At 38.3% G+C, this 288,358-nt stretch overlaps 3 protein-coding genes, 1 non-coding gene and 2 pseudogenes across 6 annotated transcripts; 2 read left to right on the forward strand and 4 right to left on the reverse strand.

Annotated features, from left to right (window-relative positions):
* Positions 1–63,933: 63,933 nt before the first annotated feature.
* LOC131492144 (splicing factor 3B subunit 4-like) lies at positions 63,934–65,411 on the forward strand (annotated as a pseudogene).
* Positions 65,412–72,803: 7,392 nt separating this feature from the next.
* JAK2 (Janus kinase 2) lies at positions 72,804–190,903 on the forward strand. Of its 3 annotated transcripts, none has more exons than XM_058695842.1 (24): positions 72,804–72,918; positions 113,825–114,074; positions 127,530–127,653; positions 133,974–134,091; positions 139,108–139,253; positions 146,065–146,386; positions 147,122–147,241; positions 149,729–149,886; positions 151,671–151,782; positions 155,027–155,213; positions 155,850–155,977; positions 158,387–158,521; positions 159,850–159,937; positions 163,055–163,182; positions 163,922–164,060; positions 165,768–165,919; positions 166,076–166,226; positions 167,060–167,193; positions 175,633–175,822; positions 176,887–177,011; positions 177,183–177,355; positions 186,254–186,371; positions 187,692–187,805; positions 188,262–190,903. In XM_058695842.1, the coding sequence occupies exons 2-24, from the start codon at positions 113,849–113,851 to the stop codon at positions 188,367–188,369; spliced, it is 3,396 nt and encodes a 1,131-aa protein (XP_058551825.1). In that variant the 5' UTR covers positions 72,804–72,918; positions 113,825–113,848; the 3' UTR covers positions 188,370–190,903. The 3 variants fall into 3 exon arrangements, with proteins under 3 accessions (XP_058551825.1, XP_058551826.1, XP_058551827.1); XM_058695843.1 differs by lacking the exon at positions 72,804–72,918 and adding an exon at positions 113,359–113,438; XM_058695844.1 differs by lacking the exons at positions 72,804–72,918; positions 113,825–114,074; positions 133,974–134,091 and having other exon boundaries at positions 127,538–127,653.
* LOC131492324 (U6 spliceosomal RNA) lies at positions 88,989–89,096 on the reverse strand. The gene has a single exon (XR_009252012.1). It is a non-coding gene; the product is annotated as a U6 spliceosomal RNA (small nuclear RNA).
* Positions 117,974–118,031, reverse strand: LOC131492311 (U5 spliceosomal RNA; annotated as a pseudogene).
* Positions 190,904–216,594: 25,691 nt separating the features above from the next.
* INSL6 (insulin like 6) lies at positions 216,595–236,448 on the reverse strand. The gene is made up of 2 exons (XM_058695849.1): positions 236,083–236,448; positions 216,595–217,008 (listed from the first exon to the last, which is right to left on the reverse strand). Exons 1-2 carry the CDS (start codon positions 236,363–236,365, stop codon positions 216,650–216,652), a joined length of 642 nt encoding a protein of 213 aa, XP_058551832.1. The 5' UTR covers positions 236,366–236,448; the 3' UTR covers positions 216,595–216,649.
* Positions 236,449–268,681: 32,233 nt separating this feature from the next.
* RLN1 (relaxin 1) lies at positions 268,682–274,234 on the reverse strand. The gene is made up of 2 exons (XM_058695850.1): positions 273,895–274,234; positions 268,682–269,118 (listed from the first exon to the last, which is right to left on the reverse strand). Exons 1-2 carry the CDS (start codon positions 274,100–274,102, stop codon positions 268,781–268,783), a joined length of 546 nt encoding a protein of 181 aa, XP_058551833.1. The 5' UTR covers positions 274,103–274,234; the 3' UTR covers positions 268,682–268,780.
* Between the last annotated feature and the right edge of the window lie 14,124 nt (positions 274,235–288,358).

Below are 288,358 nucleotides of genomic sequence, written 5' to 3' on the forward strand. Positions count from 1 at the left end.
TTATGTATTTGCTTATGCTTGCTGTACTTTACTTTTCCTTGACATAGTTTTGAATTTTCTAAGCACCCATTTACTGACTTGATACTTCTAGGAGACAGACTTCTGATTTAGCAAAGTTCTGCTAAGCCTTAGACAACATAGAATGGAAAGAGTATTTCCCTGTTGCTCCTTCTGTGTCTCAAAGGCCACACTGCCAGGCCACCTGTGCAAATCACCTCTACTATTACTCAGTGGTAGCTTAGGGGTCAAGAGTTAGAAGGGGTGTCATTGATGTCTCAGATCAAGGCATAGCACGATTGATCCAACTACTAGCTTATCTTTGGGGATCTCTATCCTGGAGAGACAGTTGACTCTCCTTACTTGCACTAGGTATGTTCTATAATGTTGCTGTGAACACTGAGTTAGCAAATACTGAACCGTTGCCTCCAGGGGAAATACAGGGTTAGGTTCTTGCAAGTCACTGGTCACAGATTTTCATCAATTGATCAATACATAACCTAGTTTTATGTGTGTTTTTGTTTAGATACCTTAATATATATACAATTGCTTCATTAACATTGAACTCATGGCCAGCAGCAGTATAAATCATGCCTGAATGAAGCTTAGCTAACACACATATTTTCTCCATAAAGCACGTCACAGCCTTCTTGAGCTTAGGGACACTAGACGGCACTTCAGGATCATGCTCAGGTGTCATTTAAGCAGCAAAATCACCAGGAAAAAGCACAAAAGATGTGAAAGCCATGGCACTAAATGGACCATGAGAAGGACTCTCTTTTACAGCTTGAGAATTGAAACAAGAAGGTAGAGCATTGCTCTTATACTTCAGCTGTGAATGTATGCTGTCAGATGTCTCAATTTTTTTGCTGTCCTGTGCATATCTGCAAATGACCCCCAAAGCTGCACCGGTACCGAAATTAATTTTAGCAACTAGGTGAATTCGTAAAGCCAGAATCCTCATCTAATGAGGATGGACCGTGTGCTAGACCAAATAAGTCGTCACTTTCCCTTTAAATATACTCCGAGCCTTAATATTGCTCTCTGACCCATCGTGACACCGAAAAGGTAAGATTAGGTTGGAAGCTGGGACAAGAGGCTAAGTTTAATTTAAAATGAAGGGAGGGACTCTCCAGTCCCATGTCCAGGTAACCTTTTGAAGTCAAAAGTGTGCAACACTCTGCTCCCGCTCTTTTTTGTTGATGGTGTTTGGTTCTGGTAGAGGTTTCCTTGTAAGCCCTGTGAAAGCAGTGTATGGACTCCCACCACCATATGTCTAGTGGACGACCTCATGTCTTGCTGTGAAACAAGTTACTGTGAAGCGAAAACCCAAATACCAAAACTGGCAAAGTTTGTGAGCAGGGATTTCAAGGGGAAGCCTGGTTAAATCTATATGTGATTGTTGTGAGTTTCAATTTTCTTAAATATGACATAACATTATATCGGAGCCATCAGTAGTCTCCATGTTAGCCATTCTGTTGTTCTTGATTGGAGTCTGCTCAATTTGTGTGATGTGGTAACCCCATCCATTAGATCACCTTGGGGGAAAACAAAATGGCAAGAGAAGATAAAAATTGCCCCACATGTTTAGATTCCTGTTCTGGGTAAATTCCAATCTGGATGAATCACAATCCTGCTAAGTCATACAACTCTCTCAGCTTCTTCTCACAGAGTGGATTCAGAGTGTCTTCTAACCTCTTAATAAACTCTAGTCTGTATCCCTCTCAGATGACATAATCATTCATGTGTGCTGTCTCAAAGTGTAAATTTGGTCTCCAATGTCCTCAAGCTTTTGGGCATAAATAGTTCACTAGTGGGCATAATTGTTCTGCCCCATTCTCACTAAAAAATGTAATTTTTCACAATATTAACTTGTGTATTATCAATCCCTATTAATCACTCACTATATGCCAGGAACTATGCCTAGGTCACAGTTGTCTTTTTCACCTTTTAAGAGACAGAAACAACTTTCTGACCTGGACCCATATGGTCTTAACATTTCTACAGTTTGTAACTTACCAAGATATGTCATCTACGAAACAAGTAACATTATTACATTGGGATTAACTATGTTTGGAATAAGGAATTTGTTTAAAAGTGGATATAGAACCAGTCTTCGTATATTTTCTCTAAAGAATCCCAGCTCTGAGATCAACTGGGTCAGGCACTTAATCTCTCTAGGCTCAATTTTATTCATCTGTAAAATAAGGGTGCTGGCCTAGAGGACCTATTTGAAAATTTTATTATGCTTTCTAGGGACCTTATACTGAACTGAGTATATTTTGAAACTGGCAAATAGAAATACTCCAAAGCCCATAATACTCATTGAAAGTTTAGGACTCTTGGGGCGCCTGGGTGGCTCAGTCAGTTAAGCGTCTGACTTCGGGTCAGGTCATGTTCTCACGGCTCATGGGTTTGAGCCCCACATCGTGCTCTGTGCTGACAGCTCAGTGCCTGGACCCTGTTTTGGATTCTGTGTCTCCCTTGCTCTCTGCCCCTCCCCCACTCGTGTTCTGTCTGTCTCTCTCTCAAAAATAAATAAACATTAAAAAAATTAAAAAAAAAAGCTTAGGACTCTTAAAACCCAGTGTATGTTCAAGAGATGTTATTACAAAGTTCTTAGATAGAGGGTTCAAAACTGCTTGCTAAGTACCCTACACTGTTTCCTAAAGAATTTACATGCATTATTCATTTAATCCTTATAAAACAACTCTGAGTTAAGTTCTATTATTGTCATCCCCATTTTTTAGCTGATGGAAACTGGCACCTGAAGAGCTTAAGTAATTTGCCCAAGGTCACACAGCTCATACATGGCCAGAATAGTAGCACTCAAAGCAGGCTTGCTGGGTTCCACAGCCCAGGTTCTTAACCTGTATTCCAAAGAATAATTTCGATTGCAGTTTAAAACCTTTTGCTTCAAAGATAATTATGTTTGAATGGGGACTCTTGAATGTGCAAATGATTTAATTAGAATGATGGAATATCAGACTGGTAGAAAATTTTCTTGTTCCTCAAATTAAATCAACTTTGATAATTTTCTCTTTTTTTCTACTCTTCTGTACTTTGCAATTTTTTTTTGTACTGAGTATGTATAATTTTTTTTTTTTTTTAAGAAATAGAATTTACTGGGGTGCCTGGGTGGCTCAGTTGGTTAAGCATCTGACTCTCGATTTCAGCTCAGGTCACGATCTCACAGTTGTGAGATCAAGCCCCGCGTCAGGCTCCGCACTGAACCCTGAGCGTGGAGCCTGCTTGGGACTCTCTCTCTCTCCCTCTCTCTCTCTGCCCCTCCCCTGCTTGTGCTCTCTCTCTCTTCCAAAATAAATAAATAAACATTAAAAAAAAGAAACAGAATTTTCTTTTTAAAGAAGTAACAGGTTCAAGGGGCGCTTGGGTGGTTCAGTTGGCTAAGTGTCTGACTTTGGCCCAGGTCATGATCTCACGGTTCATGAGCTCAAGCCCCACGTCGGGCTCTGTGCTGACAGCTCAGAGCCTGGAGCCTGCTTCAGATTCCATGTCTCCCTCTCTCTCTGCCCCTCTCTAGCTCACGCTCACTCTCTGTGCCAAAAATAAATAAACTTAAAAAAAAATAAAGAAGTAATAGGTTCACAGCTCAACTGAGCAGAAGATACAGAGATTTTCCATAGGCCCCCTGCCCTAACTCATGCACACTCTCCCTCATTATCATCCCCTTAGAGTGGCACATTTGTTACAAATGATTAACCTACATTGACACATTATTATCAATCAAAATCCAGAGTTTACATCAGGATTTTTTTTTAAGTTTACTTATTTATTTTGAGAGAGAGAGAGAGAGAGAGAGAGAGAGAGAGCACCCACATCAGTGGGGGAGGGGCAGAGACAGGGAGAGACAGAATCCCAAGCAGGTTCTGCACCACCAGCACAGAGCCTGATGCGGGGCTTCAACCCATGAACTGGGAGATCATGACCTGAGCCCAGACCAAGAATCAGATGCCCAACCAACTGAGCCCCCTAGGGGCCTCAGGATTCGTTCTTGGTGTACATTCTGTGGGTTTGGACAAATGTATAATGACATGTATCCATCATTAGAGCATCATACGAAGTAGTTTCACTGCCCTAAAGATTCCAAGATCACCTGCTCATCCCTCCTTCCTCTCTAATGCTCGGCAGCCACTGATCTTTTTACCATCTCCATAGTTTGTCCTTTTTTAGAATGTCCTATTGTTGGACACACATAGTACGTAGGCTTTTCAGATCAGCTTCTTTCACTTAGTAAGGTGCATTTAAGTTTCCTCCACATATGTGTGTTATTTTAAAATGGTAAAATACATTTGCAGAAGAATAGGATGCTCCCTTAGGTGGCTGTTCTCCTCTTAAGATGGGCACCGCTCTGGTTTGGCAAACGTCTAGAGAGGTATCAGGCTAGAACTGTTTGAACCATCAGACCAAGCCCCCTGTGAAAGGAGTTTGCGATATACGCTGCCATCAGAAAAGAAACAAACCTGAGGGAAGGGCAAGCCTGCTGGTAAATGAGAAGGAGTGCGTAATCAAAGCTGACTTTAGAAGACCTATTTTTAGAAGAGTTCATGGCTCTTAAGAAGACTGAGTGGAGTGGTGATATTTTACTCAGTATAATCACAAAGGCTGCCTGACAGAAGCCAAGAGGCAAGACTTATGGAACTTTGACCCCCTCCAGAGAACCAGATGGCATACCCTAAGTGGAACACATTATAGCACTTTTAGATTGTGATGCACTCAGGCCATTGCAATACACTATCTCAGACTCCCTCACAAGGTCACGGAGGGGGGCGGTAAAGGATGTCATGCGTTTGTCATGTGTTCTTCTTCAGGGGCAGTTGGGTTAGACCAGGAGAAAGGAGGAAAGTCTAGGTAGGTGTTTCTCCATACCCCTTCCAGGGAACTGGAGGCAGTCTTACTTCTTCCAAGGAATCCTTATTAGTTTCTGGAACTAATTACCAGCTCAGTGGCCCACGTCTCGGACCGCCTGGCTCCCTTTTGTTCTCTTTTCTCTCCCTGGATCATTCATGAGTCTTCGGTCCCGTCTTCCTCCCTACTCTCCCCTAGTCCCATGCCCAGGGGTTGTGGGGCCAAGCTGTGCCCTCTATCTTATCACCACTCCACAGGAGCCCAGAAGAAATTAGAAGCCTCAGTCAATATTTAGAGGTGCCCTCTGCTGGTTGTTGGCAACTTGATCTCAAAATTAAAGTGGAAATAGCTTGTTCCTAGTTTGCTTAATGAAGTTGGAGTGGAAACATGAGCAGATAGGATAAACACAAAAGAAACTGTGGCGTGTTATAAGAGCATCTACATTCCACTGAATTATGTTTGGTTTGCTGCGGTTTGCAGCAGAACGGCAGTTTTCAACTAGATGTGATTTTGCCCCCAAAGGGATATTTGGCAAAGTCTGGAGACATTTTGGTTTGTCACAACTTGGGCTGGGGGTGTGCCGCTGGCATCGGGTGGGTAGAAGCAAGGGGTGCTATTCAACACCCTACGATGCACAAGTGAGCCCCCACCCCCGGCCCCCAGCAAAGGGTGAACCAGCTCCAGTAGAGCGAACCTAACTGAAAACAGGTTTGAGAAAGCTGACAAAATTATGGGGTTTGGAACAGTTTGGAACTCGAGTGGTCCACACCCTTGACTGTCCATCGAATCACGTAGGAAAGCTTTAAAATACTGACACTTGGGTCTCTGGACACTCTCATTTTTATTTAACCTCTGGTCTGGCCATCAGGATTTTTAAATCTCCCCAGATGATTTTATAATTCAGCCAACATTGAGAACCACTGATGAATCTCAAATGGATTGTGCTAAGAAGCCAGACCCAAAAGGCTAGACATACGGTGTTATTCCATGTGTTTGAAATTCTGGAAAAAGCCCCAAATTATAGGAAGAGAGAAGGGATTAGTGGTTTGAGGGGCAGGGAGTGGGGGGGGGCGGGAAGGGGTGGAAAACAAATGGGTAGCACAAGACAAGACTGGGGTGATGGACCAGTTCCATGGCTTCATTTTGGTGGAAGTTACTTGACTATGCATGTGTCTAAATTCAAATGACCATATACCAGAGATAGTGAATTTTACTGTGTATACATTTTGAAAGTGACTAAAACAATACAAAAAAGCTCAAGAAATATAAAACTATAAGAAGGGGGGAAAACGCAACAATCACCCAAAGTTCTATATCCCCAAATGAGGGCGGCATTATTTCCAGATCTTATTTCCAGATATCTCTCTCTGTGCACACAGATGAAAAGGAAATGGATAGAAATAGATAAATATAATGTTCCCGGGGGTTTACCTACACATAGGACTGTGTTATAAATAATCCTGTTAATTTTGCTTGAATTATATATAAAATCACAGTATAAATTTACCGTAAAGTTCATTGTAGTTGAATTGGACAAAAGCAATAGAAACAGAAGGGGTGGATGAATTTCAAATAATGCTTTTTCACCACCAGAGATTTTTTATAGACTATCCTTCCAGGGTTAAGAAAAGAAATTATGAAAGTCATTAACACTTGGTAACTTTTTGGGGGGCACCTGGGTGGCTCAGTCCGTTGAGCATCCAACTCTGGCTCAGGTCATGATCTCACAGTTAATGAATTTGAGCCCCACATCAGGCTCTGTGCTGACAGCTCAGAGCCTGGGTCCTGCTTTGGATTCTGTGTCTCCCTCTCTCTCTGCCCCTCCCCTGCTTGCACTCTGTCTTTCTGTCTCCCAAAAATAAATATTTAAAAAAAATTTTTTTAATAAAAGGGGTTGGTCGGTAATTTTTAAAAGAAAGTATGCTTAGGGTTGCTGGAGGGGTTTTAGGTGGGGGATGGGCTAAATGGGGAAGGGGCATTAAGGAGGACACTTGTTGGGATGAGCACTGGGTGTTGTAGGGGATGAATCACTGGAATCGACTCCTGAAATCATTATGGCACCATATGCTAACTAACTTGGATATAAATTAAAAATAAAGAAGGAAACAAAGGAAGGAAGGAAGCAAGCGAGCAGGCAAGCAAGCTTAATTTTGAACAGTACAGATGGATCCTTTGTTAGGAAAACAGAGGTGATACGAACTCCTACTTGTGCTCCTTCCTCCCTTTGCATTCACCTCCTGATTTTTGTTGCTTATATATTTGAAACTTGCCAGGAATTGTGACGTTTGCATTCTTTATGAGTTCTGTTTCTCCCAGCTGTTCAGTCTTAATTTAAAATTTAAAAGACTTCTGTGATCACCATCAGCCCTTTTACCGTGACTGTCCCATTCCTGAGTGGATTTGATTGGCTGGATTATATAGGTTAGTAGCTTTTCCAAGAGGCTTTATGGGTTCTATGTGACCTGAGTTCTCTAAAATTTCGAGAAATAATACCTGCCTGTTTAAACAACAACTTTGTAGTCTGTAATATTTCTGGGTTACCTTTTTCCTCAGAACTTCGAAAGTCTTTTTCTCTTAACATTGCTGAAGAGCTTTTTGAGACTCACTTGATCGATTATCCCCCCTTGTAGGTATCTTGTTTTCTCTGTCTATGTGCCTGAAATATTCTTTATGTTTGAAGCTCATTAACTTGGAAGCAAATGTTGATACTTTTTTTAATGTTAAACCTTCATTTAAAAAGTGTTGCGGCTACTTCCCATCAGTTCTGCTATCACTTCCGGGAAAATCTCTGGAATTATGTTTCTGAATATTTATTTCTATTCCATCAGCTTTTGCAAAGGTCCCAGTTATCCTTATAGATAATTCTTATAGAGGATTGTCTTTATTTTTCTCCTTATGTACCATCTATCCTCTTAACTTCCTTAATTTCTTTGTGTTTTTCTTCAGCATTTCTTACATTTCCCTCGTGCCATCCATTCAAATCGTCACTGTTTCCATTTTCACCAGGAATAGAGTATCTTTCCCATTCCCTGCCTTTTAAGAGCACCATGCTGGTTTCTCTCCGCTTTTCTGTAAACCAAGAATACGGGTGTGGGTGCGAGGGAGGAAATAGCTAGTCTGGGCTGAGTGCAGTGTTCGGCTGGGTTCCTTTGCTGAAATAATGTGGAACCTCAGAAGAGAGGAAAAATCTCTCTCCACTCAGCCAATAATAGGTCCCACCTCCAAGGCCTCGTATTCATTTCTCCGACTCAGCACAATGCCCTGGAAACTGACATCCTCAGCTGCCCTGCCTGTCCCTGCAAATCTTGACTTTGACTTTTCCAGGGCTGCTGACTCATCTCTCACTTCATTTGTAAATTGAGCATAATTACTGAGAGTTCTTTTGACCCTGTTGACTTACTTTTCCTTAGGGCTCTGCTTCTGGTTTTTTCCTTGGTTACCAACCAAGTTTTGAAGTCTATGGCCTAAGATCAATCTTCAATAAGGTTAAAGATATCCACAGTGCTTTCTCATGTTCGGCTGCATTTCGGTTACACCCAAAATTTTTGGATTTTCTTCTATGTTTGTTTATTTTGATGACATTGCCAGTGAAGACTCTACAGACCTGCTTTGTTTTACCTCATGTACCTGGAAATCTGTTTGTGCCATTTCTTAATACCTGACGTCTGTTTTCTCATCCATACAAATAGGAGGGAGGCCAACCATTAAATGGTTAAAAGATTAAATGAGACTTCCTGAAGGAAATTCGGAGTCTCTTTCTAAATTATTTTGGGCCTATAATCTAAGTGTGGCTCCCACTGGGGAATCCTATAATTCATTTGTCTGGTCTCAAGAGCTTTGAGGTTTGTCATCAATCAGCAATAAATTCCTGATGTTGGTAAACTTTTTCTGTAAAGAGCCACATAGTAAATATTTTTGACTTTTCAGACCACAATGACTTTACTCTGCTATTGCAGTATGAAATCATTCATAGACGAAATGTAAATGTGTTCCAATAAAACTTTATTTATAGACAGAGTGCTTGGATGGCTCGGTTGGTTAAGACACCAACTCTTGATTTTGGCTCAGGTCATGCCTGCTTAAGATTCTTTCATTCCTTCTGCCCCCTCTCCCATTCACTCTCACTCTCTCTCAAAAAAAAATTAAAACTTTATTTATAAACACTAAAATTTGAATTTCATGTTATTCTCACATGTCACAAAATATTATTCTTCTTTTGATTTCTTCCAACCGTTAGAAAAAATGTGTAAAAAAAAAAAACAAACCCAACATTCTTTCCACAAGGGCCATACAAAACCATATAGTCGGACAGATTTGGCCCATAGGTATGGTTTTGCTGATCCTCTGGTATATACCATAAACACTCCACACCTTTCTAGAGAGAATAATCTGGATCCTTATCATCTCCTTTGATTTCATTCTTTTTCATCAAATCAAAGGGGATTTTAACAGGAGTTAAAAGAATGAAATCTTGCCATTTGCAACAATGTGGATGGAACTAGAGGGTATTATGTTAAGTGAAATTAAGTCAGTTAAAGACAGATACATGATTTCACTCATATGTGGAATTTGAGAAACACAACACGATGAACATAGGAAAAGGGAAGGAAAAATAAGATAAAAACAGAGAGGGAGGCAAACCATAAGAGACTCTTAAATACAGACAAACTGAGGTTTGCTGGGGGGGTGGTTAAATGGGTGATGGGCATTAAGGAGGGCATGGGGATGGGCACTGTTGGGATGGGCACTGAGTGTCATATATAAGAGATGAACCACTGGGTTCTATTCTTGAAGTCAAGACGACACTGTATGTTATCTAACTTGAATTTAATTTGAAAAAAAATTCCCCTGAGAGACATGAATTTAGGAAATATAACTCACAGGACCTACCCATCTCCACACTCTTCTATTAATTTTAGATTCTGTCTTTGAGTCAAGTTCAGTCACTGGAAGACCATTAACTTGATCCAATTCAGGTCAACTCCAAACAAAATCTTCATTGAATTAAAGTTGCGTATTATGCTTTCTATTTTGGTGAGTGGTTACTACAAGATAAGACAATTTATTTCAGCTTTTGCACTTACAAGGCAACTGTTGTTGAAAACGTTGTCCAACAAATCACTCAATGTTCCTGAGTAGGACCCCCTGCAAGGACTTTCAGAATTCAGTACCAGGAAAACCTCTCCTTCCCATCAGACACGCTTACAGTTCTTTGTCTCAGCTAACTACACACAATTCTTACTGAACTTTCCTCTTTACACTGGCTTCCGAGAAGCCGAGTCAGATTTTATTCTCTTTTACAGCAATAGTATTCATCCAGGGCCACTGCTTAATGCAATTCCATGGGCCCCAAATCAGGAGGCTGTTGCAGACATTTAGGTGAGAAAACTAATCTCGGGAAAGATGAAAGCCTTCTGAGTCCAGACCTACTTTAAAGGCCCTCCTCCCTCCGCTGCTTGCCCCAGAGGTCTTGAAAAGTCACTGTTCCTTGGAAAAGAGCTATATTTTAGGCTTCCTTGAAATAGATTATTATATGCTTTTAAGGAAAGATGGCAAAGGACACTTGCTCTGAGAAAGTGATTAACTGAAGGGCCTCTCTGGAAGCTCATCTTGAAAAGACTCTCTTTCTGTGTTGGGTAAACTGGTAAATTGCACAAAGGAGTGCTAGGAACAAGCTACAGAAACACTTGTCAGAAGCTTGCAGGCCATAAATCTACTTTCTTTATGTCAAAACTAAATCAGAGGGCACCTGTGACTTGCCCTTGACTCCGTGTGCCCATATGCTCACAGCTTTAACCCTTACTATCATGCAGACATATGCCCAAGCCTGTGCAAGAGCTAATAGTTTTTACATAGATGCAATCTGTAAATTTTCTAGGAAATGGTATTCACTGACTCATCAAAGAGTTCTGCAATCTGAATCTTCTAGTGGTCAGGGTATTATTTTATTTTATTTTATTTTATTTTATTTTATTTTATTTTATTTTATTTTGTTTTATTTGTGGGTTTTATTAATAGTTTATTTTTAAATTTACATCCAAATAGGTTAGCATATGGTGCAACAATGATTTCAGGAGTAGATTCCTTAATGCCCCTTACGCATTTAGTCCCATCCCCCCCTCCCACGACCCCTCCAGGAACCTTCTGTTTGTTCTCCATATTTATGAGTCTCTTATGCTTTGTCCCCCTCCCTGTTTTTATATTATTTTTGTTTCCCTTCCCTTATGTTCATCTGTTCTGTGTCTTAAAGTCCTCATATGGGTGAAGTCACATATTTGTCCTTCTCTGACTAATTTCACTTAGCATAATACCCTCTAGTTCCATCTACGTAGTTGCACATGGCAAATTTATTCCTTTTTGATTGCTGAGTAATACTCCATTGTATATATATATACCATATCTTCTTTATCCATTCATCCATCGATGGACATTTGAGCTCTTTCCATACTTTGGCTATTGTCGATAGTGCTGCTATAAACATGGGGGCGCATGTGACCCTTCAAAACAGCATACCTGTATCCCTTGGATAAATACCTAGTAGTGCAATTGCTGAGTCGTAGGGTAGTTCTATTTTTAATTTTTTGAGGAACCTCCATACTGTTTTCCAGAGCGGCTGCACCAGCTTGCATTCCCACCAACAATGCAAAAGAGATCCTCTCTCTCCGCATCCTCACCAATATCTGTTGTTGCCTGAGTTGTTAATGTGAGCCATTCTGACAGGGGTGAGGGGTATCTCATTGTGGTTTTCATTTGTATTTCCCTGATGATGAGTGATGTTGAGCATTTTTTCATGTGTTGGTTGGCCAACTGGATGTCTTCTTTGGAGAAGTGTCTATTCATGTGTTTTGCCCTTTTCTTCACTGGATTATTTGTTTTTTGGGTGTTGAGTTTGAGAAACTGTTTATAGATTTTGGATACTAACCCTTTATCTGATATGTCGTTTGCAAATATCTTCCCCCATTCCATCAGTTGCCTTTTAGTTTTGCTGATTGTTTCCTTCACTGGGCAGAAGCTTTTTATTTTGATGAGGTCCCAATAGTTCATTTTTGCTTTTGTTTCCCTTGCCTCTGGAGATGTGCTGAGTAAGAAGTTGCTGTGGCCAAGGTCAAAGAGGTTGTTGCTTGCTTTCTCCTCAAGGATTTTGATGGCTTCCTGTCTTACGTTTGGTCTTTCATCCATTTTGAGTTTATTTTTGTGTATGGTGTAAGAAAGTGGTCCAGGTTCCTTCTTCTGCATGTCTCCATCCCTTTACTTTCAAAGGGAATAATTTTAAAAAGAATTTAGATTAATATGTTCATAGTTCAGAAGGTGATGTGTGTGTGTGTGTGTGTGTGTGTGTGTGTGTGTCTGTGTGTGTGTGTCTGTGTGTGTGTGTATGTGTAGATTTGAAAAAAGCATATTTCTCTATCCTCATCTACTTTGAATTTACTTTGTCCCCATGTCTGGGTGAAAGGCTACATCTTTGGTTTTCTTCCTCTTCCTCTCAAAAACACCAAATTAGGGGCACCTGGGTGGCTCAGTGGGTTAAGCATCCAACTTTGGCTCAGGTCATGATCTCACAGTTCATGGGTTCTGCGCTGACAGCTCAGAGCCTGGAGCCTGCTTGAGATTCTGTGTTTCCTTCTCTCTCTGCCCCTCCCCTGCTCTCTCTCTCTCTCTCTCTCTCTCTTTCTCTGTCTCTCTCTCTCTCAAAAATAAATAAACATTAAAAAAAATAACACTCCATCATCTCTCCTGAAACCTTTAACTCTGGTTGGTCATTGGTTGCTCTGAATTAGGTACCATACTTCCAACTGCCTAAGTCAGTCATTAGCAGATCAAAAGTAGAAATACCATTGGCCTTTCCACTTGTGTGATTTGTCAAACTCTTCCAAGGACTGAGCATTCTTATGTTCCACCTAGTTTTACTCCAAGAATCACATATATCGGGACAAGTTTACATCAAAGGTCAGGAAGGCCTTTCCCTGCACTTGGAGTGAGGATCAATGTTCATTCTCTCTTCTGTAAAATTCCTGCTCAGTTCAGTCTATAGTTTGTCTTGAGCTGCTGGCAGTAGTTTGCTTCATCCAGCCTATTTGTGGCTCATTAATCTACTTTGGCTTGACTCTTGGTCATGTGGTCACCTACATGCTGCTACCCTGAGAGGACCTGAGCCTTCTACTTGGGAAGAAGGGCACCCTGCACTTACCTTTGGAAAGCTGAGTGAGAACCAGAGCAAAAGAGGCCTCTGGACTGCAACTCTAGGGCTTTTGGAGAATCCCTCTTTTTAAGTTATTTCTCAGGTTTTATTGTTCCTCCTTTCCAAAAGTTGTAGGCCCCAGGGAATTGGGCCAAGAAGATGATTCTGCGAATTTCTATACAAATGGTCCAATAATGAAGCAATAGAAAGAGATACCAAGGAATTTGTCTCATGTACAACTGTACCAAGAACCATAAAATACCTAGGAATAAACCTAACTAAAGAGGTTAAAGGTCTGTATGCTGAAAACTATAGAATGCTTATGAAAGAAATTGAAGAAGACACAAGGAAATGGAAAAATATTTTGTGTTCATGAACTGGAAGAACAAATATTGTTAAAATATTGATGCTACCCAAAGCAATCTACACATTCAATGCAATTCCAATCAAAATAGCACCAGCATTCTTCACTGAGCTAGAACAAACAATCCTAAAATTTGTATGGAAACACAAAAGACCCTGAATAGCCAAAGTAATGTTGAAAAAGAAAACCAAAGCTGGAGGCATCACAATCCTGGACTTTAGCCTCTACTACAAAGCTGTAATCATCAAGACAGTATGGTATTGGCACAAAAACAGACATATAGACCAATGGAATAGAATAGAAAACCCAGAACTGGACCCACAAATGTATGGCCAACTAATCTTTTACAAAGCAGGACAGATTATCCAATGGAAGAAAGGCAGTCTCTGTAACGAATGATGCTGGGAGAACTGGACAGCAATATCAGAAGAATGAAACTGGATCACTTTCTTACACTATACACAAAAATAAATTCAAAATGGATGAAAGACCTAAAATATGAGACAGGAAACCATCAAAATCCTATGGGAGAAAACAGGCAACAACCTCTTTGGCCCTGGCTGCAGCAACTTCTTACTCAACATGTCTCTGAAAGCAAGGGAAATAAAAGCAAAAATGAACTATTGGGACTTCATCAAGATAAAAGCCTTCTGCACAGCAAAGAAAATAATCGACAAAACTAAAAGGCAACCAGTGGGATGGGAGAAGGTATTTGCAAATGACTTATCAGATAAAGGGTTAGTATCCAAAATCGCAAAGAATTTACCAAACTCAACACCCAAAAAACAAATAATCCGGTGAAGAAATGGACAGAAGGCACGAATAGGCATTTTTCCAAAGAAGACATCCAGATGACCAACACACACATGAAAAGATGTTCAACATCACTCATCATCAGGGAAATACAAAGCAAAACCACATTGAGATACCACCTCACACCAGTCAGAGTGGCTGAAGTTAACAACTCTGGGAACAACAGATGTTGGCAAGGATTTGGAGAAAGGGGAACCCTCTTGCACTGTTGGCAGGAATGCAAACTGGTCTGGCCACTCTGGAAAACCTAGTGGAGGTTCCTCAAAAAATTAAAAATAGAATTACCCTACGACCCAGCAATAGCACTACTAAGAATTTATCCAAAGGATACAGGAGTGCTGATTCGTAGGGGCATATTTACCCAAATGTTTATAGCAGCACTATCGACAATAGCCAAAGTATGGAAAGAACCCAAATGCCCATCAAATGACGAATGGATAAAGATGTGCTGTATAGATACAATGGAATACTACTCCCTGATGAAAAATAATGAAATCTTGCCATTTGCAACAACATGGATGGAACTGAAGGGTATTATGCTAAGTGAATAAGTCCGTCAGAGAAAGACAGATATCACATATTTTCATCCATATGTGGAATTTGAGAAACTTAACAGAAGACCATGGGGGAAGGGAAGGAAAAATAAGTTACAAACAGAGAGGAATCCAAACCATAAGAGACTCTTAAAATACAGAGAACAAATTGAGGGTTCATGGGAATGGGGGGCTGGGGGAGTGGGGAAAATGGGTGATGGGCATTGAGGAGGGCATTAGTTGGGATGAGCATTGGGTGTTGTATGTAGTTGATGAATCACGGGAGTTCACTCCCGAAGCCAAGACTACATCGTGTACACTGTATGTTAGTTAACTTGACAATAAATTAAAAAAAAAAAGAAAAAAAAGAATTGCATTGAACTTAAAAAAAAAAAAAAAAAAAAAGATGATTTTACCAGATTTTTCTCCAAGGCACTCAGCTTGCTTGTAGCCCAGGCAAATGGGATCCTTCCAGCACACATACCATGTGGTCCGAGTTGGTGGGTGTAAGGCTGTAGAGTCAACTTGACCCAGCTAGTGAGAGAGGGCAAGTGTGTACGGTCATCTCCACCTTCTGCTCCAGCATCTGTGGTCAGTGGAGATGTTAGTAGTCCTGGGATCATCAGTCTTCAACCTCCCCCCCACCCCCACTTTTCCCCACTCCCTTTCTCTTTTTCTCCCCCCCCCCTCTACCCCTTACACGCATAACTGACCCCAGGCATCATCTCCCCTCTTCCATCAAGCGTCCTGTGTGGCCCATCACAGTGAAGGTGCCATTCTTCTGCTGAAAGCAGGGCCTGCTATTATCCGCACCTCTCCCCTCCTTCTCATCAAATCCCCTCATCAAATCCTCTCCCCTGTGCATTCCTCTTGTGTCCACCCGCACCACCTCTATTCATTGTTCTCACCCCCAGGGGAGGCAACCTCTAGTCCTGCCCCTCCTCATCTTCAGGCCTCCCCTACTCCGGGAACCCAGGGCAGCCAGTCTGTGCGCCCACAACACCCTGTGCTTACCCCTGTTGTGAGCCAGATTGCCCCTCTACTAAACCATAAGCTCACTATCTCTCCTTCACTCTTGTGTCCCCAGTGCTCAACCCAGACCTGACACACAGTAGATGGCCAATAGCTAGCTGATGAGTCAATGAGTGAGATATTTAGAAGAAACGTGGGAAGTTGAGCTTTTACTTGAAGAGAGGCATTGAAGGTATTAAGATATTTGTAATTTTTCTTGCAGAGATTTTTTTGAGATGGAATTAACATTTCCATCTGCCTTTGTCTTTTTCAAGTTTATAGCACTAATATGTGCAATTGATACTTTATTATAAGGACAAAGTGCTTCTCTGGTTGTTTCTTATTCTGTAATCTTCACTGTATATTGATAGAGAGACTTGGAAAGAAAGCATGTGTTTTGAATTCCCTTGACTGCATGTGACCCTTATGGTGTCCCCCACGGTGCCAGGACCAAGGCAGGCTTGATCAGATCTGGGCTCAGACAAGAGTTGGCTCTTGGAGGAATTAGGCAGCTTGCTGGATTTGCTAGGTGAAAATGGTTCTTAGTAGGGATGCCAGTAAATGTTGGAAAAAGATCAGTGCTGGGGAAGCCAACACGGGGACAGCAAGCCAGGAACCAGGAGGAGACGGACCATGCACATAAGGCTTGTCAGAGACACAGATTCCAACGAGAGCAGCAGAGACAGTATGATAGTCAGCCAAAGGATCTTCCATCTGAACCAGGATTGGCCATGTATTTTAATGCTGGTCTATGCAAATGATAAGGAGTCCTTTAAAAGCCGTGGCCCAGGGAAGCCTGTCTGTCCTGTCCAGGCTTGAAAAAGCCCATTCCAAGGATGACCAAGGATTTCCAACAGGTCTGTACCACTTTTCTGTGTCATTAGATGCCATGTTCAGACTGCATTTGTACTGATTTATTTTTCATGATTTGCTTTCAAAAAAGGATTTCAGGTGGTTTAGAATAAAAGCACAGATACACTAAGATCAGCACCAGGAATACATGTTAGAAGGCAGAAACCCAAGTAGAGAGGGAGGAAATTAACACTATATTAAAAAGTCATGGCTTAAGGAAATGACATTGTTAAGAGCAAAGTCTGACCCTGCGCTTTCTAGCATCCTCAACAAAATAGGAACTACATGGGTTTTATATTTCAGAATCTCTCTTAAATGCTTTCAAAGTTTTGCAGAGCTAAAAAAGAGTATCTCTTCATCAGGAGAGGAAATTCTGTCTTGGCTGTGAGCCCTGAGAGGGATTGCCTGCAGATCTTTATCTAAGAGGTACTGAGCAATATAATAAATTATTCAGATCTGTAGTATCCTTATTAATACTCTTTTTGATAGTGTTCTGAAAGCAGAGGATTAAAATCTCTTCATTGTAGTTACATTTCTACCTTATTTTTATACATTTTTATGTTATGTATTTATTGCTATATTTGGAACATAAATTCAAGATTATTATTTTTATCATTATTTATTATGGCTTCTGTTAATAAAATGTTCCTATTTATTGCTGTAAATGTTTGTCTCTCAATGCTTTTTGTTATAAAATTGACATGACCAGACACCATAATTGAACCCTTAAAATGGCATCATGAGTTTGCTTATATTAGCCGCATTTTGAGTAATTATTATCACAAATCTTTGCTCAATTGGTTTAAATCTCTTCTCTTGCTCCCATCACTGCTTTTGGATTATATGCTATCCTACACGTACATTGCTATCATTCACTACTCCTGCACATTACAAGTTTACCAACTTTTTGAGGCTCTGGAACTATGTATTTTCCAGATGGACTGTGCCAGTTAAGCAGGGCACAGCATTGTATGTACTAGCTTCAAGCAAAAGTGAATTTAGAGTGAAACGCTGGGCACCTGCCTGGCTCAGTTTTGGAAGAGCATGTGACTCTTGATCTTGGGATCATGGGTTTGAGCCCCACGTTGAATGTAGAGATTACTGAAAATGAACTTAAAAAAAAATTTCTTTTGGGGCACCTGACTTCAGCTCAGGTCATAATCTCACAGTCCGTGAGTTCGAGCCCCACGTCGGGCTCAGTGCTGACAGCTCGGAGGTTGGAGCCTGCTTTGGATTCTGTGTCTTGCTCTCTCTCTCTGCCCCTCCCCCACTCATGCTCTGTCTCTGTCTCTGTCTCTCTTTCAAAAATGAATAAACATTAAAAAATTTTTTAATAAAAAATTTAAAAAAATGTTAAATAGATTGAAGCTCTGAAATTCCTTTTCTGTGTTTCTTATTTTGTATATAATCTGGCAAGCTGACGCCAAAAGTGAACCGCCTGTCGTAATAACACCCACTTACCAAGTCTTTTAGATGCCTCACCGATGAGTTTCTCAAATCCCTGGCTTCTAATACTTAAATTCCTGGTGGTATTCATTACTGGAGTCCTTGTCCATTTTCTTTAGGACCCCTTGGAACCTGAGGTTTCCGCATCTCTGTCAACAAAAGTGGGGGTTGAAGTCATTTTATTTACATAGAATTGTTTACGTAGAATCATTTGTAACTTGTTTCCTTGGGAGTTTCAAATGTGCTTTGCCAACTTTATTACTGCTTGATATGGGAAAGGGAATGATTTTGTCATCGGTGTCAAAGCTGTCAAGATCTTGTATGAGTTATTCCTGAATTATCAGGCACAAGGTCTCACTGAAATGTTGATTGTTGTATTTTGTGTACTGCAGCCAAGGTGTGGAAGTCACTTTAGCTTATTAAACGGATATTTCTATATCCATAGTTGCCTCTACAGGAATGTGAGAAATCAGACAAAGGTGGAAGTGGTAATAAGAAATATTCAATAATCCAAAGTAGCTGATGAAAGCATCTGGGCCATAGAGGGAGAGCCTTGGAAGCATGTTTTATTAGGCTGAAGAAATATGGGTGATGAAAATGTGGTTGGATATGGAAGACCTTCCTAACAATGAAGGTTGTTAAGTCTTGACTGACTAAGCCAGCCAGGCGCCCCGAGAAGGAAGTATTTTAAGTATAGAAGGGATGTGCGTCCTTCACCATGCAAGAAAAAGCGACACAACTGAGCCTTGAGGAGACAGGAACCAGAGGCTGGTTTTGCAGCCCGAGAGGCTCTGGAGACCTTGAGTGAATGGAGCTTTCCCATGGTGCTCCTTCATTAACGGACCCTAGCTATTCTTTGCAAGTCTGCTGATTTCTGCTCTGCAGTTGGATTCTTTCTTTTTGATGACCCTATTTCCTCTACCCCAACTTCTGCTTCTTACAAATTCAGTTTGCACAAGGCTTATCAGGGCATCTTTTCAGTTCCCACAGCTGCCATTGCTAGTGACCGCATTGTCATAGTCGAAATTCTCTGGAGGTACCAGAAATCTGATTGGTTCAGCTCACCTTTCTGTACCAGGTAACTTCGGTCACCGTCAGGCAGTGGTCCTTCTCCCGGTCCAACCAGCCGGACTACTTAGTCTCCTCGGGCAGGAGTGGTGTGTAGGACAAGTTGCACGTGGCAGGGATGGAGGGAAGGGCAGACACAGCTGGCGTGTCGCGAATAGAATGTGACCCAGAGTTGGCCTCTCTGTACGCTCTTGTGAACTCAGGTGGGTAGTGAACGTGTTTTTCCATAAGGAGGTACGGGTTCATCACGGAGCCTGACTTTCCCACCCCGTTTTAAAGGCAAGTGTCTTCTTAAATATGCACTTATGAAACAATGAGTGAAAGGGTCCAAGTCCTCCCATGACCGGTAGGGTTGCCAGATAAAACACAGGCTATCCAGCTAGATTTGAATACAGGCGGTGAATACGTTTCAGATAAGCAACATCAATGTTAGTGACGTATGTGCACTAAAAAAATTCTCATTGTTTTTGTTATTTTCTTTTTTTTTAATGTTTATTTATTTTTGAAGGAGAGCGAGAGGCAGAGTGTGAGCGGGAGAGGGGAGACACGGGATCTGACGCAGGCTCCAGGCTCCGAGCTGTCAGCACAGAGCCCGACTCAGGCCTCGAACCCACGAACTGTGGGATCATGACCTGAGCCGAAGTCGGGTGCCCAACCGACTGAGCCACCCAGGCGCCCCAGTTATTGTTGTTTTCTAAATTGGGGAAACTGTAAGTGACCGGAGGCTTTTTCCCAAAGAGAAAGCTACTCCTGAGGCGTGTAATGAAGAGGTCTGAGAAGTAGGGAATGGTCTGAAGTATCCCAACCACCTTCTGCGGGTGGGGGAGTTTAGTTGCATTACAGTATGTATTTCGCAGTGTCTGTATTATAATTTGGTTGGTGCTTAAACTTCTACTCCAAAAAAAAAAAAAATCACCGCCGCTCCGTACAGCTACTTTATCCCATGGTGCACCCCAGCAGGGTGACCTGAGGAGAGGTCAACAAAGGGACTATTCACAGTGCCACAGGGAGTGCGTAGGAAACCATGGACAGGGGCAACCCAAGGCAGGCACGGTCACCTCCTCTCGGCTTTGAGGTTACCTGTCAAGAGACCTCAGCAGCCCTGTGATGACCCTCCAGGTAGAGAGCCTTAGTATATATATCTCATCTTCCCTCTCCTGCCTCCCTGGTGCCCTCAGGTGACCAAATCCAAGCAGAAGACAGCCCCCAGGGAGGTGGGGAAGAGAAGGGAGGTGTCCAGACGGTCAAATGGAGGAGTCGAGCTTCCTCTATGCCAGGCCCTGTTCAGCATGTAGCATGGGCACCTCGCTGAATCCTCCCTGCAGCTTTATGAGGAAAGAATTATTAATGCCCCCTTTTACGGATGTGGTAAAGGATTAGTGATAATGGCTCATGGTCACACAGTTAGTAAACAGTGCTGGACTTGTAAACTATCTGTTCATCTTATCACTGTACAAGACTTTCAGATGACATCTTTTTGTCGTATTTTTTTTTAAACTCTCATGGTGTTTTAGGGGCGCCTGGCTGGTTCAGTTGGTTAAGCGTCTGACTTCGGCTCAGGTCATGATCTCACAGTTGGGGGGTTCGATCCCCGTGTCGGGCTCTGGGCTGACAGCTCAGAGTTTGGAGCCTTCTTCAGATTCTGTGTCTCCCTCTTTCTCTGCCCTTCGCCTGCTCTCTCTCTCTCTCTCTTAAACATAAGTAAACATTAAAGTTTGTTTTTTTTTTCTTTAACTTTCATGGTGTTTTAAATTTTTCAGTGTTCCCAACTACTAAAAAATCGCCGAGGACCTAGTTTACAAGCCTGTATACATAACATGCTCACTCAGTGTTTGTTAAACTTTGGGCTAATTTCTGGTTTGGGGTGGCAGCTGTAGTGGGGAGTCCAGATTTAAGAGTTGGGTCAGTCTGTTGTTTCCTTGCGGGACAACTGATGGAAGGAGGCACCTACTCGTAATCCATGGTTCACTGGCAGAAGGCAAGAACCATCAAATCAAGGTTCTCAAACTTCCCGAAGAATAATTTTACAGAATCTTAGACTTGCGAGGGACCTTAGAGGTGACGTCACCTTCCACTTCTCCCTAATGAGTAATTCTTCTTTTTGATTTAATTAGCCCCTTGTGCTTAGGGTTGCCATCTGAGTAAACATATGGAGACAGTGTCTGACCAAGAGGTTTGGTGAAGGGTCTCCAACTTTCTTGAGTGATTCTTCTTGCAACCCAAGACTTCCATTCACAGCTGACCTTTGATGAGTCTTGGTTTGTCCACTGATACCATGGAGGTGGGTAATGTCAGGTTTATTCATCTCCATGAGCTCCTTGAAAATGTGGAGTGCTTCTCAAAGAAGGTGCCAAGCTCTGCTGTTGAAAAAAGTAGTAACAAACTTAGGCCCTCCCCTTAATTCAATTAGTTAAATTTCTGATCTATAAAAATCAGAAGAGGGGAATGTGGGTTGAAAGCTTTAATTGTGAGACAAAGCATGAAAGATGATTCACTTAGTATGTCATATAATTGGAAAGTAGAAATAATGGAATGGAAACAGTGTTTATTTCTGGGAAATGAAACAGAAAGAGATAAAAGCCAAGCAACTTAAAAGAAAAAAAAAACAAAAAAACACCTCAAGCCCATTATGTACAAAAGCTAAAGTCTTTCCTTTTATTTAGGTTTTTGAATCATTATTCCCCCAGAAAAGTAGTTTTTATTGAGTTAGTGATTCCTTTACAATTGAATAAATTATTTACACTATGAAATTTATTTCAATTTTATATATTGTACATAATTTATATATTTTTTCTTCTAACTTTTATGTTTAGAGGTTTTTAGTAGTCAGAGAAGATATTTTGAGTTCAAAAACTCAGTTTCAGAGGGAGGTTGGGTAAAGGGAGAATTTTAGGAGGTTTTAGGAGCACAGGTGTTGTGGGCTTAAACTCTGTGTTCGCTGTGCCCGTCCCTGCAACCCCTGACTCCCCTGAGTACTGTCACCCAGGGCTCCCCTGCCTGCTCCCAGCACACCTCAGGCACACGTCTATACAGCACACATCTATTGCACATGTGTCTCCCCCCTGCTGGACCAGCGGGGCCTGTGGGTAGAATTGCTGTCTCCTTGATCTCAGTAGTCCAGTGTGCCTGGCTCGTAGTAAGTGCTCAACAAATGTTGGTTGGGCAGGGAGATTACTTCACTGTCTGTATGACTGCGGGCCAGGGAGATTACTTGCTTAAGTGACTGTGTGGCCATTGCAGATTTTCTGCTGTTCATGCCTGTTCCTGGAATTTCCTACTTTGTGCCTCTTTTCTTTGACTTAGGACAAACAGAGGCTTTACTCCCTAGAGTAAGCCTCCCTCCCAGAGGCTTTACATGCTTAAAAAGCATGTGTCCTCCAAAGAAGTAACTCTTTAAACTTTATGAAGGCCTAAACCTTATTCTACACCTTACGCTGTAGTGTAAATCCACCTATGGCCTCTAGTTCTGGGAGACGGTTTGTTATACGAGGGCGGGAGGGGGGGGGGAGCGGTGATAGAACAAAGGGACTGATGGCCTGAGGGAGGATACAGAAGCGAGGAAGCTGAGGATACAGAGGGAAACCTGGAATTAATTCTGTGTCACCTGCACCACCCTGGATGTTAATGCTTTTCAAAGGGCTCCTTGGGCTGTGAGATGAGAAGAGAGTCTTAAAAACATCTTCTTTTCCAGATTTGGGCTTTGCAACAAAGGCCTTTAGAGCTAGTGCCTGGGTCTTTGATGTCTAGTTCCAGCTGAAAAGAAAAATATGTGAGGGAATAACTTAGGAGGATGGTGGAAATGGCAGGTCAGGAAAGACAGCACTCTTAGAGTTTGAGGGTCATTTGAAGGGCAGAATGGCCTTTCTGGTGGCCCTTAAATCATACAAAGCCAAGGAGTTAGCTTAGTCTGCTGGCTGCTAAGATCGGCCCAGGATAATGCTGTAGTTTACTCTTGGGAAAGAATGAGGGCAGCCCACTGTCCTGGTTAGTCTGGGACTGTCCCCACTTTAGCCCTGAAAGTTCTGAATCTTGGGAAACCCCCAGACCGGTGCTTTCTGGGCACCTTTTAAGACCCAGTTATAAGGTTGATTATGTTCTCTTAATCTTAACAGTAACACGACTGCTGACTTGGTCTCTGGTACCTGTGGGAAAAAGATAAATATTTAAATAAGTAAACAACCGGCCCAGTTGGGGAGGATGTCACCTCTGTTCTCTCATTACGATAAGGCAATCTTATAATCAGCAGAGAACTCCCAAATGCGGTTATAAAAGTAACAACAGTTACATAATTAAACTTCCCTTGCTTAAACCAGTAGGAGACATTGCCAAATTTTAATTTAGCGTGTGAAGATAAGTGCTTTACCTGCACAGATGTTGCATTACACACACACACACACACACACACACACACACACACGATGATTTTTTTCTCGTTTAGCATTCTTTTGTTTTAATTAAGGTTCCATCAGTTTTCACCATATTAAGAGAACACAGTTGGTTTGTTGTGGTGGAATATCACTTAAATGGGTACCTGTTGCTATTGTTTACTGAAAGCACTGTACTGTGTTCTCAATTTTTTAAATATATATAATGAAACATCCTTTCATTTATAGCCCATCTGCACCTCGTATAAACTTCTGAGAGTTAGCGTCATTTATAGAGATACCAATATAGAGACAGGAGATCTAGAGAAGACAGAGTCACCAAATGGCCGCTGGCCTTCTTTTTTAAAAAAAATTGTTTTAATGTTTATTTTTGAGAAAAAGAGACAGAGCGTTAAGTGGGGGAAGGGCAGGGAAAGGGCAGAGAGAGAGACAGAGGGAGACACAGAATCCTGTGCAGGCTCCAGACTCTGAGCGGTCAGCACAGAGCCCGATGCGGGGCTTGAATCAGGAACTGCCGGATCATGACCTGAGCCCAAGTCAGACGCTTAACCGACTGAGCCACCCAGGCGCCCCCCACCCCAACCCCATGGCTGCTGGCCTTCTAGTGCCTAAAGAATACAAAGGCAGTAAGATTTCACAAATTGAATCAATAATAATACCCACCAAAGTCATACATTAAAAAAAAATTAAAAACACGTTACTAAATAACTCTTGGGTTAAGGAGAAAATCAAGTGGAAGTTAAAAACCATGTAACGATGAGTGGACACAGAAGTATGCCTTTACAAAATCTGTGGTTTATAGTCTACATGCTACCCAAGAGGAAAGGTATTTAAATATATGTACTAGAACATCAGAAATATTGAAAATAAGTCAAGCAAACTTACATATAAAAATACAACACCCCAGTCCAACCATCAGTCAAACAAAAATAACAAAAGGAACATTAAGAAAAGGGGAAAATGTAGGGGCGCCTGGGTGGCTCAGTTGGTTAAATTTCAGACTTCGGCTCAGATCATGATCTCATGGTTTGTGAGTTTGAGCCCCGCATCTGGGTCTCTGCTGTCAGCGCAGAGCCTGCTTCCCATCCTTTGTCCCCCTCTCTCTCTGCCCATCCCCTGCTCTCACTCTCTCAAAAAGAAATTTAAATAGGTTTAAAAAATTAAAAAAAAATAGAAGGGGAAAATGTAAACAACGGAATGGCAGGAAACCATGAAATGGAAAGGGATGGTAGGAGCAGCTGAACTTGTGGAAGGCCTCTGTTTACATAGGGATCTCAGCTACCCGAACTCTGGCTTAGATACTCACCTTCCAGTCCACAGGTAGTGGGTTATGGACATTGAAATGGAGACAGAAGGAAGACAGCAGGAAATCCGTGATTGTGCACACCTCTGTGGGGAGGATGGCCCAAGGGGAGAACAGTAACCAACATTTCCCTTAACAATAAATCTTCCTCATTTACAGATGAGAACACTGACGCACAGGGTAGCTTCGTGATTTCTTCGCGTTCACCATACAGTAAGTAATGGAGCTTGGATTTGAACTCTGGGAGGGCTGTTAATTAGAGTTTAATTTGCTACGTGTTGTCAGTTAAAGATGCCATTGGTTTTAGAAACAGCGTGGTTTGTAAACTCCTGTCTGGCCGGGAAGGTCATGGGCTATCGGTCATTCACATTTTAGAGTGAAGTGGTCCACACCTAGCTGAGGCGACCAGTGTGAGAAGAATGGGGCGTTGGAAATGGTTGGAGAGCGTGGAGGAATGTGGTGGGAGTGGTCCTGCTTGGTGGTGAGGGCCCCTTCGGCATGGGGGGGCAGCCGAGGTGTGGAGGAGATGGTAAAGCTACAGTACAGGAAGGGAAGTGGGAAGATGCCCAAGATAAAGTCTGACTATTTCAAAATTCTGGCAAGGGGAAGCCCCGCCTTAAGAGGAGAAGGACAGGTTCTTCCTCTTTCTCTGTCCTATACCAATCAGTCCCCTCTTCCTGGGCCCCAGAGGGCCAGGCCCGCTAGGGAAAATAGAGCAGGAAGGGACTTCCACACCATCCATCCTCTCAGCGCCGGGCCTCCCTCGTACCCGTGCGTTATCCCAAACGACCTCACACCGTCTTTGCTGGAGCAGCGTGATATGAAACTTGCTCCTTCACCAGGCAGCCCGGGCATGATCTGGGTTTGAGCTAATTGCTAGAAGGTTCTTCCTATCGTTAGCAAAAATCTTGTCTCCTCTCAGCCTTTCTCCATTGGTCCCACTTCTGCCCTCTGTGAGGTGTTTGTTCAAATGGAATTTGATCTGTCATGTACTGTTGTTTTTGGCTGATTTGCTAGGTTGATTAGATCCCTCTATAAACTCAATGCTTTTGGATCAAGGTAAATGGCTGATAAAATGTTCTAGCAATTATTTTTTCAGAAAGATTTTGCCATTGCTCTGTTTTTTTTTTTTTCTTAAAGAATGCTCCCAACTTACATACCCATTCTGTGAGAATAGGTTTGTATACAAATCTGTAGAATAATACACATAGAGATCCACATAAAAAAGAAAAAATAAGCATGTTTTATTATTGATAGGCACTACCTGAAAGCTGCTTCAGTACTTTTGTGGTATAATAAAATATAGTATCTATTTACATATTGAGAAGAGGAGATCATCTAGTTAACCAACATGGGAAAACGTCCCATTTCACTTTTAATTTAAAAGGTAACAATGAAGGGGCACCTGGGTGGCTCAGTCGCTTAAGTGTCTGGTCATGATCTCACGGTTTGTGAGTTTGAGCCCCACGTCGGGCTCTGTGCTGACAGCTCAGAGCCTGGAGCCTCCTTCGGATTCTGTTTGTCCCTCTCTCTCTGCCCCTCCCCTGCTCACGCTGTCTCTCTCTTTCAAAAATAAATAAGCGTTAAAAAATAAATAATAAATTAAAAGTAACAGTGAAAATGACAATAAAGTTCTTTTTTTCTTCCATTCATTTGGCTATGAAACAAAGCAACATTCCTAATAATATTCAATATTTGTTAGGAAAGAGTAAAACAAGTCCTCTCATACATTATCATTGGGATTACAAAAGTCTGTTAGAAGTGGTTTTAAGCAATAGCTATTAAGTGATTTTAAAGTATTCATATCCTCTGGCCCCAAAGAATCTTTTGGGAATTTGTACTAAAGAAATAATCAAAAGGTTAAAAAAATATATGACATAAGTTCATAATCCATTACAGGAAAGTTATTCGTAATAGCAAAAAAGTTGGTCACAGCTTAAAAATCCCAATGAGAGAGGGGTGCTTAGGTGGCTCACTCGGTTAAAGGTCTAGCTTCAATTCAGGTCATGATCTCGTGGTTCACGAGTTCAAACCCCGCGTCCGTCTCTGTGCTGACAGTTCACAGCCTGGAGACTGCTTCAGATTTTGTGTCTCCCTTTGTCTCTACACCTCCCCCACTCACGCTCTGTCTGTCTCTCTCAAAAATAATAAATTTAAAAAATTTTTAAAAATCCAACAAGAGAAAATTGTTAATCAGATTATGGTACATCCACTCAATGAGAGATTAGGCGGCCATTACAAATAATGATTGTGAAAAAAAAAAAACACTGTGTAATCTAGATGGCCCTCGTGGAAATAGCTTTAAGTCATTAGTGTGAATGGAGAAAAATGTTGAGACTCACTAGTTTGTAAGCATAGGAAAAATTCTTACAGTACATAAAAATTATTTATAGGCGAAATACATTGAAATTATTCTTATGATAGGAAGATGGGAGAACATTTTTATAATTAATCAAGATAGTAGCCCAATGCCTCACTTTAAACCTATATAAATTAATTTTCCTCTGGACTGTTGCCAAGAACTGCATCATGAACCTTGACCAATAGAAACAGATCTATTGCTAGAATATGCAAATGTGAAAGTAAGTAGCCCCTCTCTGAAAATAAGCATCTCAAGGATGTATCCAACTTCTGATTCCTTCCTGTGCTGCTCCTCTAACAAAATCAGAGAGAGACTGCAGAGAAGAAAAGCTTCCCAGAAGCAGATTTTTGAAGTATTAAAAAGATACTACATAAACCCATCTCCTTTTCTCTGGGATACCTGTTCCCAGTACCCTGAGCTCTGGGTGGAAGAAGTACTCAAGTAGCTAGTTGCAGAGAGAGGAAGAGAGAGGAGACGCTGGCAGAGGGGAACACTTCGGGCCCCGTGACTCTCAGAATTCAGAGCTGGGCTGTATCACTGATTGTTTGGCCAGTGGAGTGGAAGGTGGATTACCTGGTGAAATACATACCTTCTTCTCCGCTCTTGCTATTTCCCTTGAACTCTTACAGAATCTTTGGAGCTTTCACACATTTTTGCTGGCTCCTTTACTCTATTTCTTTTTCTCCAACTTCATTATGGAAGATTAGCTAGTATTTCCAACTGGCCTAGGGTTCCCATTGATGGTGGCAAGAAACACTGGTTATTGGGATCTGCATGATCATTTGAGTCTCCAAAGCTCCTGGTCATTGCAGATTTGGGGACCCAGAGTTAATATAAGGATATGACCGTGTCGGTCGCTGATCACCATGTCTATGCCATTGAACACACAAAACTATGGAATATATTAGTCAGCTATTGTGTAAGAGCGGAGTGACAAATAGCCCCCAAACTCAGTGGGTCGCAAAAACATGCATTTATTTTCCCTTGTTCATGGGTGTGTAGATGAGCTAGGACAGCTCTATTTCCATGGCAGGTCAGCGAGGCTTGTATCAAAGCTTCAGGTTGGGATCAATTGTGCTCCATGTGTTTTCGTAATCCCATTAACTACCTGAGATACATTCTTTTCCTGGTGGACCACCACGCATAAGCAGCCAAGTCAGGCCACTTATTTAAGGCCTGTACTCACATTTGCTGTTATGCTGTGGGCCAAAGCAAGTTGATTCATTACTGCACCCAAGATCAATGAGATGGGGAAATAATCCTCATTAGAAGTTCATGTGGCAGAGGGAGGGACTGAATAATTTAGAACACTTCTCTAATTTATCATAGGGGACAATGTATAAATAGATTAATTCAAATACTTCAAAAGGAGTACCTACCGATTTACAGAATAAGTAGAATTATGTCCATGTGTGGAAAATATCCCGTTTTCTAATTAGACTAATAAAAACTTTAAAAAAAGTCAGTTACCATATATTTTTAAAAAGAACATACAACATCACTATATTTTAATGACAGTTCCTGGTTATGACTATGTTGGGTGTTTAGCCAAGTAGGAACTGGTTTAATTGCAGGTGAGTTTCTAATGTTGGGCTATACACACACACACACACACACACACAAACACACACACACACACACCACACTTGTTTTTAGGAGTTTGTAATCAGTGAGTAAAATGTGCCCTGAAAGGAAACCACTTGGTAAGAACCACTATTTGGTAAGAAAAAGTGACTCAAGAAAAGAAGTTCCTTGTGGTTTTAAACTTGATTATGTTACAGGTCTCTACAAAAATAGGACTTCCTTTATAAAATAAGCTGATTTAAGGCAAAAGTTTTAAACTAGAGGTGTCTGTTTTAATTTTTAAAAATGAGAACACTTCTTAGGAAAATTTTCTATTTCTTTTAACAGAAAGGCAAGGGGTAAAATAAATTCTGAGTTCAAGCTTGGTAGGTTTTTTTTTTTTTTTTTTTTTACATGAGAACAACGTTAAACTCTAGCAAAGAGAGCTGGTGGTTCAGAAGAAAGTCAAGTAAAGGATTTACGGAAAAATTGGTTATGACTTGTTTTTTCTGTTTGATATTTGAGTTAGTAGCAGTCTTTCCCCCAAATTTTTCTGGCTTTTAGAGTCAGGTTAAAAGTCAAATAGGTACGAGCGATCAGGGAATTAGTCAATAACAGAGAAGGATGGAGTAATTTCAATTTCAGAAAATTCATCTAGCTTTGCCTAGATGGGCAAATGGGACCAGTGAAGCATGAGAGTTTGGCATTCTGTGTCCCAGCTTAGAGGACTTCCCCCTGAAATGGAACTGTCACTTTGAAGCCCAGCATCTAGTTGCCTTTTTACAAAGAAAAAGGAAGTTGCACGTTCTGATTAGCCAGCATTAATTATCCCCAATTAATAAAGAAAGCACAATTTTTCAGTACTTTACTGCCTGGCCCTCTGGAAGCAATCAAGTGAGGCAAGATCCCTATAGCTATAAGAGCTTTTTTCCTTTTTTCTTGAATAGACAAAAGTAGGGTAATTAAGTGCGTAAGAGCAATGATTTTATAATCACAAAGACTGCAACAGATTTAATCAGTTCTTCGACAAATGCATTAGAGTAATATTCATGCCGCTCTAAAGGCCAGCATTCAACATGGATTAAGAGAGGAAAGTGTTTTAATAACATTTCAGCAGACTTCGTATCATTAATTTTTTAAGGTGCCTTTGTATCCATCATTTTATTTTATTTCACAGTATTTCTGAAGCGAGTCAGACATTTTAATATCCTTTTTAAAGATGTCTCTAATAGAGAGGTTACATTTTCTAAATAAAGTCCTGCAACCACTCAGTGGCTATGATGTAATTAGGCTATGAAGCTTTTGAGGACATCTAAAATCAGACTCATGCGATCCATATAATGCGCTATGAATGCTCAAAGAAACTGTGCTTCATGTAATTTATCCTTATTAAAATAACTTAAAATTTACATTTATAATGGATGTTTATATAGAAAGCTATCTTCCACTGATTAATTTATGATGGAAAAAACACCTATTTTTTTTCTGCTTTCATGGAAATGGTAGGAAGTTTTAAAAAACCTAAAGTGCATTTTTTTCTTTGTAAAGTTATTCTGCACCATTAAATATAACTTGGGGCTCCTGGGTGGCTCAGATGGTTAAGGGTCTGACTTCGGCTCAGATCGTGGTCTCATGGCTTGTGGGTTCAAACCCCCCGTCAGGCTCTGGGCTGACAGCTCGGAGCCTGGAGCCTGCTTCAGATTCTGTGTCTCCCTCTCTCTCTGCCCCTCCCCTGCTTGTGCTGTCTCTCTCTCTCTCTCTCTCTCTCTCTCAAAAATAAATAATAAACATTTAAAAAAATAATAAAATAACTTGAAAAATATTCCAGAGTTTCAACATCTGAAGTCAATTGTATTTCCTTTTATGCATAATTTCCCCCAACATTTTATTATGAAAATTGTCAAATATATTGAAAAAGTGAAGTATCTGTACAGTGAATCATGTATACTCGTGACTTAGATTCTACAATTAGCAGTGAATTTGCTTTATCACATATTCATCCAACCATCTATCTGTTGATCCCTCTATGCATCTATCAATCCATCTTATTTTTTAATGCATTTTAAAATATGTAAGTTAAAATATATAAGTTGTAGACATCAGTATACTTCATTCAATATGTAGTGTGCCTATCATTCATTAGAGTTCAATATTTATTTCCGTGTTTTTCTGAGGTAAGCTTTATATACAGTGAAAGCATAAGCTTTAGTGTACCATTCAATGAATTTTGGCAAATGAGTATATTTGGGTAACCCAAAACCATATGACAAGATGAGATATTCTCATCTCTTCAGAGAGTTCACTCATACTCCTTCCCAGACAATCCCCACGTGCCCATCCCTCCATGTTTTTCCACACAGCTTAGTTTAGCAGCAGTATTTAAGAGTTACTATTGTTGTGCATCCTCACTGATATTTGGTATTGTCAGTCTTTGTATTTTGTCCACTCTGATGCATTTACAGCACTGTCTCACTAACTAGTGATTTTGAGCCCTTATTCATGTGTTTGTGGCTTCCTATATTTTCCTTTGTGAAATCTCAGTTTAAATCTTCGCCTATTTTCTATTGGGCTGTTTGAATTTTTATCTTTTTTTAAGGTTTATTTATTTATATTGAGAGAGAGAGAGAGAGAGAGAGAGAGAGAGAGAGAGAGACAGAGAATATGTGTGTGAGCAGGAGAGAGGCAGAGAGAGAGGGAGAGAATCCCAAGCGGGCTCTGCACTGACAGTGTGGAGCCCAATGAAGGGCTCGAACCCACGAATGGCAAGATCATGACCTGAGCCAAAATCAAGAGTCAGAGGCTTAACTGACTGAGCCATCCGGGTGCCCCTATTTTGGCATTTTCTTACAAAACATAGTCTTACCTTACAATCTAGTAATCACACTCCTTGGTATTATGCAGGTAAGATGAAAAAACGTCCATATGAATGTTTATGGCAGCTCTAGTCCTAATTGCCAAAACTTGGATGGAACCAAGATGTCCTTCAATGGGTGAATGGGATAAATAAACTGGTAGATCAGTAGAATGGGATATTTATTTTTCAGCAATGAAAAGAAATGATCAAGCCATGAAAAGACATGGGGGAACATTAAATGCATATCGATCAGTGAAAGAAACCAATCTGGAAGGTTACATATTGGATGATTCCAACCATATGACATTCTGGAAAAGGCAAACTTTTGGAGACAAGACAGTATCAGTTATTTCCAAGGGGGTTGAGGGAGGGGGGAAAGGATGAATAGGTGGACCACAGGGTATTTTTAGGTACTGTCACTAGTCTGTGTGATACTGCAATGTGGCTATGTGACCTACAAAACCCATAGAACTTTACAACGCACTGAACTCTCATGTAAACTATGGACTTCAGTTAATAAGAATGTATCAACATTGGCTCGTCATTTATAACGAATGGATCCCACTAAGGCAAGATGCTAAAAATAGGGCAGCTGTGAGTAGGGAAAAGAGAGTATGTGGGAACTCTGCCATCTACTCAGTTTTTCTGTAAACCTAAAACTGCTGTAAGAAATCCAGTCTGTTAATTTAAAAAGGATATATACACAAAGGTCAAAGTTGAGTCAAGTTAATAATTTGTACTGATTCATCAAGACAGGCACCTCCTGATTCATCAACCCATTCTTAAATAAAACTGGCTTTTGGGGAGCCTGGGTGGCTCAATCGGTTGGGCAACCAAGTTCACTCAGGTCATGATCTCACAGATTGTGGGTTCGAGCCCCGCATTGGACTCTGTGCTGACAGCTCAGAGCCTGGAAACTGCTTGGGATTCTGTGTCTCCCTCTCTCTCTGCCCCTCCCCGACTCGCATTCTATCTCTCTCCTTCAAGAGTAAATAAGCATTAAAAAACATTTTTTTAATTAAATAAGTAACATAAAGCTGACTTTTTTTTCTTCTTTTCTTGTTTTTTAAATCAGAGTTTCTGGTGGTGTAGAGGATAATGACTGTTACTATAGTTTGGTACCACTGCCTTGATTCGTGGTAAGGTGGCAGCAGTTTGACCAACTATTGCTTTTGCCTCATCAGTGTAAATGTCAACCAGTGAAAGTGGTACATATTCTCTTCATGTTATTCCGAAGAGTTTTGACCTTGCAAGACTCTACCAAAATATCTCAGGTATCTCTAGACGTCCATGGCTCATCTTTTGAGGACTATTGGACTATGATGTTCCTAGCTGTCATTTTCTTCATATTTATCCTCTTTGGAATTTTTTGGTATCCTTGGATATGTAAGTTTATGTTTTTACTAAATATGGGGAAATTTCAGTCACTATTTTATCAAACGTATTTTTTCGTATTCCACTTGTTTTCTTCATGTGAGACTTAATTAGATAAATGGTAAAATATTTGACATTGCCCCACAGGTCCCTGAGGCTGTTTTATTTTTTCCCCCAATTTTGTTTTCTCTTCTTCAGTTTGAATCATTTCTACTTCAAGGTCACTGACTCTTTCATCTGTCATTGTCAATATCCTTTGAAACCCACTCAGGGAAATTGCATTTTTTTTTTCACATATTGTATTTTTGCTTCTAGAATACTTTCTTAGAACGCTAAAATAGGAAATAGTATGGTAGTAAAGAATATTTTACTTCTAGAATAGAACATTTGGTTCTTTTAATAGTTTTTTTAAATGTTTACTTATTTTGGAGAGAGTGCAAGCGGGGAGGGGCAGAGACAGAGGGGGACAGAGGATCCATAGCACACTGTGTACTGACAGCAGCAAGCCCAATGTGGGGCTCAAACTCACAAACCTTAAGATCATGACCTGAGCCAAGTTGGATGCTTAAGCAACTGAGCCACCCAGGCTCCCCACCTTTTTTTTTTTTTAACAGTTTTGATTTTTGTCCTTTAAGATATCCTATCCATTAACTCATTATGAGGATATTTTCCTTCACATCCTTGAGCATTATTATGATGGCTGCTTTATTCTCTTTTTTACATTTTTATTCCAGTTAGTTAACATAGAGTGTATTATTAATTTTAGGTGCATAATATAGTGATTCAACACTTTCATACATCACTCTGTGCTCATCACAACAAGTGTACTCCTTAATCCCCATCACCTATTTAACCCATTCTCCCCCTCCCCCACACCTCTCCTCTGGTAACCATCAGTTTGTTCTCTACAGTTAAGAGTTTTTTCTTGATTTGTCTCTTTCTCTATCTTATTTTTTCCCCTTTCCTTGATTATTTTGTTTCTTAAATTCCACATGTCAGTGAAATTATATGGTATTTGTCTTTCCTGATGGATTTATTTAGAGAGAGAGAGAGAGAGAGAGAGAGAGAGAGAGAGAAAGAGAAAGAGAATGTATGTGTGAGTGTGGGAGGGACAGAGGGAGAGGAAGGGAGAATCTTAAGCAGGCTCTATGCCCAGCGCGGAGCCTGATGCAGGGCTTTGATCTCACGACCAAAAGATCATGACCTGAGCTGAAATCACGAGTCGGAAGCTTAACCAACTAAAGCGCCCAGGTGCCCCCTGACTGACTGACTTATTTCACTTAGCATTATACTCTCTAGCTCCTCCATATGATGGCTGCCTTGAATCATACTGTTTATTCCTACAGCCAAGACATCTTGGAGTTGGTTTCCATTGATTACCTTTTTGGGGGGTGGAGGGGATGGGTCACATTTTCCTATTTCTTTGTATGTGTAGTAATTTGGAATTTATTATGGACATTGTAAATAATACATTAAGACTTAAATTCTGTTACGTTCCTTTGAATAGTTCCCATTTTTCTTTTTTACTTTACTTGGCTGAACTCAAACTCTAAAGTCTGCCTTTCCTGTCATGGGAAACAGTTTAGCTCTGAATCATCTCGGTTAGCTTAGCTGGGTTGTTTAGAGTATGTGCTGTGCATGTGTAATTCAGAGGTCAACAGAGAATTTGGGCAAAGTTTATATGGTATTTACTGAGATTTGTCCCTTCATTTCCAGCTGCCATGTTTGCCCAAAACCATATCTCCTGACTCTTTAAAAGAATTTTTTTAAGTTTATTCATTTATTTTGAGAAAGAGCGAGCACATATGTGAGTGGGGGAGGGAGAGAGAGAGAGAGAGGGAGAGAGAGAGAGAGAGAGAGAGAGAGAGAGAGTCCCAAGCAGGCTCCACACAGTGACAGTATAGAGCCCGATGCGGGATTCAAACTCACAAACCGTGAGATCATGACCTGTGCCGAAATCAAGAGTCAGTTGCCTAACCAATTGAGCCACCCAGGTGCCCCTCACCCAATTCTTTAAACCAGCAAGACTGCATGTCTTATATCGGAGTGTTGGCTGCCCAGTTTGGCCCTGACCGAGACTTGTCCTCAGGCCAAGAACTATAAAACCAGGAAACTCTCCTGGTGATATTGCCTGTTTCCACCTGTAGACCTCTGTTCAATTTCCACCTTCCTTAGCTTACTCTCTAGTGCTTTCAGATAGTTGTTTTCTTGGTCAGCTTTGATGAATGTTTGTCACTGTTTTCATAGAACAACTTTTGGCTTTATTGATATTTTCTATTGTTTTTCTATTCTGTATTTCATTTGTATCAGTTCTAATATTTATTATTTCCATCCTTCTGCAAGATTTGAGTTTAGCTTGCTCTTCCCACCCCCCCCCCCCCATTTTGTTAACACATAAAGTTATATTATTGATTTGGTAACCTTCTTTTATTAGAGTATATATCTATACATTTTATTTTTATCATGAAGTGATTTAAAAAAGGAGTGAAATCAAGAGAGGAAGAGAGAATTATATATTAAATAGCAATATGAAACATACTTACAATCCAGCTTAAAATAGAAAATATTCGATTCAGAGAACTGTTCCCTAATCCTTCCGGATCTCATTTCCAACCTCCTAACCAAAGTTAATCATCATTGTGAATTTGAAATAGTGGTTACAAATTTTATTTATTATTTTATACTTCGTTATATATGTATACAAATTAAATTAAAGCAATATATATAGTATTGTTTTGTTTTAATATTTAAATTGTATCATTATGGTGATTCATTCAGCTCTGTACAGCTCATTTCCAGAGCTGTAGAATGCCCCCGTGTATGCATATACTAAAATTTCTCATCTGTTCTTATGCTAGCAGACATTTTAATTATTTCTAAATTCTTATAATTTCAAATACTGCTCCTCTGAGCATTCTTGTACACATCTGTAAGAGAAAATACTTAAGTGTTTCTGTAGGGCATAAACCTGGAGTGTAATGGTATGGTAAACATATGTAGCTGTTCAACGTTACGAGGTGTTCCCCAACTTATTTCCTCGGTTTCTTTTTTTTTTCCTTAATGTTTATTTATTTTATTTTGAGAGAGAGCATGCACAGGGGAGAGCCGGAGAGAGAGAGAGAGAGAGAGAGAGAGAGAGAGAGAGAGAGAGAGAGAGAATCCCAAGCGGGCTCCATGCTGTTAGCACAGAGCCCAATGTAGGCTTGATCCCACAAGCCATGAGACCATGACTTGATCAGAATTCAAGTCTGATGCTTAACTGACTGAGCCACCCAGGTGGCCCGCCTCGGTTTCTTTTTCTAATGTAAGCATTTACAACTATAACTTCCCTAGTGGCATTGCTTTTGGTATATTCTTATGGGTTTGGGTATGTTGTGTTTTCATTTTTATTCACCTCAAAGTATTTCCTTTTTTCTTGAGCTAAATGGTTATTTTCTTCCAGTTTCATTGAGAAATAATTGACATGCATCACCAGCGTGATGACTTCATTTACATATATCGCAGTGATTACCATGATTGTATGACATGATAACACCATATAGATGCAATGAGAAGAAAGAAGAAAATGTTCTCCTTATGAGAATTTAAAGGATTTGCTCTCTTAATGACTTTTCTATACATCATACAGTAGTGTTAGCTCTAGTTATCATGTTGCTTATTACTCCCCAGTATTTATTTATCTTATAAATGGAAGTTTGTACCTTTTGACAACATTTTTAATGTTTTAAAATTGACCACCTTCAAAGTATTTTCTAATTTTATTTGTGATTTTTTTCTCTGACCCATAAATTGTCTAAGGGCGTGTTGTTTAATTTCTACATATCTGTAAATTTTCTACTTTTTCTTCTGTTATTAATTTCTAATTTCATTCCGCTGTGGTCAGAGAAGATACTTCGAAAGATTTCAATATTTATAAATTATTGAGACTTGTTTTGTGGCCTAGCTTACCCTCTAACTGGAAAATGTTCCATGTACACTTGAGAAGAATATGTATTCTGCTGTTGTTGAGTGGAACGTTTTCATTCCATTAACATATGTCTGTTAGGTCTAGTTGGAGTGTAGTGTTTTTCACTATTTTCAGTGTTTTTCAATGTTTTCATTATGGGTCTTCTGTCTGTTCATCTATCCATTATTGATCATGGACTATTGAGTGTCCAATTATTATTGTAGACCTGTGTGTTTCTCCCTTCAATTCTGTCAGTTTTGGGGATCTGTTGTAGGTGTATATGATTTTATAATTTTTACAACCACTTAATGGATTGACTTACCAATATATAATGGCCTTCCTTGTCTCTTGTAATAATTTTTGTCTTAAAGTGTATTTTGCCTTATATTGGCATAGCCATCCCATTTCTCTTTTGGTTATTACTTGCGTAGAATCACATTTTGCTTTCTTTTACTTTCTTTTTTCTTTTCTTTTTTTTTTTTTTAACGTTTATTTATTTTTGAGACAGAGAGAGACAGAGCATGAGTCGGGGAGGGTCAGAGAGAGAGAGGGAGACACAGAATCCGAAGCAGGCTCCAGGCTCTGAGCTGTCAGCACAGAGCCCGACGCAGGGCTCGAACTCACGGACTGTGAGATCATGACCTGAGCCGAAGTCGGATGCTTAACCGACTGAGCCACCCAGGTGCCCCGCTTTCTTTTACTTTCAACCTGTTTATGTCTTTGGATACAAAGTTAGTCCCTTTAAGGCAATATATAGTCAGATCATTTTTTAAAATTCATTCTGCCCATCTCTGCTTTTTAATTGGAGACTTTAATGCATTTACATTAAAAATACTGATAAGGAAATATTTGTTTTCTACATCTCTTATATCTTTTTGTTCCTCCATTATTCCATTACTGCCATTTCTTTGCTTGTTTTTTTCTATTTTATTGTTTTGATTTCCTTTTCATTTATTTTTTTGTGTAATTTTTTTTCCTTCATGGTTACCCTGGGGATTAGAATGAATATCTTAACTTTATAACTTCTTTATAACTTTATGAACATCTATAATGAAGTTTGAATTTATACCAAGTTAGTTTCAACAATATACACAAACTATGTTTCTTTTCTCTAAAAAAAACTTTTTAAAAAATGTTTATTTATTTTTGAGAGAGAGAGACAGAGTGTGAGCAGGGGAGGGGCAGAGAGAGAAAGAGAGAGAGGGAGAATCTGAAGCAGGCTCCAGGCTCCAAGCTGTGAGCACAGAGCCTGATGCAGGGCTCAAACCCACAGACCAGACCATGAGGTCATGACCTGAGCTGAAGTTGGACACTCAACCGACTGAGCCACCCAGGCACCCCAACTATGTTTCTTTACTAGTTCATCCTTTCCTCTTTATGTTGTTATTGTCACAATCACATCTTTATCTATTGAGTGCCCATTAACATAGCATTATAGTTACTGCTTTGTGCACTTGCCATATATATCAGATAGAAAAAAAGAGGAGGTACAAACCAAATATGCAATATTACTGACCTTTATGTGTACCTATGTAGCTATTTTACCATTGTTCTCTAGTTCTTTGTATGGCTTCAAGTTGCTGTCTAGTGTCCTTTCATTATAGCCTGGAGAAATCCCTTTACCATTTTTTTGTAAGGCAGGTATACTAGTGACAAACTCCCTCAGTCTTTGTTTATCTGGGTATGTCCTAATATATCCTTCACTTTTAATTAGGGTTTTTAGACCACTGATGTTTAAAGTAATTATTGATAGGGGTGCCTGGGTAGCCCAGTTGGTTAGGTTTCATCCCTTGATTTTGCCTCAGGTCATGATCTCACAGTTTGTGAGTTTGAGTTCATGCTTACAGCTTACAGCTCGGAGCCTGCTTGAGATTCTCTCTCTCCCTGTCTCTGCCTCTCCACTGCTCACACACTCTCTCTCAAAAATAAATATATAAACTTTAAAAATAAGAAAGTAATTTTTGATATAGATTAATATCTACAGTATTTGTTACTGTTTTCTATTCATTGCCCTTGTTCTTTGTTCCTATTTTGTCTTCCATTCTTTTTCTGCCATTTGTGGTTTTTAAAAAAATTTTTTATGTTTTTATTTTATTTTTGAGAGAGAGAGAGAGAGAGAGAGAGAGACAGATAGACAGACAGATAGACAGAGTGTGAGCCGGGGAGGGGCAGAGAGAAAGGGAGACACAGAATCCAAAGCAGGCTCCAGGCTCTGAGCTGTCAGCACAAAGCCTGATGCAGGGTCAAACTCATGAACTGTGAGATCGTGACCTGAGTCGAAGTCAGACACTGAACCTACTGAGCCACCCAGGTGCCCCTCTGCCATTTGTGGTTTTAATTGCATATCAAATGTGAGTCCATTTCTTGCTTTCTTAGCATATATCATGCTTCTTATTTTTTTTTTTTTTACTTTGTTTTGTGGTTTCCCCTAGAGTTTACAATATACATTTACAACTAATCCAAGTTCAAATAACATTGTACATCTTCATGCTCAGTATAAGTACTTTATAACAAAGTGATCCCAATTCCTCCCTCTCATCATTGCTGTCATTCATTTCACTTATAGATAAACATACATAAGGATATATATAATATTATATGCTCTATATTATATATGGACATATTTTCAAATGCATTGCTTTTATTTTTATTTTGAACAAATTGTTTTCTGTTAGATCAATTGAGAATTGAAAAATAAAAGTTTTAATTTTATTTTTATTTGTCCCTTCTTCAGTGCTCTTCCTTGCTTTACGTAGTTCAAAGTTTCTGACATATCATTTTCTTCTCTCTGGAGAACTTTTAACATTTCTTGCAAGGCAAATCTCCTGGTGACAAATTCCCTCAATTTTTGTTTGTGTGCGAAGTTTTTATTTTTCTTTCACTTGTGAAAGATAATTTCACAGCGTACCAAAACTTGGCTGATATTTTTTTTTTCCTCTCAACACTTCAAGTATTTCACTTTACTCTCTTCTTGCTTCAATTGTTTCTTTGGAGAATCAGATGTAATTCTCATTTTTGCTTCTCTATACATGAGTTAAGTTTTTCCTTCTGGGTTCTTTCAAGATTTTTTTCTTTATCTTTGATTTTTTTTTTTCATTTTGAATATGATATGCCTAGGTGTAAGATTCTTTCTGTTTGTTTGTTTGTTTTGGCATTATCCTGCTTGGTGTTCTTTGAACTTCCTGGATATGTGGTTTGGTATCTGACATGAACTTGGGGGAAATTGTTAACCATTATGTTCCTTTGTCTCTTTCTTCTCTTTCTGGTGTTTCCATTTCACATATGTACACTTAAAAAATTTTTTTTAAATGTTTATTTATTTTTGAGAGAGACAGAGATAGAATGAGAGTGGGTTAGGGGTAGAGAGAGAGGGAGACACAGAATCTGAACAGGCTCTGAGCTGTCAGCACAGAGTCCGACGTGGGGCTCAAACTCACAAGCCATGTGATGATGACCTAAGCCAAAGTCGGTCGCTCAACCAACTGAGCCACCCAGGCGCCCCCACACATGTACACCTTTTATAGCTGTTCCACAGTTATTGGCTATTCTATTCTGTTTTTTACCCCAGTCTTTTTTAGTTTTGCTCTTTGTTTAGGAGGTTTCTACTGACATATTCTCAAACTCAGAGATTCTTCCTCAGCTACATCCAGTCTACTACTGAGTCCATCAAAAGCATTGTTCTTTTCTGGGGCACCTGGGTGGCTCAGTCCATTAAGCATCTGACTCTTGGTTTCAGCTCAGGTCATGATATTACAGTTTTGGGAGTTCAAGCCCTGCTTTGGACTCTGTGCCTGCAGTGTGGAGCCTGCTTGGGATTCTCTCTCTCCCTCTCTTTTTCCCCTCACCCACTCGCACTGTCTCTGTCTCTCTCAAAATAAATAAATAAATAAACTTAAAAAAAAGTATTCTTGGGTCGCCTGGGTGGCTCAGTCAGTTGAGCATCTGACTTTGGCTGAGGTCATGATCTCACAGTTTGTGGGTTTGAGCCCTGCATTGGTCCTTGTGCTGACAAGTCAGAGCCTGGAGCCTGCTTCGCATTCTGTGTCTCCTTCTCTCTCTGCCCCACCCCTGTTCTCTCTCTCTCTCTCTCAAAAATAAATAAATGTAAAAAAACGTAAAAAAAAAACCAAAAACCATTCTTCATCTCTTTTACAGTATATTTGATTTCTAGCATTTCTTTTTTGATTCTTTCTTAGGATCTCCTTCTCTCTGTTTACATTGCCCATCTGTATCCATTAGAGCCCTTAATATATTCATCACAGTTCTTTTAAATTCCCAGTTTGGTAATCCCAACATCCCTACCATATCTGAGTTTGGTTCTGAGGCTGTATCTCCACAAACTGTTTTTTCTCTTTTAATATGGCTTGAAATTATTTTTGTCAAAAGCCAGACAGTATAATGGATAAAAGAGTATCTGGTAAATAGGCATTTAGTGGTGTGGTGGTAGGGGATGGAGAGGGGGGAAGCATTCTATGCATATTTGATTAGACTTTTAGCGAGTCTATGCCACTGGGCTGTGAGCTTCTCCCTCTCCCTCCCCATTAGGTGGGACTGGATGGCTAAAAAGGGCTAAAATTGGTTATTTCCTCTTTCCTACGTGTAAGGCTAGAGTGGGCAGGAGTCGCATATTTCCCTTCCTCTAGGTTGTTTAGGCCTTGATAAAACCCCAATAGTTGAGGCTTTGGTAAAGCACTTTCTCTTGAGGCAGCTCTTATTAAGAACAACGGAATGTTGTGCCATATTTCAAAATGGTTCCTTTTCCCCTCCTCCTGCCAGATGGTAAAGGGCATTTCTCTCCAATATTCCTTGAGAACCAAGTCGGTTACAGTGTAGGTTTTCTTCCCCAGACACTGGTTCCTTTGAAGGTTTCTGCTTGAGAGTTCCGGCTCTAGTTGTCTTGATTCTCTGCCTGCCTGTCTCTCCCGTGTTTTGGGTGGTAGTTTGCCCTGTGAACTCACTTCTATGATGGACCAGAGAAGAGTTGTTGATTTTGTTTGTTTGTTTGTTCGGCTTTTTATTTGTTGTTGGAATGGGGTGATGACGTCCAAACTCCTTACAAGCTGGACTAGAAGCTAGAAGTTTCTCCTTCATTTTTCAAAGAGGTTTTTCTAGATCTAGGATTCTTGGTTGACTTTTTTTCTTTCAACATTTTAAATATGTCACCCCACTGCCTCATGGCTCCATGATTTGTGACTGGAAATCAGATGTTAACCTTATGGATCCTTTGTGCATGATGAATTCCTCCTTTCTTGGTGCTTTCAAGATTTTCCCTTTAGTTTTGGCTTTTGGCAATTCGACATTAATGTGTCTCTGTATGAATCTCTTTTGGTTTATCCTGCTTGGAATCTCTGAGCTTCTTGGATGTGTAGATTTGTGTCTTTCATCAAACTTGGGAGCTTTTAGGCCATTATTTCTTCAGATATTCTTTCTGCATCTCTCTCTCCTCCTCTCACCCAGGACTTCTATTATGTGTATATTAGTATACTTGATGGTATCCCCAGGGTCCCTGGGGCTCTGTTCACTTCATTCTTTTCTCTTTCTGCTCCTAAGACAAGATCCTTTCAAATGACCTATTCAAATTCACTAATTCTTTTGCCAGTTCAAGTCTGCTGTTAAACTCCTCTAGGGAATTTTTCATTCCAGCTATTATAATATTTAGCTACAGTATTTCTATTTCCACTATGGATTGAATGTTTGTGTCCCCCTCCCCCCAAATTCATATGTTGAAATCTAATCCCCCAATGTGATGGCATTTAAAGGTGGGACCTTTGGAGGTAGTTAGGTCATGGGAGTGGAACTCCATGAAGGGGATTAGTGCTCTTTTTAGAAGATGCCAAACAGTTAGCTCACTTTCCACCATGTTGAGGATACAACGAGAAGATGGCAGTCTGCTACCTGGAAGAGATTTCTCATCAGAACCTGACTGTATTGGCATCTTGATCTCAGGCTTCCAACCTTCAGAACTGTTGTGTATATAAACGTGTTTTTTATAAGTCACCCAGTGTATGGTAGGTATAGCAGTCCAAACTGACTAAGATAGTTCCTTTTTATGGTTTTTCTGTCTCTTTGTTGATACTTTCTATTTGGTGAGAAATTATTCTCCTGGTTTCCTTTAGTTCTTTGGGCATATTAAAAGGTTGATTTGAAGTCTTTGTTTAGTAAGTCCTGAGCCTCCTCATGGACAGTTTTTATTAATTTGTTTCCTTGAAGGGGCCATGCTTACTTATTTCTTACATGCCTCATAATTTTTTGTTGAAAATTGGATGTTTTGAATATTGTAATGCAGCGACTATAGAAATATGCTTCTACCCCCTCCCTAGGGTTTGTTGTTTTTTCTTGTCGTGGGTTGTTGTTTGCTTGTTACATCATTTTTCTAAACTATTTTTTGGAAGTGTATTCTTTGTCATGTGTAGCTACTGAAGTCTGTTCTGTAGGTCATATTTGGACAGTTACTTTAAGTGCCTGGAACCAACAAAAGAAAAGAAAAGGAAGAAAAGAGCCCTCTTCCAGTTTTTGGAGGTTGGTTCTTTGTTGGGGCACTCCTTCAATGCCTTGCCAGAACTTGGCCTTAGACTTTACTTTTGCTTGCACAGAATTTGCAGGCCAGCTAGATGTGAAAGATTTGGGTATTCTTGGGCTTTTCCTAAGCGGGTGTCCTGCCTTGGGTATGTTCATGGCCTTCTTGATTCCCTGGTACACATGGGAGCTTTTAAAATCCCTATTCCCCCATGTATTTGCTTTTCAATCCCTCCCATTCTAGTCTGTCTCTTTCTTGTCTCAAGTGTTGTCCTTTGGTCCAGGCTGCTGTGTCTCATACCTCTACCTTTAAATGCCATCAGCAAAAGCTACCCGGAAATAGCCCCAGCCCTGGGAATGCTCTGAGTAGGATGGAACAAAGGGAAACCTTTGTGTAGTTCCTTGAGGGAGCTGCCAGAGAGGTCGAGACCCATAACCACACGACTTGGAGAATGAGGTTTGTATTGCTTCCTCCGGCCCTAGCAACCCGCACAAGGGTTGCAGGCTGTCACCCTCATGGCCACTTTCATTGTCGTTGTTTGTTTGTCTTTGTGGAAAGATTTTTGAACTCTGAATTAAACTTACTGTATAGATATTGGGCTATTCATTTTACCTGCTTTTTTTTTTTTTTAAGATTTTTTTTTTTGGGTCACCTGGGTGGCTCAGTCAGTTAAGTGTCCAACTCTTGATTGCAGCTCAGGTCATGATCTCATGGTTCATGAGTTCAAGCCCCACATCTGGCTTTGTGCTAAAAGTGGCCTGCTTCAGATTCTCTTCTCCACTGCCCTCTCTGCCCCTCTCTTGCTCATGCTCTCTCTCTCTCTCTCTCTCAAAATAAACAAACGAACATTTAAAAAAGCTTTTATTTTTAAGTAACCTCTACACCCAACATGTGGCTCAAACTTAACAACCCTGAGATCAAGAGTCACATGCTCTACTGTCTGAGCCAGCCAGGTGCCCCTACCTACGCCTTCTTTAGTGAATTTTGGTAGTGTCTTTCAAGGAGTTTTTCTGTTTCATATAAATTATCCAGAGTATGGCATTATGCTGCTCATAACATTTTCTTAATGTTCCTTTAACTATATATATATATATATATATATATATATATATATATATATATATGATATGCAGTGATGCCCCTTTTCTTATAAAAATATTGGCAGTTTTTGTCTTGTTTTTTCTCTTTTTTGATAAGTCTCTCTAAAGTGTATCAGTTTTGTTGATTTTTTAAAAAATAGCCAGCTTTTGTGTTTAGTGACTTTTTCTACTGTCTTTCTATTTTTAATTTCACTGCTTACTAGTCTTATCTTTATTATTTCTTGCCTTCTTTTTGCTTTGGTTTTAATTAGCTCTTCTTTTTCTATTTTCATAATGAAAGCTTCTATTTTTGACTTGAGGCCTTTCTTTTTTTCTAATGTAATCAATTAATGGTATAAACTTCCCTCTAATTATTGTATTAACTGTGCCCTAAAAATTTTGATATGCTGTGTTTTCGTTTTCAATCATTAGGGTATTTTCTAATTTCCCTTGTGATTTTTGTTTGCTTGTTTGTTTCATCCACAGAAGTACTTAAAATTGTGTTGGTTAATTTCCAAACTGTCAGTGATTTTCCAAGTAAGTTTCTATTAGTGATATTTAGTTTCAGATGTTCAGATGTTCAAAGCTTGATGCTTTTTCTTTATGTGAGAGAGGGGTGTGAGGAAGTAGGCAGGATCTCATCCTGTCCACAGAGGCTGATGATCACCAAATGCACATCTTAGCCTACCAAGGGAGGCTCTCTCAGTTTCCTAATTAACATCACTTACTTGTCACTGTTAATCTGAGGCATGGCGGGTAGTGGGTGGGCAATTTAAAGCACTGCAGTGGTCTCTTAGCACAAAGCAGCAGCTTCTTTCTTTCTTTTGTTAATGTTTATTTGTTTTGAGAGAGAAAGAGAGTGCGCGAAGGGAAGGGGGAAGGGCAGAGAGAGAATTTCAAGCAGGGGCATGCTCTCAGCACAGAGCCTGATGGGGGTCTCAATTCCACGACTCTGAGATCATGACCTGAGCCGAAATCAAGAGTCAGACTGAGCCACCCAGGTTCCCTGCAGCTTCATTACTAGATCTTCTGGTTGTTGTAAGTTTTTGAGTAGGTTACAGAGCTGTGCGAAAGTTAATTTCTTAACTTTTAAGAAATTAAAAGTTTTCTGAGCCAGCTCATCAGTTGCTTTTGCAGAGGGACAGAGCCCTGGATTCTCTACTCCACTATTTTCAGTTCATTTTATATATTTTAATGAACATAATTTTGGTTGTTGAATAAAATTATATCTGGTAGATTATCATGATTTATTTACTATTTTTCTATTGTTGAATATTTAGCTCATTTATAATTTTTTGCTATTTTAGATAAGGCTACAAGGAGCTTCTCTGTATGTAAAGCTTTTAGCATTTCATTGGATTCTTGCTTTAGGATTCATTTCCAAAGTGCCATTATGAGGTCTGAGACTATAACCATTTTAACATTTGTAATGTGGGGTGCCTGGGTAGCTCAGTTGGTTGAGCATCCAACTTTGTCTCAGGTCATGATCTCACTGTTCATGAGTTTGAGTCCTGCATTGGGCTTGCTGCTGTCAGCACAAAGCCTGCTTTGGATCCTCTGTCCTCTTCTCTCTCTCTGCCCCTCCCCTGCTCACTCACACACACACATAATGTCTCTCTCTCAGAAATAAACATTAAAAAAACTACAAGGGCTCCTGGGTGGCTCAGTCGGTTAAGCGTCCTGACTTCGGCTCAAGTCATGATCTCACGGTTCGTGGGTTCGAGCCCCCTGTCAGGCTCTGTGCTGACAGCTCAGAGCCTGGAGCCTGCTTTGGACTCTGTGTCTCCCTTTCTCTCTGCCCCTCCCCTGCTCATGCTCTGCCTCTCTCTGTCTCAAAAATAAACAAAAACTTAAAAAAAATTATAATGCTATTACCAGAATGTTGGAAGGACTGTACCAATTTGTACTTCAACCTCATAAGTAATTTTAAACTTTGAATTTTTCTACAGTGGATCTGTTAATGACAAAATTCTTATGAGAAGTAATATATATTTTAACTTAACAAAGTGTTTCTCAAACTGCAACGTGCATAAAAAATAACACCAGATTTTGTTAAAATGTAGTACCCAATGCAGTGCGTCTGGGGTGGAGCCCAAGTTCCTGTTTTTCTAGCAAGCTCCCAAGTTGTTCTGATGCTGCTGGTCTGATCCCACTTCGAGTACTAAGGCTTCTGAGGCTTAAGCAGTGATATGAAAGGAAGTGAGAAAGCCTTTACTGGGTTTTAAAAATGAAACAAGTTTGAGAAATGTCACTGAAAAAAAAGTCCCAAAGAAAGCAATCTCTCAAAATTGTCTAAATTAAATCAAAGAAAAGGAAAAGGATGCAAGGTTGTTAATGATATTAATGAAGAGCAAAAACAAAAACAAAATAAAACTAGGGATAGTACCTGTGGTTTTGACTAAAAATTCAGGTTGTAGAGTCTCTCTCTTACAGAGGTAAGGTGTCTGAAGCCTGATAGTAAAATTAATGTTAAAGTAGATCTTTTATCTAGCTAGATAAGCAACATTTTCAGTTTTGTTGATCAAACGCATAGGTCTCTTTGGTATCGTGGATTTCTCTGTAGAAATTTCACATAGTAACACAAATATGCCTAAGAATGTTCTTCCCACGTTAAATAGATGCTCACAAATAACTTTATTTTTCATTAGGCAAATTTTAAATATTCTTGCTATTCTAAACAAATTTAAGGGGTGCCTGGGTGGCTTATTCGGTTTAGTGTCAGACTCTTGATTTTGGCTCAGGTCATTATCTCACGGGTTGTGAGTTCAAGCCCCATGTTGGGCTCCGTGCTGATAGTGCAGAGCCTGCTTGGGATTCTCTGTCTCCCTCTCTCTCTGCCCCACTCTGTCTCTCTCTCTCTCAAAAATAAATGAATAAACTTAAAAGAGAGAAAGAAATAGTGGTCTTCAGATACTCAGCATTTTATAAGTGGGCCAACCACTATGTTGCAATGGTAAACAGATCCCTCTGTAGAGTAACATTTCTTAGCCCATAACTTATGCTTCTTTTTAATGAATGCAAAATTCACACACACACACACACACACACACACACCATCGAATGAGGCTCTGATATTAATCCCATTCTCCTCCTTGCTAATAGTCTGTCTAGATAGCTCTGGGACAAGTATGGTGTAACAGTTGTTATTTCTTTGGTAGTCAAATTGCCTAGCTCCTTGAGGATTAAGTATTAAGATCAAGTATTTTAAACACGTGAAGAAATATAAGTAACTGCATCTGGAAGTAGCTTTCAGGGTCAGGTCAATATTAAGAGTCACACCCTTAATGTGTGTTAATTTGCTGGTATGGTGTTGGTGCATTAGAGTTCCATGGAGGATGACTCATCCCTCATGCTTGGGGATAAATGAAGGTAAGAATACTTTTTGCTCTATTTTAAAATTCAGTCAGTGATTCCATGGAAGGTTCTGCTTCTTTCTTGGTACTTTTAATTATTGTGTAGCTCCTCTTCCAACTCCTAATTTTTGCCTTATAGACCTGGACTGGTACATGCAGCGTTCCTGGGGATTCTTGTGTGGAGGGAGGTAAGGTGCTGAATGGTGAAGAAAAAGGCTGGAGGTCTTCATCAGAGGAGGTTCTGGAAAAAAGTTCTCTGAACGGAGTAGCTCTCTTTAAATAAACTGGTGGCCTCTATCTGAGTCCTTTCAAGGACTGCTAAATGTATCAGGCTCCCCTCTAACTATATGACACAGCTACAGATCTCCACCAGAGAAGAAATGATTAGGGGTATGGCTGGCTATGCAATGCCCCAGAAATTACATATCCAGTGCCTGCTGGATTCCCATATCTTAAAGGGCAAGAGGGGGTGAGGGCAGTTTATTCATTCTAATCCAATATTATAAATTTCACCTTACTTTAAGAATGGGTCTATCAGCATCATGTACAGTTGCATTTCGACTCTAGCTGTCCGTTGGGATCAACTGGGAAACTTTTTAAAAACACCAGTGCTTGGGCTTCTTTCCAGACCAATTGAGTCAGAGTCAAAAGACAGCAGTTTCCTCTTGGCCTTGGTAATTACCCAAATGCATTAAGGAGGATGAGAACAGAAATGTAAATGCCATTTTTGATCAACTTAGGAGACACCTATAATCGTGAACCACAATATACGAGGGGCTGTATGAGAGAAGAATCCTTGCGGCTGTGGAGCTCAGACCTACTCAGCAGAAGATAGTTCTCCAGAGCATGAGACATACCTTGATTTGAAAGGCAAAAAAGCGTTTGGATTAATAGTAGGCAAGCTGGCAACAAAAGTTTCCCTGAAACCCTGCTGCCTTCTGTTGTTCCACCTCCTCTGTTTCTAGATCACTCCTTCAAGTATCCTAACACTAAGAGTCCTTCAACCATCCCCTACTGGACAAGCCATTAATACTTTTCTGTTGCCCTCACTGACCTCATATCTTCTCTTCCTTGCTTACCCAATTAAAATTCAATGATCAACTATTATAATCAGTTATTGCACACACCCTCAACTTCCTTGCCCTGTTTTCACTTCCTCTTACTCACCTTGGAAAACTCCAACCCTGCTTTAATTGAAGTTTCTTCATTCTGAGCTTTGACCTGAGCAGCTGAACGTGGGTGGAGAAAACCCCACAACCATGTTTCTGAGTCCCATTTTAAATTCTTGAAATCTAGTGGGCTCTTAACACCGCCAGATTGTCCAGCTACATTTTCTTGGTCCTTACAACCTTCTGCTCTTGTAGATGACTTCACCTTTCACCTTTATCTTCAAACCCCAACATCTGCACCCACTCTCACCCAGATTCACTGTCAGTGGATGACCTCATTTCCTATGCATAGAGAAAATAAAATCACAGAAGATTCCTCTGTCAGTATGGTAGCCATGTAACCTGACTTCTTTTACTCTTCGGCAGCCATGGACGTTCTCCGCTCAAGGGAACCTGCCGTGAAGTGTGTAGTTGGCTGAATGCCTCCAGTTGACATGCTTATGGTTTTACTGCAGAGTTTACAGAGAGAGCCCTCCCTTTCCCCTTACTTCTACCTCCCTTCTTGAGTCTCTCTCAGCCAGTGACTGAGCATGGCGAGAGTACAAGAGCCGTGTCCTTTTTGCCCCACATGTGATTCCTCTGACAGGCAGTCAGCTCGAAGACTTCCTCTTGACCCAGCCAAGACTTTCTGAGTAGCCCTGCAGTCTGAGTCTCTTCTTACCCGATCCTCTTTTTTTTCCTTTATTTTTTTAAAGCTTTATGGAGATATAATTCACATACCATACACTTCACCTATTTACAGTTACAGTTCAATAGTTTTTATTATAGTCACAGAATTGTGCAACCAACATCTCAATTAATTTTAGCATGTTTCCATTATCCAAAAAGGAAACTCATGCCTGTTAGCTCTGACGGTCCAAACTGCGAATCCCCTACAGTCTTGGACAACCACTAATTTACTTTCTGTTCTCTATAGATTTTTTTCTCCTCTTGGATAATTCATATAAATGCAGTCACGTAATATATGGTCTTTTGTGACTGGCTTCTCTCACTTAGCACATTTTCAAGGCTCACTGAACATTGCTGAACAATGTTCTGTTATATGGACATACCACATTTTGTTTATCCATCCATCAGTAAATAGATACTTGGGTTGTTTCTCCTTGTTGCCTATTATGAATAATATTGCTGTGAACATTTGTGTATAAGTTTTTGTGAGGACATTTGTTTCCATTTCTCTTGGGTATATTCCTAGGAGGGTCCATGGGCAACTCTGTTTTTAACCTTTCACAGAACTACCCAATCCTCTTTTATTTCTTCTTTTCTTTCACAGATCTCAGACTTGCATCATGGTCTGAAGGCTCTTCCCACCTACCTTCCCACCTTTCTCTTTTATCCTTCGCAAGGGTTCCTCCCGATAAATCTCTTGCACATCTAATTTTATCCTGGCATCTGCTTCTAAAAGGACCCAAATGTAATGTATTTGGGATGAATGCTCTGTGCTCCCATGTAAGGTCAAACTTTTCATTTGTGATCTAGATCTGTTTCCCCTTCCTATTCAAGGACATGGCTCCAACAATTCCCCTTCTCCTTCCCTCATTATGAATTGTTACCTTTGTACTGAACCATTTCACTGGATTTGCATACATGCTCTTATTTCTCAGAATTGCTTAATTAATTAATCATTCTTCTCTTGGCTCTGCTTCCCCTTCCAGTACTTGCCACATTTCTCTCTTCTTCTTTAATAAAAACTTCCCCTGATACTTGTCTATATTCACCATCCTCTGTCCGTTCTCTCTTGAATCTATTAGACCAAGATTTTGCCTCACTAATCTGCAATTGCTTTCGTTAAGGTCATCATCAATGACCTCCAGTTGTTCAGTACAATAGATAGTCTCCATCCTTTTCTTAGTTGATGTAGCAACATTTGATGCAATCGTGAATAGCTTCTCTTTATAATACTTTATTTGGCTTCAAGGTCACTGTACTGTATTGATTTTCCCCCTATTTTACTGGTCCCTCCTTATCAATCTCATTTGCTGGCTCCTTCTAATGTCTGCAAACTGTGAACACTGGAGTATCCCAGATCTATGTCATTGGACCTCTTCTCTTTTTCTATCTAAATCCACATTCACTCTCTTGGTGATATCACCTAATCCTATGGCTTTAAATATAATATCTGATGTGCCTGGGTGGCCCAGTCAGTTAAGCTTCTGACTGGATTTTGGTTCAGGTCATGATCTCATGGTTCATGGGTTCAAGCCCTTTGCTGTCAGTGAAGAGCCTGCTTGGGATTCTTTCTCTCCCTCTCTCTGACCCTCCCCTGCTCTCATTCTCTCTCAAAATAAATAAATATGTAAAAATATATATAATATCTATACTTATGACTGCCAAATTCATATCTTCAGTGCAGATATTCTCTCCTAAACTTTAGTATATTTAGCTGCTTATGTGACTTCTCCTCTTGAATACCTAATGAACTTCTTATACTTGACATATCCCAAACTGAGCTTGTATACCTGCTTCTTACCCAGTTTCCTTCATCTCAGTTAAGGGTGGTCTTACAGTAGCTCAGGCCAAAATCTTGGAGTCATCTTTGGCTGCTTTCTTTTTTTCTTTTTAGAAAAGATTTTTAATGTTTACTATTCTTGAGAGAGAGAGAGAGAGAGAGAGAGAGAGAGAGAGAAAGAGAGAGACGGAGCATGAGCAGGAGTCAGGCAGAGAGAGAGGGAGACACAGAATCCGAAGCAGGCTCCAGGTTCTGAGCTGTCAGCACAGAGCCTGTTGCTGGGCTCAGATCCACAAACCACGATATCATGGCCTGAGCCGAATTCGGACACTTAACCAACTGAGCCACCCAGGTGCCCCGGTACTCATTTCCTTCAGGCCAAACTTCTGTGCTTCAGATTCCTGCCTGAAGGTACATTACTTCCATAGTCAGACCTTTGCCCAAGGAGTTAAAGTGGTAATTTGTTTTCGATAGATTAGAGGTATTATTGGTACAGGGGTCACTAACCCTCATCTTGTCCTACTAGGGTTCTTATTCATTAATTCACTCATACAATAATATTTCTCAGCACTTGCTGTGTGTCAAACCTTGATTGGTATGGGATATGCAATGGGGAATGAGAAGATATTTCTGCCTTCATAGCTACAAGGGTGTCTTTGCGTTCTTATGCAATGCATTCTTCCTACACCTATCCTACCAGGTAAGAAATAGGTGCATTGCCTGGGCTACATCATCTTTGCAAACACTGTACTGTATAGAACATGGTATTTAGACTTGATGATTGTATCTAGTCAGTGATCCCTATGATCAGTAAGGTTCTTCTACACCAATACTTTGTGGTTTTAGAATTTGTTTGATTTGTATTAAATGTACTCAATGCTATCTGACTTCAATTCATTGCATTGTAACAACATAACCTTAATAAAATTAGGGACCCCCAAATAGTCTAGGCATTATACAGTAACTGCATTCAAATATCATGAGTTTAATACCCACGAATAATTGAAGAGAAAATTTGAGTTGTTTTTTTAAAGTTTTTGTTTAAATTCCGGTTAGTTAACAGAGTGTAATATTAGTTTCAGGTGTACAATATAGTGATTTAACACTTCCATACAATACCTGGTGCTCATCCCAAGTGCCCTCCTTAATCCCATCGTGTATTTAACCCATCCCCCCCCCCCCACCTCCCCTCTGGTAACCATCAATTTGTTCTCTACAGTTAAGAGTCAGCTTCTTAGTACACCTTTCTCTTTGCTCATTGCCTTGTTTCTTATATTCCACATATGAGTGAAATCAGATGAGATTTGTCTTTCTCTGACTGACTTATCTCACTTAGCATAATACATTCTAGTTCCATCCATGTCATTGCAAATGGGAGGATTTCACTTTTTTATGGCTGAGTAATGTATCTATCTACTATCTATCTATCTATCTATCTATCTATCTATCTATCTATCTAAGTAATGTATCTATCTCAGATATTCTCTATCCATTCATCAATCGATGGGCACTTAAGCTGTTTCCATAATTTGGCTATTGTAGATAATGCTGCCATAAAAATCAGAGTGCATATATCCCTTCGAGTTAGTGTTTTTGTATTCTTTGAGTTAATACCTAGTAGTGCAATTGCTGGATTATAGGATACTTCTATTTTTTACTTTTTTGAGGAATCTTCATACTGTTTTCCACAGTGGCTGCACCAGTTTGCATTCCCACCAACAATGCCAGAGGGTTCCCCTTTTTCCACATTCTTACCAGCACCTGATGTTTCTTGTGGTGTTGATTTTAGCCATTCTGACAGGTTTGAGGTGACATCCCCTTGCAGTGTGATTTACATTTCCATGCTGATGAGTAATGTTGAGCACATTTTCATGTGTCTGCTGTCCATCTGTATGTCTTTGGGAAAATGTCTATTCTTGTCTTCTGCTCATTTTTTAATTGGATTTTTCATTGTCTGGGTATTGAGTTATAAATTCTTTATACATTTCAAATATTAACCCTTCATGAGATGTGTCATTTGCAAATATACTCTCCCATTCCACAGGTTGCCTTTCAGTTTTATTGTTTCCTTCACTGTGCAGAAGCTTTTTATTTTGACAAAGTCCCAATAGTTCATTTTGCTTTTTTTCTCCTTGCCTCAGGAGATATATCTAGAAGGAAGTTGCTACAGCCGATGCCAAAGAGGTTACTGCCTGTGTTTGCCTCTAGGATTGTTATGGTTTCACGTCTCATATTTAGGTCTTTCATTCATTTTAAATTAATTTTTGTGTTTGGTGTAAGAAAGTGGTCCAGTTTCATTCTTTTGCATGTAGCTGTCCAGTTTTCCCAACACCATTTGTTGAAGAAACTGTCTTCTTCCCATTGGATATTCTTTCCTGCTTTATTTTTTTTTTTATTTTATTTTATTTTTTATTTTTTAAATTTTTTTTTCAACGTTTTTTATTTATTTTTGGGACAGAGAGAGACAGAGCATGAACGGGGGAGGGGCAGAGAGAGAGGGAGACACAGAATCGGAAACAGGCTCCAGGCTCCGAGCCATCAGCCCAGAGCCTGACGCGGGGCTCGAACTCACGGACCGCGAGATCGTGACCTGGCTGAAGTCGGACGCTTAACAGACTGTGCCACCCAGGCGCCCCTCTTTCCTGCTTTATTGAGGACTAATGGACCATATAGTAGTGGGTTCATTCCTGGATTTTCTATTCTGTTCTCTTGATCACGATATCTATTTTTGTGCCAGTGCCATACTATCTTAATCACTACAGCTTTGTAAAATAACTTGTAGTCCAAAATTACAATGCCTCCAGTGTTGGCTTTCTTTTTCAATGTTGCTTTGACTATTTGAGGTGTTTTGTGGTTCCATACAAATTTTAGGATTCTTTGTTCTAGCTCTGTGAAAAATTCTGGTGGTATTTTGATAAGGAATGCATCGAATGTGTAGTTTTGGGTAGTATAGACATTTTAACAATATTTGTTCTTCCCATCCATGAATGTGGAATGTTTTTTCCATTTCTTTTTGTCATCTTCCATTTCTTTCATCAGTGTTTTATAGTTTTCAGAGTACAGGTCCTTCTCTTCTTGGGTTTGGTTTATTCCTAGGTATTCTGTTGTTTTTGGTGCAATTGTAACTGGGATTGTTTTCTTAATTTCTCTTTCTACCACTTCATTATTGGCATACAGAAATGCAACAGGTTTCTGTAAATTGATTTTGCATCCTGTGACTTTACTGAGTCCATGTATCAGTTCTAGGAGTTTTTTGGTGGAGTCTTTTGGGTTTTCTAAATGTAGTATCATGTCATCTGCAAATAGTGAAAGTTTTACTTCTCTTGATGATTTGGATGCCTTTTTATTTCTTTTTGTTGTCTGATTGCTGAGGCTAAGACTTCTAGTGCTATGTTAAATAACAGTGGTAAGAGTGGACATCCCTATCTTGTTCCTGACCGTAGGGTAAATCTCTCAGGTTTTCCCCATTTAGGATGATATTAGCTGTGGGTTTTTCATTGATGTCCTTTATTATTTTGAGGTATGTTTTCTCTAGACCTACTTTGTTGAGAGTTTTTGTCATGAATGGATGTTTTACTTTGTCAGATGCTTTTTCTGTGTCTATTGAAAGGATCATATGGTTCTTATCTTTCTTTTATTAATGTGATGTGTCATGTTGATTGATTTGCAAATATTGAACCAACCTTGCAGCCCAGGAATAAATCCCATTTGATCATGGTGAATGCTTCTTTTAATGTCCTGTTGGATTCAGTTTGCTAATGTTTTATTGAGAATTTTCACATCCATGCTCATTAGGGATATTGGCCTGCAGTTCTCTTTTTCAGTGGAGTCCTTATCTGGTTTTTGTATCAGGGTAATGTCAGCCTCATAGAATAAATTTGGAAGTTTTTCTTCCTTTTCTGTTTTTGGGAATAATTTGAGAGTAGGTATTAACTCTTTAAATGGTCAGTGGAATTCCCCTGGGAAGCTCTCTGGCCCTGGACTTTTGGTTGTTGGGAGTTTTTGATTACTGATTCAATTTTTTTTGCTGGTTATGAATCTGTTCAAGTTTCTATGTCTTCCTGTTTCATTTTTGGTAATATATATGTTTCTAGGAATTTACCCATTTCTTCCAGTTTGTACAATATGTTGGCATATGGTTTTTCATAATACTCTCTTATAACTGTTTGTATTTTTGTGGTGTTGGTTGTTATTTCTCCTCTCTCATTTGTGATTTTATTTATTTAGATCCTTTCTCTTTTCTTTCTTGATAAGTCTGGTTAGAGATTTACAAACTTTATTAATTTTTCCGAAGAACCAGGTTCTGTTTTCATTGATCTGTTCTATTGTTTTTGAAGTTTCTGTATCATTTATTTCAGCTCGAATCTTTATTATTTTCTTCCTTTTGATGTCTGTAGGCTTCATTTGTTGTTCTTTTTCTAGCTCCTTTAGGTGTAAGTTTAGGTTGCTTGAGATTTTTCTTGTTTCTTGAGGTAAGCCTGTGTTGCTATACTTCCCCTCTTAGGACTGCTTTTGCTGCATCCCAAAGATTTTGGAACATTGTGTTTTCATTTTCATTTGTTTCCATGTAATTTTTTTTATTTCTTCTTTGATTTCTTGGTTGACCCATTCATTGTTTAGTAGCATGCTATTTAACCCCCATGTACTTGTGGTCTTTCCAAATTTTTCTTGTGGTTGACTCCTAGTTTCATAGCGCTGTGGTCCCAAAAGGTGCATGGTATGATTTCAATCTTTTTGTGTTTTTTGAAGCCTATTTTGTGACTAATATGTGATCTATTCTGGAGAATATTCCATGTGCACTTTGAAAGAATGTATAGTCTACTGTTTTAGGATGGAATGTTCTGCATATATCTGTTAAGTCCATCTGGCCCAGTGTGTCATTAAAAGCCATTGTTCCTTTGTTTATTTTCTGTTTAGATGATCTTTCAATTGATATAAGTGTTGTGCTAAATTCCCCTACTATTATTGTATTACTAATGATTAGTTCCTTTACATTAGTTATTGTTTTATACATCTGGGTGCTTTCATGTTGGGTTCATAAATATTTATAATTGTTAGATCTTCTTGTTGGACTGTCCCTTTTATGATTATATAATGTCCTTCTTTGTTGCTTTTTATAGTCTTTGTTTTAAAGTCCATTTTGTCTGATGTAAGTATTGTTACTCTGGCTTTCTTTTGATAACCATTTGCACGATACATGTTTTCTTTTTTTAAAGTTTTTGTTTAAATTCCAGGTAAATGTTTCTCCATCTCCTCACTTTCAATCTACAGGTGTCTTTATGTCTAAAATGAGTCTCTTGTAAGAAGCATATAGACGGATCTTGTTTTTTTTATACATTCTGACACCTTACATCTTTTTTTTTTTTTAACCATGTTTATTTATTTATTTTTAGTTTACATCCAAGTTAGTTACCATATGGTGCAACAATGATTTCAGGAGTAGATTCCTTAATGCCCCTTACCAATTTAGCCCATACCCACTCCCACAACCCCTCCAGTAACCCTCTGTTTGTTCTCTATATTTAAGAGTCTCTTATGTTTTGTCCCCCTCCCTGTTTTTATATTATTTTTGCTTCCCTTCCCTTTTATTCATCTGTTTTGATCTTAAAGTCCTCATATGAGTGAAGTCATATGATATTTGTCTTTCTCTAAATGACTAATTTTGCTTAGCATAATACCCTCTAGTTCCATCCATGTAGTTGCAAATGGCAAGATTTCATTCTTTTTGATTGTCGAGTAATACTCCATTGTATATATATGCCACATCTTCTTTATCCATTCATCCATCAATGGACATTTGAGCTCTTTCCATACTTTGGCTATTGTTGATAGTGCTGCTATAAACATGGGGGTGCATGTGTCCCTTCAAAGCAGCATACCTGTATCCCTTGGAGAAATACCTAGTAGTGCAATTGCTGGGTCATAGGGTAGTTCTATTTTTAATTTTTTGAGGAATCTCCATACTGTTTTCCAGAGTGACCGCACCAGTTTGCATTCCTACCAGCAGTGCAAAAAAGATTCTCTTTCTCTGCATCCTCGCCAATGTCTGTTGCCTGAGTTGTTAATGTTAGCCATTCTGACAGGGGTGAGGGGATATCTCATCGTAGTTTTGATTTGTATTTCCCTGATGATGAGTGATGTTGAGCATTTTTTCATGTGTCAGTTGGCCATCTAAATGTCTTCTTTGGAGAAGTGTCTATTCATGTCTTTTGCCCATTTCTTCACTGGATTATTTGTCTTCTGGGTGTTGAGTTTGATAAGTTGTTTATCAATTTTGGATACTAACCCTTTATCTGATATGTCATTTGCAAATATCTCCTCCCATTCCGTTGTTTGCCTTTTAGTTTTGCTGCCTGTGTCCTTCACTGTGCAGAAATTTTTATTTTGATGAAGTCCCAATAGTTCATTTTTGCTTTTGTTTCCCTTGCCTCTGGAGACGTGTTGAGTAAGAAGTTGCTGCGGCCAAGATCAAAGAAGCTTTTGCTTGCTTTCTCCTTGAGGATTTTGATGGCTTCCTGTAAATTTTGGTCTTTCATCCGTTTTGAGTTTATTTTTGTGTGTGGTGTAAGAAAGTGGTCCAGGTTCTTTCTTCTGCATGTCGCTGTCCAGTTTTCCCTGCACCACTTGCTGAAGAGACAGACTGCCTTTACTCTATTGGATATTCTTTCCTGCTTTGTCAAAGATTAGTTGACCATACGTCTGTGGGTCCATTTCTCGGTTCTCTATTCTGTTCCATTGATCTGAGTGTCTGTTTTTGTGTCAGTACCATACTGTCTTGGTGATTACAGCTTTGTAATACAGCTTGAAGTCCTGGGTGGTGATGCCTCCTGCTTTGGTTTTCTTTTTCAAGATTGCTTTGGCTATTCGGGGTCTTTTCTGGTTCCATACAAATTTTAGGATTGTTTGTTCTAGTTTGAGGAATGCTCATGTTATTTTGATAGGGATGGCATTGAATATGTAGATTGCTTTGGGTAGTGTTAACATTTAACAATAATTTGTTCTTCCTATCTAAAAGCATGGAATATTTTTCCATTTTTTTGTGTCTTCTTCAATTTCTTTCATAAGCTTTCTATAGTTTTCAGTGTATAGATTTTTCACCTCTTTCGTTAGATTTATTCCTAGTTTTTTATGGTTTTTGGTGCAATTTTAAATGGGATCGATTCCTTGATTTCTCTTTCTGTTGCTTCATTTTGGTGTATAGGCATGCAACCGATTTCTGTGCATTGATTTTATATCCTGCCACTTTGCTGAATTCATGGATCAGTTCTAGCCGTTTTTTGGTGGAATCTTTTGGGTTTTGCATATAGAGTATCATGTCATCACAAAGAGTGAAAGTTTGACCTCCTCCTGGCCAGTTTGGATGCCTGTTATTTCTTTGTGTTGTCTGATGGCTAAGCTAAGACTTCCAATACTAGGTTGAATGACAGTGGTGAGAGTGGACATCCCTGTCTTGTTCCTGACTTTAGTGGGGAAAGCTTTCAGTTTTTCCCCATCGAGGATGTTAGCACTGTGTCTTTCATATATGGCTTTTATGATCGCAAGGTATGATCCTTCTATCCCTACTTTCTTGAGGGCTTTTATCAAGAAAGGATGCTGTATTTTGTCAAATGCTTTCTCTGCATCTATTGAGAGGATCAGGTGGTTCTTGTCCTTTCTTTTATTGATGTGATGAATCACAACGATTGTTTTGCAGATATTGAACCAGCCCCGCATCCCAGGTATAAACCCCACTTGGTTGTGGTGAATAATTTTTTTAATGTATTGTTGGATCTGGTTGGCTAATATCTTGTTGAGGATTTTTGCATCCATGTTCATCAGGGAAGTTGGTCTATACTTCTCCCCTAAATCTTTTGATTGGAGCGTTTAGTCCATTTACAAATTAATCATTGATAGATATGTATTTATTGTCATTTTATTACTTGTTTTGTCATTGTTTTTGAAGATTTTCTCTGATATTTTCTTGTCTTTATCACTTTGGTCTCTCCTTTGCACTCAGAGTCCCCTTTTTAGTATAGGTGCTGCCGAAGCAAGCACTCAGAATCCCCTTTAATATTTCTTGCAGGGCTTGTTTAGTGGTCATGAACACACTCAATTGTTGCTCGTCTGGGAAACTATCTCTCCTTTTATTCTGAATGATAGCCTTGCTGGATAGAGTATTCTTGGCTGTAGATTTTTCCCATTCAGCACTTTGATTATATCATGCCCCTCCCTTCTGGCTTGCCAAGTTTCTACTGAGAAATCTCCAGCTTGCCTTATGGATTTTTCCCTTATAAGTTAAAGATTTCTTTTGTCATATTGCTTTTAGGATTTTTCTTTATTTCTATATTTTGCAGAATTAACTATAATATGTCTTGGTTTTGGCCTGTTTTTGTTGATTTTAATGGGAGTTCTCTGTGCTTCCCTGGATCTGGATGTCTGTTTCCTTCCCCAGATTAGGTAAATTTTCAGATATTATTTCCTGAAATAAATTGTCTGCCCCCTTTTCTCTCTCCTCTTCTTCTGAGACTCCTATAATATGAATGTTATTACATTTGATTGAGTCACTGAGTTCCTTGGATCTATTCTTATGTTGCAAAATTCTTGTTTCTCTCTTTTGCTCAGCTTTATTATTTTCCATTATTTTGTCTTCTAAGTAACTAATTCTTTCCTCTACTGTTCGTTGAATCAAGCCTGTTTCCAGTCTCGTTTATTGCGTTCTTTGTCGTTGATTGATTCTTTTTTTTAACTCCTTTATCTTTGTGGTAAGGGTCTCACTGATGTCTTCTATTCTTTTCTCAAGCCCAGTGAGTATCCTTATGATTGTTGCTTTAAACACTCCTTCAGGCATGTTACCTATATCTATTTTACTTAGATCTCTGGCTTTATCTTGTTCTTTCATTTGGGATAATTCCTCCATCTCTGCATTTTGTCTAAGTCTCTGCCTTCTACTTTGTGTTAGAAAAGCCAGCTATATCTCCCACTCCTGAAAGTAATGGTCTTATGAAGAATAGGTCAAGTAGTGCCCAGGTGCTTCAGGGAGTTTCTCTGGTGTGTGCTGCATGTTTTGGCTGCTCTATCTTTCAGGCCAGTCATCTGCAGAGGCTCTCCTTGCCTGCTGTGGGCAGTGTTTGGTCCCTGGCCTGAATGTGGTGAGGTTAAATAGGTGTTCTCTTGTCTGCTTGTGAAATGAGACCTGATACCACCTCCACCAGAACTGAAGCCCTGAAGAGCTCTCTGGTCAGAAGATGTGGTGTGGGCAGGGGTTTGTGCTGGTCTTCTAGGGTAGGGGCCCACTGTGCTGGGACTGAGGCAGTGTTGACTGAGAGTGAATAATCTACCCACTGTGTGCCCCAGGCATTTTTCAGATGCTGTTTCCACATTGTCTGCTCCTGGGTTCTTTGTCTGCCTTCTCTCCAGGAACAGGGAAGTGCCCTCCAGGCTCTATCCCAGCCAAGTTCAGTGACCTTTAAAAGTCAGCCTTTATTTGTAACAATGTGGATGAAGCTAAAATATATTATGCTAAGTGAAATAAGTCAATCAGAGAAAGACAAATACCATATGATTTCACTCATATGTAGAGTTTAAGAGACAAAACAGATGAACATATAGGAAGGGGGAGGAAGAAAAGAGAAGAGAGGAAAACAAACCACAAGAGTCTCTTAATTATAGAGAACAAACTGAGGGTTAATGGAGGCAGGTGGGTAGGAGATGGGCTAGATGGACGATGGGTACTAAGGAGGGCACTTGCTGTGATGAGCACTGGTGTTGTATGTAAGTGTTGAATCACTGAATTCTACTCCTGGAACCAAGATTACACTGAATGTTGGCTAACTAAAATTTAAATTAAAAAAAACACACACATACACACACACAAAAAACCCTCCAGGCTGTAAGCCCCACTGGTTACAAGAACGCACAAAATTCAGCCCCTCTCATTTTCCAAGCCAATGGCTTTGGGGAAGTGTTCTCCTTGTCTGTTTCTGTGTGTACTTCTCTCTCTTTCTCTCACCCTTCTCCACAACCATGGCTCCCTCCTCTCCGCAGCAATAGTGATCCAATTCTCTCCTGAAGCAGTTCTCCACACTTCTTACCTTCTTCAATGTGGCCTCTTCTCTCTCTTTAGTTGTGGAGTTTTGTTCCATCAGCCTTCAGGTCAATTCTGGGGTCTTTAGGATGATTGATAGTTATCTAGCTGTGTTTGTGGGACAAGACATGCAAGGAGCCTTCTATTCCATTGCCATCTTGAAAATCGAGTTGTTTTCTTAAGAGCATGAAAGTGCATCTAATTTATAACACAAAGCAAAATGTTTTAAAATGATCTCTGCCATCCATCTTTTATTTCCCTACACGTACTGCCACAATATGAAATAAAAATTTCTTCTTTTTGTTCATCCTTCAAGGCATTTGGGCCTCACTTGTCTTTCATCTTTCCCCCTTCCCTCTCTTCTCTGCACATCTGTTTATTTTGAAAGTCACTCTGAGCTCTTAGGCTATTTCTTTTCTTTTCACTTCACCCGTATCATGGATTTCCTACAACAGTGGTTCTTAAACTTTTACATACATCAGAGTCATCTGGAAGTCTTGTTAAAACACAAGTGACTGGGCCTCATCTCCATAATTTTATACAGGAGTTTTGAGTTTGGGCTTAAGTATTTCCATTTCTGACAAGTCAGGCAGTGCTGATACTGCTGGTCCAGGGACCACATTTGGAGAATCACTGCTCTACAACCTAGGAGCATCTGGAGCTGTTCCAGCAAACAAGAGTCTGTCCCTGGGTAGGAGCCTTTGTTATATACTATATGTAAATAATATTACCTGATTCCTTAAGAATTTAATGAATCAGTTTCCATCATCATATTTATATTCTTTAAATAGGGTTGTGTACAGCCTCTGCCTTAAAAAGAGAAGAATAAAGGAAATAGTATTTATTGCTTGATTGCCTATTCAGGAGACTGTAGAGTGTGGTTGGCTCTGAGGCCAGACCATCTAGGGTTCAGTCCTGATTTTGCAGGATTTAAGGAAGTCCCTAGGAAGGTTACTATTTGTGCCTCAGTTTCTTACTTTTGAAACGAAGATAACGAAATGAACCACTTCACGGAGTTGTTGTGAGGCTCAAGTGATTTAATACATAAAAAGCCCTTGACGGATGACTGGTGTGTTGCAAGCACTCTGATGTCACCTATTATTATTATCAGGATTTTGTTGAGTGTTTTTTATTTGTTATCTCATTGTAACTTAAAATCAGTGCTCAAAGGTAAGCACCCCTATTATTCTCATAGGGAAGATTAGGAAACAGAAGTTCAGAAAGGTTGAATAACTGATCAAGGCCCCCCAGGACTTTTACCAGAGTAAAAATCTCTGGTCTTTGTATGTCATCAGTATTTTCCCAAAGGAATCATTTTTCCCATAAGAAAAATGGTATAAGGCTGCTCATTTCAGAAGTATATTTGAATGTGATTGAATAATTACTTGCTTGGTTAGATGGTTGGTGAATTTTATGATCAAGCATTATTATGTCTACTTTAAGTATATTAAAGACAAAGGAAGACAAGGAGAGGTAGAAGAGTGGCTGTATAACATACATACTCTGCGAGGTACCTGTCACATAAGAGGTGTTTAGTAAATATTTGTTGAACTATTGGAATTAATGTGATTTGGAATTAGAATCACCTAAAATTAAAGATTCATAATATCCAGAGTTAGTGAGATTATAGAGAAATGGGCATGATATGCTACTCTGAGATTTTTGAAAGTCAATTTGGCAATAGCCCCCCAAATTTAAATATGTATTTCCTTTGGCCCAGACAGTCTCTGTCTATCCTAGGGAATACCTTTGTGCCCATGAAATGTATATATAATGATGTGCAAATTTAGCACTGCTTTCAACTGTGAAAATTAGAAACCTAAATGTTGATAAATGCTGGAATTATTGAATAAATTATAAGTCACCTATTTCATTGGACCCTGTATAAGAGTTAAAAGGCGTGAAGGAAAGCAATACATATTGAATGAAAGATCTCCAATATGTGATAAGTGAAAAAATGGTAACAGGAAAACGGGTAGAATTATCCATTTTATTTATGGGGCTCAAAACTACATCTGTAGGAGGTATGTAGTAGAAAAAAGTCTGAAAAGTTACACACCAGACAGTCATCAATGGTTACCTCTGGCAAGTGAAGAGGGCTAGGGGAAGAGGACCAAGGGGAACTTCTACTTTGTACACTATACAGTGTGTATTATTTGGATTATCCACAAGTAGTATGTATGAACATTTACTTATGAGATCAAAACAGAAAAAAGAAGCTTGTTCAACAAATGTAGTTAGCTCTTTGATATGGATAATAGATAATAGAATAATAAGAATAATAGATGCGTAATTCTTTTTTTTTTTTAAGTTTATTTATTTATTCTGAAAGAGAGAGAGAGAGAGTTAGGGGGAGGGGCAGACAGAGAGGGAGAGAGAGAATCCCAAGTGGGATCCATGCTGTCAGTGCAAAGCCTGATGTCAGGGCTCAATCCCATGAACCATGAGATCATGACCTGAGCTGAAATCAAGAGTTGGATGCTCAAATGACTGAGCCACCCAGGCACATGCCCAAGGATAGAGTCAGGGCAGTACAAACACTACAGAATCTTGAGTGAGGAAGATACCAACTATGCCATTAACTCACGAACATGGCCAAACTCAGTGGGAAACCAATACAGGTGAACAAGGCTCACAAGAACCTGGATTTTGGGGCTAACATTTTCGTTGGCAACCTGGACCCAGAGATTTGTGAGAAGCTGCTTTATGATAACTTCTAGCACCTTTGGAGTGATCTTGCAAACCCCTAAGATTATGTGGGATGCTGACACAGGCAACTCGGAAGATTATGCCGTTATTAGTTTTGCTTCATTTGATGCTTTGGATGCAGCTGTTGAGGCCATGAAGGGCAGTATCTCTGTAACCACCCTATCACTGTGTTCTATGGCTTCAAAAAGGACTCCAAGTGTAAGCACTGTAGCTCAGTATCCAAACAACTTCTGGCAACCCAGAACCCACTTTCCCAGGCTGACTGCCTTCATCAGCTGTTGGCAGATGCATCCCACTCCCCTCACCCCCCCCCCCCAATTCTGTGGTATCATCACTGGGGCCTGGGCTTCCTCCACCAAGCATGCCCCTTCCTCAGTCCCTCCCACCCCCATTGCTGCCCCCTGGAGCCCTTCCACCTGGGATACCCCCAACCATACCCTCACCACCTATGCTTCCTGGGGCTGGAGGACAAGGCCCACCATCAGCAAGAACCCCAGAGGCCGGACATCCTGGATACAGACACTCCTATCCTCACCCATTTCCACCAGGTGGGATGCCTCATCCAGGGATGTCTCAGATGCAACTGGCCCACCATACTCTCATGGCTTAGAATAACCCCCATGCTGGGGCCCAGGCTCTGGGAGGCAGCCACCACCCGACTGTCCCCTGGAATGCCTCATCCAGAACCTCCTCCAATGGACATGTCCCTCCAGTGATCTCTGTTTGGATCTCCCATGGATCACCTGGGTCTTTGCGTCCACATGGATACACTGGGCCTCCTCCACTCATGCCCCTTCGTGGATATGCTGGGCTGCCAAGACCCCCTCGCATGGCTACCAGTGGGGGCCCCTGCCTCCACCCAGACCCACCTCCCGGCCTCCAGTTCCCCTCATGGCCCACTTCCAGGCCATTTTCCTCAGTAATTTCTCATTCTCTTGCCTCCTGTTCTATGGTCCCAATACCTTTCTCAATTCCTTGGACCAATCAGAATTGCTGTAACTTACTAGGGCTAAGGCACTAATTCCTCTCAGGACGTTTTTTAGTGTAATTTTTTTTTCATAAGAGGTTTTATTTTATTTTTTTCTGTGTTGCTCCTAAATGTTTTGCAAATGCACAGAGAAAATAAAACTAAACTCCTTGTTTAAAAAAGACAAGTAAGTAGTGGGGCATCTGGGTGGCTCTGTTGGTTGAGTCCACCTCTTTTTCTTTTTCTTTTTTTTCTAATGTGCATTTATTTTTGAGAGAGAGACAGAGACAGAGACAGAGCATGAGTGGGGGAGGGGAATAGAGAGGGAGATAAAGAATCTGAAGCAGGCTCCAGGCTCTGAGCTGTCAGCACAGAGCCTGATGCAGGGCTTGAACTCACCAACTGCGAGATCATGACCTGAGCCAAAGTCAGATGCTTAACTGACTGAGCTACCCAGGTGCCCCAAGTATTTAACTCTTGATTTTGGCTCAGGTCATGATCTCATGAGTTCAAGTCCTGCTTTGAGCTCTGCGCTGACAATGCAGAGCCTGCTTGGGATTCTCTCTCCCTCTCTCTATGCCCCTCCCTGCTCTTGCTGTCTCTGTCTCTGTCTCTGTCTCTCTCTCAAAATAAATAAATAAATAAATAAATAAATAAATAAATAAATAACTTCAAAAAAAAAATACTTCATAGTCATTCAATTACAATAATCTCAACAAAAGTCCAGAATGACATTGGTGGTTTTTTTTTTTTTAATGTTTATTTATTTATTTTTGAGAGGGAGAGAGAGAGCAAGCATGCAAGTTGGGGGGAGGGGCAGAGAGAGGGAGAGATAGAATCCCAAGCAGGTTCCACGCTGTCAGCACAGAGCCCTGATGTGGGGCTCGAACCCACAAACCGTGAGATCATGACCTGAGCCGAAATCGAGAGGGCACTTAACCGACTGAACCACCCAGGCACCCCTAGGTGTATTTTTTTAAGAAAACAAATTTCAAGTCAGCAAATTCAGGCATATACCACTGTGATGGGTGTCAGGTATAAAAGAGAAATGAGAAGATAAAAATGTGGAGAAAGTAAGACCACCCTAAAGCAGGTGCTCCCTCAGCACCAGCTGCCTCTGCTGGGAGGAAAATGCTGGCTTTCCCTTTGGCCAACTCTCATCATGGAGAGATAGAGAGGTGCAGCCTCCAAACTTCAGAAAGAGAAGGCATCGAGAGAGAGACTGGGCGTGGGGAGGGGTCTGCTTGTTGAGCAAATACACTCAAGGACAAATTGTAAACATTGGGGGTATGCAGTCTTGTAGGGTTAGAAGTTGAGAACTGTTGTATGTAGCATCTTCTGGTCCAGCTGTGTATTTCATAGGTAAAATTGAAATACACAGTGTTTAAACACAACAGTATGATGCTTGAATATCACAGTAGATTTTCTTTTGATCAGTAATGTAGCTAAAGTGGATTGACCATTGCAATTACTATAGATATGGTCCAGAAGATTCACAAAACTCAGTTAAAGACAAAGTTGGGTGAAGCAAGGGAGAAAAGAAAACCCAACAGCCCTGAGAGGGAGTGATGATAGGGAGGAGGCGGTGAAGGTGATGAAAATTTCCCTGCAGGAAATAGCCACCATACTCAAGGGCAGCTTATTTCTGGCTAACCTATGGGTTCTATGTAATGTCTCAGATTGTAACTAATACCTTCTATAGTTATTCTTGACTTCATGATTGAAGATAGACTTGCAAATTTGTGAGTAAATTGGATTTTTAAAGGACATACATCTTCTCTGTCATAATTTGAGAGGTTTTTTTTTTTTTTTTTTCTTTTCTTTTCTCATCAGCATGCTATATATCTATCTTCCTTCAGGTTATTTCACTGCAAGTAGTCTGATGGAAGTAAATCTAGCTTAAGTAAAAAGGACAAATTTGTCATAAGGAAATATTTTCAAGATACCAAATACAGGAAGTTTCTTTGGGCCTTATAAGGAAGAGGAAACGGAAACATTATGAGGACTCATTCTTGGTATGTTCTCTTTTTCTCTTTCCTCTCTTACATCTGCATTACTCTTTTTTCCCCACAGCAAACTAACTTTCTGTGCAGCTCCACGTACAGGGAGAAAGATAGTAACACCACAATAGCAGATTTAATGTTAGAGCATGAGTGGCTTCAAGTGAACAGAAAAGTCTGAGCAACTGTCTTTGAATCCCAGTTTGGGCTTCCCCAAGAGGGGGACCCTGATTGGCTCAGCTTGATTCATGTGACAACTCATGGTGCAATTAAGAAGCCTGGTGGGGTGGGGGAGGGTCATGAAGAATAACACTGGCTAGAGTTTGGCTGGCTGCTCTGGGTGAAGTCGGACCATTCCTAGAGAAAGAGGGCAGAATCCATAATCTTTATAAATAAGAACTTTATAAATAAGTCTGTAATCTTTATAAATAAACTAACAATTATGCCAGGGGGATTTCTGTTTTTTAAGAGTGAATCATGGTATGAATCCTTTTATAAAGTTTTTAGTGAATTTGTAACTATACCTCTATTTTGAATACAAAATTTTTGCAAAGTAGAACATAATTATAACAGACATTTTGCATATGTCACCAAATAATTATTCTCACTCAAAGGAGGCTATTAATTCCTGGTTTACAGAGGGGAACACTTTTGGTTTTCATGCATCAAAATTAAATTTATCTGGTTATCTCAAGGAGGGACCTGTGTGCCAGGAACACCTTTATCTTTGGGACTATAAGGAAGGATGAGAGGTCTGATGTAGCAGCAGGGATCTGCTGAAGTACAGAGGAGGTATTGGACTATTTGTTTTTCCTTCCATATCTAACCAAACTTTGAAATGAATGATTCTAAAATATCTGGATGATTCAAAGTAAAAAACAAAACAACAAAACAAAAGAAAACAAAAAAAAAAAACATTGCTTGCTTTTCTGTCTACCCGATTCACACTCCCGCCTTTGCTTTTTGGTTTATATTACTAGACCTGGAATAAATCAGCCTCTCTCCATAGCTATTTCCCTCGCCTTCAGAAAAGTATATCTTCCCTGTCTTGGAAATAAACAAAGTAACTCTCTGTCTATCCCCAACCCTTTGATTGAATCTGTTTCCCTTTCCAAGGACTTTCCTGGCTTTTTTTTTTGTTGTTTTTTGGTTTTTTTGCTGTCACATTTTTTTTTTTGCTCATTTTAAGATTAATGTTTTCATTATTTCATCATTTAATGGCATAGTTGTTTTTTATTTTTTTCATGTTTATTCATTTTTGAGAGATAGAGACAGAGTGGGAGCAGGCGAGGGGTAGAGAGAGAGGGAGACACAGAATCAGAAGGTTCCAGGCTATGCACTATTAGCACAGAGCCTGACACAGGGCTTGAACTTCCAAACCATGAGATCATGACGTGAGCTGAAGTGCATGCTTAACTGACTGAGCCACCCAGGCTCCCGTTTGTTTGTTTTATTTACAAATGCAAGTCTTTGCATTTATCTCTGTTACAACTCAGCCCTTATCATTCCAGCCCACACAGTTCTGTGTAATGTGACACATCGTGACAAATGCTTTGGGATTACTAATAAAATCCAACATATTTCTTATACCTCCCAGCTTGGTGAGATCTGTAAATTGTCCTTATTACAACTATAATACACATTTAATAACTGTGCAAAGGGTTTAAAAATACTTTTTCATCTAATCTTCAAAATGACTTTTCAAGGAAGGTATTATTATCCCCATTATACTGATGAAGAAATGGAAGCTTAGAAAATCTAAACGACTTCCTTGGTCAAAGCTGTCATTGAAACCTGGGTCTGCCAGACTCTCAAGCTTAAGTTCTTAAACCCTTGGCTGTGTATTTGCAACCTTGGCGTTGCATCAAACCACCTAAGAACTTTAAAAAGTGATAGCAGCCAAAGCCCCATCTCACAAAACTGTCACAGTCTTGTTGCAGGGGTGGGTTTGGGGAGTGGTAGTCAAGGACCACGGCTGCCATTTTCTGCTCCAGCCCAACGGCAGGATCTTGCTGTGTGCCATACGCTTCGCCCCAGAGGTAACAATTAGCTGCTAGTTTTTACTTTTAGATATGGCCATATCATCAGTTTTGAATCTAAATGTGTAATTCTCCAACCCATGTTTCTTATTTCTCCATATTGTGTGAAAGAATGTCACAAAAGACTTGGTCCAGTTTGTTCTCATGGAATTCTTTTTTATCCTTATCAAAAATAGGAGAATCTTGGATCGTCTGGGTGGTGTAGTCGGTTAAGTGACCGACTCTGGATTTCGGCTCAAGTCATGATCTCATTCATGGCTCATGGGTTTCAGCCCCATGTCTGGTTCTGCACTGTGCTTGGGATTCTCTGTTTCCCTCGCTCTTTCTCCCACTTGTGCTCTCTCTAAAATAAATAAAAACTTAAAAAAAAATAGAGGAATCTTTCTGAAATATTTGCTCTGGGAGCAAATTTCTAGCTATGCCACTACGAGGGATCACACAAAGAGCTAGACAATTCTCTACAGTGTGAAAAGAGCTCAACATTCCAGGGCAGTATTGACTTCAAACTCATACTACCTTAGTGAGAAGAGAGGCTTGCACTCTCTGAATGATGACACCGGGCAAGTCACTTTCTGGGCAGGTAGGTAGAGATTTCTCAATTCCATAAACTTAAGAATAATGTATTTCCTTTCCAGTCCACCTGTTTTTCATATCCAAATCACTTTTATAAAAAAAAGAGTCCCTTTCCTCACAAGAAACCCTCAATAGCCACTGTTACAAATGACCTCCCCCCTGCAAACAGGCCGTGGACAGTAACAGATACCATGTCTGGTTGAACAAACATGTCATCGTAAAATATAGAAAGATCACTTACTGCATGGAATGCTTCTGCTCTGTTTCAGAGTTCTAAAATGGACATTTGTTTTTTCCTCACAAAAGAGAATGTTTCCATTTCCACAGTTCAGATGATTTTAACTTTAGCTGTGATATTAAAGACAACTTGGCCATTTTGTCTTCTTTGTGTGAGCCTGCGTTCTGGTTTCTACTCCAGGAACAATTTTCTTTTGTAGAAAAAGGGAATTCTCATGATAGTTGCTGCTTGTAATTTCAGCCTTTATATTCGAAGATTTTCGATTTGCCACTGAGTCACAACCAGTTCCAGTTCCCTTTTAGAAATTAAAATTAAGGACTCTCCAGCGTATTTTGCTTGCGTATTTTGCTTACAGAACAGTAACCGTAGGAATGCAATTGTCCTGTAAATCCCTCCCTCTTATGAGAAAAGGAGGGCTGTAGTTCATTATTTACTTTAAAGGAGTCAGTGTGAATTCAAGTCATTTCCTATCCTGCTATCATTTGCTGAAAGACCTTTGCAATGGGTCTTATGTAAGAAGAAATGGGGGAGTTGCTTTGGTGAGTTGATTAGAGAAATCATTAAATACAAGTTAGACCTGAAGCTCAGCATCATTTGTGAGTGGGGAAACAGGGGCTATAAATGCATACAGTGTTTCAGACTGAAAGAGGGCTAATATGAGAAAAAGACCGTACACAGTTGGGTTCCAGGCTACTCCTTTGGCCTCATGTCTTACCCACTGCTGCCTCCTTCACTGTCCTCCAGCTATGGTGACCTCTTTTCCAGGTCCTTGAACTTACCAAGCACATTCCTTTCTCAGGGTCTTTGCCCCTGTTAGTCCCTCCGCCTGAAACTCTTTTCCCAGATAGTTGCAGAACTGGTGCATTCTCATTCCCCACATCTCTGCTCAAATGTCACTTACTCTGGGAGGTCTCTCTTGGCCACCCCTCGCTAAAATAGCATACTGCCTCCTCGCTTTCTGTCCCTTTACTTTGTTTTATTTATCTTAGTGGCAATTATACACTGGCACGTCATGCGTTTCAAGTATGTTTGTCACTTTATCAGAATCCACGCTCCGGTAGAGCAAGTAGAACGCGCGTTGTGATTACATAGCATCCTTGGGGGCCTTACGGTCCGGCACCCGGCGGATGGTATGCGGATATGTGTTGAACGAATGAGTGGGGCTTTGGGGGACGGTGGGCTATGTTTGTCCTCATTCGCCAGTCCGCAGGCAGCTGGGCGCCTCGTCCCACCCTCACCCTGTTCTCCTAGAGGTGAGGGACTGCAGTCGGGCGCACCTGCACAGAACTGCGCGTGTGAACGCTGCCCCAACTCTCGGCGCCACTTCCCCTCGGGCCGAGAGGCCCGGCCTGGGGAAGGACAGGTCCGCGGCACGAGGAACGTGGAAGCGAAAGCAGAAGGGGAACGAACGACCGTGCCCGGGAGGATAACGTGTGTGGTGGCCGGCTGCGTGCAGGGGGCGCCTTCCCGGCCGGGCTGACTCATTCCCAGCCGCCTCCACGGCGGGCGGCCGCCACACACACGCCCATCTGGGGAGGGGCGGGCCCAGCCCCGGCGCCCGGCTCCCGCTGGCTCCGCGGCCCGGCTAGCCAGCTCCAGCTCAATTTCCCCGCCCGTTCGGGCCCGGGGGACGCCCCGGGAATCTCCGCGCGCTCCCGCCGCCTGGCCGAGCGGCCGGGTCGTGCGTGGCCGCCGCCCGCCAGCCCCGCGGCGCGCGCGCCCGGAGAAGTGCGGCCCGGGCGCTCGGCGCACGCGCACACGCGCACACGCGCAGTCCCGGGCGCGTGCCCGACTCCCGCCCCCGCCCCCGCCCCCGCCCGCGCCCGCGGGACCGTCTCGGTCGGCAGCGATCGGGCCGCCAGACTGCAGGCGGACTCCGACGCAAATAGGGCGTCCGGGCCAGTATCGCCTGAGGCGCCGAGAAGCCGGTGTGGCCCGGGAGAGGGTGGAGACGACGCCTGTGACGGGCTTCCCGGCCGCCCGAAGTGGGAGTGGTGTGGGCTGGAAGAAGGAGAGAGGAAGAGGAGCAGAAGGGGGCAGCGGCGGCCGCCTACGGGCTTCCCTGCGCGCTGACAGGCTGGGCCGGCGCCCGGCTCGCTCGGGAGTTGGTGCCGCCGCCTCTGCCGCTCGGCCCCTGGGCCCGGACTCGCGGCGCGCGTCGGGGCGGAGAGCTGCTGCGGCAGCGCGGGGCCAGGCCCGGGGCTCGCCGCCGAGGGATGTGAGTGGGAGCCGACCCCGCGCGGGAGGGCCCGGGAGGGCCCAGCCTGGAGGACCCCGGCACCCCTGCCCACTCCGGGGGCCCCGCGGATCTCGGCCGGCGGCGGGCGCCGGGGCGGAGCGGCCCCTGCGGGCCCCGGGGGCGCGTCCTCGCCGCGGGATCGGTGCAGCTGGTGCGTGCGATTGCTGCGTGGCCTCTGGCTGGGGGGCCGCAGTCGTCTGTCCGCATCCCTCCCACCTCCTGATGCCCGCTGTCTCCCCTGCTAGTGGCCCAGTAAACTTCTCGGCAAGAAAATCTTCCCTCTCGAAGCGGGGGGGGGGGGGGGGGAAGCCTGCAACGGCGTGTTTTCCTGTTGCTGTTTGCATCCATGTGTGCTTCGTAGCCGCCTTCCCCCCTCCCCTTAAACCTCTTTAAAATTTTGTAGACGTCCGCACCGCCTAGGGAAGAGCATCTATTTCCCCAGGATTTCTGCGGTAATAACCGCTGCTTGCTTTTTTTAGGTTTCAGAAGCAGGCGAGGGAACAAGATGTGAACTGTTGCTCTTCGGAAGAAAAAGGTCCCCGCTGCCCTTCCCGCGAAGGTGGGTTTGAGATCCCGGCTGCTGTGCTCCGTGGCGGCGGTGAAGGCGAGTGTGGACTGCGTGCGTAGGAAGGGTGGGAACGTGTGTAGACAGGCAGGGCTCACTGAAAATGGCAGTGCTGGACTTAGAATGTGGGTCGGGGAGGGTAGTTCGGGGGGTGTTTAGTGTTGCTCTTGGATCCTTTAAGAAACATTCATTGCTTCTTTTCCTGCGAATTAGAAGAGCAGCGAGGCTTTACGTGGGGGGGAGGGGGAGCCTTGCGCCTTAACCCTTTCTCCTCCAGCAGCCAGAGCTCGGTAATCTTTCAAGGAGGGACATTTTCAAGTACTCAGAGATACCTACTGGGAGAACACGTTAGCTGTTGTGCTGGGGTTTCTGCTACCACACTGAATGCTTCCTGGATGGTTTTATCTGCCTAAGTTTGGTGCGTCGGTTGAATTCACCCAGTTTGCTTTCCGGTGGTGATTAATCTGTCAGGAGAAACTCCTTTTCTCTGAATGAAAGGCCAGGAGCGGCCGAATATGTCATAGAGGGGAGGGGAAATGTGGAGAAGGAAATTAGAAGTGGGAATAAGAGCGATGATGACTGCGTTTGGTTTCTTAATAGTGTGTGCAAGCGAGTTGTTGGGCTACTGCAAATAGCCTTGTGTGACACCCAGCAGATGTGAAGATGAATAATCAACCTTTGGACTCCCTTTCCCCACCCCCCTCACCTTTTAGCACAAGTGTGAAAATCACTAGCTTGCATGTGCGACATGTCTGCAAACTGGATGTGCCCGGCACTTGCCTTAATAGTGGGTGTGTTTACCTGGAGAGGAAAGCCGCAGCCCTTGGTCACTGGATACGCGGGAATGCCTGCGTTGGCTCCAGCTGAATGGCCCGTGTTTTAGGGACAGTTACAGAATAGTTTGTTTCCTATACTGGTGTTTCCTCGGGTTCGAGGCAGGTGCCTCAGGTATGGGAAGGAAACGTGGTATCTTGTGTCTCCTTCCCCCGGCTGTTGCTGAAAGGCGGGATGCTTTGGAGGCAGAATAGGAAAAGAGCGCTGGCCCTGGTGTCAGATCTGGGTTTGAATCCTGGTGTTCCTGCCACTTTATGGTTGGATTATTTAACCTCTCCTTGAGCCCCACTTTTCTTAGAAGGTTGTTGTGACGATTCAGTAAGATCATGCATGCAAAATAGTACATCGCTTGGCTACTATTAAAGGCTCCACTACTCATGGCTGGGCGGGCAGAGGAGATTCAGAGAAGGACACAATGACCCTGCGCGAGGTGGTCTGCCAGGGACCAGTGTTTCTTCCTCTTTAGTAGAAGGAGATAAAGGACTTTTAGGTCTGGAACTGGTTAACAGGTCTTAAAGCCTTTTCATGGAAAGGTTGACTCTTCTCCCTTCTTGACACCCCCTGCCCCCACCGTTGTGCCTCCTTCCCGACTGTTGTGCTGCCCTCTTGTGGTTAAGTGTGCTAAGAACTTTCTTCTGCTCCTCCCCCATCACATTCCGCCCCCCCCCCCCCCCCCCCCCCCCCCCCCCCCCCGGTCTTTTGAGGCCCCTTGCCTTTGCTCCCAGTTTCCCAAACTGTGTGCTGAGGTGCCCCGGAGCACCAGTGAACTCAGCCTTGAGCTATTAGTTTGAGGTAGTTCACAGTGTCAACATTAAATTGACACAGTCCTTTCTACAATGTCCTGTCTTTGCAAAGCAGTTTCTTTAGAGGTTGCTCTCATAAAAGGCAACTACTGTATGAGAATCAGTGTGACAGAGGAAATGAGAGTGTGATGTTGTCCAGTTTGATTCCAAGAAGTTGTAGGAGGCTGAACAAGCACTAAGTTGTAAGGACATTAAATGGTTTGAATCTACCTCCTGAAGTATTTCTCTTGGCCTCGGGGGTGCTGTGAAAATATTACTAAGAACTCCCTGAATGGACAGTTTGGGAACCTTTGCCTTAGCTTTTGGTTGGCTTTTCTGATACACACAAAAGTCTTTTTAAATGGAAAAACTGCATTTTTAAGTGTTGGTCACAAATTGTTTCCCTTCCCCACCAAAAGTATTGATACAGTTATTGATAAAATTATTGATATCCCGCTGGTACCAGCTGATCATGGCTTAGTATATTTCCTCTCCTATTTAATATCTTTGTAGCTTCTTCCTAGTGTTTTCATTTTAAAACTAATCCTATTGCTTATTTGTCATTCTAGTCACTTCCTGGTTTTTCCAGTCCTGTTCTTGGGCTCGTATTTTTGACTTGTCGTCGTGTTGTCATCGTCTTCTTCTTCTTCTTTTCTTTTTAATGTTTATTTATTTTGAGAGAGAGTGAGCACAAGTGTGGGAGGGGCAGAGAGAGAGGGAGAGATAGAATCCCAAGCAGGCTACCTGCTCTTAGAGTAGAGCCTGATGTGGGACTTGATCTCACAAACCATGAGATCATGACCTGAGCTGAAATCAAGAGTCGGACGTTTAGCCAACTGAACCACCCAGGTGTCCCTTGACTGTCTTTTTAAACTCACCATGCCCTAAATGAAAAATCATCATTTTATACCCTTCTGTAATTTCCTTCTCTCCTGGTCATAATAGGCTTTAAATTAGGCATCATCTTTAAACTTTCATCTTTCATTTACCTCTTGTATTAACCTATTTAACATGTCCTGTTCATATTTCTTTTGTCCCTTATATCTCTGCTTACTTCACTTTACCACCTGAATCCCAGGACTTGTTTCTTCAGCCTACAATATTGAAAGTCATAGCAACCTCTCAGAGTCCAGCTTCTCTTTCTTCTGTTTATCCACAATAGAAGTGTCACTAATACTCCTTATTGTGGCATTTCTTTGTCCCCAAATCTTCAATGGCTTCCCACTTTGTACCTCTTAAATTTAACTTCCTCTTCCAGGCTTTCACTCTACTCTGTCATTACTCCCTGCCCTGTTTATTCAGTCTAAGGACCCTCAAAAGGCATTCTCTGCTGTAGTGTTTCAAGCCGCTTTCCACATTTTCTAATAATAGTTATGCTATTTCATCTTTTAACTTTCATTTATGTTTTCCATCCTTCTTCCACCAAGCCCAATTCTGTATCTGTTTGCATTACTCACTAGGTATGAAATAACTAAGCCGGGTCTCAGTCTCATCTGAAAAAAATGAGAATGACTCTAGTACTTTTTCCACAGGGTTGTAGTGAGAAAGAAGTGAATTAATACATGAGAAGTCCTCAAGACCAGTGCCTAGCACATTAAGTGCACCTTAAGTTTTAGCTTTTATTATTATAATTATTTATCACCACTATTATTATTAGTACTGTTACTATGGCTGTACTCCCAGTTAAAATTCTCCCTCATTTCTGAAACTATTTCTCACTAAATGCAGTTTTTTCCTTTCTATATTTCCACTGTTTTTTAGTCATAGGGAATCTTCTCATAGTTTAATTATATATTATGCTTTGGTTGTTTGATGATTATTTCTCTAGTGTTAACCATATCTTTTCAAGTTGCTTGTGTATGCTTTGAGGAACACACAGAGTGCTGAGCAGATGGGGAGCATTCAATAAATGCTATGTATTAAAAAGGAACTCTAGTCAGTTACCAAACAAATATTTGTTAATACCTGCGATGTAAGAGGTACTTTGCTATGTCCAAAAGAGATGCAGAAAGATATAAAATAGGTTCCTTTCACTGAGAACTTAAAACGTAACTGGGAAATAAGTAATAAAAGTTATAGATATTCGAGACCACTTAGAGTTGAAGCGAGCAAGGAAGGCTTCAGAGAGGAAGTAGAATCAAAACTGGGCAGGATTTGATTTTGTGTAAGAGGAAGGACCTTGTATAGGTGGTAAACAGGCAAAATCTGCATGACATTTTCAGAGAACAGTACGGAAAGTAACTTAAGTGAAATGAAGGTTTGTGTGGCAGGGTGGTAAGAAATGAGGTTGATAATACAGATTGGAAGCAGAATACAGATACCTTTGAGTGCTAGGATGAGAAGAATATACTTTGCCTCATAGGCAGCTGAGAAGCTTTAAAAGTTTCGATGGAGAAAGAGCTTGCTAAAAGTATCTTAGGTGAAACAGACTGGCACAGTGCTAGGTATGGTATGAATTGGAAAGAAAAGTGATAGAGCGAGGAAGATAATCTAGGCCTAGTGTTTGGATTTAGTGAAAATAGGACTGGGGAGATGTCACACGAGACTTCATTATAGACTGGATAAGAAAGGAGGATGTGGTGGGGTTGGGGGGTAGGGAGGAAGACAACTCATCAAAGATGACTTTGAAGTTTTGATCTTCAGTGCCATAAGAAATTCAAGAGTGTTGGAATGTCAGGACGTCTGAGAACATCTGGGCTAGCCTCTGAATTTTGTGCATTAGGAATCTGAGACCCAGAGAGATTTAAACATGTGTCCCAAATTACTCAACTAGTTAGTGATAGAGAAAGAACTAGAATTTTTTAAATGGCCATCCTGACAGAAATAGGTATGAAAATATTAGTAGCTGGTTGAAGAGATACAGACAGCTGGACTTAGATTTTGGAGATGTTGAATTTGAGGTAACAGTGAGATAGTCAAGTGAAATAGATAGCTAGATGACTGGAACTTGGTAGAGAAATTTCAGGCTGGAATTGCAGTGCTCAGAAAGAAGAGTAGTGGACCTGAAACTGAGGCTTGGGAACTGCCCATAACTACAGGACGAAAGGAGAGGAATTAACAAAAGAGACAAAGAAGGAGCAGTCTGTCTGAGAGGAAGGTGGGTGGGTAGGTTAAGAGGGTGGGAATGATTATCATGTTGATCACTGTTGATCACTGCTAAGAAATGAGAATCAGAACTGAAAAAAGGCCTTAGAAGTGTATACTAATGTTTTTTCTAACATGAAATCTAGAAAAGCAGAAAAAGAAAATTACTTCTGGTTTTCCCATGCAAACATCGCTACTGTTAATATTTTGCTCTCTCTAGTGTAAGAGAGGACCTTTGGATTTGACAGTCGGGTGAATAATGGAGACTTCTACACAAAGCTCTCATCACTGGGACTAAATTTGAGAATTTTAGGCATAATAAAGACTGAGATGTATTTTTGACAGTGTTTGTCCTTCATCTGTGTCCTTTTATATCACACTATACATGTACTGCTGTTCCTTGTGGGAATTAGCCCTATACTTATTATTTGAGTGAGTAGACATTGAGTGTTTTTTTTTTTTTAATGTCTATTTATTTTTGAGAGAGAGAGACAGAGTGTGAGCTGGAGAGGGACAGAGAGAGAGAGAGGGAAAAAGGGAGAAAGGGAGAGAGGGGGAGACACAGAATCTGAAGTAGGCTCTAGGCTCTGAGCTCTCAGCACAAGAGCTGGACATGGGGCTTGAACTCGGGAACCACGAGTTCGTGACCTGAACTGAAGTCGGATGCTCAACCAACTGAGCCACCCGGGTGCCCCAACATTCATTGGTTCTTTTTTTTTTTTGAATTAAACATTTTTTTTTAATTTAATTTTTTAAAATTTACATCCAAATTAGTTAGCATATAGTGCAACAATGATTTCAGGAGTAGATTCCTTAGTGCCCCTTACCCATTTAGCCCATCCCCCCTCCAACGCCCCCTCCAGTAACCCTCCGTTTGTTCTCCATATTTATGAATCTCTTATGTTTTGTTCCCCTCCCTGTTTTTATATTATTTTTGTTTCCCTTCCCTTATGTTCATCTGTTTTGTCTCTTAAAGTCCTCATATGAGTGAAGTCATATGATATTTGTCTTTCTCTGACTAATTTCACTTAGCGTAATACCCTCCAGTTCCATCCACGTAGTTGCAAATGGCAAGATTTCATTCTTTTTGAATGCCAAGTAATACTCCATTGTATATATATACCACATCTTCTTTATCCATTCATCCATCAATGGACATTTGGGCTCTTTCCATACTTTGGCTATTATTGATAGTGCTGCTATAAACATGGGGCTGCACGTGTCCCTTCGAAACAGCATACCTTTATCCCTTGGGTAAATACCTAGTAGTGCAATTGCTGGGTCATAGGGTAGTTCTATTTTTAGTTTTTTGGGGAACCTCCATACTGTTTTCCAGAGTGGCTGCACCAGCTTGCATTCCCATCATTGGTTCTTATTAGACATTCAGTAGCCTGGCAGGTTAGACAAGTGATCTCTGGATGCATTTGTACTGGCAGAATCTAAATCAACTGATAAGGTATTAATTTCTTTCTTTCCTTTTTTTTTAGTGAGAGAGAGAGAGAGTGGGGGAGAGGGGTGGAGGGAGAGAGAGAGGGAATCATTGAGCAGACTCAGTGCAGAGCCCGACTTAGGGCTTGATCCCACAATTCTGGGATATGACCTGAGCTGAAATCAAGAGTTGGATGCCCAACTGACTGAGCCACCCAAGCACCCCAAGGCATTACTTTCTAAAAGGAAAGAGAAATCCTTGTAGATAACTTATTGAAGTGAATGTAGCATGGTTAAAAGTATTTAGATTAGGAGAGCTGGAGAGGGCAAAACGAAGCATTATCTGTTTTTAAAGCCTATATGGTATAGCTATCAAAGGTGGACTAGGTTCAGATAGTCCCTGGATGGTTAGTTTTGCTTGAATGCTTATTTTGATTTCCCAAGGACATATTTTGGCCTGCTTTTTTGCTGTCAGTCCTTGGGAATAGTGTATTCATTACTGCTTACTAAATGACTTTAATAAATTCTGATTACGAAATTAATTGTCACTAGGTAATATTTTGTAATATGAAAGGCAGTGTGATGTGAAGAAGTGCGCTGTTTTGGAAATAAGGGCATCGGGGACTAACTGCTGTCAACCTAGTGTGTGAGTTTGAGCCAGTCACGTGATCATTGAGCCTTAGTTTTTTTTCCTCATTTGGACAATGAGGGAATAAAATAAATCTTAAAAAAATTTTTTTTTAATATTTGTTTATTTTCGAGAGAGACAGAGTGCGAGTGGGGGAGGGGCAGAGAGAGAGGGACACGCAGAATCCAAAGCAGGCTCCAGGCTCTGAGCCATCAGCACAGAGCCTGATGCAGGATTCGAACTCACGAACCGTGAGATTATGACGTGAGCCGAAGTCGGATGCTCAACCAACTGAGCCAGCCACCCAGGCACCCCTATAATAAATCTTTTTTAAAAAATAACTTTGTTTACTTTAGAAACACGAATAAACATGGTAAACTGTGTGCTATGGTTTATAACAAAAATCAGCAGTGTCTTGCTCCTCCCCCCCATCTCTGATTCCTGTTTCCCAGTAAACCACTTTCAAATCTCTTAACAGTGTCCTTCGGTATTTATCTCCATATTTCTAAATAACGTAATCTACCATCAGTAACACCTCTTGTCATCCTGTATCTGTGCCTAAACTCTGCCCTTTTCTCCTTTACAACGAATGAACTCAGGGACGCCTGGGTGGCTCTGTTGGCTAAGTGTCCAACTTCAGCTCAGGTCGTGATCTCACTGTTCGTGGGTTCGAGCCCCGCTTCGAACAGCCCCGCTGTCTGTGCTGACAGCTCAGAGCTTGGAGCCTGCTTGAGATTCTGTGTCTTCCTCTTTCTCTGCCCCTCCCCCACTCGTGCTTGGTCTCTCTCTCTCTCTCTCTCTCAAAAATAAATAAACATGGGGCGCCTGGGTGGCTCAGTCGGTTAAGCGTCCGACTTCAGCTCAGGTCACGATCTCGTGGTCCGTGAGTTCGAGCCCCGCGTCGGGCTCTGGGCTGACGGCTCAGAGCCTGGAGCCTGCTTCCGATTCTGTGTCTCCCTCTCTCTCTGCCCCTCCCCCATTCATGCTCTGTCTCTCTCTGTCTCAAAAATAAATAAAACGTTAAAAAAAAATTAAAAAAACAAATAAAAAAATAAATAAACATTAAAAAAAAATTTACAATGAATGAACTCAGTGTCCCATCTTAAGCTTCTCCTGCTTGGGTACAGAAACCCATCTCCTTTTACCTTCAAGGACTTTACTATTGTATTTCTCCCTCTTTTTCCTGCATTATTAATTTTCCCCTCTACTGGCTCATTTCCAGATGCTATTGCTGTGTGATATAACCACTTCAAAGTGTAGTGATGTAAAGCAGCACTTTATTAGGCTCACAGATCTTACTGGTCAGTAATTCACATAGGGTACACCAAGATGCCTTGGTTTATTTTATTTTATTTTATTTTTAATTTTATTTTTTAAATTTTCATACAAATTAGTTAGCATATAGTGCAACAATGATTTCAGGAGTAGATTCCTTAATGCCGCTTACCCATGTAGCCCATACCCCCTCCCACAACTCCTCCAGTAACCCTCTGTTCTCCATGCTTAAGAGTCCCTTATGTTTTGTCCCCCCTCCCTGTTTTTGTATTATTTTTGCTTCCCTTCCTTTATGTTCATCTGTTCTGTGTCTTAAAGTCCTCATATGAGTGAAGTCATATGATACTTGTCTTTTCTCTGATTGACTAATTTCGCTTAACATTATACCCTCTAGTTCCATTCATGTAGTTGCAAATGGCAAGATTTCATTCTTCTTGATTGCTGAGTAATACTCCGTTGTATATATATACCACATCTTTATCCATTCATCCATTGGCTCTTTCCATACTTTGGCTATTGTTGATAGTGCTGCTATGAACATGGGGGTGCATGTGTCCTTTCGAAACGGCATACATGTATCCCTTGGGTAAATACCTTGTAGTGCAATTGCTGGGTCATAGGGTAGTTCTGTTTTTAGTTTTTTGGGGAACCTCCATACTTTTTGCCAGAGTGGCTGCACCAGCTTGTATTCCCACCAGCAGTGCAAGAGAGATCCTCTTTCTCCACATCCTCGCCAACATCTGTTGTTGCCTGAGTTGTTAATGTAAGAATGCCTTGTTTTTGTTCCACAATGTCTGGAACCTCAGTTGGGAAGACTTGGCCAAGGGTATCTTGAAGGTGGGGGACTAGAATCATCTAGAGGTATCTTCACTTACAAGACTGGTAGTTGATGCTGGCTGTTGAGTGAGATCTCAGCTGGGGCTGTTAACTGGAGCATGTTCATGTGGGCTGGACTTTCTTACAACATGGGAGTCTCCATGTAGTTGGCTTTCTTACATGGTGAGTTGAGATTTAAAAGCGAATGTTTCAGTGAACATAGTGTGGACAGGGAGTAAACTCCACTTGTTAATTGGAGAGTGGCAAGGTCACATGTGAAAGAAAACATGCAGGATGAGAGAGATTGTTATGGCTATCTCTGGACAATACTGTTGCCATAGTTTGCCTTTTTTTTGCTGCACTTCACATGCCTCCCACATCCAAAATATGTGAAAAATACACCACATATTTTTCTCTCAGAAAAATGTCTCAGACATATTAGAGGTCTCAGAGACCTCTAATTCACATCCCACCAGGACATCAGCTCAAAATTTAGTATCTCATCTACTAAGTCAGGTCCAGATGCTGTTGAGGTTCCTTGGGAACCTTGGATATGGTTTCTTGACAGTGACTGCTCTTTAACCAAAAGACCTCTGAAGAGACAAGTTGTAAGTTACATGCCTCCACATAATTAACCTACAAGACTGGAAAGGCACGTGTTAATTGCAGTGGCCATTCCTGCTCAAAAAGAGGGACAAAGGAGGCACATGGTTGTATATAGCAATTCTGAAACCTGGCTGGGAACACGTTGGCAGTTTCTTGACTAGGGTGCAATCCTGCTGTCTAGAGGTTGTTCTTTGTGGGCCATGACTGCTTCTTTTGGTCATTGATTTCACTTCTGAATCATTCAGTTTCACCAAAAGAACTCATCTGTCTTTGCAACTTAGTAACCATCTGAACTTGCTTCCTGCCTGTAGTCCTTCAGGGTCCAAAAGCCACCTTTTATTTTATATAGTTATACTGCCCCTTTCATTCTAAGCTGATGTAGCTCCTTTAAAAAGTTCACGGAGGGGCGCCTGGGTGGCTTAGTCGGTTTGGCGTCTGACTTAGGCTCAGGTCATGATCTCACTGTTTGTGAGTTCGAGCTCTGCTTTGGGCTCTGTGCTGACAGCTCAGGAGCCTGGAGCCTGCTTTGGATTCTGTGTCTCCCTCTCTCTCTGCCCCTAACCCACTCGTGCTCTGTCTCTGTCTCTCAAAAATAAATAAACAATAATAAAAAATAAATAAATAAAATAATTTTTAAAAAAAATTTCGTGGACTTCCTGTGTATTAGTTCATAATCTACTCTGTCAGACAAAAGCCATACCTACAAATCTTTTTTAAGAGGAGCTTTTTCTTATCTTCAGCTAACTGTGAGGCTGCTGTGGAACAATACCCTTAAATGATCCTTAGAAAATTTTTTGTCTGAAAGGATCAATTTGCTGCTTAGATCTTCCTAAGTTTTTTTTTTTTTTAATTTTTTTCAATGTTTATTTATTTTTGAGAGACACAGAGACAGAGCGTGAGTAGGGAAGGGCAGAGAGAGAAGGAGACACAGAATTCAAAGCAGGCTCCGGGCTCTGAGCTGTCGGCACAGAGCCCGACGCGGGGCTCGAACTCATGGACCGCGAGATCATGACCTGAGCCAAAGTCGGACGCCCAACCGACTGAGCCACCCAGGCGCCCCGGATCTTTCTGAGGTTTTAACTGTGGATCTTACAGTCCCACTGTAGATTATCTTTGTCGGGAAGCCCTTTCTTACTTTAAGAATAGTCTGCTGGCTGGGAAGGATGTTCTGAACCCTTCCTTGAAATTGCACTCAAAAAGTGGCTCATTCTTTAGTTTACCTCTCTAATCTCTTAATTATAAAGGCAGCTAGAAGAAGCCAGCTGCTTCTTCAACATTCTACCTAGAATTTCCTTAACTCGTTAAGTATATATTACGTTTCCCATGTAACTGTACGTGCTAGTTTTGCCACACTTTACTGTATAACAAGGGTATCCGTTTACTGAGTTTTCAATAGCATTTTCCTTACTTGCCTTTAAACCCTCGTGGACAGCCTTGTTAAAGCTTTTTTGCTTTCATTAAGTCTCCTCAGTGCCCTTTAAATATGTGAACACAACCAGAAGGGTCCTCATCTGTTCTTTGGCTGTGCTAGAATTGTTCCCTAACCTGGTGGTTTTATCATAATTACCTAGGGGGCTGATTGAAACATGTATTGCTAGGTACCACCCTCAGAGTTTCTGTCTCAGCAGTTCTAGAATGAGACCTAAGAATTTGTATTTTTAACAACTTCCCAGGTGATGCCTATGGTGTTAGTTTGAGGACAAGACTGAGAATCACTGATTTAAAACAGGGTTTGGATGTACCTGGGTGGCTCAGTTGGTTGACTCTTGATTTCAGCTTGGGTCATGATCCCAGGGTCGTGGGATTGAGTCCTGTGTTGGACTCTGTGCTGAGCGTGGAGCCTGCTTAAGATTCTCTCTCTTTCCCTCTGGCCTTCTCCCTGCTTGTGCTCTGCTGTCTCTCAAAAATATAAAATAAAATAAAACAGGGATTGGCACAGGAATCTATGATGCTATGTCTATGATGTTGCTGTTCACTGCTTTTCTTGATGGGCCTAGTACAATCTTGGGAACAGAGTTGCTGTGTGCTGAAGGTTGGACAGTAGCTGTTAGCCTTGCCTATCTTAGATAGTTATGCTGTGCAGTTTTTTTGTTGGTGTACCATATTTGATGTGTTCCTGATATCTTTGGAGTTTTTCTGAGAAATGGAGCAATATATGCAGCATCAATTTATTAAAATATTCTGTGTATTTATTTTTTTAATGTTTTATTTATTTTTGAGAGAGCACAAATGGGGGAGGGGCAGAGAGAGAGAGAGAGAGAGAGAGAGAGAAAGAAACAGGATCTGAAATGGGCTCTGTGCTGACAGCAGTGGGCCCAATGTGGGGCCTGAACTCACGAACCGTGAGATCATGACCTGAGCCAAAGTTGGATGCTTAATTAACCGACTGAGCCACCCAGGTGCCCCCATTTTTGGTTTTTATGCTATTCTTTCTATTAGTCATTGCTTTTATTATTTTATTTATTTATTTAAAAAAAAAAAAATTTTTTTTCAACGTTTTTTATTTATTTTTGGGACAGAGAGAGACAGAGCATGAACGGGGGGGAGGGGGGGGGCGGGGGAGGAGCAGAGAGAGAGGGAGACACAGAATCGGAAACAGGCTCCAGGCTCCGAGCCATCAGCCCAGAGCCTGACGCGGGGCTCGAACTCACGGACCGCGAGATCGTGACCTGGCTGAAGTCGGACGCTTAACCGACTGCGCCACCCAGGCGCCCCACTTTTATTATTTTTTTAAAAAAATTATACTTTGATCTCTTCTCTACTCTGAAATTATATTTTGAAACTTTCCCATGCTTTCTTGATCCATCTGGAATTTGTGTTAGTGCAAGGTATAAAATGGGATCCAACTTTTTTCCCTCAGATGATTGTTCTAACACTGGCATCAAATAATCTATCTTTGCTATGGGAAATACTAATATTTTAAATTATGTATATAGTTGAGTCTGTTTCCAGCCTTTGTTTTGTTCCAACAGTGGCCTCTGTGAAACTACTGTGATTTCTAGGTCAGGGAATAGTTCTATCAGTTTCTTTATTTTGAAGTTCTGTACAATGTTTAGCATATGGAAGGTATTCCAGTGTTTGAAAATAAAATGAGGAAGTCAACAGCTTAGGGATATAAGCAGATCTTTGTGCATATTATTTAATTTGATTATTCTATTCAATTTCTTTCTTTATTCTTATTTTACACTTGGATTTAACCTTGGTTTTCTGTTTTTATTTTACTCTTTTTGGCTTTATTGTGAGGTGTTATTTTTTGTACTTTATGAATGGGTATTTGTTAACTTTGAGTCTGTTCTTATTAATCTATTTTTGGATTTAAATTGTTAAAAACTAACAATATGCTTTATCTGTATTAAACTTGCATATGCAAATTTGCATATGAACCTGATGCGGGGCTCATTCTCATGACCATGAGATCATGACCTAAGCCAAAATCAAGAGTCAGATGTTTAACCGACTCAGCCAGCCAGGCACCCCTATAGTAAATTTTAATATATGATGGGTAAATTTCTTCTTATTACTTTTCTGACAAATATGTTAAGAGCTTTGATAAATTATAAAAATGACAAATACGACAAAGGAAAAATAGGAAAAAGCCAGACACAATTCATAAAGAAATACACATGGACAACAAATATACCTAGCTATCTTCACCAATAATAAGGAGAATTCAATGAAAAATAAGGACTAACTTCTCTTTTTTTTGCCCGTATACTGTTTCTAGCGGATAGTTTGAATTACAAGCTATGCAAAAAAAAAAAAAAAAAAAAAAAAAAAAAAATCCCATCCTTAATCGTAAGAACTTTTAAATGCCTATCAAATACATTCACACAGAATTTAATAGGAACTGCATTTTTAGGAGATACACACGTCTTACCTAATAAGTCAGATTCTTGTGTTATCCCAGAAGCGTCTTCATTAGTCCTTTTGTACTATTACGTTAAAAAAAATTTTTTTTTAATGTTTATTTATTTTTGAGACAGAGAGAGAGAGAGAGTGTGTGAGTGGGGGAGGTACAGAGAGAGAGAGGGAGACACAGAATCTGAAGCAGGCTCCAGGGTCTGAGCTGTCAGCACAGAGCCCAACATGGGGCTCAAACTCATGGTTTCATAGTAGATGTGCTTACTGTGATAGTGTCTACCATTTCTGATTTTATAACATTTTTAATGTAATGTTTATATTCAAACAAAATGAGCAGCATAATGGATTAGATGGTGTGAATATGAGATAAAAATACTTAAAAAGCAATCTCTGTTAAAGCTTTTTTCCTAAATTAATTTTCCTATATTTTGAATAATTTTATATCTAGAATTCATTTTTCTTATGCCATGTTACCTGGACATTCCATTTTTGACCAAAGAAGAATGTTCAGTCTCTAAAGAACATACAAAATTAAATCAGTTTACATGTAATTAATGTAATCAAAATTAGTGTTACTGTTTTCAAGCAGAAGTTGAGGGAAGAACAAGTTCTGGACCAATTAGTCAATAGAGCCTAGACCACATTGTCTCCTTTTCTCCTTTTGTTCTCTTTAATAATAGCATCATTGTATAGCATGGCTGTAGTTGGTGCTGTCAGCGATCCACCTTTATCCCCTGGGAGCATCGGTGTGCTTGAGTTAGTGTTTGCATCTCCCGCCAGCTGACTCTTCTTGAAAATGTAGGAAGCCATACTTCCAATGCTCTGGCGGCCAGGCCAGAAGCACTGTGACATTAACACTTCTGTGTGTAGCCCTCAGCCACTTAACTCTTCAGGGGTTGCTATTGTACAAACACTACAGCTCATCCCTGGGATGGGATAATTCTGAGATGTTATGCTTTTTATACTGTTTTCTAGAGCCTTTCTGAGGGATTAGGCTCACTCTGGTAGCTGGTTTGAGAGTGCAGTTTATAGGCTGCCTTCCCTTTCTTATACCACTTCTCTGTTTCTCTGTCGTAGTTTCCTGAATTTCAGAACTAATTTACTTTTGAATCCTGTATGAGGTTTTGCTTCCAGGAATATTTAAACTAAGACATCATGTCTTAGGGGATAGTGTGACTAAACTTCAATGAGAAGTTTCATTTTTCAGCAGTTTTATTTTTCAACATATATGAATTGCCATACTTTTTTCATCCTCGCTGCCTATATTATTGGAAAGGGGAAAAAAGGAAAAGAGAAAAAAAGAAAACAAAGGAAAAGAAAACGAAAAGCTAGGGGCGCCTGGGTGGCTCAGTTTGTTGGGTGACCAACTTCGGCTCAGGTCATGATCTCACAGTTTGTGAGTTCGAGCCCCGCGTCGGGCTCTGTGCTGACATCTTGGAGCCTGGAGCCTGCTTCCGATTCTGTGTCTCCTCCTCTCTCTGCCCCTCCCCTGCTCACGCTCTGTGTCTCTCTGTGCCTCAATAATAAATAAATGTTAAAAAAAAGAAAAGAAAAGCTCTAGCATTGTCTAATAAAGTGTGAAGAGAAGGGAAAGTGTTAGTCTCTGGATGAGATTAGTTCAGGTGGATTATTGCGTTTAATCATTACAGCAATCCTCAGAAGTCATGGCCATTATTATTCTTTGTTTTAAGAAATGAGGGAAACTGAGTGCAGAAAGATTAAACTGACTTCAGAGTAACATCACACGGGACAGAATTCAAACCCAGTTCCGTTTCAAACTTGCGTCCCAAACCAAAGACTGTATTCTTCCTCTTTGTTTTCATTTCAGTATTTAAAAATACTTTTTTAAATATTCTTAACATATAGGAAATTAGGAAAATAAAATTGTCTGTATTTGCCATCCGCTTTTAACAATGTTTTGTTACTTTTTGCTTTGGATCTTATTTTCTTTAAGAAATAAACATTATAGATACAGTCGAAGCCCATCTACCTATTGCTACTCCTGTCTGTCCCCTGTTTACCTCACTAGAGGTAACTACCCACTAGCCTGAAGTTAGTATCATTTTCATGCCTATTTTAAACTTTATATATATACTAAGTATATATTTAGTATATATAGTAGTACCTATAAATATATAAATATAATTTATAAATATCTATATCATATAAATATAAATATTTATAAATGTAATTTATAAAATATATTGTAATAAATAGAAATATGTAACTAATTTATAAATATATAAATAAATCACATAATATTTATATATTAAATATTTATGAATATATAAATAAAAATATAAAGAATATAGTAGTATTAAACTGTGGGTTTAAATAGATTGCATCACACATAAATATCAATCTACAACTTGCTTTTTAAACCTCACTTATCTTTATGACATTCATGTATCTGTGTGTTCATATATATAGCTCTAGTTCATTCATTAAAATTGATGTATAATATTCTCATTATGAAGATTCTCCAACTTATATACTGTTTTTTTTGTACTGATGAACATTTAGATTATTTGTTTTATTTTATTATTTTATTTTATTAAGTTTCATTTTAATTCCAGTATAGTTAACATACAATGTTTTATTGGTTTCAGATGTACAATGTAGTGATTCAACAATTCTGTCCCTTACTCAGTGCTCATCATGTTAAGTATATTCTCAATCCCCTTCACCTATTTCACCCATCCCCCCACCCACCTCCCCCTCTGGGAATAATCAGTGTGTTCTCTATAGTTAAGAGTCTGTTTCTTGGTTCGTCTCTCTCTGTCTCTTCTTTTCCCCAAAATATGGAGTGCTTCACAGATTTGTATGTCATGCTTGCACAGGGGCCATGCTAATCTTCTCTGTAGTGTTCTAATTTTAGTTTCTGTGCTGTCAAAGGGAAGCACTGTTTGTGGTTTTTTTGTTCTTACAAATAATGCTGCTATGAACATGATGCAGTACTACGTTCATTTCTCTAGGGTTATAACTAGAAATGGAATTTCTGGTTTGTAGAATAGTTATATCTTCAGATTAATTAAATGTAGCCTAATTGCTCTCTAAAACCAGGTGTTTGAAGGGTCCTTCTGCTCTACATCTTCTCCTTCACACTTGGTATCTTTGGACTCCTTAATTTGGCAACCGGATGGGTATAATTCGATGTCCCACCTTAATTTGCATTTACTTAATTACAGGTGAGATCTACCGTCTTCTCCTATGTTTATTGGTCTATTCATGTCTTTCGTTCTTTTTTCATTAGGGTTTCTTTTGTTTATTGATTTGTATTTTGTAGTTACCTTAGTTTATAGTTTGGCTTCTGATCAACGAGGGTTAGTACCATTTGGCACCTGTCAATTTGACAAAAATGTCCTTTTTTGGTGAACTTTTCTGTATGGTTTTGTGTCTCTTCTAAGCACTTGTATACCTTGATTAAAAAAAGAAAATCCAGTCTGATGTTCTTTGTCTTCTAGAAAGTGGTTTTAATTGGCTAATTTACATTTATTGTACTTGTTGACATTTGGACTTAAAAATTTTTTGTTATCTTATTTTGCTTTTAATTTTCTTTACTTTTTTCCTTCTTTTCTGCCTTCTTATAGATTTAAAGATCTTATAAGTCTTTTCTTTTAATGGCTAACTTAAACATTTTTGACATAAATACTTAAATATTCACTTTATAAAAAAGCACAAAGTTATTTAGTATACTTCTTCTACAAAACAGGCAAGGAGGAACCAAACACCCTCTGTCATCTTACTCTCAGCCAAAATTTCAGTTTCACATGTTTCTTTTTTCAGTTTTTCATTTTTAAAAACCTGCCAGTACCTAATACTACTTGTACTATATTTAGAGATCAGAATTTTTTTTTTTTTTAACGTTTATTTATTTTTGAGACAGAGAGAGACAGAGCATGAACAGGGGAGGGTCAGAGAGCGAGGGAGACACAGAATCTGAAATGGGCTCCAGGCTCTGAGCTGTCAGCACAGAGCCCGATGCGGGGCTCGAGCTCACGGGCTGTGAGATCATGACCTGAGCCGAAGTCGGCCGCCCAACCAACTGAGCCACCCAGGCGCCCCGAGATCAGAATCTTTAAAAGAAAAAAATCTGTAATAAATTTTATGAACAACCTTTGCTTTCAAGTGTACATGAGAGATGAATTGTAAAATACAAAACAAAATCTGGGATTTCATTTCCTGAAACTTTCTGATTGAATAACCTGAAAACACCCTTATTAAGAAATGCTAGATTTGCAACTGTGTGAATGGAACTGGAGGGTATCATGCTAAGTGAAATTAGTCAGAGAAAGACAAATATCATATGACCTCACTCATATGAGGACTGTAAGAGACAAAACAGATGAACCTAAGGGAAGGGAAACAAAAATAATATAAAAACAGGGTGGGGGACAAAACAGAAGAGATTCATAAATATGGAGAACAAACTGAGGGTTATGGGAGGGGGGATGAGCTAAGTGGGTAAGGGGCACTAAGGAATCTACTCCTGAAATCATTGTTGTACTATATGCTACCTAATTTGGATGTATATTAAAAAAACAAAATAAAATTATATAAAAAAAAGAAATGCTAGATGAAATATAGCAAACATCCTTTAAAAAAAGCTTTTTCCTTAGGGAGAATTTTGAACATACAAAAGTAGACATAATGGTGAAATGAACTCTTACATACTAATCACTCAGCTTCAATAGCCCTTATTACCTGAGCCATTTCTGTGCCATCTGCTTTCTCTATCACGGTGTTATTTTAAAGCACATTGTAGACACCATATCATTTCTTCCATTATTTCAGTATTCACCTCTACAATATAAGAACGCTTTTTTAAATTAAAAAATTACAATACCTGGGGGCATCTGGGTGCCTCAGTCGGTTAAGCATTCCGACTTTGGCTCAGGTCGTGATCTTATAGTTCATGAGTTCAAGCCCCACACTAGACTCTGCACTGACAGTGCAGTGCTAGCTTGGATCCTCTGTTTCCCTCTCTGCCAGTGCCCTGCCCTCTCTCTCTGTCTCTCTCTCTCACACACACATTCTCTCTCTCTCTCTCTCAAAAATAAATTAAAAAAGCTTTACAAATAAAAATTACAATTCCTTAATATCTTAAAATATTCAGCAAGCAATCAAATTTCTAATTGTCTGATATATCATAAATGGCTTTTTAAAATGGCATTGGGTATTTTTTTAAACTAGGATCCAAATAAGGTCCACACATTGTGACTTTATAGTCTCAATCTGTATTTTTCCTACATCTCTTCTCTTTTTTATTTTTAACTACACTAGTTATAATTTCCCACAATGTAGATTTTGCTGATAACCTTTTCATGGTATAGTGTACTGTGGTCCCCTGTTCTCTGCATTTCCTATAAATTCGTATTTTATAGACTTGATTGTATTTAAACTTTTCATACTGCCAGAAAATATTTTCTTACATGTTCTTACATGTTCTTGTTTTATTAATTCTACTTTTTCAGTTGACTGCCTTCCAGTCCTTTTTATAGGATCCTTCCAAATTTCCCTTTCCCTTGTAAATTGTTTTTTTTATAGCATGTTTCCTTCTATTCTTTACCTTCATTGAATGTTGTCTTTCCTAAAGGTATTACATCACATCTACCCTAGGGTCTAGAGGAAGTATTTACATTGCTACTTCCATAGCTCTTTATTATCCTGATACAAAAAAACAAAAATCTTATCCTTTGAGATTAATATGATACAGCTTATATCCTCAGTCCCTCCTGTTATCCTTTGCTGCTCTTTTCTTGCCTATTCCTGTGTTATTGAGAATTTTTGACATCTAACTTGGTTTTCCTTTATATTCCTTTTTCTGACATTTTCATGAGGTTATATTATTATCCAGGTGAAGAACTCACCTAAAGACATGTTAGTATATATTTGACTCTGCAGTGTCATCCACGTTTTATAGCAGTACTGCATTCTCATGACGTCATTCGAATTAAACCTTATTGTTATCTCAGATTGGTAAACTGTTAATGTTACCAATCTCTGCTCGTATTCTCCGGTATTTTTAGGTCTTTTATATTGCATACCTGTGCTCTTGATCCTGTCCCTGTCCATCCTAGGGCTAACACCTTGCTTCTTTGTTTTCCCTTTCTTTCTTTGGTATTATCACTGTTTCCCCCTCTGGTAGCTTAAGAATTATGCTTTAGCTTATTATGATTATGATTATGATTATTATTTGTTCTTTTCTGCTCTTTGACCATTAGCAGCTACCCTTTCTCTTTTCTGCTCTTCACTCTTTTTTTTTTTTTTTTTAACATTTATTTATTATTGAGAGACAGAGAGACAGAGCATGAGCAGGGGAGGGGCAGAGAGAGGAGGAGACACAGAATCTGAAACAGGCTCCAGGCTCCGAGCTGTCAGCACAGAGCCCGATGCAGGTCTCGAACTCACAAACTGCGAGATCATGACCTGAGCCGAAGTCGGACGCTCAACCGACTGAACCACCCAAGGGCCCCAGCTCTTCACTCTTAAAAATAGCCATGCCACCTTGATTTCCTTATTTCTTAATTATTCTCTTAATTTTTTCCCCAGATATTTCATATACGTTGGTTTAAAAATCAGATCACACAGAAGAGCTTAAAATGCAAAAACAGTTACAATGAGAAGTTTTATTCTTCTGACTTCAGTCCTTTTCTCCCAGAGAAAGTTAGCTTTGACTGTTAACTTTTTGTAGTTCAATCTCTGTTTCACCTATACCACTGTTTCCTTCCCCTTCTTCTCATATTTATTCATTTCGCTGTATTTGATGTCTTTGTAACTTAAGGTAGTATATTATAACTTTATTTCTTGTTCCAGAAACCGTAGACAATATTTGTTGATTTCTTACTTCCTAGGATTAATGTACCTTTACCAAGATTCTCTTTAGCTACCTCTTGCTTTCACTTCTCAGCGTTAAGCATTTGTATTTTTATGTCAAAATGAACATTTACATTGAGTCTAGTAACGTTAATGGGCACTTTAGTTCTTTGTAGGCGATTCCAAATTTGCAAAACAGTAACAGTGTTATATTGAGGATTATTTGTTGTAGAGCCAGGAGCATACTGTAATTTCATTCCCATTCTTGTCAAGTTTTCTTCCATTGGAATTACCTTTTTTTCCCTTTTTTTTCCACTGTTATTTTCCTTTATTATATCTTCTGTGGGTGTATTGTGTTGTGTTGTTTTGTATTGTTTGTTTTTAAGTGCTTCATGGCAAGCAGTCTGATACCACTTTTTTCTGAAGTCTTCCTTCCAGAGTCCTCTCGCTGGGCTGAGTGCGCTTCGGGCCTGCTGCCCAGCTGTCTGTCATCATGTGACTTAACTACTTCTTTCCAGGGTTGGATCTGTTTTCTGGACCTGTTGTCATCTTTTTGATTTACTCCTTTGGTTTGGTTGGTATATCTTAAGAAAGTAACTTCTGAAATGCTGCCTTTGAGGTAAACTTTGAATATTCGGATGTTTGAAAATTACTTTATTCTGCTGGGTAAGAATTCTAAGTTGAACACCATGCATGAGAGTAGAAGATTCAAAATAATAGTATAGAATGAAAGGAAAAGCCATCTTTACCCTTCGCATCCTTTATCTATGGTAGTCTTTTGCTAATTTCTTAATTGCTAAATTCAGTGGATTTTTTTCCCTTCTATCTTATTTAACCTCTTCACAATATTTGATAATTCAACTTGTGATACTCTTTTTCTTTCTTTTTTTAAAAGGAACTCTATTTTTATTAAAATTTATACAGAAAAGCACAATAATCAGAAGTATACATATGGCACAAAGTGAACACTTCCAGCTTTTCTCCTACTTCTCGACTATTTCAAGAATCTGCTACATTCCTCTTTATGTTCTCCCATTTCTGACAGTTATAAATAATTCTTAAATGTTTGGGTTTAAGAATTTGATATCCAACCCTCTTGTTATCTTATATATCTTACATCTGGGCATCATGTATACTTTATGCCTAATGACTTTGGAATCTCTAACAAAAGCACATAATGTTTTTCTTAGCCTTTGGAAATCTAGCTGCCTATGTGATATCTCAGTCTGGGTGTCTTATTGGTAACTGAGATTCATTATGTGCCAAACTGAATTCATCATTCCTCCACAGCTATTTTTCTTCCATATGTCCTACTCTGTGAATTCTAAGACTGGACACCCAGCCTCCCAAACCGCAAACCAAGAAATTATTCTTAATTCCTCATATATGAAGCTGATTACTGCGAATCTTCCTTTTAATTGTCTTATAGGTGCTTCATATTCCAAATATCTAAAATCCACTTTCCTGGGGTGCCTGGGTGGCTCAGTCAGTTGAATGTCTAACTTCAGCTCAGGGCATGATCTCATGGTTCGTGGGTTGCAGTCCCGCATCAAGCTCTGCACTGACAGCTCAGAGCCTGGAGCCTGCTTTGGATTCTGTGTCTCCCTCTCTTTCTCTGCCGCCCCCTGCTTGTGTGCTCACACGCTCATTCTCTCTCTCTTTCTCTCTCTCTCAAAAAAAAAAAAAAAAAAAAATCCTCTTTCCTTTCAAACTTACTTTTGTTGTCTATCTTGGTGCGTAGCATTACTTTTTTCATACCTAGTTGCTTAGTTGGAAATCTCAAATTCAGGTTGATTCCTCCCTTTCTCTGAATGTCCAGTTGGTAATTAAGGTAGGTTTATGTGGTAAACCTATGTGGTACACAGTCCTGTCCTTTTCCCCCTGTGTATTCGAATATTACAGTTCCTGCAACACTTTATGTATTGTTTTATATCTGTCCACATTATTTCCTTTCCCTTCAGATGAAGAGCTTTTAAGGCAAAGGATTGTCTCTTTCTTTTGGAAAATGTTGAATGTGTAAATGAGTATTAAGTAAGTTGTGATAAAGTCAGGTGATACAATAATATGTAAACAGAAAAGTGATGGAATACATTTAGACTAGAAAATTTGACATGAGCGAGCAAGTTTAAAAATTCCAGAATTTCTCTTAAGTTAACAAATCTAATACATACCTGTTTTATCTACATTTTGGCTGAATTACTCCTAAAATACCTTTGTAAAGAGAAGGGAAATATATAAGTAAGTGCAGTATAATGACATTTTATCTTCTTTTATTAAGGATTCATAAAGTAGAATTTTATATTTTACTGTATCACCAGGAAATTTCTATGACAGTTATAGATTACTGTGGTATACTTTCCAAAATCGGCTTCATTCTGTGAACATTGGTTTTAAGTTTTAAGTGATTTTTTCTACTTTTAATTCTTTATAATTAATAGAGAATAATGGAAACCAACATACACTTAAAGGAAATATAGCTAACTTCCAACAGATTAATTAAAATATATTCCAGATATTAGCAATTAGCAATCAGTATGAAAATGTTTTATGAAATGTATACCAAAGTGGTTTTAAGGTTAGCCTAGAGGCTAATTAAGACATTTTTAGGGGCACCTGGCTGGCTCAGTCAGTAGGGCATACAACTCTCGATCTCAGGGTTGTGAGTTCAAGCCCCACATTGGGCATGGAGCCTACTTTAAAAAAAATTTATTTTTTAAATAATATCATATCAAAGAAAAATCCTACTTAATGAAAGAGGTGATAGAAACAAAAACTAAGGGAAATAATGCTGACACCAAAACATGGGTTTTTAGAAAAAGGCCCTCTTATTTTAGATGTAAGTGTATAATAAAGCCAATTTCTTAAACTGACAAATAACTTAAAAGTAGATGAGACTAAAAAATAATTGATACTTCTTGCTGTTCCTTTTTAGCTGTCTTTCCTCAAATGTTAGTTTAGCCTTTGAGGAATGTAGGGAAACAGAAGAGTAGGTACATTATACCTGAAGCATCCTCCTACCGTAGTTCTTAGCCAACGTTTCTTTGTCATTACCATGGGAAGTTCTGTCTGATAAAAAATATCCAAGCCCTTTTTTAAACAATAGTTGCTGATAAGTAGATCCAAATTTTACTAACTGATGATTTCTGTTGAAGACATGATGTTCCCAATACCATTGACAAGAAGCTCAAATTGGACTTTCTCTGCCCTTGTGCAATTCACGTTATGTAACTTTTCTTGGCTGTCGCTATACTTGGATGTTTGATTATGGTTTAGGGAGGTATTGCATTAGATATAATTGGCCAAATGTGAACTTTAAAAGTATGTTTGGGTAGCCAGATATCTGGTAGAAACTGATCAAACTAAAGTAGGAATGAGAAGAGAGGTAAAGACAACAAAACTTTGTTTTGATGCTAACAGCTATCTGGGGGAATTGTTTTACATTTTCTATGTTTCTTCTAAGAATAGATGTACTTTTTAAAAAACAGTTTTATTGAGATGTAATTCACATACTGTACATTTTGCCCCTAACCATACATTTTTGCTTTAAATTGAAGAAGCAAAACTAGAATCTGTGTGAATGGGAATAGTGAGAAATTGTATTTAGATATCATTCTCAACTGCATTCCTGGGATTGACCCCTCTTGGTCTTGATTTTCTGACTTTTTTATGTGTTACTGGTTCCATGTTCTATTGTTTTGCTATGTTCTTGAGAAACATTTGCCTTTTGTGATACTCACATCTAGTTTTGACATCAGAGTAATGATTATAAAATAAAATAATTTGGGAAGTATTTCCTGCTTCTCTGTTTTTGGTAAGAGTTTGTATAGAATTGGTATTATTTTGTCCGTAAATTTTGGCAGACTTTACCAGTGAAGTGACTTGGCCTGGCGTTTTCTTTGTGGATAGATTTTTAATGAAAAATTTGATTTATTGAACAGATATATGTATGATACAATTCATGTTTTCTGTTTCTTCCTATATCAGTTTTGTTAAAATTACTGGTATAAATCATTGTAATCCCTTTTCCACTTAGTATCTCTAAGATCTGTAGTGATATCCGGCTTTTATTCCTGCTATTGATAATTTGCGTGTTTTTTTTTCCTTTCATTATTGATCATTCTACTTAGAGATATAAATCTTATTAATCTTTTTCTAAAACTAACTTTTGGTTTTATTGATTTTCTCTGTTTTCTCTGCTCTTCATTACTACTTTCTTCTCTTTTCTCTGGTTTCTTTTTCTAGCTACTTAGGAAGATCATTGATGCCAGATCATCTTTCTTAACATAAGTACTTAAAATACACATTTCCCTTTAAACATCACATTAGCTGTATTTCAAAAATTTTATTTTTTTTAACAGTTTTTCTTCTTTTATTTTTTTTTTACTATGTAATAACATTTTTATTTATTTCTCCAATAGCCAAGAAATAAAGTATAAAATTGTTTTCTCCATTTTCTTTGGAGAAATTATTGAGAAATTTCAATTATTATTTTAATGTTTATTTTTACTTTTGAAAGAGAGAGAGAGAGAGAGTGAGTGAGCCTGGGGAAGGGGCAGAGGCAGAGGGAGACACAGAATCCGACACAGGCTCTGAGCTCTGAGCTGTCAGCACAGAGCCTGATGCAGGGTTTGAACTCTTGAACTGTGAGATCATGACCTGAGCTGGTTCTTTGAAAAGATCAACAAAATTGGTAAGCCTGTAGCCAGAAATCATCAAAAGAGAGAGAGAGAGAGAGAGAGAGAGAACCTGAATAAACAGTATTAGTAATGAAAGAGGAGATATAACAGTCAACACCACAGAAATACAAAGAATTGTAACACAATATCAATATTATGAAAACTGAATATTATGAAAACCTGTCTATGCCAATAAATTGGACAATCTAGAAAAAATGGATAAATTCCTAGAAACCTATAACCTACCAAAACTGAAGCAGGAAGAAATAGAAAATTTCAACAGACCAGTTACCTACCAGCAATGAAATTGAATCAGTAATCAAAAAACTTCCCGAAACAAAAGTCTAGGAGCAGATTTCTTCACAGGTGAATTCTGTCAAACTTTTTGGGTTAATACCTATTGTTCTCAGGCTATTCCCCCAAAAAAAAGAAGAGGAAGGAAAACGTCATTGAGGCCATTGTCACCCTGATACCAAGACCAGAAAAAGACATCCCCAAAAAAGAGAGCTACAGGCCAATATCTTTCATGAATATAGATGTAAAAATCCTTAACAAAATTTTAGGAAACCGAATCCAACAATACATTGGAAAAATCATACACCATGGCCAAGTGGGATTTATTCCTGGAATGTAAGGGTGGCAAAATATTTACAGAACAACCAATGTGATATATTACATTAGTAAGAGAAAGGATAAAATCCATAAGATCCCTTCAGTAGACACAGAGAAAGCATTTGACAAAATACAATATCCATTCATGATAAAAATTCTCTGCAAAGTAGGTCTAGAGGGAACATACCTCAACATAATAAAGGCTTTATATGAAAAACACACAGCCACCTCAGTGGTGAAAAACTGAGAGTTTTCCCTCTAAGGTCAAGAACAAGACAAGGATATACACTCTCACCATTTTTATTCAACATAGTACTGCAAGTCCTAGCCACAGCAGTCAGACAACATAAAGAAGTAAAAGGCATCCAAATTGCTCAGGAAGAAGCAAAACTCTAACTCTTGGCAGATGACATGCTACTATGTATAGAAAACCCTAAAAATGCCACCAAAAACTACTAGAACTGATAACTAAATTCAGTAAAGTCACAGGATGTAAAAACAATGGACAGAAATCTGCTGTGTTCCTATATGCTAATAATGAAGCAGCAGTAGCTAAAATTAAGAAAACATTCCATTTATAGATGCACCAAAAAATAAGAAAATACCTAAGAATAAACTTAACCAAAGAGGTAAAAGATCTGTACTATGAAACTGTAAAACACTGATGAAAGAAATTGAAGATGATGCAAAGAGGTGGGAAGACATTCCATGCTCATGGGTTGGAAGAACAAATATTGTTAAAATGTCCATACTTCCCAAAGCAATATATAGATTTAATGCAACCCCTATCAAAATACCAACAGCATTTTTCAAAGAACTCAAACAATTCTTAAATTTCTTTGGAACCACAGAAGACCTTGCATAGACAAAGCAATCTTGAAAAAAAAGAACAAAACTGGTGGCATCCTTCTCCCAGATTTCAAGGTATACTATGAAGCTGTAGTAATGAAAACATGGTGCTGGTATAAAGATAGACATATAGATCAATCGAATAGAACAGGAAACCCAAAAATAAACCCACAATTATATGGTTAATCTTTGACAGAGAAGGAAAGAATATACAATGAGAAAAAGACAGTGTCTTCAACAAATGGTGTTGGGAAAACTGGCCAGCTACATGGAAAAGACTGAAGCAGACCACTTTCACCATACACAAAAATAAACTCAAAATGGATTAAAGATCAAAATGTGAGACCTGAAACCATGCAGATCCTTGAAGAGAGCACAGGCAGTAATTTCTCCAGCATCAGCTGTAGCAATATTTTTCTTTTTTTTTTTTTTTTTTTTTTTAATTTTTTTTTTCCAACGTTTTTTATTTATTTTTGGGACAGAGAGAGACAGAGCACGAACGGGGGAGGGGCAGAGAGAGAGGGAGACACAGAATCGGAAACAGGCTCCAGGCTCCGAGCCATCAGCCCAGAGCCTGACGCGGGGCTCGAACTCACGGACCGCGAGATCATGACCTGGCTGAAGTCGGACGCTTAACCGACTGCGCCACCCAGGCGCCCCTGTAGCAATATTTTTCTATATATGTCTCCTGAGGCAAGGGAAAGAAAAACAAAGATAAACGGTTGGGACTACATAAAAAAAAAAAAAAAAAAAAAAAAAAAAAAAGCTTCTGTACAGCAAATGAAACGATCAATAAAACTATAAAGCAACCTACTGAATGGGAGAAGATACTTGCAAATGACCTATCTGATAAAGGGTTAGTATCCAAACTATGTAAAGAACCTATACAATTCAACACCCAAAAAACCAAATAACCCAATTCAAAAATGGGAAGAAGACATGGGACCACCTGGGTTGCTCAGTCAGTTAAGTGTCTGACTCTTGATTTCGTCCCAGGTCACATGGTTCAAGAAGTCAGCCCTGAGTTGGGCTTTGCGCTGACAGCTTGGACGGAGCCTGCTTGGGATTCTCTCTCTCCCTCTCTCTTTGCCCCTCCCCTGCTTGTGCTCTCTCTCTCTCTGTCTCTCTCAAAATAAATAAACATTAAAAAAATGGGAAGAAGACATGCAGATGGCCAACAGACCCATGAAAAGATGTTCAACATTACCTGTCATCAGGGAAAATGTAAATCAAAACTACAATGAGATACCACCTCACCTATTGGAATGGCTAAAATCAAAAACAGAAGAAACAACAAGTGTTGGCAGGGGTGTGGAGAAAAAGCAACCCTCATGTACTGTTGGTGGGAATGCAAACTAGTATAGCCACTGTTTTCCATAGTGGCTGTACCAATTTATTCCCACCAGCTGTGTACCGGGGGTTCACTTTCTCCACATTTTAACACCACTCATTTTTTTTTTTTTGTCTTTTTGATAATAGTCTGACAGATGTGAGGTAATATCTCATTGTGGTTTTTATTTTTAATGTTTATTTATTTTAGAGAGTGAGCGAGCACATGTGTGCGTGAGTGGGGGAGGGACAGAAAGAGAGGGAAACGAGAATCCCAAGAAGGCTCCATGCTTCCACTGCAGATCTTGATATGGGGCTGGAACTCACAAACTGTGAGATTATGACCTGAGCTGAATTCAAGAGTTGGATGCTTAACCGACTGAGCCACCCAGGTGCTCCTCTTATTGTGGTTTTGATTTGCATTTCCTTAATAATTAGTGATGTTGAATGTCTTTTCATGGTCATATTGGCTGTCTCTATGTCTTCTGTGGCAAAATGTCTATTCAAAGTCATATAGCTTACATCCTCTGTTTTCTTTTAGGAGTTCTATTATTTCAGGTCTTAAGTTCAAGTTATTAACCCATTTTGAATTTATTTTTGTGTATGGTGTAAGATAGTGGTCTAGTTTAATATTTTGCATTTAGCTGACCAGTTTTCCCAACATAATTTATTGAAGAAACTCTCCATTATATATTCTTGCCTCCTTTGTCATAGGCTAATTGACTATATATGTGTGGGTTTGTTTCTGGGCTGTCTTTTCTATTACATTGGTCTATGTGTCTTTTTTCATGCCAGTACCATATTCTCCTTTGATTACTAAAGCTTTGTAGTATAGTGTGAAATCTGCTTTATTCCAGCTTTATGGAGTGATACCTTCAGCTTTATTCTCCTTAAAATTTCTTTGGTTATTTGGGGTCTTTATTCTTCCATATAAATTTTAGTATTCTTTGTTCTAGTTCTGTGAAAAAGCCTTTGGTATTTTATTTTATTTTATTGTATTTTATTGTATTTTATTTTATTTTATTTTATTTACTTACTTATTTACTTAGTTACTTAGTTAGTTAGTTAGTTAGTTAGTTAGTTAGTAGGCTCCATGTCCAGTGTGGAGCCCAACACAGGGCTTGAACTCTCAAGACCCGAGCTGGTATCAAGGTCAGGTGCTTAACTGACTGAGCCATCCAGGCGCCCCTGCCTTTGGTATTTTGGTGAAGATTGCATTGAATCTATAGATTCCTTTGGCTAATATGTGTATTTTCACATTACTAATTCTTCCAATTTATGAGCATGATGTATCTTTCTATTTACTTATGCTGTCTTCAGTTTCTTTCATCAGTGTTGTATACTTCTCAAGAACATAACTCTTACAAATTCAGGCTTTTCAAATGTAATCTCTTGTAATTTACTGAGTCTTAATTGATAGACTAGACTGGCATATGATATAACTTAGTATTCCATTTACACTTGAAAAGGATGTACATTCTGCAGTTATTAAGTATATTGTGATGTAAATGTTTAGTTGGTTAATGATGTTCAGGTCTTCAGTATTCTTTTTTTTAAAGTTTATTTCCTTTTGAGAGAGAGAGAGAGAGAGAGAGAATGAGTGGGGGAGTGGCAGAGAGAGGAGGAGAGAAAATTCCAAGCAGACTCTGTGCTGTCAGTGCAGAACCCAATGCGAAGCTCCAACTCGCAAACCGGGAGATCATGACCTGAGCTGAAATCAAGAGTTGGATGCTTAACTGACTGAGTCACCCATGCCCCTGGATCTTCAATATTCTTATTTTTTTCATCTGTTTTACTTCTGTTAATTCCTGACAGAGCAGTATTAAAATTTCTAGCTATTAGAGTTGTTTTGCCTATTTCTTTCTTTACTTTTTTGCTTCATGTGACTTGAAACTATTATTACATGCATATGAGAAGTCTAATATATACATCTATTTATTGTAGTTTTTTTTTTTTTTTTTTTAATGTCCTGTTTTAAAAGCTGTCATGAAGATATTTTTTTCTGGACTATTATATGACCTTTTACTTATTGGTCGGTTATCTATCTCAAATTAACATTTTTGGGTATTGGTGTAAGTTGGAGGTCAAGATTGCTTTTTCTTCTTGCCACTTAATAGCCATTGACTGACATACTTTTACTGAAAAGACTGACATTTCCACCAAAATGCAGTTGACCATATTTGTTTTCAGTTAGGTTATCTTATGTGAGGGTATTTTTCTCAGCTCTATTTGTTCCTTTGGTCTATTTTTCTATATTTTTTTAAAATATGAAATTTATTGTCAAACTGGTTTCCATACAACACCCAGTGCTCATCCCAACAGGTGCCCTCCTCAATGCCCATCACCCACCCTCTCCTCCCTCCCATCCCCCATCAACCCTCAGTTTATTCTCAGTTTTTAAGAGAGACTCTTATTTTTCTGTATTTATGCCAATACCAACTTGACTTAATTATACTAACTTCACAGTAAATCTTGATGTCTGGTAATGTAAATCCTTCCAGTTGGCTCTTCTAGATTGTTTTGACTCTTGTAATTCTTTGTTTTCCATGCAGATATTAACTTGTAAATTCCCATAACATAAGCTGCTAGGATTTTAATTGGGACTGTGTTGACTCTATATATCAATTTGGAGAAGAGTTGCTACCTGAGCAATATTGAGTTTTCCTATAGTCTTTTTTTTTTTTTTTTTTTTTTAAGTTTATTTGTTTTGAGAGATAAAGTGCAAGTGAGGGAGGGGCAGAGACAGCGAGAATGCCAAGCAGGCTCCACATCGGCAGTGTGGAGCCCGATGGGAGGCTCAAGCTCTGAACTGGGAAATCATGACCTGAGCCAAAGTCAGACACTTAACCTACTGAGCCATCCAAGCACCCCCAGTTTTTCTATACTCTTATATCTGTATGTTCTATTCTTCCATTATTTAACTGGCCTTTATTTTTTCTAGCAGTGTTTTATAGTTTTTATTAGAGTTCTTACAGATATTTTAGTAGATTTATTCCTAAACACTTGACTCTTTGTTACTATTGTTAATGATACTGTTTTTAATCATCTTCATTTTTAAATTTGTTTCTGGTATATGAAAATCAATTAAATTTTGTATATTGATTTTGTATGCACTATCCTTTCTAACTTCATTTAGTAATTGTTATATTCTTTAAATTTTTCTGCATACATAGTCATATCATCTGTGAATATATCAGTTTTACTTCCTCCTTTGTAATCATTATACCTTTTATTTCCTTTTCTTGCTTTATTGTGCTGGCCAGGAACTCCACTCAAATGTTGAGTGATGGGCAACCTGACACTTGATTTCAGCTCAGGTTGATCCCAGGGTTGTGGAATTGAGCCCCAAGTTGGGCTCTGTGCTAAGTGTGGAGCCTGCTTGAGATTCTCTCTCTCCCTCCCTCTGCCACTCTCTGCCATTTATGTGCGTGCTCGCTCTCTAAAAAAAAAATTTTTTTAGGGGTGCCTAGGTGGCTCAGTCACTTGAGTGTTTCACTGTTGGTTTTGGCTCCAGTTGTGATCCTGTGGTCGTGGGATTGAGCCCCACAACAGGCTCTGTGCTGAGCATGGAGCCTGTTTAAGATCCTCTCTCTCTTCCTTTGCCCCTCTCTCCCGCTTGTGCTCTCTCTCCAAAACATAAAATAAAATAAAATGAAGATAAAATAAAATTTGAGTGGAAGTCATGATTTTAGACATGCTAATTAAGTTTTTGAATTCAAGAAGCATGAGATCAATATTTAACCATTAAGTATTTTAAGTTCTTTTATAGTTATTTTTTATAAGAACGAGGAAGTTTGCTTTTATAGCTAGTTAACTGAGAGTGTCTAATCACAAACCATTGTTGAACATTATGAGTTAGTTTCTACACTTATCGAAATGATCATATGTTACTTTCTCATGTATTCTAATAATATGATAAATTCTGTTGATTGATTTTTTAATGTTAAAATAGCTTTGCTTTTTTGGGGTACACTAACCCGGTTAAGATTTGTTAGTCTCTAAAATATTATTAAATTTAATTTGCTAGTATTTTGTTCATTATTTTTTTCATATATGTTTGTAGGAGATATTTACATATAATTTTCTTTCCTTGTCACAACTTTATTACATTTTGGTATTATGTTCATACTGTACTCTTAAAATATGTGGAAAATTGTTTTGTAATTTCTATTTACTGATATAGTTTGTGTAAGCTCTTTTTTTATTCTTCAGATGTCTGGAAAAATTCACCAAGAAAGTCAATAGGCAATGAATTTTCTTTGTGGAAAAGTTTTAAGTTAAATATTCAATTTACTTAATAAATGTTAAAAGTTTGAAATTATATCTTTCTTCCTTTTTCAGTGTTTTTTCCTTCCTTTGTCCATTTTAATAAAGTTGTGTGTTTGAGGAAACCTTTTTTCAAATATTTCAAGCTTATTGGAGGATGTTCCTATATTGACATATATTTTTAGGGACACCTGGGTGGCTCAGTCGATTAAGCATCTGACTCTTGATTTTGGCTCAGGTCATGATGTCACGGTTCATGGGTTCAAGTTACCTTCCTTAACTTCTCTCTACCTTGGTTTCCCCTACTGGCAACCATTGATAGTAATAATGTCAATCTCAGGGTTTCTGGGTGGCTCAGTCAGTTAAGCGTTTGACTCTTTGATTTCGGTTCAGGTCATGATCTTACTATGGTTTGTGAGTTGGAGTCCCGCACTAGGTTCTGAGCTGACAGTGTGGAGCCTGCTTGGGATTCTGTCTCCCTCTCTCTGTACCCCTCCCCTGGTTGTTCTCCATCTCTCTCTCAAAATAAATAAAAATAAATTTAAAAAGCCTATATTTTTTGGGGAGCCTGGGTGACTCAATCGGTTGAGCGTCCGACTCCGGCTCAGGTCATGATCTTGCGGTCCGTGAGTCTGAGCCTCGCGTCGGGCTTTGTGCCAACAGCTCGGAGCCTGGAGCCTGTTTCGGATTCTGTGTCTCCCTCTCTCTCTGACCCTCCCCTGTTCATGCTCTGTCTCTCTCTGTCTCAGAAAAATAAACGTTAAAAAAGTTTAAAAAACATATATTTTTAATATTGTAAGCTCTGCTAATGATGTCTACTTTCCAATTCTTGATATTGGCCCTTTATTTTCTCTCTTTTAAAAAAATCAATCATTTTAGTGTTTTAGCAATTTTATTAATGGCTTTTTTTTAAAAGCCAACTCTTTGTTTTTCTTTTTGTTCCCCCCCACTGATTTCTGCTCTTAAATATTTGTCCTTCTATGGTTCTTAGCTTAATTTGTTGTTCTTTTCCTAATTTCTTGGTATAAAAGCTCATTCTATATTTTGTTTAACCTTCTTTTCTCACATATGAGTTTAAGACTAAATATCCTAGTAAACACTTTTATTGCATTTCCTTCATATTTTTATCATTTTTAAATTAAAGTATTTTTTGATTTCTTCTTTACACCATTTGCTCTTTAAAAGTGTGTTGCTAAATTTCTGAATATGTGGGAATTTTCTAATCATTTTTGTTATTGATTTTTAGTTTAATCCCATTGTGATAAGAGAACATACTGGTTAATAAGTACATGTTGTGGAGGCACGTGGGTGGCTCAGCCACTTAAGTGCCTGACTCTTGATTTCAGCTCAGGTCATGATCTCAGAGTTGAGAGCAAGCTCGGGTTGATGAGATCGAGCCCCATGTCGGGCTCTCTGCTGTCAATAAGATGCTTCCTTGGGATTCTCTCTCTCTTGCTCCCTGTCTCTGCCCCTCTCCTGCTTGCATGCTCTTACTCCCTCTCTTTCAAAATAAATAAATAAAGATTAAAAAGTACATGTCGTGATACTTTTTAAGTCGTCATAGTTTCCATAGTAGATTTTTGATTTGAACACTGTTAGTAAGTTTACATCAGTTCAAATGTAGAGCTTTGTATTTTTTAATATATTTTTTCTTTTTGACTGAAGTTATTAAGGATAACATGAATTTACAGAGTATTGAGTGTTATTGATTATCTTATGTCCTATTTTGCGGTTTAAAGCACTTTATTAATTCTTATTAAACTAAGAGTGTTGTTTCAGAGAATAAAGAGTAGGTAGTGATTAAGGTCGCTTTCACTTTTTTATGTTATCCTCTAATGTTGTTATTTCTTCAGTATTTTTAAGAATTACATAAATTAGGGGCGTCTGGGTGGCTCAGTCAGTTAAGCGTCTGACTTCGGCTCATGGTTCATAAGTTTGAGCCCTGCATCGGGCTCCATGCTGACAGCTCGGAGCCTGGAGCCTGCTTCAGATTCTGTATCTCCCTCTCTCTCTGTCCCTCCCCTGTTTGTGCTCCGTCTCTCTGTCTCTGTCTCTCTCTCTCTCAAAAATAAACATTAAAAAAAAAAAGAATTGCATAAATTAATCATAGTATATGCAACATTAAACCAACATTATGGGTCTTAAATTGATAAAATGGTTGCTTGCTCCATTGTTCATATTTTTAATATATTCCTTTAGTATTTTTTGACAATTGCTTTATGGTAGAACATGTTTGTTTTCAGAAATTTTCCAGGTGCATTTGGAAAGGATGCGTTGTTGGTGTCCTGTTTTGATTGTATTTTTCAGTGAAATATAGGGAGTGGAAAGTCAGAGTTGGAATGGCAGCTTTGGTGGTAGAGGAGTAAGGATAAGGTACGAGGTAGTTGATTAGAAAAGTGGGAGAGTAAATAGATTAAGGAAATAAATAAAGTAATAAATAGCAGATTGTAGGTGCACAGCACTAAAGGCCCGTTTGAATTTAGAGTTTATGAATTTCAAGATAGACCAATCTCAGTGCATGTGTGTTGTCATCAGCTGTATTTATATATATATAGGCAGAAGTTCTGAGTATTGAGTCAAATGTTGAACTGGTTTAGAGTTGCCTTACCATCTTTGGTGTTCTGACCCTTTATTTTGACTTCTGTGAGTTAAGCGTTCTTAAAACTAAAGTTTATCTCTTCTCAGAAGATTATTTTAATATGAGTGTAGGCATCTCTAACACCAGTGAAGTTTCTCCTTTTATTCGTAAATGTTTTATTCTGGTCTGTTTTCTTTTTTCTGCCATCTAGAGCTCTTGGAGTTACACTTCCTGGATTGATGCTCCCTGTTTAGTTTTTGCTCCTATTTCTTTCTCTTGACCTAGGAAACTGGGGGTTGGTCTTGACTTTGTCTTCCAAATTATTTGGTCTCCAGTTGTGTTATTCAGTGTTTTCACTGAATTGTCATCTTTTAAAACTTAACTGTTTTCATTCTCTTCTCCTTTTTAGTGATCATGTAATGATGCTTTATGTTTTCAAAAATTCTGAATCTCTCTGAGGATACCAAGGAGAATTTTTATTTATTTTATTTTATTTTATTATTTATTTATTTACTTACTTACTTACTTACTTACTTACTTACAGAGAGCACGTGTGCCTGCAAGCAGGGGGAAGGGCAGAGGGAGGGAGGGGAAGAGAGAGAGAGAGAGAGGGAAAGAATATGCCAAGCAGGCTCCATGCCCAGCCCAGCTTGGAGCCCAATGTGGGCTTGATCTTCCAACCCTGAGATCATGACCTGAGCTGAACTCAAGAGTTGGACACTTAACTGACTGAGCCACCTAGGCAATCCCCAAGGAGAATTTTTCAAAATATTCTCTTCCCTGTATTTGTTTCTTCTGGTGTTAGTTTTTGCTGTTCATTTTTGTCCTCCTCTTTTATGCTTTCTTCCTATCCCCCTTCACCTCCAGTGTGTGGTCATCCTTGATTATCTTGGCATATTTATTCTTTTTGTATGTGTGTGCAGAAAACTTTAATGCTTATTAATGCCTTCTTCTGTGTGTATTTTAAATAGAATCTATTTATTTCCTACACTTTGTTTTCTTTGTCATCTGTTCCTGTCTACTTTTTGTCTTCCATCAGTTCTTCAAAATTCTTTCTGATTTTGCTGATAGCACTGTTGCTTATTTTTCCAAGCTATCATGAATTTACTCACATAAACTTTTTATTTTACTCCTTTCTGTCCTTTTGGCTATCGTTGTCATATCTTTTGCTTTTACATCTATTACAAGTTTTACCATATGCTATTATCATTATGCTTTTAAACAGTTGTTAATTGTCTTTTAAATAATTCAAGAAAGGGAAGAAAAATGGAATGTTATAGTTACCCACATATTTACTGTTTTTGACTTCTTCATTCCTTCCTACAAATCTGAATTTGCATCACTTATCATTTGCCTGTAATCCAGAGGACTGTTTTTTTTAAGCATTTCTTAAAGTTTTTTTGTTGTTGTTGTTGTTGTTGTTGTTGTTGTTGTTGTTGATGTGTACTCCCAGTGTCCATTTATCTGAAAATATATTTGTTTAGCTTAAGTTTTAAAGGTTATTTTTGTGGACTATAGAATTTTAGGTTCAACAGCTCCTTTTCCTCCCTAGCAGCATGTTGTCTTCTGGTCTCTATTGTTTCTGATGAGATGTCAGTTGTATGTCTTATCTTAGCTCTTCTGTATGTAAGTGGCTGCTTTTAAGACTTTTCTCTATGATTTTTGGCAGTTTGACTATGATATGACTATATGGGGATTTTGCTGAATGGAGCTACATGAACGATTTTATTCATGGTTTGATTTTTTCAAATTTAGAAAAAACTTAGCCAGTATTTTTCCAAATATCATCTTCTGCCTTGTTCACATGTGTTAGATTGCTCAATATTGTATAGGTCATATGATTTCTATGTCTTCATGCATTTATCTTTGATTCTTTTGCATGTGTATCATAGTAAACACATTTTAGAAAATCCAACATTTGGGTTTGCTGTCAGTCCCATTTCTATATATTTTATCTCTTGACTCTACATCACATTTTTCTTTATGTTAAATAGATTTCACTTGACTGTTGTCTCTTGTGGATGATATCTTGTACAAACTCTGGGCAGTGTGGATTTTAGTCTTTCTTTGAAGTGTAGGGCTTTGTTCTAGCAGGGACTTTACCTTGATCCTGTGGAGACTTAGTTTTAGGCTTTGTTAGGACTGTCCATTTCAGTTTTGCCCTTATTTCTGATATGTGGTTCTTATTCCTCAAGTGTGGTTTTTCTGGAGGTTCAGTGAAAAGCCTGAAATATTTACCAATTCCTTCTACATCCAAACTCTGATTCTCCAGAATCAGATAGCTATTGAAATCTCTTCCTATATCTTTTAGATTTTTAGTTGTTGCCTCTCCCTGGGCTTTTTGGATTTTCATCCCATGCATGGGAATACAGGAGTGAGCCCCTCAAGATTCTCTTTTTTTCTGGGGTACCTGGGTGGCTCAGTCATTTGAGCATCCAACTTCAGCTCAGGTCATGATCTCACGGTTCATGGGTTTGAGCCCCACGTCAGGCTCTGTGCTGACAATTTGGAGCCTGGAGCCTGCTTCAGATTCTGTGTCTCCCTCTCTCTCTGCCCCTCCTCCCCACCCCCTGTCTCAAGAATAAATAAACATTAAAAAATTTTTTAAAAAAAAGACTCTTTTTCTTTCCAGGATTTCTGCCTTCAGTTTCTATCTGTTTACCACCTCCAGAGTTTGTTCCCGGATTCTTCCAGCCAGCAAGACTACAGCTTTGTATAATAGCTCTGTCCTTTTCTCCAGCATCTATTGGGTACTACAAAGACTGTGTAGTTTCCTCAGGATAAAAGATGGATCGATGTGGGGGCACCTGGGTGGCCCAGTCAGTTAAGCATCAGACTTGTGATTTTGGCTCAGGTCATGATCTCACAGTTCGTGGGTTTGAGCCCCATGTTGGGCTCCATGCTGTCAGTGTGGGATTCTTTCTCTCCCTCTCTCTGCCTGCCCCCCGATCTCTCTCAAAATAAATAAAATAAACATTAAAAAAAATATATGGGTAAATGAGGACCTCCTTCACTGTTTTTCTTTCTCTCAGGGGTCAGATCCCCTGTAGTTGCTGTATCTGCTTTTGTTTGCTTGGCATTGCCTTCAGTGTTTTTAAGATATTTTTCCTAGACTTTATAATTGTTATCAGTAAAGCATATGGGTTTGTATCAAAAGCGTCCAAATCAGAAAGGAAGAAGTAAGTATGTATACACACACACACACACACACACACACACACACACACACACACGAATATTATTCAGCCTTAAAAAAGGAATAAACATTGTTTGCAACAACATGGATGAACCTTAGGGGCAAGTAAAATAAGTCAGAATGACAGATACTGCATGGTACCACTTACATGTGTAATAAAAAAAAAAGTCTAACTCTAAGAAGCAGATAGTAGAAAAGTCTTGCTAAGGACTGGAATTTGGGAGAAATTGGTAAAAGGCTATAGGTTTTTGGTTATAAGTTTTGAAAATCTAATATAACACATTGACTACAGTTGAGAACATTGTATTGCATAATTGAAATTTTTCTGTATTGTATAATTGAAATTTTCTAAGATAACTTAGAGTAACTTCATGAGGTGATGGATGTGTTGATTCAGTGATGGGGAGTCATTTCACCGTGTATACAGTGTCAATCATGTTGTATATGCTAAGTATCTCACAGTTTTGTCAATATAGTGGAAAGGTTTTTTTCAAATAAGACTGCAACTTGAAAATTGTTAAGGCCTCACTGAGAGATCTGCTAAAAGATACATTTCAGCAGAAAAAAGTCCAGAAGGAAAGCATAAGGTCCAAAACAATGGTGAGCACAAATTGATGAAATTCTTGCAAATTTGCCCCTTAATGGCTAAGAGTTCATTTTAGATGAATTTCAGTAATTGAGTATAGAAGAGACAGTACTTGAGTATAGTAAGTTACAAGAAAATTTTTAAAAATTCTATATTTTTGAGCAAATTAAAATTGTTTAAATTTGTAAATCCAGTTGCTTTTGGACTTCAAAAATCTTGCAGTTTTAACAGTTGCTGGCTTGTTGTTTTGTTGTGTTTTTACTCACCAGAAGTCCTATGATATTTGAAGAACTAAGTATTAACTCTAGTATTTAATATAATAAAGTCCTTATAGTTATAGATCTAAATTTCACCTTGCACATCCCTTAATCATGTTTCTTTCCTGTAATGTCTGCACTTAGTACAGTGACGTTCAGAAATGCTGTGTGAGTGTGTTTGTCATTATTTTCTCTTTCTCCCTTCACATAGCTCTGCTCATGATTTAAATGAACGTCTATGGGGAAATCTTACAAATATCAATCTCATGTTTTAGCTGCCACCTAGAGTCTGGTGTAATTGTCCTGCTTCCATTTCTAAACAAAAGTGTGTAAAGGAGTAGTCCTTATTCTATTCCTTTGTCCAATGTCCAATGTCAAGAGGCAAAGTCTTCATTTCCTTATATCCATTAATGGTATTATAGATCTTCCAAGTTTGAATTCCTCGCATTGTCTTTTACCCCTGGCTTAAAAATTTTTTTTATTTGAGTGTACTTTGATTCGAGTTGCATTAGTATCAGGTGTACAGAAGAGTGAATCAGTAGCATCTCTCTGTGTTATGCTGTGCTCACTGCAACATCATTGACTTCATACCCTGTGCTGTGCCTTTTATTCCTGTGACTTATTCATTCCATGACTGGACTCCTGGCTTCCTCTGGATTCAGTCAGTTACCAGGTTGCATGAAGTCTTGCTGTTATATTACCATTCATCATTCAACCATTGCTGTTTCAGTTAAGGATATTACTACTATCTAGACTATTGCCGTAGCTTTTGTTTCTACTTCACTTTTTAATTCATCATTTGACTGTAGGATAAAGTTTACATTCTTTGATCCCTTTTTTTTTTCAAGTAGGCCCCATGCCCAATGTGGGGCTTGAACTCACAACCCTGAGAGTGAGAGTCCATGCTTTGTGGGGAGCCTCAGTGACTCATTCAGTTAAGTGTCCAACTTTGGCTCAGGTCATGATCTCACAGTTTGTGAGTTTGAGCCCCACATCGGGCTCTATGCTGACAGCACAGAGCCTGTGTGGGATTCTTTCTCTCTCTCTCTCTGCCCCCCCTACCCCTCACCCCACCCTCCCCCCCCGGCTTGTGCTCTCTCTCTCTCTCTCTCTCAAAAATAAATAAACATTAAAAAAAAATAATAAAAGAGTCACATGCTTTACTGACTAAGCCCAGCCAGATGCCCCTTAAATTCTTCGATCTGACATTCAGACTTTTCTTAATTCTTTACTCTATCAGTTAGGATTGCATTCAATTATAAATAATAAGATGTCTTGTGGTAGAAAGGTGATTCTTGACACTGATTCAGGTGCTTAAGTTTGCCAGGTCTTTAATTCTCTTGGCATTTTCTTCCTGGTTTTAAGGTGACTGCCCTACCCTGCTCGGAGGCAGGTAGGAAGAAAGTGAAGAGAGAAAAGCTAAAAGGAGTCCAGTGGGGCACCTGAGTGGCTCAGATGGTTGAATGTCCGGCTCTTGATTTCCACTCAGGTCATGATGTCACAGGTCATGAGTTTGAGCCCCATGTCGGGCTGTGCTGACAGTGCAGAGCCTGCTTGGGATTCTCCCTCTCTCTCTGCCCCTATCCTGCTTGTACTCGCCCCTTTCTCTCTCTCTCTCTCTCTCTCTCTCTCTCAAATAAACTTAAAAAAATTAAAAAACAAAAAAGAAGGTCAGGTCTGCTTTCTTTTAAGGAATGGTTCTGGAAGTACCACCCAGCAACTTCCACTTAAATCTCATTTGTTGAAACTGGTTCACGTGGCTATTCATCTGTGGGGAAGTACAGTTCTTTGGGGGTATGTTGCTCTCCTTAAAAAAATTGGGCCTCTCAAGAAGGAAAAAATGGGGCGCCTGGGTATGTAGTTGCAGTTTTGCCACAAATATTCATCTGTACTTTTAGTCCTTTCCTAAATGGCATAAGTGCTCAACTACTGCACTGTGGCCCAGTTAATTAGAGTATCTTGTACCTTTCTGTTTCTCAGCACAGTTCTACTCTCCTGGAATGTTCTACATCTTCCGTTCATATAAATCCAATCTGTTGTACAGAGTCAACTCTGTATATGAACTCCTCTAATAAAACTTGTAAGTTTAAACCCAGTTTGAAATGTTACTTACCCCCTGCAGACCCCAGTAAGCAGTTGTCACACTAATTCGTTTGTTTTGAATTTATGTTGTCTAGTTGGATCTCTTCTCCTGTTACCTGTGACTGATTTTGTTTGTTCATTTTGTTAGTATTACATATCTGTATTAGGTTTCCTCAGTTAAGTTGTAAACTTCGGTTTTATAGGCCTTGTCCACAGGAAGTTTATAATCTCAATGCCTCTCACTGTGCTTTGTACATAGTACACGATATTTATTCAGTTACCAATTTAACAGAGTCAGTGCTTTCAGGGAAGGCTTCTTGGTACATGAGGGATACTTTATCAGTATCACTTTCTTTTGTAATGTTATTGTTTTTTTCTTAATAGGCAAATGTTCTGAAAAAACTCTGCATGGGAATGGCTTGCCTTACCATGACGGAAATGGAAGGAGTATCTGTATCTCCTGTACATCAGAATGGTGATATTCCTGGAAATGCTAATTCTGTGAAGCAAATAGATCCACTCCTACAGGTGTATCTTTATCATTCTCTTGAGAAGGCTGATGGAGAATATCTGAAGTTTCCAGCTGGGGAGTATGTTGCAGAAGAAATTTGTGTTGCTGCTTCTAAAGCTTGTGGTAAATATTCAAAAACATCTATTTTCTCCTTGTTAATAGATCACTGTTTCAATTATACTACTCTAATGTACATGTATAATGTATTATTCTTTGTGTTTTAAAATGCTTATATGACTGATGGGTATGTTCTTACATACATAATAAAAGGAGAACGTCACTAGAGTACATTTAAGGTAAATCTGCCTTGGGCTCGTCCTACAGACTGAATGTTTGTGTTTCCCTAAGGTTGGTGATGAAATCTATTGCTCTAATGTGATGGTATTTGGAGCTGGTTCCTTCAAGAGGTGATTAGGTCAGTGGGTGGATCCCCTATCAGCGGAATGAGTACCTTTAGAAAAGAGACCCCAGAGAGCTCTGTCACCCCTTCTTCCATGTGAGGACATGGTAAGAAAATGAATCAGAAGAGGGTTTCTGTGAACTAGAAAATGGGTGCTCATTAGGCAACCAAGAGTTTTTCATTCCTAGCCTCCAGAACTGTGAGAAATTTCTGTTGTTTATAATCCCCTTAGTCTGTGGTATTTTTGTTGTAGCATCCTGAATGGAATGCTTCGGAAGTTGGTACTGAGAAGTGGGGGACTGCTCTAACAGATATCGAAACATGTAGAAGTAGCTTTGGAACTGGGTTTTGAGGAACACGTTAGAAAAAGCCTAGCTTACCGTGAATGGACCTTTAAAGGGGATTCTGGTGAGGACTCAGAAAGAAAAGAGGAGAGCCGTAGAGAAAGTCTTAATATTCTTAGAGAATACATAAGTAATCTGAATAGAATGTTGGTAGAAAAATGTATGATAAAGGCCATTCCGATGAGGTCTCAGACAAAAATGTGAGACATGTTACTGGAAATTAGAGGAGAAGCAACCCTGGTGAAGTGGCGTGGACCTTAAAACACAAAAGAGCCAGTTATTTTATCAGCAAAATGACTTTATTTAGGAAAAGCAGAGGAATGGCAGTTTGGGACCCTCAAACTCTAGAGCACCACAGACAACTTCAGAGAACAGAGGAAAGGGCTTACTTTTATAGGAGAGAGGAGGAAGCTGGGAGGAGTGGTTTTCTCGGAGTCCTTATTGGCTGGGTTTTGCTGGGCAGGAGCAAGTCTTCCTTCTGCTGGGGCGTGTAAAGTAAGCCTCTTCCTGTCAGGGAGTGTGATGTAGGCTTCTTAGGGCAGGTAGTAATGTGGGGGAGCTTCCCCTTCAGGGCTTCCTACTCCATTTTATTATATTATATTATATTATATTATATTATATTATATTATATTACATTATATTTTATTTTATTTTATTATTTTATTTTGTTTTATTTTATTATTTTATTTTATTTTATTTTTTCCTACTCCATTTTATTTTGTTTTTTAATTTTTTTTTTTTCAACGTTTTTTATTGATTTTTGGGACAGAGAGAGACAGAGCATGAACGGGGGAGGGGCAGAGAGAGAGGGAGACACAGAATCGGAAACAGGCTCCAGGCTCCGAGCCATCAGCCCAGAGCCTGACGCGGGGCTCGAACTCACGGACCGCGAGATCGTGACCTGGCTGAAGTCGGACGCTTCACCGACTGCGCCACCCAGGCGTCCCTTCCTACTCCATTTTAAATGAAGTTTCCTTTTTTTCATAGTGGAAAAGAACTTGCCTGAATTGTGTTTTAGTGTTTTGGTGAAAAGAGAACTTGTGAGCAAAGAAATCAGATGTATTTACCTAAGCAAGCTCTCGAAGGTGTGTGTTGACTCCTCCTGACTGCTTTAGTAAAATGCGAGCAGAAAGATGGAACCGTTAAGCAAAAAGGAAGGCGAACTGAAAAGATTTGTAAAATTCTCAGTCTTTCCATGTTGCAAAAAGTGAGAAAGTGGTTAGAAGAGAGCACTAAGGATGTGGCCAGTGGACCATTTAAGATTTGTGTAGCTCAGCTATTTCTCCATTCGCTAGGAGCTTTGATGGGACAGGCCTCTCCCGTCACAGCTCCTAGTGCCGGGCCCGCCCTGGGGAGCAGAGTGCTTTCAAAGCAAAAGCTGCCAGAGCTTGGAGACCTGCTTGCTGCCTGGTGCTGCCTCACTTTGAGGGCTCTTCTTGGAGCACTGCCGGCCCCAGGTGCAGCCCCTGCCTTCCAGAGGGTGCAGGCAGCAAACTTTGATGGAGGGTATTGTTTCCAGCAGGGAAGAGTATACAGGCTCAGGGGACGTGGCTGCCTCCACCTGGATTTCAAAGGATGGAGCCACCCAAAACCATTAGGTACTGGGCTGCCTGGAGCCTCGGGGCCCAGCCTCTGCCGGGTAAAGCTGCTTGGACAGGAATTGCCCCAGTGGGTCCTGTAGGCAAGCCCTCTGTCCTAGGGGTCCTTGACAACAGCTTATCATGTCAAAGAGGATTATTATAGAGCCTTAGGGTCTAATGGAACTTGCCCTTTTGGGTTTTAGACTTGTTGGGGATCTATCACTCTTTTCTTATTTTCTCTGTCTCCCTTCTGGAGTAGAAATGTCTGTTTTATGCTTGTAATGTGGAAGCATTTAACTTGTTCGATTTCACTGATTCACAGCCAGAGTGCAGTTTACCTCAGGTTGAATGGTACCTTGAGTCTCACTCACATAAGATTTAGTTGATATTCAGGTGAGACTTAGACCTTTAGACTTTTGAGTTGATGCTGGAATGAATTAGGACTTTTTGGGGCTGTCGGAATGGAACGAATATATTTTTAATGTGAAAAGGATGTGAATTTGGGGGGTACCAAGGGCAAAATGGTAAGTTTCAATTGCCGTATCCTCTCATCTACTTACCTTCTGCAGTTTTTACTCTAGAAGTTTTATTTGGGATGCTTTTTAATAATTGCCATTACCTCATCATGTTCATTTTTTTTTCCTCATTTTTTTTATTAAGTGGAATATATCGTAGTACCTGATTTTACTTTCTTGGTTGGTAATTCTGCCATGTCTGTCATTTCTTGCTATCCTTCTGATTGATGTTTCTTCTAGTTATGGGTCATATTTTCCTGCTGTTTTGAATGCCTACAATTTTTTATTGGATGGTGGATATTATAATGTAAATTTGTAACTTACATTGTTGCCTGCTGGATTTTATTATATTCTTCAGTGATGGCCTTTTTCTGGCACTGTTAGGTAATGGGTGGTTTACCTAGCTGCTTTTGAGAGCTTCTTTATCTTCGTCTTCCCGTCCTCCTTTTCCTTCTCCTTCTCCTTCCTTCTTTTGTTAAATAATTCAATATTTTTAGTATATTCACAGAGCTCTACAATCATGTCAGTTTTCACCACCCCCAGAAAGAAACCTCTTACCCATCAGCAGTCGCTTTCCATGTCTTCCCCAACTCCCCCCAACCACAAATCTACTCCTAAGAATTTGTACACTTGGGACATTTCATATAAGTGGAATCATGCAGGCCACATGTGTTTTTTGTGACAAGGAGTTGAATTCCTGAGTCATATCATAACTTTGTGTTTGATCTTTTGAGGAACCGCCCTCATGTTTTCAAGGCATCTGCATCATTTTACATTTCCGATAGCAGAGTATGAAGGTCCCAATTTCTCTACATCTTGATTAACACTTGTTACGACCTTTCTTTTTGATAATAGACATACTAGTGGGTGTGAAGTGGTATCTCATTGTGGTTTTCTTGAAAAATCTTTATGGATAAATAATTCACATATCATACATTTCATACTTTTAAAAAGTGTATGGTAAAGTAATTTTTAGTATCTCCAGTTGATTTTAGAACATTTTTTCACCCCAAAAGAAGCTCTGTGCTTATTGGCTATCACTCTCTCACCCCCTCTTCCTTCTTTAGTCTTAGGCATCCCCTAATCTATGTTCTGTCTCAATAAATTTGTCTATCTAGATATTTCATACAGATGGAGTCATATAATATGTGGCCTTTTATTACTGGCTTCTTATACCCATAATTTCCACCCCAAGGAAATCTTTAGTAAAAGGTGAAAGATTTATGTGATCTGGAGAGAAACTCCAGACCATTAAACTCATACAATTTTCATGAAGTTCATCCGTATTTTTTTTTTGCATGTAATTTATTTATTTATTTATTTATTAATATGAAATTTATTGTCAGATTGGTTTCCATACAACACTCAGTGCTCATCCCAACAGGTGCCCTCCTCAATACCCATCACCCACCCTCCCCTCCCTCCCACCCCCCATCAACCCTCAGTTCTCAGTTTTTAAGAGTCTCTTATGTTTTGGCTCCCTCCCTCTCTAACCTTTTTTTATTTTCCTTCCCCTCCCCCATGGTCTTCTGTTAAGTTTCTCAGTTCACCCATATGGTAACATCTGTCTATAGTTAATTCTTTCATGGCTGAATAGTATGCTGTTGTGTGGATAATACCACGTATTGTTTAACCGTTGATCATTTGATGGACATTTTGGCTGTTTCAGCCTTTTGTCTGTTTCTATGAACATTTGTGTACAGTGTGGACAGATGATTTCATTTCTGCATATATACCTAGGAGTGGAATTGTGGGTCACATTGTAACTCTATGGTTCCTTTTTGAGGAACTACCAGACTGTTTTCCAAAGTGGCTGCACCATTTTACATTCACACCAGTAGTGTGTGAGGGTTCTGATTACTCCACATCCCTAATAACACTTGTTGTTATATGACCTTTTAAAAATTCTATCCATTCTACTGGGTGTAAAGTGGTATCTTAGTGTAGTTTTGATATATATATATTTTCTGATTAGCAGTTCTTTTGGGTGTCTTTGCCTTGCTTACTGGCAATTGTGTATCTTCTTTGGAGAAATGTCTATTCAAATCCTTTGTCCACTTTTAAAATGTTTGTTTGTTACTGAGTTGTTAATAGTTATATTTTCTTTTTTTTTTTTTTTAAATTTTTTTTTCAACGTTTTTTATTTATTTTTGGGACAGAGAGAGACAGAGCATGAATGGGGGAGGGGCAGAGAGAGAGGGAGACACAGAATCGGAAACAGGCTCCAGGCTCCGAGCCATCAGCCCAGAGCCTGACGCGGGGCTCGAACTCACAGACCGCGAGATCGTGACCTGGCTGAAGTCGGACGCTTAACCGACTGCGCCACCCAGGCGCCCCAATAGTTATATTTTCTAGATCCCTTATCAGATACTATATGATTTGGAAATCTTTTCTCCCGTTTTATGTTTTGTCTTTTCACTGTCTGGATCTGGATAGTGTTCTTTGAAGCAAAGGTCTTTAATTTTAATGAAGCCTCATTTGTTTATTTTTGTTGTTGTTGCTTGTGTTTTTGTGTCATAGCTAAGAATTCATTACCAAATCAAGTTCATGAGGAATTTCCCCTGCAGTTTCTTCTAGGAGTTTCATAGTTTAAGGTTTGCGCCCCTTTAAGTTCATTTTTGCTGATGGTTGAGGGTAGGGATCCACTGTCATTCTTCTGCATGTGAATATACACCTGTTACTGACTTCCCCCACTTTATATAGTGTTTATAAGGTTCATACATGTTGTACCATGTATCAGTACATTATTCTTTTATGGATGAATGATATTCAGCTAAATAGTATCAAATATATGATACAATATGGATAAACTTTATAAGTATTGAGTGAAGTGTAAGAAGCCAGTATCAAATGGATATCTACATGCAAATCACAGCATCATTTGATGAAGAGGCTGTGAGTTCCCATACTCAGTAGTCTCAGAACCCTTGTCAGAGTATCATTTGGCCATAGATGAGTGGGTTTGTTTTTGGATTTTCAATTCTGTTTCATTGGCCTATATGTCTTAATGCCAGTACCATACTCTCTGTATCACTATAGTTTTGTAGTAAGTTTTGTAATCAGTGTGAGTTTTCTAGCTTTCTTGTTCTTTTTCAAAATTGTTTTGATCTTTCCTCGTCCCTTTAATTTTTATATTAATTTTATGATTAGCTTGTCAATTTCTGCAATAAAGACAGCTGAGATTTCTATAGGGATTACATTGAATATATAGGTCAGTTTGGGGACTACTACTATCTCATTGAAATAAGTCTTCCAATCCATGAACATGAAATATCTTTTTGTCTGTTTGGGTCTTCTTTATTTTTTTTCTGCAGTGTTTTATAGTGCTCAATGTATAAGTCTTACCTCTTAAATTTATTTATAGGTATTTTATTCACTTGGATGCTGTTGTAAATGGAATTGTTTTTATTATACTTTTTTGGATTGTTCATTGTTCATGTATAGAAATAGAGCTGATTTTTACCTGTTGATCTTATGTCCTTTAACTTTGTTGAATTCATTTATAGGCTCTGACATTTTTTTGGAGGGGTTAACTATTTTCTGTATATAAGATCGTATCATGGGCCAATAAAGACAATTTTGATTCTTCCTGCCCAATTTGGGTGTCTTTTATTTTCTTGCCTATTTGCTCTAGCTAGAACTCTCATTGCAGTGTTGTATAGAAGTGGTGAAGGTAGGCATCCTTGTCTTGTTTGTGATTTTAAGGATAGATTTTTAGTCTTTCACTGGTGATTATGATATTGTTTGTGGGTGTTTCATAAGTGCTATTTATCAGGTTCAGGAAATTACCTTCAATTCTTATTTAAGTATTTTTTTTAACTCATTAAGGAGTATAGAGTTTGTTACTTTTTGTGTATAAATCGAGATGATCATTTTTTTTCTTTCATTACATTGGTTATTTTACTATCTGGAACCACCCTTTTATACCTGGGATAAATCCCACCTGTACATGGTATATAGTTCTTTTAATATTTTGCTGGATGTGGTTTGCTACTATTTTGTTGAGGAAATTTGCATCTATATTCATGAAGGATATTGGTCTGTAGTTTTCTTGTAGTGTCTTTGTTTGGCTTTGGTATCAGGGTAATGCTGGACCAATTAAGTTGTTTAGGAACCGTTACTTTTTCATTTTTTTTTTTTTTTTTGAAGATTTTGAGAAAGATTTATTGTCATTTTTCTTTAAATGCTTGATGGAATTGTCCAGTGAAGCCATCTGGTTCTGAGCTTCTCTTGGGAAGTTTTTGATTATGGATTTAATCTCTTCATCTTGTATAGGTCTATTTATAGTTTCTGCTTTTTTCTTAAATGAGTTTTGATTGATTGTGTGTTTCTAGGGATTTTTCCATTTTATCTAGGTCATCTAATTGTTGGCAAATATTTTTTCATCATATTTTATTACATTCTTTTTATTTCTGTAATGTTGATAGTGTTGTCCTCACTTTCATTTCTGATTTTGGTAATTTGAATCTTTTCTCTTTCTTTCTTGTTTAGTTTAGCTAAAGGCTTGTCAGTATTCTTTATTTTTTTCAAATAAACAATGTTTGGTTTCATTCTTTTTTTTCCCCCCTGAATTGCTTTTCTATTCTCTTTGCCTGTAGTGTTTATTATTTTCTTTTTTCTATTGGCTTTGGGTTTAGTCTCCTTTTTTCAAAGTTACTAATGGTATCTAGGGAGATTATTGATTTGAGATCTTTATACTTTTTTAATATAGATGTTTACAGTATAATTTCCCTCTATCTGGTTTTGCTGAATCCAGTATTTTGATATGTTGGTTTTTTTGCTTTTATTTTTCTCTATGTATTTTCTAATTTCCTTTGTGATTTATTCTTTGACCCATTGTTCGTGTGTTAATTTTCACACATTTGTGAATTTTCCAGTTTTTCTTTATGGTTTCTAGTTTCATTCCATTTTTGTCAGAGAAGATATTTTGGATGATTTCAGTCCTTATAAGTGTATTCATATTTCTTTTGTGACCTAACTTATGGCCTATTCTTGTGAATATTCCATTTACATTTGTGAAAAATGTATATTCTGCTTTTGTGGGGTTGTATTCTGTATATGTCTCTTAGTTGATTTATAGCACAATTCAGTTTTTCTTATTGTTTTTTCTTATTGTTCTTCAGTCTCGTTTTACTGTCTTTTTAAAAATTTTTTAAGTTTATTTTGAGAGAGAGCACAAGCAGGGTAGGGGCATAGAGAGAAGGGAGAGAGAGAGAATTCCAGGCAGGCACTTCGCTGTCAGTGAAGGGTCCGAAGTGGAGCTCGAACTCGTGAACTGAGAGGTCATGACCTGAGCTGAAGGCAGATGCTTAACCCACTGAACCACCCAGGCACCACTCGTTTTTCTGTCTTATTGAGAACGGTGTATTGAACTTTTCAGGTATTATTGCTGAATTGTCTATTTCTCCTTTCAGTTTTCATTTTTTGGTTTACATGTTACATCTTTTGGGGCTAATTTCTTACGTATGTATATGTTTATATTTACATTTTCTTAAGGATTTAAATTTTCATAATGCTCTTTGTCTTTTGTAAACTTTTGACTTAAAATCTGTTTTGTCTGATATTAGTATAGCCATCCCAGCTTTTTTTTTTATTAAAAAATTTTTTTTAAATGTTTATTTTTGAGAGAGAGAGAGAGAGAGAGCGAGCAGGGGAGGGGCAGAGAGAGGGGGAGACACAGAATCCGAAGCAGTCTCCAGTAGTGTCCTGTTAAATCCGTCTGTTGGTCCGTGAATTAACAGTATCAGTAATACCAGGGAGCTTGTTTAGAAATGCAGTATCTCTGGGGCGCCTGGGTGGCGCAGTCGGTTGAGCGTCCGACTTCAGCTCAGGTCACGATCTCACGGTCCGTGAGTTCGAGCCCCGCGTCAGGCTCTGGGCTGACGGCTCAGAGCCTGGAGCCTGCTTCCGATTCTGTGTCCCCCTCTCTCTTTGCCCCTCCCCCATTCATGCTCTGTCTCTCTCTGTCTCAAAAATAAACATTTAAAACAAAAAAAAAAGAAAAAGAAATGCAGTATCTCTCTCAGGCCCCTTGCCAGAATCAGTGAATAAGAATCTTTTCTTTTTCAACAAAAATCATGCTTTTCAAGCTTTTCAACAAAAACTGTGGAAGCCAAAAGACAATCTCCACGTTGTTATTATGAACGTTAAATTTTGAAAAATACTAATCTGCCTCATTCTAGCTTATTCAGTTAGGGGAAACAAAAACCTGTTTATTTATACAGTTGACGAAGCCCAGATAGGATATACCCTTGGGATCTTTACAGTAGAACCTATGTTATGTGCCATATACTTTGCTAAGCACTTTATCCATATTATCACATTTTTTCCTTCCAGCTATCCTCTGAAGTCAGATTTCTGTCCTTATCCTTTAGAAGATGAAGGATAAGCTTAGAGAGATTAACTACCACAAGTTTACCTAGCTAGTAAATACCTGAACTCAGACTTTACCCATATCAGATTTTAAGCTAACGTTTTATAGATTATCACTGTTGAAACTGGAACACTTTTGAGATGTAAAGACAGGCTGTTAAATAATTATTCTGGGACAGTAGACAGAGCAAACCTGTCTTGGTCCAGCCAGGTGATCTGCTCATCCTGTCTGCAGCTCTCTGCTGTATAGCACCTCCCTTTTCTGCATAGCTAATTTAGCTTCAGGAGCATTTGCTGCCGCTCATCCATGCCTATGCGATATTTAATGTGCTCGGCTTGCCATTACATAGAATGGCTAGATCCTCATGTGCTTTCTTCAGCTTATGCATTACCTCTTCAGAAGCTTTCACTGAAGTCTTTACTTCATCTGACCTACCTCTGTTAAAATCAGAGCTGAATAGAAGTTAAAGTGATGAAAATGGATTTTACTTGATAAACTACTGTAATAGGGAAGATACTCCATTATAGAAGTGAGCTTGACTCTGAATACAGCCTGAACAAGTGGGGTTTTGTGGCCAGGGGACAAATTTGACAGGGCATTGGTGAATGGAAAATTACTAAGAGTAGACATCAAGGCTGGGGGGATTCTGAGTGAACCAGCCTAATATGATTCTTGCTAAAGGCAGGTCAATGTGATCAGATATCACCTGCAGGATAATAGGGGTGAGGAGTTTGATTAGATATCTAAGGTGGTTTGCTAAATGGACTTAGCAGGATTCTTGCTAAAACTTGATTCTACGAGGAAAAACATGTATGGGCCGTGTTCGGGAGGGTTCAGAGGGGCCTTGATAAAATTTGGCCAAGCAAAGAATATTTTTCATTTCTCCCCTGTACTTATTTGTTTTTTTGTGGTCTTTACTATCATGGCACTGACCCTTTTGAATTATAGTTCTCCAATGGCATCTTTGAGTTCATCTCTTATAATGTGAGATCCTTAAAGTTAGGCACTATTTTTCCTTTTTGTATTTCCTGTACCCATTTTGTGCTTATTATGTAATAGAGTCTCTGTTAATATTAGTGGAATGTTGACTGTCCTTGCTCTAGAATGATATGGAACCGAATCACACTTAGATAATGGTTTGGAAAAGAAGAAGCACATTTAAGTGCTTTTAGTAAATAAAAATAAAAATAACTTTGGGTGTGTAGGGAAAGAGTTAAAAATGACTGAGGTTTCTGTTCTGTTCTTTTCCGTTGATCAGAGCGTCTGTTTTTGTGCCAACTTAGAATCTATTCCAAATGACATTTCTAGCAATTATGTAACATGGTCCCCCACCATCCCATCAGCCCTAGATGTTATCCCTCTTGTTTTCGCTAGTTGAATGGATATAAAGTGATACCACATAATTTTAACTCACATTTTATTCAACGCTAGGTATTACCATCCTCTCACATGTTTATTAATTATTTTTAATTATTATTAATCATGGATTTGCTCTATTGTGAATAATTTATATCCACTTTTTTGCCATTTTCACTTTTTTAATTCTGATTTTTTGTTATAAAATACTTAAAGTAATACTTCACATAGAAAAATATATATCACTGTAGTCACCACACAGCTTTTCAAATATATCATTTTGCTATTTTCATATTTTTCTCTGATTCATTGTTATGAAGAATTACATTTTTCCAATTTAGCCATCTCTGCTATTCTAGGATAAATGAACTTTATCTTAGTTTTTTTTTTATTTTTTAAGAATCATTGCAGGATTTGGTTTGCTAAAATTTTAAATATTTAGGATTTTTGTACCTATTTTGGTAAGTGAGTCTATTTGATTATGATATCTGGCTGGTTTTGGTATCATGGTCCAAGTAAAGTCACAAAGTATGTTAATTTCCCTGTTCTCTCTTTTTCTGTTCTCTGTAATAGTATACTGAAGGTTGGAATTGTCTTTCATGTTTGGTTGAACTAGTATATAAATTTTATCTGGGCCTCATGGTGGTTTTTCCTTTCTTATTTCTTCTCTTTCCTCCTTTTCCTTTCTTCTCCTTTATTTTTATAAGTAGATAGTTTCTTTAATGGTTATAGTTCTTTTGAAGTTTTTAATTCTTAAAAAAATTTTTTTTTAACGTTTATTTTTTTTGAGAGAGAGAGAGAGAGACAGAGCATGAACAGAGGAGGGACGGAGAGAGAGGGAGACACAGAATCTGAAGCAGGTTCCAGGCTCTGAGTTATTAGCACAGAGCTTGAACTCATGAGCTGTGAGATCATGACCTGAGTCGAAGTTGGACGCTCAACCAACTGAGCCACCCAGGCACCCCTGAAGTTTTTTATTTTTGAATCCATTTTTTAAAATTACATATGGCTTTAAAATTGTCTGTCTACATTTTCAAATTTATTGTCATTGTTTATTCTCTTATTGTCTCCATAACCTATAATTATACTTTTAAAAACATTTTTATTAATTTTTTAATGTTTATTTTTTTTTTTAAATTTTTTTTTTTTTTCAACATTTTTTATTTATTTTTGGGACAGAGAGAGACAGAGCATGAACGGGGGAGGGGCAGAGAGAGAGGGAGACACAGAATCGGAAACAGGCTCCAGGCTCCGAGCCATCGGCCCAGAGCCTGACGCGGGGCTCGAACTCACGGACCGCGAGATCGTGACCTGGCTGAAGTCGGACGCTTAACCGACTGCGCCACCCAGGCGCCCCTTAATGTTTATTTTTGAGAGAGAGAGAGAGAGAGAGAGAGAGAGAGAGAGAGAGAGAGGGAGAGAACGAGCATGAGTTGGGGAGGGGCAGAGAGAGAGACACACACAAAATCTGAAGCAGGTTCCAGGCTCCGAGCTTTCAGCACAGAGCCCTATATGGGGCTCAAACTCATGAACTGTGAGATCATGATCTGAGCCAAAGTCGAACACTTAACTGACTGAGCCACCCAGGTGTGTCAGTTATACTTTTGAAAAATCATTAGTGTTTATCTGTGGTTTTTTTTCTTGATCAGATTTGACAAAGGCTTGTTTATTTTGTTAGTTATTGCAAATTATCAGCTTTTATTTTCTTGATTCTCTTTATTGAATCTTCTGTTAACTTCTGCTCTATCACATTTTCAACTGTCTTCTAGATTATTCTGTTGTTTTTTAATGTATTGAGTTAGATAACTTAGATCATTCTTTGTTATCTTCTGATATAATCAGGTTAAAGCTATAATTTTTCCTCTTAAGTATCACTTTAGCTATATTCCATAATTTTTAATACATGTTATTAATTGTTCATTATAAATACTATTTAATTTCTGTTATAATTTCTCCTATAATCTCTGGATATTGAGAAGTATGTGTAAATACAAGAAAGAATACAAGGATACAGTTTAAAAGTTGTTACTCAATACTGTTTTTATATGTAACTTACTGAAATTATTATATATCTATGAGTAAACAGTTGTGTTGATAATTCAAATGAAAATTTTATATCTTTATTGTTAGTGTGTTGAGTTGGTGTCATTTTTGTCTACAGTGGAAAAGATCAAAACATTACTAGAATAAAAATAACGTTTGTTTTTGTGAGGCTTATGTTTTCAAATATATAGGATTAATTATGTTAACTAACTTGAATTTAAAAAAATTAAAAGAAAATTTTTTAAGTATTCATTTCTGATTTAGCTGAAATGTGGTTAGAGAACATGTTGATTATTCTCTGGCACTTTGGGAGACTTGTTCTTAGACCCCAAAAAATTGGAATGTGTATGTGTGTGTCTATGTGTGAATGTTCTATATGTGCTGGGAGATAATGTGCATTATTTAATTGTGTGGCTTTTTGTTTCATATGCTTTTTAAAAAGTTCAGTAGCCTTCAAACCTTTGTTAATGTACCTTCGAAAATATCTTTGAAAAAAAATCATATACCCCTGCAGTTTAAGATGACATTAAAATATTTTCCTTGTAAGTGTAAAAAGTGCAGAAAATATAGTTACTGGTGCACTGTGTAAAATTTAACATTTAAAAAAAAAACTGTTGTGCTGTTCTCTTAAAAGTATTCAATGATCTCCAAATAGTTTAGTTGATACTCTATCAATTAAAACACACACAGATTTGAATTCACCTTTCTGTGCAAGATACCTAAAAAAAATTAGATAAAATGTTTTTAAAAATCTGCTTGAAAGAGTTCCAGCAATCATATTTTAAAATGTAGGGAAAAAGATTAAATTAAGAATTGAGTTGTAAGTCATGCTGAACCAAAAGATGTCAATTGCTACTGCACTTGTGCCGAATAAGAGTTGTTATTTCAATCCTGTTACAAATTACAGATGTTCTATAAATATACTTGCTGCTGTCTGTAATCATTTCTTTTCTTATCTCTTTCCTAGGAATCACGCCCGTGTATCATAGTATGTTTGCTTTAATGAGTGAAACCGAAAGGACCTGGTATCCGCCCAACCATGTCTTCCATGTAGATGAATCAACCAGGCACAACGTACTCTACAGAATAAGGTACTTTCTACAGTAAAGTGACTCATTTAGTGGTTAAAGGGCAAAGTGAGAGAAATTATCAAACATATATGTCCATTTTTTCTGAGTTTATTTATTATGAGTGGGGGAAGGGACAGAGAGGGGAGAGAGAGAATCCCAAGCAGGCTGCACGCTTGGCCTGGAGCCCAGCCTGGGGCTGGATCTCAGGACTGCGAGATCACAACCTGAGCCGATCTCGAGTCAGACGCTCAACTGACGGAGCAACCAAGGCGCCCCCAGACAGATCTTTAAATTGCAGAGCACTTAATAACAGGGACCAGAGCTTCATTTAAGACTTTTTCTCGACTAGGGGAAGTGTTTATAAATGTTTTTTGTCTAGAATGCTCCGAGCTTTTCTGGTGGGATGCTACTTTACCATTTAGTATTATAATTAAATTTTAAAAAGGATGTGAATGGCCTTTACTAATAAAATCCTGAATAAAATCCAAATAAAATTTGGAATATTGTTGGTTTCCTAGGAAATTCAATATTTTGTGCAACAAAATGTAATCTCCCATCTCTTTTTAATAATTTTTTTTAGTGGAGCACCTGGGTGGCTCATTCAGTTACGCGTCCAACTTCCACGATTTATGAGTTTGAGCCCCGTGTCGGACTCTGTGCTGATAGCTCAGAGCTTGAAGCCTGCTTTGGATTCTGTGTCTCTCTCCCTCTCTGTCTGCCCTCCCCACTTGTGCTCTCTCTCTCTCTCAAAAATAAATAAGTAAGCTTTAAAAAATATATAATTTTTTTAGAGTCGAAGTGAAGTAGAAGTATGATTTTGCCAGTGTTATTTGCAGCCTCAAATTATTAGTTAATTTATTTAATAATTTTCCACTCAAAATGATAAAACAAAGAAATACGTTTGATCTGTGGCTCTTATGAAATAGATTCATTCCATGCAGAGTCAGTGTTACATAGTAAAAATGCACATGGACTCATTCATGATTTTTAAAAGGAAAGAAAAGGAAGCCTTAAAAAACTAAAATTCAAGAGAGATATCCTTACCATGGTAAAGGGTAAAGGATATTTACCAAAGGCAAGAAGCAAGTAATATTCTCAAATGGTAAGAGGTCAGAAGCAGTCTCTAAAATCACAAACAAGATAAAAAACAAAAATAGCCACCACCACTGGTTCTATTTAGGATTTTAGTGGAGTTCTCAACAAATACAGTTAAGACAAAAAAATACACAAAATATTTAGTAATTGAGAACAAAGAAGCAAAGAGTCATTATTTGGAGATGCTATGATTGTTAACATAGAGAATGTAAACAAATTTATAGGCATCAATAATAAATGTTCAGCAGAATGCTAGATCTGTATGATCAGCATGTTAAAAGTCAACTATTTCTGGAGCACCTGGGTGGCTCAGTTGGTTAAATGTCTCACTCTTGATTGTTTTTTTCTTTTCTTCCTGACTCTTGATTTTTAATGGGATCGAGTCCCATGCCAGGCTCCACACTGGGCGTGGAGCCTGCGTAAGATTCACTCCCCCGCCTCATTCTGCTCCTCTTCCTCACTTGTGCGCGCGTGTGTTCTCTCTCTCTCAGTAAATAAATAAACAAACAAACATTAAAAGAAATCAACTATTTCTGTACACCACAAACAGAAAAGAGGTCATTTAAGATAACAACTAATAGCAACAAAAAATGCAAAGTACCTAGGGTTAAATCTATCCAAAGTAAGACTTTTATGCAGGTTTTAAGACTTTACAAATTTGTATCGTTTATTTTATTTTTACTTATTTATTTTTTAAATTTTTTTATTTTTGAGAGAGCGTGAGTGGGGGCAAGGCACAAAGAGGAGGAGACAGAGGATCTGAAATGGGCTCTGTGCTCACAGCAGCAAGCCCGATGCAGGGCTCAAACTCAAAAACTGCAAGATCATGACTTGAGCTGAAGTCAGATGCTCAACAAACTGAGCCATCCAGGTGCCCCCAAAGTTGTATTATTTAAAAGAAGCATGTTAACATGCTCCGTAGATTGGCAAAATACCAATATTTTATTGGGAGTATTTTTTTTTATTACTTCCTGTAATGACTGTACTTTCTGCAATTAGTAAGTGTATCTTTTGCTTTGAGAATGTTTGTAGAGGAGAGGTCTACAGTCTTTTTCTGAAAAGGCCATTAGTAAATATTTTAGGCTTTGAAGCTATACTATCTCTGTTTTCACTCTTCAGCTCTGTTATTAAAGTGTGAGAGCAACCATGAATAAGAAGTAAATGAATGGGCATGACTGTGTTCCAGTAAAACTGTATTTATAAAAACTCACAGTGGACCAGAATGGGGCTATGGGCCAGAGTTTGCTGATCTCTTCTCAAGAATTAAAAATTGTTTCCCTTATCAAATTTTTTCCCTTATCAATTTTTTTAATGTTTATTTTTGAATATTAATTATTATTTATTTATTTTTGAGAGACAGAGAGAGAGCATGAGCAGGGGAGGGGCAGATAGAAAGAGAGACATACACAGAATCAGAAGCAGGCTCCAGGCTCCAAACTGTCAGCACAGAGCCCAATGCGGGGCTTGAACCTGCGAACCGTGAGATCATGACCTGAGCTGAAGTCAGATGCTTAACTGACCCACCCAGGTGCCCCAAAATGCCTTTTTAAAAAATGTTTATTTATTTTGAGAGGGGGGGTGTTTATTTATTTGCAGAGAGAGAGGGAGACAGAATCCCAAGCAGGTTCCGCACTGTCAGCACAGAATCCAGCACAGGGCTTGATCTCATGAATGGTGAGATCATGATCTGAGCTGAAGTCAAGAGTCGGACACTCAACCAACTGAAGCACCCAGGTGCCCCCCAAAAATTAACTTAAAATGAATCAAAGACTTAAATCTAAGAGCTAAAACTATAAAACTCTTAGAAGGCAATATAGGAGTAAATCTTTGTGTACTTAGAGTACGCATTGGTTTCTTCAGTATGGCACCAAAAGCCCAAGTGACAAAAGAAAAGTATGTTAATTGGGATTCATCAAAATGTATGTTTGTGCATCAAAGGTTGCTGTCAAGAATGAAAAGACAAGGGTGCCTGGTTTGTTCAGTCAGTTGAGCATCTGATTCTTGATTGGCTCAGGTCATGATCTCATGGTTTGTGAGATCAAGCCCTGTTTTGGGCTCTGTGCTGACACCGCTGAACCTGCTTGGGATTCTCTCTCTCCCTCTCTCTCTGTCCCTCTCCTATTCACATGCATGCTCTCTCTTTCTCTCTCAAAAATAAATAAGTAAGCTTTAAAAGAAAAAAGAATGTGAAAAGACAGGCCACAGAATGGAAGAAAATGCTTGTAACTCATATATCTGATCAAGGTCTTACATCTGGAATACATAAAGAATTCTCCACTGAGAGAATGCAGCCCAACTTGTGGCTCTATCCCATGAACTATGAGATCATATCCTGAACAGAAATCAAGAGTCAGATGCTTAACCAACTGAGCCACCCAGGCACCCCTGGAATACATAAAGAATTCTTAACGGTTCAATAGTACAGTGACAGATAACTCAGCGAAAATATGAACAAAGGATTTGAATAGACATTTTTCTAAATAAGACATACAAATAGCCAGTAAGCACATGAAGGGATGCTCAACATCATTAGTCTTTAGAGAAATGTAAATCAGAAACACAGCAGGACACCAGTTCACCTGTTAGGATGACAAAGATATAAAAGATGGACAATAACAAGTTGTTATGAATTTGCCTAATTATTACTTATGAAATAGGGCATGGGGTGTTGGATGGTGAGCCATGCTTCAACAACAGCACAAGAGAAATTGAAATAGAAAAGTTTATTACTCAAAGGTTCTGGAGGTATCCAGCATGCCTTGAGGGGCCACATGGAGAGATCAAGGCAGGGTACAGAGAGAGACATAAGACCCAGGGCACACGGCTTCCCTAGGGTCTGTGGGTAGAGTGCTTTGGGGTTCCTTGCCTAAGGCCCAATTTGGTTGATTCAAGCCGAAAGAGCTGGTCTTTGGTAAGCTACATGGGAGTCTTATTGAAGGGGCTTTTAAGGGTTAGGTGCTGGAACACAGGGGAGATTGTTGATCACAAGGGTGTTGGGGAAGTTTTATCAGAAACTCACATTTGCTTGTGACTCAGTGGGCTGTTGGGTAGGGCGTGCACTTGCATGAAGGGGCTAGTGTCAGTTTAAGGTCACTGCAGGCCTCTTGGTTAAACAAAATGGACGCCAAGTCAGCAATACCAAAGACTAACTTAGCGAAACTCTCCACGTGTTGTCAAGGATCTGAACTGTTGGGACACTTATATGTTGCTGTTGGAGATGTAAACTGGTGCAGCCACTTTAACAGTTTGTTCCTCAAAAAGATGGACGTAGAAAACACACACACACTTACCCTTGTACATACTGTTCCTAGCAGCCTTATCCACAATGCCAAAAAGATGGAAACAATCCAAATGTCCATCGTGTGATGAATGAAGAAGCAAAATGTGGTTTATCCATAAGATCAAATATTAACTGGGCATTAAAAAGGGAATGAAATACTAATGTTCGCTATAATGTAGATAGTCCTTGAAAATATTATGCTTGTGAAAGGAGGTAGAAAAGGCCACATATTATATGATTCCATTTATATAAAATATTCAAAACAGGCAAATTTATAGAGATAGACTAGTGGTCACTTAGAGGTGGAGAGTAGTTGGGATGATTTGGGTATGGCTGTTGGTAGGTATGGAGTTTCTTTTAGGGGGGATGAAGATGTTCTAAAATTAGATTGTGGGATGTTTGTACAATGTTTCAAACATACTAAAAAACATTTTGAATTGTATGCTTTAAATGGGTAAACTTTAAGGTACGTGAATTATATCTCAGTAAAGGTGTAAATGGAGCAATAGAGAATATGTTTTGTTTCTTTGAAGGACAAGTTTTTAGCTTGTTTCATTGATTCATTCATTTGTACTGAAGTGTTGTTGACATACTCTTAGTTTCAGGTATACAACAGAGTGATTTGACAATTCCGTACATTATGAAATGCTCACCATGGCAAGCCTACTTGTCATCTGTCACCATAGTTATTATTGTATTAGTGACTATATTCCATATGCTGTACTTTTCATCCCCATGACTTCTTTATTTTGGCACTGGAAGTTTGTAACTCTTAATCCTCTTGACCTATTTCACCTGTGTTCCACTCCCCAAAACAAATGCCCGTTTTTTTCTCTATAGTCTGTTTCTTTTTTATATTTTAGTTCATTTGTTTCACTTTTTAGTTGGCACATAGAAGTGGAATATGGTATTAGTCTTTTTCTGTATGACTTCTTTCATTAGCATAATACCTTTTAGGTCTACCTATGTTGTCATTGGCAACATTGCATTCTTTTTTATTGCCGAGTAATAGTCCATAATATATGTATTCCACACTTCATCTGTTCATCTGTTGATGGACACTTGGGCTGCTTCCATATCTTGGCTATTGTAAATTATGCTGCAGTAAGCATAGGGGTGCCTGTCCCATTTCAAATTAGTGTTTTCATTTTCTTTAGGTAAATACCCAGTAGTGGAATTACTGGGTTGCATGGAGTTTCTATTTTTAGTATTTTGAGAACCTGCATACTGTTTGTCGTCATGGCTGCACCAACTTACAATGCTTCCAACGGTGCCCGGAGGGTCTCTTTTCTCCACATCTTCGCCAGCACTTGTTACGTCTTGTCTTTTTGATACTAGCCATTCTGACGGGTGTGAAGTGGTATCCTGTGGTGATTAACCTCCATTTCCTAAAAGAAGAAGCCATTGTTTTCATACCAGTTAGCATTTTCAGATTCCTCTACTGATATCACTGGATTAATATTAAAACAATTTTTTGTTAATATTTTGTTTCTACATTTTTCTGTTTCCTCTTGCTTTTGCATTCTGTGCATAGAAGCAGGCAGCTCACGGGAACCTGGGTGGCTCAGTCGGTTAAGTGTCCGACTCTTGATTTTGGCTCAGGTCGTGATCTCACAGTCTGTGGGACCCTGCTTGGGAATCTCTCTCCCTCTCTCTTTGCTCCTCTCCCACTAACACACACACACGCTGTCTCCCTCTAAATAAATACGTACATACATACATAAATAAACTTTAAAAAAAAGGCAAAAAGCATATTGATTTTACACTTATGTTTCTTGTATCTTCTGTCTATACTATTATTATGGTCTTACCCAGATTTTCTTTTGTCTCTACCTTGTATTTAACACTGTTAGCTGTGTTTTCTGATTATGGGATAATACCTTTCAGTATGCTGGAAGTGGTTATATGTACATAGTATGTTTATATTTGAACTATTTGGAGGCTGACTGAATGTTTTGTCTTGTAGATTTTACTTTCCTTACTGGTATTGTAATGGCAGCAACAGAACCTATCGGCATGGAGTGTCTCGAGGTGCTGAAGCTCCTCTTCTTGATGACTTTGTCATGTCTTACCTTTTTGCTCAGGTATAATTATATTATCTTACTTGTATACGTGTTAAATGATAAGAATCTTGCTGTGTTCTGTAGCTCTTCATCAGGAAAATCTTCATCTATGGGAAAATTGATGTTCTGTCTTGCCTAGCAGGTACAGAAAGGTAACAAAATTGACTCTTTTTATCACTAGTTTTTAATCTTTTTATCACTAATTTTTAATTTATTATTTATAACTTATAAATAATAAAATCTATTTTATAAAGGTTCCCTTAATTAGCTCTTTTTATTTATTTTATTTTTTTTTAATGCTTTGTGACATTTTAAGGATTTCACAAAGTTCAGAATGAGTTATTGCACATGATTCACGTAGATATAAGTGTCTGGAATGTAAGACAGTGAAATTAATTTAGAGAAAAAAAAAATTTTTTATTCCTGAACAATTTCAGACTTAAATAGTGAGTAATAAAATGTAAAGAAAAGTAGGAAACTATATAAAAGTGAGTTAACAATAGTGTGTTTAGCTCCTCTGGCTAGATGTTAATACTTGATCTGAGAGCTGTGTTTTAGTTATTTGTTCATTAATACTGCTGTATTAAATTTTTGTAGTGTATTTGAACATTTTATAATGTTTTCTTATTGTTACCTTAATTTAAACAATAATTGAAATGTTATGTCATTAAATAACTTCTGTTTTTATGTGCCATAAGACTGAGGAGTAGAAACTAAAGAAAAAGTTTATTAGTGCTTTTGAGTAAAGATATGCTCTTCTTATTCCCAAAATGTCAGAGTAAGGAGTTCTGAATCCGATTTGCAAATATCACAGGAAATAGCTACACAGATCCTCATGGCTTACATTTCTTTTCTTTCTTTCTTTTTTTTTTTTTTAAATCCAAGTTAGTTAATATATAGTGTAGTCTTGGATTCAGGAGTACAACCCAGTGATTCATCACTGACATTAACACCCAGTGCTCATCCCAACAAGTGCCCTCCTTAATGCCCATCACCCATTTAGCCCACACCCCTACCCAACATCCCTCCAGCAGCCCTGTTTGTTCTCTGTGTTTAAGAGTCTCTTATGGTTTGCCTTCCTCTCTTTTTATCTTGTTTTTCTTTCCCTTCCCTTTCCTTCCCTTAAGTTCATCTGTTTTATTTCTTAAATTCCACATATGAGTGAAATTGTGTATCTTTTTCTGACTTATTTCGCTTAGCATAATACACTCTAGTTCCATCCACGTTACTGCAAATGACAAGATTTCATCCTTTTCGATCGCCAAGTAATATTCCATTGTGTGTGTGTGTATGTATACGTATATATGTATCACATGTTTTTCATCCATTCGTCAGTCAGTGGACATTTGGGCTTTCTCCATAATTTGGCTATTATCAATAGTGCTGCTGTAAACATTGGGGTGCATTTGCTCACGGCTCATATTTCTAAGATATCTAAGAAAGCTGGTTCAGTTTGTGAGCAACAAACTGAAAGATATTTCTCTTTTGGGTTATGAGAACAAGAAACTTTCTCTAAATTCTAGTAAAATATATTTGGTAAAAGTTACCATTTTTACGTGGACACATTAGTGGCATTAAAGTACATTCACGTTATTGTGCAACCATTACCACCATTCATTTTAGAACATTTTCATCTTCCTGGACTGACACTTCATACCTATTAAACAAGGTCTCTTGTTTAATGCCTCATGGTCTTCTGGCCCCTGGCAGCTATTTTGCTTTCTGTCTCTGTCTCTGGGTTTGCCTCTTCTGGGTGCCTCGTGTAAGTGGTATTATACAGCATTTCCTCTCTTATGACTGACTTGTCATAACATAATGCCTTCAAGGTCATCCATGTCATAGCATGTCAGAATTTTCTCCCTTTTTAAGGGTGGCTAATATTCCATTGTATAGACCACATTTTGTTTATCCATTTATCTGTTAATATTTGGGTTGCTTCCACCTTTTGCTCTTATGAATAACACTGCTGTGAACATAGGTGTACAAATATCTCTTTGAGATCCTGCTTTCAATTCCTTTGGATATGTATCCAGAAGTAGAATTATTAGATTACATGGTAAATCTATTTTTTATTTTTTTGAGGAACTGCTACCCTGTGTTCTATGGCAGCTGCACATTCCACCAGCACTGCCCAAGGATTCGTTTCTCCACATCCTCACTAGCACTTACTTTCTGGTTTTTTGATAATAGCCATTCTGATGGATGTGAAGTGATATCTCACTGTGGTTTTGATTTGCATTTCCCTAATGATTAGTGATGTTGAGCGTTTTTCTTAAGCTTTTTGGAGGTTTGTACATCTTCTTTGGGTACATTACTATTTGTGTCCTTTGCCCATTTTTTAATCAGGTTGTTGTCAAGCTGTAAGTGTTCTTTATGTATTCTGGGTACTAACCCCCGATCTGCCATATGATTTGTAAATCTTGTCTCCCATTCTGTCTATTGCCTTTCACACCTGTTGATGTGTCTTGTGATGCCCAAAAGTTTTAAATTTTGATATGATCTGATTTTTTTTTCTTGTATTTACCTGTGCTTTTGGTATCATGTCCAAGAAATCATTACCAAATCAGTATCATGAAGCTTTCCCCCTATATTCTCTTGCAGTATTTTATTGTTTTAGCTCTTATGTGCTTGTGTTTAGATCGTTGATTCATTTTGAGTTAACTGTTATTGATGGTGTAAGGTAAAGGCCAAATTTCATTCTTTTGCATGTGGATATCTAGTTTTTCCAGCACCATTTGTTGAAAAAACTGTTTCTTTCTCCATCGAATGATCTTGGTGCTCTTGTCAAAAATAATTTGACCACCACCCAGCTTTTAGATAGCTTCAGTAGCTTTTAAAACCTTTGTTTCAGTAGCCATTAAAAAGAGAGATAGGCTTTTGAGAATAGATACTATGAGGTTATGACTTTATGTTCTTTTATGATTATGTCACCTGTGCTGCAGAACTGGTTTTTATTTTGGTGGCATGCTAATTTAAATCCCATTAAGAAGACGATTTTCCTAAACTGTTTATTCAGCTGCTTTACCGTAGTATTAATACTGTGATATCTCATACTTATGATCAGGAAAAATTGTGGATGATTTCTAATTTTGTCTTCCTAGGAAGAATTTTCTTACCTAGCACAGCAAAATAATTTCACAATAGAATCCTAAGTTGTATCTAGATAATAAATACCACATGTAATTTTCTATTAATGTTTCTATTTCTCTAAATCTGTGCCCAGAAAATACATAAGGTAGTAATTAACTTATCCAGCTCATATTGATACCAGGTTAGATTATATGCATATTATAGACTAAATAAAGCAGATTTGACTGGTGCCATCATCAAAGTATAAGATATGTTGAGATTTTTAAATAACTAAAAAAAGTTCAGCCACTAAAGTATAAAGTACATAAGATATTACTATAGAAAGATAGATTTGGGAAAGGTAAGCCAATAAAAGCCAAAAATCAGATGTCCCTTTTATTTATTTTATTTTTATTTTTATTACATTTTTTTTTTAACGTTTATTTATTTTTGAGACAGGGAGAGACAGAGCATGAACAGGGAGGGTCAGAGAGTGAGGGAGACACAGAATCTGAAACAGGCTCCAGGCTCTGAGCTGTCAGCACAGAGCCCGACGTGGGGCTCGAACTCACGGACCGCGAGATCATGACCTGAGCCGAAGTCGGACGCTTAACCCACTGAGCTGCCCAGGCGCCCCAGATGTCCCTTTTAAATTCATTTTCTTCTGAGGATTGTCTTATAGCACCTCAGTAAATAAATAAATTGCTGCCCTGTGACAACCTTTAATGAATTCATAGATACTCAGCAAAAAATGTATATTCCCTCCATATTGTTTCTTTAAAACCTTGGTTAAACATTGGTATTTCAGCTAATATTGTAATTCTTACCTTTCTTATCAAGAAAATTGCTATTACTTTTTAGAATATTGGTGCTTTTTATGTTTTGCTGTTCTTTTCTCCCATTACATGTTCAGTCTGATTTCCAAATTCCTAAATCATCTAGACCAAAATCTTGAAATTTTTGTTTTTTCTTTTTCTTCATTTTTTATATCATGATAACGTTATCATTTCTTTTCAAACTCTTTTAGTGTCTTCTGTTCCCTACATCAGATCCTTGTTATCTCATATTTGTACCTCTTACAGAGTCTCCTTGAATACACATTATTTCCTTAAAGCACTTTTTTATTATCATTGGTATGTCTACCAATGGAAGAGGCATGATGCTTTAAGAAAAGGTGCTGTGAGAAACTGATGCTTTAAAAAAATGGTTGTCTATTGCTTGTTAGGATCAAGTCATTCAAGGGTACCTTCAGTTTGACTCCAACTTAGTTTTCCAAGGTTTAGTCCACACTATTCCCTTACATAAGTTGTCTGCCCAACCAAACTTGTTTGTACCTGTGAATATGCCTTGTGCTTTGTTTTTGTATCATTCCTTCTATTTTATCACCCTGTTTTGTATATCAGAAATTTCTTCATCTTTTAAGACTACATGAAATTTTGAATTTTCCCTGAAACCTTCTCTGATTATCTCAACTGGTATAATTTCAACTTCTTTTCAAGTCCTTGAAACATGTGTTGTGTGGCACTTAGTGTAGATATCTGGTGTTATAATACTTTGTTTACGTGTTTAGCTTCCCTGCTAGATTTTAGTCTCCTTGAGGGAGACTTCTATTTGTATCTGACACAGTCCTTAGTATAATGCTTTGAACATATGTGGAACTCAGGACATATTTAATTAATTAATGTCTTTTAATTTGGGTAATTTTTATGTAGGGGATATAACTTGGGAAGATATAAGCAGTGAAACAGATTGACATCATATGTACTGTATAATGGGGAACCCAGTTTAAATTAGTTTCCATTAGCAAAACTTTTACTAAAATTTTATGGCAAAATAATTGGACATCAAGGAAGGAGGTGATGTTCTTTTTAAATGCATATGTTCTAGAAATTATAGGTTAAAATACGATAGATTAAAATGTGATAGTGAAATTTAAGGTATATTTCCTTCTAAATTTTTTTCCTGTAGTGGCGGCATGATTTTTTACATGGATGGATAAAAATACCGGTGACTCATGAAACGCAGGAAGAATGTCTTGGAATGGCAGTGTTAGATATGATGAGACTAGCCAAAGAGAAGGATCAAACCCCATTGGACATCTATAGCTCTATCAGGTAGTTTCCTTATGCAAATCCATATACATCAATATGAACAGTTGGGAGTTTTTCTATAGTTAATTGTATTTTCTGTGTGTTGATACTTTTTGATCTTATCACAATTAAAACTTCTATGGGTAACTGTTCTTCCTTGTGTACAACACATACTTTGTGAGATAAAAGAAATTCTTTTTTCTGGCTTTTCTTTTAGTTTTATTGAGACATAATTGGCATATAGCACTTATAAGTTTAAGGTGTAGAGCATCATGATTTGTCTTATATATATTTGTGAAGCAGTTGCCACAGTAAGTTTAGTTAATATCCATCATCTTGTATAGGTACCAAATAAAGAGAAAGAAAAAGAACTTTTTTTTCCTTATGATGAGAATTCTTAGCATCTACTCCATTAAAAACTTTCTTGTATACCAGACAGCAGTGTTAACTATAGTCATCATATTGTACATTACATCCCAAGTACTGATTTATCTTAGAATTTAAAAAAATTATGGAAAGAGTTGGAGTACTACACAAAATATCACAGGGGTTTGATACCTATTAATTATTTGATTCATTTATTTTGAAAAGGCTAAGTAAAGTCAGAAGGATGAAAAGAACACCTGGAGGCATAATTTCTGATAGCAGATCCTCAGATTGTGTGTGTACATAATTCTGAAGCAGTATTACTCACATATTGACCCGTATTTTGCTTGAATTAGTATCACCTGAGGTGCTTGTTGAACGTGAAGATCTTTGAGTGCTACCCAAGAATTTTTTTTATGTTTATTTATTTTTGAGACAGAGAGAAAGAGAGCATGAGTGGGGGAGGGGCAGAGAGCGAGGGAGACACAGAATCCGAAGCAGGCTCCGGGCTCTGAGCTGTCAGCACAGAGCCTGACGCGGGACTCAAACCCACCAACCATGAGATCATGACCTGAGCCGAAGTTGGATGCTTAACTGACTGAGCCACCCAGGCGCCCCAAGTGCTACCCAAGAATTTAGATTCCGTAAATCTGAAGTGAAGTCCACAAGTATCAGTCTTCACCTGTTCTCCAGGGGATTCTCTTAAAAATATTAGCTTTATTGAAGTTTCATTAACTTATAAAATTGTAAGATGATTGAAAGTGTGTGTACATCATGGTGGTTTGATATATGTATACGTTGTGAAAGGATTTCCCCCATCTAGTTTATTTTCACATCCATCACCTCATATGATTATCTTTTTTATTTACGTTTTTGTTTTTGTTTTTGTTTTTTTGGTGAGAATGTTTAAGCGCTCTTAGCAAATTTCAGTTCTACAATAGTGTTATCATTTAGAGTCACCGTGTTTTACATTAGATCCTTAGATCTTACTCATCTTATAACTGATCCAGCAGACTCTTTTATAAGTGATCCACATTCCACATTCTCCAAATTACTCGTTTGCATGTTGAATTTTGACAGTCATGCCTAGTAGGATTTGTTGAAATACTGCTCCTACAGCCCAGCGCAGCTTTAATGGCTGCAAAATTTCTACTCCTTTTAAAGGTACATATTATTATAACAGTTCTTTGAGTTTTTCTTTAATTTCAAGACTAAATCTATGTTTTACATATTGCATACTTAGGATGAAAAGTTTGAGGGTGTTATGAATCTGGTTAAAACTCCCTTTATTTCTCAAGTCCTTCTCTCAATAACTAGTTTTGGTCGCTCCTTTACGGAGTAACTTAAAAACAGTTACGTACCCAATTTGCAGGGTATTAATTAATGTGTTTCCTCTTTGTTTTTAAGTATTCTTGTTTTGTTTTCAGATGACTGTTAGGCCTTAACCATAAAGTTCACCTATTTAAAATGTACAGTTCAAGGGGCACCTGGGTGGCTCAGTCGGTTAAGCATCTGACTCTTGGTTTTGGCTCAGGTCACTATCTCATGATTCGTGAGATTGAGCCTCATGTCGGACTCCACACTGTGAGTGTGGAACCTGCTTGGGATTCTGTCTCTGCCTTCTCCTGCATGCTCTTTCTCTCTCTCTCTCAAAATAAATAAATATTTAAAAATAAATAAATGTACAACTCAGTATTTTTTTTATTATTGAGTTGTAAGAGTTCTTTACATAATTCTGGTTACAAGTTTCCAGATGAAAGTTACTATACGTATGATTTGCAGATATATTCCCTATTCTTTGGATCATTTTTTCACTTTCTTGAAAGCGTCATTTCCAATACAAAAGTTTACATTTTGAAGTAGTCTAATTTATTTTGCTTTTGTTTCTTATGTCATGACATGTTAATATTAGATAAATACTATCTGCCTGTCCTGAAGCAAATCATTCCTATATTGCTTGCCTTTTTAATATAGTTTAACTCAACTGATGTTTTCTGAATTCCTATTTAGTGCTTATTTCTGAGAAATAATCAGGAAACTCTACTCAGTGTTAAACTATTCAAGATTGGTGGGAGAATAGATAAATGATAAGTTGCTGACAGAATGAAATAAACTGTTTTGTTCTCAGAAATATCCACTAGGATATGGATCTCTGATTAGTATAATAAAATATATATTCCCTCCCAGACTTAAAAAAAAAAAACGCATGTAAGGTGCATCTCTTTGTCTGTACCCGTGTGTTAGATGTGTCCCTGTCTGTGAGCACATGCCTCTGGGTGTGCGTGTGCACCTGTACGTGTGTGTGCAGCTCTTTGTGCGTGTGTGTGTTAGATGCTGTTTTGTATGCCAACTCCTAATTGGACATGATGGCTTAGGTGTTAGAGTGTAGAAAGTGAGGGAAATGCATAAGATTTTTGTATTTTCATTCTTTATCTGCTCTTTAAAATCTAAGTTTCTAAAGGGTGGGAAGAAAAGAACTCGAAAATGCAAAGAGTTTAAAGGAGACTGCTGAGTTTGTAAATATCAGGCCAGGATCAAGGCCACTTACATAGCAACTTGAGCTATTCAGCTCATCTCACTGGACTCCCTTTCCTAAAAAACTAAGTGAATAATAAAGTTTCTAATCCTACTCCAACTATAATAATAAGATGCAGATTTTATTTCATAGTACAAAAAATACTATCATTTCTAAGCCAAGGCTCAATTTCAGAGCCTTTAGGAACCTCAAGTTTAGAATTCTCTAAAAACTCAATATAAGAAAAGCATGGGGAAAAATGTTTTTATGCTTCAAGAGTTAATAGCTTTAAGTCTCTTGAAAAAAATTTAATGTTTCTAACAAATCTAGCTAGTTCTGATAGCATGACGCTGAAGTGGATTCATCATGTTCAGGAATCACACATTCCTATGCTATTCCCTCCCACAGGATGTATGCCGGGTCCTTTATGCCAGGCATCAAAGTAGAAAGCCTTGTTGTATGTGATATTTTAAATTCCTCTTTTTATATCCAAATACGTTTTCAAAAGCCTTATCAAAAAGTAGTCATTGATGGCTGTGTATTTTGCATTTTTGTGAAATGTTTATGTAAATCGCATTCCAAATTTAGTAAGTCTCCTGGTAACTAATGTTTTTGACTGAAGTAGATAAAGTGAGAATCATTTTGTATTCTGATTCTATTTTTAAATCTTTTCAGTGTTTATTCTGTACTTCCTGAGGCTCTCCTCTATGCTATCCAGACTTTTATTAAATTTTATATATTTGCTTATTTATATATAATTAATTTTTATGAAAAGAAATGGAGTGTGACTTTTTTTTTTTTAATGTTTATTTATTTTTGAGAGAGACAGAGACAGAATGTGAGTGGGTTAGGAGCAGAGAGAGAGGGACAAACAGAATCCGAAGCAGGCTCCAGACTGTGAGCTGTCAGCACAGAGCCTGACATGGGGCTCCAACTCACAAGCTGTGAGAGCATGACCCCAGCTGAAGGCGGACACTCAACTGACTGAGCCACCCAGGCACCCTCAGAGTGTGGCTTTTAAAATCTGAAAAAAGAGTAGAATTTAATGGGCAGAGTGGGGAGTGATGGATTGTGTGGAGACTTGTGGAAAAGGCCTTGTAGCAGAAGGGAGCATAGGAAGAGTAAAGAGAATCAGTATGGCTAGAACCCAAAGAGTTATTAGCAGGAGGTGAAGCAGGGGCTAGACCAGAACCTAGGACCTTAAAGCTATGTTGACAAGGTTAATAACACTCGGAAAATATGCAAGAGGATTAAGCAAGGGTGGAATGATTAAATTTGTGTTTTTAAAAGATCCCGATGACTCCAGTGTAGAAAACAAATCAGACAGTGGAAAGAGTAAATGAAAATGCTGGTCGCCCAGAGAGTAAGGCTATTACAGTATTTCCTCCAGGCGGTGCTGTTAGTAATGAGTTGGTAATGAGAAAAATGGGCAACTAAGAGAAATATTTAGAAGGTAAATCAGGGGAATGTGGTGATGAATGGAATAATGGGGATTGAAGGAGAATGTGGCACCAAGGATGCCTACTGGTGCTGTTTACTTAGGTAGGAAACGCTGTAAGAGGATCTTTTAGGGGCATTAGCAGGACTCAGGAGTTTGGTTTGACACATCGTTTAAGCAGCTTTGGGGACATTGAAATTAAATGTGTAGATTGGCTTGTATTTGGAAGATACGGATATGGAGTTTAGAGGTCACTGCTGCAGACACATATCAGAGTCATTTGGATATAGAGAATCTAGAGAGAAAGAGAGTATAAATAAGAGAAGAGGGCCCATAATAAAGTCTTGAGGAACTTTAACATTTAGTCACCAGGCAAAGGGGAATGAACCTGTGAAGAAGATTGAGGAGTATCCCACGAGACAGGAATAAAATCAGGAAAACTAAGGGGAGAGAGTTTAAGGAGAGGTGCTGCTCCTTAACAGTGCGGTAGGATGCTACTGAAAAATAACAAATAAGACGAATGTGGGAATTTGATTTTAGCAACTTGGAAGTTTTTCTTGATTTTAGCAAAAGCATATTCTGTGAAATGATGGATCAGAAGTTAGACTGGAGTGAATTGAAGAGTAAGTGGAAATGGCTGTATAAACTCTAAAAAACAGCCCAGATAGGCCGTAGCTGGAGGGACATGTGGGATAAAGAGATTTTACGTTTAAGGTGGGGCCAACATTGGTATTTTGTGGATGGAAGAGGATCAAGAGGGTAAAACATCCCAGAGGGTGGATGTATAGAGAGGAAGAGAGAGGCTCCAGGTAAATACAAATCAAAGAAGGGGCTTTACATCATTTATTGTAGCAGGTGCGAAGGAGGAGGGAATGAGTGCACATGTTTGTAGGTTTGCTAGCCGGATATTGAGGGGGCTCTGCTTAAAGAAGCTTTTTTACCTCTAGGAGAGAGATGAAGTCGCTTGATGAAAGTAAGGAGGAATTCAGCTGAGGGTTCAGGCAGAAGAAAGGTGGTTTGGGGAAATTTCAGAGGGTGGACATAGCTGTAGAACTTCGGAGAATGTGTTGAACCAGAGAAGTGTTGTAAAACTGATGGTAATGCTGCAAGCATGTTTGAAATTGGTGATTATGAGTTTGTCCTGCCCTGTCTGCCACATCAGTGAGTCTCCAGCAGCTGTGCTACTCAAGTAAGGAACAGAGTGTTCCTCCGGGGCTTCAGGTACTTTAGGGAAGGGAAAAGCAGGGGTTTGCTGGCCCATGTGTAACAGCCAGTTCTCGAAAAAACCAAAGATGTGATTTGTTTGTTGTCTTTGCTGATATACGTGGTATAAATCCTGTCTATGGCCAGTTTCAGGGTATCGACCTGACGTGCCAGAATGTAGAATTGGGAAGAGACGAACAATAGCCGGTCTTTTTCACCCCTCATGTATGAGAGAGGTACACAACCTCAAAAGCCTAGTAGTAAAATGTTAAATAAAATTTTAAATGTAAAATAATTCGGAAGTGATACATTTTGAGTATTGCCTATATTTTTAATATAATTTATTTATAGCCTTATATAACTTAAACTTTAATGATGGCTCTTTAGCAGTGAGCTCAGTAGTCTTCTGTTGTAATAATAAGCTCTCAGCATGAGTCAGCTCAAGTACTAGCTATAAATACTGAAATACAGGATAGAGTGATAAGTGATACTATGGAATGGTGCACAGAATACTGTCTGACAAAGGGAGGACCATCTAATATAGTCATTGAGAGAGGTTACCTGGATTGGATGATGCTTGAGCTGGGACTTTTGGAATAAGTAAGAGCCAACCAGATAGGAGACGGGTGATGGGAAGAAGGATTAGCACATGGGAAGGCATGGAAATTTAATGTAGTTGTACCTTCAGAAATAAAATTTTCTTCATTTGTCAGATATTTGAGCAGGAGGGAAGTTATCTCTCTTCTTTAGGATGTTTTACATAGAGGCAGAATTACCAAAGAGTCATTTCTAAGTGGAATCATTTTGATTGCAAAGGAATTATTAGGAGTTATTGAAAATGACCTAGAAAATAATGTATACCAAAGAAATATGTTTGCATAAGGAACAACAGTGGCTTCCAACAAAATGTAACAGTTTCCAGAATTCAGATACACTTTGGTGTATGGCATCATAGGAAGTATTTGCAACACAGTGCCCAAAAAATGATATGTAGGATGACCAGAGAAAACAAATTTTTAGAGACTCCATTATTAACTAGACTAAGTCTTCATTTCATTAGGGGAAGAAAGTTAACATATCCCGTTCTAAACATTTGTGGTAACTCAGAATTTTTGTATATTTTCACATCTTCAGACAAAACCTTCGGGATTTATATTATATCGGTGCCAGCCCTGTCCCCTTTCTCCACTTGACTACTTCCTGCACTGCTGCATTTACCTGTCGTGGAGAAAGGTGCTAATTTCTCTTTCAATTTCATTTTAGATTTGTGTTCCAGTTTGTTTTGTCTTTCTCTGTGTGTTCTTTATCCATAGCTACAAGACATTCTTACCAAAATGTGTTCGAGCAAAGATCCAAGACTATCATATTTTGACAAGGAAGAGAATAAGGTATAGATTTCGCAGATTCATTGAGCAGTTCAGCCATTGCAAAGCCACTGCCAGAAACTTGAAACTTAAGTATCTTATAAATCTGGAAACACTTCAGTCTGCCTTCTACACAGAGCAATTTGAAGTAAAAGAACCTGGAAGAGGTCCTTCAGGTGAGGAGATTTTTGCAACCATTGTAATAACTGGAAACGGTGGAATTCAGTGGTCAAGAGGGAAACATAAAGAAAGTGAGACACTGACAGAACAGGTAATCCTTAATGATATGTTCTCCTTCTTTGTTAATTTAAGTGAATGCCAATAGAAACAAAGTAATTTTTCTCATTTGAAACATGAACTTGCGATTCTCTTCTCTCATTGATAAAAGTGGAAGTTTTTAATACTGTGAAACCATCAAGGTCATGTCTATAATTCTTTTCTTATTGTTCTTAAATGGTTTTTTATTTGTTTTTTATGACAAATATTACTAATGGTGTTCTTACAGTTTCCAAAAGGGCTTGAATTCTAAAAGTGATTTTTAAGGTAGTTTTGCCTCTTTTTGAAATTTTACCATTATTGATAATAAGCACAATCATAAAGTTTAATTGGAAAAGTTTAATTTTAATTGATTTTAAGATGATGTCTACTTGTTATTTTTTTAAGTCTTACACTACAAGTTTTAAGTTTGTTCGTATCTATGTTCTTGGATTATTATTAGATTACGTTCATTCTTTTCTTGGTTAAACTTCAACTTTCTGGCAATAGTTCCTATCCATGTTGATTGGATTGAAGGGTACCGTAGCATAATTAGTTCTTGGTAAACAAGACACAGTAAGTCTTAGGGTTAGACTATTGAGGGAGGGAATCCCATTTAATGCTGATCTGTTGCTGTCAATACTTTTTTATTTTAAAGAATTTGGAATGCACGTTATGTCCTTCATAGTCTTATTTTAAAATGGCTCCCTTAGTTCTGCCTGTTTTTAATTTCAAATGCTCTTAATTATAGGATTTACAGTTATATTGTGACTTTCCTGATATCATTGATGTGACTATTAAACAAGGAAACCAAGAAGGCTCAAATGAAAGTAGAATTGTAACTATCCATAAGCAAGATGGTAAAAATCTGGTGAGTTTGCTCTGTAGTTACATAATGATTACGTTTAACAGTTGTCAGAAATAAGTGCTTTAGAGTCCTGAAGCCAGAGTTATTTTCTTGTAGGCGTTCTGATGATAGTTTTAAATATAACTCTAAATGTAAACATCAGTTGAGCAAGTTTTTGGGTACAGCTAGCTTTTGTATCGCTACCAGCACAGTCTTCCCAGAATGTCTTGAGCATTAAAGTGTTTCTCACTCATTTTTATGATTGGCAAGTTAGCAGTTCCTCCACTCCCCTGCCGTGGGCTGTGTCAGTTCCCCGTTGTAATGCTCAGTCCTGACGACATTGCTTTTATCAGTAGGGATGTGCATCATGCCAGTCATGCTGCCTCATTAAAACAGTGCTTTCTGGGATTCACATAACAAAACGTAAACCAGTCCCAGGTTAGCCCTACCTAAGCCGTAACACGTGATTGGTTCTAAAAGATGGTCCTTTCTCTTTATTTGGTCAGCTTCAGAAAACCCACTTATTTTGTTTTTTATTAAAAAATTTTTTTTACTGAAGTATAGTTGACACATAATGTTATATTAGCTTCAGATGTACAACATAATGATTTGATAATCCTGTACATCACACAGTGCTCAGCATGATAAGTGTCATTAGAAAGCCTGCTTATTTTAACTGAAAGGGAGGAACTAAATTCCCTTATACTCTGCTCTTAAATTGCTTACCTGGTTCTGTCAGGGGATGCCTTCATTCTGTAAATGTGGTATTTATAAAACAATAAGTATTTCTAGAAGAGTTTATTGGTGCTCATATGAACATCCTGTAGTAACATAATGTACTTTATGGGATGGTATTTGGACTTGTTGGCTTTATTTTTGTTATTACTTTTTTAATGTTTATTAATATTTTTGAGAGAGAAAGAAAGTGAGCAGGGGAAGGCAGAGAGAGAGGGAGACACAGAATCGGAAGCAGGCTCCAGGGTCTGCACCATCCACACGGAGCCTGACGTGGGGCCCGAACCCAGGAACCGTGAGATCGTGACCTGAGCCAAAGTCAGACGCTTGCCTGAGCCACCCAGGAGACCCTTTTTTTAAAATTTTTGTTTTGTTTTGTCTTTAAAGTTTATTTTGAGAGAGGAAGAAGGAGAGAGAGACTCCCAAGCAGGCTCTGCACTGCTCGTGTGGAGCCTGACGTGGGTCTCAGACTCACGAACCGTGAGATCGTGACCTGAGCCAAAATCAGCTGTCGGTCACTTGATCTACTAAGCCACCCAGGTGCCCTGTCTTTCTTTTTATCTTTAAAAGTGTGGTGAAATATACTTCACACAAAATTTAGCATCCTGTTCTAGGAGTTCCACTTCAGGGTGTGTATCCAAAGGAAACAAAGTCACTACCCTGAAGAGAGGTCGGTACCCTCGTGTTCATTGGAGATTCCTTGAATGTTATCAGGTTTTAAATATTTTACCAAACTGATGGATAAAAATTGCTGTCCTGTGCTATATTTAATTTGCTTAATTAGAACCTGAGATTGAGCAAGCTCTTACGTGTTTGTAAACCAGCTGTTTGTATGTCTTCTTCTGCAGATTGTCTTTTTGTAACCTTTGACTAATTTTCTTTTCTGCTTTTAATTGATTTTGTACATTTTTTGGTTAAGTTTAATCTTAGGTACTATTTTATGTGTGGGTTGCTATTATAAATGGGTCTATTTTCTCATTACACAATCTGAGTACTTTTTATATCTGTGAAAGCTGTTGACTTGTATATCCTATCTCCCAGTGAATTATCTTTGTGATGTAGTAGTTTAGTAGTTGTCTTCTTTTGGGTTTCCCAAGTACACAATCATATAATCTCCAAATAGAGGTACTGCTAGTCTTATATTTCTTTCTATGGCCTAATTATGTTAACTAAATACAGTACAACACAGTATTAAGTATTGGGCTTTCTATCTTATTCCTGATTTTAGGCGAAGTTGCTTCTATTAAATAAGGGTTTTTCCATTGTAAGAGATGTTGCATTTTAGGCTGATTATATGCTCGCTTACGTATGTATGATACAATCATGGCATAGCTATGTATGATTTTAGTTTATACTATATACATTTGAGTTTACAGCATGAATGTTTTAATCTTAGTAGTGTATACTTGGTATGTAAAAATAAATACTTATTATTTCTAATTAATACCAACTTTTATATTAGACCAGATAGATTTCTAATTGAGATGACTGGCATATTTGTCTAATTGGGGTATTGGGAAATACAGCAGAATTATGGATAAAAGTGAACTAGAAAGATGTGATAAGCCCATATTTGAGGAGTGTAAAATCTCATAGATAAGAATTTATAATTCATATTGGGTAATTGGGAGGCATAAAAGACATTTGAGCAACATATAAGAAAATTAATTTAAGAGAATTCATCTAGTGACATGGAGTGGAGAGAATTTTCAATATGTAACATGCAGTTGACCTTTTAAATGATGCTTATTATTTCCTTTTCTTTTCTCTGCTTAGGAAATTGAACTAAGCTCATTAAGAGAAGCTTTATCCTTTGTGTCATTAATTGATGGCTATTACAGATTAACCGCGGATGCACATCATTACCTCTGTAAAGAAGTAGCACCTCCGATGGTGCTTGAAAATATACAAAGCAACTGTCATGGCCCAATTTTGTGAGTAATACAGACTTTAAAAGTAATTTTTTTAAAAAGTCAATTAGATACTGACAAAGAATTTTTTACAACGAAGTGATGATATACGTAGGTTTAGGAGTTTAGGAACAAAATACTAACCTTAATTTCACAGAAGTAGGTTTTTCTTTTCCTTAACAAAAGTTGATTTGCAATCAGATTGTATAATAATTAGAATCATTTAGGATGTCACTTGCTTTCTGTATCGAAGCCTATAAGACTTAAATTGAGATTAAATTTAAATTTAATTAATTAATTAATTTAAGCCTATAAGGCTTAAATTGAGCCTGGTGTTTAGCTGCCTAGGTGTGTTTAAGTAACTCTTGAGTGTTAATTTTTTAAAAAAAAATCATCCAATTTATATTTCATTAATTTTGAAATACTGCAGAGGAACCACAGTGCACAATTTAGTAATCATTATTTTTTGATAATCCAGCTCCTCTTACTGAAAACTTGTGTTCACAAGATGTGTTGTGATGTCCCTGTTTCGAAGATGAGTGAGTGGCGTGCGGTGCTTTGTGCAGGGATGAAAGTGACAGCTCTCTGTTTCTGTGCTGTTCAATACAGTAGTCGCTAGCTACTTGCGGCCAGTTAGCATTCACGACGTGGCTAGTGCAACTGAGGGACTGGGTTTTGAAACTGAATGTAGTTTTAATAACTTTGCACCTAAATAGTGCCCTGTGGCTGCTAGCTCCATATGGATCCACACAGGGACAGACCCTGACTGTACTACTGGATAAAGCCAAGTGTCCCGCACGGCATCTGTTTAGCCCGAGTTTTAGTTATCGCTCAGCCTGTATGTACTTTCGGATTGGTACCAGGCTTGAAAGACTTGTAAAGAAGAAAGAGTCTGGAAGTGTGAGCATACGTGTCTTGACCTTAACCTACCCTTAATTAAATATTTGTGAAAAACGTATCCGGACTGATGTTTAAGACTTGTTTCTGTCTATACCTCTAATCTGTTTAATAGTAAGTATGGTTGTTATGAAAAAGTTGCACTACTTGAACATTCTATAACTTACGTATTTAGTATTTAAAAACTCCTACCATTCATTCATTCATTCTTCATCCATCCATTCAAGCATTCTTTCATTTATTTATAGAACATTTGCTGGGTGCCTAATATGTGCCACTGGTTTGTGTATGAGAAATACAGTGATGAACGAAACAGATTTTTCCTGCTTTCATACAGATGACCTTTTGACTTTTCTTTCAAGATGTCCAGCTTCAATAAAACATATAGTAAAATTTGAAAATCAGTAATCTTTGTCACTTGCCATAGGTCTTCTATTATACTTTGGTATTAAATACTAAAATAAGGCATATAAATTTTTATACTAGTAATTGCGATGGTAGCAAAGACATGTGTTTTATGATATATTGTTTGCATAGTTAAATGAAGTTTTCTCGGAGTGAACATGGTTTTTAAAAAAACTAAATTTTTAATTATAAGACAGAAAATTCAAATGAACAAAATGTTCTTAGTGATTTTCTGTATCTTACTATACCTTTTATTTGTGTTTAAAACCCTTGAATTGATTTGAACTTACCGCAAAATAGCTTTGAAATAGTTAAAAATTGATTTGAACTTATCGCAAAAAGTACTGTAATACTTTTCCTTATAAGGTAATTGATAAGCATATAAAATAGAGGAGACTTATAAAAAGTCTGAGACTTTTAGATTTGACTTTTGATCTCTTAGATTACATTTTGGTCTTAGTGTCATGGGACTTGCTATATTATTCAAATTACTTCTTTACCTTTAGAATGGATTTTGCCATCAGTAAACTGAAGAAAGCAGGTAATCAGACTGGACTCTATGTACTTCGATGCAGTCCTAAGGACTTTAATAAATATTTTCTGACTTTTGCTGTCGAGGTTAGTATTTCACAATAAATGTTAACTTTTTTTTAAAATTTCATTTCCCATCCCACTCCCCTCCTCTGGCAAAGGTAACGTCTTTATTTAGCCTGTATAATTTCCCCCTCATGTTTATCTACAATTTTTTCTTTTTTTTAATACTCAGAATGACAGCTCTGGATATGATAACTAGAATAATAATGCTTAGTTAAGCTCAGAGATTCTGTATCAATAAACAAGATGTGGGGGCGCCTGGGTGGCTCAGTCGGCTAAGCGTCCATTTCTTGATTTTGGCCTCAGGTCATGATCTCACGGTTGGTGAGATGGGCCCTGCGTCAGGCTCTGTGCTGGCAGTGAGGAGACTGCTTGGGATTCTCTCTCTCTCTCTCTCTCTCTCTCTCTCTCTCTCTCTCTCTCTCTCTGATCTTCCCCAACTCATGCTCTCACTCTCTCTCTCAAAATAAATGAATAAACTTAAAAAAAATAAGATATAATTCCTAGGATTTATATAAAATTATTTATAATGTCTTTTCATTTGGTATTTATTTCTTTTTTTTAAACGTTTATTTATTTATTTTTGAGAGAGAGAGAGCACAAGTGAGAGAGGGGTAGAGAGAGAGGGAGACACAGAATCCAAAGCAGGCTCTAGGCTCTGAGCTGTCAGCACAGAGCTTGACAGGGGGGTTCAAACCCACGAACCACGAATCATGACCTGAGCCACCCAGTTGCCCCTGAAATTTATTTTATTTTTTGACATTTGGATGTTACTAGCGTGTCGAATTTGACCAAGTCTCTTCAAGTCTCTTTTTGCAAAAATGGAGATCTTTACCAAAGCACAGAACCAAATGAATCAGAAGCAAATTTTCCTTTTATGGTAATTGGTTATAGAATTAGAATGAAATAGGTCAATAACAAATAAACATAATTTGTTTAACTAGTGGTTTTCCAGTATTAAGAATAATGATCTACCATGTATATGTTTTAAGGATAAAACTACAATGAAACCACACTGTTTTTTTTTTTTTTTTTTTTTTCAACGTTTTTTAATTTATTTTTGGGACAGAGAGAGACAGAGCATGAACGGGGGAGGGGCAGAGAGAGAGGGAGACACAGAATCGGAAACAGGCTCCAGGCTCCGAGCCATCAGCCCAGAGCCTGACGCGGGGCTCGAACTCACAGACCGCGAGATCGTGACCTGGCTGAAGTCGGACGCTTAACCGACTGCGCCACCCAGGCGCCCCGAAACCACACTGTTAATACAGGCAATTTTGAATCTCATCTAACATTGTTTACTACCCCAAATATCTAAAAAGATACTCTTACTTATAAGGCAGTTTCATGGTATAAATCTTTTTTTTCTTTTTCCCTTTTTTTTGTTTTTTAATTAAAAAAATTTTTTTTTCTTTTTTAATATGAAATTTATTGTCAAATTGGTTTTCATACAACACGCAGTACTCATCCCAACAGGTGCCTTCCTCATGCCCATCACCCACTTTCCCCTCCCTCCCACTCCCCCATTAACCCTCCCTTTAAAAAAAAAATTTTTTTTTTAATGTTTATTCATTTTTAAGAGACAGAGTGTGAGTGTGGTGGGGTGGGGGGCAGACAGAGAGAGAGAGAGAGAGAGGGAGAGAGAGAGAGAGACAGAATCTGAAGCAGGCTCCAGGCTTTGAGCCATAGCCTAAAGCCCAATGCGGGGCTCAGAGTCTCAAGCTGTGAGATCATGACCTGAGTGCAAGTCGGATGCTTAACCGACTGAGCCACTCAGGCGCCCCTCATAGTATAAATCTTGAGAAACTTTATAGCAGCTTCCAAAATTTTCTTACTTACAAAAGTATACAAAGTAATGTTTTGGTTACTCAATTATTTTAATTTTTATAAAATTCAGTCACTTTATATTTAGCATATAGAGTAGATTAATTGTCCATAAGTATATAAGGTGGGTTACTTGATAAGTTTAGCATTTAATATTACTAATAATCTATCCTAATTTCATTGTATCTTTTTACTGTAATATATAGCAGTCCAACATATTTAACCATCAATTCAAAATGTATTTTTTTTATGTTTACTTTATTTGCTCAACCTAATATGAGGGCTGTATACTAGAGAGTGTATGGCATAACCCTGCTTTAAGAAATGTATCTTTTGGGAAAACAAAAATAGGAAGATATACCAAAGAAGTACTAAATTGAGCATTGTAATTAGTCAGTATAGACAAACATAGACAATAACAAAAAAGGGTTGCAATTAAGGAAGAGCTTTTGGAGTAGGAAATATTTGGGGTATTTTGTCAGTTTCATTTCATAAGTGGTTTTAAGGAGGTTGAATATGCTAATAAGTAGCTCAAAAAATAGGTGAATAAAGAAGTTCATAGTATAGCACATAAAACAAACACTGAAAAACTGAAAATATTAAAATCACCAGGAGAGTTAATTATGCAAATACAGTAGTGGTACAGTGAATGGGCAATCATCTTTGCGTATGAAATGGGGTCAGGGTTGTTAGGGAGTACCTCACAGAAAAGATGATACTTGACCCTAGTGTTAAGAAATGTCTAGGGGCGCCTGAGTGGCTCAGTCAGTTCAGCGTCTGACTTCAGCTCAGGTCATGATCTCACGGTTCATGAGTTCGAGCCTCGCGTCCTGCTCTGGGCTGACAGGTCAGAGCCTGGAGCCTGCTTCAGACTCCGTGTCTCCCTCTGTCTGCCCGTCCGCTGCTTGCACTCTGTCTCTCGCATTGTCTCAAGAATAAAAATTAAATAGAAAAGAAGTGTCTAAAAGTCCATTGCTCAGAAGGAGAGGATGTATATTCATACGTAGAGAACAGCATGACATTTGCTTGAAATTTTTAAAGTCGCTTAATACAGCTAGAACGGGTTATACGTTGGCTGCGGTAGAAGGTGAGGTTGGAGGTAGAGGCTGAAGCCTGCTCTTGGAAGTCCGTATTTATAAGTTACTTTCAGATGTTGTCTTGTAAATGATGGGAAGTTTTTAAGGATGGTATTATCATTATCATTGCTTGCTTACTTGCTTTTTAAGAAAATCAACTGTTGAGCCATTATGTAAGGTTTGTATTATCATCAGACACCTTTTTGAGGAACCAGGCACTTCTCTCAGCCTATACCAGTACTGTGTTAGGATTCACAGTTCATGTGTCTAAATGTTCTGTTGGTTGTTTCTGTGATAACATTTTCGTCGCAATAATTACTGTGGCGACCACTGTGATTTTTCCCTCTGTCTTTGTAATTAAACTTATTTAGCGAGATAATGTCATCGAATATAAGCATTGTTTGATTACAAAAAATGAGAATGGAGAATACAACCTCAGCGGGACCAAGAAGAACTTCAGTAATCTTAAAGATCTTTTGAATTGCTACCAGATGGAAACTGTTCGCTCAGACAGTATAATTTTCCAGTTTACTAAATGCTGCCCCCCAAAGTTGAAAGGTAAAATAATTTTCTAGTTAGTATTAAAATACTGGTCATGGATTGTGTATATGGTAAAAGGCATCTTCAGTGTATCGATTACAAAAGAAATATGAGAGAAGCAGCTCCAAACACAAATTAATTTTGTCTTGTTCTCTTGTATAAGGATCCTCAGATAGGATTATTCAGTTTAAGTCTATATGTCACTTGAAGTTCCATAATGCTGAAATGACATTTAAGAAATGACAATCACTTGGTATAAAATCACTTACTGAAAGACTCCTCTGCCAAATCTCGTATGTTGTTCTAAGTAAAAACTTTCATACTCTTTTAGAATTTTAATTTCTATACTTTTAAAATAACGATAGTAAGATTATAAATCCCTTGAAATAAGAGGTTTATTAAAAATTGTTATTAACATTCCTGAAAAATTATGTTAATTAAGGAAATCATTACAGTTTTGAATGTTTGAAATAACTGGTTAAAATGCATCAAAGCCCAATGAATAAATTCCTAAAATAAATTTCTCTTTGTTGGAGAAATGAACAAGTTGTGTTTCTTATGTATAGAACACATTTTATTTTACCCCTTTGGAGCAGTTTATATCCTCAGTGTGTTTGGTTATATATATTTTTTTCATTTTTTTTTTTTAAACAGATAAATCAAATCTTCTAGTCTTTAGAACCAATGGCGTTTCTGATGTACCAACATCACCAACATTACAGAGGCATAATAATGTGAACCAAATGGTGTTTCACAAAATCAGAAATGAAGATTTGATATTTGTAAGTCATTAGATGCTAATTATTGTCCTTTTTGTCCTTGTAAAACAGCGGTTTTCTTGATTTCCTATCCCACATTATATTCATGTGACATTTGGAACTATCCTATTATAACCTATATTATCAAAATTTTATCTCAGTTTAAATATTTTTATTTCTTGTGAAAATGTGATACCAAACTTGAGTTAGAAATGAGCAAGGGGCATCTGGGCATCAGTTATTTAAGTGTCCACTCCCCTCCCATTCTTTCATGCCCATTCATTTTTTGAGAGAGAGAGACAGACAGACAGAGAGAGAGCAAGCAAGAGAGGGGCGGTTGAGAGATGGAGACACAGAATCTGAAGCAGGCTCTAGGCTTCGAGCCATCAGCACAGAGCCCACACGGAGCTTGGACCCATGAACTGTGAGACCATGACCTGAGCCAAAGTTGGATACCCAACTGACTGAGCCACCAGGCACTGCAAGTGTCCAGTTCTTGATTTTGGCTCAGGTCATGATCTCATGGATACATGGGATTGAGCCCCACATCAGGCTCTGCACTGACAGCACAGAGCTGGCTTGAGATTCTCTCTCTTCCTCTCTCTCTCTCTCTCTCTCTCTCTCTGCCCCTCCCCTGCTATGCTCTCTCTCTCTAAAAATAAATGAACTTAAAAAAATTAAAAATATTTCTTTTTAAATCTTAAAACTTAAAAATCCTCTTCTACAAAAGACCTATGTCTTAATTCTTAAGTTCTCAAGAAAGTAAGGGAAATGCATGGAGTTAAAAATAAAGAAGGAACTGAAAACAAAGTGTGCATAAGAGCTGATGTTTGGGCTGCAGGATGATGTTGGGGGTTGGGATTTGTTTCATTAAACAAGGGAATTAAGATCACAAGCAACACGAAGAAGGGCCAAGCCTTATAAGGCCTCCACAAGACCAGGAGTTAAAAGTGAGACCATCTCAGAATAAAACCAGGACTCTCAAATAAATACATCCCCAGTAAAACAACATGGATTATGAAAAATTCATCCACTAGGAAAAGAAGAGGAAAAGGAGTGTTGTCTGCTTTTGTTGGGTTCTTAGAGAAAAAAAGTCTCTCCTGAGAATTTGTAACTATAAGCTTTCCAGTTTCGATTTCTTTATACCATCTGCATAGTCTGAGAAACCCTAAGCCAATACATTAAAATAAAAGTGTTACCCTGTGATGCTTGGAAGAAGCAAATACAAAATCTTTTTGGAAGAACATACTCTTACCCTAGGCCACCCAGAATCCCCACAAAGAAAATAAACATGAGCTTTTAATCAAAAATTGTAAAAGATACAAGGAAATAATTCAGAATTAGGCAAGAGTCAGCAGACCAGCATACATCTACATTAGACCTTTTAAGAACTTCATATAACAGACTTTTCAGATTGAGGTTATAAAATATATATGTATGTTTAAAGACACAAATGGAGTGGAAAACATGGGGAAAAAACCAAGACATTATCAAAAAGACCAGAACAATTTGGAGAAAGGAAAATATAGAAGTGAAAAATATGCTCATTGACGTTAAAACAAAATAAGGAGCAGATTATCCATTGTTGAAGGGAGAATTAGTGAATTGCAAAATCTGAAAAATTTTCAGGTGCAGCAGATAGGGAGAAAGAAATGGAAATTATGAAAGAGATTAAGGGACACAGAGAGTGGAATGAGGAAGAATAACTGATGTCTGAGTTCCGTAAGGATACAATAGATGGAATTATACAGAATTATAAAGACTTGAATCTTCCTGTAAATAACAGCAAGCAGAGACTTGCTACATGACCTAACATTACAAAACTAGTAACAGTAGAGCTTCAGTTTGAACACCGACAGCCCAACTTCAGGGTGCAGTCTTTCAACAACTGTTTTGTAAGGATAAGCAAGAAACACTAGTGATAGCAGTAATAACTAACGCTTATCTAGTCCATGTGGTATGGACTGTACTAAGTGCTTTCATGTATTTATTAATTTATTGTTCATAACAAGAATATGCAAAATTGATTATCCCCATTCCTGAGATAAGGAAACCAGGATACCTGCAGCACAGAGACCAAATAGCCGCAAAAGGTCATATAACTAGGAGTTCCACACTCTGCCTCCACAGATCAGGCTGTACTGCCTTTCACTATTATGAAAGGCAAACAAAAATATTCGTATGTAAACAAATGTAGGTAAACAATGACACTATGAAAAAGTGATAGTTAATAGCTAATTCAGGGGGTTTAAGAACATGGTGGAACCAAAATGCACTTCGTTCATTAATCCCTATGTTCTGTCTTTTATTACAAAGTGCAGTTAATATTTGCTTATGGATTTTTAAAAACCCTTTGTCATTAAACATATTTCCTAATTCCTATACCTTTCTTCATCTTTGCTGATTCTTATTTTTCCTTTTTTTCTTTTAAAGAATGAAAGCCTTGGGCAAGGCACTTTTACAAAAATTTTTAAAGGTGTAAGAAGAGAAGTAGGAGACTATGGTCAACTGCATGAAACAGAAGTTCTTTTAAAAGTTCTGGATAAAGCACACAGAAACTATTCAGAGGTGTGTATATTCTTTGTATTGCTCATGTAGTTTATGACATTTAAACATATGCAATCATATGGACACAGCACATTCATGCATGCAGCTTTTCAAAACTGTAATTTTTAGAAGTATACATATCAAGGATCTTTCTGAGGATGCTTTCTGGGGGTGGGGGTGGGGGTGTAGAGAATTATAGGATTTTTTAAATAATAACTTATTTCGGGGCGCCTGGGTGGCTCAGTCGGTTAAGCGTCTGACTTCAGCTCAGGTTATGATCTCACAGTCCGTGAGTTCAAGCCCCGCGTCGGGCTCTGTGCTGACAGCTCAGAGCCTGGAGCCTGCTTCACATCCTGTGTCTCCCTCTCTCTCTGCCCCTTCCCTGCTCATGCTCTGTCTCTGTCTCAAAAATAAATAAACATTAAAAAAAATTTTTAAAAAATAATAACTTATTTCTAAACTAATTACTCATAATATTGTATTATGGGTATTACTACATTTCTGCATATATTAAGCCAGTGGCTTTCAAACTTGGTTCTCCAGAGCTTTATGGGTTTCTACAGATTTCTTCCATGGTTTAATCTATTTTTAAAAAAATTTTTGAAAGGCACTGTCCTAAAGAATGCTTCAGGTGAAATGCGGATGCCTCTGGGCATGATCTGGAGATGCTAGCCAGCAGAAACCTGCTTGTCAGTTGTCAGGGTCCTTTACATAGCAAAGCATCACCAAACATGACATAATAAACATTTGTGGTGAGTAACATGTCTTAAATGATGTTAGCGGAAGGTGACGTGAAGCATACAAGTGAAAGTTTTTCTAACCCAGGATACCACAGTGTTGGTGGTTGTGATCCTTCACAACTGTATCCAGAAGGTCTAGTCAGAGGTTAGTTGAGTTAGAGTGATATTAATAACATGCCTGACATAGTTGTCATGATATTTTATCTGCACAGTGATCAGTCTTAATTCTTTGAGAAGTTTTTTGAAGCTCTCGTCCATTTACTTAGTGTCTGGCGTCTGCCTCTGTTCTCTCCTCCAGGTGCTGTGGGTCTAAGGCTGCTGATCTTGTATCATTCATATTGCCCTGTGCCACTATTGCTCTCTCTCACTGATATTTTCTTATTCCAGGCTTTCTCAGGGGCTTTCTCTGAATGAACTCTAGCATCGAGGTTGATAGAAGTGTCAAGTCCATCTAAGGGAACCACAGCGCATTAGCCTTGTCTGTGTCCTGAGAATAAGGAAAAAGTGCATTTCTCTTATGACAGACGGGATCTCTCTGACCTATGAACATTTTTAGACACAAACAATAATTCTTTTGTATTTTTTGTATGTTTTTTTTCTTTTCCTTAGTCTTTCTTTGAAGCAGCAAGCATGATGAGCCAGCTTTCTCACAAGCACCTGGTTTTAAATTATGGAGTATGTGTCTGTGGAGAGGAAAGTAAGTAAAACTACGGGCTTCCTTATGTTCATATCATGCCTTTCTCAGAGCATCTATTGTGTATATAGAAAATTCAATTTCAGGATCATAATTAAGTATCAGTATAAACCATGTTAAAAGGAATTAAATATTGTTGAAACCAAAAACATCGTAAACTGTTCAGCAATGTCTTCTAAAAAAGGAAATGAATGAGTGAAATTAAAATGCAGAAAACAGTTAATATGCCTTATGTCAAAATGTCCAAACAGCAGAGTCTTCGAGTAAACATGTCTTATAATCTTTTCTGTTAACCATACCAATACAGATTGTGGATGGTTCAATATGTCATTGGAATAACTGGCCATTTTAGCACAAATTTATTTGGAATTACATAAAAAACATAAACTATAGGTTGAATTTGTAGTGGAACTGACTGAAATGATTGGATGTTGATATTTGATATATTCTATGGCTAAATTTAGACTGTTCATAAAAACCAAGTTTACATTCAGAAAATTACATAATTCTCTATTTTCTATTAGTAATGTGGAGTAAATATGCATCCATGCTTATATAACATGTCTTCATATTTTTGAAAATCGGTTGTCTTTTCAAAGACAGTGATTTTCAAATCTGTTCTGTGGAGGTATTTAGGTACCTCAGGGGGTTGATGAAGTGAGAGTAAACCTAAATGCAATAATGAGACTACTGCTCACTTATCCCTGACTAGAGTGGTTCTGAATTTCTCTCTTTTTTTAATGATGTTTCTCATAATTTTTCATTAAGGGGGATGAAAGAATACATTTCTTTAAAAAGTCGGACAACAGTGTTTCAGAGCATGTAATTCCAGTTCTTATGCTTGCTTGTATATTTCACTGATCCTGTGAAACACTTTTTTCACATTTAAAAATACCTCAAATTGGGATGTGTGATATAATCAATGATAAGTCATTATTTAATTGGCAAATTTTTTCTTTTACGACACAGAAAACAATGGAACTTATGACAGTCAGTTGGTATCTGTGAAACATAGTAGGTTCTTAGTGCCACATAAAATAGTTTCATTAAGCTTTGTTCATTGTAACTCTTAGATATTTATTCTTTTTTTTCATTTCCTTCTCTTTTTGACACTTGCTGTGACATAAATTTACCTGTGGTCAGTTCTTAATTATCAGTATGTGGATTGTGTTTTCTAAATTAACTATGGGTAGCAAAACAGTCATTAAATTTGTCTTAGTTACCCAGCAAGGTCCAAAACTGATGTATACCAAGTGAGAACTAAGTAATTGTAATATTAGATCAGGCAGGATCACAATTTGAGGTAAGACCTACAGTACGCATTTTAAAACAAATAATGTGAAGCATAGACCTGTATGTAGCATAGGCCCCGAATTGCTCACTAGGCCATGAGCTAACATGGATTACAGTGTGAAAGTCTGTCAGAATTTCTTTAAAGATATGTATCACGATGCCATGTTGAAATTTTTTGCTTGAATTTTTTTGGTTTTTAGTTTATCTTAATTTTCCTTCTTTATGATTAAAAAGATGAAGTCCTTTTTTTCTCATTTATAGAACTTACTGTTTATGCTTAAGAAACAATAAAATAATCTCAATAAATTTATATTTGAAATTGAGAACCTGAGCTTATTATATTACAAATTAGTACTAGATGACTGTAAATAAATCCTAAACCCAGTTTAATTATTAAATAACATGTCTTAATGTAGAAATAGTCTTGGCTTTGGGGAACTTGGTCAATACTGACAGGGCTGGAAATTTTTATATGTCTTAAAGGCAGTCAGGAGTTTTTTAGAAGCAAACCCTTGCTTTTCTGACAATATATCTTAATACTATTTTCAAAATATACTTTTAAAGATAAAGCCATGCAAAACAAATTTTTGCTTTTTTGCAGCATAAATTAAAAGGATGAATGGAGTTCAAACTCACATTCTCCTTAATGCCTGTAATAGAATAGACATTGCTATAAATTTTTATGTGTAGAAGAAGAATTTCAGGAAGTTTTGATGTCTAAATACAGTAGTCCCTTCTTATCTGCAGGATATTGTTCCAAGACCCCCAGTGGATGCCTGAAACTGAGGACAGTAGCCAACCCTATATACACTATGTTTTTTTCGCATACGTACATGCATATAATAAAGTTTAATTTATAAATTAGGCACAGTAAGAGATAACAATAATAACAGAACAGTAATAACAATATACTGTAATAAAGGTTTATGTGAATGTGATTTCTCATATTTTATACTAACCCTTCTTCTTGTGATGATGTGAGATGATGAAATATGTATGTGATGAGATGGAACGAGGTGAGTGACGTAGGCATTGTGACATAGCATTAGGCTACTGCCTTCTGACAGAAAGTCGGAAGGAGGATCATCTGCTTCTGAACCTGTTGACCATGGGTGCTGCAGCTGTGGAAAGCAAAACCACAGATAAGCTGGGGACACTGGGGCACTTCGGTGGCTCAGTAGGTTAAGCGTCTGACTCTTGGCTTCAGCTCAGGTTATGATCTCACGGTTTCTTAAGTTCAGCCCCACGTGAGGCTCTGGACTGGCAGCCCGGAGCCTACTTGGAGTGTTCTCTCTCTCTCTGTCTCTCTCTGTCTCTCTCTGTCTCTCTCTCTCTCTCTCTCTCTCTCTCTCTGTCTCTCACCCCCTCTCACACTGGCACTATCTCTGTCTCAGAATAAATAAATAAACTTAAAAAAAAAACAAAACTGGGGATGCTGCTGTAGTATCAGGCAAGAGAAGTTAACTCTGAGAAACTTTCATTTGTTTAAAAAAAGCAGCCATAATTCAGTACTAATACATGGAGGTATGCTGGAGTAGTTATATATGTATATTAACATTATAAGAAAAGTACATAACATATATATTATATATTATATATATACGTAATTGTTTAGATACCTATGTCTTGCTTTTGTGAATAAACTAAAACCCAAAAATACAATGGTATATCGTTGTTAAATTTTCTTTAAATTAGTAGATTTTGCATAATTTAATCTCTTTACCTATAATACTCATATATTATAAATATATTTTATGACATTTTAAAATTACATGTATTTTTATTGTATTTGTACTTGAGCCTTATTGTTTGTATATTTTAATGCAGATATTCTGGTTCAGGAGTTTGTAAAATTTGGATCATTAGATACATACCTGAAAAAGAATAAAAATTCTATAAGTATATTATGGAAACTTGAAGTGGCTAAACAGTTGGCATGGGCCATGCATTTTCTAGTAAGTAATAAGTGTAATTTTTTATCAAAAACATTCTGTCTTCCGAAGCAATGTAGAAAGGATCTTGACCCAGGAACAAGAAAGAAATCTGTGAACGAACGTTGAGTCGTTTAAAAGAATCTGTTAGTTGGTGAAAGAGATTATTTTAGGCATATATTTATTTATGTAAAATCATTTCTGAAAGAGTTTTGTCATCCTATCTCTTAAAAGCGCTGGTAGACAATCTGTAGTTTGTGTCAGTTGGGTTTAGAGAATCTCATAAAAAATTACGCAGAAACACGTTCTGCCAGCTACGGATAGCAGAAAATCCCTGCAGAAGATACCTTGTTATAGTAGCTGCGGACAACCGGCCCTTACGTGTGGTGAGAAAGCAGCACTGCCAGAATACCAGAGGGGCCGCCGGTGGTCGGGCCCCCCAGAGAGCACCCGTGTCCTGCCGCTGAACAGGAACAGTACTCATTACTGTTCAAAATCGCAGCTTTGGCAAATGAAGTGGAACTGAGTAATTTTAAGATCTTTTTTTCATCATGGGTGCAGATTGGTGTGTCATTTGAAAAGTAAAACAAAAAGCACAGTGCTGCCGTAAAACTTTCTTTTATGTCGAAGCACGCTTCCAAATTAATGTTTATTAGTTAATACTGCCCTATTTTGTTCGTTTAAATCCATCTGGGGACTTTGGATATACTAAGTGTTCAAATATTTGTGGATTGATATTTGAATGTGCATTTAACTTTGACAGGAAGAAAAAGCCCTTATCCATGGGAATGTGTGTGCCAAAAATATTCTGCTTATCAGAGAAGAAGACAGAAAGACAGGAAATCCTCCTTTCATCAAACTTAGTGATCCTGGCATTAGTATTACAGTTTTGCCAAAGGACAGTAAGTTCGGCAGGAATCTCATTTAACTTTTTTTTCTTTTTGATTTTTTTTGTTTGAGTACAGCTGACACACAATGTTACATTAGATTCAGGTGAACGACATAGTGATTCCACGTCTCTATTTGGACAGTGGTACAAAAAGCATGTTGTTAATATTTTTCTCAAACTCTTGTATTGACATGTTCTTGATTAATAATAAAATTCAACTACCATTTTTAGCAATCCAAATTAAGTTATAGTTACATCCCAGTCTCCATTTTTCCTTTCTTATATGCATGTTATCATGGACTGTAAAATGATTTTTTTAAACAGTTTTAATCCCTGCTTGTATGGAAGTTCAGATTTTATCCATTTTTTAATGTGAAATTTTCTGATATATTCTTTGAGACACAAATAAATTATCTAAATTTTTCTTTCCTTCAGTCACTAAATAAAATTTGAGAAGACCTATTACCTACTTTGAGATCTTATTTAGTTTAATTATTCAGCTAATTCTGACTTTTTAAAACTTGAAAAAAAAATCTTTTGTGTTTGTTAGCTTTCTATTTAACAAAGTAAAAATTTCAGTCACGTGGTTGAAAGGAGTTTTCTTGGTACAAATAATGTTGTAACTGTATTTCATTATCTTAGCTAGTTTCTCTAATTGAACGTACTGGATGTAGGCTGTCAGTTGATCAACATTTGCGCCTTGATGTATCCTATTTGAGCCAACAGTATTGAAACTTGATAGCTTCTCTGACAGTAAAGACAGACAATAAGGCGGAAAATGTTATAGGATCTTAGAACCTATATTAAGGGAAATTTCATTCTTTGGAATGGAAATTAAGGAGAAAATTTCTTCATACGGTGAAAGAGAAAGGAACCTGTACTCTTTAATCTCTTCATTAGCAAAAATACTCATATTGCTTTACCAAAATATACTAAAAGATGCAGCAGATTATCCTTCATTCTTCTATATCATTTTATTTACTTTTCTATTTATCCATAGCAGATTACCAGAAGGTGGATTTAAAAGTGCTGTCTCCTTCCTTGGATGACGGTTTTCTGATGAGGTCAAAAAAGACCCTAGCACCTTTACTTGTGAAATTCCATGATCTTAGCAGAGACTACCTGTATCAATTCCGTATTCAGAATATCTTGGGATAATTAAGTAATTCATCTGTCTGTTGGTCCTTGTATTTTCGTGTACAAGTTGGAATTGCCACTACTCCTGAATCATTAGCTCAGAATGATGTTAACGTTACCTTTACTATTAACGCATTGTAAAGAAGTACAAAAATCAAAAGGCAATTTAGGACAAGTGTTATGGGAAAAAAATTTTATTGAATGCACAACTCCTAGGAAGGGTAGAGAGAGTTGGACACGAGTTGAAACACTATGGCTCAATGAAAGGAAGTTTAGTTGACCACAGTTTGTTGTCTAAGATTCTAATTCTCTCCATGCTGCTAACAAATTTTGTGACTTTAGGCAAATTATTCAGTTTTTATGGGTCTCAGTGTTGTCATTGTTAAAGCTGAGATAATGAATTAGATGCCCTCAAAGGTCCCTTGTGGCTCGTAAATGTGTACATTTGCTTGTGTGGTGCACACAACTCACAGCCACGCAAAAAAGACCAGATTATCCAAATCAGTTTGAAATTATTTGCATATTAAAGAATCATTTACTTGTGGGAACTATTTAACCATACTTCATTGCTATCATTTCAAAGTTCTTCAGGAGAGAATACCATGGGTACCACCTGAATGCATTGAAAATCCTAAAAATCTAAACTTGGCAACAGACAAATGGAGTTTTGGTACCACTTTGTGGGAAATCTGCAGTGGAGGAGACAAGCCTCTGAGTGCTTTGGATTCTCAAAGAGTGAGTTTATATCCACTGTGAAGTTGGACTTACTTTGTGACCCTTGATTTTCTTTCCTATGATTTGATACTTTTTAGCCTATCTTATGTTTAAAAAAAAAAAAAAAAAGCTTGATTATCACATTATACAATTTCTCATCTGGTTCTTTCATTATAGAAGCTCCAGTTTTATGAAGATAGGCACCAGCTTCCTGCACCAAAGTGGACAGAATTAGCAAATCTTATTAATAATTGTATGGATTATGAACCAGATTTTAGACCTTCTTTCAGAGCCATCATACGAGACCTTAATAGTTTGTTTACTCCAGGTATGTATTGATGGAATAGTCTTACTGCTTTTCCGGGTCCCCTTTCTATCTTCATAGTTTTTAACAAATCTTTACTAATTTTGTAATCCCTTACAAGAAGTTCCTCGATATCTTTTTTTTTTTTTTTTTTTGGTCTTAATTTTAATTCCAGTTAGTTAACATACAGTGTTATATTAGTTTCAAGTGTACAATATAGTGAACATTGATGCCTTTTAGACTTAGTCTCTTATGTTCATATGACTTTTCCTACTTTGTACGTATTCTAGTTTTCTTGATTCAGCAGTCTCTCCATTTTTAACAGAGGCCTCTTCAATAACCCGGTTTTACTTTACCAATTAATGAATGTATATTGTATAAGTTTATTTGGCTTATTTGACTTTTTAAAAGCAATTTTTCTTTTTTTTTTTTTAGCTATATTTTATAGTTGAGTGGTTTTCTAAACATGAAGTAGGTTTGTTTTTATTTGCCCACTCCGCCTTTAAAATATGTAGCTAAATGTACATATATCTGACCCATAGGTATTTCCTCTTCCAGTACTACTTACCATTCTCACCGCAGAAGTCAAAATAATATAATCTTACTTAAAAATACTACTAAAACTGCCTGTTTTTAGCAAGTAATTTTCCTTTGCAAAAGTCTTTTTTGAAAGCCTATTAGGTTATGGGTAATAAAGACTTTGTTAATATAGTTTAAACTGTTAGAGTTGTCCTGTATTAATTTGTATTTAGTGTTTCTAGATCGTTCTGATTATTTTGGTTAGCTTGTATACATACCTTTTAACCCAGACAATGTAATCTGCCAGCCCACAGTACTCATGTACTTTCTCTCTCCAGATTACGAGCTATTGACAGAAAATGACATGTTGCCAAATAGGATAGGCACCCTCGGGTTTTCTGGAGCTTTTGAAGACCGAGACCCGACACAGTTTGAAGAGAGACACCTGAAATTTCTACAGCAGCTTGGCAAGGTGAGGTGTCAGAGTTTTTTTTACATAGCTAACGTATGTATCGCTTCTCGGCCTTTTGGCTAAGATCAAGTGTAAAGGGTTAACGTATAATCATAGAACATTTTATTCAGAGAATAAAGGCTTTAAAGATTCTCTAATTTTCACTTTCCGCAAAATTTTAGGAAGTGTCTATAGAAAAAAGGCTTAGTCATCACATGTTGGAGAAACGCCGTGTTCAATAAATAGCTCCTTTTACTGAAGAACCTCTCAGAACTTTACATGTAGTGTGCATTGAACATCTTTAAGAGGATGATAATTAGTATTTCCCCTATTGATTTGACCGTGGGAGTCTTTCTTGGTAGAGGCACTTCAGTTATGCAGTAGAGAAAGGAATAACTAAGTAAGCCTTTCTACCTATCTCCTTTTCTAGTCGTATCAGGAAGAAATAATCTGGCTGACTGGACCATGTTCGTTAGCAAGACAGTCTTCTATCTGCTAAAAGTCACACAGTCATACATAGCCTACATATTTTAAGTAAGACCAGGAAAAGCTTAGTTCTTTACAGGTCCAATTAAAGTGGTAAGCTCTCTTTCTTCCCCCAAGCTTGTTAGTGTAGAGTTCTGTACCATGTGGCTTACAAATTGGAAATAGAAGATGTGGGTATTTGGGGTGTATTCGTGATCTGTTTCTGTGTAACAGAAACTGCAATCAAGTTGTCGCCCAGGCCTTGCATTCTCATCTGAAGGCTTGACAAGGGCAAGATCTACTTCCAGGCTCGCTCACATGGTTATTGACAGGCTCAGAATATCTGCCTCCAAGCTCACTTATGTGAGCCTTCCTGCAGGGCTGCCTCACAGCATGGCAGCTGAGAGCAGACACCCAAGGTGGAAGTCATGGTCTTTTTATAACCAAATCTCAGGGATGGCATCTCATCACTTTTGCCGTATTCTGTTCATTTTAAACGAGTTGACAAATTCTGCCTACAGTCAAGGGCAAGGGATTATAGAAGAGCATGAATGTCATAGGTGGAGAACATTGGAAGATAACTTAAAGGCTGCCAACCGCACTGGGCATCTTGGCCACACCTCTGTGTTGACAGCATCAGTTTCTTGGTAGTATGCAGTGTGTCCACACTTAATAAACCTTTCGTCATCCACTCCTCCAATTCCCCACTCCTAAAATTTATCTGTGGACAGTTCAGAAAGCGTTGTCCAGAAGAGTTTGGGAAACGGTGCTTTAGACTTAGTTAACCTCTTCATTTCACAGTGAGAAAAATTAAGGTCCAAAGAAGTTAAGTAACTTGTCTGTGGTCAAACAACTACATAGTAGTTGTGAGATCAGAACCTTTCCCTATTTCTATTTACATGTTATTTCTGCTATCTCACGCATATATTTGATTTTGTTTGAGTATGCTTCAGTTTTATTGTCGTCTTCTATTTTGTCTTTTTGGGGCAAATCATACACTGTGAAGACATAAAGAAAATAATTATTTTATTCTCACCAGGGATTACATTGGAAACAATAAATTGCTTATGGAAAAGGCAGAAAGTATTGTAATATGACTTACATATTTATTACTTACATGTTTGTGGTTGAATACATCTTGATTTATTGTTAGTCATATGCAAATATTTTCATGACCAGACATATTAGTCATTAGATTAGTAACATGGTCACTAGTCACAAAATCATGAAAACCTTGAAATTATTTTTTCTCTGTTGTTCTGAACAAGCCACTTAATTTCTTTCATCCATAGATCCCCTCTTTTAATGTGAATTATTTTATCTCCCAGAGATTGTTTTTTGGTAGACTGTACAGAAAGTTTTGGAAAATAAAATGCAACTTACTTGAAGTAAAGGGAACAATGTGTAGTGAAATTTTATTATCTTCAGTTGATGTGGGTATTTTTAATAAGCTTCTTAATACTTATACTTCTGTATTTTCCCAGGTGTCAATATGAACGTGAATATACGAACATTTGTATGGATAATAAGGGCATTTTCTAGGAAAACAATGTTTCAAATTCCAAAATCCACTGTAGATTCCTTCACTTTAGGAGTCAGAAATTTTTAAGCCAGTGCATGAAAATCTAAAGGGTAATCTAGGAACCAGACATCATTGGGAGGGTCTGTGTTACTTCTAGTTGTTAGTTTTTTTCCTGAAATGATGTGGGGTTTTTTTTTTAATGTTTATTTTTATTTTTGAGAGAGAGAGAGAGAGAGAGAATGAATCTGAAGCAGGCTCCAGGCTCTGAGCCGTCAGCACAGAGCCCGACACGGGGCTTGAACTCACAAACTGGGAGATTATGACCTGCGCTGAAGTCGGACACTTAACCTACTGAGCCACCCAGGTGCCCCTCATGTGGCTTTAATATACAAATATTTGAGTTCTTACTAAGTTCCAGGTGCCCGACTGGTCACTATGGATATAGTATATAGCCATTGTCTTGGTAGTTCATAGCTTAGCTGGAGGAGGTGGATTGCAACTAACAGTGTGATAAGTACATTCACTATTTAAATTAAATTTCATACTGATCACAACGTCTAAAATTTTCATAATGTGTGAATTGGTACAAGTGTCAACATTGTAATTCATGTATATTTATGAACTATTCAAATATTATTTGAGATATCATATAGTTTTCTAATTAAAGATTGCTTTTTCATGTAAAATTCTATTAATATGGCCCTTACATAATTTTGGTTATTAGTTGTAAGAATTTTTAAAAAATAGGATACAACACTATGTTGTTATTCAGTACTCGATTGGAATTTGTTTAAAATTACCCAGAAAAGTGGTGCCTGGGTGGCTCAGTCAGTTCAACAGCTGACTTCGGCTCAGGTCATGATCTCGTGGTTCGTGGATTCGAGCCCCATGTCAGGCTCTGTGCTGACAGCCCAGGGCCTGGAGCCTGCTTCAGATTCTGTGTCTCCCTTTCTCTCTTCCCCTCCCCAACTCGTGCTCGCTCTCTCTCTCTCTCTCTCTCTCTCTCAAAAATAAACATTAAAAAAATAAAATAAAATAAAATTACCCAATAAATATTTCTAAGTCAAACAGTTCTGCAGTGAATTGTAGTATACTTACCTATACAAGAATATTATAAAATTATTTTCAGGAATATTATCTGACATTATTGGGGTATGTTTTGTTTTTTATACAATTCCTTATTATTCATAATTACCCTAAAGTCTCATTAATTTAAGCATAATTCATTCAATATTTGCATTAATTCAAATTCAGCTAGATTTAAGTATGTATGTAATTATGTTATTAAAATGTACTTTTATAAAAGAACACTTAGGCCTATAAATGTGATGCATCTACATATATTCATAGATGGGAGTTACTTAAAAAAAGTTTAAGTTAATATAACAAGCCTACGTTAGTTCAGTAATTACCTATGATTTACTATCCGCCTATCCAGACTATACTCTTTTATTTAAATTTCTGATTTCTTACATTATTTTCTAAAAGTAATAGATACTTGAACTTCCTTAAAAAATCATTATAGTGTTTCCCTCCTCATTTACCTTATTATATAATCCAAACTGTGTATTTCTCCTTTATTTATTTATTCTTTATTAAATATTGATGTGCTTTCTCATAGCTGGCGGTTGAGACTGATTTAGGGGTAGAAATGAATTAGGAAGTATAAACTGGGAGGTAATGGAGCAGTATTCTAACAGCCACACCTCCCCTTAAGCTTTCAACCATTTTTGGAAAATGAATGTTCCAGACAGCAAAGTGTGTACCTTCACTATCTTTTGGCTATCTAAACCACTATCATGGTTCATGGGTTCGAGCCCCTCATCGGGCTCTGTGCTGACAGCTCAGAGCTTGAACCCTGCTTTGGATTCTGTGTCTCCCTCTCTCTGCCCCTCTTCCACTTGCACTCTCTCTTTCTTTCCCTCTCTCGAAACTAAATAAACATTAAAGAATTAAAAATAAATAAAGTGATACAATAAATCTTAAAGTTTGGTTTTTAGAATCAGAACTTACCCTTACCCTAGATTCTGTCTGTGGCATTTGTGAGTCTCTCCCACGTCACCGGTTTTCTCTTCTTAAAACAAGTAAAAATATGTACAGACACACCTTTAAACTTTTAACCTAAGCATACTCCTAAATAAAAGAGAAAGAAATATTTGTGTTTAGTGTTTCCTTACATAGTGAGTGCCATATTAGTGTTACCTATGCCATAAAGATTTTCCTAAGATGTCTCCAGCTGTCATTAATTTTCCTCTCTTCTGGAAGCATATAGCATTCATACATTCATTGTCTCTCCACACAATTTAGCTTTTAATTTCAGTCCTTTGTTGTTTATTAGATCTTGGTGTATGGATATAATGAATATAATGAACGTATTTTAGCGATATGTGCTAGTATTTAAGAAAGAGACGTAACAAAGAATACATTAAAACATCGCTAATTTAGATGAGCAAGGAGGAAAGATCAGACTATAGAATTATAAAGTATATTTTCTTTCTTAGAGTGACTTTTTTCCGGTTATGAAAGTGACATGTATTTGTTGCAGAGTAATTGGAAAATACAGATGCATTTCTTTCACTTCAGTCTCCGTACACATACACACAAACTTTGCTTCAGAAGGGAGATCATTCTATATATACAATTTTCTCAGGGTGTCTGGGTGGCTCAGTCAGCTGAGCATCCTACTCTTGATCTTGGCCCAGGTCATGATGTCTTGCTGTGTGGGTTTGAGCCCTGTATTGGGCTCCATGCTGACAGTGCAGGGCCTGTTTGGGATTCTCTGTGTCTCTCCCTCTTTCTGCCCTATCCCTGCTTGCTCATGCTGTCTCTCTCAAATACATAAACTTTAAAAATTAAAAAAAAAAAAAAATAAAATAAATATATATATATATATATATATATATATATATATATACATATATATATATAATTCTCATTATTTTTCATTTGTTATATCAGGATTTTCCCATTATTAATATTCTTTTGAAACATAATTTTGTAAGTGAATATACTGTACTATATTTACAACATTCCCCATTATTGCAGCTTAAAGTTTTTTTCCTTTTGACTTTTAACATTTTTAGTTTTTTGTTAATTTAATTTTTTATTTTTTAAAATTTACATCCAAATTAGTTAGCATATAGTGAAACAATGATTTCAGGAGTAGATTCCTTAATGCCCCTTACCCACTTAGCCCATCCCCCCTCCCACAACCCCTCTAGCAACTCTCAGTTTGTTGTCCATATTTATGAGTCTCTTCTCTTTTGTCCCCCTCCCTGTTTTTTTATAACATTTTTAGTTTTTTACACAGTTCTTTGGATTTAACACTATTTTAAACATAATGTAAATTGAGGAGACTGTAAGGGTGACATTTTCAAAATATATTTACAACCGTATGTATTTCTCAGTAATTTAGTTTGTAGGAAGTTAAAGGAAAAATGGTATGGTACTTAGTGGTAGCATTTTTTTTTTCAGTTTTAAAGTTTGTTTGTTTATTTATTTGTTTATTTTGAGAGAGAAGGAGAGAGAGAGAAAGCGAGCACGTGTGTGCAAGTGAATGGGGGAGGAGCAGAGAGTAAGGAGAGAGAGAATCCCAAGCAGGCTCCATAATGACAGCACAGAGTCCCAGGCAGGCTCAAAGCCAAGGAAGCAGAACCCTGAGATCGTGACCTGAAGAAACCAAGAGTTGGACACTTACCCGACTGAGCCACCCAGACTCCCCTAGTGGTAGTTTTTTAATGTAGATATTTTCTAGCTGCATTTGACAATATAATATTAATTTCATCTTCGCTTATTTGAAAGAATTGATTGTTCAGTGGTCTAGCTATTTGCATTGCCTTATTGAAGCAATCTAAAACACCATCTCTACAAAAGTGCATATCACTTTTTCATTTTATAAAAGCACAATTTTTGGTGTACTGCATTCTTTTATTCTTTTCAATTAGCAGCATGGTAAAAATAGCCAAAGGAGTACTCAAGACTATTTCCATATTTTTTAAACCAACAGAAATAATGGTATATTTTAATATTCATAAAAAGAGTTAAGAAAATATTGTGAAAATTTTCTTCTGCTATCAGAATTCTAAAATGAGTATTTTTGTGATCTTTTATACTCACGTCCTCATATACTTCTATTCTTTACTCGTTGCCTCAGTTAAAACCTAGCTTTTTGGAAATCCTCTTTATTACCTATTACTCTCTGATGCAGATCTGGGACACACAGATCTGGACCCTGCTGCTACTTTTCCAAAGTTAGAATCTCCAGCATCATATATAGTCCTATGTGAATATGGTTAGTCTCTCCTCATCATTGGCCAACATCTTGGTTGGTAATCCACATTTCAAGTACTTTTGGTACTCCTTGTTTTCATCTTCACCTTACTCCTGCTATTATTTGGGGCATCCATTGAATACCTTTTTAAATTTCCCAATCTCAATCCGTGAACATGTTAATGAGTGCACTTTGAATTCTGTAATCCCTTATAATAATCTTACTTATGGAATTCAGACCCTGAAATCTCCCTCTTGACTATAACTTCGTATCTTTAGACTCTTCCCAACACATACATCCTCCTTTGGTGTCTTTGTCATTGCCAGTGTCTTTGACCCTTTCTTGTTCCTGAAGCCTGTGAGCCACCTTCTAGATCCAACTCTCGTTTTCCAGAGGAGGTACACCTCCTGTTACAGCAGTTACACTCTGCTTCCGCTGCTATCCACAGTGCTGTCACCTTCCCTCCCATGATTGTCTCTTTTAACTTTCCCCGTCATTTCCTAGTGCAGGAACAATAAAATTCTGAATTATTTTTTTCTATTTGTGTTTTCAACTCTCGAACACTGTTAAGAAAGAAATCAGATCAATAAACATCAATAAATGTTTATTGTTTCCATTGCAAATTGATTTCCAACATTAGCTGGTACTTAGGACTGTTTTAATTGATAGTTCTTTTATTCTCCCTTATTTGATTTCTTCTGTGGTGCCTGCCCATTCCAAACATTTTCATTCTCTTCTGGTTTCCTGTCCTAAATCTTTCTTCCCACACAGTGTTTGCCTTTACCTTCTTCTTCCAAAAGAAAGTAGAGGCATTCCAAATTTAAACAGTGAGATTGATTTGTGCCTATCAAATTGACAAAGATTTAGAAATATTAACAATGGTTAGTGTTGGCAGGAATATGATAAAATTGACATTTTTTCCACTGCTTATTAGAGCTTAAATCTAGTGAAGGTGACCCCTTCAAAAGTGTCTGCTGCAGGGGCGCCTGGGTGGCGCAGTCGGTTAAGCGTCCGACTTCAGCCAGGTCACGATCTCGCGGTCTGTGAGTTCGAGCCCCGCGTCGGGCTCTGGGCCGATGGCTCGGAGCCTGGAGCCTGTTTCCGATTCTGTGTCTCCCTCTCTCTCTGCCCCTCCCCCGTTCGTGCTCTGTCTCTCTCTGTCCCAAAAATAAATAAAAAACGTTGAAAAAAAATTTAAAAAAAAAAAAAAAAGTGTCTGCTGCAGCATGTGTGAAGGACCTTTGAAATGTCCATATTCTTTCAACTGCGAGTTCCACTTTTAGCAAATAAATCAGCCTTGTATTAGTCTGCTCAGGCTGCTGTAACAAAATACCACACACTGGGGGTTAAACCACAGATATTTATTTCTCATAGTTCTGGAGGCTGAAAGTCTAAGGTTAAGGTGCTGGCAGGGTTCAGTTTCTGTTGCGTACTCTCTTCTTGGCCTCCCTCCATATGGCCACCTTCCTGGCTGTGTCTTCATGTGGTAGAGAGCTCCGGTGTCTTTTCCTCTTCTTACAAAGGCACCAGCCATATCGGAGTAAGGCCTTACTTTATGATCACCTCTTCACAGGCCCTGTCTTCAAGTACACTCCCACTGGTAGTTAGGGCTTATCATAGGGATTTGGGGGAAACACAGACACTCAGTCCGTAACAGACCCTTCCTTGTTCCATCCAGCTCACTGACAGTGATACCAAAGGGTATATTGTGAAGAAGCAAAGATCATCCTGGAAATTAGTGATAGAGATTTAGGAATTATCTTGGCTTATCTTAATAAATCGTGTTCATGATTTGTTTAAATGTTTGTTTGAAGTTGTTTATATTTCAGCCTATAATTCCTTTTGAAGAAATCAAATTTATAGATTTACTATAGAAGAAGAAGCAAAGATCATCCTGGAAATTAGTGATAGAGATTTAGGAATTATCTTGGCTTATCTTAATAAATCATGTTCATGATTTGTTTAAATGTTTGTTTGAAGTTGTTTATATTTCAGCCTATAATTCCTTTTGAAGAAATCAAATTTGTAGATTTACTACCTACCTGTTGAAATATTATTTCCTTTTCTTATTCTGAAAGTTGCCTAATGTAAGCTTAGAGGTATGTCTGCTAATTCTAGCTACTGGAATTTCGCCTAATTAAACTTCATTAGTAATTTCTCTGGAAAACTTGAGATTTCTATCCTCTTGTGATGTGCCATTTAGGGCAATTTTGGCAGTGTGGAGATGTGCCGGTATGACCCTCTACAAGACAACACTGGGGAGGTGGTGGCCGTGAAGAAGCTCCAGCACAGTACTGAGGAGCACCTGAGAGACTTTGAAAGAGAAATCGAAATCCTTAAATCCCTGCAGCATGACAACATTGTCAAGTACAAGGGAGTGTGCTACAGTGCTGGTATGTTGCCCATTGAAACCTAGTTTGAACTCAAGGTATGTCCTTGGCATCCTGGGTAATAGAAACCTATAATGTCTCAAGGTCTGGACTTCTAATATGCCAGTGACCAAGGAGAGAAGTGTTTATGCCACTGCAGATTGTGCTTGGTGATTGTAGGCTAAATGTTTGTTTATTTTTGAGGGTGTGGGGAAGGCAGAGAGAGAAAGAGAGCATCTCGAGCATGCTCTGACCTGTCCGTGCAGAGCCTGATGACAGGCTCGAACTCACAAACCGTGAGATCAGGGCCTGAGCCAAAATTAAGAGTTGGAGGCTTAACTGACTGAGCCAACCAGGCACCCTTCTATGAAAATATTTTTTAAATTAGATACTTTTTTTGGGGCGCCTGGGTGGCGCAGTCGGTTAAGCGTCCGACTTCAGCCAGGTCACGATCTCGCGGTCCGTGAGTTCAAGCCCCGCGTCGGGCTCTGGGCCGATGGCTCGGAGCCTGGAGCCTGTTTCCGATTCTGTGTCTCCCTCTCTCTCTGCCCCTCCCCCGTTCATGCTCTGTCTCTCTCTGTCCCAAAAATAAATAAAAAACGTTGAAAAAAAAAAATTAGATACTTTTTGCTCATTACAGATGGGGAGAAAGGAAATTTTCATCAGCCTATTTGGGTTTGCAGAAAGGGTTCCATAAGATTAAACCATAACTATTTTAAAGCTTCTTTTCAAAACTTTATTTATTTATTTATTTATTTATTTTTTTTAATATGAAATTTATTGTCGGATTGGTTTCCATACAACACCCAGTGCTCATCCCAACAGGTGCCCTTCTCATTTCCTCAAAAAATTAAAAATAGATCTACCCTATGACCCAGCAATAGCACTGCTAGGAATTTACTCTAAACTTTTTGATTCAAAAAGCTTGTGTTCTTAACTATTACATCACTTAATTTATAATCAAGTTTTGTCACCTTAGACTCAGAGTTTATATATTTTTAAGTCATTTTTATGTATGTTTGTTTTCTATTATTTAACAATAAAATGTGACAAAGTAAAATATTGTGTTCCCCTTTGTATGTTAAAAGGCCGGCGTAATTTAAGATTAATTATGGAATATTTGCCATATGGAAGTTTACGAGATTATCTCCAAAAACATAAAGAACGGATAGATCATAAAAAACTTCTGCAGTATACATCTCAGATATGCAAGGTACTTAATATCCTGCCTATTGTTGTAAGTAAAGAGAACATGCTGAAGTAATTGTTACAAAGTCCTCTAGAGTTTTTCTTTGATAATTAAGGAAAGATATAGAGGAAAGACCATTTAAATTATTTATCTTTGTAAAACTTAGCTGAAATAAAAATGTTATTTCATCCATAGGGCATGGAGTATCTTGGTACAAAAAGGTATATCCACAGGGATCTGGCAACAAGGAATATATTGGTGGAGAATGAAAACAGGGTTAAAATTGGAGATTTTGGCTTAACCAAAGTCTTGCCACAAGACAAAGAATACTACAAAGTGAAAGAACCTGGTGAAAGTCCCATATTCTGGTGAGTATATTTTAACGAAAATTTACTATTATTCATAGTTTATCATTTATATGTTTATAATAATAGCAAAAATTTATCATGCTTACATTGGGCTAAATGCATTTCATGGATTATCTCATCTAATCTCTACGGCAACCCTTGGAGAATATGTATTCTGTCCATTTTAAGCATATCTGAAGTGTAGACAGATTAAATAGCTTGCTCAAGGTCAAAAGACCAACAAATGGCAGAATTAGGATTCAAAACCCAGATAGTCTGTTCTCAGAATTTGTGCTTTTAAGTTTTCTTTTTTTTTTTTAATATTTTTTTTTAGTGTTTATTTTTGAGACAGAGAGAGAGTGTGAGTGGGGGAGGGGCAGAGAAAGAGAGAGAGAGAGAGAGACACAGAATCTGAAGCAGGCTCCAGGCTCTGTGCTGTCAGTACAGAGCCCAATGTGGGGCTGGAACTCATGAACCGGGAGATCCTGACCTGAGCTGAAGTCAGACACTTAACTGACTGAGGCACCCAGGCTCCCCTAAGCATTCTTAACCATGATGGTGCTTTAATCTAGCATTAGCTGAACATTTTATAGCAATTTGAAGCTAAAGGTAGTTTTTTTAAGTTTATGTATTTTGAGAGATACAGACAGAAAGTGAGCAAGGGAGGGGCAGAGAGAGGGAGAGAGAGAATCCCAAGCAGGCTCCACACTGTCAGTACAGAGCCCAATGCAGGGCTCCAACTCAAACTGTGAGATCATGACCTTGAGCCGAGACCAAGAGTCAGATGCTTATCCGACTGAGTCACCTAGGTGCCCCAAAGCTAAAGGTAATTTTTGATCTTCACTTAAAATTGTGAATTGTGAGGAGCATACAAACCTGATTTTTTATGTGGAGTACATTGTTGTTTTTATTGATTTGTGCTTCGATGCAAGGTCTTTTTTTATGTCTTAGTTCATTAATGGTGCATTTTGTTTTATAGGGATGAATCGCTGAAAATGTATTTAAATGTTTTGATTTGTGATAAAATCTAAATAGACTTTAATTCTGGTTTATTTATCTGCTAAAATAATACTATTAAGATTATGTTGTTTAAATCGGATGTTTCTGTTAAGGGATGGGTTTTGTTTTGGTTTTATTTGCATTTTTATGTTTTATTTACATTTTGGGTTTCTGACTTGCAAGTTAGAATTACTAATATAAACACTAAAACTGTCCATTTATGAAAATTTGAGATTCATCAGACTTATTAGAAATATATAGATTATTTAGTTAGCTACTGCTAAGTTCATTGCCCATCCATATCTGTTAGTTATCTTCATTTATTTTGTATCTGTAAATCTTACAACTTATCCCAGCTATTACAAATTGTTAGTCTGGAAGGAAATTAGGTAAGAAAACACAAGTGATTTAGAACAAATGGATTATTGCTGAGTGTGGAACCTACTTGAGATCCTCTCTCTCTTTGAAGAGAGAGGATCACTCTCTCTCTTTCTAAAGAAAAAAAAAAAAGAATGGAAACTAGAAATACTGATTACTACTGAGGAATGTGATTAGGAGAGACTTCACATTTCACTTTATACACCCCAGTGTCATTGGAAATAAAATTAATGTGCATAAAAAAGGATGTGGTATATATGTACAATGGAGTATTAGCCATAAAATCAATGAAATCTTGTCATTTGCGAGACGTGGATGGAGCTAGAGATTATTATGCTAAGTAAATAACTCAGAGAAAAACATATACCATATGATTTCATTCATGTGAAATTTGAGAAGCAAATGAACAAAGGGAGAAAAAAAAGAGAGAGACAAACCAAGAAACATATTCTTATATACAGAGAACACACAAATGGTTATCAGAGGGGGATGTGGGGGTTGTTAAATGCGTGATGGGGATTAAGGAGTGCACTTGTGATGAGCAGTGGGTGTTATATATAAATGTTGAGTCACCATATTTTACCCTTGAAACTAGTATTACTCTGTAAGTTAATTAACTGGTATTAAAATAAAATCTTATTATACAGAAGAGTAATATTTAATGGCATTGTGAGTATTTTAAAGAAAAGCCCTTATCTTTTAGAAATGCATACTGGGGCGCCTGGGTGGCGCAGTCGGTTAAGCGTCCGACTTCAGCCAGGTCACGATCTCGCGGTCCGTGAGTTCGAGCCCCGCGTCAGGCTCTGGGCTGATGGCTCGGAGCCTGGAGCCTGTTTCCGACTCTGTGTCTCCCTCTCTCTCTGCCCCTCCCCTGTTCATGCTCTGTCTCACTCTGTCCCAGAAATAAATAAAAAAAAACGTTGAAAAAAAAAATTAAAAAAAAAAAAAAAAAAAAAAAAAGAAATGCATACTGAAATAGTTATGACTGAAATACTCTCATGTCCATAATTCACTTCATATCAATTCAATGGGGTAGAGATGGGGGGTGGCTAATAAAACAAGGCAGGAAATGAATGTCTATTGTTCTCTATTTGTGTATGTTTGAAATTTTTCATAATAATAACAGTTTTAAGGAATATCCTGGTGATATCATCATCTAATTATTTTTAGAGTATAAGGAAACTAGAAAATAAGACTCATCTAAACTTATCTGCTTTGGACATGTCCAGTGATACATGAATTTAATTCTTTTTTTCCAGGATGAGAAATTAAAGAAGTTAAATGGAATTAACTAGAAATCCATAAAGATTAGTTATATGGATTTTAAGCAGTTTGGGCATACTTAATAAATACAATCTGATAAACATTTATTAAGTTTCTACTGTTCCAAACACCATACAAGGAGCTTGGGATATGAAGATAGGGTCAGCATCAGAAAAGCAACAACAACAACAACAACAAACAACTGTGCCTGGTTACTAAGAAAACCGAACTAAAAAGGAAATGTTTGATGTGGCAGGCATATTCAGCCGACAGGTTCACTACGCATTATCCCTTCCCTTGCAGAGCTCATAGATAAAAAAAAAAAAAAAATCAAATGACTGACCAGTCATTGCAGTGTGGCCAGTCATTGCAATCATTATATCATAAGTGCAATAATGAAGAATATAATGGGAAAACATAAGAATGTGGATAATTCCCCTGAGGGTTTAATCAGAGAAAACTACAACCAGGAAGTGACATTTCAATTATTGATTAATAGTTTACCAGGTAGAGAAGAGCAAAGGTGTTCCCTGAGGAGGAAGACCAGAACTGGAGGGGCAGGGACTTGGAAGTGAGTGGCACAGTCCCAGAGCAAACGGGGAGTGATGGCGGCCGGAAAGGGATTGAGCCTGGTGCGCCGTGTTGATGAGTTCAAGCCTCATTCAGTAGACCGTGTGTAGGTAGGAAATTATAGGCCTCATCCAAGGGAATATCATGTTGAGATTCATATTTTAGGAAGAGAGATCTACTTTTGGTGGAGAACAGAAATTCTCAAAGTGTGGGGACACCAGGTTCTCGTTTTAGGGGGTCCAGGAAGTCAAAGGTATTTCCATAATAACACTAAGAGGTTATTTGTGTTTTCACTCTCATTGTTTCAACTAATAATGTAGAATAATTATAACAATATAAAGTTATGTGAAATTGTTCTCTCTTGTTTTCTCTCAAAGTATCTTTTTGTACTGAACTCACCTTTCTCTGTGTTATAAAGTGCCTGTATGATGAGATGAAGTGAGGTGGATGGCGTAAGCCTTGTGACGTGGCGTTAGGATCATCTGCATCTGGGCTGTGGTTAACCACTAGTTACTGAGACCCAAGAAAGCAAAACTGTGGATGGGGGGGGGAACTACTGTAAATTGAAATTAACTTTTAAATTTCCTGTGACCACAAAACTCAGAAGTATTTACATTTTTCTTCTGGGTTGGGTTATCATTGAAGTTATTATCAGGATACAGTGTTCCAATGCAATATAAGTAAATTACAAATTGGATAATTGTTTAAAGTTTTTTATTGGAAGCATTTCTTTTTTTTATGTTTATTTTTGAGAGAGAGAGAGAGAGAGCAAGCGAGCACGAACGAGGGAGGGGCAGAGAGAGAGGGAGACAGAGAGTCCCAAGCAGGCTCCAGGCTCCAAAAGCTGTCAGCACAGAGCCCTATGTGGAGCTTGAACTCAGGAACTGTCCTGAGCTGAAGTCAGACGCTTAACCGACTGAGCGCCCCAGGTGCCCCTGGAGGTATTTCTTAATAAGATAAATGGAGCTATTTTCCCCTCCGATTAGTTCATATATCCCTGTATGAATATTAATTTCTATCATGGGACCAGATTCAGCTTAAATTCTGTTTATTTTGCCTTTTTGTAGATGTGAACACTGAGAAAAGTTGTGTAAATAAGTATATAGGAATGGAAAGAGTTTTGTTATAACAATATTCATTTCTGTGACTCTTTCTGAGATAAGGAGCAAAAAAGTATACAATGAAGTACCATTAAAATTTATCTCTTACCTGGCAACTTCATTAAATCCATTCTTTTTTTGAATTTTATTGAAAGTAAAGAATTAAACCACTTGATTTTCAAAAGTGAAATCATTAAAGTCATTCCTTGTCTCAATTTCTGGGAAGTATACTAAAAGTTTTTTAAAAATCTGACTTTATTGTTCAACTCTAGAAGTAAGTGTGTTAAAACTGTGAAATATTAGGGGCTCCTGGATGGCTCAGTCTGTTGAGTGTCCGACTTCGGCTCAGGTCATGATCTCATAGCTCGTGAGTTCGAGCCTCACGTCAGGCTGTGTGCTGACAGTTCAGAGCCTGGATCCTGCTTCGCATTCTGGTTCTGTCTTCTCTCAAAAATAAAAATAAAACATTAAAAAGAAAAAACTGTGAAATATTATTTAAAAAAATAAATTGCAGGACACGTGTGGAGGCATGTTTATAATAAAGCATATTCACCAGAGCACCTTCCTTTCAAGATTCCTTCTTTTCTAATTTTAAATATTCAGTTTCATACTTAATTTTGTATTTTTTGTTATAAAGAAAGGTCCCAAATTATGTAAGCTTTGGGCCCTCTATTTCTCCCTGCATGTCTGGAAAAATAAATCACAAGGGTAGCCAAGATAAGCTTAAGATGATACATATCTTGTATAATTAATTTTATACTGTTATGAAAATAAGATAAGTCCTTTCTTATTACTTAGTTTGCAATAAATAATACAGAATAAAATGTAGCTAAGATTAGAATGTATGAAGTAATGTATATGGTAAAATGTTTATTATTCCTTTAGTAATTGTGTTGGGGAGACGTATGTACCAAAGTGATGTTTGACTTTGGAGAAACATTAAATAAGTTAGTGTAAAAATCAGAAATAACATCATTTTTATCATGATCAAAATTTTCCTGTGTACTTAATGGAATGGAAAGCTATATACTGCCAAAAACTAATTAGGCCGTTGGAATAGTTTTATTTTTATATTAGCAAGTGTTAAATGTTTTATATAATGAAATGAGACTGACTAAATTTTGTACAAATATTTCAGATGTATGAGTTGATAAAATAGGTTTTAACTAATTTATTGAGTAATGAACACTAAATCTGAAGTATTAAAGAGAACTCATACAGTTTTTATACATGAGATATAGCCATCATATCTTTTAAAGTTATAATTTCATGTAATCTTGCTATCTACATTGCTTTTGTTATTCAAAAGTGCTCTTTGTTTTAAGCTAACAACATGTTTTAGCTTGTCCTAAGTGTTGGTGTTAAGAACTGAAGGAGGGGCACCTGTATGGCTCAGTCAGTTAAGCATCCGACTTCTGCTCGGGTCATGATCTCACGATTTGTGAGTTTGAGCCCCGCATCAGGCTCTGTGCTGACAGCTCAGGGCCTGGAGCCTACTTTAGGTTCTGTTTCTCTCTCTGTGCCCCTACCTTGCTCACGCTCTGTCTCTCTGTCTCTCTCAAAAATAAATAAACATTAAAAATTAAAAAAAAAATAAAGGAAAAATGCTCCTGCTAGAATATTTTTCTGTTGAAGCAGGCTTTTGGATTCATGGAGGATCCACGCTGAGCTGGAGCATGCTTAAGATTCTCTCTTTCTCCTGGGGTGTGCCTGGATGGCTCAGTCGGTTAAGCGTCTGACTCTGAATATTGGCTCGGGTTGTGATCTCATGGTCATGAGATTGAACTGTGCATTGTGCTCTGTGTTGACAGCTTAGAGCCTACTTGGGATTCTCTTTCTCCCTCTCTCTTTGCCCCTCCCCTGCTTGGTTGGTCTCTCTCTCTCTCTCTCAGAATAAATAAACATTAAAAAAAAAATTCTTTCACTCTCCCCCTGCCCCTCTCCCCCATTCATATGAGTGCATTCTCTTTCTTGCTCTCAAAAAAAAAAAAAAAAATCTTAAGATTTCCACCTGGGAAGTAAGCTAAATTGTTGATGGCATTCAATGCATAAGGAAAGTAAAATAACCAGCAGGTTTTGGAAAAGTGGGAATGGAGTTCTCTTTGCCTAAAGAATCTATTTAATATGGAGATGTTCAGTAAGTCGAAACACAAAAGAAAGTTCAAAAATATGGTTATAAATTTAGGAGACATTAGTATATAGGTGGATGAATATTATCTAATGGAAAGTTTTGACAAAAAGAGGTTTGATGATAGAACCTTGGGAAACCCTAACTTAGAAAATGGAGAAGGAAAGTGTTGGGGAAATATAATTAGAAATGAAATCTCCTCCCAATTCAGTAAACCTCTGCACAAAGATAGAAAAGAAAGTTTTATTACTGAATAAGCTTTAACCCTGAGCGTCATGTGCATCACACAAGTGATCTGCTAAGAGACTGTAAAGACAAGAAAGAAACCTCACCTCCTTCTGTGGCCAAGCAGATTCAACCCATTACGTACATGTTGTCAAGATAAACAATAGCTAGTCCTCAAGTAAGAGAACTTGACATCACACATAGTTTATCTTAAGTGACTGTCTGTGTTAACTAATTGTCATCACCCACAGGACAGATAGACTTCTCATATTTTTATGGGAGGAGATAGTTTTGCAACTTGGAAGGAGGCACCTGCCGGAAGTTAAACTCTTACTGTCCCACAAAAACTGGGAGGTTGGGTGCTATTTCTTTGATGATTACGTTCCAGAGAGGTGGTTCCCAGGTTCTTGAGAAACATTTTTGGATCATACAGCTGGCAAGAGGCTTTTAAGCAAAGCTTTAAAAAAAAAATTACCTATATTTCAAAAGACACAAAGAATTTACAATGATAAATTTCTAAAGTAAATGCTCTAAGAGGAGAAAGAGTCTTTTCCCTCATTTTCCACAGGGAGAATTGATTTTTTTTTTCCTTTGTGATTTGTATTTATCCTTACATAAGTGATGGGAGAGAGGAAAACAGCCTTGGAGATGAGGGAGGAAATTGTAGACAGTGCTTTCATGAAAACCAAAGGAAGAGACTCTTTTGCAAATGTTGGGGAAATAGAATGTCTTCAAGAATGTTTTATTCCATTTGTGGGATAAAACTAACATACATTTAAAGATAAGAATTTTTAAAAAAAATATATAAAAAAGCATGGTTAATTCTATAGTATCGACAATAAATACTATAGAAACTGAGTAACATGAGCTCATTAAGACCTTGAGTAGTCAAAGAAGGATCTGTGGAAGTGAGGAAGCTTAAATCGGATTTTGAAGGAGGTATTAAATTTGCATAATTCATATAGTTAATCTCACCAGTCTAAAACAGATCTTTGTCACTATCTTCTATAATAAGGATAACTTAACAATGGAACCATGATATTCACATTCCATTAGCCCAAATCCTCCCTTGGATAGTGTTGAGACTTGAGTAGACAATGACACTGTTTTCCCCAGTGACTTTGCTTCCTTCTCCCACCACTTTTTTTTTAAGTGTATTTATTTTGAGAGAGAGAGAGAGAGAGAGCGTGAGCAAGGGAGAGGGGGAGAGAAGGAGACAGAGGATCCAAAGTGGGCTCTGTGCCAAGAGCAGAGAGCCTGATGCAGGGCTCAATCTCAGGAACCGTGAGATCATGATCTGATCTTATCATGACCAGAGCAGAAGCGGGATGTTCAACTGACTGTGCCACCCAGGCACTCCTCCCTACCCCCTTCTGATTAACAGGTGCTTATATTAATAGCTTTTAGTCTTGTTCCAGTTTAGAAGCTTTTTTTTTTTTTTTCCAGTTGGAAACTTATCTCAATTCATTTCAAGGTTTAGCTTGCAAAGAGCAGCTTATTTTATTTTTTTTAAATTTCAGTACCTGGAAGGTACTTAGCAGGTACTTTAGAGTTCCAGGAAGGTACTTAGTTATCTTTGTTTGGCAGTTTCCCAAGACCATCCGCAGGCTTGATGATTCACTAGGAGGACTCCTAGGACTCAGCATACAGTCATATTCATGGCTGTGATGCGTTTCAGAGAACAGATATAAAGTAAAATCAGTGAAGGGAAAAGCCATCTGAGGCAACACCTGGAGGAAAACACAAACTTTCAAGGGTCCTGTCCCAGAAAAGTCACACGGGACACATGTAATTCCCCCAACAAAATCTCTGCCTGGCATGTACCACAATTCCAGACTGCCAGAAGGAAGGCAGGTGTTCATTGTAAACCATATTGTTTGTAGAAACGTTTCAGGCACAGTGAGCCTCCCTTACCATTTAAGAGCCGTGGCAGCCCTTCAGAAATCTAGTTCCCAGGCGCCAGTCACTTGTCAACCTTGCAAGCGAGCGTTTTTGAGGATGGCAGCTTTAGGCCTACTTATGTTAACTTTTCTTTATACCCTTTTTAATCCAACGATTTTCAGGTTAAATTTAGAGTTGGCATATCACATAATTTTTTTTTCTTTAACGAAGTCTAGTTCATTACATTCGTTGTACAGCGTAGTGATTCGACAAGTCTGTGTTACACTGTGCTCACAAGTATAGCAACCATCTGTCACCATACAGTGCTATTATAATTCGAGAAACTGTCTTATAAATGCTTTCCATACATTATAGGTATGCTCCAGAATCACTGACAGAGAGCAAGTTTTCTGTGGCTTCAGATGTTTGGAGCTTTGGAGTGGTTCTGTATGAACTTTTCACATACATCGAGAAGAGTAAAAGTCCACCAGCGGTCAGTGTGCTTTTTATTTACCGTCGGCTTTTTTTAACATGGGAAAAGCTTCTCCCAGAGAATAATAGTAAGCTTAGGACTCATTTTAGACCCTCTTATTGGTGATTTGAAGACAACATCCAACAAAACAACCCTAAACTTGTTCATTAAATTAACTTGCATTTTCAAAAGGTTTTTAGTAAACCTAATTAATTGATTCATTCCAGAAGTTATTGAAAAAGTTAAACGTTTAAAAATAGTTTTCCCTGTCTATTCTATATTTTTTAATAAAGGATAATTAAAAAAGGAAAATATCAGAAACTATATCCTTACAATAAAATGCTATCCAAAAGTTCGAAATCGTATTTGTGGTAAATATTTACTAATATAAGTAAATATCCATGCTATAGTTCCTTTCCATTTTTCCATTTTTCAGTTCTTTTCCATTTTTCAGTCTTCTAAGTAATACTTCAATGAACATAGTGAACATTGTTATATATAAATATTTATCTCTTATCACCTTAGAATAAAAGTGTAATTGTAAGTAAAAGATTAGGAACTCTTTCAGAGGTTTTTGATTATTTCACAGTGTTTTTCAGAAAAGCTATACCAGATTGTACTCCGAATAACAGTGCATAAGAGCATACATTTTATCATTTGCTAGTATTTTATGCAGTTTTGTCAAATTGATAGAAGTTATAGTTATTTGATTTTAATTTGTATTTCTCCCATTAGTGTGATTGAGTACATAGTTTTTGGGTATTTGAAATCAGTATATGTGTGTGTGCATTATCTCATGTGCTTTTGCCCTCTATTATGTTAGTAATTTTTCTTACCAGCTTGTAAGAATTCTCTGTATTTAAATAAGCGATGCGTTTGTTGTAAATGTTTCTCTAGCTCATAGTTCAGACTTTAATTTTAGGAATTTTGTACATACGAGCATTTTATCTCCATTGCATTTATGCTTAAATATTCATTCTGTGTTCTTTTTATTATGTTCTCTTTTACAATCTAAATTTTATTTCAGCCGAAATATAATATGATGTGTTAAGACAACTATCAAAAAACCAAAGTAAACATCTTTTAGTTCACTTCTTTTGGGCTCTTCTTAGGGAATTTGTGTCAAATATATTATAGTTATGGAAATGGCACTGTCTTTTCTGAAATATGACTAAAAGGAAGGTTTGATCTTCAAAATAATCTGTTTTTAAAAGGTTTCAAACATATAGGAAAACATACATATACAGAATTTTTCACATTTACTAGAAGTTGAGAAAGAATTCTGGTTCACATTAAATGTACCAAAAAAAAAACTTATTGAAAAGTGGATTTATATTGCAGGAATTTATGCGTATGATTGGCAATGACAAACAAGGACAGATGATTGTGTTTCATTTGATAGAACTCCTAAAGAATAATGGAAGATTACCAAGACCAGATGGATGCCCAGATGAGGTAATAAAAAAAAAAAAAAACACAAACATTTTTTTCTGAGAGAGAAGAGCCCGTGTTTTCAAGAGGCGGAGGGGCAGAGGGAGAGGGAGAGGGAATCTTAAGCAGGCTGCACTCAGCCTGGAGCCTGAAGTCAGCCTCAGTCCCACACCCCGGGATCATAACCCACACCAAAATCAAGAGTTGGATGCTTAACTGACTGAGCCACCCAGGCGCCCCCACAAAACATTTTTTATCCACATTCATCAGATGTTTTCATTCCCTTTTCACAAGGGTTTCACGTCACTTGATGACATTTAATTTGCTAAGCTTTTGGATAATCATATGACTGTGGATCTAGGCATAGCCATGACATAAGCCTACATAGGAAAATTAAGCTAGTTCTCCGTTCATGTCTTCATCAATTAAAAGATGGCACCTTGTGTTCATTATAATTTTGGTTTACTTTCTCTTTTATAGATTTATTTGATTATGACTGAATGCTGGAACAATAATGTAAATCAGCGCCCCTCTTTTAGAGACCTAGCTCTTCGAGTTGATCAAATAAGGGACAACATGGCTGGATGAAAGAAATGAACTTCGCTCTGAGACCAAAATAGACTTAACAGAACAAAGTTTTGTATTTCACATTACTGTGGACTATTATTACATATACAATTATTATGTACATCATGATGCTAGCCAGCAAAGATGTGGAAATATCTGTTCAAAACTTGCAAAATTTAGTTTTTCTTCACGAGGACATCAGTAAAAGACACTGATGAAAAGACCTTAGCAAAGAATTTTATAAGCAGTTTCACAGACCCAATCAATCAGTTAACATCACTTTTCTCTGGCAAAAGAAAAAAATAGACTTTTTTGAACTCAGAATTTTGAAAGATGAAAAAATTGTAATGTAAATTTTGCAATGTTGAAGATGCGCAGAATACATATGTACAGTTTTTACCACAGTGAATGTATAATACCTTGGCATCTTGTGTGGTGTTTTACACAAGGGCTGGTGTTCATTAATGTTTTCTAATTTTTCCATAGTTGACCTACAATAACATCACTATACAAATTATAATGCTCAGATAATTGAATAAGCACCTTGTGTTCTTGTTCATTTATATCACTGGCCAGCAATATAAGCAGATGTACACTTTTAGCTTGTAGTTCTATGTACTGTAAATATTTTTCAAAGCAAAGGGAACAAATATTTAGTTTCACTTGTATAGGAAGTTTCCCCGACCCTAAAGAATACATTTTGAAATGGAACAAGTTTACAAAGATATAACACAATCTATTTTCTTATTTGTCTCCCTTGTATTTGTTTGTGGTAAGTGTGTTTTTAAAATAGAATTATCTCCAGGTTTTTCTAAGACTATAGTGAATAGTTTTCTTTAAAAATTTTGAGATCACAATGTGAGGAATATTGTCATCCGTTTAGCTCTTGGCTGCTAATAAGATTCTTCAATCCCTGGGACTTTGGTCATGCATTAAATTGAAGTATAAGCCATAAAATAGATTGTTTTTTAAATGTATATGCTTATTGAGATGCCTGATAGGTTAGGATTTTTTTTTTTTTTTTTTTTTTTGCTAAAGAATATTTTAGGGATTTCAGAAATCCTTGAAGACATTTCCTTTTGTTAGAGATTCTTATATACAAGGGAGAAATGAGAATAAATTGGTGAAAAAGTATGCTTGTTAACTTTATTCAAGAATGCCAGTAGAAAATTCATAATGTATGTGTCTAAGAAGAATGAGAGTATACATGTAAGTGTTGGTTGTTGTCGTCCTTTGTTTTAGCGCTACTCCTCTTTAGACACTGTACGTAAGGAGTGTGGTATGGTAGAGGGGCAGTCTGTGTGTTATTCATACCAAGTTTAAAATACTTAGTATTTCAGTTAAAAAGAAAATAGTTTCTTACTTTATTTTCAGTGATATACGCTATTTTTTTTAAACTTGTACTTAAGGCTTTGGATTATCTATTTTTTGGAGCTGGCTTTGAAATGCAAATTATATAAGAAAATGCCTCATACATAAAGTTTGAAATTTTTTGGTGGGAAGGAAGAAAAGGGAAGAAATGCTTTTTACATTATCTTTAAAGCATTTTAGTGGTAACCAAATGCAGAAAACATCTAAAATGATAGTATATTAGATTTTAAAAGATTTCTGATATCGTGATGAAAGTTGAATATGATTTTTATTTGTAGACTCCTCAAGGACCTGTGTACATAATGCAATTAAGAGATCCCCCATGCTGCTACTTTATAAGTCACAAGTAGCACATCGTATAATATGCTTGATTTCGGAAACTTAAGTGCTGAAAAGTGGGTTTTTAAAGGTTTATAACATTTTGTTTGTTTTTAAAAACAAAGGTATTAACTAGATTACTTTAAATTTTTCTTTCTTAATGTTTCACTTTTTAGTTTTAGGGAGAGTAATCCCATATAAACATTCTGAAGTTTTTAGAGTGGGATGACTACCTTACTATAAAATTCTGAGTTTGCAAGAGAATTATTATTCACTGAGGATTTGCAGTGTTTAAATTTTTATTCTGGTTATACATAAAGAGAAATTAACCTGCACCTGTTCAGTTGGTTCTGTACAAGAAATAGGTAAGTAATTATCGTACCAATTAATGCCAAAATGTTTCTTCAAATGAATATTCTTAAGAAATGAGGATAAAGGTTTTCTTAGATTTCTACAATTCTGTAAATATTGCAGTATATTAAGTTATGTAGTCTTTATATAAATCATTCGATACGTCCATGGCTCCTTACTTTGGGAAATAGTGATCGTTTCACGTCACCTATGTATATGCTGCCAGTAATACCATAACTTGCTGTGAAAGAGTGCTTTCTCATGACTCAAGACTTCTGCTTCAAAGTCGAGTGAAATTTTTATCACAACTATAACTTCTGATGTTTAAATTTTATTTAAATAGTTTTATTATGGAGTAGACATAAGGAAATACCTACAGTTCTATACCTGGGGAGCCATTCTCCATGGGGTGGCATTACGTGGTCACTTTATTGAGACTGTGTTATTTTCTTCATCGTGCATTTAGCATGTTTCTACAAAACTGAAATACCGACGTAATAAATATTCCGAAGTTATTTTCTTTTGTATTGTCACCTAACCAAGGAAGTGGGGCGCACACCCTGATTTAGGGATATGCAGAGAAAGCCTTTCATCGTAGTAAACATATCTTTCAATTTCTTAAGAAGCACTTCCTAAGACTGCTATCAACTACTCTGTGCTCTTTATGACCATTTCTGTATCCACTCCAGTTCTGGTATTTAAATTATTTCTAATGAAAGTTTTTCTAATTTTTCAGTACCACTTATTACAGATCTTTGGGTTTTCTGTATTAGAATAAGTAATAACAGTAAGTATAAGTCAGCAGGATTAGCCAGACAAAAGGGTGGGTTATATGTGACACGCTTCATTCTACTTGAGAAAAATATCACAGTACGGATCTGAGAAAATACTTGGCGTTTACTCCCAGATTTGGGTTGGTTGTACTTAATTTCAAGATAACTAGCACTAAGTGTTTCATGATGCTGACAGTAACATTCAGAGAGATTTCAGAATGACAAGAGAATTTTAAAACTTTCATATTAATCAAATTTATGTGATATGCGTATCATATAGCCTTTAACTCTTCATATGAATCAAATTTTTAGTAAAATGCGCATTATAGCCTAAATATTAAATTACCTAATTTTGTGATTTATCAATTTTGTTTTACTTTATTACTGTGTATTATTTTTTAGGTTAAGAAGTTAATTTCTATTGTATTTATGCCATATGGGATTGCTTGGGTGGTGCAGGCCCTAGAATACTGTTCTTTTTCAGTCTTCCAAACCTATAAGGAGATGCCTTATTTCTAACTGAAACACCAGTCTTTATTAATATGGTTTTAAAAGTGGATAATGATCATTATTCCATCATAAGTCCTTTCTTTGCATAGCAGATTGCTTAACATCCTGTTTTTTTAATGTAACTATAGCAGGTTCATAAAATAAGCATTAGAAGAGCTTTGAGAGGGCCTCTTCCAGTTATCCATATTCTTAGATTGCGTGAATGGTTTTAATTTTAATACTTGCCTAGGAAGCATGCCTATAGATGCTATTTACTGGGGTCAAGCAGGTCGGTTTCAAGCAATGTGAACAGAAGCATAGCTTTTAGATATGACTCTTGGTAAATAACAGTAAACAGAGCGAGGTCACAAGGCAAAGATGCTATAGCAAGATATGACCGAGACAGCAGGCAGGTGAGAATGCAGATCGTCAGCACACGTGAGAAGACATTATCAGAACCAGTGCTAGAAAGACAAGTGAAAAGTATACAGTAGGAAAATCTTTTGATCAGTTGCCCTTTCAAGTACAACTGTATACACAGATGAAAATGTTTAGATGCTTTTCACACACAAAAGATAATTAGGTGGGTAGTATTTTTTAAAAAAAAATTTTTTTTTTAATGTTTTTTATTTATTTTTGGGACAGAGAGAGACAGAGCATGAACGGGGGAGGGGCAGAGAGAGAGGGAGACACAGAATCCGAAACAGGCTCCAGGCTCCGAGCCATCAGCCCAGAGCCCGACGCGGGGCTCGAACTCAGGGACCGCGAGATCGTGACCTGGCTGAAGTCGGATGCTTAACCGACTGCGCCACCCAGGCGCCCCTAGGTGGGTAGTATTTTTAATGAAAAGGCTTAGGTTCTTTTCAATGCTTGGAGTGTATATGAATCTCTGAATGTGAATTTTCCAGTAGCATGTGTAATATTGTGAGTCAGAATTTATTCACTAGAATTAAAAATATTAGAGATTAAGGAAATTCTAGTAAGGAAAATAAAATGAGAAAGATAAATCTAATCCTTAAGGCAGTCAGTTGTGAAAATATGTACTTGAAATTTTCTTTTTTGACTACTTGAAATACACAGATGATACTTTCTTCTTCTGCATAATAGTTTTGTTGAAGGTTGCTATAACAGTGAATCTTTATAGCTATCTCAAATTTTAAGTACATTAAAACAAAGTTTATTATTTTATGTCCTTAGTAACTTTTAAGACCCCTCAGTGTTTGGTTGGAGAAAAAAGGAAGATTGTTTACAGAATCAAAGACTTCATTTTGATTCTTAGGAACAAATAACTGAACTCTCTAACACTTTTAATTTGCATAACCAAGGTGTCTAAGCCCTTGATCTGCAAGCTGCTGGTGGCCCAAAGCTAAATGCCGAATGGGAAGTGGTTTGTGTTAAATGACTGCACTTACTGACTACTGTTCAGAAAACACTTTAAAAACAAAGTAACAGTCACTATTTCCTAGAAATCCTGCCAGAACGTTTCTTTTTTTTTTTTAAACAGGAAAAAACCAGAAGTTTAATAACATGTACGCCTCCTGTATATGTGAGATACCCAAAAGAACTAACTTCCCAAATAGGCCAGGCTCTCACTTGAGTACCTTCTTCAGCTAAACAGGAGTAAGGTTGCTATGATGTAGAGTCATCTTTGTCTTTCTGGTAAGGAAAATACCCTTACTAATGGAGATTTCCCATATAAAAGAGCTTTCACTAGATTTCCAGAGCTTTTGCTGTATATCCTGTTTCTTAAAAATGATCAGCTCAAAATAATCCTTATGCCAAAGAAGCGTATTTTGCGGTGCCATAGGCTGCTTCCTTTCGGGCCTGCCTTTGAAATTTCAGATTCATTTTATAGTCCAGAAGCTGAGTTGATTGATAGATTGCTCTATAGTTTCACTGAACTAGTCTCAGTCTTTTTTTGGCGGGGGTGGGGGGAGAAGGAGTCAATGCAATGGCCAGTCTTGACTGGAAAGAAAAAAGTTCACAGCACACACCTATAAGTTAGTGCTTATAAGGGGTTCCACAGCCAGGGCATTTGCTGGGCTTTGCCTCTGTGCAGCCAGAACCAGATGAGGGCACTGTTGTCCTCTTCACAGATGCTTGTTGGTGATAGATGGGACTAAATTAGGGTGTTCCTTGGTGCCTGAAGCTGCCTTTGGGGCTAGCATATTGTATGGGTCCAGTGCCTTCTGTGCAGCCATCATGACCTCCCTCTCTAGCCTAGTAGCCTGCTCATCATCTGTAGGAACACCACCTCCAGATGCCACGGAGCACACCGTGGTGACTCCCTTGGGACTGCAAGTCCTGAGGGCCTGGGCGGCACCTTGAAGCCATGATGCCTGCTACAAACAGCAGCGCTTTCCTCAGTCTTGAGAATAGATTAGATTGGTTAAAAAGTTGGGTCTCATTTCAGGAGGAGGTGGCGCAGGTGAGATCTCAGTTAGGCCTCCATGGTGCAAGCAGGTATTTAAATAAGAAGCATTTCCTTTAACAGCTTCTATCAGTTTTCCAGGATACTTATCTGCAGGCTCCAGAGGGAATGTCCCATCATGAGTTACTAAACTGTAGGGGAGGAAAAAGAATTTCCCTCTCCCTTTCTAGGTTCTTGGGTGAGATCCCACCACTATTAAAAAAAAAAAAAAAAAGGTTAACAGGAGAAAAACAACAGTTTAATAACATGTATACCTCCTGTAAACATGGGAGAAACCCAGGGAAACTATCCCAGACTATCTCTCTTTTAAAAGAATTTTTTCTTAATGTTTATTTATTTCTGAGAGAGAGACAGAGTGTGAGCAGGGGAGGGGCAGAGAGAGAGGGAGACACAGAATCCAAAGCAGGCTCCAGGCTCTGAGCTGTCGGCACAGAGCTCCATGCGGGGCTTGAACTCATGGACCGCGAGATCATGACCTGAGCTGAAGTCGGACGCTCAAGTGACTAAGCCACCCAGGCACCCTGCCTCTCTCTCTTTAAAAAATGTTTTAAATCCATGTTTCAATCAGGAATTTTGAGGATAGTATGAATCTCCTGGTATCACTTCTTTTCCTTTCTGTTAATTGGTTAAGTGCATTGCACCTTGTTGAGTAGGAGTTACTGATAATATGAGTAAAGGTATTGTTGACAGGGAAAACGGAAGCTGAATCCTGCCTTTTTATTAAAGGACTTGGATTGGGGCGCCTGGGTGGCTTAGTTGGTTGAGCATCTGACTTCAGCTAGGTCATGGTCTCATGGCTCGTGAGTTTGAGCCCCGTGTCGGGCTCTGTGCTGACAGCTCAGAGCCTGGAGCCTGATTTGGATTCTGTGTCTGCCTCTCTCTCTGCCCTCCCCCACTCACTCTGTCTGTCTGTCTCTAAAATAAACAAACATTAAAAAAAAAAATTGACTTGGATTGAATGTTAGATTCCAAAACTCTGAGTATACCATTGTAATTCCTAAAAGAGGCCCCATGTCTTTCCCAAACTACTATTACAGAGGAAGGAATTTCTTTTTTTTTTAAATTTTTTTAAACGTTTATATTTATTACTGAGAGACAGAGAGACACAGAGCGTGAGCGTGTGTATCACTTCAGATCTCCCTACCTATGTACTCACTTATCAGTACTAACACTGCAAGCTACCCACAACTTTCAAGTTGCATCAAGTAATTCATGTTAATAGTTGTAGTAGTGAAGCCATCACCTCTTAAGTGACTTGGTAAAATCCTAAATCCCACTTATGTATTGAGAATAGAGAATAAAATATGGATACAGGCAAAGGAATCCTGGATAGCCTTATGTGAAGATGAATCACAATGGTATATCAATTTAGAATTCTCTGTTAAATAAACATTCAAACAAAGCCGAGATAAAAAAAATTTAGTGACGCTGAAGCTCTGAGGATATTATCCATAATCATGGTGTTTTCAGGGAACCCAGTTTGATGTGGCCCCAATCTCAGATAGCAAGGAACCATAAGAAGGTATCTTGGGCCTGGATTTAGTATGAGAGTTAAGGTTTCATATACTGCTTCTCTTTAGAACATGCTTTTTCAAGAGCTGTCACCTCTAAGAGGGTGAATATTGGTATTGGAAGATGAAAAGTCTTACTCTTTTTAAGTTTAGAAAATACATGCAGCACATAAACATATGCAGTGCTTTTAAAATTTCATGGTGGAGGAGATGAGGGAGAAATATTCCAAATAGTGTATCTGAACTAACAATTAGCTGGCATGTGATCTTTCTAAAAAGTCATGTGATTTTAACCTGAGTTGAAAGATTTTCCTTAACAGATACAAAACTTTGGTCTTCTTCAGTTGGAGATAAATCCCTGAGTATCATTTTGTTGTCTTGTCTTTTACATCTCACAATAAGTCAATCAGATATAATAATCCTGTTAAAAACTTAATTTAACATAGCATATTTTGATCATATGCAGCATTAACAGTTTTGCTTCTTAGTTATACAAGGAGATAATAAGAAAATACTTTTTGATATTAAAGCCATGTCATGTAACTGTATATAAAGCCAAAATGAAATTTCCACAGGGGAAAAGGAAAGAAGCAAGGCCAAATAAAGATCATATGTATGCTGTGAAATTGACCCAGAAGACAAAGTACTCATTTTTGACTAAAAAAACACTACACTTTTTGTTTGGTTTCATTTGGTAGCCATAGGGTGTGGTCTGAAGTGTTACAGGAACGTGGTTTTGATTTGCATTTCACTAATGATGGATGATGTTGAGCATCTTTTAATGTGCACTTTTTTGGCCATTTGTGCATCTTCTTTGGGGAAATGTCTGTTTAAGTCCTTTGCTCGTTTTAAAATTGAACTTTTTTAAGTTGTAGGAGTTCTTTTTATATTCTGGATATTAACCCCTCATGAGATCTGTAATTTGCAAGTATTTTTTCTCATTCTGTGGGTTGCCATTTTACCCTCTTGATTGTGTCCTGTGAAGCACAAGTTTTCAATTTCATTGTATTCCAATTTATCTCTTCTTTTGGTGTCATATCTAAGAAATCATTGCCAAACCCAGTGTCAGGAAACTTTTTCCCTATGTTTTCTTCTAAGTGTTTTATAGCTTTGGCTCTTACATTTATGTCTTCAATCCAGTTTGAGTTAATTTTTCCACATGGTGTGAGGTAAGGGTCCGACTTCATCTTTCTGCATATAGATTTCCAGTTTTCCCAGCAGCATTTGTTGAAGAGTGTCCTTTCCCACTGAGTAATCTTGGGGCACCCTTGTTGAAAATCATTTGATCGTATATGTGAGAGTTTATTTCTGTTTTATTCCATTAGTCTATTTGCCCTGATGCCAGTACCATACTGTATTGATTACCAGTAGCTTCTGTAGTAAGTTTGAAACCAGGAAGTGTGAGACTTCCAACTTTGTTGTTCTTTTTCAAAATTATTTTGGCTTTTTGATGTCCCTTGAAATTCCATATGAATTTTACGTTATTCTATTTCTGCAAAAAAATATATAGATTTTTGCATATGTTGGGATTTTGATAGGGATTGCATTAAATCTGTGTATCACTTGGGGAACAGTTAGGATCCTCTTACATTGATTATCTCATTTTATCCATACAATTCTTAGGCAGGCACTATTATTTTTCTCATTTTAAGTGTGTGGAAACTTAAGTTTACCAATATACAATAAATTCCAAGTCCCACATGTAGAAGGAAGAGGTGCTGCATTTTGAACACAGGCAGTATGACTCCAATGCCAGGGTTTAGAACCGTTTCACTCTGTTGCCTTTTGCAGCTTTGGTAGCATACATATAAAGCAGCAATAAAATAGATAAGCTTTCTGGGGCGCCTGGGTGGCTCAGTCGGTCGAGCATCCGACTTCGGCTCAGGTCATGATCTCGCGGTCTGTGAGTTCAAGCCCCGCGTCGGGCTCTGTGCTCAGAGCCTGGAGCCTGCTTCAGAACCTGTGTCTCCCTCTCTCTTTGCCCCTCCCCTGCTCATGTTCTGTCTCTGTCAAAAATAAATAAACATTAAAAAAAAAAATAGATAAGCTTTCTGCAGTGACCCATGGTTATACAGCCCAGGTAGCAAGACAAAATCATTTCAGTTCCCAGTGGATGTTATTTGAATATATTTTTAGTTGTATTACTGCACATCCCATGCTCCAAACAAAGGAATTTAAGTGGACAACAATTTGACAAGCTGTAGAAAGTAAGTCTTTACAGAAGGAGCAGTATAAGGGATAATACTACTTTTTGCTGGATGATGAAAGAAAGTTGAAAGTAAGTGAATTTGGGGGCACCTGCGTGGGTCAGTCAGTCATCCAACTCTTGGTTTCGGCCCAGGTCATGGTCTCATGGTTTCATGAGTTCAAGCCCTGCGTCGGGCTCTGTGCTGGCAGCTCAGAGCTTGCTTAGGATTCTCTCTCTCTTCTCCTCTCTCTGCCCCTCCTGCACTCATGCTGTCTCTGTCTCACTCGATAAATTAAAAAAAGAAAGAAAGTAAATGGATTTTTAAAAAGTTTGGACTAGGCAACCTTTGTCTGTGAGAATACTCTGCCAAAATACAAGGAAGCATTATTTAAATTGAACACTCTTGGGGCACTTGAGTGCCTCACTCCATTAAGCATCTGACTCTTGCTTTCATCTCAGGTCATGATCTCATGGTTTGTGAGATTGAGTGCCTGCTTGGGATTCTCTCTCTGCTCCTCCCTTGCTCTCTCTCTCTCTCTCTCTCTCTCTCTCAAAAGAAATAAACTTAGGGGAAAAAAATTTAAGTAAATAAATAGTACATTCTCAAGTCAAGACATATCTTTGGTTGCTTGAAGAACTGAACCATATTTTCCAAAGTGACCATAATTGCTACATGAAGAAGTATTACTGAAATGTGATAAGAGAATCCAACATTTAGATGAAACCATATTATGGCTGTAGAAGCCAAATCCAAGGAAATTACTTTAACTTGCAAATGTCACAGATTTGGTCAGGAGCAGAGCCAGGCTAGAGCCCAGGTCTTCTGGCTCTGACTGATGCTTTAAAACATTTTTTTAAAATGTTTGTTTATTTATTTATTTTGAGAGAGAGAGAGAGAGAGAAAGTGCACACACGTGCACATGAGTGAGCGGGAGAGAGGAAGAGAGAGAGAATCCCAAGCAGGCTCTGCACTGTCAGCACAGAGCCCAGCATGAGGCTTGAATTCTTGCACCGTGAGGTTCCGACCTGAACTAAAATCAAAAGTTGAACATTTAACCAATTTGAGCCACCTAGGCGCCCCTGATTGAATGCATTTTATACTCAACATGCTACATTACCTTATTTTTAAAGAAGTGAGCCAGGGTTGTAAGCAAGCCATAAACTTATTTAATCTTTTAACAAACCTTTTTTTGAGGACCTACCGTGGAGACGTATGCTAAACATTGTTGGTGAACAAATATGTTCAGATATATGGGGTTTTTAATTGAGGAGGGACCAAGAAGTATCCTTAGCTTTAAATTTTTTTTTTTATGTTTATTTTTGATAGAGACAGAGCATGAGCAGGGGAGGGGCAGAGAGAGAGAGGGAGACACAGAATCTGAGACAGGCTCCAGGCTCCGAGCTGTCAGCACAGAGCCCAACACGGGGCTCAAACTTGCAAGCCGTGAGATCACAACCTGGGTTGAAGTCAGACACTTAACCGACTGAGCCACCCAGGTGCCCCTGTATCCTTAGCTTTGAAAAGACAACTTGCAAATATGTCCAGGGGAATAAAGCAGAACATTAAGCAGCAACACACCTCTAAAACAATGTTACTTGTGATGAACAGTACAGGAAAATAAGTGGTAGGTAAAAAATGAAGCAGCATCAGTTATGCATATAATATAGCAGGTGGGTATTTAATATATTTGAATCAAATCAATAATCTGGGAAATGTTAACCTAGAACCAAGATTGCAAATCTATTTTGTATGATATTGAATGACCCAGAGAATTACACCAGCTAAAGCCATACTAAGAACTGTTCACAGCTAGCAGTTCAAAACTCTCAGAACTCATCGTACTTTCTCCACAAGAGTTTCTTTTCCTAAGGTACTTAGTCATAACAATGACAACACAATTCTCTTAAGTCATCAGAGCTCAGAACCCCTGAGTAAAAACCTTTGACTATGGTTTTTATCTCTTGCACTCTCTTTTCATTCTTTCTTCTCACTGTCTTCTTCACCAGTCCCCTGTAACTTCCTACCTGGACTATCGTAATAACCTAATTAGTCTTCCTACCTTCTCAGTCCTGCACATCACTGTCAGGTCTTTCTTCCCATAGCACAGTTTTAACCATATCCCTTTTCTGCTCAGGCTTTACACCTCTTCCCATTTCTTAGAGCATGAAGTCCAGCACCCCAGACTGTCACTAGAGGCAGAGCCATAGTTTAACATCAATAGGTGTAGGGCTTGCCCTGTGGGTTGGAGAGGAAGAAAGTGTTTCCCCTCTTTTTAAAAGACACTATCCTTTGACCACCTTTTCCACTTGGCTCCTGATACTACTTTCACACTGCTTTCACTAGCATCTTTTTTTCATAATCTTAACAACCGTTATGTCAACATACTTTAAATTACTGAAAAAGTACCACTTTTCAGGAGAATTATCCCCAGGAGGGATAACTCCCTCTGTTCTCCCAGAAACCAGGCTTCTGTCTGTCATTCCAAGTCCTCCAACATGAGTCCCAAACTGACTTACCTAGATTTATCTCTTAATACTCCTCAACAGTAATTTCCAATCCAGCCAAACTGGTTTATTCACCGTTCATTCCCTGAAAGTATCTTGTACTTTCAGGACTAGGGAGGTGTGGAAAGAAATGGAAAAAAGTAGAAATGGGTCCAACTGATGGATTGGATGGAAGAAATGACAGGAACAAATCAAGAATGTTTCCTTGGTTTTGGTTTATGGATGAGCTATTTATTTATGTGGGGGAGGAGGGAATTTGGACAGAATTCCATTTGGGACATGTGAAGATGTCCATTATTTTTCCAAGTAGAGATGTCATGTAGGTAATCATTTAAAATAATGGATATAGTTAAGGTCACATAAAGGAAGTGTTGTTACAGAAAGGAAATGAATAGAGGATCGGGACCTGAGACAATCTAATATTTAGAGGTTAGGTTGAGGATCAGTCAGCAAAGAAAGACAGAGTGGTCAGTGAAGTAAGAGGAAAACAAGCAGGGTCGAATTTCATGAAAGCAAGAGAAATGGGTTTAAGTGGGAAAAAGTGGTCCGTCATTTTAAATGTGTTTACTGAAGCATCAAGTAATAGGAGCTTTGTGAATTGGCCACAGTGAACTGATAGGTAAATTCAGTATAGTTGGAGGACAGCTTCCAGACTGGATCAGGTTGAAGAGGTTACGAGGTTGGTAAGGAAGTAAAGACAGTAACTGTAGATCACTCTTTGAGAAGTTTTTCCATGAAGGGGAACGGGAAAATAAAGTGATAGTGGGCAAGAAGAGAAAATTCTTGATTTTTATTTGAGAGATAGTACATCAAGTTTATATGCTGATGGGGTGAGCCATGAAGAAAGAGACCGATGGAGTGAGAATTTTAAAAGGAGTGAAATTTTGAATGGGATCCAGAGCACAAGAGAAAAATGAGTCTTTAATACATCAGGGACACGTCTCCATCTGTAACTAGAGGGAAGATGGTAAAATGGGGTAAATACAAGTAGGTTTCAGATTTGGTAGTAGAAACACGAGAGCATTTTCCTCTGATTAACTCTATTCTCACTGAAGTTTAAAGTGAAATACTAGTCAAAACTGGTAATTTGATGGTGCACCCATGTCTGGTTTGATTGCCTTTTTTTTTTTTTTTTTTAATGTAGCTAAAATTTCTGCTTTTGGCCATGATGGAGGATCTTGAACCAGATGTGCCCTTCCCCTATAAGCAACTAGAAAACTGGTCAAATAGGAAACATCTAAATACAGACATTGGATAATTGGCTCAACTGTGATCCCTAAGGGAAGAGAAATAAATGATGTGAGCCTTACGATAGTTTCAACAATAGAAGGTATCTAGACTGAAGCACAATGAGAAAAACAACAACAAACCAGTCTCACTGTGCTGTGGATTACTATCAAGCAGTATAACATCTGTGCCCTGGAGTCCCAAAATAAAAGGGGAAGGGAAGTTTAAAAATTATTTAAAGAATGAAATTTTCTAAATTCCAAACAATAAGCCTACAAAATCAAGAAGATCATGAATCTTAAGCAGAATGAACATAATACATCAGGGCACATTATAAACTGTAACTTAGAATTATATTTTAAAAATCCTTAAAGACTTTTTAAGAAAATCAGGGGCGCCTGTGTGGCTCAGTCAGTTAAGCAACTGACTTCGGCTCAGGTCATGATCTCACGGTTCGTGGGTTCAAGCCCTGCATCGGGCTCTCTGCTGACAGCTCAGAGCCTGGAGCCTGCTTCGGATCCTGTGTCTCCCTCTGTCTTTGCCTGTCCCCCACTTGTGCGCTCTCTCTCTCTCTCTCTCTCTCTCTCTCTCTCTCTGTCTCAAAAATAAATAAAATGTAAAGAAAATCAAAGGTGAGAAGATCTGTCCACTTACTTGTACTTCCAGAAATAATAAAGGATATTCTTCAGACAGAAAATTACACCACATGGGAACTTGATCCTACAACAAAGAAATAAAGAGAGCCTTTGGTGAATATGAGGGCAAATATAAAATGTTTTATTTCTAATTTCCATGAAAGAGAATTGGATTGAGCAGAGCCATCCATCCCCCACTTTCCAGTGCTGCTCTCCTCCTTCATTCCACTTCTTCCACCCCAATGGCCATGGCCATTCTTGGCATCCCCTATGAGTGATGACATCTCATCAGGGCAGACCATAGAGATCCTGAGCTTCAGTGCTGTCGCAAAAAAGATGTTGGAGCACAAGAAGATCAACAACAGTCTTAAACAGTTAAGGGAACAATTAAAAGAACTTACCGATCAGTATGAAAAGTCTGAAAATGACCGAGGGACCTACAATCACCCAAGTCGGGTCAAACTGCGTGAAGTACTTTAGAAGTTAATTGAAAAATTCGTTGTTAGAAGAGCCAAAATATATTGTCAGTTGTCATGGTTAGCTTGAAAAAAGCGGCATCCAGGAACAAGAGTTGCTTTGGATATGATTACATCGATATTTGCCAAGATTCACTGATCTTACAGCATGTCTCACAAGGATGTAAGGAATATTTCTTTTTCTGAGGTGGAGGGATTATCTGAACAGATCAGAGAATTCAGAGGCAATACAAGTACCTCTTACAAACCTAGAATTATTCCAGTATAGGAATAATATCTCCAAAAGGCTGTTTGTTATCTGGATCAACAGGAAAAACACTAATGGCAAGAGCTGCTGTTAGCCAACTGGAATGCAATATCTTAATCGTAGTATACAGTTGTACTGTAGACAAGTACACTGGTGAAAGCACCCATTTGATCAAAGAAATGTTTACATTAGGAATCATCAGTCGTGCATCATTTTTGTGGATTAAAAAAAAATGCCATTCATGGATACTGGTCTTCTGGAAGTACTTCAGCTGATAGGTTGAGAGGACTTTATGAGTTACTCAAATGGATGGATGTGATACTCTGCATAGTTAAAATGATCATGGCTATCAACAAGTACAGTGGATTCTGCTTTGCTGTCTCCAGATAAATAGAAAAAATATACATTTATTTATAAGCAAGGTTAGATATCCCCCAAATCTACGGAGGTACCATTACAAAGCATGATAAAATAGATTAGAAACATTTATAAGGTTTTCAGATGGCTGTAATGGAGCAGACCTGAAAAATGTTTGCACTGAAGCAGGCATATTTATAATTCATGCCGATCATGAGTTGGTAGTATAGAAAGACTTCATGAAAGCAATCAGAAGTAGCTGGTTTTAAGTAGCTAAAGTCTAGATTGGACTACAAACCTGAATTCCAAGAAGCTAAAGTATCAATTGGATTGGAGATTTTTGATAGCTATATGACACATTGGCTTAATGTAATAATCAGTTATAGATGTATGTATGCGATGGCAATAATGATTAAAAATGTATGAATAAAAATTAAAACAAAGTAATGAAAATTTATTATGCAATTTGTAATAGATGTAGAGTAAAAGATATAACAAATAGAAAAGACAGGAGGGAGAAATTAAATATTGCTGAAAAAGTCTTAAACTGCCCGTGAAGTGATATATTATTATTTGAAGGTAATCTGCGATAAAGATGTATATTGTAAGCTCTAGAGCAACTACTAAATATCAAAATTATCTAACTACTAAATATCAAAAATTAAGAGAAATAGCTAAGTAATATAGGAGATAAAATGGAATTATTAAAAAAAATCACCCCAATAGAATGTATTTGTCTCATACAAAATAGCAGGAGTGTAGATTTAAACCCAAATCATATTGATAATTAAATTAATCAATGATCTAAACATTCCAAATACAAGACATATTGTCAAATTCAGTGAGAAGGCAAGAACCAATTACATGCTGTTCACAAGGGACCAATGTTAAAGATGAAGATACGTAAGAAGTAAACAGGTGGAGGGGTACCTGGGTGACTCAGTTGGGTAAGCATTGGACTCTTGATCTCAGCTCCGGTCTCAATCTCAACATTGTGAGTTCAAGTCCTGCAGTGGGCTCTGCACTGGGTGTGGAGCCTACTTCAAAAACAAACAAACAAAAAAGATGGAAGAATTATATACAATGTAAATGCTAATCAAGTTGGGAGTGACTATATGAATATCAGGAATATGATAAAGGGAGACATAATAACCAAAAGCAATTCGTCAAGAAGACATGGCATGCGCCTAGTATTATCAGCATTTTGAAAGACATGAAATATAAGTAATCTAAAAGGACAAATCAACAAATACACAGTTCTAGAAATTTCAACACTTCTAATTGACAAAGCAGTAAGATGAGAGCAAGATCAGTAAATATATAGAACATCGAACACAATGCAAATCAGCCAACTTGACCTAAATGACATTTATAGAACACTCCACCCAACGAGAGCAGAATACACATTCATATCAAGTACACATAGAATAATCATCAAGATGAAGCATTTGCTGAGCCATACAACAATTCTCAACAAATCTTGAAAGATTAATATTCTTCTCTGTCAACAACGTAACAAATCAATAAAAGGAAGATATCCAGTACATGCTGTGAAACACAGGACACTTAAACTGAGTCAAAGAGAAAATAAAAAATATTTTGTAGGTGCACCTGGCTGACTCAGTTGGTAGAGCACATGACTCTTAATCTCACGTTCATGAGTTCAAGCCTCATGTTGGGCATAAAACCTACTTTCAAAACAATTGTAATGAAAACATAAAAATACGTATGCAGGTAAGCTGTGATAAGAGTGACATTTATAGCTTTAGATTCCTCTATTAATAAGGAAGAAAAGTATAAATAACTTCAGAAACAAGAAAACAAAGGACATTTTTTAAATGTTTTTCATTTATTTTGAGAGTGAGAGCACAAGTCGGGGAGGAGCAGAGAGAGAGAGAACCCCAAGAAGACTCCATGCCTAGCACAATGTGGGGCTTGATCCCACCAATGTGAGTTCATGACATGAGCTGAAATCAAGAGTCAGGGGCTTAACCAACTGAGACACCAATTGCACCAGAAATTAAATTCAAGTAAGTAAAGAGGAAGAACTAAAGCTAGAAGTATAATTCAACAAAACAGGGAAAAAAAATGAAGGAATACAAGTGAGAGCAAAAGCTGCTACTTTGAAAATATCAATACAGTTGATAAACTTCAGGTAGAATTATCAAGAGAAAAAGTTTAAAAGGACATGGATGACCAAAATCAGTAATTAAAGAGGTTATTATTCATACCCTACTAACATTTAAAGGATCATGAGGGAAATATGAACTTTATGCCAATAAATATGACTAAGGACTTAGACACAACTGATTTCTTGAACGAAAAAATGCCAAATAGACTAAAAAATTTTTAACTTAAAAGGATGCCTGGGTGGCTCAGTGTTTAAGTGGCCAACTCTTGATTTCAGCTCAGGTCATGATCTCACGGTGACATTGAGACCCACCTCAGGCTCCATGCTGACAGCACAGAACCTGCTTGGGATTCTCTCTCCCTCTCTCTCTCCCCCTTCCCTACTCACAGTCTCTATAAATAAACAAACAAAAAACAAACATTAAAAAAATTATAGTTAAAAACTTGAATCCAAAGTCACTGTAAATTTCAGGAAATAAAGAAGAAATAAGATAATCCTACACAGATTCTTTATGAAAATAAAAGCCAACACTTCCCTACTACCTTCATGAGGCCCCCATTACTCTAATACCAGAAACAAAAAGATATAAGAAAACTATACACCAATATTTCTTATGAGTATTGACACAAAAACCCTTAACGGGTAGCAAAAAGATCCAGGAAAAAGGGAAAAAATATGATATGAATATGTCACCACAGATACTTTAGATTTTATCTGAGGAATACAAAGTTAGTTTAACCTTCAAAAAAAATCAATGAAATACACACCATATTGACAAGATAAAGAAGAAAACCTATATAATCATCTCATATGCAGAGAGAGCAGTAAACAAATTCAATACTCATGATAAAAAACCCTCAGCAAACTGGGAATAGAAGGGAACTTTTTCAATTGGATAAAGTGCATCTGCAAAAATCAAGCTAATATCACACTTAGTGGTAAAAGAATGAATGCTTTCCCCCTGGGACTGGAACAAGGCAAAGATGTTCACTCCTTAGTCTACATTGTACTGGAGGTCCTAGGCAATGCAATGAGGATGAAAACAGAAATAAAAGACCTCATATTGGAAAGGAAGAAATAAAATTGCCTCTACCCATAGATGACATTATTTGTGTAGAAAATCCTAAGCAATTTACAAAACAAAAAACCTACTAGACCTACTAAGTGAATTTATTATATTGTAGGATGACCAAAATACAAAAATTTACTATTTTTATATACTAGCAACAATTAAAAAGTAAAATTATTCAAAATGCCACTTAAAATAACATAGAAATAAAATACTTAGGGATACATTTAACAAGATATTTGTAAGTACTGTACATTAAAAACTACAAAATCATGTTGAAATTGAAGGCCAAAAAATGGTCTACACTATTTTGTAATTTTTAGTGTACAGTACTTACAAATATCCTGTTAAGTGTATCCCTAAGTATTTTATTTCTAAATGGAAAGACATACCATGTTCAAACATCAGAAAACTCAATTCTCAAAATGATCTGTAGGTTCAATGCAGTACCAATCATAATCTCAGCAGAAAGTTATAAAAATGAACAAATATAAAATTTATATGGAAATAGCAAGGACCAAGAATAGCCAATACAATTATTTTTATTTATTTATTTATTTATTTACTTACTTACTTACTTACTTATTTATTTAAAGTACTCTCCTCGCCCAATGCAGAGCCCACCAAGGGGCCTGAACTCACAACCCTGAATTCAAGCAAGACCTGAGCTCAAGACCTGATCTGAGATCAGGAGTCAGACACTTAACCAACTGAGCCAAACAGGAGGCACCCTGGCAATACAATTTTTAAAAAAGAAAACAAAGGTGGGAGGACTTAGACTACCTGATTTTAAGACTTAAAATAAGGCCATAGTAATAAGACAGTGTAATGTCAACATAAGAATAAATGTAGAGATTAATGAGATGGAATACCGTATCATAAATAAACCCACTCATACATATGGTCATTTGATTTTTGTAAGATATGCCAAGGCGACTGGATGACAGAACAGTCTTACAATTAATGTGCTGGAACTACTGGTTAGCCACTTGGAAAAAATGAACCTTGGCCTCTATTTTCACCATACACAAAAATGAACTCAAATGGGTTATAGACCTAACATAAAAGCTAAAACTATAAAACTTCTAGAGGAAAATTTAGAATATTGTAACAAAATTGGCAAAGATTTGCTAGCTACAAAATGCAGAGTACCCCAGTTATAGGAGAAAAATTGATAAATTGAACATCATAATTTAAAATTTCTCTGTTAAAGATACTTTAAGGAAATGAAAAGCAAATCACAGAGTGGGAGAAAATATTTGCTTTTCCTATAGCTGACAAAGGACTTGTATGAAGAATTTATGAACAGGCAACAACCTCTTTGACTCAGCTGCAGGAACTTGTTACTTGACATGTCTCCAAAGGCAAGGGAAATAAAAGCAAAAATGAACTATTGGAACCTCATCAAGATAAAAGTTTCTGCACAGCAAAGAAAACAATTAACAAAACTAAAATGCAACCTACAGAATGGGAGAAGTTATTTGCAAATGAAGTATCAGAAAAAGGGTTAGTATCCAAAATCTATAAAGAACTTATCTAACTCAACACCCAAAAAACCACACCTAATCCAGTGAAAAAATGGGCAAAAGATGTGAACAGACACTTTCCCAAAGAAGACCTCCAGAGGCTGACAGGCACATGGAAAGATGTGCAACATCACTTATCATCAGGGAAATACAAATCAAAATCACAATGAGATACCACCCCACACCTGTCAGAATGGCTAAAATTAACAACTCAGGAAACAACAGATGTTGGTGAGAATGCATAGAAAGGGAACTCTTTTGCATTGCTGGTGGGAATGCAAGCTGGTGCAGCCACTCTGAAAAACAGTATGGAAAATAGTATATTAAAAATAGACCCAGCAATTGCACTACTAGGAATTTGTCCAAAGGATACAAAAATGCTAATTCAAAGGGGCACATGCACCCCAATGTTTATATAGCAGCACTAGCAACAATAGCCAAGTTATGGTAAGAGCCCAAATGTCCATCAACTGATGAGCAGATAAAAAGATATGGTGTGTGTATACACACACACATACACACATAATGGAATATTACTTGGTGATCAAAAAGAATGAAATCTTGACATTTGCAACAAATGGATGGGACTAGAATGTATTATGGTAAGTGAAATAAGTCAGTCAGAGAAAGATAAATGTATGATTTCACTCATGGAATTTAAGAAACAAAACAGATGAACATAGGAGAAAGGAAGGAAAAATAAGATGGGGAGGCAAACCGTAAGAGACTCTTAAAACAGAGAACAGACTGAGGGTTGCTGGAGGGGTGTTGAGTGGGGTGTTGGGCATTAGGGAGGGCACTTGTCGGCGTGAGCCCTGGGTATTCTATGCAAGGGATGAATCACTAAATTCTACTCCTGAAACAAAGCAAACAAAATTTATGAAGACCTCTTACAATTCATTCATAAAAAAACCTAAAACGACGCAAAATATTTGTACAAACACCTTATAAGACGAGATGTGTGAATGGCCAATAAGCATATGAAAGGAGTCTCAACGCCATTACTCATGAAGAAATGCAAATTAAAACCACAGTAAGATAGCACAACATCCTCACTACAGTGGCTAAAATTGAAAAGACTATGTCAAGACATATATGTCAGGATCCAGTCTTTTGCACTTTATGGCTAAATATATTCAAAACTCAGGTTTGTAAAAGATATAAACGTAAAAATTTGAAAGGCTGATAATACTAAGTGTTGGTGAAAAGGTGGGACAACTGGAGCTCACTTTGGAAAATCACTTGACAATTTCTTACGAAGTTGAATATACATTTATCACATGCCTCAGCATTGCCACTCCCACAGATTTACCCAAGAGAAATAAAAACACGTTCACAGTAAAACTTGTACATGAATTTCATAGCAGCTTTATTCCTAATGTAATGGAATGCTACACCAAAATTGAAAGGAACAAATTACTGATTCGTGCAACAACACAGATGTATCTGAGAAACCTTATGCTGAGTGAAATTAGCCCAGCGTGAGTATGTACTGTATGACTCCATTTATATTCTACAAAAGGAAAGACATCCATACTGGTAATGGTAATCTGGGCCAGGATTGACTTGCAAATGGGCAAGCCACTACTAAGCATTTCGAATTTCCATTTGAGATGAAACCCGTTTACTACCATCCTTGCCTTAAAACAGTTCAAAACCACTTTCTAAACCAATGTCAGGGGCTTTATCACTCAAGCCCACCCAAGAAAACATGAATCACATCAGGTATTTGAACAGTAAATTTAACACAAAGAGTTAGATTTGTATTAGAGGACCAAAAAAGAAGTCAAATAGCAAAGTAACACAGAGATTAGAAAACAAAACAAAACAAAACAAAAAAAACACATAAAACAAACTTTAGGAGGCAGCTACCATGCCTACACAAAGGAAAGACATTAAGGTTATCAGAACATGGAAGCTTAGAGGAAGGGCACCCATGGAGTGGGGACCCAGATCTCTGAGGAGAATGTATTGTCTGCCCAGCTGGTGCTGGTACTACCGGGGCTTGGGGAAGGGCGCCCACAGAGATGGGGCTCACATTTTTGAGGAAGGGGTGGCAGTCAGCTGGCATTGGTATCTCTCAGGGAAGGTGATGATGCTGGTTGTGGGAGTCGAGGATAAAATGAAAAAAGCTGTCACTGCTAATGGGTAGAAATGCTGCTGGGTGATTTTGAAAGAAATAGGGAGCGAGAGGGGAAAGGGTTCCCTCTAGTGCCCCACTGGCAGAATCTAACAGGAAGCCAGCTAGTAAAGGCAAAATGTGGTGTACGGGATCCGAGTAGCAACATCACAGAAAAATACAGGAGATTTAGGGCTGAGAGCCAACGACTACTAGCCAACAAATCAAAGTAGAAATCAAAGCAGAGACCAAATCAATGAACACCAAACAAATATGTGTGAATGATTTCAGCTCATGATTTTATTGACCCGAGGGTTATTGAACAAGATGCTGGGATCAAAATCTTGACCCAGCTCTACTAACTAGGAAATAACATAAAGGAGCCTCAAAAAGTTGGTTACTCTCAAAGTATCACAGCTTCCATTCATTTTTTCCTGCTTCAGGATTGTTCTAAGGAGTCTGTAAGAAAAATGTGAGTATGGCTTCCAAATGCACAAAATCATTGCTAGCACAATTATAAATATTATAAGGTAGACATTAAACCAAAGAACACATTTAAATCATCCTAACATACAAAATATTAAAGTGAGTAGGGACATATACAGCTATGCAAATAACACACTTGGTTATTAATCTCATACTTTTCTAATTCAGACTTTTCATGTGTGTATATCAGTATGCTAATAAACTGTACTTTTATTCTTTTTATTGTTCTCAAGGTAGCTAACTTCTAACTAGCTTGAATCTAGCTTCAGGATAGATTCCAGTGATTCATCACTTATATGCAACACCCAGTGCTCATCCCAACAAGTGCTCTCCTCAATGCCCATCACCCACCCCCTGCCCCAACACCCTCTAGCACCCCTCACTTTGTTCTCTGTATTTGAGAATCTCTTACGGTTTTCCCCCTCTCTTTTTATCTTATTTTTCCTTCGTTTCCCCTAAGGTCATCTGTTAAGTTTCTCAAATTCCACATACGAGTAAATACGTGATATTTGTCTTTCCCTTACTGATTTACTTTGCTACTTTGCTAGTTAATAATACTATTAAAAGTATTACTTTTAATACCCTCCAGTTCCATCCACGTTGTTGCAAATGGCAAGATTTCATTCTTTTTCATCACCAAGTAGTATTCTAGTATATGTATATATCCATTCATCAGTTGATGGGCATTTGGGTTCTTTCCATAATTTGGCTATTGTTGATAGTGCTGCTATAAACATTGGGTGCATGTGCCCCTTCGAATCAGCACTCCTGTTTCTTTTGGATAAATTCATAGTGGTGCACTTGCTGGGTCTTAGAGTAATTCTATTTTTATAATTTTAGAGGAAGCGCCACACCATTTTCCAGAGTGGCTGCACCAGTTTGCATTCCCACCAACAGCGCAAGAGGGATCCTGTTTCTCCACATCCTCGCCAACATCTGTTGTTTCCTGAGTTGTTAATTTTAGCCACTCTGATTTGATGTGAAGTGGTGTCTCAATGTGCTTTTGACTTGTATTTCCCTGATGATGAGCATCTTTTCATGTGTCTGTTAGCCATCTGGATGTCTTCTTTGGAAAAGTGTCTATTCATGTCTTCTGCCCATTTCTTCACAGGATTATCCCTTTTATTTTGTTTTGTTTGATTGCTGAGGCTAGGACTTCCAACACTATGTTGAATAACAGTGGTGAGAGGGGACATCCCTGTCATGTTCCTAATCTCAGGGGGAAAGCTGTTATTTTTTTCCCCATGGAGGATGAGATTAGCTGTGGAACTTTCATATATGATTTTTATTATGTTAAAGTATGTTCCTTCTATCCCAGCTTTCTTGAGCGTTTTTATTAAGAAAGGATGCTGTATTTTGTCAAATGTTTTTTCTGCATCTAATGACAGGATCATATGGTTCTTATCCTTTCTTCTATGTGATGTATCACACTGATTGATTTGAGAATATTTGCGATGTATCACATATGTGATGTATCACACTGACTGATTTGAACCAGACCTGCAACCCAGGAATGAATCCCACTTGATCATGGTGAATAATTCTCTTAATATACTGTTGAATTTGAGTTGCTAGTATCTTGTTGAGAATTTCTGCATCCATGTTCATCAGGGATCTTGGACTATAATTCTCCTTTTTAATGGGGTATTTATCTGGTTTTGGAATCAAGGTAATGCTGGCTTCATTGAATGAGTCTGGAAGCTTTCCTTTCATTTCTATTTTTTGGAATAGCTTGAGAAGAATAGGTATTAACTCTGTTTTAAATACCTGGTAGAATTCCCCTGGGAAGCCATCTGGTCCAGGACTCTTATTTGTTGGAAGATTTTTGATAACCAATTCCATTTCTTTGCAGTTATGGGTCTGTTCAAATTGTTTCCTCCTGTTTGAGTTTTGGTAGTGTGTGAGTGTCTAGGAATTTGTCCATTTCTTCTAGATTGTCCAGTTTGTTGGCATATAATTTTTCATAGTATTCTCTAATAATTGTATTTCTGTGGTGTTGATTATGATCTCTCCTCTTTCATTCATTATTTTATCTATCTGGGTCCTCTTTTCTTTTTGAGAAGTCTGGCTAGGAGTTTATCAATTTTGTACAGTCTTTCAAAAAACCAGCCCTTAGATTCATTGATCTGTTCCACTGTTTTTTTTTTCTAATTCTATATTGTTTATTTCTGCTCTAATCTTTATTATTTCCCTTCTTCTGCTGGCTTTGGGCTTTTTTTGCTCCTTTAAGAGCTTCTAGCTCCTTTAGGTGTGATGTTAGGTTGTATGTTTGGAACCTTTCTTGCTTCTTGAGATAGGTCTGAAATGCAATGCATTTTCCTCTTAGGACTGCCTTTGCTGCATCCCCAAAGGTTTGGGCTGTCATGTTTTCATTTTCATTTGCATCCATGTATTTTTAAATTTCTTCTTTAATTTCCTGGTTAAGCCATTCATTCTTTAGTAGGATGTTCTTTAACCTCCATGTATTTGGGGCTTTCCAAATTTTTCCTGTGGTTGATTTCAAGTTTCGTAGTGCTGTGATCTGAAAATATGCATGGTATGATCTCAATCCTTTTATACTTGTTGAGGACTGTTTTGTGACCCACAAATGGAAAATGTTGCATGTACACTTGAGAAGAATGTGTATTCTGCTGCATTAGGGTGAAAAGTTCTGAAGTTTGGATGTTAAGTCCATCTGGTTCAATGTGTCATTCTGAGCCATTGTTTCCTTATTGGTTTCTTCTTAGATGATCTGTCCATTGCTGTAAGTGGGGTATTTAAGTCCTCTACAATCTTGGTATTGTTATCTGTACATTTGTTTATGTTTGTGATTAATTGATTTATATATTTGGATTCTTTCATGTTGGGGGCATAAACATTTATAATTGTTAGCTTTTCTTGATATCATTAATTATGATGTATTGCCCTTCTTCATCTCTTGTTACAGTCTTTGTTTTAAAATCTAGTTTGTCTGATATAAGTATGGCTACTCTGGCTTTCTTTTGACATCTAGTAGCATGATAGATGGTTCTCCATCCCCTCACTTTCAATTTTCAGGTATCTGTTGTTGGGTATTTGGCTACTCGATCCACTGGTCAGTCCTTTGCAAAGCTCCTGCTTGCTCATTGTGGTGGATTGTTTGGACCTTCCACCAGGTGCGCTTTGATTTGTTTGTTTTAGTAACCCTGGAAAAAAGGAAAGTGTGTGTGTGTGTGGGGGGGGGGGGAACCTGATACCATACAAAGAGAAAAATGAAAGGGGTGGGAAAAAAAAGACCAAGCAGAGCATCAAAGAAACTATAAGGCTTAATCCAGAGAGAGAGAAAGGAAGATAAAGGAGATATAGAAAAGGTGCAAAAAGAATAGAGTAAAAATGCTTGATTAAACAAACAAAACAGAGTATATATATATATATATATAGGAATTAACCAAAAATCAAGTCAGAAACTATGAACCTTATTCCAAAGGAAATAAGAAGGTAGAAAGAAAAAGAGAAGAAAAAAAAAAAAAAGGCAAGCAGACTAACATACAAAACCACAGGTTAGTTGTCTGTTGGTGCCTGGGACCGTGGCTGTGCTGGTCTGGAGGAGAGGCTGTCTGTTCACTCATTGTCAGTCTCACTCTAGTAGATAAGCAGTTGCCAGGCACGGAGGGGCAGGGTTTAGTGTTAAAGGTCCCACCTCCACTGGGGGCCGCTGTATCGTTCCCTGAAGCCCCACCGTGTTGGTGATGGGGAGAACAATGGCTATGGTGACACCCCAGTCTCTCCTCCCCAGACCTGGTATCTTGAACCATGTTGTTCAGGCAGCCCTCCCCGAATAGTGGCAGTCAGCTTGCCCTGCTCTGTGGCCCCCCACCCGTCCTAGGCGCTGGGCTGGAATTCAAATCCCTATGTCTCAAAGGGCCCTGCACCTGGCAGATTCTGTTCTGCCATAGCACCACTCAGCCTTGCTGATCAAAGGCCTAAAGGGCCGCCTGGGTGGTTTAATCGGTTAAGCGGGCCGACTTCCGACTCAGGTCATGATCTCACAGTTTGTGAGTTTGAGCCCCGTGTTGGGCTCCGTGCTGACAGCTCGGACCCTGGGAACCTGCTTCCGATTCTGTGTCTCCCTCTCTCTCTGCCCCTCCCCCGCTCATGCTCTGTCTTTCAAAAATGAATAAATGTTTAAAAAATTAAAAAAAAAAAAAAAGGCCTTTGGCTGGTGCCTGCAGGGTCTTTTATCCTTGGGGAGGCAATAAACCCTGTTCCCACAGTACTCAAGAAAGGAAACGGTTCTCGCCCAGTGTGCCCCTGAGATCGTCACTGCACCCCGGGCCAGCTCCCTCCCCACCAGAAGTGTGCTCACAAGGTGGGCTGAAAACTCCAATCTTCAGCTCCTGAAGCTATTTGCAAAATCGAAACTGGCACTCTCCTTATTCCCCGCTCCCCAGTCCCAGGTCCAGAGACGCTTTTCTCTTGTACTAACACAATACCACACTTCCACAGCCTGTCTCTTTTGTGTCTCCGCAGAAGGGGTTCCCTTCCCTTCGTGCCTACACCGTTTTAGCTCTAATTCCTATACTCACACCTCTGTCCCGGCCAAGCTGTCTCCCTCCACCTGTGGAGATCTGTCACTCCACAGACTGATTTCCCGGATGTTCCAAGTGATCTGACCTCAACATAGCTGTGTTTGAGGGCCGAGGGAAATCCTGGTCCGCCTATTCTCTGCCATCTCAACTCCTCTGTCTCCTGTATTTTTGTTCTTACACTATAAGGGCAAACCTATAATCCAAACTGGACTCCAGCGCATCGCCGCGTTTTGGTCTGAGCGTAGGCAGTTCTTGCTGTTAATCCACCACTAAACCACGATGTGATCTGTCATTTTGTATCTAAACAGGTGGCTCCCCATATTTAGAAAGGTAACTGAATGTAGACTACCCAGGAACTGTTCAAAAAGTTCAGACATATTTATTAATGCATTATAAGTGTATATGCTATAAATACGTGTGAAAAAGAACCTTTGTCCTAAGAAATAACAGCACCAAATAGGAATAAAAAATTTAATTGTAAAGAACATTAACAGTACATATTTGAGAAACTGAGAAATATTTCAAATGATGCTTACTTCCTAATTAACGGTGGAAAGTTAAGAATTCCAATTTGGATTCTACGGATTAAGTTTTTCTCTGATTTGTACCATTAAAAATATTTCACATGTGGACAAAGAGTGGAAAAAATACACCAAAAACTTCGTGTTATAACATCATATTGAGTTGAGATATGCAAGCACATAAATATAGGATTTCAACAATACTCCATAGGACTTTTGCCAGTGGTTCTTGACCTTTAACCGACATCAGAATGAGCTGGAGGGCCTGTAACAATGCGGGTTGCTGTGCCCCACACCCAGAGTTTCTGATTCAGTAGTTCTGGGGTGGGACTCGAGACCCGCATTTCTAACAGGTTCCCAGGGGATGCTAAGACTGCCGACTAGGTCAGCACTCTATTCTGACCAAGCCAAAAGGGAGTATCACATTATATCAGTACCTTCACAGCAAAGACATAGTATCCTGGAGAGATTTGTGTAAACTCGAGACATTCACTGAACTCTCTTTAAGTCCTCAATAGGAACTTTCTGACCAGTTACTATAATAAAACTCAAGGAATTAAAAGTGTACCTACTATTGCAGTATAAGAGCTCCTACTAGGAGTGGTAGTTGGTTAGTTATTTTTAACGTGGTCGGACAGATGTACTGGCATACTGGAGTGAGCCTAATGGTCATGGGCATCAGTCTGTATGTCATACAGATGGAATGCGGAACATTCCATAATCCATTTAAATGCAGCCTGAGAGAGTTTCAAGCACAATGACAAGCACGAACAGATAATTCTTAAGGTGTCTACATGGATCATGCCACCGCCAGTAAGATCTTCTTCAAATATAAAAATATATGAAAAATAGGCGTTACCAAAGAAAATACCAAGATTTCCTGTTAACACAGAAAGTATTATTAAGTGCCCGCAAGTACATTCAGATGGTATTCACAGCAAAGAACCTACAAGGACAATTACCAAAAATAAAGTAAAATAAATATATTAAGCTTTTATTAAGTTAGTGTCATTCCTATGATGGCTAGTATATTTCAGTCACAACTGATGGTGCATGTTTCTGTAAGTTTTTATAATCAATATATGGAAAGCATGCAATGCTGAGTTCTTCTTTGGTGCATCCTTTAAGACAACACTTTTCTGAGTATCCCCTGCGCTTTCTTTGGGGATGGTTCCCCCAAAACACACTGCTTAAGGTTTTAATTTTGTTTCTGTTTATCTTCTGAAATTCTAAGATCTCATGAATATATTGATTGATATCTTGTGACGAGGACAATTCTCTTGTCTTATCTGGTGGCAAGTTGGCCCTTTTATATCTGTACTTAGGCAGTGACGACATCTCCAAACTGTTTATTGCTTCTTCCTCAGAGGCAGAAGTAGAAACTGTTGAGAGACAAGAAGAAAATCCTACCTTGTTAAAATCTTCCTTTAGCTGAAAAAATTAATAATACTAGAATACTAAAGTCTGCTAATTATTAAAAAGAATCACATTTTAAATAATAAAATGGTTTTCGAAAGCAATATATGTATTTCAACTAAAACAGCTGTAGGTAGTATTTTCCTACAAAAAAGCTTAGAAACCTTTACACATTTTTTATGCAAAAACATTTTTTATTGAGATACCAGTCACATGTAAAGTCACATATAAATTCAGTATTTTGAAGCATACAATTCAGTGGTTTTTAGTGTATTCACAAGGTTATGCAACCATCGCCACTGTCTAATTCCAGAACATTTGTATCACTCTAAAAAGAAGCCCCATACCCATTAGCAGTCACCATTTCCTTCTTCCTCCAGCCCCTGGCAATCACTAATCTACTCTTCGTTTCTAAGGATTTGCCTATTTTGGAAATGAAATCATACCACATGTGGCCATGTCTGATTTCTTTCACTGAGCAAAATGTTTTCAAGGTTTATCCATGTTGCAGCATGTATCAGCATTCTATTTCTTTTATGACTGAATAGTTTTCCATTGTATGGATATACCACATTTTGTTGATCCATTTATCAGTTGATGGACATTTGGGTTGTTTCCACCTTTTGGCTATTATGAATACTGCTGCTATGAATATTCACATATAAGATTTTGTTTCAATGTATGTCTGTAATTCTCTTGGGTGTATACCTAGTAGTACAACTGCTCGATCATACAGTAAATTTAACTTTCTGAGAAACCACCGAACTGTTTTCAGTGTCTACACTATTTTGCAGAGCTACCATTGATATACTAGGGTTCCAGTTGTTCCACACCCTCATCAACATTTGGCATTTTCCATTTTTGATTATAGCCATCCTAGTGAGATGTGAGGTGGTGCCTGCTGTTGCTTTGATTTGCATTTACCTAATGACTAATGATGTTGAGCATCTTGTCATGTGCTTATTGTATATCCTTTTTGTAGAAATGTCTATTTAAACTCTTTGCCCATTTTTAACTTGGGTTACAGTAATCTCTTCTTATCAGCAATTTCTCTTTCCCTGGTTTCAGTTACCTGTAGTCAACTGTGGTCTGGAAGCAGACGACCCTCCTTCTGACAGAGCATCAAAAGGTCAGTAATAGCCTGATGCTACATCACAATGCCTACATCATTTACCTCGCTTCATCTCAGCACACAGGCATTTTATCATCTCGCATCATCACAAGAAGGGTAAGGACAGATAACATATTTTGAGAGAGACCACATTCACATAACTTTTATTACAGTATATTGTTTTATGTTATATTTTATTATTAAGTTCTTACTGTGCCTTATTTATAAATTAAACTTTATTGTAGGTATGTATGTATAGGAAAAAACAGCATATGTAGAGTTTGGTACTATCCTTGGTTCCGATAGCCACTGGGGGTCTTGGAGTACATCCCCTGCAGATAAAGTGGGATTGCTGTATTTGCCTTTTTATGCACATCTTATAACTAAGGGGCTAGTGGAAGCCATTTTGGTTTTTGTTGAAATACAAGGAAATGAAGAAGTGGTGATATGCTCAATGAACTGATTGCTATTATACTGCTCTTAACTCAGTATTATGGGAAAAAATCACAATCAGTCCAGAAGGTAATTATTTGGAGGCTTGTTGGATTTCCATCATTGCCCTTGCCTATCTACTATCCCTTCTAGAAGGATATATTTGCCTATAATCACTGCTGTGGAGCCAGCCCTTAGACAGTCATGTTCTGAACTACATGACTCTACCCTATAGCCACAGTTGAACAGACTGGAGATTGTTAGTACCTGACCCCAAAGAAACCGATCAACTATGGTGGCCAACAATCCATGCCATGTGAAAACATGAGTTGGCCCAATCAATTTCCTCTCTGTGAACTTACAACTAAGAAGTAATGAGAAGAAGATTAGTGAGAACCAAAACTGAAAGGGGACTGTGAAGCTTGTCATGACAAGCTAAAGCCAAAAAGGAACATAAATACTAGAGGAGAAAAGATTCAGAGAGAGAAAAAGAGAGAAAGTGGTTTTTAAAGCTGATGCAATTCCTTAGGCTTTCCAGAGCCTTTCCAAGTCTTTTCCTACCTCCTGTTTCTATAATAACTATATCTCCTATCATTTTTTCTTAAGGTTATTTAGATAAATTATAGTTAGAGTCCTATTAGAACACCTTTTACTAACTTTATATTTATATATGTATATATGCATGTATTTATTTTTAAAATAGGCTCCACACCCAACATGGGGCTTGAACTCACTACCCTGAGATTACCAGTGGCATGCTCTACCAACTGAGCCAGCCAGGTGCCCCACTAACTTTGTATTTAAAATGCTGAAGCTGAATTGTGGAACATTTAAACTTTAGGATAGATATTAAAGATACTGAATAGTAAGTCATCTAAGACAGATAAATACGTGATTGATTAAAATGGGTCATAATTAACAGAGTACACTGAAGGGAGAAAGTAAATTAGGTTGTCTAGGCACATTGAAGGAAGAGCTTCCTGTTGGCATGTGCCGGGTTCTGTCACTCAAAGAGTAAAGAAAAAACGAGGAAACTCTTTCATGAGTAAAGGCAGCTAAAGACTAGTCAATGAACTACATGTCAAATTGGGGAGGGAATTTAAGGAGAAACAAGCTGTACTCACAAGAAAGCAAGAAAGGTTAACATGAGCATTCAGATAAATGGATTTGAAAAAAGAGTAACAGAGGGGACCCAAATAGTGAAAAGGTAAGAAATCAGTGAAATACAAAACCCAAACACTGTGTTTAGAAACCCAAAACGGGTTCTTTAAAAGGATTAATAGATACAACTCTAGCCAGACTAATCAAGAAAAAAGAGATGAAACGGACAACAAAAAAGAACAATAGTTGTGTTTTTTAAATAAATGAATATGAGGAATGCTTATACATTTAAAAATCAAGACGAAATGGATGAATCACGAGAAAAATATGAGATGCCTTAACTGGCACAGAAAACTTAGAAAGACAGACATGGGTGGTTTTAGAAGTAGGTTCTACCTGCTTTTCAGGAACAGTAAATTCTAATCATATACAGGTTGTTCCAGGAAAAGAGGAAAAAGGCAAAACCTGGCCAGCATCTTTTGTGAACCTAGTGTATGCTTTATTCCAAAACTGGATAAGAGCAACACGATTTAAAAAACAACACATGAGCCTATTTACTTATAAATGTTTACGTGGAAGTCCTAAATGAGATATTAGTTAACTGAGTCCATACACATATTTTACAAACATATTAAGAAAGTGTTTATTGGAGAGTTCCGGAAGATGGCGGCGTAGGAGGACGCTGGGCTCACCGCGCGTCCTGCTGATCACTTAGATTCCACCTACACCTGCCTAAAGAACCCAGAAAACCGCCAGAGGATTAGCAGAACGGAGTCTCCGGAGCCAAGCGCAGACGAGAGGCCCACGGAAGAGGGTAGGAAGGGCGGCGAGGCGGTGCGCGCTCCACGGACTGGCGGGAGGGAGCCGGGGCGGAGGGGCGGCTCGCCGGCCAAGCGGAGCCCCCGAGTCGGGCTGGCAAAAGCGGAGGGGCCGGACGGACTGTGTTCCGACAGCAAGCGCGACTTAGCGTCTGGGAGGTCATAAGTGAACAGCTCTGCTCAGAAAGCGGGAAGGCTGGAGGACAAAGGGAGGGAGAGCTGCTGAGCCCCCGGACGGCAGAGCTCAGCTTGGCGGGGAACAAAGGCGCTCGCCAGCGCCATCTCCCCCGCCCATCCCCCAGCCAAAATCCCAAAGAGAACCAGTTCCTGCCAGGGAACTTGCTCGCTCCGCGCAAACACCCAACTCTGTGCTTCTGCGGAGCCAAACCTCCGGCAGCGGATCTGACTCCCTCCCGCTGCCACAGGGCCCCTCCTGAAGTGGATCACCTAAGGAGAAGCGAGCTAAGCCTGCCCCTCCCGCCCCCGTGCACCTTGCCTACCCACCCCAGCTAATACGCCAGATCCCCAGCACCACAAGACTGGCAGTGTGCGAGTAGCCCAGACGGGCCACGCCACCCCACAGTGAATCCCGCCCCTAGGAGAGGGGAAGAGAAGGCACTCACCAGTCTGACTGTGGCCCCAGCGGTGGGCTGGGGGCAGACATCAGGTCGGACTGCGGCCCCGCCCACCAACTCCAGTTATACACCACAGCACGGGGGAAGTGCCCTGCGGGTCCTCACCACTCCAGGGACTATCCAAAATGACCAAACGGAAGAATTCCCCTCAGAAGAATCTCCAGGAAATAACAACAGCTAATGAACTGATCAAAAAGGATTTAAATAATATAACAGAAAGTGAATTTAGAATAATAGTCATAAAATTAATCGCTGGGCTTGAAAACAGTATACAGGACAGCAGAGAATCTCTTGCTACAGAGATCAAGGGATTAAGGAACAGTCACGAGGAGCTGAAAAACGCTTTAAACGAAATGCAAAACAAAATGGAAACCACCACGGCTCGGATTGAAGAGGCAGAGGAGAGAATAGGTGAACTAGAAGATAAAGTTATGGAGAAAGAGGAAGCTGAAAGAAAGAGAGATAAAAAAATCCAGGAGTATGAGGGGAAAATTAGAGAACTAAGTGATACACTAAAAAGAAATAATCTACGCATAATTGGTATCCCAGAGGAGGAAGAGAGAGGGAAAGGTGCTGAAGGGGTACTTGAAGAAATTATAGCTGAGAACTTCCCTGAACTGGGGAAGGAAAAAGGCATTGAAATCCAAGAGGCACAGAGAACTCCCTTCAGACGTAACTTGAATCGATCTTCTGCACGACATATCATAGTGAAACTGGCAAAATACAAGGATAAAGAGAAAATTCTGAAAGCAGCAAGGGATAAACGTGCCCTCACATATAAAGGGAGACCTATAAGACTCGTGACTGATCTCTCCTTTGAAACTTGGCAGGCCAGAAAGGCTTGGCACGATATCTTCAGTGTGCTAAACAGAAAAAATATGCAGCCGAGAATCCTTTATCCAGCAAGTCTGTCATTTAGAATAGAAGGAGAGATAAAGGTCTTCCCAAACAAACAAAAACTGAAGGAATTTGTCACCACGAAACCAGCCCTACAAGAGATCCTAAGGGGGATCCTGTGAGACAAAGTACCAGAGACATCACTACAAGCATAAAACATACAGACATCACAATGACCCTAAACCCGTATCTTTCTATAATAACACTGAATGTAAATGGATTAAATGCGCCAACCAAAAGACATAGGGTATCAGAATGGATAAAAAAACAAGACCCATCTGTTTGCTGTCTACAAGAGACTCATTTGAGATCTGAGGACACCTTTAGATTCAGAGTGAGGGGATGGAGAACTATTTATCATGCTACTGGAAGCCAAAAGAAAGCTGGAGTAGCCATACTTATATCAGACAAACTAGACTTTAAATTAAAGGCTGTAACAAGAGATGAAGAAGGGCATTATATAATAATTACAGGGTCTATCCATCAGGAAGAGCTAACAATTATAAATGTCTATGCGCCAAATACCGGAGCCCCCAGATATATAAAACAGTTACTCATAAACATAAGCAACCTTATTGATAAGAATGTGGTCATTGCAGGGGACTTTAACACCCCACTCACAGAAATGGATAGATCATCTAGACACACAGTCAATAAAGAAACAAGGGCCCTGAATGATACATTGGATCAGATGGACTTGACAGATATATTTAGAACTCTGCATCCCAAAGCAACAGAATATACTTTCTTCTCGAGTGCACATGGAACATTCTCCAAGATAGATCATATACTGGGTCACAAAACAGCCCTTCATAAGTTTACAAGAATTGAAATTATACCATGCATACTTTCAGACCACAATGCTATGAAGCTTGAAATCAACCACAGGAAAAAGTCTGGAAAACCTCCAAAAGCATGGAGGTTAAAGAACACCCTACTAACGAATGAGTGGGTCAACCAGGCAATTAGAGAAGAAATTAAAAAATATATGGAAACAAACGAAAATGAAAATACAACAATCCAAACGCTTTGGGACGCAGCGAAGGCAGTCCTGAGAGGAAAATACATTGCAATCCAGGCCTATCTCAAGAAACAAGAAAAATCCCAAATACAAAATCTAACAGCACACCTAAAGGAAATAGAAGCAGAACAGCAAAGGCAGCCTAAACCCAGCAGAAGAAGAGAAATAATAAAGATCAGAGCAGAAATAAACAATATAGAATCTAAAAAAACTGTAGAGCAGATGAACGAAACCAAGAGTTGGTTTTTTGAAAAAATAAACAAAATTGACAAACCTCTAGCCAGGCTTCTCAAAAAGAAAAGGGAGATGACCCAAATAGATAAAATCATGAATGAAAATGGAATTATTACAACCAATCCCTCAGAGATACAAACAATTATCAGGGAATACTATGAAAAATTATATGCCAACAAATTGGACAACCTTGAAGAAATGGACAAATTCCTAAACACCCACACACTTCCAAAACTCAAACTGGAGGAAATAGCTTGAACAGACCCATAACCAGCAAAGAAATTGAATCGGTTATCAAAAATCTCCCAACAAATAAGAGTCCAGGACCACATGGCTTCCCAGGGGAGTTCTACCAGACGTTTAAAGCAGAGATAATACCTATCCTTCTCAAGCTATTCCAAGAAATAGAAAGGGAAGGAAAACTTCCAGACTCATTCTATGAAGCCAGTATTACTTTGATTCCTAAACCAGACAGAGACCCAGTAAAAAAAGAGAACTACAGGCCAATATCTCTGATGAATATGGATGCAAAAATTCTCAATAAGATACTAGCAAATCGAATTCAACAGCATATAAAAAGAATTATTCACCATGATCAAGTGGGATTCATTCCTGGGATGCAGGGCTGGTTCAACATCCACAAATCGATCAACGTGATACATCACATTAACAAAAAAAAAGAGAAGAACCATATGATCCTGTCAATCGATGCAGAAAAGGCCTTTGACAAAATCCAGCACCCTTTCTTAATAAAAACCCTTGAGAAAGTCGGGATAGAAGGAACATACTTAAAGATCATAAAAGCCATTTATGAAAAGCCCACAGCTAACATCATCCTCAATGGGGAAAAACTGAGAGCTTTTTCCCTGAGATCAGGAACACGACAGGGATGCCCACTCTCACCGCTGTTGTTTAATATAGTGCTGGAAGTTCTAGCATCAGCAATCAGACAACAAAAGGAAATCAAAGGCATCCAAATTGGCAAAGATGAAGTCAAGCTTTCGCTTTTTGCAGATGACATGATATTATACATGGAAAATCCGATAGACTCCACCAAAAGTCTGCTAGAACTGATACATGAATTCAGCAAAGTTGCAGGATACAAAATCAATGTACAGAAATCAGTTGCATTCTTATACACTAACAATGAAGCAACAGAAAGACAAATAAAGAAACTGATCCCATTCACAATTGCACCAAGAAGCATAAAATACCTAGGAATAAATCTAACCAAAGATGTAAGAGATCTGTATGCTGAAAACTATAGAAAGCTTATGCAGGTAATTGAAGAAGATATAAAGAAATGGAAAGACATTCCCTGCTCATGGATTGGAAGAATAAATATTGTCAAAATGTCAATACTACCCAAAGCTATCTACACATTCAATGCAATCCCAATCAAAATTGCACCAGCATTCTTCTCGAAACTAGAACAAGCAATCCTAAAATTCATATGGAACCACAAAAGGCCCCGAATAGCCAAAGTAATTTTGAAGAAGAAGACCAAAGCAGGAGGCATCACAATCCCAGACTTTAGCCTCTACTACAAAGCTGTCATCATCAAGACAGCATGGTATTGGCATAAAAACAGACACATAGACCAATGGAATCGAATAGAAACCCCAGAACTAGACCCACAAACGTATGGCCAACTCATTTTTGACAAAGCAGGAAAGAACATCCAATGGAAAAAAGACAGTCTCTTTAACAAATGGTGCTGGGAGAACTGGACAGCAACATGCAGAAGGTTGAAACTAGACCACTTTCTCACACCATTCACAAAAATAAACTCAAAATGGATAAAGGACCTGAATGTGAGACAGGAAACCATCAAAACCTTAGAGGAGAAAGCAGGAAAAGACCTCTCTGACCTCAGCCGTAGCAATCTCTTACTCGGCACATCCCCAAAGGCAAGGGAATTAAAAGCAAAAGTGAATTACTGGGACCTTATGAAGATAAAAAGCTTCTGCACAGCAAAGGAAACAACCAACAAAACTAAAAGGCAACCAACGGAATGGGAAAAGATATTTGCAAATGACACATCGGACAAAGGGCTAGTATCCAAAATCTATAAAGAGCTCATCAAACTTCACACCCAAAAAACAAATAACCCAGTGAAGAAATGGGCAGAAAACATGAATAGACACTTCTCTAAAGAAGACATCCGGATGGCCAACAGGCACATGAAAAGATGTTCAACGTCGCTCCTCATCAGGGAAATACAAATCAAAACCACACTCAGATACCACCTCACGCCAGTCAGAGTGGCCAAAATGAAGAAATCAGGAGACTATAGATGCTGGAGAGGATGTGGAGAGACGGGAACCCTCTTGCACTGTTGGTGGGAATGCAAATTGGTGCAGCCACTCTGGAAAGCAGTGTGGAGGTTCCTCAGAAAATTAAAAATAGACCTACCCTATGACCCAGCAATAGCACTGCTAGGAATTTATCCAAGGGATACAGGAGTACTGATGCATAGGGGCACTTGTACCCCAATGTTTATAGCAGCACTCTCAACAATAGCCAAATTATGGAAAGAGCCTAAATGTCCATCAACTGATGAATGGATAAAGAAATTGTGGTTTATATACACAATGGAATACTAAGTGGCAATGAGAAAAAATGAAATATGGCGTTTTGTAGCAGCGTGGATGGAACTGGAGAGTGTGATGCTAAGTGAAATAAGCCATACAGAGAAAGACAGATACCATATGGTTTCACTCTTATGTGGATCCTGAGAAACGTAACAGAAACCCATGGGGGAGGGGAAGGGAAAAAAAAAAAAGAGGTTAGAGTGGGAGAGAGCCAAAGCATAAGAGACTGTTAAAAACTGAGAACAAACTGAGGGTTGATGGGGGGTGGGAGGGAGGGCAGGGTGGGTGATGGGTATTGAGGAGGGCACCTTTTGGGATGAGCACTGGGTGTTGTATGGAAACCAATTTGACAGTAAATTTCATATATTAAAAAATAAAAAATAAATAAATTTAAAAAAAAAAAAAAAAAAGAAAGTGTTTATTCCAGAAATTCAAAGATAGGTCAATACCCTAAAAATCTATCAATGCAATTTACCAAATTACTAAGCCCCCTACTCACTCTCAGTTGGGTTTGCTCTCTACCTAAAAGAAAAGGAAAGCAATCATAAGAGACTTGCATTTGGTTCCTTCACCATTTTTTTTACTCACCTTTACAGCCTGTACCCATACATTCTGCCTTCCTACTGGTTTACACAGGTGAGCTACGCACTCTAAAGCCAGTTCCTCCATTTATGGACTGGATCTCATCTCCTCTCACCACTCCAGCAATGCTGTTCTATATCCTTCATCATCAACGCTTCATGCCTATTGAATATGCCTATAAGCACACAAAATGTTATTTCTCCCACTTAAAAAAAGCCAAAACCATGTCTCCTGGCCTTGCTTACCTTGCCAGTTACCATGGCAAAACTCCTTCATAGTGTTCTATTATTTGTTCATTCCTTTTCTCTCATTCTGCCTTAAACCCTCTCTAATCAGGCTTTTCCTGCATTGCTGCACCAAACTTCTCTTTTGAAGGTCACAAATGATCTCTCTGTTGCTAAATTCAACAGCCAATTCTCATCTGACTCACTTTCTTCACTTGGTTTCCAGGACACCACCTTCTCTCTTCTTCCCACCTATTTGTTCCTTTTCTGTCTCCTTTGCAAATATTTCCTCTTCAGCTTTTTAATCTTGATCCCCTAGGGCTCAGTCCTTGGTACTCTTTTCTATTTACACCTCTTCTCTTGGTGATCTCATCCAGTCTTATGGCTCTAAAAAGCATCTATGTACCTATGATTCCTAAATTCCTATCTTCAAGTAAGATTTTTTCCAACCCCCAGATTCTTATGTCCTACTTCCTTCCTACTCACTGTCTCCACTTCAGTGTCTCAAAGTCAACATGCACCAAACTGAACTACTGATAGTCTTCTAGACCTGTTCCATGTGGGGCCTTTATTATCTCAGTTGATAGAAACCCTATGCTTCCAGGTGTTCAAAGCAAAAATTCTGGGATCATATTTCAAAAAAAATTATTGGGGGGCCCCGGGGTGGCTTAGTAAGTTAAGCGTCCTACTCTTGATTTTTGGCTCAGGTCGTGATCTCATCGTTCTTGGGATCGAACGCCATGTTGGGCTCTGTTTGACAGCATGGAGTCTGCTTGGGATCCTGTCTCCTCTGTCTCTGTCCCTCCCCTGGTGTCTGTCTGTCTCTCTATCAAAATCTGGAATGAAACAACTTCCAGTACGTCCACGGCTACCATGTCATCCAGCAGCTATCATCTCTGATACCGCACCCTGCAAAGCAGGGCTCTGCTTCTGATCCTGCCTCCCTACAACCTGTCCTCAACACAGTAGCCAGAGTGATCCCTTTAAAATGCCCGTGAATGTCATTCTTCTGCTTGAAAGCCTTTACTCAGAGTAAAGCCAAGATCCTTAAGATTGGTCTAAACAATCGCCCTAGGCCTGCCCAGTACCTCTCCCTCTGCTCTAGCCACACTAGCCTTGCTGTTCCCTGCATAAACGGGGCAGAGATGTATTTACTCTGCTCTTTCCTCTACCTAAACACCCTTTCCCCAGCTGTCTGCTTGCCTGAATCTTTTACCTCCTCCTTTCTCAAACCTCACCTTTTCAGTGAGCCCTGACATGACTACACTATTTAATCCTATAACCCACCCTCCAGCTGCCCTCACTCCTGATCTCCCTTATTATCCTCCTTCACTCTTTATTTTTCTATAGCTCTTATTACCTCTGAATATTTACTCATTTATTATGTTCACTTCCTACACAAGCTCCATGAGGCCAGACATCTTTGCTTTGTTCACTTCTATATCCCAAGTGCCTGGCACTTAGCAGGTACCCAAGAAGTATTTGGTGAATTAACTAGTAAAAGAAAAATCATATTAATATGCAAAATGATGTCCCCCAAAAGGCCTTAAAAAAGTTCAGCCCTACTTTTATTGATTAAAAAAATAGCAACTCCTTTATCTTGGTGGAGATTATATAACATAAACCTATAAACATTATACCTAATGGAGATATTTAAATGCATTCCCCTTTAAAATTGGGAACATGACAAGACATCACACTGTTACTACTACTTAACAGTACTACAGGACCTGGCCAATGCTAGAAGGAAAAAAAAAAAAGACTGGTGTAAGGTTTAGAAAGGAAGTGACAAAACTATCATTTGTAATTGATAGAATCATCTATAGAAACAAACTCTTCGAACTATGAAGATAGTTCTGCATAATTACTGAATAAAGATCAACCTGTAAAAATCCTTTGCATTTTTCTAACCAAAAATCGGTAACAAAAATACAATTAGCAAGCATTTACAATAGCAACAAAACAAAGTATTAAGGATTATACAATACAGAAAGTCTCTCCTGAGAAATCTTTAAAATTCTAATGATAGAATATGAAAATATTCCACACTTACTTTAAAAACTTTTTTTGTGTGTTTATTTTTGAAAGAGAGAAAGAGAGACAGAGTGAATGGGGGAGGGGCAGAGAAAGAGGGAGACACAGAATCCGAACCAGGCTCCAGGCTCCGAGCTGTCAGCACAGAGCCCCACGCGGGGCTTGAGCTCACAAGCCTTGAGATTATGACCTGAGCTGGAGTCAGATGCTCAACAGACTGAGCCACCCACGCACCCCATGCTTACTTTATTTTAAAAAGATATAAATCTTCTTCAAATTAATCTATATATTCTATGCATCTCAATTAAAATTACACATGGATTTTAATTTTATTTTTTTATTATACTATGCTCACCACAAGTATAGCTACCATATAGCACCATACAATGCTGTTACGATGTCATTGACTGTATTTCCTAGGCTGTACCTTTTATTCCCATGACTTAGTCATTCCAAAACGGGGAGCTTGTATCTCCCACTCCCCTTTACTGATTTTGCCCATTCTCTCCATATCCTTTTCCTCTGGCAACCATCAGTTTCTTCTCTGCATTTATAGGTCTGATTCTATTTTTGTTTATTCATTTATTTTTGTTTATTCATTTGTTTATTCATTTATTCATTTGTGTATTCATTTTGTTTATTCATGTTCACTGGAATCATGTGGTATTTGTCTTTCTCAGTCTGACTTATCTCACTTAGCATAATACCTTCCAGGTCTATCTATGTTGTCACAAATAGCAAGATCTCATCCTTTTTATGGTTACATAATATTCGTGTGTGTGTGTGTGTGGGGGTGTGTATACCACTTTTTCTTTGTCCACTCATCTATCAGTAGACACTTGGGTTGTTTCCATTTCTTGGTTATTGTAAATAATGCTACAATAAACATAAGGGCACATATAACTTTTTGAACTAGTGTTTTTTGGTTTTTTTGGGTAAATACCCATAAGTGAAATTACTGAATCATACGGTATTTCTATTTTTAATTTTGAGGAACTCCATACTGTTTTTCACAGTGGTTATACCAATTTACATTCCCACCAACAGTGCAGAAGAGTTCCTTTTTCTTCACATCCTTACCAACACGTTATTTCTTGTCTTTTTGTGTTTTTTTAAAGTTTATTTTTGAGAGAGAGAGCGGGGTGGGGCAGAGGAAGAGAGGGAGAGAGAGAATCCCAAGCAGGCTCTGTGCTGTCAGCATAGGGCCTGATGCAGGCTTGAGCCCACAAACCATGAGATCATGACCTGAGCCAAAATCAAGAGTCAGACACTCAACCAACTGAGCCACCCATGCACCCCTCTGGTCTTTCTGATTTTAGCTATTCTGATAGGTGTGAGATGACATCTCATTGTGGTTTTGATTTGCATTTCCCTGATGATTAGTGATGTTGATCATCTTCTAATGTGTCTGTTGGCCATATGTCTTCTTTGGGAAAATATCTACTCAGGTCCTCTGGCCATTTTTAAATTGTTTATTTTTTTGGTGTTGGGTTGTCTAAGTTCTTTCTATTTTTTGACTGTCAACCCCTTATCAGATATATCATTTGCAAATATCTTCTCTCATTAAGTAGGTTGCCATTTTGTTTTGTTGATGATTTCCTTTGCTGTGCAAAAGTTTTTATTTTGGTGAAGTCCCAATAGTTTATTTTTGCTTTTGCAAAAATATTTTGCTTGCCTTAGGAGACAGATCTAGAAAAATGTTCCTCTGGCTGATATTAAAGAAATTACTGCCTGTTCTCTTCTAGGAGTTTTAAGGTTTTAGGTCTCACATTTAGGTCTTTAATCCATTTAGAATATATTTTTGTGTATGGTCCAGTTTCATTCTTTTGCAGGTAGCTGTCTAGTTTTCCCAGCACAATTTACTGAAGAGACTATCTTTTCCCCATTGTATATCTTTCTTCCTTTCTCATAGATTGACCATATAGGTATGGGTTTATTTCTGGGCTTTCTAGCTTGTTTTTATATTGATCTATGTGTCTATTTTTCTGCCATTCTGTTTTGAAACCACACTGTTTTGATTACTATAGTTTTGTAGTATATTTTGAAATCTGGAATTGTAATTCCTCCTGCTTTATTCTTCTTTCTCAAGGCTGCTTTGGCTATTTTTTTTTTTTTTGTGGTTCCATAAAAATTTTAGTGTTATTTGTTCTAGTTCTGTGAAAAATGCTGTTGATATTTTGATAGGAATTGCACTGAATCTATAGATTGCTTTGGGTAGTATGTACATTTAAAAAATATTAATTCTTCCAATCCATAAGCATGGAATATCTCTCCATTTGTTTGTGTCATCTTCAATTTCTTTCATCAATGTTTTTATAATTTTCAGAACATAGGTCTTTCACCTCCTTGGTTCAGTTTATTACAAGATATTTTATTCCTTTTGGTGCAAAACTACATGGGGTTGTTTTCTTAATTTCTCTTTCTGCTACTTCATTATTAGTGCATAGAGACACTACCAATTCTGTGCATTAATTTTGTACCCTGCAACTTTACTGAATTTATCACTTCTAATAGTTTTTTTGGTGGTGTCTTTAGAGTTTTCTATGTATGGTATCATGTCATCTGCAAATAGTGACAGTTTATCTTCTTCCTTACTAATATGGATGGCTCTTATTTCTTTTTCTTGTCTGATTTCTGTGGCTAGGACTTCCAGTGCTATTTTGAATTAAAGTGGTGAGAGTGGGCATCCATTTCTTATTCCTGATGTTAGAGGAAGGTCTCTCAGTTTTTCGCAATTGAGTCTGAAGTTAGCTCTGGGTTTTTCATACATGGCCTTTACTATGTTGAGGTATGTTCCCTCTAAATCCATATTGTTGAGAGTTTTATCATAAACGGATGTTGAATTTTGTCAAAATATTTTTCTGCATCTGTTGAGATGATCACAATTTTTATCCTTCATTTTATTCATGTATCATGTTGAATGATTTGCAAATACCGAATCATCTTTGAATTCCCAGAATAAATCTCATTTGATTGTGGTGGGTGATCCTTTTAATTATTGTTGAATATGGTTTGCTAATATTTTGTTGAGGCAGACAGATTTTTTTAATGCTTATTTATTTTTTTAGGGGGTGGGGCAGAGGATCCAAAGCAGGCTCTGCGCTGACAGCAGAGAACCCCATGTGGGACTCGAACTCACAAACTGTGAGATCATAACGTGAGCTGAGACCTTATGCTTAACTGACTGAGCCACCAGGCACTCCTTGGCAGATGGATTTTTTAAAAAATTCAGTACACTTACCCTTAAATATATAGGGAAGAATAAAGGTCGAGAATTAGCTTAGTGGATCTTAAGAGGAAAAAAAAACAACATTGGAGATGTGCCCTCCTATAAATGACATCCTACAGAGTCATATCATTAAAAACAGTATAGTAATTGTACGAGGTCAAACAAAAAGACCAATTAAATAGAATAGGAAAACTCGGGCAAACAATAAACAATAAAGGTAAGTCTAGAAGTCAATGGGAAAAAAATTATTATATAGTAGATGGTGTTCAGAAAACTAGCTGCTTTTGTAGAGCAAAATAAGACTTCTTGAAAAAACTAAGATAGTAATCCTTGCCATAACAGACACAGTGGTCTCCAGAAGAATTAAGAACCTAATGTGAAAAGTAAATCTATAAAGTTGGACACTCAACTGACTGAGCTACCCAAGCGCCCCCCAAAAAGTTTTTTTGATATCACTGCACCAAACTATCTTTCTCTATGTCAGAGTCAAATAGATCATCAGAAGATTAAAATTGTTGGTAACTGACTTGATCTAACATAGAAATGTGTCCTGCTAGTACAAGTTAAAGTTAATCAACTTTTCAAGCCACATTCAAATGCAAAAGAAATGGCATAATTATACATTCTCTATTGGAAACACATACCTCTCTACAACTTATAATTATTCACTGGAAATTAATAGGATAGATTGTCATCTTTCCTTATAGATTAATAATTTTTAAAAATTTGGCACAAATTCAAGACAGATATATAATTTTCACTCGTGGAATTTGAGAAACTTAACAGATGAACATAGGGGAAGGGAAGGAAAAATAAGATAAAAACAGAGAGGGAGGCAAATCATAAGATACTCTTAAATATAGAGAACAAACTGAGGGTTGATGGGGGTGGGGGTGGGGGTGGGTTAAATGGGTGACGGGCACTAAGGAGGGCACTTTTTGGAATGAGCACTGGGTGTCATATGTAAGAGATGAATCATTGGGTTCTACGCCTGAAGCCAGGACTATACTGTATGTTAACTAATTTGCAAATTAAAAAAATGAACTTGACGCAAATTCGTATTGATAACTTAAATCCATTTGTCATTCTCCCACACATTTTAAAACAACTGTAGCTTTATTGCCACATGACATTTCCACTTCAGAAAACTGTCCTTTACATAGTTCCCACAATAACATGTTTCCATGGACATGACAGTTCTAAAACGTTGTAAGATACATTTTTATTTCCAGGGTGCCTGGGTGGCTCAGTCATTTAAGCATCCAGCTTCAGCTCAGGTCATGATCTCAGTTTGTGGGTTGGAGCCCCGCCTCAGGCTCTGTGCTCACAGCTTGGAGCCTGGAGCCTGCTTGGGATTCTGTGTCTCCCTCGCTCTCTGCCCCACCCCCACTTGCACTATGACTCTCTCTCAAAAATAAATAAACATTAAAAAAATTTTTAAAAAGAAGATACATTTTTATTTCCTACAAATCTTGTTCTACTGAAGCTCCCTCCTCATTGAATTACTGGCATTTATTCCTCCAGGGAAGTGTGAATAATACCTGAAACAAAGGGGTCATTAATCAGCTCTGAGTTTTAAAGTTACTCTGAAAAAATTTAATAGCCTTGGGGCACCTGGGTGGCTCAGTCAGTTGAGCATCCGACTTCTGCTCAGGTCATGATCTCGGGGTTTGTGGGTTTGAGCCCCGCGACGGGCTCTGTGCTGACAGCTCGGAGCCTGGAGCCTGCTTCGGATGCTGTGTCTCTCTCTCTGCCCCTCCTCCGCTCACTCTCTGTCTCTCTCTCCTTCGGAAATAAATAAACATTAATTTTTTTTTTAAACTTAATAGTCTTCAGAGCAGGCTTTGATGAGAAAAGGGATCCCAAAGCTCCTTTTAAATAACAAACTCAAGCTTGTTGGGGCGCCTGGGTGGCTCAGTCAGTTAAGCGTCTGACTTTGACTCAGGTCATGTCGTGAGTTCCAGCCCTGCATCGGGCTCTTTGCTGACAGCGCAGAGCCTGGAGCCTGCTTCAGATTCTGTGTCTCCCTCTCTCTCTCTGCCCCTCCCCCATTAATTGTGTCTCTCAAAAATAAACATTAAAAACACTTAAATAAATAAATAACCAACTCAAGCTTGGATGTCTGAACGTAAAATTTGGACTATAATATAGGTAGTGGGAACATCAGGCATCTCTGGGAGTTTGCAAAAATGTGGACTGTCAGGGCCTCCCCCCAGCCCCTCCTGAATGAGAACCTGTATGTTCACAGTTTTTGTTCCCCAGGTGAATCATATGCATGTTAAAGTGTGAGAATCACTGAATTAAAGTACAAGTGGAAGGCTGGGGAGAGACCCTTCTTCCATTATAAGAGCAAAATAAAGTGAGTTTACATTGGGTAGGTTTAGTGGTAGAAAATGATCAAGATTCAGTCTGATGGTTTCTGCTATGTCTTTCAAAGTTTTCATCCCCTTAGCAGCAATAGGAAGAATGGAATGAGTTCTGTTCATTCATTTATTAAATAAGAAGTTAACAAGCACCTATGATGTGGGAGGCAACTTAATTTGTTTCAGTCATCCACAGGAAGGTGTTTTTTTGGCATGATAGTCCGTTTCTTTCCTTAATTTCAGAAATCTTGCCTGTAGCAAAATTTGTCCAAATCAAATTAATTACTTTAAAGGCAATAATTTCAATGACACTGTGCTATCGACAGCCTATACATACAGTTCATTTTCTTTTCTTTTTTTTTTTAATTTTTTTTTTAACATTTATTTATTTTTGAGAGAGACAGAGCATAAACGGGGGAGGGTCAGAGAGAGGGAGACACAGAATCTGAAACAGGCTCCAGGCTCCGAGCCGTCAGCCCAGAGCCCGACGCGGGGCTCAAACTCACGGACCGCGAGATCGTGACCTGAGCCGAAGTCGGCCGCTTAACCGACTGAGCCACCCAGGCGCCCCAAGTTCATTTTCTTTTAAAATGGCAAACCATATTGGTACTAAAATGTACAACTACAGTTGGAGGAGAACAGTGAATCTGAAACAAGAATATTCTTCCTAAAGACTGTAAAAATATTAAGTATACATTCAGCATATATTAAGCACATACTATGTGCTAGGCCCTCTGCTAGGCATTTCAGATAAAAACATGCATGAAATAATCCCTATAATATGGTATGGTATACAGGACTGGCCTTATGGGGGTGAGACTCGTGCAGTCACACAGACCCAGTGCTTAGGAGACTTTGCATTTTCCTTAATGCTCTATTGTCGCAGTCTTGAACATCTCAAAAATTTTATCTTGCAATTGAAGTGTACTTAAGTATGTGAACTTTTAAGTGAAGTCTGATGGGACAATGGACCGTGTATGTGAGCAGCGGAGATACAAAAAAAGGGGTGGGGGAAGCTTTTTATTTTAGTACCTTCAATGGCCCTTTCTTGCTTTTGAATAAGGTGCCCTGTATTTCTCTTCTGCACAGGGCTGGGCAGACTATGGGGCAGGTCCTGATGATAGATCTACTGTGTTAGGCATTGTGGTAGATGGAAAATGGAGTGAGTAGCTACGAAAGAGTTAGTGATGACCTCACAGGGAAAATGAAACCTAAGAGTTTTTGAAAGACAAAGCTGAGTTTGCCAGGTGACAAGTGTACTCCAGAAAGGGAAAGCTAGAGAAGCAGCAGCATTCTTTTTTATTTATTTTTATTTTTTTTTTTAACGTTTATTTATTTTTGAGACAGAGAGAGACCGAGCATGAACGGGGGAGGGTCAGAGAGAGGGAGACACAGAATCTGAAACAGGCTCCAGGCTCTGAGCAGTCAGCCCAGAGCCCGACGCGGGGCTCAAACTCACGGACCGCGAGATCATGACCTGAGCCGAAGTCGGCCGCTTAACCGACTGAGCCACCCAGGCGCCCCGAGAAGCAGCAGCATTCTTACATAAATGTACAGATTTATATGTGTATACTTATTTCCTCTAAGTTAAAAAAAAAAAAAGCTTCATTGTCTGCTGGCAATACACTGGCTTATACAATTTTTTATTTTTCTCGGTACTAGGCACAAATTCCATTACCCGAGGAAGCTCACCGCCTGGTAGAGCAGATTTGGGGTAAAGAAATGTACAAGGGTGAACAACCACGCCTTTGGTTTATATTTTTACCTGGGTTTGTGCCTCTCGCCCAGGCTGGGAAAGTGGTTTGGGAGCTTTCCAACCGGTCGGGAATGAAGGTCTCAATCTTCTCGTTGGCCTGGGGAAACAGCTGGATCTTGGGGGTTTCCTCCTTCAAGAAGTGCCAGCTGACATTGCCACAGAGTTTTATTATTTCCTTCATGAGGTGCCTGCCGCACAGCCTCCTAGCTCTGCTGATGTCGCTCAGCTCACGGGAGAACCGAACTAACGGGAGCCCCAGCCACAGCAGACACAGGCAGAGGAGCCGCGGCATCCCGGGGCCCCAGCAGCCGGGTCCGCGGCGCGGTGTAACTGCCTCCGGGCCGCCCGGCTCCTCCTGGCACCTGCGCTCGTGCCCGCGCCCCCGCCCACCGGCGCCGCGCACGCGCACTTGGCCGGCTTCCGAGCGCGTGCGGACCTCGCGAGAACGCTGAAGCGCGAGGCGTGAGGTGCGAGGCGGCCGCCCTGCGTGGGCTCTCAGAGCCAGGTAGGTGGCGGGCTGTAGTTCTTAAAGTCCTTCATTCGTTTTTCTTGTCCTCCCCTGTAGAGAGACGCATCCGCGAGCTGTGGGGCGCCGGTTAACTGGTAAAATCAGAAAAGGCGTTGCTCCTTCTAGCGGAGTGCCTTTGCCGCCCTTTTGCCTGGTTGCTCCCGGGGCGTCGCTTCCTCAGAAACACGTTCTCTCGGCTCCCCGTTGGGGTGCACCTCGGTTTGTTCGTGCGCTTGTTTGATACCGTCTGCCCCCAAGCCCCCCAGCTGCGTGCGCGGGCATGTTTGCTTCCCCCTGTACCCCAGGGCCTGTCGCGGTTGGCGTCAGAGGTGTTGGCGCCCCCGGGCGCGCTGGAATGTGCGAGTGTGAGTTCCCCCAGCCCGATTCGGGTTCCGAGCGGCCCGAGGAGAACCCCGCCCGCCCCTCCGGGAGGGCAGCTGGGATGCTAATGTGCCGCCGTCGCGAGAGATTACAGAGGATTGTCTGTTGCCAAGTTGTAACAAGCCTGCGACGGGGACCCCCTACGGGGTTTGCCTTCTAAGAGTAACAGTATTTTGCTAAAGTAGGAGCGGGGCGGCGGGGAAGGGCAGGCAGCGCGGTGGGTGCAGGTCCTCGGTCCTTTTGGAGAAGATTGGATCGGAGAAGTGCAGTGGCTCGGAAGGATGCAGTACCGGCCAGCAGGGGGCAGTCGGGGGCCGTGCGGGAGGAGGAGTGAGCGGCCCCGGGATGCCCGAGACCCGCGCAGACCCGCGCGCGCTGTCAGTGTAGACTCCCCGTCTCCCTCTCCTTTTTGCCGCCCGCCTCTGCGTCTTCATCTCCGTTCTCCCTTTTCCTTTCTCCCAGCGTTGCCCTGCTTCCCCTTGGCGTCAGGGGGCGCTGTTCAGTTAGCTGGGCTCGGATTTTTTTTTTTTTTTTTTTTTTTTTTTAAGATCTATGTGATTTGATTAGCACAATGTCATGACCTTCCTGGAAACACAGCGAATGTCCAAACTGTAGTGGGCCGTGAGCCCTGCGAGAACGGAAGACATTCATTAGACTGAGAGGAAGGTTTAAAGCCCACAAAAAAGCCTCTCAAGCAATGTATGTCAGAACCTGGCCAATTTGGTTTATACCCCCATTCACTCACTTTGCACTCTCTGTATCCGCGTCCTGCTTTGTGTTTCTCCATATGCGATTCATTGCAGACTGGCATACTATATATTTTATTTCTCTACTTGTTTACTGTCTGTCTCCTCCTACCAGAACGTAAGCTCCGTGCAGGCAGGGGTTTCTGTTTCATTTTCTTTGATATCCTCTGCCTTGAACAGTGTCTGGCACATACTATGTTCTCATTAATACATTAATGTTAATTATAACTGATAATATGTATAGCAAATAATAAGTGAAATGTTAATAGCATTAATACTCGTATAATATTTAGTGGATCGATTAATGAATCCTAGAGAATTGACTACTTGTTCCTTTTATACCCTATTTATTTCTTACTTTTAGAGAGAGAGTGCATAGGGGCTAAAGAGAGAGACAGGAGGTGAGGGACACAGGGAGAGAGAATCACAGCTGAGCGGAAATCAATAGTTGGAGGCTCAACCGACTGAGCTCCCCCCCGCCCCCGCACCCCTTTATACCCTGTTTCATAGTTATGTCATAATTATGGTTCTTTACTGCACTATGGTGAAATTTTCTTTTAATTATGTACTTATCTACTAGTTGTAAGATCATTAAGAAGTAGAACCATTTTTGTCTCATATTTATTATCCAGTGCCTAGGAGAATACCTACTAAATAGACTGTTAATAAACATTTTTGGAATGAATGAACACATTCTTAACTACTAATGTTCGTTGTTGTTCTTTTACCTTTTTTAGTTTTTTTTTTTTTACTTTTTGTTATTTTATTTTATTATTATTTGTTTTAATTTACATCCAAGTTAGTTGTCATATAGTGCAACAATGATTTCAGGAGTAGATTCCTTAATGCCCCTTACCCATTTAGCCCATCCACCCTCCCACAACCCCTCCAGTAACCCTCTGTTTGTTCTCCATGTTTAAGACTCTTATGTTCTGTCCCTCTCCCTGTTTTTATATTATTTTTGCTCCCCTTCCCTTATGTTCATCTTTTCTGTGTCTTAAAGTCCTCATATGAGTGAAGTCATATATTTGTCCTTCTCTGACTAGTTTCACTTAGCATAATACCCTCTAGTTCCACCTACATAGTTGCAAATGGCAAATTTATTCTTTTTGATTGCCGAGTAATACTCCATTGTATATATACACCATATCTTCTTTATCCACTCATCCATTGATGGACATTTGTGCTCTTTCAATTCTTTGGCTATTGTTGATAGCCCTGCTATAAACGTCAGGGTGCATGTACCCCTTTGAAACAGCGCACCTGTATCCCTTGGATAAATACCTGATAGTGCAATTGCTGGGTCATAGAGTAGTTCTATTTTTAGTTTTTTGAACCTCCATACTGTTTTCCAGAGTGGATGCACCACTTTGCATTCCCACCAGCAGTGCAGAAGAGATCCTCTCTCTCCACATCCTTGCCAACACCTGTTGTTGCCTGAGTTGTTAATGTTAGCCATTCTGACAGGGGTGAGGGGGTATCTCATTGTGGTTTTGATTTGTATTTCCCGATGATGAGCAATGTTGAACATATTTTTTTATGTGTTGGTTGGCCATCTGGATGTCTTCTTTGGAGAAGTGTCTATTCATGTCTTTTGCCTATTTCTTCACTGGATTGTTTTTTGGGTGTTGAGTTTGATAAGTTGTTTATTGATTTTGGATACTAACCCTTTATCCGATATGTCATTTGCAAATATCTTCTCCCATTCCATCGGTTGCCTTTTAGTTTTGCTGATTATTTCCTTTGCTGTACAGAAATTTTTATTTTGATGAGGTCCCAATAGTTCATCTTTGCTTTTGTTTCCCTTGCCTCTGGAGATGTGTTGAGTAAGAAGTTGCTGCAGCCAGAATCAGTGAGGTTGTTGCCTGCTTTTTCCTCAAGGACTTTGATGGCTTTCTGTGTTACGTTTAGGTCTTTCATCCATTTTGAGCTTATTTTTGTGTATGGTGTAAGAAAGCGGTCCAGGTTCATTCTTCTGCATGTCGCTGTCCAGTTTTCCCAGCACCACTTGCTGAAGAGACTGTCTTTATTCCATTGGGTATTCTTTCCTGCTTTGTGAAAGATTGGTTGGCTCATTGTTGTTCTTATTAACAAGATCCAATGAATTTACTGAACAGAACAAATTATTAGTGAAGTGACTTATTTTGAATGAATGAGTTACAGTTATTACTAAATGAACTCCCAACTTATTGATTAGTATCCTGTCCTATTTTATGCCAGGTTATTGTCATAAAGTGGGAGCTACCTAATAAACCACATTTGAGTATGTAAAAGTTCTTTTTTTAAAAAAATACTTTTTTTAAAGTTTATTTATTTATTTTGAGAGAGTGTGCACAAGGGGGAGAGGGAGAGAAAGAGAATGAGAGAGAGAGGAATCCCAGGTAGGCTCTGCATTATCAACGTAGAGCCTGATGCAGGGCTTGAACTCAGGAACGGTGAAATCATGACCTGAGCCAAAACCAAGAATTGGATGCTTAACCCAGGCGACCCTTGAGTATTTATAAATGAGAATTTCATTTATGCAAGATAAAATATGGGATTATTAGGAATTATACTAGAATATTCGTTTCTCAAGTTATTTTTAGCATTTTATGTTGATACCTTAATACGGGAACTAGGATTCCCATATTTAATTCTTTCAATTTTTAGTTTAAAATTTGTAGGATACAATTAATTATAATAATTATAAGCTTGCTTGATTATTATTATACAGGTAATGTCTTCTTTACCTTCTGCTTTCTGTCCAGTTTATTGTGTGTCTCCTTCTATAATGTTGGTCTTGTTAACACTTTATTTTTGGTGTTTACTTCAGGTATGTATTCCAGAATACATACCAATAGTATGTATTTAAAGATATGTTTTGAAAGAATGTTAATAAAGCACTTATGTGTTGAGGAATTACCATGTCAGGAATTATTATACATATTCATTTATATGTATTCTTGAATACATACAAGTAATACATATCCAAAGATGTGTTTTGAAAGAACGGTAATAATAACATCATTATTGAGTGATTACTAAGTGCTTGTCCATTTTTACCCCATTTAATCTAAGTGCTTGTCCATGTTTTACCCTATTTAATCCTTGTAGCAATCATATCAAATAGTACTGTAACTATCCCCATTTTATAGATGAAGGAGCTCAGACATAAAGAGATTAAGAAACTTGCTGAAGGTGACAGAGCTAGCAAGGGGCAGAGGCCTGATTAGAAATAGTCTCGCTCTGGAGCCCAAACTCTTAACCTACGTTATATAACCATAATTTGTCAAAAAAATAAAAAGAATGTGGTTTGGTGATGATGGTACATGATATCATAATATCAAAGCAAATCTTTTGAGACCAAAACCTTATATGAAAGGAAACAATAGTTCGGGGGGAAAAAAAGTCACACAAAAACAAACAAAACTAAGGTAGTGGCCTCAGAATGGGTTTAAAAATTCACTCCATTGAGGGGTGACTGGGTGGCTCAGTCATTTAAGCATCTGACTTCGGCTCAGGTCATGATCTCACAGTTTGTGAGTTTGAGCCCCGCATCAGACTCTGTGTCGACAGCTCAGAGCCTGGAGCCTGCTTTGGATTCTGTGTCTCCCTCTCTATCCCTCCCCGACTAGTGCTCTGTCTCTCTGTGTCTCTTAAAAGTAAATAAATGTAAAAAAAATAAAAAAAAATTCACTCCCATTGATAGTAAAGACACTTAGTGCCTGATCCCAGCTATCAGACTAGGTAGCTATACAAACCTGCAGAAATCATATACCACAGGTTACTTATGTGTCTCGTGAGTATAAGAACATGTGGCAGAGGTTAAAGGCAGATAATAATAGTACCTTCTGATAAAGCTATTAAAGGGTTAAATCAGATAATGCATTAAAATGAGATAATACATGAGCCAATAAATGAGAAAATACAATGCCTGACACATAATACTCAGTAACTATCAGCTGTGGTAATTATTGCCAACTCTATTTTTGTTGGAATGTGAGAATCAAATAATATGTATAATACTCTTCTAAAAATGTTGTATTCTATTATATATCAGATATCAGACTTTTAATTTGGCAAGGGTTTGAGAGAGTGCATTTGAAGTCAATTTTCATGTTTTTCTTATTAGTACAAAAAGGATAGTATGCAGTCTATATAGTCTTGGTCCAGTCCTAGAAGAGATTTTCTGTTAATTCGGTTGGGGGGAAAAAGTCTTTGGTGTTTAGGAGTTATAAATGAAATAAGTGAAATAACTTTAAGTATAAGAAGCTTAAACTTATTTTAATTATGGTGAAAACATAATGGAGTAAAAACATTACTGGTTAAATGTTGAAATTAACTGTGGAGAGTTTAACTAAAATAATTTATGGAAGGGAAGGACTGGTGTGGGCTGCAGTGGTCCTGGAAGGCTTCATCTAGGAGACAGAACCTAACTGGGCTTTGATGGAAAGGTAGGCAGTAGAGAGGCAGGGCTGACATCTCAGGAAGAAGGGAACATGGCAGGTGCAAAGGCATGGATGGAACTGAGTGAGACATAGTCTATGGAAATAACCTAGATAATACTTTATGTTTGGGATTAGTAGGAGATGAAGTATGGCAAGAGAATAAAGAAGACTTTAAAATTCAGACTAAGGAGTTTGGATTTTATTCTGTTTATCCTATGGCAAGTAGGAAGTTATCAACTAATTGGGATAAGGTCTGAACGTGGTGAAATTAAAGCTTAAGGTAAATAATTTAACTCTATACAGAAGACGATGGAGAAGAAAAGAAAGTGAAGAAACCAACCAGAAGTCCACATTATTGATCCTTGAATTTTTGGTGAGAGCTAGGAATAGGATGGAAGGAGTGGAAATAAGCCAAAAGGACTGATAAGAGTGATTTTTAAAGGAAGCATCATAGGATTTGGTGGCTGGTTGAATGTAAGCTGGAGGTAGGAGAGAGAGAGGAATTTAAAAAGACTGGGGCTTTGAGTTATGGAGAATGAAAAATGCTGATGACATTGAGGAGAAATAATGAGGGGAATTGAATTGCACAGTAAAATTTAGACATGACACGTTTCAGATGACTATAAAACATTGAAGAGGAATTACCTAATACAGTAAATGGGAATATGGTGCTTAAGGTATGCTGAGATTTCCAGCCTGGAGATCCAGATTTGGAAGTCAACAGCAAAGAGTTGTGAGATGAAGCAGTAACAATTCATCATCTCTTTAATAGATGGGTAGGGTATACAGTTTCAAGACAGAAGAGGGACTTTCATGTGGGAAGAAGCAAGGAAGGAATTAAAAGAGAGAAGATAAGAGAAAGGATGTAAACACAATGATGTCATTTCATAAAAGCACAACAGGAAGTAAATGTAAAGAGAGGGTCATTAATGGAGTGAAATATCAAAGAGAAGTCAGGAAGATGAGAGTTAAGATTGAATTTTGGGATTGGAGGCTAGTGTAGAATCTCACAGGATCAGTTCATAGTGGGTGCTAAAGTGCTTGGAGCAGTTCTCTTGGTTTGGCAGAGGAAGGGTTGATGCAAAGACAGTTTTCTTTGCTTATAAAAAATATTAGGAACAGAGGAAGATTCCTATGCAGAAGGGGAAGTTGATAATGTATAAGGTCAAAGTGCATAGCAAGATAATTAACTGGGTTATTACTTTTTCTTCTTAGATATCTCTTTGCTTGTATTTTCTTCTTGTATATTTTCTCCCATACCATCTTTTCACTTCAAATTTAAACCAAATATCCAGAGCCTAAGTCTTTACTTCTCTGATAGACTTTTATGTGGTAGAAAGCAGAAGCTGCTTAAAGTTGTTCCCCCCATGGCCTATAAATACCCAAGTCAACCAAAAAGTATGGAAGCATGCCCAATGGACAAGTAAGAGTGAGAGAATAAGAGTAAGGGAGAGGAGAGAGAGAAGATTTACATTAGAAAGAGGTTGAAGTCCTGGATTCCTGAAATGACAAATTACTGCTGTGTTAATGCTCAGTGACAGTGCTGTGGAGAGGTGGAGACCTCAGAAGGGATGGCTTTGTGATATACCTAGGGAAACAGGATTCTGAGCAGAGAAACAAGTACCCTTGGCAGAGTTCTGTTGATCCCCAGTGAGGGAGGCAAGCACCTGAATTGAGGGGACCATGCAAGCTGGGTGGTAGGTGTCACAGTGGTGAGCCATTGAAACCTATGGGGACTTCATGCTTTGGTCCTAAGACCCTAGGTTTCAAACACAGCTTAATGGGGGAGTTCCATTAGAATAGTGTCTGATGCTAAATTCCCAACCCAGTGACAGAATTGGATTTATATTGATTTGTTAAAACTAAAGAAGAGGGGCACCTGGCTGGCTCAGTCAGTAGAGCATGCAACTCTTGATTTCAGTCATGAGTTCAGGCTTCATGTTGGGTGTGGAGCCTACTTAAAAACAAAACAAAACAAAAAATAAAGAAGCTAGGTATTTCTTGTTCAGCAAACACCATGCTTGCAAATTCATACCTGTTAATCAAAGACACATTCTTTTAGGAATTATAAAGGTATGGGTTACATCTCACACAGGCAGGCAGAAGGGTTATATTTTGGGGGCACTTTTCCATCTATAATGGAGGAAAGATAGGGTAGGAGAAGTGGTATATATGGAAGGTGAGAGTAAATGAGTCACCAGATGGTCGCGAAGGACCTCAGTGTAATCAGTTCAATATGATGGGAGAATAGTGGGGTGCAGAGGGGACGTTGGAGCAAATGGAGTTTTGGAATTGAAAATGAGCAATGTGCTGGGCAATAAATAAGATACAAATGGAAGTGTTAAAATCAGCAACAAAGTTTCCATGGTGAAAGTGTGACTCTTGAAAAATGTTGACTTTCTCCCTGAAGAGTTATAATGTATAGGTCTCTGTTTCCTTAATGAGAAGAAGCTCTTCAAGGTGGCCTCAGGGAGGACATGATGAAATTCAGAGGCTAGGTTGTAACTTGCCATGTCTTGGGATTTGGAATATGGGAATTGGTGTCTTCAACTCTTATAATTCTGACTAAACACTAAGATGATACCATTCTAACAAATGTTCATATCATTTCACAGATGATTTTGCATCCATAAATGTTCTTTAACTTCTGAAATGGTGAGCCTGAATGTGCTCCTTTACCAATCTAGCTCTCTTCTAGGATAAAACATTATTTATTCACTTATCTAGAGGACTATTCATTTATGTCACTTCTCTTAGAAGCATGAAAATACCCTAACCTGCAAAATAATTGAGTTTATTTGGGCCCCAAGTTCCAAATGTATTTGGTAATGAACCTGACTGTTTTCAAACATGATTTCAACAAGACAAAAATTACAATTGGGCTTAAGTAGAAAATTGCAAGTTTTGTGGTTTAATGTTCATGTGGTCTATCTTGGCAGGATCAATTAAAACATCTTATTACTTTTGTGTGTACCTGGTGTTAGGTGTGTACAAAATGAGTTATATTGGGTTAAATAATTAAGCTTTTTATAATCATTATGAAGTTAATAAAGTTAAAAATGTAATTGATGCAGTGATTCCATTAATTAAAAACAAACAGACTTTTTTAGCATTAAAAAGATTGAAAGGAAGCACATTGTGGAGGGACTGTATATTGTTACAGAACAAATGAAGAATGTAAACACTAATAATGATTCCTCATGTTCTAGTAACCATTCATGACTGATTGTGTTGATGGATGCATCATGGAGAATATACATGATGATAGGTGAAAAATCGACAATTACTCTATTGTGCATATTTTCAGAAAAATTTTTTGTTACAACCTTTTTTACAACATAATTATATTGATAACTTCCTTGTCCTTTTGTTGGGAAAGTAGGGCCTCCCTCACAGAGAGGTGCCTCTCAGTGATGACTTCAGCTTCTGTGGCAAATTAGGAATGTTTTGTGACATCATTTTTAAGGTTCCTGCATGTTGGCTGATGGAGGGTGATAAGACTTGCGGTTAAGAAAGATGGGTGGGAGATCTGGAAAAATAAATCTGTGTCAAGGAGAATCGGGAAAATTATAAAATTTTGTATAGGCCAAAAGTTAACCATAGCCTCAAGATAATTAAACTTGCAAGAGCATCAACAAGCTCACTTGGAGTCGGGCAGTGTGACTTACTATACAGTATTTCCAGGGTTCGGTCGCCTCGTACTCTTCCCCCTGGTGCTAATGCTTGCACAATGATGCTTTTAACCCCGCTTGCACAGTGACACTATTTGGATAGGTTGCTGCTTGCATTTGCATGTGTAGAGTGGGGCTGAGCTCAGGCAGTCAGTGAGGTCTGGAGCCAGGCCCCACGGGCCGCCGTCCCCATTAGTTGACAGCCTGACAACAACCAAGGGGAGATGCAGACCTGCAGGGGCAGGAGCTCTCCCTCCCGGCTGCTCCAGATCCCCTAGCAGCTCCTCCGGGATGTTGGAGATCCTCCTGTGGTGTTTCTCACACAAAATCATTATGTTATCTAGGAATTCGGTGTCAGGTAACCTCACCTTTTCGTCGCTTACCACTAGGCCGTGCTTTCTCTACAGAGTAGGCTCAGCAGCAGCCAGGCTCCCTGCCCGCCAGCCCATGAGATTAAAACAGGCCAGCATCCTGGCCTGGTCTCTCCTGCTCTGGCGTTTCAGTCTTTCTCTCGGGACTGCAGCTGCTGTTGCATACTGCCCTCACCTGTGTACCTGTCCTGGGCTTCAGAATACTTTCCCTTCCTGGCTCCAGGGAACTTTTATAGCCTTTGGTTTAATAACACTCAGCTCTTGAGTCAAGGGTCCCAGCCCCACCCTATTTCTCCAACAGGTTCCACAAAATTTGCTTCCTCAACACTGTTTCTCCCTCTGCACCTCCCCTCCCCTCATCCCGGTTCCCTACGTGCTCTCAATATTCTTCTACTCCTTGCTTGTTTTAAAATTTGAATTTACCTCTTCTTCCCTCCTCTACAACTATTGTTTATGCTTAAATATTTGTAATTTTTAATGCCATTTTCTTATTTAAAGGTATGTTATGGTTATTTTAGAAAATATAGTTTGAGAGAGAGAGTAAAGTGAGTGATGGGCATTGAGGAGGGTACCTTTTGGGATGAGCACTGGGTGTTGTATGGAAACCAATTTGACAATAAATTATATTTAATTAAAAAAAGAAAATATAGTTAAAAAAATAAAATGGACCTTGTAAACTCATCAGCTAGAGATCATCTTAGTTTAATACTTGCTGCACAACCTATTATTTTTACAAACTACCCCGTTTATATGTATTTCGTCTTCAAGCATTAAAAAACTGTACAACAATTAGATTGATTTCTGTAGTTCCTTGCACATTAGTCTATAGTATTGTGATGGATGGACAGAAAATTGTTCACAAAAGAAAGAAACCTGATGATGTTTAAACCAAGTCCTGTGAAAAGTATTAAAATTCCTAAAATATCACTTTACGTTTGTACAATAATGTGTAAAGTTTACATGGACTTTTCTATTCCATATTGCAGAGGACGGGAATCCTAAGATTAGAGGGATCTTCTGCTCTCTGGAGATCCTGATAAGGGTTAGGAAAACATGTGGACCTCTGGTTTTGTCTCTTAAATCTTAGCACCAGATTGAGGATCTTATAGTGGTGGGTAATCAGATTGTATCACTTTCTACCAATTTCATTTTCTTTTGATTTCCCTGGGCGGTTGGTGAGTTGTTACTAGCTATCTGAATATTTTTTATTTGAACTTGTAATTATCATCTCTAGATACCGGAGAACATACACACACGCACACACACACACACACACACACACACACCCCAAGGAAAAATCAATAGGATTTCACAATTCCAGGAAGAATATGTTGGTGACACATATTTGTATAAAAACCTTTTATCTTTATGATGGATTTATGGTATTCTGTGATTGTTGCATTTTGTGGTCAGGTTTTTGTCACTTTTTAAATTTTAAAATAAGTAACACATTTGGGGGAAATGGGCTCATTAGATGACTCTCAGAGTATACATAAACTTTTAAATACAAATTGGATCACATGTTTATAAACCTGTTTTGTTTGTTCAAAATCCAGTCAGACTAGATCTGCTCCACTCAGGTAAGCCTGAGGGCTTACTGGGGAAGTTATAGTACTTTTGGAATAAGCTAATAAAGATTCTCAGTTTCCAATAAAAATATATGATTTAGATCTCTCATAATTGGAGGAATGCTATTTGTCAGATACTGGCCATTGTGTAACTCTTCACATAATATCTGTCTAGAGCTATGGGATGGTCAGACAAGTCATTTTAGATACATTTTCATTAAGACAAGCAGTTTAGGAGAGGCTTTTAAAAACTGACGTTTTGAAGGTATTTTTATGGGTTGACCAATTTGGATAACAGACCATGTGCCATAAAGTTCCGCAAAGTAATTGATAATTTAATGTATATTTTTAAAAGTCTATTTTTGTGAAAAAGAGCAAGCATGAGTGCGAGGTGGTGGGGGAAGAGCAGAGAGCGAGGGAGACAGAGAATCCCAAGCAGAGCCCGACCTGGGGCTCGAACTTAAAAACCATGAGACCTGAGCCAAAACACTTAACTGACTGAGCCACCCAGGTTCCCCTGTAATTGATTATTTAGAAATGAATTTCCAGGTGTCTCTTCATATCATGCTGAAAATTCTTTATAAACCTTGTTTTCAATTTTATATGTTCTAGATATTAACCCTAGATATTAACCTTGTTTTTGATTTGCAGTTATTTTCTCCCATTTTGTGAGTTTTTATTTCATGCTCTTGATAGTGTCCTTTGATACATGAATGCTTAAAAATGTTTTCTTTGGGGAGTGCCTGGGTGGCTCAGTTGGTTGAGTGTTTGACTTTGGCTCGGATCATGATCTCACAGTTCATGAGTTTGAGCCCCACATCGGGCTCTGCGCTGACAGTGTGGAGCCTGCTTGGGATTCTCTCACTGTCTCTCTCTGCCCCTCCTCCACTCTCACTCTCTCTCAAAATAAATAAATAAACTAAAAAAAAGACAGGAAAAGCTATTTACAAAAAATATTTTTCAGTGTTTTTTTTGGGAGTGCCTGGATAGCTCAGCTGGTTAAGCATCCGACTTCAGCTCAGGTCATGATCTCAAGATATGATCTCTGTTGTATCACTATCATGATCCTTGTGGGCTTGAGCCCCATGTTGGGCTCTCTGCTATCAGTGTGGAGTGCACTTCAAATCCTCTGTCCTTCCCCTCACCCCCATCTCAAAAATAAACTTAAAAATTTTTTTCTTGAAATCGACTTATTTTTATTGTAGTATAATTAACATACAATGTCATATTAATTTCAGGTGTACAACATATTGGTTTGATAATTCTATACATAACTCACTGCTCACCACAATGTGTATTCACCATCTGTCACCATCAATGTTATTATAATTTTATTGACTAAATTCCCTATACTGTACTTTCTTCATCTCTATAACTTATTTTATAACTAGAAGTTTGTATCTCTTTATTTCCTTTATCTATTTTCCTATACCCCTACCCTCTATACCTCTGGCAACCACCAGTTTGTTTTCCGTATTTATGGGTCTCTTTCTGCTTGTTTGTTTTATTTCTTAGATTCCACATATAAGTGAAATCATATGGAATTTGTCTTTCTCTGTCTGACATATCTCACTTAGCATAATACCTTCTATGTCCATCCCTTTTGTTGCAAATGGCAAGATTTCATCCTTTTTTAATGCTTGGGTAATATTCCAGTGTGTGTGTGTGTGTGTGTGTGTGTGTGTGTGCGTGTGTGTGTGTGTGCGTGTGTGTGTATCCATTCATCTGTTGATGGACACTTCTTTATCCATTCATCTATTGATGGACACTTGAATTACTTCCATATTTTGGCTATTGTAAATAATGGTTCAGTAAACATCAGGATGCATATATCTTTTAGAATTAAGTGTTTTTTTTCCTTTGGTAATTACCCAATAGTGAAATTGCTGGATCATATGATATTTCCATTTTTAATTTTTTTGAGGAATTTCCATACTGTTTTCCACAGTAGCTACACCAGTTTACATTCCCACCGATAGTGCATGAGGTTTCTCTTTTCTCATCTTCATCAGTATTTATTATTTCTTGTGTTTTTGATACTAGCCATTCTGACTGGTATGAGATATCTCTTGTAGTTTTGATATTCATTTCCTTGATGATTATTGATGTTGAGCATCTTTTCTTTTTTTTAAAAAAATTTAATGTTTATTTTTGAGAGAGAGACAGAGAGACAGACAGACAGACATGACCAGGGGAGGGGCAGAGAGAGAGGGAGACAAAGAATCCAAAGCAGGCTCCAGGCTCCAAGCTGTCAGCGCAGAGCCTGTCGTGGGGCTCGAACTCATGAGCTGTGAGATCATGACCTGAGCCAAAGTAAGATGCTTAACTGACTGAGCCACCTAAGCACCCCATGTTGAGCATCTTTTAATGTCTGTTGGCCATCTGTATGTCTTTGGGAAAATGTCTATTTAGGTCCTCTGTCCATTTTTAGATTGCCCATTTTGGATTGTTTGTTTTTTGTCTTAAGTTCTTTATATTTTTTGGATATTAATCTCATATCAGATATATCATTTGCAGATATCCTCTCCCATTCAGTAGGTTGCCTTTTTGTTTTGTTGATGGTTTCCTTCCCTGTTCAAAACCTTTTTATTTTGGTGTAGTCCCAATAGTTTATGTTTGCTTTTGTTTCCCTTGCCTAAGGAAAATATCCATAAATATGTTGCTCAGGACAGTGTCCAAGAGAACAAATGTTTTAAATTTTGTTGAAGTCCAATATATCTATTTTCTTTTGTTGTCTATGCTTTTGGTGTCATATCCATAGAATCATTGCCACATCCAATGTCAACAAGATTTTCTCTTGCATTTTCTTCTAATAGTTTTATTTTTAGCTCTTACCTTTATGTCTCTGATAAATTTTGAGTTAAATTTTATGTATCATGTGAGGACAGTGTCCAAGTCCTTCTTTTGCGGGTGGATATCCAGTTTTCCCAGCACCACTTGCTGAAAAGATTGTCTTTTCCCTATTAAATCGTCTTGGCACCCTTTTCTAAAACCATTTGGCCAAACCAAGAGTTTATTCTTGGCCTCCTTGTTCTGTTCCATTGATTTATATGACTGTCCTTATGTCAGTACCTCACTGTTTTGAGTACTGCAGCTGAAGCTTTGTAGAAAGTTTTGAAACCAAATTTAAGGAAAAAATAACTTTATTATTATTTATTTTTGTTCTATTTCTGGCAAAAAAAAAAGTCATGGGCATTTTGATAGGGATGCCACTGAACCTGTAGATCACTTTGGATAGTATTGACCTCTCAACAATATTGAGTGTTCCGATCCATGAACATATGTGTTTTCATTTATTTATGCCTTGTTTAATTGCTTTTAACAAATGTTTTGTAGGTTTCTCTTTGTTTAACTCTATTCCTAAGTGTTGTATTGTTTTTGATGCTCTTGTAAATGGAATTGTCTTCTCCATTGCATTTATGGATGTTCATTGTTAGTGTATATAAATATAGTCAATTTTTTACATGTTGATTTTGTATCCTGATACTTTATTGAAATTTTTTATTAGCTCTAACAGTTTTGTGGAATCTTTAGATATTTCTCTGAATAAGATCATATTGTCTTCAGGCATATAATATTTTATTTATTCTTTTCCAATCTGCATGCCTTGTCCTCCCCTTCTGTTATATTATTTTTCTGGCTACGATATTGAATTGAAAGGCTGAAAGTGGTCATCTTTTCCTTGTTCCTGATCCTAAGGGATAAGTTTTCAGTCCTTCACTATTGAGAATGATGTTAAGTTAGGTTTTTCACACATACACTTTATCATCTTGAGGAAGAGTTTTTCTATTCCTAGTTTGTTGGTAGTTTTTTTTTTTTTTATCATGAAATGGTGTTGAATTTTATCAAATTCTTTTATGACATGTTTTCCTGCCATCATTCTATTAATGTGGTGTATTACATTAGTTGATTTTTGTATGTTGAATTGTCCTTGCATTCCAGGAATAAATCTCAGTCATGAGGTGGGTATCCTTTTAATACTCTGTGGAATTCAGTTTGCTGTTTTTTATTGAGGATTTTGTTGTAAGTATTCATAAGGGATATTGGTCTGCAGTTTTCTATGTAGTGTCTTTGTCTGGACTTGGTATCAGAGTAATGTTGGTCCCTGAGAATGAGTTAGGAAGTGTTCTACCTCTTCAAGTTTTTGGAAAATTTTGAGGTTTGATTTTAATTCTTCTTTAAAGGTTTGGTAGAATTTACCAGTGACACCATCTTGTCCTGGGCTTTTATGTTTGTTGCCAGAATTTGATTACTGATTCAGTATCCCCACTGGGTATAGAATTATTTAGATTTTCTATTCTTCATGATTGATTTTGGTAGATTAATTTTCTTCTAGGAATATATTCATTTCATCTTGTTATCCCTTTTATGTGCATACAGTAGTAAGTAGTATTCTGTTACAGTACCTTTTACTTCTCTACAATCAGTAGCATTATCCCAGGTTTCATTTCTAATTTTAGTAAGTGGAGTCTTCTCTCTCTTTTTTAATCAGCATGCTAAGTGTTTGTCACTTTTGTTGATCTTTTCAACAAAAATTGAAATATCCAACTTTTGTGGTAGAGCTAATTATTCACTGAATTTTATCAGTGTTTACTTCATAGATTTGGGGGCTCTGGAGATTGTTACATATATGTTTGTAACTGTTATATATTCTGAATGAATAAGCCCCATTCTTAATATTTATTGTTATTTGTAACAATTTTTGACTAGAAATCTATTTTATCTGATAGGAGTATAGAATCTCAGTCTGTTCGGTCTGCTATAATAAAACACCACAGACTGCATGGCTTATAAGCAACATTTCTGCCTCACAGTTCCAGAGGCTGGAAGTCTGAATTCAGGGTGCCAGCATAGTTCAGTTCTGGTGAAGGCTGTCTTCTGGGTTTCAGAGTGTCAGCTCCTTGCTGTGTCCTCACATAGTGGAAGGGGCTAGGGAGCTCTGTGGGGTTTCTTTTATACAATATTAATCCCATTCATGAGCACCATCATGACCTAAGCACCTCCCCAAAAACCCTACTTCCTAATACTATCACATAGGGGATCAAGATTTCAACGTAAGAATTTTGAGGATCACACAAACATTCAGACCATAGTGTATACCAGTCCTAGTTCTCTTTTGGTTCATATTTATATGAAAAGTTTTTTTCATCCTTTAACTTTCAACCTATTTGTGTCTTTAGATTTAAAGTGAGTCTACTGTAGACTGGATGTACTTACAATATATTTACTCCAGTCTCAGCCTTTTGAATGAAAACTTTAATCCATTTATATTTAAAGTGTTACTGATAAGGAAAAGCTTACTTTTCCTATTTTTCTATTTTCTGTATGTTGTAAAGCTCTTTTTGTCCTTATTTCCTTTGTTACTATCTTCGTTCCTGTTTCTGATTTTTTGGTAATGATATATGTTTATTTCCTTCTCATTTCCTTTTGTGTATATTCTCTCTGTATTTTATTGTGCTCACCATGGTGACTGCAGACAGCGTCCTAAAATTATTACATCTAATTTTAATTGATACCAATTTAACTTCAATCCCATACAAAGTTTCTATTTCTATATAACTCTGTTCTCACCATTTTATATTATGGATGTCACAGATAACCTCTTTTTACATTGTGTACACACTACTATACTTTTGGAATTTTTTTATGTCTTTGTGTCTTTTAATCCTATACAAAATTTTAAAAAAGGAATTTCAAACTACAGTGACAGTAATACTGGTTTTTATATTTGCCCTTGTGTTTACTTTTAACAAAAATATTTATTTTTCAATATGCCTTTGAGTTATGTCGAGTATTTTTTAATTTTAACCTGAAGAACTCCCCTTAGCATTTCTTTTAGGGCAGGTGTGGTGGTAATAAATTCCCTCAATGTTTTCTTATCTGATATGCCTTATTTTTTCTTTTACTTTTTTATTTTTTGAGAAAGAGAGAGGGTGCAAGTGAGAGGGACACAGAGAGAGAATCCCAGGAGGGGCAGAGAGAGAGAAAAGTGGGCTCATCCAAGTGGGCCTCGAGCTCACCTGAAGCAGGGCTTAAGCTTACCTGATATGGGACTCAAACTCACGAATTGTGAGATCATGACCTGAGCCAAAGTCAAATGCTTAATGACTGAGCCACCCAGACACCCCCTTTTACTTTCAAAGGACAGTTTGCTATACATAGAATTATTGGTTGTCTGTTTTTATCTTTCAGCACTTGAAATATGTCATTCTACTAGTTTCTGGGTTCTGAGGTTCTCACTGAGAAGTAAAATGATAATGTGATTGAGGGGCCCTTGTATATGACAAATAACTTTCCTCTTGCTGCCTTCAAGATGTTTTCCTTGCCTTTGCCTTTCATTTTTTGCTTCATTATGATGTGTATATTTGATTTATTTTGTATTTATCCAGCTTGGAGTTTGCTGAGCTCCCTGGATTATACATTCTTGTCTTTCATCAAATTTAGAAAGTTTTAGTCATTATTTCTTCAAATATATTTTTTGCTACTTTTTCTCTCTTAATCTTATGAAATTCCCATAATGTATATAGTGACCATTTGATAGTGTCCCAGAAATCTGTTAGGCTGTGTTTATTTTTCTTCATTCTGTTTCTCAGACTCAATTATTTCAATTGTCTTTTCTTCACATTTCCTGATTATTTCTTCTGAGTGCTCAAATCTGCTAGTGATACCCATAGGTAACTTCTCAACTTAGTAATTTATTTTTTGGCTTTTTCATATTTTCTCTTTGTTGGTATTCTCATTTTGTTGGCACATTAATTTATTAATTTTCTTTAGATATTTGTAGTCATTTCCTTTAGTTAATTCAGTATACTTAGAACAGTTTTACTGAAGTGTTTGGTACATCTGGTGTCTGGGCTTCTGCAAGGATGGTTTCTGTCAATTTATATGGTTCTTTTAAATGGTCTTTGTTTTCATCTTTATGTATGCCTTGTGATTTTTTTGTTGTTGTTAGAAATGAGGCAATTGGAAAAACTGCTCTACCAGTTTTAGCAGGTTGTCTCCGAACTGATATGACCTTCCACCAATGAGCTAGACTTGCTCTGATCCTGAGAACAGCCACAAGTGAAAGCCTATTCTCATATCTTTTCTGAGCCTGTGTCTCGCCTTGTCCTTCCTGTGAGTTTCTCCATTACTCTGTGTGCGCAGGTGCTTTAATGTGTTAATTCATGAAGAGTTTTGCCCCACTTCTTGTCCAGGCTTGAGATTGTCTATTTTATGTCTCCACCCATAATCTCTTGCCCCTGGTGTTTTGTGAGTCTGTAGACTCTTTGCAGATTTCATAAGCTGTGCCCTCTGCTTTCCCACTTGAGATCTGAGGTGGGTTAAACAAATGCCAGTCTTTTGGATAGCTGTCAAATACAATAACTTACAAATGTCAACTCTTCACTCTGGTTCAAGAGAGGGAGTTACTAGACTTCCCCCTCTTCCAGGCCAAGACTAACACTTCATGTGAGGGTGGGACAAGAACAATTAAAATACCACAAATCACTAATGTTGTGAAGGTGACATTCATTAAGCTATCATAACTAGATTGTTTTCATGGTTTTCAGAACTTTTCTGCAGTTAGTTTGGCCAGTTTCTGCTTATGTTTCCACAGGGGAACAAGAGCTTGTAGCTTCACAGTCTACCATTTTGCTATTTTCTATTATTAAAGGACATTTTGTAAAATATCTTTAATCTCCCTAAATGGAAATAATACTATGCATAAATAGAAAAATATTCTCTACAAATATATTGAAGTCTTTGCATTGAAAATATAACTGTAAATTATTTCAAGTTTTTACAATTTTACTTTTTCATATATATTTTATGATAATACATAATTTTAACATGTCTTGGCTTTATCTGAAGAAGCATCTTGTTTCTTTTGCAACTAAGAAAGGTCATGCACATTGTTTTTTTGATGTAGCATAATTTTTTCAATTGCTTTTATTTTTGACTTTGAAATTCTGTCAACTGGCAAAAGAAACTACTTCAGTATCAACTCATTTCGAGTAAGAAATAATTGAATAAAGCATCAAAGAATTATTGGTTTAGACAGTTATTTATAATGTACCTAGTATGTAATAGGCACTGTTCTAGAAGATGTAAAGAACATGAGTATAAAGTTTTCAGTTCAAGGGCTCATAAAATGTTTAGACATATTTCCTGAGACCTGGCCATCTTGATGAATGAAAGTTAAATGGATCATAGAGCATCTCTAAGCAGACCATAAGGTTAGAACTGAGAAGAGAGAAAGAACACACATATATTGAATTCTTGACTAGTTTGTGGGCATCCTACATAACTCATCTTTTGGAGTTCTCACTATCGTCCATTGATGTGGACATTTCCTTTTTTTTTACAAAGAAGACGTCAAGTTGAGAAAGGCAAAGGACCTTGTCAAGTATAACTTTGGCTTTCACATGTACAATATGTGGGCTTACCCTACAGTTGAGGGTCACTGAGAAATTCAGGATTCACAAATTTGGGGCACAACTAACGTGTTCATATGTCCTTGAAAAGAGACAAAGAAACCTTTTTAAAGAAAAGATACAAATGTTCTAATGAATATAGCTGTTAAGTGCTGGATCTGTAAGTCCTACCCCATGTCTACTGGATTCTAACATCTCCTTTTTTGCTACTGTATCCCTTGAATCTGCAGAGCAAAATTGTTGGCCTCACATGACCAGGATATTCCGTTTATACTCTTTCCTGGTTCAGGTCCCACAACAATGATCCATGCAGGCTCTGAGTTCTGTATTGCAGCCCCATCAGGGCAGGGGAGATAAGTCATAGCCCCACCTACTGTTGAGTCGAGTATCCAGTCCCAAGCATCTACTAAGCCTGACCTGAGAATTGAGGCAACTCTGGAGCTTATCCTATAGCCTCACTTGGGCAGGGAACCAAGCCAGTGGTCCTATTCAGTTATTCTCAGTCAGTGGCACATACCTCCCCACACCTGCCCTCAAGAGCTTGAACAGTTGCCTCACCCAAAAATAAGCCCTAATAGGAGATACCACCTGCCCCTGAATGTTACCTAAAGACATGTCCAGAAATCCAGATTGAACTGACTGGTGAAGAAATGTCTGCCAAAGCAAACCTGCAAAGTTTGGATATGAGGAGAATGCTTACTCAAATAAGCAGATACCAATGTCAAGAATCAAGAATTATTTAAAAATCAGTAAATATTGCACCAAAGGAAACTAATAAATCTCTAATAACTTATCCTAAAGAAATGGAGGTTTATGAGAATTCAGAAAAGGAATTCCGAAAAAGTCTCTTAAACTTAGCCAACTGCTTGAACACAGACAACTAAACAAAATAAGGAAAATAATGCATGAAAAAAAAATTCAACAAAAATAATAGAAACCATAAAAAAGAAAGAAAGCAGAAATTCTAGAGCTGAAAAATACCATAACCAGATTGAAGAATTCAATAAGGACCTTCAAAACTAGTCTCAATCGTGTAGAAAAAAAGAATCATTGGCCTGGAAGATAGGACATTTGAAGTTACCCAGTTGGAGGAGCAAAAAGAAAAAAGAATAAAAAAGAGTGAAGAAAGAAAGCCTGTGGGACTTCTGAGACACAATGAAAGAAACAATATTCTAAAAGGAGAAGAGAAAGGAGAAAGGGAGAGAAAGTATATTTAAAGCAATAATGGCTGAAAACTTCCCAAACTTGGGGAAGACATCCAGATCCAAGGGGTCCAGAGGACCCCAAAGAGAGTGAATACCAAGAAACATTGTAATTAAACTTTCAAAAGTCAAAGACAAAGAATTATAAAAGCAGCAACAGAAAAAGGAGAAGTACATGCAAGGGAGTAGTCCATCAGACTACTGGCAGACACTACTGGCAGATTTCTCAACAGAAACTTTTCAGGCCACAAGAGAATGGGATGACAATATTCAAATTATTGAAAGGGAAAAAAAACCCCTGCCAACCAAGAACACTATACCCAGTGAAGCTGTCCTTCAGAAATGAAGGAAAGATAGATTTTCCCAAATAAATAAAGGTGAGATGATTTATCACCACTAGAACTGCCTTATAAGAAATTCTAAGTTCTAAAAAAATTCTTTGAATAGAACTAAAATAATTCTAATTAAAATTGTAACATAAGGCATTATAAAACTCACTGGTAATGGTAAATGTGTAGTCAAAGTTAGATTCTGTAATATGGTAATGATGGTGTGTAATTCACTTAAAATTCTAGTTCATATGTTACAAAACAAGTGTAGTATAAATAACTATAAATAAACAATCTATTATTAGTTACACAATATAAAAATATGTAAATTATAACATTAATAACTGAAAATGTGAGGAAGAGAAGTAAAAGTGTAAAGCTTAAGAATTCTATTGTGGTTTAGTTTGTTCTTAGTTTAAATTAGGGTGTTATAATAACCTTAAGATATTTTATGTAAGCCTCACGGTAACTACAAGGGAAGAGCCTGTAGTAATTACATAAAAGAACATGATAAAGAAGTCAGACCATATTGATACAAGACATCAAAATGCAAAGACGACAGGTTAAGCAACAAGGAATGATGAATCCAGAATACAACCAGAAAACAGTTAATAAAATGGCAATAGTACGTCCTTATCAGTATTTGCTTTAAATGTAACATGGCTTAAATTCTCCAAAAGACATAAAATTGCTGAATGGATTAAAAAAAAGTTCCAACAATATGCTACCTACCAGAGACTAACTTTACCCTCAAAGACACATTATACTGAGAGTGAGGGATGGAAAGAGATATTTTAAGCAAATGATAACTACAACAAAAAAGCAAGGGTAGCTATATTTGTGTCAGAAAAAAAAGACTTTAATCTAAAAGTGGTAAAAAAGACAAAGAAAATCATTATATAATGCTAAAGGGGTCAAAATTTCAAGAAGATATAACAATTGTAAATATTTATGCACTAACATTGGAGTACCTAAATACATGCAGCAAAAACTAACAGAACTAAAAGGAGAAATAAACAGAAATACAATAAAGTTGGGGACTTAGTACCCAACTATCAATGATGGATAGACCATCCAAAGAATTGAATAGCAATATAAGCCAAATGGACCTAATAGACCTACACAGAAAATTCTATCTGACAACAGTGGAATATACATTCTTCTCCAGCATATGTAGAACATTTTGTAGGATTAACCATATGTTAACCCATAAAACAAATCTTAGTAAATTCAAGAAGACTGAAATCATACCAAATATTTTTTCTGACTACAATGGTATGAAACTAAAAATCAATAAAAATAAAACTAGAAAATTCACTAATACATGGAAATTAAACAATAACCTTCTGAACAACGAATGAATCAAAGAAAATTGAAGGGGAAATAAATATTACAGGCATACTTTGGAGATCTTGCTGGTTTGGTTCCAGACCAAAGTCTTCCCTTTAAAGAAAATCCATTGGAACTTCCAAATGCCTGACAGCATCAAACTTACTTTCATCTATAATTGGCTGAAGGACACATTGCCCTTGATTCTGGTTCCCTTTAGTGTCTCACTTAATCACCCTGACACCTTTCTTTTTTCTAGCCTCTCTAAGATAGAACATGAATCAACCACATGAATCAAATAGACATTGTCAAGAGAAATTTTAAAATATGTTGAATTTAATGAAAATGAAAACACAACTTGTAGGATGTAGTAAAAGCAGCACTTACAGAAAAATTTATAGCATTGAATGCATGTATTAGAAGGAAGAGATATCCAAAATGAGTCATCTAACCTTCTACCTTAGGAGACTAGAAAAAGAATAGCACATTAAGCACAAAGTAAGTAGAGACAATTAGGCTAGAAATCAATGAACATGAAAACAGGAAGTCAATAGAGAAAATCAATGACATCAAAATCTGGTTTTTAAAAGATCAATGAAATGATAAACCTCTGGCTAGATTAAGAGAAAAAGAGGGTAGACACAATACAAATATCAAAAACGAAAGAGAGTCCATCATTACAGATATTATGGACATTAAAAAGATACTAAAGAAATGCTGTGAACAACTCTTTGCCCACGAATTTGATATAATAGATTAAATGGACCAGCTCCTTGATAGATACAATCTTCCAAAGCTCATGTAAGATTAAACGGATGATCTGGGGAAGATTGTGGCATAGGAGGACCCTAAGCTCATCCCATTTCATGTTTACAACTAGATATCATCCCCATCCAAGTAAATAAGCCAGAGAGCAGTCCAAAGCCTGGCAGAACAAATCTACAATGATAGAAACTAAGGAAAAAATACAACATATCAATGAAATCAGGAGCTGTTTCTTTGAAAAAAATCAATAAAATTGATAAACCTCTAGCTAGGCTTACCAAGAAAAATTACAAAGAACTCAAATAAATAAAATCACAAATGAGAGAGGAGAAATAACAATCAACATCTCAGAAATATAGTTGTAAGAGAATATTATGAAAATCTGTATGCCAACAAACTGGACAACCTAGAAGAAATGGATAAATTGTTAGAAACATGTAAACTGTCAAAACTGAAACAGGAAGAAATAGAAAATTTGAACAGACCAATGACGGGCAAAAAAATGGAATCACTAATCAAAAACTCCCAACAAACAAAAGTCCAGGGCCAGATGGCTTCACAGGTGAATTCTGCCAAACATTTAAGGAAGAATTAATGCCTATTGTTCTCAAACTATTTCAAAAAATAGAAATGGAATGAATCTTCCAAATTCATTCCATGAGGCTAACATTACCATGATACCAAAACCAGATAAAGACTCCGCTAAAAAAGAGAATTACAGGCCAATATCTCTGATGAATATAGATGCAAAAATCCTTAACAAAATACTAGCAAACCAAATTTAACAATACATTAAAAAAAATCATTAATCATGATCAAGTGGGATTTATTCCTTGGTTGCAAGGGTGGTTCAATCTTCACAAAAGAATCAACATGATACATCATGTAAGAGAAAGGATAAAAACCGTCTGATCATTTCAATAGATACAGAGAAGCATCTGACAGAGTACACCGTCCAATCATGATAAAAATCCTCAACAAAGTAGGGTTAGAGGGAATATACCTCATTATAATAAAGGCCATATATGAAAAACCCACAGCTAACATCATCCTCCATGGGGAAGAACTCAGAACTTTTTCCTTAAGGTCAGGAACAAGACAATGATGTCCACTCTCCCCACTTTTATTCAACATAGTGCTGGAAGTCCTAGCCACAAGCATCAGACAACAAAAAGAAAAGGTGTCCAAATTGGTAATGAAAAAGCAAAACTTTCACTATTTGCAGATGACATGATACTATATATAGAAAACCCAAATACTTCACCAAAAGCTGCTAGAACTGATAAATGAATGAATTCAGTAAAGTTGCAGAATACAAAATCAACCTACATAGATCTGTTGCATTTCTATACACCAGTAATGAAGCAACAGAAAGAGCAGTTAAAACAATCCCAGTTACCTAGGAGTAAACCTAATCAAAGAGGTGAAAGATCTCTACTCTGAAAACTATAAAACACTGGTGAAAGAAATGGAAGATGACACAAAGAAATGGAAAGACATTCCATGCTCATGGATTGGAAGAACAAATATTGTTAAAATGTCTGTACTAACCAAAGCAATCTACACATTTAATGTTAAAATGTTTATACTACCCAAAGCAATCAACACATTCAATGTGATCCCTGTCAAAATACTACCAGTGTTTTTCACAGAGCTAGAGCAAACAATCCTAAAATGTGTATGTAACCACCAAAGACCCTGAATAGCCAAAGCAGTCTTGAAAAAGAAAAGCAAAGTTGTAGGCATCAAACTTTTGAACTTCAAGTTATATTACAAAGCTCTAGTAATCAAAACAGCAGGTACCGGTACAAAAATAGATCAGTAGAACAGAATAGAAAACCCAGAAATGAAACCACAACTAAATGGTCAGTTAAAATTTGACAAAACAGGAAAGAATATCCAATGGGAAAAGGATAGTCTCTTCAACAAATGGTGTTGAGAAAACTGGACAGCAACATGCAAAAGAAAGAAACTGGACCACTTTCTTACACACGAAAATAGATTCAAAATGAATTAAAGACCTAAATGTGAGACCTGAAACCATAAAAATCCTAGAAGAGAACACAGGCAGTAACCTCTTTGACATCAACCATAGCAACTTTTTTTTCTAGATATATCTTCTGAGGCAAGTGAAGTAAAAGCAAAAATAAACTGTTGGGACTAACATCAGAATAAAAAAACTTCTGCTCAGTGAAGGAAAGAGTCAACAAAACTAAAAGGCAACCTATTGAATGGAGAAGATATTTGCAAATGACTTACATAATAAAGGGTTAGTATCCAAAATCTGTAAAGAATTTATAAAACTCAACGTCCAAAAACCAAGTAATTCAATTAAGAAATGGGCAGAAGACATGAATATACATGTATTCCAATGAAGATGTCCAGAAGGCCAACAGACACATGAAAAGATGCTCAAAATCATTCATCATCAGGGAAATGCAGTTTAAAACTACAATGACAAATTACCTCACAGCTATCAGAATGGCTAAAATCAACAACACAGAAAAACAACGGATGTTGGTGAGGATGTGGAGGAAAAGGAACACTCATGCACTGTTGGTGAGAATGCACGCTTGTACAGCCACTGTGGAAAACAGTATGGAGGTTCCTCAAAGAGTTAAAAATAAAATAACCTATGATGCATCAGTCTCATTACTGGGTATTCACCCAAGGAATACAAAAACACTAATTCAGAAGGATATATGCACTCCTTAATATACATTCATACATACAGTGGAATATTATTCAGCCATAAAAAAGAATGAAAATTTGCCATTTACAATGACACGGATGGAGCTAGAGAATATATTGCTAAGTGAAATAAGTAAGTCATAGAAAGAGAAATACCATATCATTTCACTCATATGTGCAATTTTAAAAACAACCAACAGGGAAAAAAGAGAGGGAGAGAAATCAAGAAATAGGCTCTTAATTATAGAGAACACACTGATGGTTACCAGAGGGGAGGGTGGTGGGGGGGATGGGCTAAATAGGTGATGGGGATTAAAGAATGCACTTGTGATGAGCAGCAGGTGATGTATGGCATTGTTGAATCACTATATTGTGTACCTGAAACTAACATAACCTTGTATGTTAACTAACTGGAATTAAAATAAAAATTAAAAGAAGAAACTGCTGATCTTAATACAAGATGTTAATAATAGAGGAAACTGTTTCTGTGAGTGAGAGGGGTAAATGGGAACTCTGTACTTTTTGCTACATTTTTTTGTAAACTGAAAACTTCTTTAAAAAATAATGTTGAGGCAGAAAGTTAAGATGGTGGAGGAGTAGGAGGACTGAGATTTTCTTTGTACCTCAAACATGGCTGTATTGAGGTCAGATCACTTGGAACACTCAGGAAATCGATCTGCACAGTGACAAAGGATCTCCACAGTTGGAAGGAGACAGCTTGGCAGGATCGAGGCACATGTATGTGAATTTGTCTCTGTGGAGAGACAAAAGGGAGAGAGCAGTTGTGAAAGTGCGGCATCAAGTGAGCACAAGAGGAAAACCTCTCTGGACCATGGATTGGGGAACAAGAAATACAGAGAGTGCCAGTTTATTATTCGCAAACAGCCTTAGGAGCTGAAACTTGGAGGTTGGGAAGTGCAGGACTTTCTCTGGAGCAAAGCTGGAGCCTTGGCGCCTGCTCCTGGGGAGGAGGGAGCCAGTCTGGAGTATATAGAGCACAGTAGTGATCACAGGGGCACATTGGAAGAGAATAGTCCCCTTCCTGGAGTACTTTGGGAAGAGGGTTTATTGCCTCCCCCAGGACAAAAGACACTGCAGGTGCCAGCCAAAGGCCTTTTATCTGCAGGGCAGAGGGGCTCTACTCTAGAACAGGGGAGAGGAGCTACACCAAGCTGGGTTTTGAATCCCAACCAAGCGCCTAAAAGGCGTGGGAGAACTGTGGAGCAGGGCAAGCTGACCGCCCGGGTTTTCTGTAAGGGCTGCCTAAACAGTGTGGGTTGAGATACCCCATATAGAGTGGAGAGATGCCATCTCGCCCCCAACGCCAACATGGTGGGACTTCAGAGAGCAGCAGACCCCAGCAGAGGCAGGACACACACACACCCAACCCGCCCCTTCGTGCCTGGCAACTGCTTATCAACTGGAGCAAGACTGACTGACCCAACGCAGCTGGCCTCTCCTCCAGAACAGCAGTCACGGGTCCCAGGCACCAACAGACAGCTAGTTTTACTTTTTTTTTCCTTTCTTCCCTCTTCTTTTTTTCTTTTGGGATCAGGCTCATAGTTTCTGGTTTCTTTTTAGTGCCTCTCTCTCTCTCTCTCTCTCTCTCTCTCTCTATGTATGTATGTATATATATATATATATGTCAATATTATATGTATTATTATATATTGTATGTAATATATAGTATATGTCATATATACTATTATATATTATTTGATCAATATATATGTTGGTCAATATATAATGTGTGTGTGTGTGTGTGTATATAAATGTATATACACACACACACACACACACACACACACATATATATATATATATATATATATATATAAATTTTTTTGACAAGTCATTTTTGTTCTATTTTTTTTCTATCTTTTCTCTTTCTTATTCTTTATTTTCCTTTCTCTTTCTCTGGACTTAGACTTATGGTTTTTTGATTCTCTGGCTCCCCTTTCATTTTTCACTTTTTATGGGATCAAGCTGAGCCCACTGCCTTTCCTTTTTTTTCCCCAACAAATTGCTTCAACAAATTGAAGTGCATCTGGTTGAAGTTCCAAACACTTCACCACGATGAGCAAAGAGGAACTCTGCAGAGGACTGGTCAGTGGGATAGAGCAGCCAAAATGCAACACAGAGTGCATGAGATGTACCAAAAAAACACTTCCTGAAGTGCGAGGCCCTGGACAGCGTATGACCCCTTTTTAATATATTAACTTATATATTTAATATATTAATATATATATTAATATGTGTCACACTCTCAAGTGTGGGAGGCATAACAGGTTTTAAAACACACAAAGACAGAAACCTAGCCAAAATGACAAAATGGAGGAATTCTCCACAAAAGAAAGTTCAGGAAAAAAATCACAGCCAGAGAATTGTTCAAAACAGATATAAATAATATATCTAAACAAGAATTTAGAATAACATAAAACTAATAGCTGGGCTTGAAAAAAGCATAGAAGACACCAGAGAAGCTCTTGCTGCAAAGATCAAAGACCTAGAACTAGAACTAATATAAAAGTGCTATAACTGAGATGCAAAATAAACTAGATACAGTGACAATGAGGATGGAAGAAGCATAGGAGAGAATAGGTGAAATGGAAGATAAAATTATGGAAAATAATGAAGCTGAAAAATAGAGGAAAAGGAATTTACTAGATAATGAAGGGAGAATTAGAGAACTAAGTGATTCCATGAAACAAAAAAATACCCATATCATAGGAGAAGAAGAAGAGTGAAAGGGAAAGAAGGTTTATTTGAACAAATTATAGCTGAGAGCTTCCCTAATCTGGGGAAGGAAGTAGGTATCCAAGTCCAAGAGGCACAGAGAACTCCCTTTAAAATCAACAAAGACCGGTCAACACTGCAACTGAAACTGAGAAAATACAAACATAAAGAGAGAATTCTGAAAGCAGGTAGGGGAAAAAGGTCCTTAACCTACAATGGTAGACACATAAGGTTAGTAGCAGACCTGTCCACTGAAACTTGGCAGGCCACAAGGGAGTGTCAGGAAATATTCAATGTGTTGAATAGGAAAAATATGCACCCAAGAATCCTTTATCCAGCAAGACTCTCATTCAGAATAGAAGGAGAGATAAAGACTTTCCCAGACAAACAAAAACTAAAGAAGTTTGTGACCACTCAACCAGCCCTGCAAGAGATCCTAAGGGGGACTCTGTGAGTGGAAAGCACTAAAGACTACAAAGGACCAGAGAACATCACAAAGAACATGAAACCTACAGATAACACAATGGCACTAAATCCATATCTTTGAGTAATCACTCTGAATGTAAATTGACTAAATGCCCCAATCAAAATACATAGGGTATCAGAATGGATCAAAAACAAAAACAAAAACAAAACCAAGATCCATTTATATGCTGCCTACAAAAGACTCATTTTAGACCTGAAGACACCTGCAGATTGAAAGTGAGAGGACTGAGAAGCATCTATCATGCTAATGGATGTCAAGAGAAAGCCGGAGTAGCCATATTTATATCAGACAAACTAGTCTTTAAAACAAAGACTGTAACAAGAGATAAGGAAGGGCATTATGTAATTAAAGGGTCTATCCATGAAGAAGAGCTAACAATTATAAATGTTTATGCCCCCAATGTGGAAGAACCCAGTTATATAAATCAGTTAATCACAAATATAAGGAAAACTTACTGATAATAAGACAGTAATCGTAGGAGACTTTAATACTCCACTTATAACAATGGACAGATCCTCTAAGCAGAAAATCAATAAGGAAACAATGGCTCTGAATGACACATTGTACCACATGGACTTAACAGATATATTCAGAACGTTTCACCCTAACGCAGCAGAATACACATTCTTCTTGAGTGCACATGGAACATTCTCTAAAATAGATCACACACTGGGTCACAAAACAGCCCTTGATAAGTATGAAAGTATTGAGATCATACCATGCATATTTTCAGATCACAATGTGATGAAACTTGAAATTAACCACAAGAAAAAATTTGGAATGCCCCCAAATACATGTAGGTTAAAGAACATCCTACTAAAGAATGAATGGGTTAACCAAGAAATTGAAGAAAAATAAAAAAAATACCTGGAAGCAAATGAAAATGCAAACAGGACAGTCCAAACACTTTGGGATGCAGCGTTGGCAGTCCTAAGAGGAAAATGCATTGCATTTCAGGCCTGTCTCAAGAAGCAAGAAAGGTCCCAAATACACAATCTAACCTAAAGGAGATAGAAAAGGAGCAACAAGGGGCGCCTGGGTGGCTCAGTTGGTTAAGCGTCCGACTTCGGCTCAGGTCACGATCTCGAGGTTCGTGAGTTCGAGCCCCGCGTCGGGCTCTGGGCTGATGGCTCAGAGCCTGGAGCCTGGTTCCGATTCTGTGTCTCCCTCTCTCTCTGCCCCTCCCCTGTTCATGCTCTGTCTCTCTCTGTCCCAAAAATAAATAAACGTTAAAAAAAAAAAAAAAGGAGCAACAAATAAAGCCCAAAGCCAGCAGAAGAAGGGAAATAATAAAGATTAGCGTGGAAAAAAATGATACAGAATCCAAAAAAACAAAACAGATCAATAAATTTAAGAGCTGTTTTTTTGAAAGAATAAAAAAAAATTGACAAACCCCTACCCAGACTTCTCAAAAGGAAAAGAGAGAAGACCCAAATAGATAAAATCATGAATGAAAAAGGAGAGATCACAACCAACACCATAGAAATACAATTATTAGAGAATACTATGAAAAAACTTTCATGTGAGAAATAAATTAAGCATACAACCATTAGTTTTGCATGAGGGTTTTAGGAGGACTTTGGTAACATGAGAATTAGATATCTTGAAGCTGTTAACTGATTATTTGAATGTATATAGTAGCTGGTTCACTATAGACTGTACCACTTAAAGTGTGGTCGTATCATCAGAGGTAGTGAATGCAGATTCTGAGACCAGGAACCCTGCCTTGAGGGCTTTTATGGAGGTACATATCAGGGATGCAGGCCAGGACAGGGTCTTGGGAGATACCTTCTGTATCTAAGAATGCCTCTTCATGTGTTGGGGCTGTAAATTTCCTGGGTACTGCTGTTATTCTCCTTTGAAGGACTTCCCATTTCAGATAGCATTCTTCCTGGCTTTGTCCAAGATGGCTTATAGCCTCTGAGGTTCTGCAGCTGTTTATGAAGTTTCACAAGTTGGCCTTGGTTAGGACTTAATAAACCTTAAAGGCCTCATTATGGTGAACCATTATGGAGATTTAAAATTTGGGAGAAATTTTTAAATTCTGTTTACAGATATTTGATAGAGATTAACTTGCTATTTAAGTGTACTTTTCTATAAATGCTACCTAAAACTGTATGTGTGTGTAAGTCAAAGGAACTGGCTAAATACTAAGATATTTGTTAACTTACTATTCTAACAAGTTTTCATATCATTTCACAGTTATTTTGTTATAGAAATGGCTTGTAAATTCTCAGTGAACAGAAAGCTTGTTCCCTTGTTAAACAGTTCTGCTGTAATATATGACACTCAGTTGTTCACTCTCTTCTATATATCTGTTCATTTTTCTTCTTAAAAAATAATTTACTTTTAATGTCTTAGATGGTAACATTAGAAGAACCCTAGTTTGAAAAATCCAACTAAATTAAATGGATTTAGTATCCAATCTGATTGTTTGCAATTAATAGTTCAAGAAGACACAAACATCTTTTAAAACCTATAAGAAAAGTCCAAGTTTTGTGACTCTGTATATCTGATTTGAGTTTAAAATCACTAAAAACATTTTGGTCCTTTTTGTGTACCTGGTGTTAGGCACTGTATAAGTTATTTTTTATTTTTATTTCTTTTGCTATTAAAATAATTTGTTTAATATTAAGTAGTGAAATAACATTTGGACATTAGGTCTAGAGGAGAAAGAGTGGGTGACAGATTATAATTTATCAAATACAAATTTTAAAAATAGGCTTATCCTTATTCACTAATGCAAAGCATAAGTTTTTGCTAAGTTATCTATTAAAATTTTTTTTAAGTTATTATATGTGTTTAAAATGATAAAGATTATGTCATTTTAAGTTAACAGTATTAAAAAGGCAATAACCCAATTTAATTACCATTAATTTAAAAGGCAAAAATATTTTTTGGAATAAAAAGTTATTAACACAAACTATAACAATTCAAGGAATATTTTGTTACACACCAAATGAAAAACCCAAACACAAAATAATGATTTCTCATATTTTAATAATCAGTGGGGTGACAGAACCATCAGTGAATGTGTCAGGAATACATGTGAACACTGGATGAAATACACAATACTTCCATCTCAGCATAAATCAGTAAGCTCTTTCCTGGTACAACCTACGTTACAACACCTGTCACTGTATCTTATATAGTCTGATCTCTTTATTCGAGAATGTGCATCTAAACTTGATGTTCCTAATTGTGAAAGACTTTGGTCTTCAGCTTCATTTTGTCTACCAAGAATACTTTTCTCCACTTCTTCCAAGTTAAGATTAGAATCCTTCAATGAAGGTTGTAGTTCTCTGAATGATGGCTCCCTCTCAGACAGTGTTGCCTTCAGCTCTTGTGGCAAATCAGGAATGTATTCCAACATCCCATTCAAGGCTTCTGCACCACTGGTGATGGAGGAGGACACGATTTCTAAATTAAAAAAAAAAAAAGGAGGGGGTAGAGAAAAATACGCAAGGGACATCAGAAAAAAAAAATTTTGCAGAGACATGAAAGAACGTATTGTCTTAATAGAATTAAACATCAAAACAGAGTTAACAAGTATCCTGATTAAACAATTTAGCGGATTATAGTTGGGCAGCTTAAATTACTACAGCATTACTAAGATTCTGCTTTACTCCACAGACCTCGTGTCTGTCTTTCTTCATGTCCCCTTAATGCTTTCATCATAGTCTTTGACTCCTTCTGACATTTCTGAAGTCATCTTGGTCATCGAAGAAAACACTCAGTTTGACTCCAGATTAATTTTTCTTACCTGACTAATTTTTTTGTTACTAACTTCTGACTTAATTCTAACTTAATCCTCTCAAACCTTCCATGGTGGCAGATTACTGCCTCAGGATAAAGTTAAAAAGGCAGAATTTCCAGCTCCTCTGATCTAAAAGGAGATATTGGTCTCTGACATCCCTCATACATCTATTTAACAATTTCTTTTCTCCAGAGTATTTACTCCAAATCAGTAGTATTTTACATTTACTAGAGAAATGGGCTAAAAGAACAGTGACCAAAATACCAGTGACTTTAAGAAGAGATTGGTATCTGTTGTGCTGTGTGTACTAACTAATGTACTTTGTATGACTTTTGTTCCAGTGTTGTGGATCACGCAAGTTCTGCATGTTAAGGGAGTCTGTTCTTAAACACATCCCAGGATGGGCAAATAAGAAGGTTGGAACTTGGACTGGGAACCTGCAGGAACTAGCTGATGTCTTCCTTTTTTTTTAATTTTTATTTTTTAAAAATGTTTATTTATTTTTGAGAGAGAGCACGCGAGCGAGCGAGTGGAGGAGGGGCAGAGAGAGAGGGAGACACAGAATCCGAAGCAGGCTCCAGGCTCCGAGCAGTCAGCACAGAGCCCGACACGGGGCTCAAACTCATGAACTGTGAGATCATGACCTGAGCCGAAGTCGGACACTTAACCGGCTGAGCCACCCGGGAGCCCCTGGTATCTTTCTTCTTAGATCAGTTGAACCTGCATTGACTGTTTCCATGTCTCTGGCACTGCCAGGTAAGAGATATAATAAAAAGGAAACATATTTCCTGCTCTCAAAAAACTCTTGGTCATGTAGACTCTCTCCTAACCTTACGTATTCCATGTACACAACTTTGAGAGTTTTAGCACCAGAAACATTAGAAACACAGATGAAGTTTAAATTATAGTATAAACCTGTATCAGTTCTTGCTGTTCTTCATGGACAGCCAACTGTCCTTTTCAGCTTACTAATAAAGTGTGGCTCTTGAAACAGTGGAAACAATGAAGCCAAGATATATAAATCTAAACAATGGACTGTAGATTTCTGGGTAACCATTGATGACTATTGATCAGAGGAAATCACACCCCCTCACCCAGGCAGGCATGAATGCTCTGGGGCTGGCCCCTTTCCTGTGAGTTCTTTAGCAAGGGTCTCCATGCTCTCCTTTCAGCCAGTAACAAACTTCAATAGTTGGGAGTTTTCAAGTGAAAGAAAACAAACTCTAGTATTTTATCTTTCCTTCTAATGCTCGTTCTCATTCATGTTCTAAACCTGACAGATGAGAATTTGTACCATTTCTTTGGTAGTCAGAAGTTTTTGCATTTTCCTTCAGTAAGATACCCCAAGTTTAATTCAATCTCCCCATAAAACTGTCCTTTCTCAAACTTAAACCTTCTCTAGTTGGGGCCTTATTGAATGCAGAGAAAAACTAATAGTAACTTTAGTAACTTTCCATATACTTAATGCCAGTTAATGAATTAGGCAAAACAATTGTAGTTTCTGCTGTGTTTATTCATAGGCTGTGTTTTTGGGCATTCTTTTTCACATCTTGACTATTGTGAGCAATGCATGTGGGAGTGGTAACATCTCTTCAAAATTTGGATTTCGTTTGTTTTAGATGAATATGCCGAAGTGGAGTTGCTGGATCATATGGGAATTCTTTTGTGTTGTTGTTTTTTTGAGGCATCTCCCCAGTGTTTCCCACAGTGCTTGCACCATTTTGCTTTGCTTTCCCACCAGCACTATACAAAGGTGCTAGTATTTCCACATCCTCAACAATTCTTGTCTTTTTTTTTGATAATAGCTATCCTGACAGCTGTGAAGTGATACCATTGTTGTTTTGATCTCCATCTCCCTGATGATAGTGACATAGAGCTTTTTTCTTATAACTGTTGGCCCTTGTATGTCTCCTGTGCCAAAAATGTCTGTTCATGTCTTCAGTCCATTTTGTAATTGGATTATTACCTTTTTTGCTATTGAGCTGTAGGAGTTCCTTATATATGTCGGAAATTAAACCCTTCCAGATATATGATTTGCAAATACTTTCTCCTAATCCATAAACTACCTTTTTACTCTGATTATTTCCTTTGCTCTGCAGAAGCTTTTTAGTATAATGTAGTTCCCCTTGTCTACTTTTGCCTGATTGCACTCATTTATTAAAATTATTTTTAAACTTATTTTGAAACATTTTCCAATCAACAGCTTTACCTTCTCAAGTGTAAAGAAAAGATAATATTCTAATCAACCTGAATTCATATAAACATCTCTCTCTCTCTTTTTTTACTGTTTATTTATTTTTGAGAGAGAGAGAGAGAGACAGAGCACAAGCAGGAGAGGGACAGAGAGAGAGGGGGACACGGAATCTGAAGCAGGCTCCAGGCTCTGAGCTGTCAGCACAGAGCCTGATATGGGGTTCGAACTCACAAACAGCAAGATCATGACCTGAGCCAAAGTCAGATGCCTAACCAACTGAGCCACCCAGGGGCCCTCTTAATTACTGTGTTTTGAACTAAAATTACTAACATAGACCTCTTTTAGTTAAAAATATCTCTTATTTTTTAAAGGGGTGCAATGAGTGTTATTTCTGCATACACTCTGGTAAAAAAAAAATGGCTAGCTAACAATAATACAAAACAAAAACTAACAATAGAGGTTTTATAAGCTCATGAATCACAAGTTATTTTGATTGATATGCACTTCCAAAATGATTCTTACCTAGTAATTTAAGCATTTTTCTTGATCTTCACTTGCAGGCAATATTTTGTTAGTTTATTTCCAGTTAAATTATGTACTGGGTAGCAATGAAGACAGTCCTTTGAAAAAACTTTAAAATCACAATACTCTGCTACAGAAACAGAAATTTGGCCAAATAGCTATATTTAAATGTGCTCAGAAAATCGTGTTTAAGTAACAATTTGGAAACAACCTAAATGTCCACTAAGAATGGTTAAATATATATAGTAGATTTGTGACATAAAATACTATAAAAATTTTTTAAATTCACCAAGGTGGGTCTCAAACATACAACTCCAAGATAAGAGTCACATGCTCTACCCACTGAGCCAGGCAGGTGCCCATACATTTCTCATTAACAGTGCCTGTCAGTTTCTCATTTAATGTAGATGTTTTCATTTTCTCATTAAATTCACGTATTTTTTCAGAGTCTTTAGTATCTGTGTTTTTTATTTTTTTATTGTATTTATGTGTATGTTTCAGTCTTTAATATGAGCATATTATTTATTGAGAAAAAGTGAATTAACAAAGGAAACACAATGCAGTCTGGTCTTGCCGACTTTGAATGAGTAAATTTCTAAACTCTGTAGTGTAGAATATAAGCATTAGGTAAAAACCTGCATTAAATAAATCAGTCTCTGACCAACACTATAGAAAAATAAAGTAAATAGCTTTATAATCGTACTTTAAATCCCATAAAAGAGAAGTAAATGTGCTTAGTGTGCACAATGATTTTACGTGAAGGTCACTTAAATATAGGATATATTATGTAGCCTATAAAATATAGTTGTGATTTATCATAAATTGCATACATGTTTTAAACATAAAACACTATTCATAATTGAGCTTGCCTTTTCTGAATTTAATATAACCCATTACACTGATTAGATGTGAAAGTTTGTATTGTTACTTAAACTTAGGTTCCATTTTATCTCTCTAAATAGTATTACTAACAAAGTTGTGTGTTTTTTTTTTTTTTTTTTAAACCATTCCAGATTTGAGCTGTACTCAATTCTGAGGGGTCAGGTTTTCTCCTGTAGGGGATCAGGCCTTTTTCTTTCTCTTCAATCCCTTCTCTCGCAAATGAACTTCAAGGCCCATTGCAAAGAGGGTGGGAGGCTAGGCTCTCCCCTTCAATGAAATTTACAAATAAAAATAAAATTAAAAGAGATTTTCGATGGTGTGGGCCACAGTCCAGATTTTTTGCAAAGGAGGAGAGTTGTTAAGAAAACCCTTCATATTTACCACTCCAGGATCCTAGCAGTGGTCTCCGAGTTCAGTCCCATGCACTTTGGCACTCAAACCAGCGCACACGACCGTCTGCTCTGTGCCCTGCGGACTTGACTGTGGTGTCCAACCCAGGTGCGCCCCCACCTCCAGCGGGTCTTTGGGCGACAGAACCACCTCTGTGGCTCCCCCTCGTCCCCATCCCGATCATCCTGACTGCCAGGAGTTGAAGGGCACCAAGTGCCTCTCAGGAAAGGCCTCTGCTGTGCCCGATGCTTTCACTTCCTCTGGTGAGATCCCGGGTGCGACCTCACTAGAAAAGCACATTGCAAGAGAAAATTCCAAACTTTTAGGCATCAGCAACCTCGGAGTCAGGGCTAAGCGCGGGAAGCCAGCGCGGTCTGGAGCCGCCCAGCGCGGGTGCGCCTCCGAACACAGCCAATGGGAAGTGGGGAGCGGCGGGGGCCGGAGCGCTCACCTGGGAGTGCGGCGGGTGCCTGCCGAGGTTCCCGGTGTTGCTGATTATTTTTTCCCCAGGACGTTGAGCCGCAGATCCGGATTTGTAGTCGGACATACTCGCGGCCGCATGCCTTTAACACTTCCTCCCGCTGGGCTGGGATCTCTCTGGCACGTAGGCTCAGTAGCAGCCAGACTCCCAGCAGGTGGGATAAGAACAGGCGCAGCATCTTGGACCAGAAAGCTGCTGCCCTGGGCGTTTGCTTTCCGCTAGAGCCTGCAGCCGCTGACGCCTACCGGTCTCTGCCTGTGTTCCAATGCTGGACTTTGGGGCTGCTTTCCTGGCCAGGTTCAACCAAGCTTTTATAACCCTTGGGTGACCACTTAGACCTGAGTCAGTGGTCCAAGCCCCACCCTTTTCCCCACCCACCTCCTTGGACTTCCCCCTTTCACTCCCCCCAAACCCCCACCCCCTATCCCACCCCACCCGCCCTCCGTTCACCCTCCTCAACTTTCCTCCACTTGCCCATCTTTCTGTTCTTGGATCTTTTGCAGCTGTATATATTTTTCTTTTCTTACCTTTAAAGTATTTCACATACTTTAGCTAAAGTTAGTGAAGATTTAAACTTTTCTTTATCATAAAGTTATGCATGGCCCTTACACTAAATTATATCAAGAAAAATAAAATTGAAATCACCTATATTCTCATAGTTCAGAGTTTTCCAGCATGACCATTTGTTGTATAACCTAATCTAAATAAGTTCATTAGAATAGTGTCTGGTATATCAGTCATTAAAAATACAATGAATGAATGGATAAATTACTAACAAAAGAGATATCTGATGACTTTTTAAAAAATCCTGGTTAAAAACATTAAAATTATCAATGCATCACTTTAAATTTGTATGATATCTTAAGTTTACAGTGTACTTTCTCTACTGACTTTCCTTGACTCTTCTGGGAGATAGTCTAATTGTAACCAGTTACTTGAATATTTTAATTTCAGATTGTATTGTTTCTATATCCCTAGAGACTGGAGAACACACACACACACACACACACACACACACAGAAACAAAAAATGCCACAATTCTAGAAAGAATATTTTGATAATATAGGTTACAGCACAGAAATCATGTCTATTTTTTTACTGTATTTTATGTTTACTGTATTTAGTGAGCTTCTAATTTAACAGTTTGAGATAATATGCTCATTAAATAATCTTTCTAGATGGACAGTAACTTTTAAGTGTAAATAGGTTCTTTTTTTCAATAATTTATTTCCTTGTGTTCATAATGTATTCAGATTACCTCAGTTCCACCAGGTAAACTAGAGACATGGAGGAAGTTAGGGTAGCTTTGGGTTAAAGTAATAACAATCAGTTACAGATACAGCTATGGGATAGAATATTTCTCATTTCTAGGTTGCTGCTAATTTCAACAGGACCCACTTGGCATTGATCAAATGCTAAGCATTGTGTAATAAAACACACACACACACACACACACACACACACACACACACACACACCAGCCCTGACCAAAGCTATGAGATGGTCAGAGGTAGTGCTTTTACATGGGTTTTTGCTAAAACAAGCAGTTTGGGAGAGGCTTCTCAAAACTGAGGTTTGAAGGTTTTTTTGTGGGTTCACAATCATTGCAAAAAATAATCCATTTGCAAGGCTGCCCTCCAAAGTAATTGCTTGTGTAAAGTGTAAATTTCTGGGGGGGAGGGTAGCTTTGGAGGGGGTGGAGTGCATTAAAAATGTAGTAGGTGACTGATACCAGCTTCCTGTGACCATCTCAGATGACCTCAAGGAACAATTAAATACAGGAAGAGCCAGAAAACCAGTTAAGCAAAGGCATGCAAGCAAAATTTTTAAACAATCAGATATGATAGAAACATGTATAAAGATGACCTAAGGGTCTTTCACATGTCTCTGTGGAAGTCAAAAAACCTTAATTGTTACAACCATAACAAATTCTACCTTGTGACTTGTCTTTGTCCTTGTGACTTGGAGAACTGCTTGCAAGCACGCACACCCTTTCTTCTTTTGCATGTAGAGTCCCCTGTATCTAATAAACTTGGGGCAGTTCCACAGAGTAATCTGAAAACCTGTATCCTTGGCTCTCATCTTCCGTAAAACAACAGATAAAAGGATTTACTAGCCTGCTTTGAAGCTGGTTTTCTTTCAGTCATCAGGGGCATTTTTACTTTATCTGTGTCTTCTTGTAGAGTCCTTGCAGTTATCCAGTGAAAGGGCCATTCTCCCGTTTTACAGGGAGAGGAAGCAAGTTGAGAGTAGTCATGTAACTTGTACAAGTTTGTCTAGCGCACATGCCAGATGGGGGCTTACTCTACTGTTAAGAGTAACAGACAACAGTGGGATTCACAGGCTTTGTAGGCATGGCTAAAAGGCATTTCTTTCATGTTGTTAAAAAACAAGAAAGCCCAAAGAAACCTTTTAAAAGAGAAAAATCAAATGTATGCCATACACACATCTGGTAAGTGCTGGAGCTGGATTCGTGCCCATGTCTTCTGGATTCCAAAGCCCCCTTTCTCTGGTTCTCCTGCAGCCAGCTTCAGTTGGAATTAATCTGCATGGTGAAGGTTAATAGATACACATGAATGCCTTTAATTGTAGGTACAAAGCGGTAAGCGGAACTATAGATCGATTCTTGAGGTTGTTGAGTTGTAGAAATGGTTTCCAGATGTCTCTTGTAGGTAACAGGGTCCATGTGACACAGTTCTGGTCAGTACAGTCATACGCAAGCAGTGGAAGTTTCTGGCAAAGGCTTTGCTTTTCTGATCCAGACACTAAGCCTTTTTTTGTTCCTTTCTTGTCCTAAAGTGGACATTGAGATCCAGAGGTGCAGCGGCCATCTTGGGACCATGAGTTTCAGCAGCAGAAGGAGGAAGGCTTGCATGCTAAGCATAGCTGACCAGAAAGGGAAGAGCCTGCTACCCTCATTCACATCTAAATGAGTGATTCCCTAGGCTTACGTTTAAAGCCACTGTTCCAGGGTCTTCTGTTATTCACAGAGAACACAATCCTAATTGATAAGTATATGTGTAAGCAGAGTACATTTTTATATGAGAAACAAATGAAGATTGCATTCATTAGTTTCTCATGAGGGTTTTAGGCACATATTAGTAGCACTTGAGATAGATATTTTAAAGACTGAAGTAATCATTTGAGTGCTTTTACAAGATGGCTTATCACAGATTATCTTTGTACCTCTTAAAAGCCAGTCATCTAATAAGAAGCAGTGACTGTAGATTCTGGGAGCAGGAGACCTGCCTCCAGGGATTTTGTGGAAGAGGTGGTAAGGGACTTGGGCCAGGGCAGTTTCTGTGGAATTGCCTTTTGTGTCTGGGACTGCATCTTTGTCCTATCAAGGCTGTAAATTTCCCGGGTGCTGCCCTTGTTCTCTGGGTTGGATCTCCGTGTCACAGAACTTTGTTCCAGGTGGCAGACAACCTCTGAAGTTCTACAGCCCCTTCTTGAATTCCCTTGCTCATGGTCTCCTGCCTGCACTCCATCCAGTTGGGATCAGCCTGTGGTTCTAAGAGAAACTCAGTTTTTTAAAGACATGAGGTTCTGCTCTTTTATATTTCACCATTAATCTTTTTCTACCAGTTTTCTATCTTGTAGCAAATTCTCATTGTTTTCTCTGATGTGTCAGTAGCAAACCGTCCCCCTCATTTCCCGTGATAATAAGTAGTGCATCAGATCTGGTTTTGTATGTTTCTTCCATCATTTCATTGGGATCTGTGGAAGAAGGAGAGGTAAACCTTTGTATTTTTTCAAGAGTAGTGATCAGAAATCAGTGCTGACTCTATGTCTCATAGACATCCTTGGAACTACTCTAGATATTTATGCTTTCACTTCAGGTTATGCTGCTTTATCAAGAAGACTGAAACAAAAACTGAAGGGAAATTAGGATCTTCAGAAAGTTCTCTTATCAGCAAAACTTTGGGAAATCTCTAAATTTTTCTAAGAGATTAGAAGAGATAAATAACTTCAATATTTTCTTATTTCTACTCAAACAACAATGCATGTGCTAAGCGAATGTTGAGAAAGAATTATGCCACTCTTTGTATACTTCATACTTCTTGTGAACAGGGACCTTAGTTTTGTTCACTGATGATACATGTTTGTCATATAGTAGACACTCAATAATAGGTCCCCAAATATGCTAGTTTTATTGATCCCCATAAATATTAATATATTGGGGCAAAAAATTAAGATCCAACTTTATATGCTGCCTTGACACCTGGTGAAATGGAGAGACTTAAATGGCCTGACCACAAGTTCCCCACCACACTCTGCTCCCACAGCGGAGTCTGGCTTTCCTAGCCAAACAACTCTCCTCAAGAGAACCAGGCACAGTTCTTACACATCCCTCAGTAGTAGGTTTCATTTTCCTGCCAGCTCATGGAATTACTCAAAGAAGCCAATCACATCCTCTCGTAGTAACTACAGTTTTATCTCACCCTCTTGCTACTATAAGGCCTGCCTCATATGGCCCCCGGCTGTTTGCTGTGTTCTGAGTGCAGCTCCCATTTAGCCTTGTGTGGCATGCAGTGTCCTCCTACACTGAGCCGTGAGTATATGTGACTAATGAACTGACAGTCTCAGCTGTCCGGTGTTGGGTGTTGAATGTTGTATGTGGCCATCCTTGTAACTTTGGGGCAGAATTTCCTCCCTCACCAATGGGGTGAATAGGAGGTAATTAAAACATTTGGATCATGAACAAGGTGGCCCATTCATGACCAAGGACACCTAGTCAGCTTTAACTAACTCCTCTTGGCTAACTGACTGGTTCCATCATGATATGGCAAAGGGCCCCTCAGACAGAACTGCCAGTTGCTGCATGCTTGTGTTTTGGACACACTTTTTGTCTTTGTCAATATTGCCATCTCTTCCAACCCTAAAATGCTCTTGTCCCCCAGATAAGAATTGTTGTTAACTTACAATATACCACAGCTTAACATGTTGTTGGGTTTGGCCTGTGTTTGTCTGGCAGGTGGTCTCTGAGCATCCCACCTGTAAAGGCAGAGAAAACTAACTTTAATTATCTCTTGAGGCCCACTTACCAAGGGTCCAGCTACAACAGTGTGGTCACCGCATCCTGGTGACCATCACTGACAGCTTAGGGGCAGCCATGTGGATATTGTGACTGTGCACCCCTGGGACAGGCTCAGAGTTGGTTTTCTGTGAGTTTTGTGGAAAAGGAGGAGACCAGCATCCTGGGGAGAATTAAGCATGGCACCCCAGTTGCAGGCCTGTGGCCAGGTGCTAATGAGAAAAGAAAAGGTGAAGCAGCATTTGGTACCAGCTCCTGCCAAAACACCAGAGGAGTAAGTAAGTCAACACCCTCCTAATGCAAAATCCCAAGCCAGCATACCTGGGTTTTGCTTAGTGTTGCTGATTGCTAGCATGCCAAAGGGCTAATCTGACAATCACGGAACTTGATGGCTTCCATCTGAGCCATAGACCAAAGACCTTATTGTATGTGGACCTTGACCCTAGGGAGATTAACTGACACTCCCTGGAGGAGAAGATGGTTACCTAAGAGGGTGGCCGGCTGCCGGTCTTTTGAACTTTTCCCATAACCACTCAGAAGGTCTGCACTATGGGTGATTGGATCAAGACAGAAACTAAAAGCTATGACTTTTTGCAGTTAGAAATATGAAAATTTTAAATACTGAGAACAAACTGAGGGTTGATGAGGGGTGTAGGGGAGAGGGGAAAATGGGTGATAAGCATTAAGGAGGGCACTTTTTGGGATGAGCACTGGGTGTTGTATGTAAGCGATGAATCATGGGAATCTACTCCCAAAGCCAAGAGCACACTGTGTACACAGTATGTTAGCTAACTTGACAACAAATTGTATTTTTTAGAAAATAGATGAAAACTTTTGAGAGAAATTGTACAGAGAGAGAGAGATGCAGAAAAGAAAGCCAATAGGTGGCTTGTGATTCACATATCCAATAGCAGACAGCACAGCAGGATCCTTAAATACCTCTTCTGCTGCTGCTGCTTCTTATGCTGTTGTCACAACAAAGATCCTGATCCTCAGGGTTACAAGGAAAGACACCTGTGGCATCCCTGTGGCACAGCAAAGGAGTTCATTTAAACTTCTTTAAACCCTATAAAGCAAACATTGCCATGGGGGTGACCACTGAGCCTGATGATACTTGAGACTCTGGGGGAAGATATTTATAAATAAGCATGGGGTAGAGAGGACACCCCCTGACACCAGATTATATTTAGTAGCCAACCAAAAAAGGGAGAGGGAGAAAGAAAGAGAAGGAAGGAATGAATGAACAAACAAACAAATGAACCTGGCTATAGGGGAAGGGGAAGAAAAAAAAAAAAAAGAAAAACTGAGGCCCACAGTTAGACCCAATTGGAAGTCTAAAATTTATTAAACTGATGTAAATGGCAAAGAGATAAAAGCATATTTATTGGCTCTTAAACTTCTACAGCACAGGTTCTGAGTTAATTTTAACATCTTCTGAAATGTACCGATTGGTACCAAATGGACATAATACTGGACTCAAATTACTGGTACACCTGGGGATCCCACTACATATTAATATGGTACCCCCTATAATCCTCAGAGGTTACTACATATGAAATGGAGAACAAATAGGTATGTCTCACTTTAACCATTGGAACTGTTGCCTTGCCTAAGTTACCCAATTGCCCTAAAATAGATCTTAGTGAGCATAGATGCTCTGACCCAATAACTGGTAAATTAAAGTCTTGGGGCGCTTGGGTGGCTCAGTCTGTTAAGCGTCCAACTTTGGCTCAGGTCATGATCTCACAGTTCAGGAGTTTGAGCCCCGCATTGGGCTCCGCACTGACAACTCAGAGCCTAGAGCCTGCTTTGGATTCTGCATCTCCCTGTCTCTCTACCCCTCCCCTGCTCTCTCTCTCTCAAAAATAAAGAAGCATTAAAAGACATGCATTTTCAATGTGATCCTTCCCATCCTTCTTTGGGATAGCATGATTTTGAAAGAAGGAAGGAAGGAAGGAAGGAAGGAAGGAAGGAAGGAAGGAAGGAAAGAAAGAAAGAAAGAAAGAAAGAAAGAAAGAAAGAAAGAAAGAAAGAAAGAAAGAAAGAAAGGAGGGGAGTGGAGGGGAAGGGAGGGGAGGGGAGGGGGGTTTTGGTACTTACAAACTGGCTTGATAGAATGGGACCCCATTGACTCATCTGTACATTTTTACAAACTCCTGGGCAGTTGTGTAAGACTTACCCCAGGGCACCCCTTTTCCCCATTACCCTTAATCTAGCATCTTTTCTTCATTAAGATGACTGATCCTTCAGATTAGCCAATGGTCCGTGGCTCCCACTCCCAATCTGGACCTTTAATCCAGCCCAAAGTTTCCCCAGTATTTCAACACATTAGAATCACCTGGGGTCCTTTAAGAAACACTAATATTATGTTGCATGCTAAAACAATTGAATTAGTGTATCCCGGTGCGGGAACTAGGCATCAGTATTTTTTTTTTTTTTTTAATTTTTTTTTTCAACGTTTATTTTATTTTTTGGGACAGAGAGAGACAGAGCATGAACGGGGGAGGGACAGAGAGAGAGGGAGACACAGAATCGGAAACAGGCTCCAGGCTCTGAGCCATCAGCCCAGAGCCTGACGCGGGGCTCGAACTCACGGACCGTGAGATCGTGACCTGGCTGAAGTCGGACGCTTAACCGACTGCGCCACCCAGGCGCCCCTAGGCATCAGTATTTTTAAGCTCACTAGTTGTCTCCAGTGTGCTGAATAGTTGACAAACTACCATGTAGCCACTGCCCAAAGACTCTGATGAAACATTTTAGGAATAATGCTATTTAAGTTGTTACTTATGCAATCCTGAAGAAATTAATAAAGTTAGAATTCCTAAATACACCAGTCTTGAGCTTAAGTGGGTTACGCAATACTTTAAATGTATTGTAAAGAACTGTCAGTATTATAAGGATATGCTAATATGGTGGAAAACAGATATGTATGTATGCTAAGGGGAATATGTTTCCTAATTTGTCTGAGGTTCCAGCCAGTGTTTTATAGAAACACAGTAATTATTCTACTTTGATCTTTTAACAATGGAACATGTGAAAAATTAATACAAAGGTGTTCAGTCATGACTATTAAGCCCAAATAATCATACTTTATTCCTTCCAACTTGATTTTCAGTGTTAACCTTGTATTTTGCAAGGACATCACATGTCACTTATATTTGAAGAGATTAACAAGTTGTATTTTATATTTACTTGTATCTGGCTCAATATACCAACCTTGAAACAGCTCAGAATAATCTTTACTAACTATTCTCGAACAATTCTGAAGCACATATTAGCATGCGAGAGAGGACATATTAAAGCTTTAGAAATACATATAATTCTGTTGATATTTAAGGAGTATTATTTTTATGGAAACAATGTTGAACAGAATTGCAAATTGCCCTTCTTATAAAGTGAAGTTTGTGAGGGTTGATGGGGGGTGGGAGGGTGGGGAGGGTGGGTGATGGGTATTGAGGAGGGCACCTTTTGGGATGAGCACTGGGTGTTGTATGGAAACCAATTTGACAATAAATTTCATATAAAAAAAAAAAAGGAAAGGACAGTCCTGAAAAGGAATTTCATCCTGGCCACAAGAGTATTTGGCAAAAATATTAATATACTCTACCACATCAGTGATTATTAAAATTTTAGTTCATGTAAAAAAAAATAAATAAAGTGAAGTTTGTTTAATTCTACTTTTTTTCTTGGTTAATATTGACTGATAGATGTGATTCTTTTTTTTTTTTTTTTTTTTTTTTGAAAAGTAAGGGTGATGCCCAAAAGCATTTGACAAAAGGAATCATTCTGAACTAAGCTGACTAGTGGAGAAGAAAACTGATGAAAAATCTAGGGCAAGTTCTATGCCTCTGTATTATTGTGAGCTCTCTTCATCTATGATTCAGTGGTTTCTAACAAGTGACTGACTGATTTTTGATGAGGGTGCTTTTCCTGCTGTTTGGTGTGTGTAGAATATCTGCTCATTTAATTACAATGAATGAAGAGACCTTCTTCGTATCTTCTTTCTTGCTTCCAGAGAATGAATGAATCTGACCCAGTAATCAGCTGTTTTGAATACGTAGGACCACTTCCCTAGAAGGCACAGTTTTCTCTGAAAACCCTGTTTTCCTGCTTTCAGGTTTTCTTGTCTATAGGTCCAGATAACTCAGATAATTCTGGATTTTCTACAGCCCTGATTTCAGTTTTATTCTTTTCAATAAATATCATTTGTTTAATGCATAACTAAATGTTATTTGAATTTTTATTCCTTTTTTTAATGAAGTGTCATCTAAACGCACCTATCAAATATAGCCCCCGACCAAATCACTTTCTCTAGTTTTATTTCTCAAATATGTTCATTGTGTCCATAGAAAATGAATAGTCAGTTCTCTGACAAATAGGGTATACAGTTAATTGATAAACAGAGAAGGGCTTGCAGTCAGCTGTATGCTTGTCCTTTGTCAATTAGAACTCATCAAGTTATAGACTAGAGTGAAAACAGCAACAGACATGGAATACGCGTTGGACATAGGACAGTAGTATTAGGAAATATTGAATGCCTATTATCTGCCAAATACTTTGTCTGCATTATCTCATTTTATCACTCTCAGCAACCTCTGAGCTGAGTAATATTAGTATCATCAAACTAAAATTGAGTGATAGAAGAACAGAAATTCAGTTACATGTTCAGGTCTGGTGAGCACTGGAGTGAAGGGTTCAAACTGAGACTCAGTCTGCAAAGCTTGGGCTGTTAACACTTGGATACTGACTACAGTTTCCTGAGAAACTTTGTAAACATGATTTCGTTTTGCCCACTCAACAATCAGGTTACACCCAATAGTGGAAATGTTGTAATATAAGCTAAGTACCTTTTAAATTGACATTTTATGCTCCTAGCATCACTGGCTATTTTTTAGTAGTCATCTGTTAATTTTGTATACCTGGAAAGCTAAACAGTAATGGTTATGCATCACTGTTAAGGGAAAAAATATACGTTTACAACAAAGATAAAAGAGAGTCTAGGGACATCTGGGTGGCCCAGTCGGTCCAAGTGTCCTACTCTTGATTTCAGCTCGGGTCATGATCTCATGGTTCATGAATTTGAGCCCTGTGTTGGGCTCTTCGCTGACAGTGTGGAGCCTGCTTGGGATTCTCTCTCTCCCCACCTCTCTCTCTGCTCCGCCCTCACTCTCTTTCTCTCTCAAAATAAAGAAATACACTTAAAAAAAAAAGAGAGTCTAAATGATTGAACTGTCAATTCAAGGCAATGGTTCTCAGCTAAGGATAATTTGGAGACATCTTTGATGGTCCAACCAAGATAGAGGAGGTTTGCTATTGACGACTAGTGGGCAGAGCCCAGGAATGCTGGTAAACATCCTACAAAGATGGAACAGCCCCCTACCACAAAGAGTTATCTGGCCCCAAATGTAGTGAGGTTAAGAAGCCCTGGACTAAGGCAACAGAACAGTCTCATTTATAACTAAAATTATATGCTGTTAAAAACTACTGTTAGAATTATTCAAGCAATTATAAATGCTGAAATGGTGGTGCATTTAATAAATTTATGAGGCTAATGGTCTGGCATATTGAACGTAACAGTATATTTTGGTGAGTTATAAAATATATTGCTTTAATGCTGGTGTTTAGACTCAAGTTCTCAATTAATTGGCAGAGTAGTAGATATGTAAATATTTCAGGAGCCAATACACTTCTCCAAAGTGTCTACACCTCATATAGAAACTGGTTGATGGCCCAGGACTCAGTCCTATTCTATTGAGGATGGGGTTCCATGGTTACCAGGGGTTTTGTTCCTTGGTTGCTTTGGCCTTAAAATCCTACTCTCTGCTCACTGACATTGCCAAAACAACTCACTGGGATACTTTTCTCCAATAAACACAAATACTCTTTAGTGAAAACCTCTCTATCCAAATTCTAAATAAAAGGATCTAGCCTAGGGGCGCCTGGGTGGCTCAGTCAGTTGAGCACCTGACTGTTGCTTTTGGCTCAGGTCATGATTTCACCGTTATGAGATCGAGCCCTACATAGGGCTCTGCACTGACAGTGCAGAGCCTGCTTGATGTTCTCTCTCTCCCTCTCTCTGCCTGTCCCCCACTCATACCCATGCTCTCTGTCTCTCTCAAAATATTCAAAACAAAGGATCTAGCCGATAAAATCAACATCATTAACATAAAATCTAAAAGTAATTTTGTTTCAAAAATTCTGAATATATAAAATGACAGATGTTAAAATTCAGTTCTTTCATTCTTCTTCCCTTCTCTTTCTGAATAACTCCATGCTAAAGCCATCAGGAAGGGCAGAGCAAAGGAGGTGTCCAGTGGTGGCTCAGAGGAGTGAAGGAGGCCATCCACACTGGGGACAGCAAGGAAGGGAAGGTGGCCTAGTGAGAGGTGTGTGGGCCTGACTGGCTAAGGATGGCTTCTGCCCAGTGGGGCAGGTGAGTGGGGTGAGTGGGTGAGGAGCACATCTGTCTATGTGATGAGTGGCCCAACACATGTGGTTGGAGCTCAAGCAGGGTAAAGAGGAGGATCTGTGATGGAAGGCTTCCCAGCTCAGGATATCGACAAACAGACTGAGAAGTGCAAAAAGAAAATGAGATGATCTCTTAGGAATACTGATGGAAAATTACTAACAACCAGGAATTTCTGTGCCCAGTCAAGGCATCAACCAAGCATCAGAAAAGAACTGTTAAGGGACACCTGGGTGGCTCAGTCAGTTAAGCATCTGACTTCGGCTCGGGTCATGATCTCACAGCTTGTGAGTTTGAGCCCCGCATTGGGCTCTGTGCTGACAGCTCGGAGCCTGGAGCCTGCTTCAGATTCTGTATCTCCTTGTCTCTCTCTGCCCCTCCCCTGCTCATACTCTGTCTCTCTGTCTCTCAAAAAATAAATAAACGTTAAAAAAATTTGAAAAAAAGAACTGTTAAGTTTAGATACGTAAGGTCTTAACAGGTTTCCTCCATTTACCCTTTCTCGGAAAGCTATAGGAGGATGAGTTCCAGCAAATGAAGGAGCACAACATAGGGTATAGGAAACAAAAGATGCAACACAGGAATAAGGAGAAGAGAACCCCTACCATAGGTGAAGGGAGAGCTGAGTACCAGGTGTAGAGGGAAAACAGTCCAGGTGGGAGCAGGTCAGGAGTCTGCAAGTTTGTTCAAGAAGGAGATACTGATAGACTAACTGATGTGAATGGACGTCTTGGGAGAAACTGACAAAGAGTTCATGGCCACAGAAGTGATAAATGTATAGAACATTAATCACATGAAGCAACTAGACTTACTAATTCCAGAAAAGCAGGATGCCAAACAAGAAAGAGAACGTAGTATATTTTACTACGTGGCACAGTTTTGCTAAGTGTTCGTCATCATCACAATGTAAGCCCTGAACATTGATCTAACAAAACGATCACATAAGAGTATTGGAAAGACGGGTCAATCATTGGGAAGGGTGCAAGTGTGTGGTAGTTGTGGCGAGACGGTATAAGGTGGGAGAGGTGAAAGCAATTCCTCATGATTTGTATGATGTGTCAAGAAATTATATTTTTAAAAAGTTGGGAACATTAGGAGATAGCTACACTGGAACGTTACTTAGAGATGTAAAGTTAAAGTTACACTGTTGGTATTAAAATATGAATTAAAATATGAATATGCCGTTTCAGTTTAAGTTGATCTGACTTCCAATTTGTAGCACCTGCACCTCTTGCCTCCAGGTTTTCTGGCCTCCAGCGCCCACTTTGCCAAAACACCCTAAGTGCTGGAAAGATAATGGACTGGGAACAGCCCTCCACCAATGAACTCAAAAGTAGGTTTTTATACCCCAGCTCTTGCATTTCTGGGGTCAGATAACTCTGGGTGAAGGGGTTATTCTGAACCATTTCTCAGAGTTCCCCAGCAGGGTTAAGTTGCCCACAGAGGTAACTTCCTGGGTAAGATTTCATTTGCTAGCTTTTTTCTCTGCCCTATCTTACTCCACCAATTCCCCACCAGAGTTTCTGGGATTATGTGCCCAAGTAAATGACTTGCTCAAGGCACTATTGCAAAATTTGCTTCAGGGAGATCCTATACTGAGACAGCTAAAAGAGATAAAAGTGACTATCTCTGAGGAAAAAGAAATGGGAGGGAGAATGGAATGTCTTATCCATCACCCATGAGGCTATTTGAATTTTTTCTTTTCCTAAAACAATCCTAGTAGGAAATTGATGTCTCTGCTTGAATTGCTGAAGAGAACTTACTAAAGTTAGAAGTTGAACAGAACCCCCTTTACCTGCCTACTTAGATTTTCAGGCTGTTTCAGAGATGGCAGCCTTGTCCTAAGCTTCCAGATCAGACAAGGAAACTGGCTGGAAGATCAGTCCGGTACTCTGTCCGTAGTCCATGGTTATTGAATTCAGAGACATAACCATCCATAGGCTCAAACTCTATTCAAAACCCAAGTGTCTTTTTGTTGTTTCTAGTTTGAAATAGGTAGCATTAGTTGGAAGCCTTTCAAAAGTTTTAGATCCTTGAAGAGGAAAAGAAAGCATTCCAGAGGCCAACTTTTCTCTGGAGTAATTTAAGAAGATGTGAACTTGTCGAGTATTTTAACCTATATTGGGTCCCTAGCAAGCTCGCTCTCTTTTCAAAATCACCTTGGTGAATAGAATTGGTTCTATCTTCTACTCAAGTCACATCTTCATCAGCAGTAAATTAATGGTGTGGGGATGGTATGAAGAGAAGGAAAAAAAACACCTGTATTCCTCAAATCCCAATCGTATTATCCTGACATTCTGACAGCTTTTCACAGACCTCCCTTAACACATTTCAATGTATACTAGTATCTCTGATCCATTGACTTTCACATGTATTCAACAACTGTTTCCTTCTAGTTTTTTGAAACCTTCACCAAACCAGAATCCCAGATTGCCAATCCTTTCTAGGACATGAATTCATTGTGGACACATCCTGAACTCTGTTCTTCTAACACAAAATGAAATCCTAATACCAACTCAGGGTCAGTGTCTGCCTATCCCTCACATCCAGGCGGAGCAGAAAACATCCACAGAGTGCTGCTAGCCATAATGGAAGTCCTCCAAGAAAAAAATAAATAAACTGAGGTTAGCAATCCATCATTCAATCCTGTGACACCTGTGGACAGAAAAATTTGAACCAGAAATGTCATCTAAACCTGAGACTTAGCAGCACCATTGAGTCTTTATCAGTGACCTAGGTTTCCAGTTACCTTTATCAGCAGTCATGATGAATTTGTCCTGCCCAGCCACATTTCTTACTGTCTTCCAAGTGGCCAGAGGAACAAGTTAGCACAGCAAAATAAACTGGGCTGCAAGAGAATCCCACAGGTGACTTTGGTCCCTGAGGGGCTCAACTCCCCCTACCAGTGGCTCCCCTGGCAGCCATTTTTG

The sequence above is a fragment of the Neofelis nebulosa genome, chromosome 12 (assembly GCF_028018385.1).
Source record: "Neofelis nebulosa isolate mNeoNeb1 chromosome 12, mNeoNeb1.pri, whole genome shotgun sequence".
Lineage (NCBI taxonomy): Eukaryota > Metazoa > Chordata > Mammalia > Carnivora > Felidae > Neofelis > Neofelis nebulosa.

What these genes read in the sequence shown, in the direction of transcription:
- JAK2 (XM_058695842.1), top strand. Translation starts at nt 113,849, where the DNA reads ATGGGAATGGCTTGCCTTACCATGACGGAAATGGAAGGAGTATCTGTA. An exon ending in TTCTGACTTTTGCTGTCGAG is followed by an intron (nt 151,783 to 155,026) that starts GTTAGTATTTCA and finishes AAACTTATTTAG; the next exon opens with CGAGATAATGTCATCGAATA. An exon ending in CAGATGGATGCCCAGATGAG is followed by an intron (nt 187,806 to 188,261) that starts GTAATAAAAAAA and finishes TCTCTTTTATAG; the next exon opens with ATTTATTTGATTATGACTGA.
- INSL6 (XM_058695849.1), bottom strand. Translation starts at nt 236,365, where the DNA reads ATGCCGCGGCTCCTCTGCCTGTGTCTGCTGTGGCTGGGGCTCCCGTTA. An exon ending in GGCGAGAGGCACAAACCCAG is followed by an intron (nt 217,009 to 236,082) that starts GTAAAAATATAA and finishes GTCTCTCAACAG; the next exon opens with TTTCTACTTCTGCCTCTGAG.
- RLN1 (XM_058695850.1), bottom strand. Translation starts at nt 274,102, where the DNA reads ATGCTGCGCCTGTTCTTATCCCACCTGCTGGGAGTCTGGCTGCTACTG. An exon ending in GGCACCCGCCGCACTCCCAG is followed by an intron (nt 269,119 to 273,894) that starts GTGAGCGCTCCG and finishes TTTTTAATTTAG; the next exon opens with AAATCGTGTCCTCCTCCATC.